Source organism: Phodopus roborovskii, unplaced genomic scaffold (genome assembly GCF_943737965.1).
Source record: "Phodopus roborovskii unplaced genomic scaffold, PHOROB, whole genome shotgun sequence".
Lineage (NCBI taxonomy): Eukaryota > Metazoa > Chordata > Mammalia > Rodentia > Cricetidae > Phodopus > Phodopus roborovskii.
The window spans coordinates 5,328,310-5,616,667 of NW_026126436.1; the positions used below are offsets into that span (position 1 = coordinate 5,328,310).

Sequence of the window (288,358 nt, forward strand, 5' to 3'; positions counted from 1 at the left end):
ATAAATTAGGTACAAACAACTTTGAACTCACAAAAATAAGATAGGTAATAGACTATTTTCTTTAATTTTGCCAAATACAAATGGATTGGATATTGTAACTAATTCTAACATAGTAACTGCTTTTGTTGTATATAATTTTAGTATTTTAAAATTAAAACCTTCACCAGATGGTGGTGCCCCATACCTTGAATCCCAGCACTCTGGATACAGAGGCAGGCAGTTCTCTGTGAGTTTGAGGCCAGCCTGGTCTACAGAGCTAGTTTCAGAAAAGAGAAACCCTGTCTTGAAAAACAAAACAAAAAAAAAAAAAAAAAAAAAAAAAAAAAAAAAAAAAAAAAAAACCTTTGTTATTAGACAAAAAGGGGAAATGCTGCAGAATAATCCTCTTGTACACTGTAAAGATTTGTCACTTGAATTGTTTTAATAAAACACTGATTGGCCAGTAGCTAGGCAGGAAGTATAGGCGGGGCAACCAAACTAAAGATGATGGAAAGAAGGGCAGAGTCATAGGAGGTGCCAGCCAGTCACTGAGGAAGCAAGACATGTAGAAAATGAGATAACAAGCCATGAGCCATATGGCAAAGCAGAGATAAGAAATATTGGTTAATTTAAATGTAAGAGTTAGTAACAAGTCTGAGCTATTGGCCTCTGCATTGGTTATTTGGGAACTGGTGGGTGGGATAGAAACTTGCGCCTACACTGTATATTTTGTATTTTTCCTTGCTCAGCTTTCTCCTTTTCTTTTTTTTATTTTTAAAGTCATTTTATTTATTCTTTGAGAGTTCCATTTATTTTTTACTTTATATATATATGTATATATACATATATATATATATATATATATATATATAGTATATAACCAAGTCCATTTAAATGAAAACAAACATTTATAGACAATATTTGGGAATTTGGGCGTCGTTCTTTCCAAACTACTTCCTGCTGGTAAGGGGCGCTGTCATGGGGGATTCCAAGAAGATGCAGAAATCCTGGCTGTAGTCTGTAAGGCTGCTTTGTCCAGCTGTTTTGAATGTAGGATCACCTGGTCCTCTGTTTCAGGGGTCTCGCTTGATCAAACTACATTAGTCTGTAAGGAATCCACATCTTTTCATTTTCTGTGGAAACAAAAATAGAAATCCTTTTCCCCAGTAACTTGTCCTTGAACTTAAATTTTGGAGTCAAAGCATTTTTTTAAAATTTAATTTATTATTTTACATGTCGATCCCAATTCCCTCTCCCTCTCTCCCTCCCTCCCTCCCTCCCTCCCTCTCTTCCTCCCTCCCTCCTTCACTCCCTTTTACCCTCTCTGCCCTCTCATATGCACTCTATCCACCCTCCCCTCCCATTTTCTGCTATTTGTGTTGTTGTTGAATTCCAATTTTAAAGCATGGTGGTCCGATAAGATACAGCGGACTATTCCTATTCTCTTGTATCTGTTGAGGTTTGTTATGTCACCTAGTATGTGGTTCATTTTAGAGAAGGTTCCATGTGGAGCAGAGAAGAAGGTATATTGTTTTGTCTTTGGATGGAATGTTCTATAGATGTCTGTTAACCCCAGTTGAGACATAACTTCTGTTAATTCTTTTGTTTCTTTGTTGAGTTTCTGATTTGTGATCCTGTCTAGTGTTGAGAGTAGTGTATTGAAGTCTCCCACTAGTAAGTGTGTGTGGTTTTATATGAGCTTTGAGTTTTAGAAGTGTTTCATTTACGAATGTGGGTGACTTTGTATTAGGGGCATAGATGTTCAGAACTGAGACTTTGTGTTGATGGATTTCTCCAGCGATGAATATGAAATGACCGTCTTCATCTCTTTTGACTAATTTTGGTTTGAAGTCTAACTTGTTAGATATTAGGATAACTATGCCTGCTTGCTTCTTATTTCCATTTGATTGGAAAATCTTTTCCCAACCCTTTACCCTGAGGTAATGTCTATCTTTGAAGCTTAGATGTGTTTCTTGTATGCAGCAGAAGGATGGATTCTGTCTTTGTATCCATTCTGTTAGCCTGTGTCTTTTTATAGGTGAGTTAAGACCATTAATGTTGAGGGTGAGTAAGGACCATTGATATTTGATGCTTGTTTGATTTAGGTTTGTTGTTGGCAGTGGTATTGTGAATATATTAGTTCTGCTTTACCCTTGGTTTCTGGTGTAGTTGGATTATCTGTTGCCTACATTTTTGTGGGCATAGTTACCTTCCTTGGGTTGGAGTTTTCCTTCCAATACTTTCTGTAGGGCTGGATTTGTAGATACGTATTGGGAAAATCTGGTTTTGTCATTAAATATCTTGTTTTCTCCATCTATAGTGATTGAGAGTTTTGCTGGATATAGTAGCCTAGGCTGGCATCCGTGTTCTCTTAATACTTTTAGAACATCTATCCAGGACCTTTTGGCCTTGAGGGTTTCCATGGAGAAGTCAGGTGTAATTTGGATAGGTCTGCCTTTATATGTTACCTGTCCTTTTTCCTTCGCTGCTCTTAATATTCTTTGTTTATTCTGTATGCTAGGTGTTTTGATTATTATATGTCGAGGGGTCTTTTTCTTTGGTCCAGCCTAGTTGGGGTTAGATATGCTTTCTTGTACTTCATGGGCATGTCCTTCTTCAGATTTGGAAAGTTTTCCTCGATGATTTTGTTGAATATGTTTTCAGCACCTTTGAGCTGGGTTTCCTCACCTTCCACCTATTATTCTTAGGTTTGGCCTTTTCATGGTGTCCCACATTTCCTGGATGTTTTGTGTTAAGGATTTGTTGGATTTATGATTTTCTTTGGTCGATGAATCTATTTCTTCTAGTTTATCTTCTGTGCCTGAGATTCTCTCTTCTATCTCTTGAATTCTGTTGGTTATCCTTGTGTCTGTAGTTCCTGATTTTTTGCCCAGTTTTTCTATTTCCAGCATTCCTTCGGTTTGTGTTGCCTTTATTTTCTCTATTTCCGTTTTCAAGTCTTGAACCATTTCCTTCACCTGCTTAATTGTTTTTTCTTGGCTTTCTGTACTTTCCTTAAGGAATTTGTTCATTTCTTCCACTTTTTTGTTTGTTTTTTCCTCCATTTCTTTAAGGATTTTCTCACATCTTCTTTTAGGGCCTCTATCATTTTTATGATGGTAATTTTTAAGTCGTACCCTTCTGCTTCCTCTGCTTTGTTGTTGTATTCCATTCTAGTTGGTGTAGATTCCCTAGATTCTGGTGGTGTCATGCTTCTTTTTCTGTTGTTAGGTGTTTTCTTTTATTGCCTTCTTCCCATAGCTTCTTCCAGTAGGTGTTGGTGGGGTCTCCCTCTCTCTCTATGGTACTTCCCTGGTGGGCTTATGTGGGTCAGAGATTCAATATTTGTATCTGTGGGTGGTCCAAGCTCTCTAGGAGGTCTCTCCGCAGACAGGGACCCAGGGATGTGGTCAGGGCTGAGGATCCAGTAGAAGATGCCACTAGCCAATGGCTCTAGCCAATGGCTGGCAGAAGATGACAAAGCCTGAGCTGAAACTTGGGAAGTTTCTGCAGGATAGTCTGATCTCACTGGAAACTGGCACTCTCTAGCTGAGGCCTCTATAGCAGTGGTCCTGCTTTGGGGCTCAAGGTTCTTGCCAGCAGGAACTCAGAGTGGACCCGCAGAGATAGGCGGATCTCTGGGAGGGGCTCGGGACTCCAGCAGAGGGCTGGAGGTAGGGTCAGAGACCAAGCAGGTGGAAATTACGGGAGGTCCCATATGGATAGGCAGGTCTCCTTTGTTCAGAGTTGCTCAGAGAAGTCTCCAAAGTAGGGTGGACCGTTGGCTTCACCCTCTGTCCCAGTGCTCAACCAGAGCGGCAGGACAGTGGGCAGAGTAGTGCACAGGGTGGGGGGGGGCAGGCTCACGGTGGGGATGGGTGAGGGTGTATCAGAGCTCTGAGGATGCTCTGGATGGGGACAGGACACAGGATCAGTAAGATCAGGGGCCAACCCAGGAAGCTGGGGGGGGGGAAGAGGTTGTAGGGGAGAGGCAGCCCCAATTGGGCCTAGACTTACCTCTGGCCAATAGCTGGCCGAAGAGGACAAAGGTTGAGCTCAGCTTTCTCCTTTCATTACAAATCTTCACAAGAATGAACGCCAGTAACCACATGACAGTGCTAGGCTGCTTTGATTTCTTCTGCCAATGCAATTAATTCAAAACTCAGGCAGACTTTCAGACAAGGGCAAAAAGCAGCCACATTCTTTGAGAAAATATCACAAGGATGGTTTTTAGGCCACATGCAAATAGTCTCCTCTGAAACATACAGTTCAAATCACCCTCACTACCACTGTCTTCTGTGTTCCTACTAGGATAGCCAATTAAGCCCCACTTAAAATGTTCAATTTCTTTTCCAGTCCAAAGTCTCTAATTGTTCCAAAATTCTCCAAACAAAATCATGGTCAGGCCCATCACAGTAATGCCCCATTCCTGGTACCAACTTCTTAGGGTTTTATTGCTTTGAAGAGACAACATGACCACAGCAACTCTTATAAAGGAAGACATTTAATTGGGACTGGCTTATAGTTCAGAGTTTTAGTCCATTATTACCATAGCAGCAAGCATAGCAGCATGCAGGCAGAAATGGTGCTGGAGAGGTTGCTGAGAGTTACATATCATGATCTTCAGGCAGCAGGAAGAGAAAGTGAGCCATAAGTCCTGGCTTAAGCTTCTGAAACCTCAAAGCCTACCTCTCAGTGCCATAATTCCTCCAACAAAGCCACACCTACTCCAACAAGGCCATCTCCCATGAAAACTTACTGTATTCACTTTAGTTCTATCACTGGGGACAATGAAAACTTGGATCCCAAGGGTCTTCTTGAGATGTTCACACTTCTCAACTCAATGAGAACGACTACAACACAAAAAGGAAGAAAATTCTGAGGTGTTTTACCCATGGGATAAGAAGTGAGATTAGCTAGTACACAGCCATGTTGGGGGTAAATGTGTGTTGTGCAGCAGTGGTGTAAATGCCTGGGGTACAGAGAAGGAGAGAGGAGGTGAGAAAATGAGAACTACTGAAAAAGAGAAAGAATCGGATTACAAAGGGGGGGGGGGTTCAATGATAAAATTTAGGACCAACAGAGCTATAAACACATGTAATAAGCCCTAGTCACACAATAGAAAGAAACACGGGGAAGCAAGTCTCACTGGCTTCCCCATAGGAGGGATTAGGCATTCTTCAAGCTTCCCCCTCACCCTTTCTGGGCTGGCATTGAGGTTAAAAAAAAATCAAACCCTTTGTAACTCAACTCCAAAGGACTCGGACATTCATTTGGTATGATCAGCAGAGAATAACAAAAACTCTTCATAGCCTGGGAGATTGAATGGGGTCTTACATAACTCAAAAAGGCCTTGAAATCCAGGTAATGGGTCCCTATTCATTTGAGGGTCTGACACATAAGAGACAACAAATAAATGCTTCAGGGAGATGCCTGGCTCTGTCCCCGGAAATCCAGGGCTCAGCACTGGCACCAGTGGCTCACCTTCAGGATTCACACTGTCCCAAAATGCTTCCATGTCTCTTGTCCTGTGACTCTAAGACAACAGTCAAGCCTCTGAATTCCGTGAAGGTTGTGAGTTGTGCGGCTGTGTGAACCAAAGGCACTGCTTTAGGTAGTGAAGAGGGCTGATTGACAGAAGCACTCAGGTAAGAGCAGAGGCATTAATTAACTTGTCAGACCCTGCCTCTCAGATAAGAGGGATGCAATAGATGCTTGCATAATGAGTGTAGTTTCCTAGGAGTACCATACATCACTTCTGTCATGTTCTCTTTTGTGGTTTGGAGGTACTTCTGAAAAAAAAAAGCCATTTTGAAAAAAACAATACAAAACAAAACAAAAAAACCACAATTGTTCAAATGCAGCTTGCAATAGCAAGTGTTCCACAGCAACCTTACATATGCATGTATGTAAATTTACATGTGGTATGTTTGAAATAGTGGCAGTTAGGAGGGCACAGGATGTGAGAAGTACATATACTTTTATTATCATGGAAATATCTAGCAAGATTTATTGAATACCAAAAAATTAAAAGTTCAGATTTATATAAATGATTTTATGCTCAATGTTCACATTTATTTGTTGTAAATTGTATGGATTTTATACTGAGTAAGCCTGACAATGAATATTTGATATGTACTATTAGAGCAAATTTAATGATTTAATTGAAAATTTTTGTGTTTATATTTACTAAATTTTTTTGTCTTAGTTTTGGTTTCTATTACTGTGAAAAGACATCATGACCATGGCAACTCTTATAAAGTAAAACATTTAATTGGGGCTGGCTTACAGTTCAGAGGTTTAGGCCATTATGGTCATGGAGGGAAGCATGGAGGCACAAAGGCAGACATAGTGCTGGAGAAGAAGCTGAGAGTTCTACATCTGGATTCGCAGGCAGCAGGAAGGGAGGAGAGGCACTGGGCTTGTTTTGAGCATGTGAAACCTCAAAGCTCACATCCAGTGACACACTTCTTCCAATAAGGCCACACCTTCTAATAGTGCCACTCCTTGGTGACCAAGCTTTTAAATTTATGCGTGCATGAGGTCCACTTTTATTCAAACCACCACAATTTTCATAAAAGCTACCATTTACATACTGTAAATAGAACCATGCTTTAGTCCCTTAGCCTTTTCACATCGCTCCCATAATCAATGACTCCTGTTAGTGACCCTCAACAGCACACATTTACCATCTCGCCACTCTGTAGGTTGGAATTCCAAAATGGATTTCACTGGGCTGGAATCAAGGGCTTGATCCCCTGTGGAGGCTTTAAGGAAGAGTCCAATCCTTTTCACTTCTAGCTTCTAGAACCTTCCCATGGTCCTTGATCATAGATAGCATCTATCCTTTATCTCCAAAGTCAGAAAATACAGGTTAAATCCTCATGTCACATCTTAATGGTTCTGCAAATTTAGCTGGACAACTCCCTTACTTTTTAGGACTCATAATCATAATTGTGACCTTTAGGGTATTATAAAATAATCTTCCCCATCTCAAGGTCATTAACATTAATCACATCTGTAAGTTCCCTTTGACACACAGAAGTATCCAAAATTTAGTGCATGGAGATCTTGTTGGCCTGCTAATCTTTTCATCATAACCATTGAGAATGAATACAGTCAATTTTGTAATAAGATATACACATGTGGACATGAGCAAGATCTCAACACTTGAAACACATAATGTTCTTGCAGAGGATCTGAGTTCAGTTCCTAGCACCCATGTTGGACAGCTCACAACTGTAACGACAGCTTCATGGAGTCCAAAGCATCTGGTGTCCATGGGTACATGAAAATACACATACTCACGTATTGAAATAAGAAAAAAAAATTTGAGACAGGGTGTCTCTGCATAGCCCTAGTAGTCCTGGAACTATTAGGTAGACCAGGCTGGCCTTGAACCCAGAGATCTGCTTGCTTCTCTGCCTTTCAAGTGCTGGGACTTGTGCACCACCACCACCACCCAGCAAGAAAAAGAAAAACATTTGTAAGAAGAATATACAACTATGTGAATTCAAACAGAAGGGGTTCAGAGAAAAGTGAAACTGATTTCTTTTTATTTAATATATATATATATATATATACATATATATATATATATATATATATGCGCCTGCTGAGTTCATTTAGTGTTGCCTTTATGTGTGTTTTTAGGCTGACCCTTTGACCTTGGGTAACCAGTTACTCATCCATGTGAAAACCAATTCTCCCTTTCTGAGTGGCCATTAATTGTCACAAGGGTCGGGCCTTGTAAGAGTTCCCTCATCTACATTACATGTCAACTGTTGGTGTCATTCTTCAGGTGTTGTTTAGGAAACCATGTTGTTGAGATCTCATGGGTGCAATTTCTCTGTCATAGGTCCTCTGGCTCTTCTAATCTTTCTAACCTCTTATCCTCTCTTCCATGATGTTTCCTGAGCCTTAGGTATAAGGGTTGTGCCATAGATATATCTTTTTTGTTTGTTTTTGTTTTTTGAGTCAGGGTTTCTGTCTATTGCTTTGGAGCTTGTCCTGGAACTTGCTCTGTAGACCTGGCTGGCCTCGAACTCATAGAGATCCACCTGCCTCTGCCTCCTGAGTGCTGACATTAAAGGCATGGGCCACCAATGCCTAGCTAGATATATAATTTTTTATTGGAATATGAACTGTATACATATTTGTAAGGTGTCTTGTTTTTAACAAAACCTCAATATTTCAATGTTAGCAATGTTGGGAACCAGGTGCTGGGATGAAAGCTGCTATCTCAGAAAGGAAGAGAAAGCACTGTCCTCCATCACCAACATCCCAGAATTCTGCTATGCTGTTTCAAACAAAACCAACCTCAAACTCAAACCCCTCCCTTCTATTTCCTATGTGTCTCTATCCACCAACCTCCTGACTTCCTCTTACTCTGTTTTTCTTGCTCACTTCCTGTCAACTGGTTGCTTGCTCCGCCTCTTGACTCATGGTTGACTTTAATCCTGTTTACAATATTCAAGCAGGAAGCTCTTGCTAGGGTTGAGCCACACCATAACTAGAAGCAGCTTTTTCCAGTAAATAATGCAATCTCAAGGTTCTCAGTGTGATCAAATATGTGTATTTGTGTATAGTGTGATGTTTCGAGGGATTGCATAGTATTCAAATTAGGCTTAACATATTTATTTCCTCAAATTTTTATTTTTCTGTGTCAAAAAAATAATCAGAATCCCTTCTTCTACTCTTTTTACAGAATATTTAATACATTATCATTATTACTGTCACCTTATTATGTAATGGAACACCAGAAAATAGTTTTCCTACCTAAAAAAACATAGAACGTTTTGATTAAGAGAAGTTGTCCCTAGATGTCTCAGCCTCTGATAACCATCAATCTACTCTAAATTTCTAAGGGATTAACTTTTAGATTACATACAAGTGATATTGTTTAGTATTTTTTGTTTTAAATCTTTGTTATTTTTTTAATAATTTTATCAAAAATTGATTTTTTATACTTCGTCACCTGCCCAAAGGCATCTTTAAAAAGTAAAATAAAATAAGGGAAGACAAAAATAAAAGTAAACAAGAACAGAACAAAACAAAGACAAAACAAACCAACAAACAGCCAAAGAAAAAGCTCAAAAACAATTAAAAATGTGAAAACATACGTATAAAGCCCATAAAACACAGAAACCATAATATGTATGCAAAAGACCTATAAGGTTAAAAAAATATCCCTATCAAGCATTATGCATCATAGAGCCTCCAAAATGTCATTGAGTTAGTTTTGTGTTGACCTTCTACTGCTGGGTATGGGGTCTGGCTTTAAGAGTGGTTTGTATACCCAGAGAAAATCCTCTGAAGAAAACTAGTTTTTCATTTGCAAACTGTTACCAATTTGAGATAGTTTCTGGGCTAATAATGGAGGCTTATGTTTACTTCCTCAGCACTGAGAACCCATCTTATTACACTCCTTTAGGACACAGTAATATTTGGGTTTTCCCCTAGGTCTCTGGCCTATCTAGTCTCAGTTTTTAGTAGTGTCAGTGATGGGTTTCATCTTATGGAATGGGCCTTAAATACAGTCAGATATTTACTGGTTATTCTCACAAACTTTGCACTAGCCCATCTTGCAGGCAGCTCACCATGTAGATCAAAGGATATGTAGCTCAGGCGGTGTTTACAGGTTTTTGGTAGCATGCAGAGTACCTTCCAGTAACATGAACATTAGACAGTAGGGGTTAAGGCTGTTGGTAGGCACCAGCTCGACTTCTCCATTTTCAATGAGTTGTGTATGTGTTGTCTTCAGCAATAGGGCCCTACTTCAGTTTGTGGAGAACAACAAATAGCCTTGGCAACATCTGGGTTATTTAGGAGTTCTCATGAGGCCCCTTTAGCTTAACAACTTGATTAGATGTAACCCATTCCCAGAATGGAAGCTTGATTTGGTGACAAGAGATGAACAGTTGAGCTTCTGTCTCCTCTGTTGGTTGCCAATCCCTTTTGGATATCCTTCACATGTGTGTATATTTTAGGAAGGTTCTACCGTATCTGCTTCCATCTGATCTCTCAAATGGCCCTTAGTTTTAGCTGTCCCACCCCATCTTCCCTCAATCATTCTACCTTTCCCTTTCCATCTCCATTTAATCATCCCATTCCAGTCACCCATCACCTCCACCCATAACTGTATTCTATTTTTTATTCCTGGGAATATCCATACCTCCCCCTTATTCCTTTATTCTATGTTTATGTAGTTATATATATTGTAGCTCGATAATGGAAAATGTAACAGCTAACATACAAATATAAGAGAATATATATATTTGTCTTTTGGTGTCTGGTTTATATCACTCAAGATGAATTTTTTTTTCTGGATCCATCCACCTCCAAAAAATTCATGGTTTCGTGAATTTTTAACAGCTAAGTAATATTCTATTGTTTAAATGTCCCACCTTTTCTTTCTTTCTTTTTTTTTTTTAAATCTATCATCCATTGATGGACATCTGGAACTGCCACACTGATTTCCACAGTGGCTGTTCAAGTTTGCACTCCCACAAACAATGGAAGAGTGTCCCCTTTATTCCACATTCTTTCTAGCATGAACTATCTTAAAAAACATTGGCCATTCTGTTTATATGATGGAATCTCAAAGTATTTTTAATTTAATTTCCCAGATGTCTAAGGATGTTGAACATTTCTTTAAATGCTCATGAGCCATTCGTGTTTCCTCTTAAGAATTTTGTACCACATTTTAAAATTGGGTTGTTTTCTTGATGTCCAGGTTTTTTTTTTTTAAAAGTTCTTTATATTTTATATAGTTTGGTTATTAACCATCTATTGGATATATAGTTGGTAAAAATATTTTCTCATTCTGTAATGGACTGCTTTGTCTCAGTGATGATGCCTTTTGCCATACATAAGCTTTTTTCAGTTTCATTAGGTCCTATTTATTAAGTATTGTTCTTAGTGGCTATATTAGCACTCTTCTGTTCAAACAGTCCTTTCCTGTGCCAGTGAGTTGAAAAATATTCCTCATTTTTTCTTCTAATAGATTCAGTGTATCTGGTCTTATGTTGAGGTTTTTTGATCCATTTATAGTTCAGTTTTGTGCAAGGTGATAAGTGAGACTCATTTGTATTCTCCATATAGATTTCCAGTAAGACCAGCACCATTTGTTGAAGACACTGTCCCTCCATACACACTGTGCTTCTTTATCAAAAATCTTGGTTCCATGGATGTATGTACTAATATCTAGGTCTTAAATTCAATCCATTGTCAATGTGCCTGTTTTTAAGCCAATATCATGATGTATGTAATTGCTGTAATTAAGACCATAATTCTGTAATACAATTTGAGATTGAAGATGGTGATAACTCCATCAGTTTTTTTTTCTTTTAAATTGTTCAGAATTTTTTTTAGCTATCTGGGTTTTTAGTGTTTCCATCTGAAGCTGAAAATCTTCATTTCAAGTTCTGTGAATAATTTTGTTGGGGTATTGCATTGAACCTGTAGATTGTCCTTTTTATTAAAACTATATTAATCCTATTTTTCCAAGAGCATGGGCGATCTTTCAATCTTATGGAATCTTCTTCAAATTCTTTATTCACTATCTCAACATTTTTATTTTATAAGTATTTAACCTTCTTACTTACAATTGACCCTAGAAATTTTATTTTTTGAGACTATTGGGAAAGATTGTTTTCCTGATTTTTTTTCTCAGTCCATGTGTCAAATAGGTATATAGGAAGACTACTGATTTTTGTGCATTAAATTTGTACTTTCTGCTTTGCTGAAAGTTGTTATCAGCTGTGGGAGTTTCCTGGTGGAAACATAGGTATACAATCTTATCATGTGCATTTTAAGGTACTTTTTACTTTTTTCCTTCCTATTTGTATCCACTTGATTTCTTTTAGTTGTCTTATTACTCTAGCTAAGACTTCAAATACTGTATTGAATAGGTATGGAGAGAGTAGACAATTTATCTTGTTGATTTTATTGGAAACATTTAGAGTTTCTCTCTATGTTGATGCTGCCTGTGGGCTTACTATAACTTGCTTTTATTACATTGAAGAATGTCCCTTTTATCTCTAATGACTTCAGGAATTTCAAGAAAGGGTGTTGGGATTTGTCAAAGGCTTTTTCTACATCTAATGATATGATAATATGTTTTGTCTTTCAGTCTCTATAACTGATAATTACATTTATCAATTTTCATATGTTGAACCATCTCTGCATCTTTGGAATGAAGCCTACTTGATCATGGTTGGTGATTTTTTGATGTTTTTGTTTATTTTGTTTGCAAGTATTTTATTAAAAACTTTTGCATTTATGTTAATAAGGAAAATTGGTCTGTAGATATCTTTGTTGGATTTTTATATGGTTTATGTATCAGAGTAACTGTGGTCTTTTACAAAGAATTGTGCAGTGTTTCCTTTATTTCTATTTAGTGGGATAATTTGACTACTAATGGCATTAATTCTTTTTCTGAGAGTCTTATTGACTTCTGTACTAAAATCATCTCACCTTGGGCTGTTTTTTTTATTGGGAAACTTTTAATTATTGATTCTATTTCAGACCTATAGGGTTGGTAGGTCTGTTTAAATTGCTTATCTGATCTTGATTTCATATTGGTAGGTGGTCTATAGCAAGAAAAGTATCTTTTTTTTTTTAAAGAGGAAATTGCCCCCTATAGAGAGTGTCACTATTAGGAGGTATAACCTTGTTGGAGGAAGTGAGTCACTTTGTGTGTGCAGGGGAGCAGGTTTTGAGGTCTTATATGTTCAAGCTATGCCAAATGTGACACATAGCTGCTTCTGTTGCCTGTAGATCATGTTGTAGAACTTTTAACTCCTTCTCTGGCACCATGTCTGCCTGGGTGTTGCCATGTTCCATTAAGAAGATAATGTACTAAACCTCTGAAATTGTAATCCAGTCCCATTTAAATGTTTTCCTTCATAAGAAATGTCATGGTTGTGGTATCTCTTCACAGTAATAGAAACCCCAACTAAGACAGAAATTAGTGTCAGGGACTGGACTGTGCTTTTGTTTGGAGGAATGTGGACTTTGGGAATTTGGATTAGAAAAGCAATTGAATACTTTAAATGTGGCTTAATGGGCCATACTATTAGGAACATGGAAGATAGTAGAGCTGAGGATGATTTGAACTGTGAGGACCTAGCTCAAGATGTTTCAGAGGATAAAAATATTTGAATGTTGCCGGAAATCATTCTTGTGACATTTTGGTGAAGAATGTGGCTGGGGTTTTTTTGTTTGTTTGTTTGTTTTTGTTTGATTGATTGTTTTTGCCTTTGTCCAAAAAGGTTGTCTGAGGCTAATGTGAAGTGTTTTGAATTAATTTCATCAGTAGAGAAAAATCTCAAAACAGCCTAGTATTGACTCTGTCCTATAGTTATCAGTATTTACTCTAATGAAAAGAAGCAAGCTGCATGACGGAAAATGCAAAATGTACTATTTGGGGAGCAAAGAAGCATCAGGAAGTGGAATGGAGCTAAGTCCTATATTCAAGGAGAGAAACACATTAATAAATAGGATAAAGGGAGTGGTGACCTCAGGGCTAAACTTCCAATTTGTGAAAAAGGATTAAAGAAAAGCTCAGAGCTGGATGTGGTGGTCCACACTTTTAATCCAAGCACTCAAAAGGTAGAGGAAGGTGGATCTCTTTGAGTTCAAGGCCAGCCTGGTCTAGGACAAGTTCCAGGACAGCCAAGGATACACAGAGAAATCCTGTCTCAAAAGAAAGGGAGGAAGGAAGGAAGGAAGGAAGGAAGAAAGAAAGGAGGAAAGAAAGGAAGAAAGGAGTTGGAGAACCGAAGAAGACTTTGACATCAGACATGGAGATGCAGAATTTGGAGTTTGCCCAGCTGGTTTTTGGTCTTGCTTTGGTACAGTACTTCCTCACTAAGCTCCCTTCTGTATAATTTGAAATTGTAATGTATATCCTGTGCCATTTTATGTTGGAAGTATGAGATCTGCTTTTTGATTTTGATTTTGTAGGGGATTACAGTTAAGAGATATATGAATCTTAGAAGAGACTTTGAACTTTAGACTTTTAAATAAGTTTGAGACTGTTATACACGTAGGGAGTTTTGAAGTTGAACTGGATGCATCTTTGCATTATGGTATGGCTACAAGTCTGTAGGGGTAGGGAGTGGAATCTGGTAGTTTGAAAGAAAATGGCCCCCATAAGCACTAATAGACACTATTAGGAGGTATGGCCTTGTAGGATTGGTGTGGCCTTGTTATCAGAAGGGTGTCACTGTGGGGGGGCAGGTTTTGAGATCTCATATGCTCAAGCTATGGTCAGTGTGACACACAGTTGCTTCTGCTGCCTTTGGATCAAGATGTAGAACTCTTAGCTCCTTCTCCAGCACCATGTCTGCCTTCGTGGTGCCATGTCCTACCATGTCAATAATGGACTAAACCTCTCTGTAAATGTAAAGCAGTCCTGATTAACCATTTTCCGCCATAAAAGTTGCTGTGGTCATGGTGTCTCTTCACAGCAATAACACCCAAAGACAGTGGAACACTGATTTTTTTTTTTTTAAGCATGTCTTTATTATTCTCTTGGTTTCCTTTGCCCTTATTTTATTTTGTTCATTTGGATCTTTGTCCTCTGACTTTTAGTTAATTGGGCTAAGGGTTTGTCAATCTTCTTGATTTTCTCAAAGAACTTAGCTGTTTCATTGATTCTTTGTATTTTTGTTTGTTTTCTGCATTTTATTCCACTGTTTGTGGTGTACTGATCTGGAGCCAGGCAGTGGCATTTAAAATCCCATCATGAGAAGTTTCTGTCCCCTTCTGTAGGCCAGAAGTTGCAGCCTCCCCGAACTCCTCATCTTATTGGTTTAGGACACTGAACAATTTGGAGCTTGAGGCAGCCATTCCCCCTTTCTTATGCTGGGTCAGTCACATAGAACATCCTAAATCTCAGAGTCCCAAGACAAGCAGGTGCTAGGTACCAGCCAGGGGAGGGAGGGACCAATACCTCCTACTTGTCTGTACTTCTGATGAACTCTAAGCACACATCATATCAAAAATGGATAATAATCTATTTCTTATACTTCCCTTTCTTTTTCTCTATAATGATCTCATATATCCATTGTTGGAATTTAACTAATTCTTTAGCCAAGGATGACCTTGAACTTTTTCACCCTACCCCTGCCTGGTTCCAAGACAGGGTTTCTCTGTGTAACAGCCCCGATCCATGTGCCTCCGTCTCTCCAGTTAAAAGTTAAAGGTTTGCACCACCACTACCCAGTGATCCTCCAATTCCCATCCCCAAAGTACAGTGCTGGGATTACAGGCATGAGCATCCCTGTCCAGCTTCTGGAGTGTTATAGAACCAGTGCTGGAGAGTTCTCAAAAAAAAAAAAAAAGCTAAGAAAGATCTCAGTTTATAATCCCCATAAATTGGGGAAATTAAGTGAAAACAACTCTGATTTTTGTCTTAGTCAAGTCAGGATGGCAAAGACCAATGGAATGACAGCAAATGCTGGAGGGGATGCAGGGAATGGGGAATTCTTACTCATTGATGGGTGCATCCTCAAACATCTAAAACTATCCTACCAAACAACCAAACTGTACCACTCCTTGGCATACACCCAAAGGACTTGACATCTTACTCTATAGACACTTGCTCAGCCATGTGCATTGATGCTCTACTCACAATAGCTAGGAAATGGAAGCAACCTGAATGTCCTACAACTATGGGTGAATAATGAAAATACAGTACACATTATGAAATACTACTCAGCTGTAAAGAAAAATGAAACAATAAACTTTGAAAGAAAATGGATGAAACTAGAAAAGGTCATATTGAGTAAGCCCCTAGCTTCAAATCTACAGATGTGAGTATATAGCCTATAATAACTACAAAACCCAAGAAAGTAAAATGGGACCACTGCCTGAAAAGGGGGATTAAGGAGCAATAAAGTAGGGCATACCAGTGATCTGGCCTGGGATAGGAGTCTCTTTACAGAGGGGAAGGTAAGTAAATACAGAAGGAGGAATGTGGGAAAAATAATAACGATGTCCAAAAAAGCCATAAGAAACATAATATAGTTTAAGTGAGCTTTTCTCATCTAGGCTGATGGTGCTCCCTTCAAGAGCCAAAGACCATCTAACAAAAACCTGACACCAGGCATGAAAAACCCTCTTTTGAGTTGTTGGCCAGGACTGTCCAAGACACTCCCAAAACATATAGCTTATTGCTGTTGCCCATGACTGTCTCTCTAGAAATGGAAGGGCAGTCCCCATTGCTGAAGACACTATGTACTTCAGAAAGAGAGCCCACAGCCCCTTGAGTTGTAATTGACCAGATTGACCCTTCCATGAGGACTAGCTTTCATGCAAGCTTCCAAAGGAAGGAGGCAACTAATAGTCCAATGTGGCTGTAAGAACTATGAACCACATCTATGACCAGCATGGGTGATAACCCTAAGGGGGCAGTAGTGGCACACACATACTTTACTTTGGTGGTAACCAACAGCTCTCTAATTGGACTTAAGACCTGCTCAATGAGAGGTACAGGAAGCCCAGCCAGCATCTCAGTGCTAGTGAAGTCATGGTTACTTGAGGAGAATCTAAACCCACTAATTTAATAAATCAGTTCAATCTATAACAACATCTATAAACATTTGTCCTTATATCCACAAATAAGTATAGTCTCCAGCCCTCACCAAGTAAACTCTTTTTTTGGTTGGGGGCAGGGTTTCTTTGGGTAGTCCTGGCTGTCCTGGAACTCACTCTGTAGAGCAGGCTGGCCTTAAACTCACAGAGATCTGCCTGCCTGTGCCTCCTCAGTGCTTGGATTAAAGGTGTGTGCACTACCTGACTAAACTTTTCTTTGTAACAGATGGATACCACTACAGAAAACTACAACCAATCAATAGGCAGTTATAGGCCCCAGTACCAATGGATACATCTACAAAACACTCCAACATCTAAAGTTCAGGAAACACTGTGGAAGAGGGAGCAAAAAGATTGTCAGAGCAGGAAAATCAGCTGGTTACTGTGAGACTGTGCCTCCCAGCAATGTCAGAAAATATACCCATTGAGTATCACCAACACGACTGCCCAAACATGAGCTACATGAGGATGACACTAATGGACATGCCAAAATGGATGAGGACAACCCCACAAGGTCTCACTCAACCCAACACAAAGACCTACAGGTAACTGAGGAAAGCTGGGAGTGGGGGAGGTGGTATTCCTCAGGGAGGAGCACACCAATTGGATGTCCAGTTAGCCCTGAAATAGTCAGCCCTGAAAATATACATACAAGTAACATTATGTGTACTGAGTAGCTTATATTTAGAAATATGTGTGTGTGTGTGTGTGTGTGTGTGTGTGTGTGTGTGTGTGTGTATGCATGCCATAACAATTAGTCAAAAAGATCATGAGTTTGAAGAATGAGGATATATATATATATGGAGGGAGGAAAAGAAGGGATATATAATTATAATATAAAAAAAAGTGTGAGCTGCTGCTCTAGTCACCATTTACTATGTCTTCATTTCACTATCATAGACTCTAACTCTCTAGTACTGTGTGCTGTATGCTGTGGCTTCTCCTTCAGAGAGCCCAGTTCACCCAATTCCAGCCTTTGTATCTGTGGGTATAACTGTTCCTTCTTCATTTCCTCACCACTCCAGTCAGGTCCAAGTCCTGGGGGACATGCAAAGACTCACAACGTCATCTCTATATACCAGATCACCATCAAATTAATACCAAATTCTATGGTAAGAAAGCACATATAAGGACAGTAATCTGCTGGGAAGCTAAACTATATACTGAATGTCTTATTGGAAAACTGTAGTAGGATAAAGGGTCTTAGTTAAAATTGAAATGAGTCCATGTGTGCTTTCAAACAAATTTTGAATTAGCTTTTGTAAAATTAGCAATTTCCCTTTTATTGACCCTTTCCCACAACACTGCAGGCTGACAAACTATTTGTTAGACAAATTAGGCGTATAAAGCAGACAGACTAGAAGGTGACTATGTAACTTTTATTCATGACATTTGAATCCTTAAATTCACACAGAAATTTATTTGATAAATATTCTTTAGATGTATCTAGCTCTTCTAATTGATTTAATTATGTTAGTTTGCTTTGTCACAGTCAAACCCTTAACTGAATCACAAATGGAACAAAAATATAGTTAACATTTTTCAGGTATACTTAAAAAAGAGACAGGAAAACTTTGAGAGCAGAACACTAGAAGCTAGTAAAACAGCTTGCTGCATTAGAAATGACTCATTTTCTGTTACACAAATCTTTACATATCATTGAAAACTTTCTTTAACCCATATTTAATACCTGCCCAGAGAAAAATAGCTTGCTACAAAAGTGTTTTTGATAAAAATATTTTAAAACCAGGAAAAAACAAATCATTATTTCCAAAATATAGTTTGTTTGGCTAATTCTAGACAGGAATCACTAGTTTCTTTACAGCCAGAATGACCATATCATCCAAAGAATGCCTTTGCCATTTCTTGATGGCATGATATATTTCCTTACCTTAGTGTGGTTATCATTTAGGCTAAGGGATTTTTGGAAATGGTGTGCTTTTCACCAGTGACAGTGGATGGGGTAAATAGTAGATTGTCATAAATCAAATTCCTTAATGTTTTCCAGTTAAGGAAAATTTCAACCAAATCCAGTGTGTTGTGATGAAGGATGGTAAAAGTAGAAAGAAAAGGAACTTGGAATGGCATAGCCTAGCTAGAGTTTGGTAAGGTCAACTGAAATAGGTAAGAAAATCTAAAGATTTCTTTTATATCCTGGACTAGCAAAAACACAGCAGGGTCTGGAGAAGGCACAAAATAATTTCTCATCAGATTCACAGTGTACGGTGTGTATAACACAGACATAGGGAAAGCTTTGGAGGAGTTCCTAACCCAACGTCAGAAATGCTTAGTGATAGAATGGCAAAACTTCTGAGAGGAAGATATGACTGGGATGATGCTGAAGGCAGGCTGAAGGACCATTGGCTTAGTCTTCAGATACTTGATGAATATGCAAATGAAGCTCTCACTAAGCACTTGATGCCACTGCATAGTCTCTGGCTCCTTCCTAAATATAGGGCATGAGACAAGCTGAAGCTCAAAGGGACTATCAGGCTTGGGATGGAAAGTTTCCAAGGCTGTGAAGTTTCAGTGGGTCATAGAGACGTTTCTGTAGAACTTCTATGTCTGAATACCCACAGAAGGAGAATAGGTTCTACGTGGAATGTTGCTGGCATGGTTGAGAGATCCCAAGTTCAAACCTTTACCTCAGAGGGCAGATTGGAAATATCTGAAGATGGTTTCTATCAGTATCTATTAGGATAAAAAATGTATGGCTTGTGGTCTCAGAGTGTGCCCAGACTTGTGGATATGTTGTTTATTTAAAATTATCAAAATCTTAAAAACAAAACTCCATTCCTAACCATTTCTTTCAGAGAGGCACAACCTACTGTGAAAATTTAATCCCAGTACTCAGGAAGCAGAGGCAGGAGGATCTCTGTGAGTTCAAGGCCAGCCACGTCTATAGAGTGAGTTTTGGGATAACCAAGCCTATGTAAAGAGACACTGTCTCATAATATTTGAGTTGAGCTCAATGAGTAAACTATGGGTCTGAATGGTAAGTCACTAAAGGAAATGTGAGTGCCTACACACACACACACACACACACACACACTTTGCCTCTGGCTGTAGGATCATACACACCTCCATGAAATCAGCATGCTTACGTATTGTTTCAAAAATGAAACATTCCTGCTCCTTTTCATCTTAAGTGGAAAGGTCTAACTCCTTTCATATTGTCTTACCCTCAACAGCAAAGGATTTAGTATCAGGGATGGTAAACCTCTGAAAACGTTAAGAAGGGAAGTATATATTTGGAGCTTCATATTCTATAAATATTATTGAGTTTAGCAATGAATTATGGAACCCAATTGGCTCAGGCAGATAACCCCTGAGCCCACTAATTAACCTTCAATTAGACAGTCACATTTTCTAACACGATGCAAGGAGGATGCAATATCACTGTGAAATTCTCACCCTCAACTTGTTACCCTAAATCTCACAATTAGGAAATGAGCAGAATATAACCCTCTAGAATGTGGGCATGTCCCAGAACATACCCGCTTAGGTTCTTCAGTAATGCCAATCATAACACACACACACACACACACACACACACACACACACACACACACACACACACACGAAATGGCAAACTATTCATGGAAATGAAGACAATGACAATAAATACAATATGTAGTTTTTGATTATATTCTAGATTTTTGAAAAGGAAAATCAACTACCAAGAACTTTTTGAGGAAGAATTTGAATATCCATTTTAGGCTCTTGGAGTTTATGATACTAAAGATGGAGAGGATAGTGTTCTCATTACTAACAGGAGGGGTAGGATAAAGTATTTTAAGACCGAAATTTTTTTTTTTTTTTAACGTTTCAGCAATGAGTGCATCTACAGTGAGAAAGAAGCAAGGTGATATGCTAACACCTGCTACACTTAAAGGACATAATGTGCTTATAATCTTCCAACTGTGAATCTTCCTGAAGTTAAAATAAATGTAGCAAAGGAGGAAGAATGATATTAGGAGACAGAAACAGGCCTGATGCTGTGTCAGGGCTGTAGGGAGCTTCCATTCACAGTACAGACTATGGACGATGAGGCCAGGCCAAAGGCATAGAAACAGCCCATGAAGATTTGTCTTTAGAATCTGCCAAACAAAGTTCTGTAGAAATAGGAACACCTCATACTTTAAAAAAGGATAGCAATTGGGTAGAATTTCCTCCAAGAGCTACTTAGTGCAATTAACAATACAGGCCAGAGAAAATCATTCTAAGAAGTTAAAAAAAAATATTTAGATTTTTAAGCAGGATGGAAATTTCATGCACAACAATCAATTGATAAAAAATAACTAGAAATAAATGCCAAATGTCTACAGGGTCAGGCTTCCCCATTGGCTAAGCATTACTGAAATGCAGTCATACTCTGCCTCCTACTGCATGAGTCCTGCAGTTGTTCAAGGTACAAAGCAGCAGAGACTCCCCAAGGCCACAGCCTGTCATTCCTCATTGTCATCATCGCTCACCCATGATCTTTGTTACTGTGTATTGCATAGGTCAGGAATTCAGGGCTTTGTTTCTCTGGACCCTTAGCCAAATATGCTGCTAGGCCAAATTGCCTATCTTGGCCTCTAACAGTTACTTAGGGCAAAAGAAAAAGTCCCTGTAGATCAGAGCAAGTCAATTACACAGAGAGAAGTAGTAATGTTGGCTTTTGTAAAACAGCATCCATGAGACAAGAAGGAAGGGTTGTTCTTCATGGTTTCATCGTGTAGAATGCCACTGAGCCCATACAGCTGGCCTTTTCATCATTAGGAAAGATGTCATGCTTTCCATGATTTTGTGGCAGTCACAAAGGGCTTTAACATATTATATACACTAAATAACATAAAACTATCTTAGTCATCTCTTGTTACTATGTTAACTGCAAGAATACATTCATATCTACTTCCCTCCACCAACAGATACTTTATTAAAAAATCAAGTATCATGGGAAGTGTGAGGACTTCTTAGTCAAGCTGTCAGAACCATAGTTTTGTGAATCAGAGAAGGCAATGTTTCATTGACTAAAGCTTCCACAGGCAGGAGGTGGCACGGAATCAGGGATGGTAAACCTCTGAAAACATTAAGAAGGGAAGTATATATTTGGTTATTCTGACTGCTGGAAGGAACAAACTGAATGGACAGAAGGAAGACCTTAGGACTGTACCACACCCACTGGACAGAAAGTAATGTTGTGTCATCATATAACCCAGGAGATGGAAGGACAAGGAGTAGAGACGAGAGAGAGGGGGGGGGGAGAGAGAGGGGGGGAGAGAGGAGAGAATGACATGACGGAGAGAGAGTGGGGGACAGGGAGGGAAAACAGGGTGCAGAGGAAGGGAAATGGGAAGGAGAGAAGATACCAGCTGGGTTCAGAAGCTCTGGGGCCAACCTGGAGAGGCTACAAGTCAAGTGTATTTGGTCTACATGTACCGAATACCCACTGTCTCACCTTGTCACTGAAATTTTAGTATTATAATATGTCCCGTTAGCCAGGATTCACTACCCCTCAATAAAGAACACTGCACTAATCTGGCTCAAGGGTCCTACTGTTCATTCGAAACTTTATTTCTCTCTGGTGGGAAATGGGGAAGTATATCTTCAGTGGAAGTTTAGAAATGACAGTGGCTACTAAGAATTCACTCTGACCACGGCAAACTGGTAACACACCAGTTTATTTCTGGTCCCCAGACTCTTCCCAATGGATAGCATGTGAACAGCCTGTCTGGGGCACACATCATGCACCCCATCAGATGGTCCCTGGTGAAACTGCCTGTCAAGGGAATGATATGGATGCTGCCAGAACTGCAGGCCTTTCCCAGCTCCAAGCTGCATACAAGGTCAAGCCACAGGCCCAGAGACTGGGATGCAGGTTAGGTCGTGGAATAGGAAAATGGTATTATATGGTATTCCCCAAATTTGACTGGTATTTAAACAAACAAATGACAGAAAAGTTAGTCAAGAAGTCTGGTAAGACACAAGCGGAAAAGAACAACAACAGTCTCAAAACCTGAATTCCAGTAAAGCCTAGGGGTGAGGTCACAGGCAGAGGTATGACATGGGTGGAAATGCAGGGGCCTCTCCTGCACTATCTTCAGCCTCAGGGGGCAAGGCCGGTCCTTCATGCTGTGGTCTGTCTGGCTTGCAGGCCCTGGCTAGCAGCACTTAGAGGGTTAAGAGCGCACGAAGTGGGTAGGAGACATCTTTCAGAAGTCCTTGTGGGGCTCCAGCCTTCCGGTACTGGAAGTAGGGGCCATTTCAGCCAGGGAGAGCCACTTCCTGTCCCATGGGGACTCCTGGGAGTGTTCCTTTCTTCCGGGAGATGAGGCGGAATGCTAGTGACACATCCTGGCTGTCATCTCTTTCTGGAAAGCAAGGAAAGAAGGGCTGTTAGGGGACAGTAAACACAGCAACAATGGAAATACACTGGGGACATTTACCTGGAACCAAAGGCTACAGGCCCGAGCTGATAGGACATATCATTCTGTAAATATGTTTTTCTTATTGGTTAATGAAAAAGCACTGTTGGCAAATAGGAAAGCAAGATAGGCGGGACTAGGAGACAAGGAGATTGTAGGATAGATAGAAGAGGAAGAGTCAACATGTAGGATGGGAAAGAGCAGAACGCCGGCCCCTCTCTCCGGAAAGATAAGATCACATGGAAATACTTAGATTAATAGAAATGGGTTAATATTTAAGACAGAGCTAGCCAATAAGAAGTATAATAACAGGCCAACAGCATTATATCTAATACAGTGTCTCTGTGTGTTATTTGGGGGTGACGTGGCTGAGGGACGAGGCTGGTGGAAAACAACTCGTAACACTGAGCTATGTCCCATTGAGTCTGTAGAGGCTCTCTCTCTCTCTCTCTCTCTCTCTCTCTCCTCCTTCTCTCTTCTCTTGAATTAAGGTATTGTTCAAAATATTTAACTCTCTTGCTAAAAATCCAAGTGACTTGCTTTTTCTAGAGAAAACAAAACAAAACAAACAAGATCTGGAGCCACTGAGCACTTAGAATTATGAACAGCTCTCCTCTCTGGACAGAGAATGGCCTCCAGTGTTCGTCCCCACCCCTTCCAGTTGCCTCTCCAGGGAGAGCCAAGAACAACTTGCCAACTGCTATGATAACGGGTTTGGGTTGCTAATTTTAGAATAGAAAACATCTTCCATTTGACTAAGCTTCAATCGAAGACGGGAAAAATGAAGAATGTAATCATGTACAAGCCAAGAAAAGCAAGGACCAGGAAATGAAGAGAAACAGAGTCTGGCCTGCAATCTACCATGCACATTACCTGCCTGGCTCTTAGGGCAAATTGTGGATTCCAAAGGTGCCATCCTTTCTCCTCCTTGAGACTCTGCACAGGCTGGCTAATTCCTATCCCATCCCATCTCTACCCTCTTCACCTGGACAACAGCCATTTATCTTTCCACTTTAGACATGAGGACATTGGCTGAAAGGCCTCATTCCCACATTTGGAGGTGGCCATGCCTTTCACCTATGCACACCTTGACTGTTGTGTAGGGTGTATAGGCTCTGGGTGTGTGGTAGTTTCAGTGATAATGGCTCCCATAGGCTAATACGCTTGACTACTTTGTTCCAGTTGCTGGAACTATTTGGGAAGTATTAAGAGATGTGGACTTGTTAGAGAGGTGTTCCCACTAGACTGAGAGTCACTAAATGGCAGGAAGAAACAACACTTATTGCATCTCTACACAGGCTTTCCCCTTGGTTTGTACACCCGATCTTCCTCCCAATGCTGGCACAAGGGAGTTCCTTTTTCATCTTTAAGAACAGTGTGGGCTGCAGGCTGAAAAAGAGCCTTGAGCTTGTCAGCTTTTAGGGAAGACAAGACTAATTTTAATTAGATGAGTAAGTTCTGAGCACCACTTGCTTCAGAGCTGACTCAGCAGCCGCATCTTTTCAGTGCTGAGCTGGATCATCCCAGCCAATAAAATAGCAAACATCAGAGTCAAAAGAGTTAGTATGGGAGTGCCCTGGTGTTCAGAAGGCTGTTTGAAAACCAAACAGACTGTGTGGGTTAAAGAAATAACGCGCAATGTGTAACCTAGGTGTTTTCAGATTCCTTATTAAACACGGGCAATTTCATATTGCATTACAGCCAGTAAAATACACACGCAGAACTCCCAGTGATCATTTACTTGTGCTTACTAATTGAACCACATAGTAGGAAATGGGGCTGATGTTCAAGGACCCACAGTCTCCTGGGGAGGAAGAAATATAGTGTATCACAAACTGAATCATATCACTGCAAGCATTTACTTACAGAAAAAATATGAAGCATGTTGGATCCAGGTTCAAACATATTGCAATCTCACTTCTGCCCCCTTACTATCCACCCACATGAATTCTAAGAGCATCTTAAGTGAAATGTCTGTTTGCAGGAACATCTTCTCTAACTCCAAAACAAGACACAACCCTCCTCTTCCCCCTTTAACAGGCACAACATCCTTCACCAGTGGAAGAGTCTATCATTGGCTTCATTTCTGCCTCCTGGATCATCCCAGGTAAGACCCTACAGAGTCCAAGAGACCAGGGCTATGACTGCTGTTCCATCTTGCATCACCAGTGCCTGATAATCCAGCTTCAACAAATGTTTGCTCAATCAGGCAATGCATAGGTCCCCAGTCTCTTCACCTGTAGGTTGTATGTATTGTGATAGTAGATCAAGGGAAGGTTAAATGTATTAATACATGCGCAGACTCAATACATGGCAATTTCCTCATCTCATCTTTCTACTGTTCCCACCTTAAGTTGCCAGGCATCCTTGTGAATTGGGCACCGTTGTATAACAACTGCAATCCCAACACTTGGGAGGCTAAGGCAATAGGATTGTGAGTTTGAGGCTAGTCTGGAGTACCAACAAGCAAAGAAATGAAAAACAAAACCAAAGGTCTTGTATTTTGGGTTAGCGTTTGACAGCAGACTGTACCTTTGAGAGAAAGGTAATTCCAAGGATAAACATGACTGCGGTTTTATAACTAACTATAATTATTGGCAATGGATCAGTGCTCCGAGAAAGTGAGGAAGGAGGTTTGATGAATGCCTACGAAGTGCTCAGTGCTTCGGGTGGCCATGTCATGTGTGTGTAGATCTCCCAGAGGGAACTGCAAGTGTCCTTAGATGGAAGAATCCTCCTCTTGGAGTCAACTGGTTGTTCCAGATGAATGGCGGCATAACCGGGGACAAGTGCTTCTAAAAGGCTTTGGTCTCTCCTGCTCACTCCCACCGCCCTGCAGGTACACCCTGCAACCCTGGCTGCAGCCTCGAGAGATGAATGCGCACTGTGCTGACAAGAGACGGAGAAAAGACAACTTTACCCAAACCATACCGGAAGTGGCAGGCGCGGCGCCGTACTCAACCTGAAGCCTAAGTGACTGTGAGAGCTGGAGCTTTCCACACAGCATGGGGCTTTAGTTTGAAGCCAGGAATATATATGCATTTGAATGATACCTTGGAAATTAATTGGCTCATATATTAACTGTAGATGGCAGCAGGTTATTTCTGAATTTTTCACCTGAATCTTGCAGTTTCCTTAGGCCAAACCAGGTTATTGTACCCCTTCCTGCCCTCTTCATCTTCTCCCACCTTTTCTACCCTCCCCTCCCACCCCCTCACCCCCGGAGCTGCTTGTAATCCCACAGCTCCTTTAGGCCCTTGTGGCTTTTGTGACCCTGTTCCGGACCCTTTCCTGTGGATGAGACTCCTCTCCTTCTCGCCTCTATGAAAGCCGGAGTGGTGATGACCCCACTGGATGACCCATGGCTACAGGCTACAGTGACATTTTTCTTTTCTCTCATTCATAGGACCATGTCAAAATGCTAGCAGTACTTTTTCTTCAGCTAGACTGACAGTTTGGATTAGTAGCGTCCACAGGGGGCGGAAGGGAAAATTGTGGAGGGAGGGCAAATACGTTCAGAGAGCAAATGGCCTTATCCTCTGAAGAGTTAGTACTGGGGCTTTACTTAGCAGTGTGAGCCCAAACACGCAGAAGAAAAGCTGCTTCTGAGAGCCTCTTCAATTTTCACAGGGAAACACTGGATGAAACCACAGTTCACAAACTGAAAGGCATTGCCCTTGAATCTGCTCTTTGGAAATCTATAGGCCTGAGCCGACAAGATGGCTCAGCAGGTAAAAGTGCTTGCTACACCTGAAAAACGTGAGTTCGAGCCTCTTTCAAGTTCTCTGATCGCCACAAACTTGCCAAGCTCTCACCCTTAATTGTTATAAAGTTGTCTCCAAGACTGTATTCTACTACTTTGACACTTGGTGGCGCCATCGAACCATTTAAAGAAACCTCCTGGCATAAACATGGGTTAATCAGCAGGGCCAAAGACATTCCTACCTTCCTTCCTCCAGGGGAGCTGGCTCAGTATCTTCCACTCAGGGAGTTCTTTTAAGGCTACTTCTCCATTGCTGGTCACATGAAATGCCACTGTATAGGGCTGAGTGCCAAACCCTGCAACATGCTTAGGGCCGTTTCTGCGGGGGAGATTTTTCTGGCAAGTCTCTAGCGAGACATTATATTTGTCTTGTTTAAGAAGAAAACTGCAGCATTTGGAGGCTTTTTTTCTTTCTTTCTTTCTTTCTTTTTTTTTTTTTAACGACTCAACTATATATCTTACCACAGAGATACATACACCTTTGTGCTCAACTGCTGCTCTATTCGAAAGAGCCAGGAAATGAAACCAGCCTAGATTCCCATGGACAGATGAAGGGATGATGAAAATGTGGTGTACATACAGAAATGGAATTTTATATAGCTGCAAAGAAAAGTGACATTTGTGAAATTTGTAGGAAAATGCATGGATTTGGGAAGTAATTAAACCACATGTTCTTTCTTATATGCAGGTCTTAGCCTGTACTATGTGCCTGTTTGTGTGTGTGTTTGGAGTGTGATACACACACACACACACACACACACACACACACACACACACATAGAGAGAGAGAGAGAGAGAGAGAGAGAGAGAAGAGACAGAGAGAGACAGAGCCTGTGTGTGCATATGAAAATGTGGATAAATGCTAAAAGCCTGGAAAAGAGACCAGAGAGGTAGAAATGATTAGGAAGGGCAAGGATGGGCAAAAGGACACTTAGGAAGGGGGCTGGGGAGAGGAGTTAGTTATGAGGGGGGAGGAGGAGCAGCAGGGGGCTGGGAGTATATATCTTTTTGTGTGAGTGTGTGGTAGAAATAAAGCCAGGCTTTGGGTTTGCCATTCCTATCAGCCTCATTCTCCACAGCTGTCACACTGGGCTGCAGAGGAAGCTGGTTGCGGTAGGTCCCACCACCCTCTGCTCGAAGGCTCAATTCAACACCACAGTCAGGTCAACCAGCTCCCTCAGGTCTTTGCCAGCCTTTGCCTGGAGTTTCTCACAAGCTGCTTCTTCTGTCCTCTAACTATGCTCTCTTCCTCTATGCCTGGAAAATTCTCATAGCTTCCATGACCGCCCAGAATCATTATTCGCTCCATTCTGGGTCATCACTGCTTGGCTTTCTGCTAGCATTGGAATTCATTACACAATTAGCCTTAACCTGAATTGTATATTGTGTGTATCTTAGTGTACATTGTTGTATGATAAAAGGTATTTTTAAAGTCGTATGCAGTATATGTGATTTGAGGCAGTTATAAGTACAATGTATATCCAGCATGAGTTTATAGCTGGGCAAATGAAATTATGTATGTTTTTAAAGTTTTCACTTTCTGATAGTTTTGTCTTTGGCATAGTCTTTGGATTTTTAGATGCTTTTAATACTCATATTATTTCTTTCTTAAAAAAAAAAAAACACTCTAGTAGCTTAAAAAACAATAAGAGGGGAACTAGAACAAGACTCCCAACAGAAGTCACATTTCATTTTAGAAATGAAGCTTCAGTTACTTTTTTCTGGTTTTTGTAAGGGGGGGAGTGGCAGGGGAGAGACAGCCTAAGCTCTGTACAAGTCACCTAATCTCTTGTCTGATCAACTTTTAAAACTGAAAATGGCCTCTGTTTGACAGTATTGTGTGAGATGATTTTGACACCCATTGATCACATTTCTATGAGTCGTATGATTTAAACATCACCACGATCATCACCATTTCACTGAAACAGGGTCTCCCTAAGATTGGTCTGGGAACTGTCTGGACTTCATCTGGAAACTGGGTTTACACGAAGGGGGTACTCATCCTGCCACTCCTCCTTCTCTCCCTCCTGTCCTGCTGTGACCCCTCCACTCTCAAAAAACATGAGGGGCTTCCTCCTCTGTTGTGTGGGTTCTTATCCTCTTTAGAGAACTCCCCACTATGTTTTCTGTCACTGGTGCTGGGGCCAACTTTCCTTGGCGCCCCTGCCATGCAGCTGCCACTCTGTGCGTCTGTCCGTGGCTATAACTCTTCTAACAAACTCCTTAGTCCCAGGCAATCACTCTCCTTGTCTTTTTGAACCATCCACGCCATGCAAAACTTAACCTAGGTTAGATGGTTTGTCTCCAACCTGAAGCCACTCGCCCAAGTTCACACAGCTTCTGAGTGGCTTTCAATCTAGATGGAGGTGGCTGAAATATGAGCAAGCAAAGCCTACCCTGTTCCCATTACTCCACTTGGGGGAGATGCAGCTTATGACTTCAGTAGTAATTGCTTCAGGGACACCCATGCTTTCTTTTCGTCCACAACATTCTGCTAACTGTGAGGAACAAGGAGGACAAGGGAGGAAGGCATGTTACAAACAGTAAAAATAACTAAGGCAGAGAAAGAGCAGAGAGAGCAGAAGGAAGGTGGGTGCAGGAAGTTCGTGGTTCGAGAATACCTGGGGCTGCAAACCGTGAGGATGGTCTTTGAGCAGCTGGCCCCTTCCCTACTCACTCCCATTGAAAACTCCCCGGCTAGGAACGGGGTAGTAGAAGAAGCCTACAATACAAAGTCACACTTGATCCAAAGGGAAACGCTGTCAGCAAACCTGAAACACAGACGTTCCTGTCTGTGCCGCTGCCACACACTCTTGAAGTCACAGAAATGACATGGAATGTGCCCCTTCCCCAGTGACAGATCTCTAGCGGCACATTTTAAACCTGATGCGTGATGATGGCTGCTGAAAATATCTGACCCCCTCCTCCCCAAAACAGAAAAAAAGTAAAGGCTGTGGGGGTGTGCTTCCATGCTTACCACTGAGCAACACTGCCTGCATCCCCAGGCCCCTGGTGCCTATGCAGGTGTGGTCTCAGAGATCTAGTTCTGGGAAAGCAGAAGCACAGTGTAGATCCTCCCACCGGACTGTTGTGGGTGACACAGAACCAGGTAACCCACTGGGCATTGGTGGTACATACTTAATCCTAGCACTTTCCTTGTCCCAGCAGAGGCAAGTGGATCTCTGTGAGTCCCAGGCCAAGCTGGTTTACAAAGTGAGGTCTGGGCCAATTAGGGGTTATAGTGAGACCTGTGTCAACAACAAAGCAAAATGGAATCCCATAGCTTGGAAGAGTTCCATTCTGATAGCAAATGGGTGGGGTGGGAAGATTGCCTTTCATCTCACAAGGTTCACTTCCTGGAGACTTAAAACTTTCTACATTGTGTCCATATTATACCATTCATTATGTGCAATCCTCCTGGCTCCCAAAAGCATCCTCCCCGCTCCCAAAAGCATTATGTGGGTTAGAAACATTGACCACCATGAAAATCCACTGCTGCACAAGTATTCCCTCTCCTCTCTTACTGCCCACTGCTGCCCAGGCCAGGTCTCTAAGACTCACTCACTGTCTCTCAGAAGCTGGCTCCTGGCCACACCCACTCAGTCTAGCTAGTGGGAGGGAGGCCACTCTTATCTGACTATGTGAGAACATTGGTGTTAAAGCACCACGGAGCCCAGGCAGATGTGCTATAAAATCAGAATAGACTCTCCCTTAGCTCCAAGACCCAGAAGGCCTTGCTCTGTCATGTGACCTTGTGACCATTCCAAGAATAGGTGCTCTCCCCTCAGCCCCTGCTGGTTTCCTCAGCAGCACCGGCGAGGGAGACACTGTGGAGACCCAAGGAGACATGAGTAGTCCCCACATTCAACTTCACATCTGGTCTGCAAAGACCTCAGGATCTCTGTCCCTCCCATCATAGCAGCCTGGCTCCTGCCTGGTTTCCACACTTTTTCCTTCAGCACTAACTAAGATGCCCAGAACACTCATTCATCCTTCCAGGGCCTGCTTCTAAGTCACCTAGGTGAGAGACAGAGCAATTCTCAAGAAAGGAAAGAGGATCCCAGGGAGAAAGCGAGAAGGAGAAGAAGAGTCTCAGGGATGCTAACCATGCTGCCTGGAAGCTGATTCTCCCTCAGGTGGGTGGAGGTAAAGGGAAAGCCAGGTCAAATGTCAGCCACTGGCTAGAGTAGGCAGAGAAAGGAAGAAGAGAAGTTAAGTAAACAAGCAAAACATAGAACTTCCCAAACATTCCCCAGCAAGCTCCCTGCAGAAAAAGCAGGGCCGCTAAAGATGCAGGAGCAGAGAGGCAGCTTCCACCCAGCCTGGAGGCAGGCAGAGGCTTGGTGGTGAGACCACAGCTATCCAAACGAGGCTAGCTCCCATTTCCTGTGGTCAAGGTTTCTCTTTTTACTTCCAGAATCCAAGTAGCTGTGTGGACCAGGGGAAATAACATTGGTCCTTGGAAATTCCAAAAGCCAAGCTTTTCCCACCTCACTTCTACGAACAGACATGTGAGTTCACAGGACTTGCTTGTCCACCATGCAGGAGGAGGCGAGCCTGCTGTTTTCATGACATGGAGTGAAGGCTGAAGGCTGGAAACTCTTCAAGCCACCAGGGTGAATCTTCATGTTGTTTCCTCCTCTGAGCTCAGAGATCTTCCCTCTGGTCCCCAGCAGGCAGACTTTCTGGCAGGGAGCTTCTGTTCCATTGTGGTCAAACTGACTAGCAGGTAATACCAGATTATGTGTTTTGCACACAACTGCTTTTATAATGCAACCGTGCCCATTGAACAAGAACTAGAAGGGGAAAAACAAAAGATCTCTAGTAGGAAACTGACACCAGTCACTCTAACATGTATACACACACACACACACACACACACACACACACACATACACAAACACACACACAGAGAGAGAGACAGAGAGAGAGATCACTTTATACACAGTGATGGGTGACGTATAAAACAGTGTAAGGAAGAAGGGTGATGATAAAAGAACATGACTAGCCAGTAAGCATCTTGTGTCCCCACCAGGCACACCTATCTCTCCCTATGTGCCAGACACTGTCTGTCTGTACAGTACGACAACACCCAGTATGTCACGGTGTGTGACTTGCATCTCACTATGCAGAAGGGTCAGTCAGCATTTTGGCATAGTCATTAGGCAAGTCCTTCTAAGTCTGTCCTTCTAGCAGGTACATCAGCTCTATCCCCAAGCACCATGCCTCCTGAATCACTATTCAATTAGCTTGTACCTGTGGTGGAGCCTGTCTCAGTGGCCACACTACATCTGCATTAGCCATAGTGTGGGACCACTCCTAGGAGACCCAAGGCCAGGTCTGTTCCCCTCCCCAGGAGCATCCCCAAGTCCGAGATTATTGGATAAGGCAGGAGAACAGTCAGACTACAAACTCTCACAAGAATAGCAGAGGTTCAGCCAGTGCATCAGAATTAAAATGTTCCTTCTGGTGTCTTGTAGGGATGTGGGTGCTGAATTTGCCAAACAGAGTAAAGGCCAGAGCTCCCTGACTGGAAAGGACAATATTTATTTAATTAATTCTTTTCCTAGCCACTCAAATGACTGATACAGAGGGTGCTTCCTCTATGCAAAGGTGTGTGTGAGCAAAGACACATACATGCAGCCCTCTAATTCATCCATACTTAAGTATGGACAGATAAATACCCCCCCCACCTACCCACCCACCAAGAAGAGGTACTCATAACCGATATAAGAATCAAACTGCTTTATTTTCTCATTCTCATTCAGAAGTCACTTTATGTAAACACAGTCAGCGCTCAGTTTACACTGATTCACAGAAAAGAAGAGCTGCATTATTTTGAAGTTCTTTCCCTGAACCACGGGGTTATGAGAGCATAGCTGGGTGCCTCCTGCCAGGAAAGCACGGGTTCCCGGGTGTAAAAACTGCTAGACCAGCAAAGCAGTTTTCAGAATCCCGCAGGAGCATCATGCCTGTGGAAGATTACCTCTGTGAGATCAGGATTATCCAGATTAGGTGAGCCTCTGGGATGCCTTCAGGGATTATCCAGGTTAGGCTAACTCAAGTGGGAGAGCCCCCTGAACTAAGGGCAGTTCCTGAGCTGGGCTGAATAAGAGGCAGAAAGCCATCGAAGCAGAAGAGTTCCTCACAGTCGACTGTTTCCTGACGGAGGGTGATTACCATGTGCCCTTTGCCCCAGACTCCCTCATCAGCACCCTTGAACTCCTCTTTCTTAGGTCTCTTTTGTCAGGTATTTTGTGGAAACAATAAGAGTAACAATAAGAGTAACTGACACGCTGGTGTCACTGTGCTCTGTTCTCCAGGCCCCCCACAGCCCTGAGAGGCACCCTGTTTTGCAGCAGAGTTCTTTCTAGCAGTGTGACTTTCTCTGCAGATTCTCCCACCCACTCTTCCCCGGCTCACTCACTCCTCTTTCTGAGACACTACCATTCCTTGACCACGACGGGACAGTGACCAGACACAATCTTTGCTCTGACCCAACTGCTCACAGACGCTGCCCACTGTGTCTTTTGCCTATAGCCCTCTCCCACTTCCATTTGCCAGTGTCTTCACGGTTCTCCAGTGGTCAGCCTTGTCTGCGGCTTAGTCCTCCAGTCATAACAAGATGCCATCTTGGACTCTGTCCTGGAGCCATGGCAGGAGCAGAACAACACAGTGGAAGCAAGGTCTCTGTAGTAGTAACGGAGCTACTGACGTAGGCGAGGAGACCCTTGCCTGGGATCCTAGCTCTTCCTCCCTCTCCCAGCTACAAGAGATGTTTGGAGATGTTAAACTATACATAGCAGCACTTCTAATTAAAAGCAGGACTCCACAGTATTTCCCATAAAGTTGCCATCAATGAGGGTGTGGCACTTTGGAGTGATTCAGCTGTTTGATTGTCACTGATGCTGCTGTGACTCCCACCTGTGCTCTATAACAAAGTTCAATAAACTCAAGCTGGGCTTTGGTGAAATAGAAATTCAGTTTGTCCTTCGTTCCCAGGAAAAATGAACACAACATTTTGGTGTCTGTCACAAATCTAGCTTACTCCTCCCATACCCTGCATTCACCCCCACAGCTGGATTGGCTCCTGCAGATGCTCAAAATGCCACCCATATTTTGAGGAATGAAACAGATTTCTGTATTGCCCAATGTTTACTTATGGGGCTTCCCAGCTCCCAGAAGCCAGAAATGGGCATCATAATGCATTCTCCTTTTTCCTTCTGTCACTGGCCTTCCATCAGCAACCAGGAAGACACTGGCTGGAAGCAGTGTTTCACTCTCTGAGGGTTTTCATGAATGGGATCAACTTTAATGAACTTCAAGAAACCCCGATCAGTCATTTTGGAAGTGTTCTGAACTTTCAGGGTATAGGTGTCTGAAGGAAAAGTTCACCTGCCTTGGAAAAACAAAGAGTCTCAGAGAAGCCAGGCAGCCTCCTTGAATGCATCACTGAACAGAGCCCACCGTTGTGTAATAAACCTATCTCGTGTGCCTGACGAATGTGTGTGAAGGGCCTTTTTCTTGGTGAGCTTACAATTTGGGAAGTTTGTAGTTTCTTAGCAGGCCCATGCCTATGGCAGGCACCGTGTTTCTTGAACTGAGTCAAAAGGCCCAAAACAAAGTGAAAACTTTCATTTTCATACAATGTTGTCTTCAGCTACTTCTCAATTCTAATCTGTAAACAAGGTGAAAATAACTTCACACACCTGACCTACAGAACATCTGGGTTAGCATCACAGAGGATGTGATTTGTGCATTGTTGCGCGCACGCGCGCACGCGCACACACACACACACACACACACACACACACGCAGAGTTGAGGCTCCTACTGCCTGGCATCAAAAGAGAGTATCTTATTACCAGCCTGGAAGAAGGCCCAAAATCAAAATGCAGAGTATGCTTTCTAACATAAAGTCACAAAATTCTAAGTTGAATCCCTTCACTAGAGGGACTCTGAGTGCTCGTTTGACTAGTACCAAATGCAATGCTTCAAGCTCTGACAAGGGTCCTTTTGCATGTGCTTATATGTGTGGTGTGTTGGCATGCATGTATGCATGTTTTGCATGTGTGTGCACGCCTGGGGTTTCCTCATTTCTTCACATTATAGATTGAAGTAGGATCTCTTGCTGAAGCCAGAGCCTGCCATCTTAGCTAGAGTGGATAGGCAGCCAGCTCTGGAGATTCCTGTTTCCACCTTTGCCTCCTTGTGCTGGGATTATGACTGGTTGCCACACCTACCCCATCTTTATGTGGGCATTGGATCTGAACTGCAGTCTTTATACCTCTACAGCAAGTGCTTCTACCCCAGCAGTCTCCATTTTGGAGTCTTTGGAGCCAATCACAACTTGGTCTGATATTTGACTCCCTCTTTGGGAGGCTGCTGAGCTATTCTATAGAGAGGCTGAGCTTGGAGAGGTCAGTGACTTGTCTGAGGTTATATGGTTAGGACTTGGCAGAGGAAGACTTCATACCCAGATCATTCCGATCTTGAGGCTAAGCCTTGGAACCTTGTTTTTCCTCTATATTAGGGATCAGGAAATATAAATATGGGGCCCAAAATCAGTCCATGTCTGCTTTTATATGGCCTACAATGTAAGAATGTGTTTAGTTTTTCCAGTAGTGAAAAAAATTAATGGACTACTTCACAATGTAATTATTATATGGAATTCAAATCTTTAAAAGCTTTATTTTTTAGGTGTATGAGTGGTTTCATATAAGACAGTGTATGCGTGCAGTGTCTGTGGAATCCGGAAGAGGGTTCTGGATCCACTGGAACTGGATTAGACAGTTAGGAGTTGCCATGTGGGTGGTGGAGCAGCCAGTGCAGTCAACAGCCTAGTCATCTCTCCAGCTCCTGGAATTCCCATTTTAATGTCCATGCATAGGTTTCATGGGAATCCAACCATACCCAGGTATCTGTGTGGTTTGAGATTGTAACCAATCCTCAGTAGCACAGTGGAGTGGAGACAGAAGTCAGGTGGCCCACAGACCACAGCATTTCATCATGCAGACCATTCCAGAAGAAGTCCACTGCCCAGACTCTGTACTATGTCACCACCGTCCCTGGGGAGACTTTGTGGTTTTAAAATTCATAGGGTTATAAGCAGGTGCCCAACTTGTCTTTTCAAAATTAGCCTGGCAGTAGATACCCAAATAATTCTCTTGTCTGCAGAGACCAGTGAAGTCATCCCTGTAGGAATACACATTGGAAGCAGGAATGGAATGACCTAGACCTTGTTTGTGGCATGCAGGCATCCATGGTTCCAAGAGTGTGGAACAGGTCCTATTCTCGGACTCATCATTAATGAACTACGAAAGTGAAACAATTTTTTTTCATAAAGAAAATGTGTTTCAAAGTGTTAAATAATTTTTACTTGTGGTTTTGTTTATTTTAAATTATGTGATATTACAAGGCTACATAAGACTTGTAAATGATAAGGGGCACTGCATGGTACTGACATCTCTGTTTCACTCCCCACAAGAGAGAAAGCTGGCAACATCGAATGCTTCAGTCCAGGAGAGAAAGAAAAGGCATTCCTCCTTTCCATTTCCCCCACACATTTCTTCATCCCCAACAAACAGCAGTAAGAATATAAATCACCGATCTTCCGTTTTTGTTTTTTAAGACAGAGTCTTTCTATGTGGGCCAGGCTGACCGCGAATGCTTGATTTTCTCACCTCTGTCTCCAAAGTGCTGGTATTGTAAGAGAGTACTATCTTGGGACCTGAGGGGCCAGGGGTAGAGTTCGGTCAGTGCAGTGTCCACTGGGAAAGCATGAAGACCTGAGTTCACATCCCCAGCATCCAGGTAAAAATCTGGGTGTGTTAGTGCACTGTGGTAACTCTGGATTTGGAAGGGATGGGAGTGGACCAGTATAATTCACAGAGCTCATTGGGCCAACCAGACGGGCTGAATCAATGGGCTCCAGGTTCAATGAAAATTCCTGTCTCAAAAAGTAAGGTAGCAGGAATAAGGCCGAGGTTGGAGATATGGCTCAGTGTTTACACACAGGCTGATCTTTTAGTTCCAGGATCTACATGGTGACTCATAACCATCTATAACTCCATATCCAGAGGATTTGATGCCTATTTCTGTCCTCTCCAGGCACCAGACACACAGATGACACACAGTTACACATGCAGGCAAAATACTCATATGCATAAAATGATTGCAAAAGAAAGATGAGAAGAGATAAGAATGACACTCAATATTAATGTGTAGCTTACACACATACACACACACACAGAGCTGTTGATTAAAATAAGGTATAATGATAGTTGTACAACAGTGAATGAGTTTAATTAATCATAATGAACCATAAGATAGAAAAGATGCTAAATGTTACATGATGTATATTTTATCATATAACAATTAAAATACATATTAATTTTGAAAAAATTCTAAAGTTTTCAAAAAAGATCTTTTATATAAAATTTCATTGGCAAAACAAAACAACAACCTCCAGAGAAGGATTTGAAGCTTTGTTACTGAAAGGTGAGCATGTATGTGTGTGTATATGGCATGTGTAGTGTATGTGTGTGTGAAAATACTCATGTTCCACCAATTCAATCCCTTCTATTATTGTTATCAGTTTTAGGAATGTTTTCAAGAATTTTGACATTTAGAATGCAATACACCAAGCACTTTTGCAGAAGCAAAGAAACCAAAATAATTATGCCTGAGAGCCTGTTATAACCCTAGTATCTCCCATCGGTGTCACCAGAAGAAAAGTATCTGTGACCCTGGGCATCTACTAAGTGTCCTCTGCTGCGCCTGTGCAAAGGCTGGGGCAACCTGGAGGAAAGGAGTTATACCGAAGAAAGTTAAAACCACAGCACAAGCCCCAGGTTAAGTGGAATGGAGACACAGGCAGGTGTGCCAACCTTGGAGAAAGTTTTTCTCTTTAATCTTGAAGCTGTAAAATTAAAATGGACCATGGATATGGTCAAATATTTCTCTCTAATCCTATTTGCTAATGTTTTCCAAAATTAACATGATAATGTCCTTCAGCATGTGCTTTGAATTGTCTGGTAATTTCCACTGGCTCGGCGGGGCAGATGTGGCACACGAGGCTCCTGAAGGCTCTACTGTCTGGAGTACACACAGCAAGAGCAGCTGCTTATGGCCTGGGCCTGGCAGAGATGGGATCAATGTTCTGCGTGCCAATCAGTAAATACACTGGGCTTCTTAAGTGAAGCTGATGACAAAGGAACAGCATGCTCCTTGTCCTCCATCATTGGCAGCAATACAGTCACCAGTAATGGAGCTGTGGTATGAAACAGTGTGGTGTGCAGTGGATGCCAACTCAATCAAATAGCCATTGTCATGGCTGCTTCATCTAAACCCTGTATGTCAGTCATTGCAAACCCAACACACACACACACTTGATCATCTTCTTAGAAGTTATGGATTTTCAAGATAAGAGAAAACTCTAAAATTAACATTGTAAGTACAGATGCTAGGTATGCATTGCCAAGTTGTAACAGGACAGAACCTGTTTTGTCAACCACAGTCTCTTTAGAGTAAGTGTGCAACTGGATGGCTCCTAAGCAAACTGTCATTCCTAGGAGGGTGTTCAGTCTGAGATTTAAAAATAGAATGACTACCTTCATGAGTTGTTCCTAAAATTCTGGAGCATTGACATAAAATGTTGTAGTCTCAGTTTCCTTTGGTTTGAAAACAACAGGCCTCTGTGTCTTCAATGAAGCCTGTAGTGGAAAACAGAGTATACCAAAAGGCAGTAACAACCTGTGCCATTGTGGTGCCGGAACCAGAGGGAATCTAGACATTCCCTCCCCAATCTATGTGATTTACAAATTACATGAGTCTACACAGAGACTATTAGATATAAAGGAAGCGGCAGCTCTAACAGAAGAGGAAGTGGGGCCTAAACTGGACTCAGGCTTCACACAGTGTAGCCATAGGACTTGTGTGCAAAGGACCACTGCTTGCCTCATCCTGACTGTGTTCTATAGCTTGAATGAGAATGGTCCCTGTAAGCTTTTATGTTTCAGTACTTGGTCCCCAGTTGGTGGAATTATTTGGGAGCATTGGGAGGTGTGGCTTTGTTGGCGAAAGTGTGTCCCTGGGGCTGGGCTTTGAGGTTTATGTAGACTCATTCCCCATGCCTCCCTCTTTGCCTCACAGTTGTGGATCAAGATGTGAATTCTTAGCTGTTCCTTTGCTCCACCCAACGCTCACCTCTGAAACTGTAAATCAAATGAAACACTTTAATTTATAAGTTGTCTTGGTCATAGTGTTTTATCACAGCAGTAGAAAATTAACCAAGACATTCTACCATTTAAAAATATTATAATTATTTTTACAGTTTCAGACATGTATACAACACATCAGACCACTTTCACCACCTCCCCCAAATCTCTCTCTTATGTTCATGTCTATTATTTTTGTTTGTGACACACTGAGAATAACCAAGGCCACCTATGTGACCATGGGTTTGGAGCTATCCCTTGGAGCCTGGTGGGTACACAACTAAAGACAGTGATTTCCCATCTCCCAGAATCTATCAACAGTTAATAGTTCAGGGGTTACGGGTAGGACCCAGTGAGCCCTTCCTTGACTGATTGTTAATGGAGCTGGTCTTGTGGGCCTAGTGCATGTCCCTACAGTTATTGTGAGTTAACGGTGACAAGGTTTGTAGTAGGTCTAGAGAATCCGTTCAACCTATTTTTCGGCTGTTACATATTCCCTCCTGTCCTATTATTTTGCCAGAAGAGGTAGGAACATTCATATGTTCGTGCAATAGGTTTATGCTGAGGAAGAAGCCTGGCCCTGGGTATTCTTCTACCAAGACTTGTTTGAGGGAGTGGGGTCTAGTGTAGGTGAGGTCCCAGAAGCTTCGAGGCCTGAGGATGGACTATTAGGGTGTGATAACTGCTGTCCGCAGAAGGTGACAGAAACATCAATTGGGCCTAGACAAGGTATTGGGTGTAGGGTCGATTCTGAGGAAAGAGACAGAAAAGAAAAGTAAATCTAAGATTGAAAACAATAGAGATGCGACCAGATATCCACCTTTAAAAAGTGAAGAGGCCCTCTTCAGGTTCACTTATCTTGCTGACCTCGGTTTTACTCAATGTGGGAATAGCTGCTGTTAGTTCTATAGTGAGATGTAGGTATTGCCTATATTAGTAGGAGCTACGGAAAATATAGAATCATGACCAGCAATGTAGCTCAGTTGATAGAGTGCTTGCCTAGCATGCATGAGGTCTTGGGTTCAATTCCCAGCATGATATAACTTGGACTTTAGAGCACAAGTCTATAATCCCAGTTAGGGAGGGGGAGGCAGGAGGATGAGAAGCTCACGATCTTTCACAGTGGTGCTAAGGGAAATGTTTCAGTGGGCAGAGTGCTTGATATATAGGCATAATATAAACTGAGCGTGGCACTGAGGGTACCAGCAGGAGGCATGCAGGCCCAGGGGCTTATTGGCCAGTTTTTCTAGATAAAATGGTAAACTCTGTGTTTAGTTAAAGACACTGCCTCAAAAAACACACAAATGCACCTGCACACATGTGTGCACACTCTCCTCCCCTGCACTCACACAAGACCTTCAGCTATCAAGGGAGCCTGAAGCCAGTGACATAGGCTACATGAGATCCTGCCTCAAAAGCAAAACCAGGAAGGCAGCATCATGAGCCCCATCTCTGGCCTACTGCATCAGAATTTTTTAAGCGTAGCCCCATGCACCTATTCCTTATAGCTCCCAGATGTTCTTATGCAGGAAATGGCTGAGAATCAGCCTACTCAGTCTCCCTGGAACTCACCTGAGACTCCATGAGAGCCGCTGGGCAAGCTCTACTATGTCTGAGCCAGCCCCTGGAGGTTCCAGACTAATACATTGGAGACATTCCCAGTGATGGTCAGTACAGAGGTTTACAGATAAATGTAACTATTGCCAGAGTTTCAGGAGAACCCACCTGTAAACACCTGTTTGCACACCTTGAACAGTTGTGGTGGAAGAGAACTAGGGACCCAGGCCTTAGGGGACACAATTCTCATGTATGGCATACACAGGGGCTGATGGAGAGCTGAGATGATGAGAGCCTTGACCAGAGTTTAGCATCCCCTGAAACTGCCCACAGAGGCCTTTCCAGCCAAGAGCTACAGGACCAGTCTATGGTGTCTGTTTTACCTCCAAAATATACATATACATGAGAGCCTGAAGCTGAACAACACTGGAAACTTCATTGCCAGAGGGTTTCTCTTGTCTTTGTCTAACACATGAACCATTTTTGTTATTATAATGAACCCCAAACTGGAAGTTTTCTAATTGTCCCTTGGAGATAAGTTTGTACTCTTCTGTTAGTCTTGCTAACCACCTAGGAGGCAAGGACATCAAAATCCCTGAGCAGAGGCCTGTCAAAACATTTTTCTTGTGAAGACTGAAGTTTTAAAAAACATGCTGGATACGTTTACAAAGTATATTCTTAAAATAAAATTGATTCAGGCATATTTTATCTGCAGTAAAATGCTTCTATTTAAACATACAGTGTGATAAGTTTTGACAGATGTTGGTTCCCTGTAAACATGTAACCATGCCACAATTAAAACATTTCCATCATTCTTGAACATTCTGTTATGTCTGTGCCGTCAATCCCCTGGCCCCAGCCAACCACAGATCTGTGACCTGACGCTCTGCATTGGACTGTTCTGGAGTTTGCTGTAAATGAACTCAAATTCCATGTACATTCGGTGTCAGGTTTCTTTCGCTCAACACAATGTTTCAAAGATCTTGAATTGCCAGTGAGTTTTTATCACACCCATTGCCTCTTATGCCCCACAGGTAGGTAGATACACAAGCCTGCAGGATCCTACTTCAGTAGGAAGCACAGCATTCTGGGATGCAATGCAGGTTACTGCGAAATGAATGGGAAGTGACCACAGGAAGATAATGGGAGCAAAGTGCTCAGTGGAAGAAGAAACACAAGGTAGGGGTCAAAGGCAGGCATCACCAGTTTAAGAACCGTTAAGTATCTGTGAAGTTTAAAAATACATCCCCAAATCCCTCTCTTTAAGTGATGGGGCATATGTGTGAGCTGGGAGCAATAATTCACTGCTAATGAGTGGTGAAGGGTGCAAAGACCACCTTCTCATCTCTGACACCAAGCCACCACTGGTGGCTTTTGTCTTGGTTGCCCTATATAGGGAAAGAACAGTTGTTCTCAGGGAAGTGACAATTAAACCAGGACCTGCAGAATAAACAGGACGTGGGAAGACATAGATGCTGAGGGACTTGCATGTGCAACAACTCACAGGTAAAGGCATGTAGCCCATGCAAGGACTCTGGGAAATTCCTTTGGGAGTGATCCACACATCTCTTTCTTCATGCAAATCAAACTGCATGCATTTATTTTGTTTTTTTTTTTTTCCAGTTACACTCAAAGTCACAATGTAATATTAGGGACCTGTTCGCACTAATCTGGGGGGCTGCTATGGGTTAGTGCCATGTTCCAGTCCTATGCAATGGTTTAACTAGATATTTGACTTTTGTGTGTACTATTACTTCATGGGAAGAGGTCCTCGAATCTCATAAGTGAATCTACGACAGTCCCTAGGTTAGGGACTCTCTGTAATCTTATCTTCATGGTTTTATTACATTGAGGCAGACGGGTGATGAGTGATGATCCAGACTTATATTTCCATAAGTAAAACCATTCTCAATTCTAGTCCCAAGCTGATACTCACTTGACACTTTTTCGAGCCAAAGAATCTAGTCTTATCTGGCTGGGAAATTTGAACTAGTGCAGATCACACAAAGCAGCCAGCATTTGGCAGCTTTTGTGCACGGGCATCGAGCCACACTGCCTATCCCATTTTCATACAACATTGAAGATGATGAATTAATCCCTGCTGTGACTGACATCTGCAGCAATTTCCAACACAAAAGAACACAGAGGGAAAAAAAAAAAAACCCAATAACTGTTTGATACCCCAGAAACCAACAGCTATTCTGAGCACTTCTCTGACATGGGGGATTTGATGGAAGACCCAGCGAGAAATGTTGAGCACATGGTTTTGAGTTTTATCTACAAACCAGGAAAAACTTAAAGAACTAAATGGAAAACTAAATGCAAATGGCTCACTGAGGCAGCACAGGAACAGTTCTGGGCACATCTGAAAGCCACTGTGTAGGGAGAGGGTAGCATCAGTGTGCTATGTCGGTCTTGAGAGCAGAGGCACCAAGTCACTGATGCATGAGAGACTGTTCATTGCTGTGACAGTCATGACAAGAGCCTCTAGACATATGTGACCTCTGGTCCCTTGATATGTAGGTGCTACAAGTAAGGATATATTTTTAAATCTTTCAATTAATTTTAGCTAAAGTCTCCAATGGCTGGTAGTTACTGTGTCGGTGATGACACCTAAAGCAACGAATTCAAGAGCATTGCTCTTTAAAACCACGAGCTTCTAGCTTGTCCTGGTTAGTTTTTATTGTCAAGCTGACACACTCAAAAGTCACTTGGCAAGAGAGAGTTGGGACACTGCTCAGTTTAGATCGGCCTGTGACCCATGTTTATGAAGAACCATCTTGACTTGTAATTGACATAAGAGGGAGGGCCCAGCCCCCTGTGGGTGGAACTATCCCTAAGCAGGTAGGTCTGGGAGATAACAGAATGCTAACTAAGCATGAGCCCCAGGGAGTGAGCTAGGGAGCAGCATTCCTGTCTGGTCTCCCCTTCAGTTCTTGCTTTTGCATTCCTGTTTTGAATTCTGGCCCCGACTTCCCTCAGTGATGGACAATTACTAGGAAGGATAAATGGAAATAAGCCTTTTTCTTTCTAAGTTGCTTTGGGCAAGTGTTTTATCACAGCAACAGAAAGGAAACCAGAGCAAATTAGATGTATAATCCTAGCACTCAAAGGCAGAGGCAGAAGGAGAATGAGTTGCAGGTCAGTCTGAACTACAGAGTGAGACTGAAAAATGTCAAGAAGCCAGTAAGCCATCCCTGTGATTTTCTTAAAGAAGATATACCTTGTTTAATTATTATTCTGTGCTCAGCATGGTGTCTGACATGCAGCTGTTGGTTCATTTGTTTAAAAAGCTTATTAACAGACAATCGATAGAAGCTAGATCACATAAGACATTAGAGTATTTTCCTAAGAGTCTTCACCAAGTCTTATACCCACAAATTGCTCTCTACCAAGCATGCCTATTAGTGCAGTAAAGAAAGCCAACCAGCTCTGTAAACAGTTTCTTATTGTGCACCATGGAACCTCCTTTTGCACAATAACATTTGGCATCCCTTAGATCTAGCAGCTTCTGGGAAATATACTTTGGGAGATGCTGTAATAAGTGTCAGTAGAACTGAGAGGAAACCTTCTAGGTAGTTCCTAGAAGATAGGGACCTTTGATTTTCAATACAAATCAGTTGATATATGTTTACTGGATGGTGTAGCGCAAGTCAGAAGTAGTTGCTAAACCATTTGCATCCAGAGAACAGCAGCAGCAGGGCACATAACTGGAGACACTACCAGGCTGCTATCATGGACTGAGTAGGTCCTCAGAACCGGAAGACCATTGGCAGCTGAGAAGCAGAAGAAATCACAAGCAAAACAAAAATAGTTACATAAACGAATTAGTGTTTAAAAATGTTTTCATTTTATATTTTAAGCGAAAAGGTCAAATACTGAGAGTCTGTTATGATTAGACTATCACCCTCCATCCAAAGGATGAACTAATCTGAGATATGGGGTACTGTGAACCAGGCCAGGCATGGCTCCTGCAGGTGAGAAAGGAAAACTGATGGATGACACATGAATCTGATCCACACCAGGGTAGAGAGAGCAGCCTTAGTCACTCCTACTTTTGTGTTTTGTTAGCATCTTAGTAAAGAGGGATAAGAATTAACAGCCACAGAGAATAATTTCAGCAGAACTTTCTGTAGCTATTATACACTCATGCTTAAATTTGATAAACTTTGTAGAGGCCATTTCACGATTTAGATGAATTGTTTTCAACAAATCCCCTTTGTTCTCTTTAAAAGTTGAAGTTGGAAAACAACAACAGAGGTCTTTTCAGAGCAAGTGGAGGAATCTGGACCTTTTCTTTTCATTTAGTTTTAATTAATGTTAGTGGCCAGCGAGGAGAGGTCAGCTCTGTGCTTGGTTTTGGCAGAGGCTGTGAGCAGCTTCAGTCTTTGGTGGTGAAGCTGTAATGGCATAAATCTTTTTTGATAAATGATTCATGCTTGTGACAGAAAGCCTGAAAAAACCCAAGGAGTTATGTATATTTAAAAAAAAAAAAAAAAAAAAAAAAAAAACAGCATTTTCTGGAATTCCACTAAGAGAAAAACCAGTTGTTGAGCTGGGTCTGCATTGATAGTTTCCGTACATAATGGGTGAGGCAGGGAGACCCCGAATTTGCAGCCAGCCTAGGCTACAGAGCAAGACTCTGTCCCAAAAACAGAAACAAAAATCTCCCTCAAAACCAAATCCAAGTCTTTGCAAACAAATAACAACGAGAGAACAACTGCTCTTTTTGCTCCATTTCCTTCTTCCTTTATGGACATATGGTTATTAGTGACTCTGGAGTATGGTTCCAAATCCTGTTTTTATTATTGATTATCATATGCTGATAATGTTTCAGTTCGCATAATTTTAACTCTAACAAAATAATTTAGAGTGTAAAGTAAATTAGACCACATTTCACTTGTGACTCAGTTAAAAACCAAACCTACCTCCCCGCCCCCAAAAGAAACCAACCACCTACCTATAAACCAGAACCCAAAGCTCCTTGGACATCAATGGGGAGAATAAATAGGTCTGGCAAAGATATGCGACTGATTCTGTGCAAAGCAATTAATTGACAACAATTCTTTGCTACTTTTCAAAGACACACTTGAATAAGTCTGCCAAAGCTCCTAAGATGAACTCTGGCAGGCACTCTGGCTCACCTCTGGGGACCTGGGTTGCTGTGAATGGGCTGATGTCACCCTGTAGACACACACAAACACTCACACACATCATCTGAATTAGCAAAGTAAGTCTCATGAAGGCAGACTCAGCTTTTCTCTGGGTCAAGTACATCATTTTCCTGCCATGATGAGCTTCTGGGCAGGAAGGCTTCTAAACAAGGAAGGAAGGTCATCTTGGACAAGAGATGACAAGCCTGGGACTAAACAATGCCAAAAGATCAGAATCTCGGTCCATCTAGCCTACCCACTCTAGAGTTGATGTCCTTTGAAAATGGGGAAACTGAGACCCAGAGGCATTTTACGCCTTACCCAAGGTTAAACAAGTACTATGGTAACATGAGAGTGGAAATGTCACTGCACAGATTGCAGCTCTTTCTTCTGCAGTGCCTGAGGTTGAGCCATTCGGCTGAAAGCCCCGGAAGCGGCTGACACGCGGCTGTCTGGGGGCCTCCATCCAGACGATGCCCGAGAAGAAAGAACCCTTTCAAAGGCCCACAGTGGCTCTTCATCGCCAGCTATTCAGGCAGCAGCTTGGCTCATGCAACTGCTTTTCACTGTGCTGACCTGATCTGTGCTGCAGGCCAACCTTGGCTAGAGGACTCAGCAAGGCTGCTCCAAGGGAAGGGCAGGCCTGGCCTGGCCACCTCTTGGGGGTACAGGGTCAATCCCTGCATGGGTCCAGATGATTTATGGCTGGGCTTTCATGAGACAAGGCTTTCTACAACCTTGGTCCTCGAATTGTTTCCCTCCCCCCACCCTACCCCCAAAGCTCCCATGTTAACGAGGTAGTTTGGATGCTGAAAACTATGAACAATTGTTAGGCAGCAGGCATCTACCTAATAAGGGTGGGCTGATCAATGTGCTTCTGTGTAAATAAATGTCAGTAATGAGGGATGGCGAGGAACGAAGACCACATGTTTGCCTGTGTGGAGTGATGGTGACAAGGGCAAGGAGATGAAAAAAACACATGTGACAAGCTTAGTAGAGGTGCTGGTGAGATAAAGGTAAAGGTGCCTACCACCAAGCCTGTCACCCTGAGTTTGATCTCTGGACCCCGTATGGTGGAAGGAGAGAACCAACTTCTGCCAAGCAGTCCTGCAATCTTCCCACAGGCAGGCTCTAGTCCTGTCCTGACAGACCCACAGAATGGAAATTTGTGCCTTAGCACAACTCTTTGGTTGACTCCTCTACCCAATAGAGTCTGAAACAGAATGGCTGGAATTAAGTCCTAATTTCAACAACTGTAATTCTCAAAGAAGCCACGATCCTGCACCCATTTAAAAATACCACCCCAGGGGATTATGGTGCAGGTGGTGTGTGGACTGCCCTCCTGCCTTAACTGAAGATCTACTGATGCCAGTGCGCCTGGGGTAGCTTTTGCTATAAATAGCCTGCACCTCCAGGATCTTTACTGTTAGAGATAAAGAAATGGGAGTCTTGGTGAGAGACTAGGAAGGCCTTGGGCCAGGTCATTCGGGTGTCAGCAGGCACATTAGGATGAACTACTTCCCTCCAGTCTGTTACCAGTCTCTTTCTCCTTCAGCTCTTCATTCACAGCTAGTGCAGTGCTAACAGCCTTCTTTGAGTTTGCTTTTTTGTTTTTAGTGAAAGGCCATCAAAACGCTGGCTTGCTAGTCTTGTTTGCTAATGATAATTCTTATTAAATCAATTCTGTCAGCTGACTCCCCTCCCAGGACAGCCAGGGCCAACAGCAACCTGCCTGTTCAATCACAGGGCTGGCCCATTTTTCAATTACCAGCATCACTTAGGCTTCCTTTCCTCCAACTGTGAACTTGCTTGAATTTGGTCATCTTCAGCGGCTGCTCTTATATGAGAAATGGATTATCTCACCATCCTGCCAGCCTCCCTCTTCCTGCTGGAGAGCAAGCAGAATGGTGTGTTTCTCTGGGTTCCCCGGCTGCTGGCTGGCAGCAGAGGCTGAGTTAGGTTTCAGATGGGGCAATAAGGCAAGCTCTGGAAGCATTAAGTCCTGCCAACCTTCACTGGGTTGTCCAGGGTGACCTCTTTCCAGTTTTTGAATTCCCAATTGATTTCCTACTCAGAGGGCTGACAGGATGAACAATAGTCCCAGTTTGCTGGAGACCAAGGTTTTCCGAGAACATGGGATTTCAGCACTAAGATGGAGGGTGCTGGTTGGTTAGCTTGGGTCTGCGGTGCTAGGTAATGGCATGTGAGGCAGTACGAGAACACTCAACATTTCCTGGGTGAATGTCTAGGTGTTGTAGTCTTACCTTATGCTGTCAGACCTACAATTTAAACAGGTCCCTCCACTGCTCTGCATCTTAATTTGCTTTTAATCTTTATTATTAATCAGTCAGGATGAAACTGTAGTCCTTATAAATGAATAGCTAAATTGTAATTAAGAAACAAGGGTGGTACCAAGGAGGAACAGCTATGCATAATCTTTTTGAACACATCCTTAAACTACTCTTCCCAAATGTAAAAAAAAAAAAAAAAAAATTCAAGTATTTATTATGTATCAAGGACCATGGACAATTCAGGAACACATCTTATTTACTAGTTGCCTGCACAGAACTGGCGACCCCAAGGGAGAGACAGATACAAATACAATTAACTGTTTGCTCTAAGGCATCACTAGGATGGATAAAAGACCATGAGAGCCAGGGAAGGGAGAAGTGGAATTGCTCTACTTACTGAGTTCTAACCTCTGCAAATTCATTATCTAACTTAATATCTAACATTTCTTAAGCACTTACTGCGTGTTTCATCTGTCACTTTAATAATTCCATTTTGGTTACTCTGTGAATGAGGAAAATGGTGGTTTCAATATCTTGTTAAAGGTTACAAGTTAGTAAGTTTGGGGTTGGAGCCCCGGGTTTGAGTCTTATAGTCTTATGCTGGCTGTGTGTGTGATACTGAGTTTCCTACCCTTGTGGGGTCCTGGATCCTGCAGATAACCTATGTGCCAGATGCTCAGCTGGTGTTGCTCCAGTGCAATCATGTGACCCTTTGACATGGAAGACTGGCTGTACATGGTAGATGGGAGGGGAAGACCCAGGTGAGTTTAAGTTCTACACTGTGGAATTCCACGCATGACTCCAGGAATGGCCCGCTGGTGCTGGTGAACTTGTGGGAATGCTGATGTTTTAAAGGGGACTGGCTGAACAAATGCTACCCTTTGACCTCTGGCTGCATTACCCTACGAAGAAGGTATGACCAGAATTTAAAGGCAAAGCCCTGACTGTTCATCCTCCGGGGATGAAGAAGGTACTCATTATTGCATATTTTCTGGGCTGTGTTGTAAGTTTTCCCCAAACTTAGTTAGCTCTCTTACATAAAACATAATATCTGAACAAACTGTTTTGAGCATATGGAGTAGTTAGACTACACAAAATAAAAACTACATGGATTTTGGCTCAGTGGGTAAAGGCCTCTGCCACCAGGCTAGATGTCCAGATCCTGGGGCCCAGCAATGAAAAGAAAGAACTGACTCCCACAGTTGTTATCTGCCTCACATGTCTGCACTTGTGTGTAGCTGCATGTACACAAACACACATCTAAACACAAGCATACTCCCCCCACACACAATAAATTAATATAAGAAAATACAAATTTAAGTGTATTGATTTGATGCTAGGTCTGGGACTGCAATATGTACTTTACAACTTTGCAACACTAGACATAGAGTCTAATACTGAGATATCAATGAACAAAATGTCATTAGTGCCAATTCACAGGTACAACACTCTTAGTGATACTGGACATACTAAGCACTTGGGCCTGGCACCATCAATTGTTGTGGGTTTTAAAAATTACTTTATTCTATGTGTATGGGGCATTTCCCCTGCCTATATGTCTGTGCACCGTGTGCATACTTAGTGTCCACAAAAACCAGAACAGGTTGTCGAGTTTCCTGGAACTGGTGTTACAGACAGCTGTGAGCTGCTGTGAAGATCCTGGGATCAAACCGGGGTCCTCTGAAAAAGCAGCCCATGCTCTGAACAGCCCCTGGTGTTGCTATTTTGGGAACAGTTCTTTCTAAGAAGCCATGACTAGCCTGGAACTGTCCATGCAGACCAGGATAGCCTCAAAATTGTAGCTGTCCTCCTGAGTATGCTTTTAGAGTGTTGTGATTACAGGCATGCATCATCATGCCTGGCCATCACATGATCATTAAACCCAGAAACAGTCACAGCATCCAGGTTTGAGTGTGTAAAACCAAGCCAACACATAATTTCATGCAATTATTTTAAGACTACTTACCACTACTTATTACAATTAATTTTCCTGTCACCATGATCAACACAACATAAACGTGGGAAGAAAACAACGCTAAGTATGAGTTCAAGAAATACAAACTTGGAGTGGGGGGGGGCACCCAGTACTTCTTTGATCCCTTCCACCGATAACAATTCCTAGTAAGAATAATAATGGTTTTTTTTTTCTCCCAGGCCCCCTACAGAAGTCCTTAGTAGAATATTGGCTTGTTCCAGGCCTGGCAGCAGGGCTGGGACTGCAAGGCAGCTCCTGGCACTACCAGGTGCACCAGCTCCTGGGGCCTTCAGTAATAGAACACAACAGAGAGGTTTAAGCTAGCAAAGAATGGCTCTCTCTCCCGGCTGACTTAGCCCCTCTCCCCGACAATAGCCATTATGCGGCTGTGTATAAAGGAGAACTTGATACTCAGCCCTATCCTTCTAATGTTTATTTGTTAACGTAGCAACACTGAAAGTCTGAGCATCTAGCAGAGCTCTTGCTTCTGGCAGCCCCTGGGGACTTGTTCCCATCCACCTGGGTGCGGCGATGACGGATGACGACGACCTGACTCCATGGCCCAGCAGCAGCACTTTTGTGTCTCTTCGATTAAAGGCCCCTCTCTTTCCACTGCCCTTGACATTTCCTGAGATTAGCTTTATCAACAGTTTCCAGTCTTTACACTCCCCTGAGTTGTTTGTACAACCTTTACTCTCATGGTGGTTATTTACACTCTCAAGTGGTCTTCATACAGAACAGACTAGCAAACACACCACCAGCGCCTTTACGTCTTTTGCTATGTGAATCCAACAGTGATGCTCAGAGATAACTTGGGGGCTGTCCCCAAATGCTTTCTAAGATCCTAGTGGAAAGAAAGTGAAGATACCACCTATTCTTTAACCAATGACGGGAGAGACATCGAAACTATAGGTAAAGCAATGTGTTTGGTGTGTATTCCTTGGTGTAATTGTAGACCATGAATTAAACTCCTAAAGGCAGCATGAGATTCACCAACATCTTCTTTAACAGATATACAGTACATGCATAGTTAATATGTCTTTTATTTTTTAATCTTTCTTTCTTTCTTTCTTTTGCATTTTGCTTCTATAATCCCTGGGACCTTGCTGACCCTGAGTGGGAACCCTCTCTCCCATAGTTAGTTAACATCTGAGGTGGCAAACTATTTACTCATGACTTGTTCATACAAAGCCAATCTAGAGCCCACAGCCAAACACCTCCCACATGAGGTTATCAGACCAAAGATGGCAGGGCAAAGCAACAGACGACTGGAACAGCCTGTGTGCCGCAAGCATGCTGGTATACTCTACGACCATTCCTCTGTCCCCTCTGGTTCCTACCTGATTTGCTGCTTCTTCACAGAGCTGGGCTCAGCTCTTATTGTAGGGATACGTGAATATAACACAGTATCTTTTCAGTGGTAGTCATGTGAGCTGTAGACCTCAGGTATCAACTAACAATAAAACATCATTTCAATTGTGCAGACAAAGAAAGAAGGGTAAATAGTAGAACAGACAACTGGGCCCTGTATTTAGTCAATATTCAAAAAGACTTGGATAAAACTTACTTTGCCAACTATATTTAGCAAAACCACACTTTAATTTTCTCAAGGAAAAAGAAACCATGGCTTTATTATAAAGCAATGCCTCCTACTGGGTAAAAAGGTACTCACTAGCAGCACTGGGGATGGCTGTGAGACAAGCATCTTCATTTGAGTGAACCTGTTACAAAGGCTTTGAGAGTCCTTGGTTCCTCAAACACATACTAAAGCCAACAGTGAAAGGGAAGAAAATAAAAGCAGGGTATGGAGGGAGAGCCCAGTGGTTAAGAGCACCTGTTGCTCTTTCAGAGGACTCAGGTTCGATTCCCAGCACCCACATGGCAGCTCACAACCACCTGTAACTCTAGTTCCAGGAGATCTGAGACCCTCTTCTGGCCTCCATAGGCACCGCATGCACACATGGTATACAAACATACATGCAGGCAAAACACGGCTACACAAATAAAAATAAATCTCTTTCAAAAACAATAAAATGAAGTCAGACTCCACTCATCTATATAACAAGCTAGAGCTTGATCTCAAATGTTCTTAATTTCAAATGATATACCTACGATGACTTTACCCAGGTGATTCAGTATAAAGAACAAATTTTCCAAGACACAGAGCTCTTTCTTAAGGCTCGTTTCTTTCTGTGACATAAGAAGTTTAATTTGACTTTGTGCACCAGCAGCTGACATACAGTGGGTATTAAATGGTCATTTACTGACTAAGGAAATAATTGTTTCTGATCATCCCTGACTAATAGTGATAGATCAAAGAAATGCCTCAACTGGACAGTGGTGGTGCACACCTTTAATCCCAGCACTTGGGAGACAGAGGCAGGCAAATCTCCCTGAGTTCGAGGCCAGCCTGGTCTACAGATCAAGTTCTGGGACAGCCAGGGCTATTACAGAGAAGCCCTCAAAGAACCAAAATAAAACCTGGGGGTTAGCGGGTGGGTGTCTCTAAGAAATTCAGTAAATGACTTTTTTCAGAGTTGAGCATTAAACCTAGCTTCCTGGCCCAAGTCATTATGTAGGAACAATGTCACCACATTGTCCCACCTCCTGGAGAGCAACTTCAGACACTTACCTGGTTGCAGTAGACATTTTGATGTACCCAGTCTATTGCTGATCACTGTGCCCTGTGTAATTCTGCAGCTCCACCCTATCACCCACTTTCCCTGGTTCTCACAGTGTATGACGTCATAACGCCGAGACACTTACCAAGGGTTCCAGCTCCTTGCGGTCTATGAGGTTCATCTCTGTGACGAAGTAATAGAAGTGTTTGTAGCAGGTGTTGACATGAGCCTCTGCACCCATCACAATGACCCGGTCAAAGTGGTGAATGTAGACGTGGACGAAGACCCGGAAAAGACGGCACAGGATCTTCTTGCAGATCTGAAGGAAGTTCTTTGGGAAGGGAACACCTAGAGGAACAAAAAGAAAAAGGTATGAAGCCAATAGGAAGGATCTTCCCACCCTTACCTCCAAGAGGAGAAATGTGGGGGCTGGGGATGCTGTGGTGGGGAGGGGAACTGGTACTCCCTACTAGCACACAGGAGCCAAGGGGAAAAGGACTGTAGCAGATTAAAAAACACTGTCCCACTTCCAGCTCCAAGTGGATGGCTGCCCTACTCCAGCCTCCAGGGGCCAGAGAGGGATGGAGATTCGGGGGTATCAGAACTTTGGGTTTTTCAGGGTAATTTCAGAAACCTGGAGTTTTGTGTAAACCTATTGTCTTTTAAAAAGGTTAACAACTAGTCTGAAGTTTTGAAAATTCCTGCCATTAAGACAAAACACCTCTCTGCATTAGATGCACCCCACAAAGCTACCCATTTGCAAATTTGGATTGAAAGTGTTTCCCACAGCATTGCCTCCAAGGTGAACAATTCTCAGATGGCACAGCACCTCTCACTCCGCTCCATCTCTTTGAAGGGCTATGTTTCTGTGATGGAGAAAGGGCAGGTGGCTGGAAGAGTCCCTCAAGTTTCCCAGTCTGATGACCACAACTTCCGGGGTGGGGGGGGGGAGGGGAGATGAGGCAGCAGGCAGCAGTGTAACAAGTATGGTTTTTTCCGCCCGCCACCGCTGGTCATGTCCCGCCGCCATGCCACCAGCCCCAAATAACACACAGAGACTCTGTATTTGATACAATACTGATGGCCCGGTTACTTGTTTCTTATCGGCTAGCCCTGCCTTTAATTATTAACCCATTTCTGCTGATCTATGTATTTCTCTTACCGGGGAGCCGGCGGCATACTGTTTTCTTCCGACTCTCCATCTTGACTCCTCCCTCCTACTTCCTATTTCCTCCTTGTCTCCTAGTCCCTCCTATCTTCCTTTCCTATTGGCCAACAGTGCTTTATTATTAACCAGTATGAGAAACATATATACATAATGGCATCTCCCATCATCTCCTCTTTTCTGTTTAAATAAAAAGAAGGGTTTTAACCTTAACATAGCAAAATATATAACACAACAGTTATCAAATAAGAATCACAGTTAACAATATTTAATCCATTAACATTTATCAAGATTAAAAGAAACTATTCTATCATCTATCCTATATTTGTGAGTCCAAAGTCCTATTTGTAACTTATCTGTAAACCTAACTAAGGAAAACTATAACCATAACTATCTGTCTTCAACTCCTTCAAAGACCACAGAAGGATAGTATATAAACTCTAGAAATGACAGAGACAACTCACTGCCTGGTCACCCGAAGTTCTTTTGTAATCTTCCATCTTCAGCCCATAGGCCATAGTGTGTCTAGCAGACTCTTCAGCAACGCAGGAAACTGTCTTCTTGTATTGGCAGTTTATCAGTCACTTTTCTCTGTTTCCTGCATACTGTCTCGCAGACTCTTCCATGAAGCAGGAACTCTGTAGCAATGTCCATCTTGAATCAGCAGTCACTTTTCTGTGAGTCCTGCATGTCCAGTTTATACAGCACAAAGTCAAACATTCCACACAAGAGCAGTATCTTGTCCAAATGGCTAGTCTTGCCGTATTGGAAGTAAACTCCATAATGAGTTTCTTCAATGTCCATCTTCCTTTTTGACGCAGGTGGTGTTACCAGGAGCATTTATGTCTCATTGTCAAGTAAAACCCTAAATTATTTTAAATGCCATATTCTGTAGGTCTTTGAAAGGTTTGAAGAATGCCTATTCATCTCAAATACATCTCTGTATATCTAGAAAACTTAACTAACTTAACTATAATATCTGACTATCATAGGTACTTATCTATAATCTGTACTACATTATACATTACATTTCTAAATAAGCTATACAAACAAGAGGAGAAATATACATATGACAAAATTGACCTTAAATTGTATCAATAAATGAAAATCCATTCCAAAGCAAACTATGCATATCTATATCATAATTCCCTTTTTACCTTTAAAAAGAACTGGCTGTGATCATTAACCATTTATACCCAAGTCCATTTAAATGAAAACAAACATTTATAAATATTTGGGAATTTGGGCGCCGTTCTTTCCAAACTACTTCCTGCTGATAGGGGGCGCTGTTATGGGGATCCTAAGAAGTTGCAGAAATCCTGGCTGTAATCTGTAAGTCTGCCTTATTCAAGTTGTTTTGAATGTTGGATCATCAGGAACTCTGTTTCAGGGGGTCTGGCTTGCTCAAACCACATTAGTCTGGAAGGAATCCACAGCTTTTCAATTTCTGTGGAAACAAAAATAGAAATCCTTTTCCCCAGTAACTTGTCCTTGAACTTAAATGTTTGAGTCAAAGCATTTTTAAAATATATAAATTGAATTAATCCAGCAGCATTTCCTTTATCAGTTGTTATTTTCTCAGCAGTCAAACAATGTAGAGACAACACAATAGCATACATTAACCAGATTCTCTCTGAGCTTTTCATCTTTACGTGCCTTTATTATTACTCTGTTTATTTTACTTTTATTTTTTCATTTTTTGACATAGGGTTTCACTGTGTAACTCTTATCTGTCCTGGAATTCACTCTGCATACCAGGTTTACTTTGAAATCACAAGAGATCTGCTTGCCTCTGTCTCCTGAGCACTGGGATTAAAGGCGTGTGCTACAACACCCAGTTCCTCTTTGTCTCTTTAAAAACATTTTTTTCATGTCTACGTATATTTTAAAACACACTGTAAACCTTTAGAGGTTTTTAATATGAATCTGTCTTTACTGTAAATCTTTATCTTCGTCTGGCCACAAGTCTTTTATCTGGTAAAGAACAACATTGCTAAAATGAAAGTCATAGCTGTGTCAGCCGCGGTTTACCAAAGATGGTGGCGGGTACTTTTACCAGCACTGAGAGCTGCGCTCACTGCCTTGATCTGCATGCTGCCGGCTTGGAGATGTGGTCACTGCCATTGCCATCTCTCATACACACCAATAAATTGTTAGCTGTGCTTTGTAAAAGCCATGCGGTTTTTTGCTCCTATGCTGAGTCAGGAACCTTCCCTTAAAGGAGCCGCACAAATATCTGCTTATCTCTTGCAAAGCAGAGTCCAACAGAGAAAAATGCTGATACCAAGAAACCTTGCTTGTCTCTGTTCTTTTGTTTCTAAAATCCTTTTTTTTAAGCTTCTATTAAATTTTAAGTGTAAGTAAGTTCTTACTAGCCACGTTGGGCGCCATCTGTAACAAGTATGGTTTTTTCCGCCCGCCACCGCTGGTCATGTCCCGCCGCCATGCCACCAGCCCCAAATAACACACAGAGACTCTGTATTTGATACAATACTGATGGCCCGGTTACTTGTTTCTTATCGGCTAGCCCTGCCTTTAATTATTAACCCATTTCTGCTGATCTATGTATTTCTCTTACCGGGGAGCCGGCGGCATACTGTTTTCTTCCGACTCTCCATCTTGACTCCTCCCTCCTACTTCCTATTTCCTCCTTGTCTCCTAGTCCCTCCTATCTTCCTTTCCTATTGGCCAACAGTGCTTTATTATTAACCAGTATGAGAAACATATATACATAATGGCATCTCCCATCACAGCAGGATGGCCCTTCCCTTCTCCTCTCTTTCTCTCTCTGATAAACTACTCATACTCTTGTTATTTACCCTGCTTTTAATAGGAAGCCTCTTGTAGTGGACTTCAAAGTTAAGACTGTTTGAATTCCTGCTCAGCCCCTTCACCAGCTCTATGACCAGGGTCAGTTATTTTTCCTTGGTTTTTCAGCTCTATAGGAGATGTCAGAGCGAGGCTTTTCTTGCAGGTGGGGAGGGTGTCACAGTGTGTAAGGTCTTCCTATAGTGCCTAGAACATAGTGGGAGCTCACAAATGGGGCTGATCCCATCTCTCTGCATCCAGCCAGTGTTACAAGGAACATTTTCTTGTCCAGGGAAGACAGGTGTAACCACCAGCTCCCAGGTCACAGTAGAGGTTTGCCATAAGGATGACCCAGGTCCTTGGAAGCCTGGGATTCTGCTTTTAACAGTGAAGTTATCTGCTGTGAGATGTTCTGTCGGGGAATCTCCTGGCATTCAGTTGTGATGGGATCTGCCTGCCTCTCCAGATTCCTGCATGGATACCAGCTTTTCTTGAATGTCAAAGTCAACACATGAAAAAACCCACGGAGAATGTGGGCTCTGCATAATGGGCTGAATGATGTGGCAACAGGTGTCATGACTCAGAGATGAAGTAAACCCTGCGCAAAGACTTGAGTTTTGGAGCTTTCTCTGTTGAAATGGGGCCACTAACCCACCACTAAATGTTGGGGGCCCAGAATCTTCGAAAGAGAGTCCTATATATATGATTGCACTCCCTTTAAGACAAGTGAGGCAAGCTGCAGAAGGCTGAATATGCCATCTTTACCTGTGAAGTAGTTTTATTATTCCTATTTCACAGATGAATAATGGAGGCTCTGAAGTATGTGCTGTAGTTTTATACAACAATGGGGCTGGGATTTCAAATCAGTCAAATTCTAAAATCCAAAGTACAGGTTCCTTTGCAGTTTGACTTGACTCTGGACCTGTGTGAGAGACACCACTCAACTGTTCAGCATAATGAAGCATCTCAGATTTATTCTTCAATAGCACAGGGTCACAAACAAGCAAATAAGTGGTGATGGGGAGAGCAGGCCAAGGAGAAGTCCACTGCACCAGAAGATGCCCTCCCAGGAACAGGTCAGCTAGTGGGTACTTAGCTGCCAATGGGGAGAAATGCTTTTGGAAGAAGGGAGAACGTTGTAATGAAGAACAATTTTATGTAGTTTGTATGGTAGAAGAAAGAATCTGAAATTCCTCTTTCCCCAATCATTAACTCCATTTGTTCTTTCAATCTAAGTTTCTGAATAATGAAAGATAAGCTTCAGTAATTGCATCCAATTAGAAAGTTATGTAGGACAGTCTTCACTGCAGTGCACTGCATGCCTTAGGACAGTGTCCTCCCACAGTCTTCACTGCAGCAGACTGCATGCCTTAGATGTTTCTAGCTAAACCTTGACTAGTTTTATGATAACCCAGGCACAGGCATGACAGTCAACCTGGACAGGTAGATAAGAACTGAGATGGAAAATGAGAAAGATGACCGGCAGGTCTCTAAGTGATTTACAGTTGAGAACTAAGTCTTGAGAATATGCCTTTCCTCTGTCCTATCCATCTATCTCACATCCTGTGACTCTCAGATTAAGGCTGGGAAAATTTAAGATTCCGAGAAGAAAACATATTCAGATGAGTGATCTACTAAGAAGTGACAGATAAAAAAACCCCAGGACTTTGATGCCCTTGGGTCATGTGGTGTGCCTTCGTCTTTACAACTGAACCAGTCCTGAAACAGAATCAGTGAGCCCAAAGTAGGATTAGGATGAGCTCAGATTCCAAAATGAGAGGAGGGAACATGTCTGGGCAGAGGTCAGAATCCAAGGCACTCACTCATGAGGTTCCAGCAGGTCAGGGAACTGGGGCAAAGGTTAGGTGGGTCTGTGGGCTGGGTGCTGACGAGACATCTCCACAGCCCTGGCTGCTATTCTAGAGGTCTTGGTACTCTGTCAGGAGCCAGCATTCAAACAAAGCCCTGCTGAGTTTATGAACTGTCTCACCGCAATGTTCTGATCTCCAAGCCACATTCAGTGAGAGTTAAACCTAGCACAGAATATAACTCCTCGGCAGCCTGTGCAGACTTCCCTTTGATCTCTGACTTAGTAAATCTCTTTTCTCCCAAAGAAAATTAAATACAAATTCCAGTAAATTCCGAGCTTGAACCCATCTTTTTCTTACTCGCTTTTTCTTTTCTTTCCTCCCTGCCAGTAGGCCCTCAAACACCCATGAATATTTCATTTTCAGACTCTACTAAAGAAAAACAAACTGTTGCTTTTGTGATTCCTCTTTTATAGACCAGAAAAAAGTATGCATACACACCATACACACACACACACACAGAGAGAGAGAGAGAGAGAGAGAGAGAGAGAGAGAGAAAGCTTTAGAGAAAACAGAAGGTTGGCATAAGGTCCAAAGCTAAATGGGCAGTTTCAGAGCTATAAGATGTTCATTCTTTCTCCTGGTCAGAAAAACCAACACTTGGCAAAGAGACTGTGGCCTGTTGTCAGTGCTGGGCTGAACCTTGGGCTCTGGAGGAACAGAGCAGAAGGACCTGTCTCTACAGACTTTGGAGAACTCTCTCCAAATATCGTAAGTTCCACAAACAAGTTGGTGATTCCTCAATGTTTGTAGACACCTAGTCAATGACTGTTCTTCCCTCATCCTGAGTCAGGTCTTTGGCATCTGTTGTCTGTCTCCTGAGGTCTTCTTGTGCAGGTCACAGACATAGCACAGCTATTAAGACTACTGCTTTGGCGCTATGCCCTCCACAAGGACAGGGGTTGCATCAGTCTCCCTCATAGAGGGCTCCTTATGGCCCATCAGGATGGGTATGAAATACCTACTCTCCAGTAGGGTAGAGATCCTCTGTCATCACCTGACAGTGACATCAAAGCTCAGAAAGGGAAAGGACCAACTCAGGGCTTTCAGACCTTCCAGGGCATGAGATGAAAGGGGTCTGAATTCAAGGGTGAAAATTCTAGAGACTGTTGCTTTCCACCATGTGGGGGAGCTTTACAGAGTTCTCATGGCTCCTTTTATCCCATCCAAATGGCAGGATCAAAGATACAAACTTGTTGGAAGCTGAAGGTGGAATATGGTAGCCTGGCTCTTACTTCTCCAAATCTAAGTGCCAGTGCTAGGACACTATTGATCATCCCTGTGTCAGATTCCAGCTGTGGAACCTCCATGCTGCCCACCCCAGGGCAGGCTTGCTATTTTAACTTCCAGGAAACTCAGTATCCTTAGCTGAGGAAATGTGATACTGAAAGGCTTGGTTGAAGCTCAGTGCAAGCAGACACAGTGGACAGAGCTGGATGGTCCTGTTGTTATAGCCACCTCTTCCTTGTCATAGTTGGGATGGTCGGGGGTGGGGTGGGGGGATGAAACAGGACAGGTGAAGATGCCCAAAGACAAAGATTTCTCTGAAAAGCGGATTTGGAAGAACACTGGTATTTGGGCACACCATGTGAGCTGTCCAAGGAGCTTGTCATGACACAGGAAACCCCAGTAGATCCTTCAGGGACCCAATCTTGTGTCAGTCACAACAACTAGAAATGTCCACCTTTCTTCTTTAAGCCATCATGCAGATTTGAGGGCATTTGTCCTGTCCCTTTGTCTTTGGAGTTCAGTAATAGGCGTGTACATGTGAAAATCCCTCTACAAGTCATAAAAATCACTCATTCTTAATAGCTCTGAGTAAAAACAATATCCCACACACGTGAGAAAAGAAAACAGACCTTTGGCAGCAATGCTGAGAACATACCATTTCCAGAATTCTTGCAAGACAAAATGCAGTTGGATCACAAGGGGGAAGAAATGAACACAGATGTTTCTTAAGACTTTACATGCCCTCGTCTTTGTTTACTCGCTTGCTCTTCATGCCCAGCCCCATTGCCCAGCCTCCTAAAAACTGTCCTAATCTGCAGAAGCCCCATGCTCTCCATGATGAGGAGGCACACGCAGCTGCAGGGAGCGGAGCTCTTCCAGCAGATGTTTCGTGTTATCTCGGTGTGCGCCTCAAGAAAGTGTCTGTTCACTATGCCAAAGAAAACAATTGCATGGAACAGGACTTTGTTCCTCTGCCGAAAAAGAAAAACGTCCCCAAACAAGCTGACAGCTGCAAATGGTTAGAAATAAACCGGCCACCCTTCTACTCTTCATCTCCCTTCCCCTGTCCTTCCCCAGCCCCTTTGTGTTGTCCTCTAGTCTCTCACAGTGGTTGGAGCAAAAGAAAGGAAAAGATTAACATGTGATTATATGTTCTAAACAGATTATTAATCTGTTCAGACGTGCTATTTTCCAGGCATAGAAAGTGCTGTTTCAGCCACACAAAGGAGCGCAACTGTAAATACAATATGCTCCTTCTGCCTCTCCAGCACCCCTTCCCGGCTACCACAGGCTGCCCTTCATCCACACATGCCCTCATGGCTGCCTCTGCTCTCCCCTGTCTATGGATACAGAGATGGAAGCAGACTGAGGAAGACCTAAGAAAATTAGAGTACAGTAGTCCTTATGGATGGACAATAAAAGCAATAAGGGAGAAAGAAGGGAAGGAGGCAGGCAGGCAGGCAGTTCCTCAGTAGTTTGGGATGGGAATGGTGGCCTATGAATGTAACCCCAGTACTCAAAAGGACCAAGACCTTTGTCTTGGATATGATATTTTGAGTGTCCTCACAACAATATCCTTTCTTCATTAGCAGTGTCTTCCATTTTTGTGAAGGGTCATTAGTCTCACATCTTGTCTGGACTGATTCTCATCTATAAAGCACTCTTTAACCACAGGGCCCCTCCCAGCTTGGGCCACCAGCACTGTCTCCTGCAGCATCTCCTGTGAGGTGCATGCAGCCTCCCCTACCAGGCTCCCCTGTGTTATTAGTGCCTTCTCTCTCCAGCTGGCAGGTGGGAAACCTTCCTGATGTGCAAATTTAACCAAGAAATCAGTCTGTATAGAACTCCAAGGCCACTGGCTTCCTGCCTCCAGGGTGAAATAAAGCTAGTAAGTGTGGATTTCACACATATGCGCCTATCTATCTGCAGAGAATCATCTCTGGATCTTACAGTCTGTAGCTATACTGCAGCCATTAGGAGCCAAGATTCTCCTGCTTGCGTCTGACTCCAGGGCTTAGTTGGATTTCTTGTCACATACCACAGTGTTGGGTTTTGGGCTTTGTATTCTGTTTTGAAGATAATGACTTTTACATATAAATGTATGTATGTACACTGTTTGCATGCCTGGTATCCACGGAGGCCAAAAGAGGGCACTGGATCCTCTGGAACTGGAATTAACAGAAAGCACTGGATTCCATGTAAAAGCTGGAATCGAACCTGAGTCCTCTGCAAGAACTATGGAGCCATCTCTTCACTAGCAACCTCTTTAAAAATACTTCTAAAAAAAATTTAATTACGTGTATTTACAGTGGAGGCTGCACTAGAGTGCAGTGTCTGAGGAGTTGTCAATGAGCTAGAGTTACAGGAAGCCATGAGCCACCTCCCTGAGGTGCTGAGAATTGAACTCAATCTCTGTAAGAGTAGCACAGTCTCTTAACCCCTAGCTAGCTCTGCAGTTCTCCATGGATTTTTGTCTGGCTAACTCCCACTTGTTATTCAAAGTTCAACCAAACCATTATTTCTTCCAGACTGTTCTCCCAGCTCACCCCACCCTCAGTCTAGTTGCCTAACACCCTGTATTTCTTCCACAGTGGTACTTAACATACTATCTTACATCATCTTTACCCCCCCTCCTAGAAGACTACAACATTTGTAACATCAGAGAATGTATCTGTTCACAGTTATATCCCTGTACCGTACCCAGCAAGTTCTCAGGAAGTATTCATTGGCTAAATACAATTTATAGTCATCCTCAAATTCACATGCTGTCTTCACTGCCACCAGTGACAGCACTGGCAGGGGCTGGTGACAATAAGATCAGGAGAGCAGCCCCTCCCTTAAGAAAAGTGTGGTGGCACACGCCTTTAATCCCAGCACTTGGAAGGCAGATGCAGGCGAATCTCTGAGTTCAAGGACAGGATGTTTCAGGACAGCCAGGACTACAAAGAGTAACCCTGTCTCAAAGACAAAAGGAAGGGAGGGAGGTCACAGCAGACCTGTCTATGAACCAGGCCCTCATCAGATCTGCATGGCTGTGACTGTGTGGACTTCCCAGCCTCTAGAACTGTGGACATGAAGACATGTTTATGAGCCCCAGTTTCAGGTATGTTTGCTACAGCAGCCTGAGTGTGAAAGGCAGTAAAACAGATGAATGAGTGAGCACGTAAATGGGAGTCACGAACACTGACTTTTGTAGCTCCTCACTTGGGCCCTCAGGTCCCAACGTGAGAATCACTACTAAGAAAAAACACCCAGGAAACTGCCACAGATATATGTGAGCCTTGTCACATCTAAGGCAGTTGGCCGTGTGAAAATTAGTCCACATTTCTCCCTCAGTATCTGGGAGAAATACATCTCTCTCGAGGCTTTCACTTCTAGTGAGGAACAGGCATTTCCTTCGACAAATCATGTTTCACATTTGCATTCAAGTGCCTATTTGTACCTAGACTGAAAAGCCTCAACAGGTGGAGCTCCAGAGTTTTTAACATTTGCAACGATTCAGGATTGACTGACAAACAATCCTGGGACACACAATGGTGGAGGGGCAAGGGGAACACGATGGGGGAGTAACTAATATTAGTAATTTATTTTGCAGTGTTAAGGACCGAACCCAGGGCCTGGGCCTGGGATGTTCTGAGTGAGTTTTACAACACTGAAATATAATTTGACCTTCTACGGAAACGGAGGAGGGTTCAGAAGGAACAGTGAGTGGGCTCCAGTATGAAGAGAGCTTTCCAGATCCAGAAAGCAAGAGTTAGTCTGAAGCTGGAACATAACCCTTTGGGAATGTCTCCTGATGGAGCGGGTGTAAGAAGGTTCAAGTCAGACTCCTGGTGTGTGCACTGACTATGACACACAGGCTGAGGGAGGTGGTGACTGCCTGGGGCACAGAGTATGGCAACAGGCTGAGGGAGGCTCTTTCTACCTGAGATAAGGTGGTTTGCCTGTGACCTACACACACATACACACAAATAATAATAATAAACCATAATAATTCGACAGCAACAATAACAGTTTGGGCATGTAAAGCAGACACAGGAGCCAATGTAAAAGACCTCCCAAATGGCCAACGTTAGGACACTCTGACCAGAAAAATCAATGTAGTGGCCCTGGGTTATAACCTGAAGTGTAAAATAAATATCCACAAGGACATACTGACACAATATGACGCAGCTAGATAATAAGTCATGAGTTTGCAAAGTATCTGTGTTGCAAGAATCGAAACAATTTTATGCAGATGCAATCTGGAGGGAGAGGAGCCTGGGTGTGTTCTGGGGTGACTCCCTTCCTGGAGAGTGTGGTCTGCGAGGGGTGAGACTTCACACAGGAGAAGTCTGACAAACATACCCCTGGCCAAGTGATGTCAGCCAACATGAACAGGAGTAAACATGGTTCATGGAGTATTCCTCTGATGTGATGGATGTAAGCCACTCACTTGTGATGTCTCTGTCACCCAAACCCATGAGGTCCTCCTTACTATGACAAAAAAAAAAACAAAAACAAAAAAAAACAAAACAAAAAAAAACCAGAAACAAAAGCAAACAAACTCAAATTAAGGAACACGTTACAAAATATTGGACTAATGCTCCTTCAAATGTTGAAGTTCCTCTAATGTCTGCTCCACCTGGGGTTGTTCTTTTAAGCTCTGATAAGGTGTCCCTGAGCTCACATGTGCACACACACACACATATACACATGGGCACATCTGAATCATAGCTCAGAAGAGTATAAGGAGACATGATGACAAACACAACCAGTAATTAGATAGAATCCAGAAACAGGGAAGGGTGTCAGTGATAGCCAGCAAACTTCCAATGCAGAGTGGAGTATAAGAGTAGTGAGGTTCTGGCCTTCGGCTTCACTTGTGACAAACATGTGATGAATTCATGGATGATGTTACAATATGGAGAAACCTGGTCCAAGGTATATGGATGCTCTGTTCTACCCTTTGCAACTTGTCTGCAGTTCTAAAAGTGTTGATATATATTTTTAAAACACCCTGTGGGTCAAAATAAATGCTGACTCCAGGGCCCATGAGTTTATGCCCTTGTACATAAAATACATGAACTGATAAAATACCTGATTGGAGCCAGGTGGTTAGTGGCACACGCCTATAGTCCCAGTTCTTGTGAGGCAGAGGCAGGCAGCTCTCTGTGAGTTCAGGCCAAAATGATCTACAGTGTGAATTCCAGAACAGCCAGAGATCCACAGAGAGACCCTGTCTTGAAAAACAAACAAACAAATAAACAATATCTGATTGGACAAGCAATAGCTTGTCTTTGAATGCATATTGTTCTGAATAGAGAGATTCTGTCACCGGGTCAGGGATACTAGTACAGAACTGGAATCAACCCAGAGCTGGCCCACTCCAAAACACCCATTACTTTCAACTTTCAACTTTGTAACGTTTATTTCATTCTCAAGACAGCATCTGTTGATAGTTTTTAAAAATTGCAACTGAAATAAATTTATGTCGTTTTAAGGTCATCATGAAATACAACTTTTGAGGAAAGTCTGAGAGTTCAGGAAACTTGTCTTTTGGAATTTGATGGAACAGGGACACGAGGAGATAGGAGAGGAGGCAGATGGCTGCAGAACTTGCTGGGAATACTAAACACAGAGGTGAGATGTTGAAGGCAGCTGGCCAATACATAGTGTTGAAATGTTGCCACCACTAAAGGAAAAGAGGGCCAGGATACAAAGGTCAAGAAGGCCGGCTTCCTTCAGATACCTGGAACAACAGGGAAGTGGTGCAACTACATGACGACAGCTTGCTTATCTCATGTATTCTGCTCATTTCATGTATTCAGCTGCCAGCCTGACTTTTTTTCTTGTACGCTTTCATTCTTAAGTTTTCTAACATTTAATTATGTGTATGGCATAGGATCCAGTGTAAGAGTGTAGGATCCTCTGGAGTTCAAGTTACAGGTTCAAGTTGGGTAGCAATGTGGGCGCTAGGATGGAACTTAGACCCTCTGTTAGAGCAGTACACCTTCCCTCCACCACTGAGCCATCTCTATGACAGAGACAGAGAGAGACACACACACACACACACACACACACACACACACACACACACACACACACAGAAAGAGAGAGAGAGAGAGAGAGAGAGAGAGAGAGAGAGAGAGAGAGAGAGTTATACCTGCATGTGTATGCAGTTGCCCATGAAGGCCAGAAGAGGCAGAAGAGGTTATTAAACCCCTGAATCTAGAGTTATAGGCTATTGTTAGCTGCCTGCCCTGTGTGGATGTTGAGAACTACCCCCAGGCCCTTTGGACAAAAAGAAAGCTCTCCTAACTGCTGAGCCATCTATCTCTCCGGCTCCTGATTTTTTTTTTTTTTTTTTTTTTTTTTATTTCTTCTTCCTTCCTGTGGTTCTAAGTGTTAAACCCAGGGCTTGGTAGATGGTAGACAAATGCTCTACTATTTACCACTAACTGAATTCTTTAAAGGAAACAATGCCCATGGTTGCACATTGACTGTGGCTGGTGGTGGCCCCTTCTCTTTGGACACATAGGGGAAGAAGGTCTCTGTCTACGATGGGGCCATCTCAGGACAATGCCCACTGGTTTTCTACCTGCTCTTTCAGACTAGTTCATCAACTCACTACTGTGGAAACTCAAATCAACCCACACCCCCTTTTTTGTTTGTCTGTTTTGTACAGGTAGGTTGCACAGAAAATATCTATTGACCTTGTTAGAAAATCATTTCACTAGTAGCAGTGCCGCATAGCTTCAGACTTGTCTGACTGAGCTTGTAGGGGACAGTCCCCTATTCTCACATTGTATTTGACACATATGTGAACACATCCCATTTGCTTGACTTCTGAAGATAACTCCGAGACTCATGGGCAGACTTCTAAGTCTGATGAAGGTAAGTGGGCTTGGTGTTTCTCAACATAGGAATCGTTACCTATGCCTTAGTATGTAGAAGCCAACCTCTAGTTACAAACGCTGAATTTTCTTACACTGTCTATCTACTTAGAATGTTCCTTTGTTCACATATATGATGGGAGATGTCATTCTGTATATGTTTCTCATACTGGTTAATGAATAAAGCACTGTTGGCCAATAGGAAAGGAAGATAGGAGACAGCCTGCATAACAAGCAAGAAAGTTGGCTAGGGAGTCAAAGAATCTGCTGCCACATAGATGTGAGTTCAAATCCCTCATCTGCTGTTTCCTAGTGCCATGACTATGTGAAAATCACTCAGGCTCAGTTTCCCTGTTTGGGACACAGATGTTAACATTATCTACTTCATTGGTTGGTTGTGAAGAGTGAATGGAAATAAACAGTATAAAATGGTACAAGGTATTTCAAAAATATACAAGGACTTCCGTGGATAGTAGTTTGCTGTTCTTGTCTTCAGAGAGTTGACTAGTGGCCAAGAGACCAGGAAGAAAGCTTTACAGGTGGAGTAGACTACACATCCAAAGCAGAGATTTGCCCCCTAACTCCTATTTAGGCCTAAGCTGGGGTCAGGTACACCCACTAAAGATATGAACTACCTCCAGGGATGGGGCAGTAAACCATTCTCTTACCCACTGTCTTTAAACTGTAGATATGCTGCCAACACAGGGCTAGAGAGTTGGTGTTGTCACCTGGGCTTGGGAAGAGGAAAGTAGGGGACACCATCCCGACCCGAACACCAGCATTCTCAAACAGGAGCTACACAAGTACCTAGAAGAATCTTGGGAATTCTTCTTAAAACACATACTGATGGGTTGTATCTACAAAGCTCGTACCTGGTGTCTAAGAATCTGCCCTTCAATCAAGCCTTAAGGTAATGCTCACATAGACAGACAACATTCGTTATTCTAATTGAAAACAGTGACAGTTTGTTGTAACCTATAAAATTTCAAGTAGTGGAGACCTGTTCTTGAAGACTTCCCACTTCTTCTATAAAACTCAAATTCCCTTTGATGTGCTATTCAGATTCACCCTAGAATAAGACAGACCAATTTTATAGTCCTATGTTTGTAAATATTTTCACTGGAACTGTAGATCCCATGCATAGGACTGGTGGGGTAGAGAAGATGGGTGAGAAGTTAGTTATTGCAGGAAGGCCCAGATCCACTGACATCTCCTACCCTTCCTTGATGGGAGATGCCATTATGTATATATGTTTCTCATACTGGTTAATAATAAAGCACTGTTGGCCAATAGGAAAGGAAGATAGGAGGGACTAGGAGACGAGGAGGAAGAGGAAGTAGTAAGGAGGAGCCAAGATGGAGAGTCTGGAGAAAGCAGTATGCCGCCGGCTCCCCGGTAAGAGAAATACATAGATCAGCAGAAATGGGTTAATAATTAAGGCAGAGCTAGCCGATAAGAAACAAGTAACCGGGCCAACAGCATTGTATCAAATATAGAGTCTCTGTGTGTTATTTGGGGCTGGCGCAGCAGCAGGACAAGACCTGGCGGCGGAGGAAAAACCCATACACGTTACACTTCCTACCCTTCCCTAGAAGCTGACACCAGTCAATTACTTAGCAGATTCAGAGTGAAACTCATTAGTTGGGTACCACTTATGTACACATTTTACAGGAATTGCTTCTCAGAAAGTGAAACAAGTTTTCTAAAGAAATGTGCCAGGTAATAAAGATCTTCATGTAAGAGACCAGATTTCAAGATCTCTGAATTTCTTGTTCTGTCCCACACAATAAGTATAAGACTCCTTCAAGACACTGTTAACTCTGTTCTGTTCTGTTTCCTATGGCTGGAGGCCAGTCTCTTCCGTCTTTGGCCAATAGGAAAACAGACTTTGTATTGCTGTAGGTATCCAGATGGGATGCATTCCTTCAGGTGACAGTGAACTATCTAAGCCATCAAGTGTGAACAGGAAGACTGGAACAGGACAGGCTTCCAGACCTTAGCGACCCTGGGTCTTAGATACAGCCTGGGAATGAAGATTTTTAAAAGCACCTTTGGTGAAAACTGTGTGCCATTGGGAAATGTTAGGGTCTCTTCCAACTGCAGAACACTAAGGCTCTACACTGTCTATGTAGGTGTTAACAGCATCTACTGAGTGTTGACTATGACTCAGAACCAACTAATTACAAAATCCTCACCTATTCTATCTATTTCCATTCACTCTGCCCTAGTAAGGCACTATTATGGTCTCCGTTTTGCAGAGGAAGATATGAGAGAGAAGACAAGTTTCCTGTACAAGGTTATGCCACAGGTACCAGAGGCATAGGGGGTGGCGACTAGCTTGCTGCAGATCTTTCCTAGCAACTATACAGTAACAGAGCAAAGCAGTCTAACGCATTACACCAACCATACATGTGAGCGGAAATTGCCAGCAGCTGTCTTCCCAAACAACAGGCCGCCCAACAGACTCTTAGAACCAAGAGAGTGAGAACTCTCAAGGTATTTCTTTGCTTTTTTATTATTGTTACTTTGTTTTGTATTGTGTGTGTTTTGTGTGTGTGTTTGTGTGTGGGTGTGTGTGTGTGTGCACTCATGCGCGCTCACATGCACATCCTTAATTTAAACTTTTCAGTAGAGTCCAAAGTGCAGCAGGGCAATTCTTAATGTCATCCCTTCATTTAGAAACAAAAGATTCCTTGTTAAAAAAATAGTTTTATTCTGTCATGGAATATTCAAATAAAATGTCATTAAGTATATTGACATAATGGCTAAAACATTAACCCTAGTGAAACACTCAATGTGCTAATTCAATAGAACCCACCAGGCCTTTGGGGAGAGCAGGGTCAACACCTATACCTTACCTGTTGTGTTCAAATTCTCAAGCACTGTGAGGTCTAGAAGCCTCACGAGGAGTGACATTTTAGTGCACAGCCCTATGTTCTTGCTTCCTCTCTTGGGGCCAATCTCAAGGTTCTATGAGGACCAAGCACAGATAATGATATGAGATTTCTATATTATTAAGCATCAAAGCCAAAGGGGACTTTTTGTGTGTGCCAAATGCCCGATTACGTTAAGGCTCTCAAGGAAGCTGACTGTGGGAAAGTGGTGGGAACAATGAAATCCTTTTGGTCCTGGTATATATCTCCTTCTCCCTCTCTCCTCCTCTCTCTCTCTCCTTCTCCCCCTTCCCCCCCCCCCCCGTTTCTTCTCTCCCCGGCTCAACTGAGAAAACCCCAAAAAAGATATACTCATTACAAAAGACATTTTCATCTTTTCACACAGTCCAATTTAACCTGGTGTAATACATAGGTAGAATCACCTGTTTAGAGCTAGAAGTTAAGGGAGGAACCCCAATTTGCTACCTGCGGTGGTCTGATTAGGTGTGTCCCCCATAGACTTATGTGTTTGAATGCTGGCCCATAGGGAGGTATGGCCATTTTAGAATAGGTGTGGCCTTGTTGGAGGAAGTGTGTCATTGTGGGGGTGGGCTTTGAGGTCTCATATGCACAAGCTATGCCAAGTGTGGGGAACAGTTCACTTCCTGTTGCCTGCAGATCAAGATGTAGAATTCTCAGTTACCTCTCCAGTACCATGTCTGCCTGCTCCCTGCCATGCTTTCCACCATGACAATAAAGGAACAAAACCTGTGAACTATAAGCCAGCCCCAATGTTTTAAATGTTTTCCTTTGTAAGACTAGCTGTGGTCATGGCGTCTGTTCACAGCCATGGAAACCCTGGCTGATGCACTACCTTTTCTAGGCTAATAGTCTGGTTAGCTATGAACTCAGTTAACTTACCACTTTCTGGTTCTTCAGCTGACAGACTAGAACTATGGCCAGGATTAATGTGTCTCAAACCATTTGTTACAGCACCAAGATGCTGCTGAAGTTGGGGGGGGAGGCATGAGAGACCCTCTTTTTGGTCCTCCCTTCTATCAATAATCAATGCTTAAGTAGACAAAGTTAAATTTGCAACCTCCTGGCCAAGGTACTTTCTAAGGTACAAACAGACCTATCATTTTATGACCCTGGAACTTAATTAGATTGCTGGGGCCTCCCCCAGCAGGCACTGCTACCTGCCCCATGCCCACCCAAGGAATGCTAAATATCGTCTCTAGTGGTAAAGTCCTCCTGGGGCTAGAATCCCTGGGCTAACTCTGGCTTTACAAACACATTAAGAAGTGGTCTTCATTTCCTGTCCACTCTGGGATCTGATAAGGATTCTCAGAGAATCTGAAACGCTGCCCAGTGCCTTTCTGAGACACAAGCCATGCCAGCCATGGATGGCAGAGGTTTAGGTGGAATCTGGGCTCCTCACATCAATGTCTGGTTTATAATATTATTAAATAGCTGTGCTTTTTCAAGTATTGGCCCTGACTGTCCAGGATCCTGAAAGACAACATTCAATTGTGAAGGTAGGCCTGATGAGTATTCCATAGCCTGAAGGCTTGGAGTCAGAAAGTACTGGATTCTGAGCCTGAGCTCATTGCCATGTATGCATGAAGACATGAGTTCAATCTCCAGAAACCATGTGAAAAACAAGCAAATGAAAACAGCTGTATGTGTTGCTAATACCAGGGAACTGGAGACAGGCCAGAAAGTTGAGCCAAACTTGTGAGATCCAGGTTGTCAGAAAGCCTTTCTCAAAATATAAACAACAAAAAACACAGAATATGATTAGGAAGACACCAGACTGGACCATTGTCCTCCACATGCATGTATATTCTGCCATCCAGCACACACATGTGCGTGTGTGTGCACAGACACACAGACACACAGACACACACACACACACACACACACGCACGCACGCACGCACGCACAAACGCCCTGCGCTTATAATTCTGTTTTCCTCATTCTAGCTTGAGAGCCTTGAGCACATTAGTTCAGCTTTCTGAGTCCTGCTTCCTTTCCATTGTTCAGATGGGTGCACATCATGTGCGTTGACAGCTTGGCAGAGGGTCTGGGCTCTGTACATGTTACTATCTCTTATTGTTGCTGCTGTTGAGGATCAGGTCAGTTCCTGGATTATTCCTGGATTGCTTTACAATATGATGAATAAGAAAAGAAGTAGAAAAACAAAAAAAAATCAAGGATGAAAAAGAGGAAAAAGTCAAGGCGCCTAGTCACTCCCACAGCTGTGGACACTTCTCACTTGCTTCAGACTCCAGGCCAACTCTCTTTCTGCACTTATCCTACTCAAGCCCCAGGCGCAACATAACAGGAGTGTGGAGTGGGTTACTCCCAGTGCCCTGATTCACTGTTTCTCCCAGAAGCTAAAAAGGATATATGGTTTCCAGGAGATCTGAGCCAAGGCCTCCCTCAGCTCTCCTCCACTCCTGTAGCTTATGACAGACCAAAAAAAAAAAAAAAAAAAAAAAAAAAACACCCTAATAAATCAGTGCATATTATGAGTTCCTTTATGCTGACTCAGACTGATAATGATAACTCCTTGGCTCCTACCTAACCTAAGAAAGACAAGACTGAGAATTCCCTGGACCTTGCTTTCCCCAGTCATGAAGACTTGAAACACTGTGACCCCGCAGTGAGAAATGGCTCTCCACTGAGAGATGGCTCTCCAGCATGCCTGATGGAGCAGTCTGGCCTGGTGCTAGTCACCATGAGCCACAGTGACAAGCAAACACAAAGGGTAAGCCAGGATGGATCAGTGGTTTTTAAACTATATTCTGCAGGTGTCACAATAGTGCTTTAGGGGGTCTTCCTGAGGTGTGGGGGTGGTGAGGTGTTGAAAATGTGGGGTCCTCTACCTGCCCACCTCCAGCTACCTCTCCCTGACTTAAGTAAGCATCCATATCCTATCTGTTCTCAGTGTTACCTTGTATGGAGTACTGCCAGGACACTTAATTTATTGATGTCCATAAAGTCCTGGAGAATTTTTGAAGGCATTTCCTGGAGGACAGGCCCAGGAACAGGGAGAGATCTTATTAAGCATGCAAAGGCAGATGCCAATATTGACTGTCCTAATGGGTTCTGGCACAGGAAACACACTTAAGAGTTAATTGCTGTCTGAACCCTTTTGAGCGAGCACAAGAGCTGGCCAGGCTTGGCAAGTCCTCAAGCACCTACTTGCAGCTGCTGGGATAAAAGCCTAGCACCCTAGGGAGTGGATGCTGCCCATCAAACATCTTAGAGAAGGGTGCCTTGTGGCCTACACATGGCAAATGATAAAGGACTTCAGGCATGTGGGGGGGGGTGTTGTTCATGATCTGTGGACACCCAGTGCCTTCACAAACATGTGCAAGAAACGTATATTCCAGCCACTCTGCTGCAAGGTGGCATCCGAGAATGAAGTCCAAGGCTGGAGTGCTCACCTGTTACTGCCTTACCTGTGACACTGCAAGTGCTCTTTTAATTTAGAAGCTCAGAAAGAGACACATCTAGACAAAAGACATATGCACACATTCAGTCATTTCTAAGTCAGTGTTGTAGTAAGTACCTGACACATTAAGGCATTTCAGTAGTGATGTTGTGATAAGTACTTAACTCATTTTAGCCATTTACTCCCTCCCCCCCCCAGCCTGCCAACTGAGATAGAGTTTCTCTGTGTAGCCCTGGCTGTCCTGGAATTTGCTCTGTAGAAAAGGCTGGCTTTGAACTCATAGAGATCCACCTGCTTCTGCCTCCCAAGTGCTGGGATTAAAGAAAGACATGTGCCCCCACCATGGAGCAATTTTGCCATTCTTACAGACACATCAGACAAGAATTCAACAGGGCAGAGGAAATTTCTGATTATAGCAGTTACCCATTTGGGTGCCAGGTCTGGAAGTAACGCTTGTCAAACTGAGAGTCAAAACAGGCAGAGAATACTGCCTTGCTGATGGCACTTCCTTCTCAAGAGTAGCGTGAAGAATTATTTCCTTTCAGTTGCTAGAGTGTATAAATACCAGAAATTTCTATCCTTCGAGAGACTCACCAAATGGAAGCTCTTTTCAAAGGAATTTAAAAATCTATGCACGTACCACACAAGGGTCACATGGAGCCCTGAACTGGCTGTCATCACAGTCTTGATGGCCCAGATGGCTCAGTCAGCCTGAGTTCCACAAGTATTTTATTAGCTTACAGGAATTACGTTTTGGCGGAAGACATCGGCTTATCTTCTCCAGGGGCCAAGGCAGCAGACAAAGCATCAGCTCACAACTCCTGGGATATCCCTCATCTAAGTACACTGTGTAATCTCACTCCTGGAGGATGGTCAGGCAGGGGAGGGGGACATGGATGTGGATGGGGGTGGGGGTGGGGGCAGAAGCTCTAATCCCTACCCAGCCTCATACACTCAATATACCTGCAATTTCACAGCTGCCTGTGGCTGCCACTACAAGAGAGATGCTTGTGTTGGCTTTCCCACAGTCTGGAAATAGCAGCAAAATCTGGCATAGTTGCTTCTGGGTACCCAAAACACAATTACAAGCCTGGGAAAATGAATCACTGTCATTTAATGGAAATCTCTAGACTAAATGTGCTTGCTCACAAAAACTAAACTTGCATGTGACCATTGAACAGAATGAAAGGAAAGGAACAAATGAGAATATTGTTTAAAGTATTTATCACCAATGGGTAAGCATGATTTGTAAGATTCTACAGGAGCTCCTTCTTCCTCCTCCCCCCCTCCCCCTCATATGGTTTTTATATAGCTATGGTGGCTTCACACTCACTATATAGCTAAAGCTGACCCAGAACTCCTGATGCTCCTGTGCCCACCTGTGACACCATTCCCAGCTTTCTGTGAGATTTCCACTGAAAGTTGTTTTTTATTATTATTGAAAGGATATTATAAATTCTTAAATATGTTTAAGGATGCAAGATGATGAATATTAGCAGGCAAAATGTTTTACATACACTGCTGTAGTCCCCACCCAGTATTCCCTCTCATCAGATGTCTACCTGCCCCTCCTTTGGAAACAATAGAGTAAGAGCCTAGACCTGAAATAGCTCTGCCACTTAACTACCTGTGTGGTCTTGGGTAACTTACTGTATCTCAGCAGCCCCATCTTTAAAATATGATGATGACAGTCCCAAAGTCATAGTGAAGACTAAATGAGTTAATATTTTTGAGACATTCACATAGTCTCATGTGAGTGATGTCACACACACACACACACACACACACACACACACACACACTGACACTCACGAGCTGCTATAACTCCTATTGTTAGCACAACACTCATCAGATTCTCCTGTTATATTCTTCCTTCTTCAAGATGTCCTCAAATCTCCCATCAGAAACACTGGTGGGAACATTTCAACCTAGAGATGCTATCATCAGGACACTATAGGATTTTGTTGATTGTCGACCTGGATTAACATTTTAAATGACTTAAAATTCACCTCAAAAGTCCACTCCTAGAGGCTGGAAGGGGGTACATTACATAAGGAAGGGAATCTCTGACTACTCTTGTGACTCTACGGCTATAGCCAGATGGTTTTATCAAATTCCCCATCAATAGATACCTGCTATGTTTACTTTCTAGTTTACTTATTGTTCTTTACCTGTCTGTAGAGGTTAATGGGCTGAGGACCATGCCTCTTTTGTTGTTATATATATATGAATGATACCAAAATGCTTGCCATGGACTAGTTGTCAGTAAATTAAAGGCAGGGACAGATTAACAACCTTAAGGCACTTTCAACCAATTGAGGGAAGAGAAAAATGCATGGTTTGTGCTCTGACTCCAAATCTCCACAAGCTTTTGTCCTTAAGCCTGGAGATGGCCTCAGTTTCCATGCAGAAGAGAAGGGAGAAGAGAGGAGAGGAGAGGAGAGGAAAGGGGACAGGACGGGAGGGGAAAAAGGAGAAGATAAAGGTAAAAAGGTTACTTAGAAGTGGAAGAGACAGTCATAGCACTGCTAATGTTTCACAACCATTTCTTCCCATGAAAGACAGTTGTTAGTGAGGATCTAGAATGTAAGTCAGCAGTTAGACATGGATCAGGGCATGCCAGTTAGTTTCAGGTGCCAGAGGGTGTTATGATGTGGATGCCTGTACATCCACTGAATTTTTATCTTGAAATTGTAATCCCTGGGATGTGGCTGTAGTAGGCTGGGGGAACCTTTGAGAGGTGATTACATCATGAGTGTGGAGCCTCATTAATGGAATTATGTCCTTAACTGAGAGACCCTAGAGAAAGGAACTCCCTCCCTGCTCTCGCCATGTGAAAATACAAGCAGAAGGCAACCTGCAGCCTGCCAGAACCATTGATTCTGACACCTCGATATTGGTGTTTCAGTCTCCAGAACTGTGAAACACAAATCTGTGTTATTAAATCACCCTGTCTATGGAATTTTCTATCACAGCCCAGATGGATAAGTCAGAGTTAAAGCACTGTTAGCAAATAGGAAGGCAAGGTAGACGGGACTAGGAGACAAGGAGGATTCTGGGAGATGTAGTAGGGGAGTTAAGATGTAGAGACTTGAGAGAAGAGGCCCAGACCCTCTCTCAGGTAAGATAAGACCACATGGAAACACTTAGATGAATAGAAATGGGTTAATATTTAAGACAGAGATAGCCAACAAGAAACGCTAGTAACAGGCCAACAGCTTTATATCTAATACAGTGTCTGTGTGTGTCATTTGGGGTTGACAAGGCTCTGAGACCAGGCTGGCGAAAAAACTGCTCGTAACAAGGAGTGGTCCTGGACTTCTGTCGCTTAAAATTTAGTCAGGCTGAGACATGGTTTAGCACAGGCATAAAACCCTTTATTCATGTCTTAAGACAGAGGTCCTGATTGGACAAAGGATAGCTTTAGTAAACTGCATTATATTCACAGAATGACAGTTTGCTAAAAATATTTTATTCAGAAGTAAGTAAGGGATGTTGCTGGGTGTATGTATATCTTTAATCCCAGATATGAGAGCCAGAAGCAGGTGGATTTCTGTGAGTTTGAAGTTAGCCTGGTCTACACAGTGAGACCATGTCTCAAACAAACCAACAAAAACAGAAGTGATGCTATTACCTACCTTTCAGCATTTTTTTCTTTATTTCTCCCTCCCAACCCTGTGTGTGTGTGTGTGTGTGTTGGGGTGTTGTATGTGATTGCATCCGTACATGTATGTGGAGGCCAAAGGTCACTATTGGGAATCTTCTTCAATCACTTTCCACGTTATTTTTGATTTAGGTCTTTCACTGAAATAGCAGCTCACCAATTTGCCTAGCCTGACCAGACAGCTTCCAGGATCTAGCTGTCTTGTACTATTCCCTTGTTAGTACTGAACTTACAGATGTGTGCCACCACATCCCATCTTTTAACTGGACAAGGGATGTGGACTCAGGTCTTCATGTTTGCACAGAAAGCATATTGCCAGTTGAGCCACTGCCCAGCCCCAAAATGTAGGGAAATTTTCTAAGATTTATCTTATTTAAATTGATTTGGGAAGATGTGCTTAAAATAAATCAGATGGTTCTGTTCCAGCGTTTCAAGATGGATGTATGCAATCCACAAAATACAGCTTGGCATGACACTATGCCCTACAGGTCAAACAGTAGTCAGACATGATGCTTTCAGTGATGATTTCCCAAGAATCCCATCCACAGGCCAGAGCAGAAGACTCCCTCCCCTCCCTTCCTTGCAGAATGATTAGTACCAAATTGTCAACTTTGACAAAAAAGGTGGCTAAATAAGTGAAGACTGCACCAGGCAGGAATGGTGATAAGCTGTGAGGGAGTAGGACACAAATCAACACTTTTCATTTACTTATTTATTTATTTTTAAAAAGACTTTTTAAAAGTCACTTTTGAGTTCTGCCTCTTGTTGCCTGAGTGATTTGGGCATCACTTTTATAAATGATTTGTCATTGTTATTTTTTTTTTTGATAAAATAAGGATGGCCATCATTATTGGAGTGATGAATGGCTCTTCAGAGGGGATGGCAGTGTCTCCTTCAGATTACTGTTGTATAGATTTACAGTCTACTAAGACTGTAGACAAGAATGAGTTGTGGTAGGGTTGCTTAGCTGATTACCCCTGATGTTTTACTCTTCCTTTAGATTTTGATGGCATTTATCTCATTAGAGAGGGGTCTTGGTATCTATTAACCTGCAGGGTTCCAGTGTGCACTTGGCCACACCCATTTAAATGCTGCTCATGTCTTCCTGCTGTTTTGGTATGTCTACCTAATTTCTTCAGAGTAAATACAGTTAGAACTGGGTGAAGAGCTGTGTTAGGTGTATGAAGGGTAAGAGGGGACAACACTGGAGTCACACTGTTTCCATGGCAATGGTGCCTCGGTGTTGTTAATCATGTTCATAGAATCTGTGCAAGTGGTGAACTTGGGCAAAGGGAGATGTGTAGATCAATACCATTCCACAAACAGCCCCCAGCATGGCCCTCCAAGGAATCTGATGAAATAATTTTCTAGTTTGCATTTTAAGTGTTTTGTTTTCAAGCACTGCTTTACATTGTCACATATTAATCTTCACAGCCACCCTGTGCACACTATCCCCACTTTCCATAAGAGGAAAACAAGCTTTAGGCAGTCATTTGCTCAAGATCACCCAGCCTGACAATGCACAGGCAGAACTGGAAAGAAAGTCTTTGGAAATCCATTGTCTACTATGCTAAACCACTCTGCACATAGAAGAAACAAAACACAGAAAAACAGACCTTAACCTGTCAGGGTGGGTTGTGCTTACTATTTCCCTTCCACTTGAATGCAGATGGCCAGTTCAAGCTCACATTTTACCTCTATGAGGGTAGAAAATAAAAGCTCCGTGAAACACTTGGTTCATTGATCCCTCCAGAAATGGCATCCCTGATCTGCAGGAGTTTCTGTCAGAATGAGCTGGTCATTGTATTCTTCAGCCAGTCTGCGGAACTAGACAGAGAGCAGTAGCCAAGAGTCCTGTCATCAGGCCTCCTTCATGATAAGTCTGCTGAGTGGTTCTCCTGGAGGCGGCTTTGTTAAAGCTTGCTTTATTAGTTACCACCAAGAGCTAATAAAACATGTCAGGAAGTCTCTGTGAGCTGGAAAAACATTTCCAAAGGTCACTGCCAACACTCGGAACTTCAATGACTTTTTAAAGGAAAAGAAAACAAAAGCACAGAGCTAGGATTTCAAAACACAGAGTAGCGATCACAAATGGGCTATAGGGGTTGACAGATCCACTCCACAGCTGCCCTCGAATGAATCAAGTCCAGAGGAGTCACGAAGAAAAGGCCCAAAAACCTCAGTGTGGCAAGCGAGGACAGTGCGAAGGGAAAGCAGAACATTCCAGGTTTGATCATGAAAGAACATACAAGATACAGTCATCCCTCAGTATCCTAGCGGACAGTTTTCCAGACCTCTGCAGATCCCAAATGCTGATGCTGTTCAAATATCTTGTGAAATGGCATCACGTTTGCGTGTGTCCCATGAACATCCTCCTGTGTACTTCAAGTCACCTGTATATTACATATAATACCTAATGTAATGCAAAAGTTATGTAAATAGCTGTATTGTTTAAGGGGAGCTACCTGGGCATTTTCAAACAAGTGCAACTATTATAGATCTGAGCACATTCTCCTCCATGATTGGATGAATCTACTGATGCACAGAGCTAACTGTGTTTGTCTTGCTTATTTACATTTGGTCGGAAGGCATCTATCAAAAACATTTATATCTATTTATACTTTCATTGCCTACAACAGACTCCTTTATAAACAGCAGAGTACGTGGAACATAAGTGTATCAGATCTTTTATATTATAAAGGTAAATAAACAGCTTAAAATTTTCATTTTATTTTATGCATATGGGTCTTTTGTCCGCATGTACATCTGTGCATCATATGAGCACAGAGCCCAACGATGCCAGAAGAGGGTGTGGGGTCCACTGCAACAGCTGTATCATATGAGCACAGAGCCCAAGGATGCCAGAAGAGAGTATGGGATCCAATGGAACAGCTGTAAAATGTGACCACAGAGCCAAGGATGCCAGAAGCGGGTTTGGGATTTACTGGGACAGTTGTAAGCCACCATACTTGTGCTGGGAATCGAATCTGGGTCCTCTGGAGAAGGAGCCAGTGCGCTTAACTGCTGATGACTTCAGCTCCACATTTTAAGTTTTAAAAGTAGAAAAACATAGAAAGGAGAAAAAAAACCTCATGTCATTCTAAAGCTGACATATAGATTGTTTATTTCTTGGGTCAGGAGTCATACTCTGACATCTGGATGTCTCAAGACACGTGACTGATGGCCACTGGTCCCACTAGGTTGGAATTACTAATAATCATTGAGGCTTCCATTTGCCATTGCCTAGAGAGCCCAGAATAGAAGACACAATAGCATTTTTATCCTGGATTAGAATAAAATTTGAGACTTGAAATCTGTACTTTGTTTTGGGGGTGATGGGAAGATCACTGGCGGATCCCAAAGTCTTGCAGAAGTGTCAGGACTCCTGAATTGGGAGACGATGGCCAAGGGATGCAGAGCTTCAGTTAGGCAAGAGGAATAATTTCCACAGATCTACTGCACAGTACAGTGGCCATTAACAGTGGAGAGTACAGTTGAAACTCCTAACAGTTTCAATAATTTTCTCGCTACAAAAATGCTAAGTATGACGGTGATGAACGTTAGTTGGCTAGATTTAAGCATTCCACATATATGATGGTATATAATCAAATACATATAATTTTACTTATTGATCAAATAATTAATTTAAAAAAGAGGTCACTGTCCCAGACAGAGTGAGGCAGGTTCTATCCTGTCCTAGAGCACACTGCATGTGCCCAGCTTCTGAAATTTATTTCAGACCTCAATAGGGAGTGAAGGTGACTCAGCATGTGCTGGGAATTAGTCAATAGCTGGAATGCCACAAGGCAGAGCTGCTCCTTCCAGTCTGCATCCCTCCTTTTTCTTTCTCCTTCCCTATCTGTGATTGAGATAACAGAGAATAAAGAGCTTAAGCCTGGAGCTGGGGACAGAGTTCAGAGGTGGGGTCTGTGCTCAGCATGCCCAGCCCTGGGTTTGAGCCCCAGTAACAAAATACACCCTGAGGTGTGTGTTCAGCTCTGCCAGCTTCCTCCCTGTGGTCCCCTCTGTCTGCATCTTCACAATGATGATAACACAGGACCTGTGTCAGAGACACCTGGAGGATTAAATAAGACAGTCATTTCCAGAAGTCAGGGGTTCCCAGCCTTGTGCTGATGGTCTGGATGCCTAAGAACAGATCCTGAGGACAAGGTTACTGGAGAGCCCATGGGAGAGTAATGAATTTCGCTGTCTTTATTTTATTTTCCTTTCTCCAAAATGGTAAACTGTATTTTTCCCCACTTCAAACACGTATGTTAAGGATATAAACATATCAGTAGGACCTGATTCTCTTATTTGTTCCAGAAATGTCTATTTCTTGTATAATTTTTGTATTCAGCACTTCTCTCCTCTTCCCCTTTTCCTCGTTGTCATACCTTTGTCATTGGTGTTCCAGAAAGCACATCCATTTTGCCCCACCCCTACTGCCCGGCAGATTCCGGCTCTCACACTTAAAATTACTCTTTAGGTGAAGAATTTTCTTCCTCCTTAGGTGGCCAATTGTGACTGCTGGCTGCCACAGAGCCCCACCTGACACACACATTGTTTTCCCTTCTTGATTTCTATTTCATGGGAGACTTCTATAAAACACCTTGACCACCTTCCAACGGACTCAAATTCCTCTCCTCCACCAAACATGGTAGACGCCATCTATTCTGAGTGAGGGTGTCAACTCTTTTCACTAGATTCAGCTGCCCTAGGCAGCACAGCGGCTCCATGAAAATCCAGTTACACTCAAAGTAGGATGATGTTTTCTGAGCAATAGGCTGGTGTGAGTTCCCCAAGCCCTGAAGACTTGGCTGTCACAGCCATGAAACAGTAAAGTGTTGGAAGCAGCCACCATCCACGCCCACACCCTCCCTACCCTTTAGAGTGACAAAGGAGGAGAAAGTCTTGATGGCTTGTATGAGGCTTAACTGCCAGGTAAGGGTCAGGTTCGACTCTCCGGACCCTTGATAAGGTGCTACCACCATCTTATTAAGCACTTATAAAAAATAACATTTGATACTATTCTAAGCAACCTTTCTTTGTGAAGCAGAAAAGAATAGTGATTTCTACAAAATGATCTCTTAATAAAATATCTAAAAATTCTCCAAAGTAAAAGTAATTTAGAGAAGAAAATAGCCCAGAAAGAAGGCAGAGAATTCTGGGAAAATGATGCTATTTCCTTGCAGAGGTGAGACCCTCCCTGAAGGAAACTTTCCCAGTCGTGGCAGGCTGTGATGAGAAACTAAGATTAAGGGGCTCATGAATGTAGCATAGATGTGGGTGGGGGTGGGTGGGTGGGCGGGTTGGGGTCAAGACTCATACATACTTCCAAAAGCAACACCCAAGTAGATATGAGTAAGTAGTTCAATAGCAGCTGCACCAATCATTAGATAAAGCAAAGATGCATTAAAAAGAATAAAACAAAAGTGCCTTGAGTTTTTTCACTCTCTGCTAATCCCGAGTCCTTATCTCCTAGCTTTGCTCTGATCAGTGCAATCTGCAGGCTGACACACCACTTTCCTCTGTAATGTATACTTCTGTTGTAGCTTCTGGAACCCCACAGAATACTCTCATAACAATAAAAATGCTCCCTTTTATGAATTACTTTCATGACCCATTGTTGTATAATTCATTGTAACTCCCGTTTACATATGATGCTGTGTACTTCCAACATACTTGAGTTTATCAATTCAGCCTGATCTTCAGGCTCAGTGAATGGTTTTCCAGGCAAGCGCCCTTTAGACAAGGCTTTTGCATGACAGACATAGTGGTTAGTATGAGAGGTTCTCCTGCATTGCAGGGTGTTTCGAGGTATCTATCCACTATGGTCTGGGCACTTTTCGAAAGGTGACTGGAAAAGTGTCTTTAAACAAGCTACACTCGGTTGAGACTTTGTGCTTCAGGCCACTCACTGACTTTTTATTAACCACTCCTCCTTTTTTGACAGGCAATGCAGAGATAAATTTTATGGTACATACCAGCCTGTGCACTAGCTGAGTGGAAATTACAGGGACCCCTCTCCCTCCCCCAGGTGGTGTCCTGCTGTCATCCTTGCTTCACTGCTGAGAAACAGAAACCAGTGTCACTCAGGAAGACAGAGATGGATGTGTCTCCTCAAATGTCCCTCCATTTGCCATCTGGGCAGTGGCTCACTACCTCATCTGCGCCTTCTTCCTTGGCAGATATATGTCTTGACTCAGAGGGTTTCCCTGCCCAGAAAAAAAGAACTAACCAAGAACATGGCTCTGAGCCTCAGACATACTTCTCATAAAAAAAAAAAGACAGTAATTCTGACCTTAAGGTTATTGCTCGTAACTGGAGGATATGGCAAGGATAACTATTTAGGGCAGAGTCTGGAGGAGTACAGGTGTGCACAGTCGATGTGAGGGCCTTCATTCTCTATTCACAAGGAATCTCAATGGGGGGAGGGGTACGATCTCATTAGAAAGTCGAGATGAAGATTAAAAGAGCTGAAGGGCTGGCATGGCCATACATGTAGAAGAAGGTAGATTACTTCTTAGTCTGAGGCTAGCCAGCTCTATTTATACCAAATTCTAGGCTAGCCATGGCTATAAAGTGAGGACCCTATCTTTAAAAAAAAAAAAAAAAAAATGCCAAGGAGAGTCAACTGATTTGCTTTGCTTTTGCAAAATGCCAATCTCATAGCGTTCCTTCTAAATTTAGGGGAGGAAACTGACTCTTTAAAATATTTAAAATTCCTCAGTAGAGGTCAAATAATTTACTCTTAACTGTGGGAGGAAAACTGTAAAGAAAGCTGCAACTAAAAGTCCACAGGAGATTGGTTATTATCATTTGCAAAAGGTCCATTCTCCCTCATTTTTCCTTCATAAACCCAAGATGCAAATTTACAGAGCTCCCAAAAGACCCTTCAGCCAAAGAGGCAGGTGCTTTATCTCAATTCCCAGCAGGGCTCTGAATTAATCATGGGAAGAAGGTACACCTCATCTGCTAATAAGCTATTAAGTAAGACAGCATGTATATGTCACACTGAGCAAGAAAGGGAACAGGCCACGCAGCACTAAGTGGCAGGTGGAAATGCAAGCCAAGTCATTACGGATTGGGTGTCAGGGGGTGCCCCCAGCTCACTCCTACCTAGGGAAAAGAAAGAACTGGGGGGACAAGTTAGACTTCCAGGAACTTAGCTGGGAGGCAAGTCACTGAAAGGGCTGTTCCAGAGTGTTTTATTTGATGACTGTATCTTCACTGATGTGGCCTGGAGAATCTTCTGGGAATACAAATTTTGGAAACTACCACGTGTGTCCTTTAATCCCCCCACCCCCACCAATTAGAAAGACAAACACTCCCAAATGTGTAGATCCAACCTTATCTCTTCCCCAAGCCTCCAGCTTCCTTACTAACTGCCAACAGATCGTCTCTGTCTCCATAGCATAAGCAAACCAAATTTATCATGTCCCAAAGTGAAATCATACCTCTTGACTTAGTCGCTCCCAGATGTCAGAGTGACTCATGTATTGACTTGCCTTCCCAAGAACAGGTGTGAGACTGCTCATATCATCAAGGTGTCTGTAGCATAAGCTTGACCTAAACTTGGTTGCTATTGTAGGTCAAAGGCTTGGCCAGGATTCTGGGTGTAGAAACAATCCTTCTAACGCTATAGGAAGTACATTATTACTCTATATAGGTACTTACTTCTCTGATCTGTTTCCCTTTGCTTATTGTTACAATTTTGCCAAACTTCCTTGGGAACTTGTGTTTTAACTTATATGTGACAAGTAACAAATCTACTCATGTTAGATAAGTCACTATAGCATACTGTGACAAAGCATGATGCCCTAGAATAGTGGTTCTCAATGCGCATATCAGATATTTATAATATGATTAATCGCAGTAGCAAAATTACAGTTATGAAGTAGCAATGAAATAATTGTATGGTTGGGGTCCCATGAGAAGCTGTATTAAAGGGTTGCAGCATTAGGAAGTTTGAGAACCATTGCCAATGATGGAACATGGGTAGAACTGGGAACAAGCAGCTGAAGGGTGGGGACTGAATGCTCTTTTCCCATGGGCCATGTGACCTCACTTCTGACCCTATCTCAGTCCCTGGAGGTCTTTTTTCTTTCTCATTCCTTGAGGCTACAGTCACTTCCCATATGCTGTGAAGGCAAGCCCTAAATGGCAACCTCAGCTTAGACTCAATCACTTTCTAGGCCTAAGAGAGGACTCAGCTTTTCTTCTGGGTGGCACATAAGTCACATGGCACAAGCCAACCTACTGGTGGACCTGCCTCAGGCCAGGTGAGGTGGGTTTTTAGGGACAGATGCCCTGTCACTTAGGACTCTGAGTAGACAAGCAGATGATATGGGAGGGAGCATTGTCAGCTGACAATCTAAATATGTCTAAAAGAGTGTGTCCCCTTCACCCTGTTGGGGAAACCTGCCATATACACTTTTCCCTCACCCCTCACCCCTGGCAGCTCTCCCAGCTTTCCAAACATAGCACATCCAGATGCCAAAAATTAAATCCTCTTTATACAGTAATGAGAAATTAAAACCATTAAAGGAACTTCAAAGCAAGGCAAGCAAAGGCAAACATATGTATGTATAAACCACATGGTGAATGTAGAACTCTAGTGCCTGTCTGATAACAGACTCTGAAATACGAGCAACACAATACTCCTGGGAGGCAAGCTTCATTTCATCAATGACATCACAAGACAGGTGGGCATTATGCTCTTCCAGCTTCCTCTGCTGCCTTCCACCAGCCTAATGTGCAGGTAGCGCTCTGCTGTAGATAGGATGGGTTCTGCCACCTTGTACTCATGGCCAGAAAAAGTGCACCCAAAATCTGTGCCAGTTTTGTCATCTATAGGATGGATATGATGACACCTTACAGGAGTCTTGGATATATTATCAATGAATTTATAAAGCACATATCCCTAGATCTGGCATATGTGTGTTGTCAATAAACAGAAACTACTAGGTTGACACATATGAGGTTGATATTTTGGTAGGTCAAACTAATATTATACATCCTTCCCCTATCAGAGGAATTACCATTTTTATTATTGCCATATATTTATGTGTTTTTCCCACTAAAAAAATGAGCTCTTTGACAGCAGGGACTCTGCTTGTCTTACTTCCCATAAAGGACCTGGCATAGACTTGGTAGACAGTAGGTATTGAACTTCATTTGTTGAATGAATGAATATTATGCTATTGAGAAGATGGTGATGATGGCGATGATGATGATAGCAGAGGTTGTCTTAGTTTGGGTTTCTATTGCTGTGAAGAGACGCTATGAACACAGCCACTCTTATAAATGAAAACCCTGAGTGGCTCACAGCTCAGAAGTTCAATCTACTATCATCATGATGGGACATGTCAGCGTGCAGGTGGACATGGTGCTAGAGAAGGAGCTGAGAATTCTACATCTTTGCTCCTCAGACAACAGGAAAGGAACTGAGTGTCACACAGAGGGAAGCTTGAGCAAAGGAGACCTCAAAGCCCATCCCCACAGTGAGACACTTCCTCCAACAAGGCCACACCTACTCCAACAAAGCCACACTTCTAATAGTGCCACTCCTTTTGGAGGCCATTTTCTTTTAAATCACCACAGAGGTACTTCTGGGGAAAATTGCTGAAAACAGTTCTTTATCTCATTGTCTGATATACAATATCAAATAATTAATACCCTAAGGGAACAGATAAGAATCGAATGAATACATTTTCAGGCCATATGTAGGAAGCCCAAAGAAACGAGTCAATGAACACTGCTCTGAGCCTGGTCTGGGTTATTGGCATCAGCTTCTTTTTCACCTTTCACCTTGGTGTTAGGTGAAAGTATTAGAGTTCCTTTAGTTCCATGGGTCTTTGAGGTAAATGAAAGACATGGTGACAAGCCAGAACAATAAAAGTGTAGTGTGGAGATCCAAGCACCGACTTACTACAGTCTGCCCAGGAACAGCCAACAGCTGGCAACTGTGTAAGAGCCCTTGAGTGGGCAGACTCTCCTAAGGTACTGTGTGTGGCTCACGACACTCATCATGCCTTGTCCTGTGGATCTGTGGGGATGACTCCCTGAGTCTCTCACCAGACTTTCCAGAAAATACAAGACCCTGACTATGGCTACCCTGGAACTAAGAAAGGCTTATGGGCATGGGTTAAACAAGAACACAGAAAAATTAGGACAAAGTGACTGTGCAAAGGGAAGGTTAGCACTTCTATATGAAATGCTGCCAATGCAACTCAGATTTAAAGATAGACATGTCTGGTTTCGACAACTCACGAGGAAGAGAACAACACGAAATGGCAAGACATTCATATAAAAGAAAAGCATCTACTTTAAACTACCTAAGCATGAGGGATGATAAATTTATACACACAGGGATAAGGGGGAAAGGAAAGAATTGCCGAGGCCAATAAACACTCACTGAAGTTACCTCCACCACAGTTCAACGTATATTAATTCAGTGGTATCTGACCGGTCAGAGAAAGACACCTGTACTTTGCCATCTGATTTTGACTTCAAAATGGAGGGTCAGGGACCCACACAGTTGGAGGTTGCTGTCGATTTTCATAGCACAGGAGCGGTTCTTTTCAACTCAAGCTACTGTTTATAGAATTGTTACCACAGGATTATAATTATGGGGTTTGTGCAGTTACAAAGGGCCTGAGCCCTCCACCAAAGGAAGAGGAAACAAGTTGCTCAAACAAGTCCTTTCACACTTGTTGGTCAGTGGAAGTCTAGTGGCCTGCAGTGGCCTGAATAGCCATAGCAAAAGCCCCTAGGGTTGGAGTTCTCATCTTCCTTCTTTGCTTGGAGGAGTGAGGGTCTGGGGAGACAACACGTCTTAAGCTCCCACTGGGTCAGTTCTCCCACCCATGCAGACTTCCACCTGCTCCAGGGAACGCAATAGGTCTCATCTCTCTGCAGATCATGAAATCAGGAATTCACAGGACTTCAAAAAGAGGCCATTTTGGCACTGGGAAGTTGGCAGTGACTTTGAGGGGTATCTCTGGCCAGACAATGGGATCCTTAGAATGTCTGTTTATGACCAATATTGCTGCCTCTCAAGTTCGTCCCTTCTTTCCCCTCCTTCCCATTTGGGGCATAAGCATGAAACTTACTCACTGCATTCTTTGATGGTCTATTTCATCTCTGGGACTTAGGACTTGGGACCTGGGGCCTGGGACCTGGCCCTGATCCTGACTTGCCATCTTTGCTACTCTCAATGACTGCTCAGACATTTTTATCTTTAGAAGTTTTGGCTGGACACTGGTTCTGGCACACAGTACAAAAGCAACAGCTCACAGTGAACATGGCGCTTGTGAAAGAACACAGTGAACAGAGAGGAGACTCTGCCGGACTCCTATCTATCCCGTGGAAGCTGCATGGAAAAATACAACACAGGGCTGAGCATCCAGAATAATATATGCACAGTTTCTGAAAATGGCACAGCATGCTCTGCCAAGTTGACGAGACAGAGAAAATGGGAATAAAAGCATTATCTTCCTTCTCAAATAAATCTGTTGCAGACCATCCAGCATCCATTTACTGTTACACAGTGGGTTAAATTAGGACTTAGTCTTGGTTGGTACTGAGTACCCTAGAATCTACATTTCTACACCTGGATAGATAGATGCATTTTACATTCCTGTCTGAGGAGAAGGGAAAACAGAGCCTTGCCTCCTTCAAGTTAACTTCATTTTATTCCTGAAACATTAGCATCCCACTAACATTTATGGTTATATGAAACTAATTTTCTCAGTAACAAAGTGGTAGCTGCACTCAGAGGTCCACTATCCATCACTAGGCACTCAACTCACCTTGACTTAGTGTCCTCCATCCAGCAACTTCACTGAGCCTATTCTGGTTAATGTCCTGCTAGCTGGGCAATCGAGAGGCTGAGAACAGTTTCCTGAGTCTCCTCACTCTGCACTTCCTCCAGTTCTGTTGCCAGGGAGTGCACTGGCTCCAGGATGCTCTCGGCTTAATGTGTTTTTTGTAGCATTTCCCCTTCCTTCCTGCTATAAAGCCCTAGCTTAGCATGAAAGCCACCCGGATTTCTGAGCCAGTCTGCTATATTTCGGAGCTCTCCACAATGCTGCAGACCCATGCTCAGCATGGACCAGCTTAGCCACAATATGGAACTGGGTGGTTTTACGTATGTACCCCTCATAGGGTTTTGGCAGACAGTACAATTTTTCTTCCTATGTTACAACTGAGGCTATTAACTTAAGTCAGCTTCCACAAGCAGGGAGTGGTGGGCTGGAGTTTGTGCATTCAACAGAATTTAACTTCTTACTATGGTCAGTCACTGATCCAGGCATCAGGAAACATTCACAAACAACATACCTAAAATGGACTTGAACCCAAAGCTGCTTGTCAGAGCTGCTGTTTACAACCACACAGAAAGAAATGCTTCCATGTCTGAAAATTTGGGGACTGAGGAGTAGCTCAGTGGATAAAGCACAGGAATCATGCATGTATGAAGTCCCGAGTTTAGGTCTCTTGAGCACACATAGACTCAGGTGCAATAGTACATGCCTGCTCCTATTGCTAGATGAGAAGTGGAGACAGGGGGATCTCTGTTTACAGGCCAGCTTGCCCAGATTGCAATGGCAACAACAAAACTTCCTCCAAGGTGTAAAGTAAGGACCTATATCTAAGGTTTTCTCCAACCTCTATATACACGCTGTGGCTACTGCATGCCCTCTTTCTCTCTCTCTCTCTCTCTCTCTCTCTCTCTCTCTCTCTCATACACACACACACTCAAATATAAAGAGAGAAAAGAATTGAAAGTAACCACACTGAAATATTAGTTCACATTTACTACGATAGCTACAATTTAAAAATGGATAATAAATATTGGAAGAAATGTGGTAAATTGGAATCCTATGTGTGGTACAAATAGTAATGTGTTATGAAAAATGGCTTGTCAGTTCCTCAAAACTCAAATACAGAGGAAATGTATGTTTCACGTCTAGATAAAAAGTCAAAAGAAGTGGGAACATGAACATATATTTGCATACCAAATATTCAACCCAGATTTACCCACAATTGCCTACAGGTGGAAATACTCGTGTCCATCAACAGATGAATGCATAAATAAAACTATGGTGTAGGCACACAATAAAATGGCATTTACTCATTGAAAAAGGGAATTCTGACACTTTCTACAACTTGGATGAACTTTGCAATGATTATAGTTTGACACAAAAGAGAAAGATATTATGAGTTCCTTTATAACATATAAGTATTTACATATATCATGAAAGCAGATGGGGAGTGATTTAGGTTGTAGAGAGGACCAGCAAGCAGGGAGGAGGAGGAAGGATGGGGAAAAGGGAGAAGAGAGGATATAAACAAAGTACAATGTATAAAAATGTCTTCAAATCTATCATTTTTTTATGCAAGCTAGGCAGCTAATAAAAATAAAGTAACAGCTTAAAAATGAATTAGCCATCTTTAGAGCCCGGTACCAGAAAGCCAAGCAAGTATAGCATTTCTAGTCTGTCTCCTCCAGCTCTAGCTGCAACCCAAGCAGGGGCCCAAGTAAGTGGCAGTCAGCTCTGGCAGAAGAACGAAGTCCTGGAAAAGGAAGAGAACCTTGCCTGATCTCCATTGGCCCATCCCCTAGTGGCAAGGAGCTCAAAGGTAAATCCTGGCCTGACAGAGAGGCAGGGAGCAAAGGGAGAGGGAGGTTTCTTAACACGGAATGTTATCTTTATCTTGAGCTGGACTCTCTTGCTCAACTGGGGCCCCTTGGTGCCTTAAAGTCACACTATTACCCCAGGGTGCTTAGAAAGGCTTTCAAAATCCTTACTAAGGGGGGGACAGCCCCACTACGTTATCTAAAGGATAGTAGGAAACTAAGAGTGAAATTGGATTTGGACTGGTTCATTAAAGGAGCCAGTTTAGCTGCACTGCTAGACTTGTTTTAAAAGCTTACTCTTGATTATTTTGAAAAGGGTAGATTAGAGAAGACAGTAGTGACCTTGCAATGTTAAAATTGTAGTTGTAAAGGTCCACAGTGTTCCAGCAGATGACTTCAGCAACGGCAATGAAGGGCAAGGGAAACTCTAACACATATTTATTGGCTAGCAAGTACAACCAATAGGATTTGAAGGTGGACTGGAAGTGGAGTGGGGTGAGAAAGGTTTCAAGGATGTTTCTGTGCCTCAGAAGCTGGGCAGAAAGTCTCAGAACTGTGGCTGGAAAGCTCTTTTGGAGAAGTGAGCTTGACAGAAAGAGGAGGGGGCTCCTAGTCAATGCAGGCATTAGCAAGTTCCTGAGGCAATTTTAAAACAGTTCCAAACAGCTCTTGTTGCCCTGAGGTGTCTCCATGAACAGAAGACAAATCAAGAATCTGAGAGTATTTTAAAGACTGAAATGTATGTTGGCCAGAGTTAAGGTTTCCTGTAGTTTAGGAACAAAGAATGCCATCTCCACACAGTGCCTAGCTCTTCGGAACCTAGCCCAGCCTAAGTTCTGAAGGAGAAATACATGTGTTTCCCAAAGGAAGGTCTTTGTCTTTCTAAGCTGAAGGTGTTTGTCTACCCTTGTTGACAGAGACCAAATTCAGTGAGCACAAACACTTCAGAAGACCTTGGAGCAGGATGGAAGAGCCATCATCCTTGGTAACAAGCAGGGAACTGCATTCATTTCTCAGTGTTCAGAGTACAACCATCTGTCTAAAGCCAAAAGGTAGCTAGAATGGGGGTGAGGGGCAGGTACGAACACCCATCCTTACACTCAGGGCTGTTCAGTGGGAGGACCTGAGGATTCACCATGTGATGAGACTCGCATCTCACTTCAGAGGAATGAAGGGGAAGATTTGGTTTAAGATCAGAGTCTTGCACAAAAGCAACTTTTCTTGGCTCCTGCTCTTGAAGCTATGGGCCTCAATGGTCCCAGATTTGGTGATAAGGAGCAAGTTACACGTGGTGGCTTTCAAAGCACTGCCTCACCACTTAAATCAGCAGCATAAATATTTGGAGAGGGTGTCAGAAGTCAAAGGCCTACGGGCCTTCCAAGCAGCTGCATGTAGGAGCTGCCATTCAGATCTTCAAAATAAAGACAAAGTCTGTGAGAGAGTTTGGCTGAGCTGTTTGAACTGTGGGTTTAAAGAACCCCAGAATAAGGGAAAGGTTGGTGACTGCTTCATGGATACAATTTATAAATACATGATGCCGCGTTTTCCTCCACTGGGTGCCAGCAAAGCAGCTTGAGTGTTTTCTTCTAGGGAAATCATGAAAATTTATGAATTAATCAATGTCAATTTCTTTGGCTTGAAATGGCTCTAAAATTATGCAACAGCACAAACTATGAGAGGAGCAGGGTGACGGGCACGTCACATTCTTTACACTATTCTGCAGCTCATCTGTAAGTCTGAAGTTACCATAAGTTCTAAAACACAATTTTTCAAAATTAGGAATTGGTTCTGTAGCCTTTGAGTTTCTCTTCCTATTATTCATCTCTGAAACATTCTTTTGTTCATGAAAGAAAATGAATGTGATTAAATTTGGGGTAGGTTTATTTTTAAAAACTAGAAGAAGCACTGCATTGGATAGCGATTCAGACATCACCGGAATTGTCTTCATCATGCCAACAGAACACCATCAACTGTGAAAAAGAACCTCATTTTTCAATTCCAAATGGAAAAGGCCCTGGCTGATTCAAAAGGATTTGTCTGTGCATCTGAAAACTTGCATGCTTTGTGACTAACCAACAAAATTTATCTACTCAACCAAAGAACCGTCTTGCTGAAGAAGTCACAGTTTCATCATGTTTTCTCTATACAGACCTGAACACAGAGGTTGGAGCACTATGTATTTAGCTGGTCCATGCAGCCACAAAATTCCATTTGGATTATCCACACATAATCCTAAAAGGAGAAGCATTTAAATTTTGTTGGTTTTAAATCTGGCTCTTAAAGCCCAAAACTAAATTCGGGGTTAATATATATTCTGATTGAAAAAAAAAAAAAAAAAAAAAAACAACACTATATATCCGTCCATACTTACATTTCCAGTATGCAGGGATTTTAAGGATCAGTTAGCAAGGGATATCCAGACATGGTATATCAGAGAAAAGTCTTCTCTTGGATTTGAGTGTTAGCAAATCTGGCAAAATGGCAAGCAGTAGCACAGTGACCTAGGGGCACATCTATTTTAACCCTCATGTTTTTAGATTTTTTTTTTTTTACACGAGTTTAAAATGGCTGGTTCAGTGGGGATGCCAAACTCTTGACAGTCCAATACAGTTAAAGGTATCCTGCCTATACAATACATTATTAACAAATTAGCTATAATTTGAAGAATTTTGTGACACCCCGGGAGTCATTTTGCTCTTCTATAATACAAACAACACCCACCTCCCCAAACCCCTGTTTGACTGTTAGACCACAGAGGAAAGCTTAGAGGAACACACAAACACACACTCACTGCAGTGTTTCATTCAGATGCAGGTGGACTTTGAAAGTGGGAGGGGTAGAAGAGGGGAAAGAAACCTTTATTGAGACTTTAGGCACTTGGCATCCTTAAATTATTATCACAGGGACATGGGATGAAGCTTTAAACATATATGGCTGAAATGAAATGACAGGCTGCTTTAAATGGAACAATTATTTTGGGTGATCTGACTGAAACTGCTCTCCTCATGGCCGCCTACCACCAGCTCCTGAAAATAAGCAATTCCCTTCCCTAGAATGTTACTAAAAGACTGCTTTATATCCAGGGAAGAAGAGAGCAGCCGGTCCTGGGGACTCTGACAGCAGAGTCAGGTTCTGAGTGCCTGCTTTTCATTTAATGCTCTCTCACAGAACCCTGATGACAACCCTCTGAGGTGAGGAAATGGGCAGGTCAGCAACCATCCCTGACCAGAAGTCAGCAATAATTACTGAAACAGAAACGTGAGCCCTGTATCAAGCCTTGCTTCTTCCCTCTCTCATATAATACACCCTGACCTGTTTTCCCTCCCTCCACCCCTCCCAGTCCCATCCCCACCTAGCCGGGCCCCCACTCACTCCTCCTTCCTTTCCCCTCAGTAGAGCCATGTTTCTTTGAAGAGATAAAGAAACAACTTCATGTTTCTGATCCATGGGCTTCCTACCAAACTCCAAAATAAAATCCCAAGCCTTTAGAGTCTAGACGCCCTCCAACTTTGCCCACTTGTGCACTGAAGCTGCAGGGCTCCCTTGCACTTCGTCAAATTCATCCCACCTCAGGGCCACCTGAGGGAAGTGCTGTTCCTTAGTCTTCTGCCTCCTGGGGGCTTTCTCAGGTTTCAGCTCTTCCCTTCCTAAAACCTTCAGGTACTGCTCAGGCCACTTCTCAGCACTCCACAGAGCTGTTTTGCTGTTTTGCTGCCCCTGCTGGGTAAGTGAAACCTCTTTAGCGTTAATCCCCACCTAGCTCTACATTTGATTATGACCCCCCCCTCCCCAGCCCAGACCCCTGACTCAGGTGTAAACGCAAAGAGGATTTAGTCTTTATTATTTTTGTTGTGTTCCTAGAAAGTGTTGGAACCTGACAGGAGTTCCAATTTGTGGAGAAAATTCATGAATAGATATATTAATAAATTACCAACAGAAAACAGTGAAGATCAAGTATTCAATCCAGCTTGTAAATAGTGTTGATCTCCCTTCCTTCCCTCTTTCTAAATTTTATTTTTAACTGTTTTAAAAATTATGTGTATGGGGTATAAGCATATGAGCTCAGGTACTCAGGGAGGCATCACCTCTCATCCTTGGAGCTGTAGTTACAGGGGATGTGAGCCACAAGATGTGGGTGTTGGGAATCAAACTTGCGTCCTCTGGGAAATTACTACATGCTTTTTAACCTCTGGACCATCACTTTGCTCCTCCCTTCCTTCTTAAAAACAAAACAAAACAAACAAAAAGATAGGGGGCAGAGAGTGTTTAAAGTAATAAGGGTTCTTCAGTTCCCAGCACCATGTATGGCTCACAAACACCCAATGCCCTCTTCTGGCTCCAAGGGCACTGCAGCATGTAGTGCATGCTGGCAAAACATGCATACATACATACAAAATAAATAATTTTAAAGGACTTTTTAATGTGTTTAGTTTTGTGTTTGGTGGGGATGAATACTATGTGAGTGTGTGGAGGGTGGGGTGGGGCAGAAGATGATGTTGGAGCACCTGGAAACAGAGTTACCAGCAGTTGCTAGCTGTCTAATATGGATGCTAGGAATAGAACTCAGATTTTCTGAAAGAATAATAAGTACTCTTAACACCACCTCCAGCCCCCACCCCAGCCACAATTCTAATTCTGCTCTCTAAGCAAAACTGGCCAAACAGTGTCTACATCTGCTTGATTCATTTGATGTTCTGCAATGCCAGGGTCCATAAAAACGGCTTCACTTCATCTTGGCTTAAGGTCAGAGAGTTCAATACTATCCTTGCTCTTCTAAGGTTAAAGTCATAAGACCTAAAGATCTAAGGCTTGTCTACTTTAAGACATTTGGTCTTAGTCATAGATGTCTTATCTAAATAACAAGAGACTTGATCTGAGGTGTGGTTACTCTTAACCCTCAAGGTCAGATAATGGAGAGATTTTAGTCTACTGAGTGTTTGGAAAATTAAGGAAGTAAGTCTATTTGGTTTTTTTTTTTTTTTTTTTTTTTTTTCTTTGTATCTTAATAAAGAAGTCTCTTGCCTTTCCCCCTTTTGGTTTAGATATATTAGAATGTTGAAGAATAAACTTGGTGCATTCACCAGATTACCCTCCAGACTATTCTGTGTCTCTGTCTTTTCCTTAGTATCTGTATCTGCCATTTCTCAATCCACACTCTCCCTCTCAGGTACAAACCAAGCAAGTCAGCTGGATCCGACTGAAGCCCCTTCCCCAAAGACAGGTTCCCACAGATGGCCCATCAACATGGTGCACAAACAAACAGGGGCAACTATACTACACATTCAAATAAATCAAGCACTCATCAATTCATGCATAAATTACACTCAATACATTCAGCTCAATGTCATACCTTACTTTCTGAGCAGACTTTTACAACATAGGCATTTTTGGAAGGGTAAAATATGCCCAACACCTAATTTGGTGACTGTTCTCAAAATCTGCTAATGAAGTGTGACTGACATTAGCATGAGATGCATTGTAGAAGTTAATAGAACCAAAATGTCCCAGGAAGTCAGGACAGCTAAATACAGATTTTTATCTTTGTGTTTCCAGGCACGTTAAATATGTACTTTTGGGGCTGGGTGGTGGCGGCACACCCTTTAATCCCAAACAGAGGCAGGTGGATCTCTGTGAGTTCAAGGCCAGCTAGGACTGTTTCACAAAGAAACCTTGAGATAGATAGATGATAGATAGTTCCAACTATTTGGGGGGGAGGGCTATGCCATTTAAGATTTTCTTGTATGATAACCTTTGTGACAGGAATGAATATTAATGATGAATTCTGAGAATATTAATGACTTTGAAAAGACGCATGGAAGAGATAGTCTAGGATTGGTTGATACACATCTACCACTATTTCCATTTGGCCTTTAATTTCCAGTTACAGAACCAATTAGCCTGGAAGCCTTGTAGTGGGATTAAAAACTTAAATGATCAGTCTTGCAAATTAGTTTTCTTTGTCATTAATCTAAAATTTTTTGTAAAGTGACATATATCTGGTATGTCCTGGTAAGTTTAGAAAATAAGGGTTAGTCAATTGTTATCTACAAAGATGTTGGATACTAGAGTAATTGCCCGCTTTAACAAGAAATGTGAGAATTCTATATACCTGATGTTTGGTTTGTATTTGGTGCAGAGAACCAGAAAGAGTACTCCCCAAGCATCAGGATGCCCACAAAGGGTATTATCCAACAAACACTTCTAGTCAAGACACCCACGAAGGGTTCTATCCAATAAACACCTCTAGTTTTAATTGTGTCTGGTATCAGCCATACTGGTAGCTTAGGATCAGGCTTTTGGTTACTTTTGCAAACTTTAGTTTCCTTGTCTATAAATTAAGGGAAAATCCTGTTCTATTGACTTCACATTATAGCTAGGCCATCAAGAGGAAGGAAGAAATTATTAAGCATTCCAAGCCATCCGGTTATGATTAATATAATTATTGCAAGCGAATATACTAATATCTCCTGTTCCATAAAAACAGGGTTGACACCCACCCAGTACTAGACACACACACACACACACACACACACACACACACACACACTGTAAGAGCTATAGATTCTTTCTTTTTAAAAACACACCCAGGATTGAAGTTACTTTCCCAAACAAGCAACTATGGGTATGACTGCAATTCTAAGTCACCCTTTTCAACCTTTGGGAAATGTATGAGGCATTAAATGTATGAGCAGAGTATTAAAAGCAAAAAGAAGATGAGGTTGGATTTATGATTATTTAACTCTGTTGGTCTCTTTAGAGATTAGTCATGGCACTCATGACACATGGAGTTACCTAGTATAATATTTGTTTTCACAAAAACAGAAGCTGCACACACTGCTGACATTTTCAAACATGCTGCTTTCACACAGCAGACATTTTTTAAAAAGTTTTTTAGTGAGTCTGTGCTCATCAGATTAATATATCAAACATTTACCTAGATAGAATTTATAAGCCAAGTGCTTTCTAGGTGTTTTATGACTTTTAATCCATTTAGTCCTTGTGACAATTATTCACAGGATATGGTAGTATGCCCAGTCTGAGGCAAAGAACTGAGGACACAGAGAGGTCACATGATTTTCTCAAGGTGATACAACTAGCTCATGTTGGAAATATAACACAGCTTTAGGCAGGGTGGCTCAAGAGTAACCAGTCTCCAACAAGTGTCCAGCCTCCTGACAGTTAATATCATCGGCACTGAATTAGCCTCGTGGCACTCCCCAGGTTTATGAATGAAGCCACTAGATTAGAGAAGAAAAATAAGAAGGGGAACCTAGATCCCCAGAGGCTCATTCTAGTGCAGTCTAACATCAGTGACATCTGTTGTCTTTTGCAATATGCCTTCAATTACTGACATGAGGACTGCTCCACTGCACTCTATTGTCTGCTTAAATTAACAGAAACATCCTGGTTCAAAGTCACTGGAGGCAAACTTATTTTTAGCACTGGGTATTGTTTGAATTGGGACCAAGCACACTGATGTCCTTGCAGGGAAACAGGCATCTCACACTCTGGTCAGTAAAGAGAGAATGTTAGCTTTGTGCCAGATAAAGAAACTTGTGATTTTCAGACTTTTCTTGACTTCTAATGGGTTAATAGTAGATTATATGTACTTTGAGGGGCCTGGAGTGGTGTTAGGGTAGAATAAAGTTTTCTAAGCCTGCATTGATTGAGATGTCACATATGTTAGCACAGCTTATTTACACAGAGGTTCAGGCAGGTGACCAAACTGTTGTAAAGGACTTCTGAAACCAATTTGAGAATGTCACTTCCAGGGCCTGTCATGTCATCTAGTTTACATTCAGGCAGCTGCTGTTCCTTTTATATGCAGACTCAGTTGCTGAGTTTAGAACCTACATGATGGTCTCCCTGTCTCAAATCAGACTCACAAGGGAACGGTGTGGTGGTGGTGGTGGTGGTGGTGGTGATGGTGTGTGTGTGTGTGTGTGTGTGTGTGTGTGTGTGAGAGAGAGAGAGAGAGAGAGAGAGAGAGAGAGAGAGAGAGAGAGAACAAGGTGGAAGTCCCTACAAGCACAGAGGGGTGAAAGGAAATGGAATGATCAGGACACTCAATTTTGCTAACTTTTGCTTGCGGGAGTCCCAGCTTGTGAAGGCAAGATGGAATTTGCAAGAAGACACTAGATGATCCTAGGTGCTGACTTTGGCAGAGGAGGCTAAGTTTGCCAGGAGCAAAGACAGAGTAAGGGCACAGGCTCTCCTGAAAGCAGAACATAGCATTCCAGGGCAGAGGTGCAGAAAGCCCCAGGGCTTGATATCTCACTACTGTGCAGAAGTTAGGTCCCTTCAACACTATCACAAGATGGTGCGAGTTCCGTTTCCCCCTCTTATCATGCGTCTAGTCGCCTGGGTAAAACAGAGGTAATATCCAACAGAAGGAAAATTTACAGTACCCAGTGTGACACCAGTATGTGAGCACCAACAAAGAGCTTCTGGTTAAAACAGAGGGAAAAGGAAGGGTCAGCTCTAGGGCGCTGCTCGCAAACAAACCCCGTGTCAAGCATTCTTTAATAGTGACCAGTCTAAAAGAGGTGCCTGCACAGACAAGCAGAGTCTTTTTATAACAAGCCATTTCATGGCTTAGTTACTCTAATAGTGCCTTAAGGTCAATCCAAGCTGTCATGACTTTTGACAAATAAATGTATAAAAGCCACGTCGTTTCCTAACAAACTCGAGCTGTGGGTTTAATTCATCATCTTGACTATTCTCCGCACTATCCCCAGTTTGAATGAATAAAAGTGATGTGGCAGAATAATAAAGACTCAATTCCCCTTTTTCATCTTGTCTTTGATATAGTTGGAGTTTGTGTTTCAGGAATGGGAGGTGTGTTAGTCACACTCCTCATTGCTGCAACAAAACAACCGACAAAAGCAACTTCAGGAAGAAAGGCTATCTTGGCTTACACTTTTAGAGTACAGGCCCTCATGGCAACTGAAGTTGTGTATCCACAGCCAGGAAGCCAGGAGAGATAAAGGCTGGGGCTTGGCTCCCATCTCTCATCCCTTTCTTCAGTCCAAGCCCCTAGCCTGGGGGATGGAGTGGCCTATATTTAAGGTGGGTCTTCCTTCTCACTTAAAACTTTTCTGGAAAAACCTGTGTGTAAGACATAGAATACAAAAGGGGGGCTAAAGAACAGTCTCTTTTAAGATAAGATGTTTATTTCCAAAGAGGTGAAACAGGATATTCTAAGGGGAAAATGAAACACTCTGTCCTGCAAAGGAGCTTGAAAACCACTTCAGACAGGAAAACAACTTCAGGAAGTCCCTGAAACTGACCAGACTCACTAAGTGTCCTCAATCTGGGTGCCCCCCCACTCCTCCCACCCCATCTCCAACAATATGTATGTAAGCAATAAAAACTGCTAAGAAAACTCTTCGTTTCCAAGCCCAGCCTAGAAGAAGCAAGCAGAGATCAGCTGAACTTCCCATAAGCAACCAAGCCCAACAGAGAAACCTGGAAAGAACATTCCAAAGTATTGAGCTATTTGCAGGCTGTGCAGTGTGCTCTGGGACTCCAGTTTTGGTGAATTGTCGCCTGTGCTGGAGTGGACTTTGGCAATGCAGCTGTCTTTGAGTCATTTCTGCTCCTGTGCATAACCCTTGACCCATATTCCTACTAGCAACCAAGTGAAACTCATTGGTTCACCAAGTTGGGTTCCCTGTCTGGGAGGAATAGATGTTTGTTCACACTTAGGAATAGTGTCCCACAACAATACCCTCATAGATGTGCCCAGCAGTTTGTTTCCTAGGCAATTCTAGAACTTGTCAGCTAGGAAACCATAACAGGTAGGAGATGGATGCCTTTGGAAGGTCAGTCTATCTGTCCCAACTTATTTTTCATCAAGCCATGAGAAAGCCTCACATAGGCTGAACTACCCACTCTCTTGCTTTTTTGGTTCAGTCTTTGCTTCCCTGGACCAAGGTCATGCTCTAAACAAGCTTGCTAACTCAGCCAACTTAGTGGCTCCACATTGCCTATTAACATTGGTTGTTACCTCCCTGGATCAGGACAGCGGGCAGCCCAGCAAGTCTAGCTCTACCAAATGTTTACCAGAGTATTTTTATCTTTGGTTTGGTCCAGTTTACTACCATGTGGATGACAGTAGGTACAATCCCTTCTCTGATGCAGTCACTACCAACTGAATATACGTTCTATTTGATTATCATCTATTTGTGTAAAGCAGTATTTACTGGGGAGCTACCACAAACCAGGCACATCAAAAGAGACAAACCAATGTCTTTGTTATTAAGGGACTGTTCATCCATCAAGTCATTGCTTCGTACATTTACTAGGCATGGGGTCATCAGAAGGTGTCAAAATTTAGTTTCCTTCCTTGTAAATAATCTGAGGTGGGACTTCTAATTGATCACAATGTAATCATAATTGAAGTAGAACGTAAGCAGGAAATTGCATGGGCAGGTTGAGAGGAGTGAGTGTGGCCACATAGGCACCTCAATTTTGGAGAGGGAAACTGTAGATGAGAGCCAAAACATAAGCAGGACTTGGTCAGAATTGAATGGCATATCTGTCTGCAGACATGGATGGTAGCAGAGGCAAAAGATAAACAAAATGAAAGATTATTTCCCTTACCAAAGTCCCAAAACCTGAAACAAAGGAAGCATTTTATGATAATTTGCTGATATGATGTATTGACAACTTAATAGAGACAATGGCTACAGAGTCATCCTGAATAGCTGGATATCAGGCACCAGCGTTTTTCATAATGTTCAAGGCTCCCATTAGTTCAATGCAGTAAACTCAAGGAGACCCTGGACTAGGACGATGGGAATCAGTGTAGATGAAGAACTGTGTGGGCTGCTTGGCACTCCCAACACTCATTCAAGACCTGGAAACTTTGCCAAACTGGGAAACAACAGCAAGTCTTAGGAATGTCAGGGCTGGGTCCCCTGCCCTTCATGGAATGGGGTGGTATTAGATAAATTTAAGTATGTTAGATGAAGGAAATGAAGCATGACATCCTGTTCACTTTGAGGTTTTTGTTCTTGATTCATATATGTATCAGTAAATCAGTAAAGTCTGCAGAGGACAGTTATGGTCTTTAAGGCACACCAGCCTTAAGTGTCTGTGTTATGGATGTCATGACACACAAGGCAAGGCCCAGAGTAAGACCTCAATGCCAACTGGGCTTGGTAGTGTTTGACTATAACCCCAGTACTTAAGAAGCTAAGGGAGGAAGATTGTGGGTTCTAGACTGTCATTGGCTACATAAGGAATTCCAGGGCAGCCTCTACATAGTAAGACCATGTGTCAAAAAGCAAGCCCGGGGGGTGGAGATTGCTCAGTGGGCGAGGGTGTCTAATACACAAACATGGGTACCAGCTTTGGATCCCAGTACTCAGGGAAGAAGTGAACATGCAGGTGCCTGACCCCAGCACTATGCGAGGTTAAGATGAGAGGATCAATGGGGCTTGTTGTCTGTTTGCCTAGATACAGATTCAGTGGGAGACCCTGTATCAAGGGAACACGATAGAGAGGAACAGTACCTCATGTTCTTCTCTATACTACGCACAAATACATATACCTGCAGACATGTGTGAGAATATAACACATATACTATGCTCACACACATTCTCTCTCTTTACATACACAAGCACGCACACACACACACACACACCAAACCAAAGTAAATAAAACCTCAACACTTATTATGGTTTACAACTCTCAAGACAAGACAAATTACTTGAAAAGTAATTAAGACAATCGAAAGTATTAAAACAAGCCATCTATAGCCCCATATGGACATATGTCCATGGAGGAAGATGGCTAGTAATATCTCATAGCAGATATCAACGGATATCCTACATTACAAGGAAGCATTAGAATGAAAACAGACTGTCCTAATCATATTCTAATCACAGGGCAATTCAGACTGAGAAGCTGGTAAGAAAAACTCCATCTTAAAACCATTAAACAGAGTCAATTTGTAGAAACTAAAAGTGATTCCCTTTCTTGGTTTGCTATGGTTCTTCATTAGTTGTGACAGGAAGAGTCTGGGTTTGGCACTGAAGAGTTAGAATCGGGGAAAGGGGGCATGGGATTCTATGGCTGTTTCACAGATGGAAACAGTAAAGTAGCCCCTGAAGGTTCTCGGTTCAAGGTCATGAACTCGAAGCTTCATAATACTGACTCCAGTGGGATCACTCTGCATCAAGTACTCTTGCCAGGTAAAAAGCAAAGACCTTCCTTCTCTAAGGGTTATGGTGAACTCAGGAGCCAAGGAAGAGTTGGAATGTGCCAGAGTCAAGTCAGAAGCCGGAAGGTCAGAGCCCGCTGCCCAGTAATGATCCTAAAAAGACTCTCTGAAGAGCCCCGGAGGGTGTCAATTATCTGGTCATGGCTTCTCAGAACTGGTACTTAAACCTACCAGCCATTTTCACCTCTCCAGATTTAAGGAGAGGGTGATATTTCATGGACATCCATATCCTCTGTCAGGCACCCCTTCTCACAATGGAAGTCAGAATGGCAAGCCTTCTGAGGCTAGCACCTGAGTTCCTAGACAAACCTTCTGGTCCTGCAGGTCTTAGGCTGCCTCTGGGACTTGCAGGTCCCAGAGGAAGTTATCTTTGGAGCCTTGCATTTCAGACCATGTTCCTGCAAGCCGGAGAAGGGAGTGTCTGCAGTGAGGAAGGCTACTTCACCTTGCATAATCACAGTTCCATACACCCACCAAGGCTATGTATTTGCTTTATTTGAGCATCTATGTCCTCTTCAGTTGCTATTTGAAAAAAAAAAAAAAAAAAAAAAAAAAGCAAACAGACTGGGAAACATGCAAACAGTACATCTCCATCCATACCATCACACCATATGTCTTACAGTTAAAATATGACTGACCAGTTAAGGCTGAGATAAAGGCAGACCAAAGGAGATGGAACATTCTAAAGCAGTCATTATGAAACACCAAAGCTTGGCGAGACGCTTTTCTTGCCTGCAGAGAATTTTTGTGGTTGTTTTCTGTGAACACAGGCTAGCTCCTGGTTCTTACCATGGCAAAGCTCACCTTCTGAACTTTCACCTTCACACCAGTAAGTAACCTTGTGAGTTCTGTTGCAGTGTGTTAAGCTGCTTTCCAGACTGCCAGTAAAAGGAATTCCCCGGCAATGGATCACATTTCATCTGATCCCCTGAAACCCCAACAAACTGGCTAGTGCTAATTTAGCCATTCCTTAAAAAGGTATCTCCAGTTGAGAGCGGTTGAGACTTTTGTAAAAATAGTAGAGAAATTAACTTCTGTGACTAGGAAAAATTCTACTTTTTTTTTTTTTTTAAAGAGGGACATTTTTAATTTAAAAAAAAAAAATGTTTTTTTTCCCCTTTGCAAGGCCATTCTCTAGCTATTCCCCAAGGATGTGATGCTAGTTCACGCTAAGATTTAAAAATACACAAACAAACCCCATGAGTCACATTCATGGAATCAGAAGTTAAACAGCATTATTTGTCTCACTTAACTAGAGATGTAACATGTGGGCTGATCTTGGTGTTAAATCTCATTCCCAACCACCTCCCACATTTGTCCAAAGCTTAATTACCAAAGTTGAAAGGACAGTGAGAAAGAAAATAGGGACTTAGACAGATGAACCCCTTGGGCTTCATAAGTATCAGAGGGAATCCAAGGCCATCAAGAGGAGAGCTTTAAGGACATTCTAGAAAAACAAGGCTTCTCCTGGGGAGGCTAGCTTGACCTCAAGTGACAACAGGAGCTAACTACTACAGAGACAACACCAGGCCACCCACAAATCTGTCTCAAAGAGCAAAGAACAGCACAGGTGAAGAATTGCACACTGCCCTTCCTCACCCCGCCTCCTCCAGGCCTCCTCCTCCTCTGCTTTTGAAGTTGGGGGTTTGGTGCCTGGGGAGGTGTGAAGCTGGGAATCCATGCATTCTGAAATGCCAAACTCTAGAGACAGCCCCAGAGGGATAAGAGAACATTCTTTCCTAAATTACACCAAGCAGACTTAACTAAATGTGTTCACACAGAGAAGGTCATAAAGCCGTGCTTTTCCCATTAAAAACTGTATACAACCAATCACATGAGACGTGTACACACACACACACACACACACACACACACACACACACACACAAAATCCCATGTCCCAAGAGATCCCAGGCATGTTCAATGGCCCCGCCCCACACCCCCAGCTAGCCAATGCATCAGGCTTCAGCAGCACACTCACAACAGAGAAGCTGACACTGTGGACATAGAAGGACAGTGTGGGTTAGAGCCCAGCTGAATGCACTTCTGAGGGCTGGGGGAAATGAAAAGCAGCCTGGAAACAAAGGTAATAGTTTAATATCCATTAGGAATGTGCTTCAAAAAAGCAAACAACATCAGACAACCAGCCACTACTTTCAAAGAAATAAAGCAGGCTGAGTAGCACAAAGAAGAGAGAAATTAATTAAGAGAAGTAGGCAACCTGTTATTAGCCGGGTCAAAGAAAAGCGTGGGGAATCCAAGGTTTCACTCTAGTCATTAATGTAAACCATTATGAACAACCAGCCAGAGAGGCACTTTTACAATTCTATAACCTGCCTGTCTTCCTCCCTTCTCTTCCTCTGCTAACCTCCTCCATCCCCCCTTCCTTCTTTCTCTTTTTCTCTTCTCCTTCCAGCCCCCTCTCTCACTGAGTTCCTTTCCTGTGTGGCAGAGACAGAAATCCATTACAGGATTACTGTCATATGGCATTTTAGAATAACCTGCAAAATTAAAAGTCTAATTAGTACTGCCACATTGGCAAAAACAATTCTGAAATCATTTATTTGTTGTGTGGGCACATGTACAAACACATGTGCTCCACAGCACATGTGTAGAGGTCAGAAGACAATTTTCAAGAGTTGCTTCTCTCCTTCCATCATGTAGATCCAGGGGCCTGAACTTAGATTGCCAGGCAGCAAGTACTTTTACGCACCCGACTACCTTGCTTGCTCAGCTTTCATTTGTATGTACCCTCCACTCCCGTTTTGAGAGGGCAATGTCCATAAGGAGCACTTCAGCAAGGCCTCACCCAGTATTCATCACAAGGTAACCATCAGTATGGCTCAGCCGGGGATAAGTCCCTTACCCCATGCCATCACCCCCTGTGGTAGAATGCCAGAACTGTGTGGACTCTGTAGTTCTAGTCTCATCCATTTTCTCCAAAAACAGTTTGGGGAAAGGAGATTCACATGAGACTCAGGTCCCAGCTCCACATTATCAGTATCCTTGGAGGGAGGGAGGGAGGGAGGAAGGGAAGGAGGGAGGGAGGGAGGGAGAAGACTCTTTTGAGTCTTCATGAAATCGGTGTGTGTGTGTGTGTGTGTGTGTGTGTGTGTGTGTGTGTGTGTGTGTGTGTGTAGGGGGGATGTTGTGAGGGCAAACTTAAGACTCTGAGAATAAAATAAAGCAGGAATGGGAAAACCAAGCTATTTCCCCAAGTCTACTGAAAACAAAAATGTCTCCCCAATTACATTACACACCCATTTTGTGTAGAACACAAAGATGTCAGAGAACAGATTTAGATTGATATGAGAAAGGAAAATGCTACTTTTTCTAAAAGAAAAACAGTATTCTTGAAGAGAAAAAGTCTTTCTAAATCAATCAGAAATTGTTCTGTCCCCATCCATCTCTTCCAGCTCCAAACACATTTTCTGCCTGTCAGGCCCAAAAGATAGCTACTGCATTCACATATCTTAAGCAGCAAAATGATTTTACACACAGATTACAATCACTGTCAGATGTTCAGTAATACAGGGATGCAAAACACAACACAGGCATCAGGGATTTGAGGGTTGGGATCTGGTACGATGGGAAAGAACACTGGAGTTTTGGTTATTAGTATCCATATAAACATCCAGGCATGGCAAAGGGTGCCTGAAACCCCAGCATTGGAGGCTGAGGTGGAGACAAAGAAGGACAGCTGGAGCTTGCTTGCGTATAGTCTAACTCCAGATTCTGTGTGAGATATTTTCTTAAGGTAATACAGTAGAGAGTGATGAAGCATGACATGCTCTTCTGGCTTCCAGTGTTACTCATTGCACACACATGTGTGCACACACCGCACACACCAAACACACACACTCTTCCCCCCGCCCCGTGTATGTGCAAAAAAAAAACTTAAATCAGACACAAACCTCTCTGCAATACTCCAGTCCTATGCTTTCTACCTCTACTACCTTAAGTATGAATTATTTCCATCCTTTACAGAACCATGGATACTAAGTGAGCTTACAGAACACCATCCTTTTAAGCTAATCAAGTCATAAAAAATTTCCAGAAGCAACAGCTAAGGGAGATAACACAGTGAACTGTCAAGACCTTTAGAATTGCTGTGATTTATAGATGAGAACGAAACCTTTCTTTTCACGCTAAAGGAACATGGGAGTTGTAATTTATGGTTTCGAGGTTGCAAGCTATAGCAGTAAACCTGCTAAGCTCCCGAATCACTGTCAAGCTGACCTTTGCACAGTCTGGGAAGGTCAAGTACTTTTCTCTGAAAATCGGAGTTCTCCACTAACCCCAGGCTCTTCTGGTTGAAGGACAGAAAAGGCCATGTGAGCCAACAGGAGCCAACAGGTTAGAAATACTCAAGAGGTGGGACTGCAGCCCCAGAGCTGGGGGTAATGGAAAACTACTGGAAAGACAAAGCTCAGGGTCAAAGTTTGCTGTCTTTGCAGATGCCTGGCAGGCCCATGCCATTTTCTACAGAAGACTTTCATGTTTGGTAATGGAGTGAGAAATTCTAGCCAGAGTCTGTTGGACTATTTATTGGACTAGACTATCTCAAGAGGGGAATGTTCCCTTCCATCTCTCAAGACAGTTTGGTGCCCTTCTCAGTTTTGTCCTCTTGTCTGGCTTACTCCATGAATACCTTACTCTCTACAGCACCCTCTTCTTTGGCTCATATGACACCACACTTTATTGGTTTCTTGTTAGGTCTTTGACTCCATCCAATCCCCCTTACCAATGATTCTCCCTTCTCTACTCCACCATTAAATGTGCAGTCCTTAAGAGTACTGTTCTAGACCCTCTCTTTTTAAAAATGTGTTTTCATTGAAATAGAATTACATCCTTATCCCTCTTCTCTCCAGCCCCTCCCAGCTACCCTCCTTCAATACTCCTATGTTACGACATCTCTCATCACTCCTACTTCTCACACAAAGTTGTTAATCTATTTTTCTTTGATTAGCATTGTTACATACAATAATAATGCGTGTATATGTATTATACACACACACACACACACAAACACCTGCTGAACCTGTTTTGTGTATATATAGCTTCAGAGCTGGCCATTCTGAATTGGACAACTAATAAGGGGAACTCATCTCTAGGGGAGGCTAATTTTCCTTCCAGCAGTCATTAGTTGACTGTAGTTCTCTATCTAGGTGTGTAACCCTGTAAGATTTCCCCCCCCTCCATGTTAGCATGTCCACTAACACTGCCATTGTTCCAGTCTTGTCTATGCAGCCATTTGTAAGGAGAGAATGTTTCACAGCGGACTTCCAGGTATTTTGGTTCTGAAAATCTTTCTTTCCCCTCTCCTGCCATGTTCCCTGAACCATAGAATCTGGGAAGTATCCTCTGATCCCCCACAATCCATTGATCTCCGAATTGTGTGAGATTGTGATTTTCTGTGATGTACATGCTCTCTATTCACTAAATTCCTTCAGTGATCTCAACCACACTCATGACTGACACACCAGCCAAGGCCTCTGTTCTGAGTGTCAGCTATGTGTGCCAACCTTCTAAAGTCAGTTCACCCAAACTTCTGACTCTCCTGTCCCCTCCCCTCAAATCCTTCCTGCCTAGTTCTCAGCAGTAAGAAAAGAAAGCAGCTGCTCAAGCTGGAAACCAAGGAGTCACCCATCACTCCTTCTGTGAGCTGAGTGTTCTTCGTTCTCATCCTTAGACTCCTCAACCCTGTCTCCTCCACATTATTCTCTCCACACATGAGGGCAGACTCTTTCTCCATCTTATCTGGACCACTGCAGTGGATTCTTAGCATCAGGACAGTGTTCCAAAACATGACTGTAGGAGACCAGCACACCCACCCCATATATGCCTTTTGGAGTGGTGATTATTTGGGGATGGCTACCTGGAGAAACTGCCGCTACTGGAGCAGCACTCGAAAGTTACTTTCTGTAAGAGAAATTGACATCTGTATGGGTAACCTCGTTTGCGAAGCAGTCTCTTTCTACACCAGGAAGACGAAGGGGACACAGCTGGGACTGAGATCTGCGGGGAGTACCTTACCCCATTTGCCCTAGTTTTCATGGCTCCGCCACAGTTTTGATCTTTGTTTCAGCAGATAACAGTGCTTAAACTTGAAGGATAAACTCTTTTTCTCCAGGATTTCTGTTTCGCCCTTGTGTGGTATGAAGTACACGTGATAATAAACAGAATTTGTTTTGCACTTGTTAATCTGGTTTTTCTTCTAGGGAGTTCTGATTAAGAACTATAATAGGTTTGTTTTTTATCTCCCCTGCCCTGGTCTCCTCATCCCTCCTCCTCCCAGTCTGTGGACAGAGTGAGCCATTCAAAGTCAAGGCTTCTCTTGTCATGCCCTGGCCCTGTGACTTCAGAATGTCACTCAGGCTTCTTCCTAGGCATCCCCTTTATGCACCGTCTTGCATGGACTCTAAGACCCTGCCACCTCTCAGGACTTTTTCTGTCACCTCGGCCTTTCTCATGAAGATTCTCACAGTTGCCTTTTTAGTTTTCCAAAGATGCTACACTTGTCTCATTTCAGGGCCTTCGTACGTGTGCCTCTCTTGATTTGCCCAGAATCCCACTTTCCCTCCTGTTTTACCTTAAATATCACTTCTGAGGTGCCCTTTCCAAAATATTGTGTGTGTGTGTGTGTGTGTGTGTGTGTGTGTGTGTGTCTTTTGTATCTGACAGGTGCTTTTTCCTCTGCTAAACTTTTCCACTTGTATTTATGCTCAGTTGTTACCTCATGCCAAGTACATGGAACGCGTTGCAGGTAGCACACAAGGCGCTGGCTTTCAGCACTGAAAAGAACACATTTTTGCACTTGCAAAGCTTCCTTCCCTTGGGGTCTCTCACTCCTCAACTGACTGCATGTTCCATGAGGAGGCACATTTGCTTTGTTTACCATTGCTCCTGCATTTAGCACACTAGCTTGGTGGCTGTCACATGTGAAATGGTAAATCTGCTGATGTTTAACTAGCTTTCTGAAGTTATTGTTGTACCAGACACAACAAGTAACAGCTTCTCCATCAGGCAACTCCTACCACACAGCTGTGTCCCTAGAAAAAGGCAGTCTCTCAGATTTCAGTTTTGATGTATGTCTGGTGTACATACACATACAAGTTTGTGCAAAGGTACACATGCATATGTGTGCCCATGCATGCAGAGGCTAGAGGCTGATGTCAGACATATGTGTAGACATGCATGCAGAACCTAGAGGTTGATGTCAGTTGTTTCCTTCAATTACTATCTACTTTGGTTTTTAAAGCATGTATAGGTGTTTTGCCTCTATGTTTGTCTGTGCACCATGTGTGCACAGTACCCCTAGGAGCCAGAAGGGAGTATCTGTTACTGGAATAACAGATGGTTGTGACTAGCCATATAGGTGATGGAAAACAAACCTGAGTCCTGTTGGGAGAGCAGCCGGTGCCTAACATTAACCACTGAGCAACTTTTCTAGCCCTACCCTATTATTATTACTGTTCTTTGAGACAAGCTCTCTCACTGGACTTAGAACCCACCAAGCTGGACAGCAAACCCAGAGGTTTTCCTGTCTTCACATCCAACTACTAGATTATAGGCACATGCCACCATAACTGGCTTTTTACTTAATGGTGGGGATCTCGGGGGTCTCATGATTATATGACAAGTACTTTACCAGCTGAGCCCTCTCCCTAGCCCCTTATGGGTTTACTTTTATTATCTGACTTTTATTAAGGAATTATTGGTTCTCTTGTCTGTTGGGATAAATAAAAATGAACAAAGGCACAGACAATTTCATTGTGAAAACTAATACTAGCAACAGGTAGGAGGAGAGGTATAGTTCAGCAAGAGCACGACTGAGTTCATGTGTAAGAAGACCCTGAGTTCATCCTCCCGCATCAGAACAAACAGGAAAAAAGAAGCTGAGTGGTGGCTCGTGGCTGTAACTCCAGTACTCCAGTGCCTGAAACAGGAGGATTGCCATGAATGACATCAGCCTGGGCTACACAGAGTCTCAATTTTCTTCTTCCTCAAACCAAACTTAAAAAAAGCAAAACAAACAAACAAACAAACAAACAAACCAAGAAAAGAAATCAGGCTAGTTAGCATAAGAAACAGACTGGAACTATGTCCCATTCTCTGAATAGCTAATGAAGTGCTCTGCAAGGAGGAGCAAGTTTAATTGAGACTGGTGTTAAAAAGCTGCAGTCAGGGCTAGGGATGTAGGGATGAAGCTGAATTGGCAGAGTGCTTGCCTAACATGTAGGAAACTCAGGACTGGATCCTGGTACCTCATTAAGTGGCTATGGTGGTGCATGCCTGTGTCCCTAGCATTTGGAAAGGAAAGGTAGGAGGATCAGATGTCCCAGGTCACCCTCTCAGTGTCATACTTTCTGTTGCTGTGCTAAAACACCATGACCCAGGCAACTTAAAAAAGAAAGCATTTACTTTGGGGCTTACAGTTCCAGAGAGCTAGAGTACTTGACCGTTAAGGTGGGAAGCATGGCAACAGGCAGGCATGGCGCTGGACCAGTAGCCGCGAGCTCATACATTAATCCACGAGCTCAAGGCAGAGAATGCTAACTGGGGATGGTGTTGGTTTTTGAAACCTCAAAGCTGCCCCTCAGCAACACACCTCCTCCTACAAGATCAGGCCTCCTAATCCTTCCCAAACTGTTCCCCAGCTGGGGACCAACTAGTCAAGCACACAAGCCATTCTCATTCAAACCACTGCAATCAGTGACATAACAAATTTGAGGCAAGTGTGGGTTTTATGAGACACTGCCAGAAGAAGCAGAGGAAGAAAGAGGAAAGAAGAGGAGGATGAAGAGGAAAGAATCTACCTATGCAAATACACAAGACCAAACATTCCAAACTTAAGAAACAGAATGAGCAAAGGTTTGAGGGTAGGAGTGGAGGAAAGGAATAGAGATGGGGAAGGAGCATAGTGAAGGTTAGGGTGGCTAGAATTGAGTGGGCAGGAGGAGATACTGCAAATTAACACCCAAGAACCTTCTCAAGAAGGGTTCAGTAGGTCAAGACAAGGTTTTAGGATTTTATTGTAGCTGCAATGGGAATACACTCCGGTTTTTGTTGTTGTTGTTTGTTTTATCCGAATTAATTTGATCTAATTATGCATTAAAAGTAATTATTGGCTGTGTGGAACTGGATAATGAGTTGTGTTCCTCTTGGCACTAAGACCTTTTAGAATCCCAAAGACATTTAATTGGAAAGTAAAATGGTGTGATATTGAAAACATTGCTTTTAAAGGCATCCACTGACTCTAGTTCCTCTTGGTATTTTCAAGCCACAGATAGCCAACAGGTCTCATTTTACATCTTTACCAGACAGTAAAAGGGCCACAACTAGTTTCAACTTTATTTCTTTATATGTAATCTATTTATTGAGGTTCAAAGAATGTCCTAGATGTGATCCGTTTGGCAGATATATAAAAGAAAGAAACAAAACAGAGTGTTTCTGAAAACTCCTTCCTTGCTAACCCACAATATACACTCAAGGGTTGGTAAACATCATTACTATGACAACTGGATAAAGTGAAAGCTAACACAGTCGTCTTAGTAAGACAAATGTAAGCTAGGCCTCTGACACTAGCAACTAAAACACCTTTAATTCACAGATGATGTTCTGTAAACTCCATTAAGAAAGGTCTGTTTGTAGGGTAACTCCTATCTGCCTGTCAGCAATAGAAAGCAATGCAGCCATGTCTGTCTAACGCTGACAGTGTCTCCTGTTCATAGGGCCTGGTTAACAATGAGTTCGATTATCTCTGCTGATGGAGAAAGCAAGGTCACAGTTAATACCATAAGGCAATGCTGTACTTTCTAAGTCTTTCTTTCCTTTTTCCCCATAATAGCTACCTTACAGGTTTACCCCGAACTTGGCTGACATTCTACAAGAATATGTGTTGCTTTACAATGAGAGACTAATGACCCCACTGACCCAGATAGAAAGCTAGCATGAATATAAATAATTATTACATAAAATCTGCAAGATGAATAATAGTGGTGGTCTCTAATGTACTCTATTAATGTATAGTACAGTAATTATATCACAGTAATGCTATTTAAATTTTAATATGCTTCCAACATGGACATCAAGTACCAGCAATTAGTGTCTAGTCTGGACTTCTTGGCTCATTAGGTTAGTATACACATGGTATAAAGGAAATCATAGAACTCATATTTTTTCAGAGGCTAATGAGCATCTTTCTTCTGGTGGTCCAAAAAATATCTGTGGTAGGGAGACACTGTGATTACAAAGGTAAAAAGATGTCAATGTGGTTGAGTAAGTACCACATAATGTATGTCCAATAAGAGTCAGTGCATTTAGTTGGTTTAGATTATTAGCATGAAGCACTAATATCACTGTTTAGCCTAAGACACTCTGAGATTCTCAATGCTATCTTAATTTATAGTCACTCAGTCAGCACTGTCCAGTGTAAACCAGGCAAAGGGCTACCTTTCTCATTTTATACACAGCTGGGACTAACAAAGTACTGATCCTTGTGAATTTTGTGCAGGAAGCTTGCAAGTTCAGGATCGTTTCCTTCTTCCTTCCTCTCAGTGTTTTTATATTATTGAAATAGGGTCTCCTGAGGCCACAGCTATCTTCAAACCTGCCTTGTAGTCTAGGAAGACCTTGTGTTCTTGACCCTCCTGCCTCTACCTCCTGAGAGCTGGGATGACAGCCATGCTGCCATAGGCTTAGCTCATGACAGCTTTCTATCTGGGTTAATGTGGTCCTGTGGCTTCTTATGTGGGTCCTTGAAGGCCCTTTCAGGGTCAAATCCTCCGTTTCCCACTACATAGTTGTGGTAGCCCTGCCTCAGAAAAGCAGTATATCACAATAGACAGGGTCACAGAAGCAGACAGGAAGACCAGAAATAAAAGACTTACAGTAAGTAAAACACTGCAACTCATCCCAATTAAAAAAAAAGGCTTGGGGGGAAGGAGCTAATGTTTTATTTTTAAACTTTTAAAATTTACTTTCTAATATGACAAGTATTAATACATATATACTGGTTAATGTTTCTTAACTGGACCCAAATCTAGACATACCTGGGCAGAGGGAGTCTCAACTGAGAATTGTCTCCATCAGACTGACTGCAGGCAAGTCTGTGGGGCATTTTTTTGACTCATGATTGATGTGGGAGGGCCCAGCCCACTGTGGGTGATGCCAACCCTGGGCTGGTGGTCCTAGACTGTGTGTGAAAATGAGCTGAACAAGCCACCAAGTAGCGCTCCCCGGCTATCTCTGCCTCTGATTATTCTGGCTTCCCTTGATGATGGACTGCAGCCGGTAAGGCAGATAAACTCTTCCACAAAGTTACTTTTGGACATTGTGTTTATCACAGCAATAGCAAGCAAGCCACGACCACATACAATGCACAGAAAATAGTTTAAGGACTTCCTGTTGTTTTTGAATGTATAAAAGATGTTTTGAGACAAAAACTGAGAACTGATGTTCTGAATCTATCTCATTTAATTTTAAGTGCGTGTGTGTTCGCCTGTTAAGACATGTGTGTGCTGCAGCATATATGTAGACGTCAGAGGCCAACTTTCCAGAGTTAGCTCTCTCCTTCCACCATAATTTCTGGGGACTAGAACTCAGCACTTTCCCCTTGGTTCAGCATCCTAGTGAATGGGCTTGCAGTGTGCTCCTGGCATCTGCTGGGCTGACAACCCATCTGGCTGTAGTAATAATCTCTCCCTCTGTCAACCTACTGTAAGTGGTTGGTGGCCTCCTGTTCCTCTTGCACAGTAGTTTTAACTTCTTAATGTAACTGGTTTGTTTTTCTCAGCACCTTTACATGCATCCTCCAATATATATATATTCCTTACAGGAAGGCATACCTGTAAGGGATTTTTACTTAATTTCAAGTAGGAAGACCTACTTCTAATCTGGATTAGTGTGGCCTTTAATGTGGGCCACACCTTCTGCTGGAAGCCTGTGTAAGCAAATGGAAGAAGGAAGCTTTTGCTCTTTGCCTGCTTGCCCTTGCCTTGTTGCAAGGCCGTTCCTTCACCAGCATTAGAGCCTACTTCTTCAGGATTCTAGCTTCTAATGAAGACCAGCTGAGACATCCAGCCAGTAGACTGAGCAACTTCTGATTTCTTGAACTTTCCAATTCACAGCCAGTCATTGTTGGACTAGCTGGACCACAACCTGTAGGTCATTCTAATAAATCCCCTATGTGTGTGTATATTTGTGTGTATACCCCTCCCCCCCACACACACACAGATTGATTCATCCTAAAGGTTCTGTTTCTCTAGAGAACCCTGACTAACAGGGGATTTCCCAGTCTGTAATTAATTTTAAACTTAAGACTAGCAGCTCTATAATGGGACAGATGTTAGTGTCATTATTATTCATATGTAAAAATTGAGGCTGGGGAGAATTAATTTGTCCCACAGAAGTGAACCTCAGACTCTACCCTGAGTCAGAATTACCTGGAAAACTTCAAGACACAGACTTCTGGATTACCTCCAAAAATTTGTGACTTAAGAAATTGAGGGTGAAGCAAAACTCATTTCTTAAAAGTTCACAGGCAAAGCTGATGCTGCTGGTCCAAGGAGCCTGATGAGGATCCCTGCCCTAGACAGACTATAACTGGTGGGCAGTAGGGCCCACCACTTTTCAGATCTTTCCCTTGCATTTTATGGCAGAGGAGCATTTGACACACTCAGCAGTAGGAAAACAGCCCTAAAATGGCCACATATAACTTACTCTGAGACCAGAGTCCAGACATGTGCCCCCTTGTCCCTCCAGTTCTCTCTATGGTTTGTAAGTTTTTGATTCCAAACACTCCCTTCTTTAAAGCTTTAAAGCTGTGCCATGATGTGGTATATCAGGGTGAGAGGGTGATAGACAGACCCAAATGTATCTGTCTTGTGTTATTTTACTGATTGTCCTTCTTGCTAAGTAATTTCAGTTAGTCCAGTCAGGCAACCTTAGTCCTCAGCGTCCAAAATTCTCTTGATAATCTAATACACACCTCCTCAGTTGCCTCAAAAGACTAAGCACGAATATTTCAAGACTTATCATCTGGATTTTTGAGTTACAAAAAAAAAAAAAAGTGACATTTGGTTTGGCTTTAGTATACTCTTCCTGTTCATTCCCAGAATAATCTTCATTATGTTAGCCATAGCAGTAGGCTGGGCTTTAGGATACCAATGTATGCATTCATGTCTTTTTTCCTGAGTTGTCAATGACCATCCTTTAAAAGCAGGAACTGGATATGGTTCTGGATATTGCTAATCAATGATAGCATTTCCCTCAATTCTCATATCAGAAAGGCATATAAAAAGTTTCTAAGAGAATAAAGCCCCCATAGATCACCACACCCCTCATAACACTGGATACAACTTCTAGTGAGTGGAAGTTTTCACATTTTAGTCTTCTTATTTTTGGGGGTGGTAAGAAGAAGGCAAGCATAAACTAACCTATAGCCAGCCACTTGATTCCTTTAACCTCTCCATCTTACATGGTTCATTTGAGGATTGGGCTTGAGGATTTGGGGGCAAGAAGGTGAATTCTTTCAAGATAGTCATATAGTAGTTCTGGGAGTGCATTTTTACTTTAGAGACATACAAGCAAAAGTGGATCTAAAATTCCCAGCTAGAAAAGAACTGCTTTCCCTTTATCTTTATCACTTTCAGAAGGCAGGAAGAGGCAGACATTAGTTTGATCCCCTTTGTTTTTAAGGCCCTGTGTTTTGTTTTGTTTTGTTTTTGAGAGAGGGAACACTATCATGTCAATGGATTCAGTCTAAAGAGTGGTTTTGGAATTGGGAAAGTCTGGATTTTAAGCCAAAGGTAACTTTGGAAAGAAACTAATTTATGTTTCTTCATTTGAATGGAGACAAGAATAGTAATTAACTATTCTTGCTGCTATGGTGATTAGAAAGAAATACAACGAAAGATTTAAGATACCAATGGACCCAGATGAGGAATAAATCCAAGTTAATATAATTATTACTTTATTTTAAAATTCCTGCCTTACATAAAAAAAATATATTCTACTACATTCAGCTGATATTGACATTTTGATTAAGTGATATCCTAATGGATGTGGTTGTATTTTCTCAGATTACTCTTAACTATGACAAATTCCTCATTTTTCCACTTAGTTGGAAAAGGAACATATAGAGAAAAATTTAGGCAGACTTTTCCTTTATAACTAAGCAATCAGAAGTACAGTAAATCAGGAGCCTTCCCCTTTTGCCACTCTGAGAAGGGAATGAAGGTAAAACTTTTTCAGCACGTAACTCTCATATTAAGAGCTGAACATGCACCGTGCCACACTGCTCTTATTGCCCCTTGCCCAAATGAAGAGTAAGGCTTGGAGAGACTGAGGTCTCAAAACACATCAGAACCGGAGATCTCAGACAAAAGATGAGCCTCTAACCAGTACACTACTTCTGGAAAACAAAGTGAATACACCCTGTGCTTTGAAAGACACTGCCCGCAGATGGTTTCCTAGGGAGCTGGTGTCTGTTGTTGAAATATTTGTTCATATTCTCTCCAGAGACATGCAAAGGCAGTTGGCCTCAGGGTAGGCCTTTTTGTTTCCACTGAGAAAGCCAATAATGAATGGTGTATCTGAAGGCTGTAACAGGTAAACACTGGATAACTAACAACAGTTCCTAGTTTCCCCCCCTCCCCCTTGGCTCCTGGTGGCCGGGATAGGCTTGGCCATTGAGAGGATGGATATGAAAGGAAGTCATCGTCAGGTGTCATGGTGCTTGGGTCTCTTTGTGTTGTCTGTCACATGTCGCTGTCATTAGACATTAAGGTTCCATCACTTCAGGACCAGAAACTGCTGCTGCCAGCAGAGCTACAGAACACAGGAAATGGAAACAAAAGGAACTGTCGACTATGGGCAGCACTGCTCCCATAATTCCTCAATTTTCCTCACTGCTGGTCACTTGGACTGGGTGAAGAGAAATGCCAAGAGCCTGGGTTTCTTCAGAACAAACCACTTCAGTTTGTCTCTCCTTAAAGACACACATTCTAATATCTAAAGGCATGAACTAAGGATCAATTAGGCATAATAATAAAAGGAATTCAAGTGCTAAAAGAATTCTTGACCAACTTTTCTTTCAGTATTAATGAATTAGAAGTGAAAATGGCTCGGCTGGTAAAGGTCTTGCTACCAAAGTTGGCCACTCGAGTTTGGGGTCCCTGGAATCCACATGGTGGAAGGAAGTAGGCCAGCTGACTCTGACCTCCACAGATGTATACACACACACACACACACACACACACACACACACACACACACACACACACACACCATCATCCACCCATGTGCTCACAAATAAATGAGTAAATGTACAAAAGAAAAAAGAAAATATTAGCGAAGTAACAAAGTAAACGCCAACGCCACTTCCTCACAATGTTTCTTTCCTTTAATATCCTCCGCCAATCATCTTACCCTTTCATGGAACTAATGCTTTCACTAGTGGGCTACATGATGCAGTGTGTTATATTGGCTACTGGCCTCCTGTAACAAGAATGGGAGTAGGATGGCTATGATATGCCTGTGTGGTTCAGTTGCGGGTGTTCCTGCCCCGTGCTGTGAAAGCCACGTTTAGTCATCCAGTCTCGTGAATGTTTACGTTTCCTTCTATGCTTCCATAGGACAGAGCAAAAGATGGATGGTCAACTGTGTAGCCAAATGCTTGCAAGAACCGAGGTGTTTGCTCTCTATGTTTGTTCTCTCACCTCCGTTTACCCCATGAGTCTGTTTGATCACTGAGACTGTGTGATATCAAGGAAGCCAACTTTCCAGTGTGCCTTCTCTGTATCCCTAACATCATGCCAGTTGTTTAACAGGCAGCATTCAGTTGAATACCCCCCAATGATTCTGTGAAGTAGGTACTTCTATACACATTTTATGGAGGAGGAAGGAGCCTCAGAGAGACAGCATTGGCTAGTAAAAGCTGCTAGCAATTCAGACAGCTCCATTATCAAGCTGGTTTGTCTTCATACAGCATCAATTTACTAGAAGACTTAGGGAAGCCCTGATCATGTAAAAGAAAACATGGATAGAATTATCAATTAGAGCTTGAAATTAGCACGAGTTTTTTAAAGCTAAAGCACAGGCAAAGCCCTACCTGCAGTGGCCAGCAAAGATAACATATCCCAGCACACACAGGTATCTTGAAGACAAAGCTTGTAAACCACTTGCCACACATGGAAGTCTGAGTCAGGTTAATTTGACGTCTTTCAAAATGACAGAGTCATTTAAGCCTCTATACACTATCTAGAAGACAGGCGGAACACTGGTGATCAGCAGAGGGAAGGCCTCTAGAGTCAGGGGCCTTCTGAGATGTCCCTTCTGAATTCAGACTGCCTCTCCATACACCACTCATCTCCTCAAAGCAACCTTGACTATGCCATGTCTCCACCTAGCCAATGAACAGTGGGGCAAAGGCAGCAGACGCACATATCCCCACGCGGTTATGGATCCAGTTTGAAGTCCTTGACTCCTCTTGAGTATCAGGTATCTCATCTCCATTCCCAGCTGGTATAGAGATGTAACAGTGTGTCACCTGAGATGTGGCAATTAAAATTACATGGCACAGGTAATGGAGAGCTCCTTGCAGGGCAGATAATTAGCCCTGGTTTCCAGGGCACTTTCCAGGCCCTCTGGGCTCCCTCTCTTAACACACCCCAGGCCCTTTTCTGAGGCATCTCATGGGATTTGCTGAGTGGGGGTGGTTATTTAACACTGTCCTCATTAACTTAGCCACCAAGTCAGCCACAGTATTGGGTTCACCATATGGAAGAAGGAATTTGTAATGCTACAACAGACCATCAGTTCTCTAATGGCTGGTGGCCAGTTTCAGCAGAGCGGATTCAGCTGTCTCTGCATGTTGTCCATGAACAAACAACTGAATAAACTTGGGTGGCAACAGAATCTATGGGGGCAAGTTTTTTTTTTTTTTTTAAGGAACAGGACTTTAGGATGCCTATGTTAAAGTGCTCAGTATAATCTACATCAGACATGGAGCCCTAGCTGTCTTCAAATTCCTCCCTGTGACTGACTTCCAGGCATCCCATAGAAGAACTCACAATGCAGTCAGGAGTAAGCCAAGACTGATGCTGATTCTAGAAGAACACTACAGACATGAGATGCCGGCATAGTTGGGAACATGGGTTTTGAAGCTGGGTTACCTTTGAGCCACAAAGTGCCCCAAATGTGTTATGTATTGTTTTTATGAAATATTGAACAAGTTACTTAATGCTTTTGAGTCTTAGTTTTCTCATATGAGAAATGGCAATTATAGTCTAAGCCTTACATCGTTTCCAGGTTAATGACAACATATGACAAAAGCAATATGTATTCAGAAAATGGCAGCTTGTAAAAGTCAATCTTGTAGTCAAAGCTCTCGATGCACTTGCCCATTCACAGGGCTATTTGAGGGAAAGGGGATTCCGCTGTTGTAAGTGATTAACCTATAAAACAGAAACAAAGCCAACAGCCACAGACAAGCTTTGACAGCACTTAATCCCTCCTTCAGAGATGCAGTCCAAGCCTCCTTGCTTAGCACTGGCTTTACTGAGTAGACTGTCCTGGGTGTAACTAGTGAGCTACCCCTCTGCTTGTCTACCTAACCTGCACTCACCTTCTGCAGAGATTAACTAATTTGACACTGAACATGAGCAGATTTAGTGCTCAGCTTTCTGGATACCAAGTGGGAGACCCTGACTGGTGGCAGTTTCTCTAAAGATTTAGGTGTTCTTCCCTGAAGCTCTGACTCCTGGACTTTCCCAAAGGGTTGAGAGGCGCTCTGGAGTATCTGTGATCCTCATCACATCAACAAAGACTGACACTGTCTGCAAATCATGCTGAGTCTACAAGGCTGTATTGTTACTTTGCAGATAGTGTTCATAAATCATCTAGTAATTTCCATGAGTATGGATGATAGCTGGGGAGAGGGGAGGGGAGGAAAAGGAGAGGGGAGAAAAAATGAGGAAAGGAGAGCCAACTAACACAGGCATATCGTTAGTATTTTTTATTCCCCAGGTTCTAATGTGACCCCTCTTCCCTGCCCATGTTGCCTGTTTGATCCTTAAGACAGCCTCATGAGGTCAGAGTTATAACCTTGATTTACAAACAGAGAAATAGAAATTTAGAGGTAACACTACACAGTGGCTTCCAAGTAGCAGAACTAGCTGATTAACGCCAAGCAGTGTTTTCACCATACTGCAAATACATCCACACATATCCTGTCTTGTCGGTGTCATACAGATTTTCTTTTAAATATGAAAATACAAGTAAGAAATGAAAGGTTAAAATTGAAATAATAGATATAAATTTAATTTCTCAAATCCTAAGTCTGAAATGTTCTTTGCTGTGCATGTTTTCATTATTTATTTATTTAGTTAGTTAGTTAGTTATTTGTTATTTTTGTCATGGTACTTTGGACGATAATGAAATCATAGGTAGGAACTGAACAAGACCATGGTCACGCATGCCTCTGACCCCAGCACTGAGAGAAGGCAGGAAGATCAGGAGTTCCAGGCTAGACTGGGCTGCATAATAAGTTGAATACCAGCCTGACCTACATAGTGCATGGTGAGACTGTTTCAAAAATCGGAAGGTGGGGGATGTAGCCCACTGGTGGAATGTGTCTAACATCCTGAGTTTGGATCTCCAGTACTGAACACACACACACACACACACACACACACACACACACACACACACACACAGGAGGGGGATGTGAGGGGGTGGCAGGGAGCAGGGTAACTTCATGAAAGGGGTGGTCAAAGGGATGCAACTATTTCCACAATGCACTTAGAAAAATATGTAGAATAATTTAGAATAACTAGATGTCTGGGCATTATGTAAATGGCTCAAGGACATAGACTCTGCCTGCTTTGCTCTCTGGGAAACTGACATAGGACCTAAACACACACTGAATGGATGAGCTAATGAGCAATAGCCAATTGCCTGTCACAGGTCTTTGCAGACCAAAGGATGAGCTGGTCTGTGCCCAGTCTCAGAATGAAGCACTGGACATTTGCAGAACCTGAATGTATTTTTGAGGCATCTCAGTGATGGTTTTAATTTTCTTTCTAAAGGAGCAAAAGTCAACGTCAATCATTTTTAAATTAAAAACAAAACAAAACAAACTCATGAAATTTTTTCGATCCTAATCATACTCCTAAAACTATTGGTTGATAAATCCCCTGAATGACACTATATGGTATTAAGACTTTTGGCCACTCTTGCTCAGACTGACTCCTATATTATGTACCAGCTCTAGAGTCCAGAGAAAGCCCCTTTGGTTCCTGGCTACTAAAATGCAATAGTCACTTCATTGAGCTGTTGCAAGAACAAAGTAATTAACTGTGGCAGCTACAGTGCTGGCATTTAGCAGGCTCTGCAGACATGAATTTGCTTTCCCCTTAACTTTCACTAATCTTCCCTGCTGACTGCCATTTATTCAAAACTGTAGGTGTAGGTGAGATCATGTAATTGTGTCTTACATACTCTTATCCCAACTTTACACAGACTTTTTCAAAACCCATGAGTCAGAGGACTCTGTCGTCCCTTTCTGTCTGCGTATCAGATCTCCAGTGTTCAATCCTGTTATGTAACAGAAAAGCAGGGAAGCTGGAACCAGAACAGAGAGACAGTTTTGCAATTAGGCAACAGTATTCTTTTAAGTCCGGCTTTCTATGTTCTGTTTCGGTTGTATCTTTAAAAGAGGTAAAATCAAAGGGAGGTGGGCCTTGCTTCTGCAGTCACTGCTCTTCTAAAGGCTTCAACAGAGACATCTGCTGGGTTCCCACCAAAGGAGACCCGAGGAGAGTTCAAGGGAGAGCAGAGGGGACTGTGGCTTATGAGGGCCACATGTGTTTGTGTTCTCCATCTGAAAAAGCTTGACTTCTGGCAGCACGGGCTCCTAGTTAAACTCAAATCCAGCAACAGATGAAAGCCTTGCCTTTTTTTCAGTGTTTCAGTGGTAAGAGATCAACAGCTGTTTATATCCTTCAATGCCTAACTGAGGGTGAAGCCTTCACATCTGTCAGTACTTTCCGGTTCTACTTCTTTGGATCACAGTGGGGGAGGAGCTTAAATTTGAACCCTGCTCAGTTCCCAGGCAAGAAAGTTGCCATGTGCCCAGGACCCTAATTCTAAGCAGATCTCCCATTTCTCATCCTTCCAGGATGTACTGCTTACCTGAAGTCCTTTTATTTAATCCTCACACACATCTCCATCATTTCTCTGAGAATGACTCATAACAGCACAAAGATCAAAAGGAAGACAGGAGGATGGACTTCCGAGGGAGGACAAAGGGGGCACAGTAGAGTGCCCTGGAGAAAGCGCTCCTAAAATAGGATATTTTAAAAGAAGGCACCAGTGCACCAATAACACCTGAGGACATAACCTCAGGTAAACAGGACACCGACGATCATTATCATGATGATGGAGGATGCTGGAGCGTCTCAATGGCTCCTAACATAACATATTAGAAAAGCCAGAGGGTGAAGCCAGGCAGGAGAGGGCTTCCCTTGCAATCTGAGAACTGATTTTGATCCATATATAAAAACAAAACAAACAAAAAACCTAGAGTGGTGACACATGCACATAATCCCAGTGCTGGGGAGGCAGAGATGGGTGGATACTTCAAGCTTATTGACCCAGCCAGCTGGTCTAAGTGGTGAATTCCAGGTCAAGAGAGATCTTGCATTAAAGGTGAATAGCACCTGAGGGGTGATGCCTCACTTTGTCCTACAACACACGTGCACATGCACACACACAATACATTCGGACATACATAAAAGAAAGAAAAGTGTCTTTGTTAGGATTTTATTGCTATGAAGAGACACCGTGACCATGGCAACTCTTATAAAGGAAAACATTTAATTGGGGCTCGATTACAGTTTTAGTCTTCAGTCCATTATCATCATGTGAGCAACAGGAAGTAGACTATGACACTGGGCAGTAACTTGAGCATAGGAAACCCCATCACCACTACCACTACCACATACACATATACATACACATACACATACACACATTAATCTGTATCTGATCTGGACCTCAAAGGAAACAGAAGAACATTGGGGAAGAAGAGAGTATGGGTAGCTATACCATGAGGAAAAGCAGATTTTTCCCCCCTCAGGAAAAAGAAAAAATAAAAACATTATGTATGGTTACAGTAGAAGGAAAAGTGGTAGGAGTTTTAAAATTGAAGTTTCCTACAAATTCAATGGTAAAAGACAACTCAACCAATGGACAAAAGATCCTAGCAGGTAGGTGTCAGTTAGAGTTACCATTGCTATGATGAAACACCATGACCAAAGTAACCCTCCTCTCCAATGACTCTAGTTTGTGTCAAGTTGACATAAAACTACCTAGCAGAGTGGGCGTTTCTCAATAGAAGACATGTAAGCAACTGACAGGCATATGAAAAAATAAGACATATGATATTTATGTAGTCAATCAGTAGATATCCAAATGGATGCCTTTAAATAAATAAAGAAACTGTGACATATATGCATAAAGGAATATTTTCCAATCTTTGCAAAGAAGGAAACCAGAGCTGGAGAGATAGCTCAGTGTTTAAGAGCACTTACTGTTCTTTCATAGGACTTAACAGAACCCACATGGCAGCTTACAACCACCCATAACTCCAGCTCCTGGGTGTCTGACATTCTCTTCTGGTCTCTGTGGACTCCTGCACACATGTGGTGCACATAAATTCATGCATGCTCATACATATACACATACACATAAATATAAATAGGTAAGTCCTAAAGGGCAATCTTAGTTAGGTGTGGTGACATACATTTATGATCCTATCACTTGGAAGGCTGAAGCAGGACTGACTTGCAATCCAGACCATCTAGGGCTATATAGTGAGTTCCAGGCCAAAATGGCTTACACATGGAAACTTGTCTCAGCTCTAATGCATTCTCTTTCTCTCTCTCTGTCATTTGTAATATCTATGAAATTTATGAATCAGGAACGAACTAAGTTGGGCACACAATATTATCTCACATGTGGACTCTAAAACTGACAAGTTCATAAAAATAGAGTAGAATAGAAGTTACCAAGGGCTAGTGAGAGATTTTGTCCAAAGGATACAAAATTTCAGCCTATAAGGGGAAAAGGGACCACAATTATACAGTATAGTAACTATACCTTTTGTTGTCTGTTAAAGTATAAGTTTTTAAGCCTCATCTAAGAAATTCTCTCTCATTATTATTATTACTATTATTATTTATTGGCAGGGCTAGAGGATCAAAACCAGGGCCTTGGCCAAATTACCCAAGTGTTCTCCATTGAGCTATATTCCCAGCCCTCTTCTAAGATCAGGGAATCTATGTTTTGAATTGAAGACCCAGGTAATATTGACAACTCTAATCTATATAGGTTAATATTTCTTTAAAATTAAAAATGCTAGTTGGGTGTGACATCTCAAGCATTTAATTACAGCACTGAGGAGTAGAATGGGTGGACCTCTGTGAGTTGGAGGCCAGTCTTGCCTACTCTGAAGTTCCAAACAGCCAGAGCCATATAGAGACCCTGTCTAAACAAATGAACAAATGATAAATGCTAATGAATTACATTTTTAAAAGAAAGAAAGTGCCATGTCAAACTTGGAAACACACACACTGAAAAAATCTTTCCTTGGGGCCAGCAGGTAAAGGTATACAAGTCTGATAACCTGGTTCCGTCCTGGGATGCACAAGGTTGAAGGAGAGAAGCAGTTTTTGCAAGTTGTCCTCTGACCTCCACTCATACACACACACAGACAGTATTTAAAAACAAATAAACAAAATGCTCTTCTTAGAAATTCATATATGATGTGCATTGACATACTAAGAACGCTGAGCTCAAAGAAATTCCTCAGAATTTCCCAAACTTATTTTTTTCTCTGGAGGAATCCTGCTAAGATTCCTCAGAACATCAGTGCTGTGGAACAAAGAAACAGAATTCAGTTTGTATGAAGAATGATGAAGGAAGCACCTACAAAAGAAAGCAATAATCCCCAGAACGTCTAAAATCACCTACAATGCTCTGTTCCCCAAACAGATGTCCAAAGGCTGCCCCCCTCTCAAGTAATCAAGGATGCTATACTGAGATATTTGGTCTGCAGTATAATGTGACAATTGCAACTGCCAGTGGGCAGGAGTGCCCAGAGTTCAAACCAATCAGACACCAACACCAGAAGGACAATGCCTTATCATTATTGCTATTGCTATTGTATGTTCCCAGCACAAGTAGACTCTAATAGTGAAATGAAAGTGCATGAAGAATGAAGGATTTCCCACCATTTGGAGATGTGGAACACCTGCCCAGGGGAGTTTCTGGGGAAATTCCTAGGCAATACTGACTACCTCGCCTCCTTCCTGGTAACAAAGGACAGGAGAGGGAAACATGAGGGGACTAGACAAGTTAAGGCAAAGCCAGGATCCTGACAAACTGGTATGCGCTGAATACTTAAAGATGCACCATACTGGACCAGTCAATTTATATCCTTTCTTTCCTACTATAAACCTAATTACTACTACACATCCTTTCTCAAGTTGGGGACACCTCTCCATCTACAGTGATTTCAATGGACTTCATTGTGTGCTTTTTATGTGCAGTCATCATAAGCCTCACATCCTTTTTTTGTATCTCAGCTGTCCCAATAGGACAGTATTTAGTCCTCTTAGAAATGTTGCTGAGTGCCTATGCAGGCTCCAGGCACCTTTCTAAGTACTGGAGACACGGTCGTGGAAACAAGAATTCTCTCATTCCTACTTTGCCTTGACTGTAAAGCAATGAATTCCATATCCAGCCTGTCGGTACGTGGGAATGCAATAGCTAGCAACGCAAGAGGTGGGAAAGGCTGACTCCAAACCTTTATACTTTATGGTTGATCACATAAAACAAGCCAAAATATCTGTATTTCAAATATTCCTGTCTGTTTAGTAGTTAACAGAGTTAATAGTACGGCCTGAAACTGCAATAAGCTGTGATTAGAAGAGAGGCAAATGCCAGAATCTTCATTTTCCCGGGATATGAACCTTGTGTGCTTGTTCCTCAGATAATCTATGGGTTCCCATAATGTGATTTTTAATTTTGAAAGGTTAATACTAACAGTAGTCACATCCCAATCAATGCAACCTTGCATGCCAATTAGCCAAAACCAAAAAAATCTTTTGAGGCTGAGTAGATATGGAGTCTAGCCCTTTTCTTAGCCAAGAAGTTAACATTTTCCTAATACCCCCAAGCATGTGGAATATACACCACTTAGAGTCCACAAAAATCACAAACAGACCATAAATGACCTCTGTCCATTTTGATCATATTCAGATAAATTTTAGATGTATAGCTGATGGAATTTAGGGAAACATTGACATGGGTGCTTCTAGTATTCAGACAGTGTAAGACTCACATTATGAAAACTTTATCAGCTCGGGAAAGAATGAAACAAAACATTTTCTTAAGAAAACATAAAAGCAAAAACCACTCATTGGTCGTACACTCACCAACACATGTTGGAAATATGTCCTCATTGTTGATCTGGACTTCAATCCAATCCATAAGCAGGTTCATGTACTGGGGAGCTGGCAGTGCAGTTGGTTTCTTATACTTGAGGTCATCCTGCCACCGATACTCGTATTTGGGACCCCCTGACATCACTGGGCAGGTCCGCTCAGTGCAGAACTCACAGATGGTGCCATAGATGAGGTTGATGCGATTGAAGAAGTCCACCACATGCACAGCCACCCAGTCATTCTGGTCCTCCCCGTTGGGTAATTGCACAGCTGCTCTCAGGTCCACACCTGAATTGAGAGATGCCTGCGCTCGTTTATGCAGTTCAAACCTCTGTGTGCCAGGTTCAAATTTCCTCTTGGGTCGGAAGGTCTTGTCCTTGTTGAACACTTGCTTTAGGGCTATGGACATGGTCTCCTTGTCTTTCTTCCTTTTGCAGGAAGCAAAAAGGCACTTGGGACTTTTCAGTGAGAGATCACAGCCCAATAGAGTTTTCCACTGCCAGCCCTCAGGCTCCAGTCTTGCAGCCTGTACTTTTACTCAATTACAAATGGCTCCTTCCATCTTCCTCTTGAATGATCTCCAAGGGAACCTCATGTTCCTTCCTAAAGGCAAGATAGAAAGGGGAACTTGTGAGTGCTCACTTTGCACGTAAGAACTAACAGAGACGTAGGAGAATTTCCACCTTGCATTACTGGCTTTGTTTAGTGCCTCTGGGTCTCAGTCTGTGAATGTGGAGGTTAAGCTATTATTGCCCTGAAGGCTGCACTGGCACTGTGAGCTATGCCAAACAACTAAGGAAGAAAAGAGGCTACCCTCTTTTTATTTGTGTCCCTGTCAAATCCTTGTTGGCTCTTCTCTGTGTGATCTTAAGCTAAGGGCTTTTCCAAGGTGCCAAGGAAGAGTGTTTTGGCCAATGATTCAGTCCTATTGCCTATCTACTCCTTTTTGGAGACTAATGAGTAAGAATAAGATTGTCTCTGACTTCCCAAATAGAGATGATGGGACCAGGTGACTACCATACCAGAAGACTAAAAGAAACCAGGAGTCTGCATCTGCTGGATCTATAAGAAGAGAATGAAAGTGGTCAGCTTAAGCCCTGTATGGGTCATGTGTAATGCAGTTGCAAAGGCTGAACTGTAGAAGAGAGATGTGGGGGGTTGGGGACAGGTATGAAAGGAACAAGAAGAGAGGGTAAAAAGGAAGAAAAAGAACAGGAGAGGGAGGGAAAGGGAGATGAGGAAGAGAAGGTAAAGAGGGAAAGGGAGAGGAAGAGTAGAGAAGGAGGCAGCTGCAGCTGTGATTGTTGAAACAGAGCACATGCCCAAGTAGCCTTGGAGAGAAGGACACAAGGAAGAAAGAGGCAGTAAGAGGGGGAAAGTGGGTCCTTTAGTTCCAGACAATCTAAGAAATGGTCCCAGCAGTCCTGAAGCGTAGCTACGCTTCTTACCTTTAGGATACATTTGTTCTTCCAGGGTAGTCAAATAAATCCTTGATGTTAATTCTGCTAATTTAAGCTAGTTGTTCCTTTGCAAGGAGCCCTAACTATGACAGCAGTTGTCACCTCTACAACACACCATCCTTTATCCTAATATCACTCCCAGGAGCCCTTTGGAACGGAGTTGTTCAACAGAACTTGCTCTGGCAACGTACATGTTAGATGTACTTGTGGTACAATGTGACACTCTCTCTCCACATGCGGTATTGAGCAGTTGGATGTAGACGGTGTGACTAAGGAACTGAACTTTATACTATATCTTACTTTAACTTGAATTTATTCAGCCATGCATGTCTAGTGGTTGCTACAATGGACAGCGAAGTCCATTATTTCACTTGACTCTCAAAACTCTGGCAAGATTCATAGATTCCTGGAAGATGAGCAGACTCACAGCAAGTATCATTTTTCACTGATCTTTAGGTGATAGGATTTACTGGCTTGATAACAGCCTGTAGCTAGCAGGAGGCACAGCTGGCACCAAATTTGGTTTGTTGGTCCCTTGTAAAGACACTTTCCACATGGTCCCACACTCTGAACTGTGACGTATTTTACACCGCCTTTCCTACGGTTTATAAAGCTCCCTACCCAGAAGTCTGTTCCTTGTTCCCAGAAGTTGCCAATAAAGAGTGGGTTGAGGTAAAGGTTGCCCTATAGCTTTGACACAGAAGGAGATAATAGGTCCACTCAAGCCAAATTGTAGCAAAGTGAGCCCAGAGCTGAGGCCAGCCTCAGAACAGCCAGTACAGAATCTGCTACAGAGGACTAGAGGATGAGCTCTCTGAACTGCTTTATTTACACCCACAAGGAATTCACCACCCCCACATGTGATCATGTTAACACAGGACTATGTTCCAGAGATATCTTAACAATTTTAAAATAGCATGTACAGTATTAGGTTTCATCAAGGCATTTTCAAACAAAATTAATTTCCGTTAGATCTTCCTGAGAGATAGGATTCCCTCCCACTAATTTTGCTCTTTGCTCAGCACAGCCATGGTCCTGCTACCATGTGCCTCTTCCTGTCTCTCCCATAGCCCGGTACTCACACCTCCTCTCTTCTCCCACCCTTTTCCCAATAGCTTTTCCCTGGAATGCCACATCGGGAAAATGGATCTCTTTTCTTCTTGTCTTATGGCATTAAGCATAAATTCCCTGCTCCCACAAAAAGATCCATGTAGAAAATATCACATGACAACCTGCCTGAGATCTTCCACGAAGTCATACTCCAGGGTACTCTGGTCTATCAACTACATGGATATCAAACTCTAAGGCATGGGCAGGTGCAATCAATCTCTCTTTAAATGACTGGGTTATAAGCTCAAAGGCAGAAACTTACCCAGAATGCATGAGCCAGTAGATTCAACTCCAGTGCCATAGAAAAAGAAGGGTGAGAGAAGGAGGGAAGGAAGGAAGGAAGCAGGAAGGGAGGTAAGCAGGGAGGGTAGCAGGTAGGCTGCTTGAAGGTTTAGTCTGCCTGAAAGAGCCTGAAGAAATCTGAACCCTTTAAGGTCCTCACCAAGATAAATGCAGGAGTGAGAGGTCAGGAAGACAGAGAAGCCATGGTGAGACTCTGCTCTTCCTTTTCCTCACAGTGACAGGTGGCTGCCTCCATTTAGCAAGGAAGACTGGGTGATAACAAGGATCCCATCAGCTCCCATGGTCCTGAGAGCCATCTTCTTCCCCCAATTCCACAACCCTCAGTACCTCTTCTGATTCTGCTGCTTGTGCGGCCATAGTGTCTACTCTCATGGACACCATGCACCAGGCTCTCATGGACACAGATCTGTCTGACATCCCCAATGGAAACATATAAGAACTTTCTCAGCAGAATGGTGGTGGCACACAACTTTAATCCCACCACTCGGGAGGCCAAAGCAGGCCGATCTCTATGAGTTTGAAATCTACAGAGTAAGTTCTAGCAGTTAGCACTGTACAGAAAACCTGTCTGAACCCCCACCCCCAAAGAACTTTCTCATTAAATCCCCTAAAATTTCAAGTAATTGGCACAAACATAACAACAAATAGCCAAACTTTATTAGAATTTAGGGTATGTTTTCTTTATTCCGGTGATATTTAAGTAACAGATTTCAAGATCTGTCTCTTTAACTGGAGGGACTTTTATCTCAAACTCTATTCAGGTTTACAATCACTGTCTTGGGGCTGGGATATGGTTCTAAGCAAACTTGAAATCCTGAGCTTAGATACCCAACATGCACTTAAAAGTCAGGGTGTGGCTAAGTGCATGACCAACCCCACCTAGTGCTTCATGGGTTCGGAAGTGGGGAAGTTGAGTAGCAACAGGAGGATTGCAGGTCTTTGAGTGACAGATGGAAAGCAAGAGCCAACTTTTCCCCCAAGGCCTGTGCAAAGGCATACGTGGGTGTGTAAATTTTCTTGTTCTCTCTCTCTCTCTCTCTCTGACTCTCTCGCTCTGATTTTTGCCTTCCTGGCAGGTTTGGTGAGAGAGAAGCATCTTTCTTTTTTTGTTGTTACAGCTGTTTTTCAAGACGGTTTCTTTGTGTAGCCCTGACTTTCCTGGAACTCACTCTGTAGACCAGGCTCGTCTCGAACTCACAGAGATCCACCTGCCTCTGCCTCTTGAGTGCTGGGATAAAAGGTATGCACTGCCACTGCCCAACTAAAGAGAAGCGTCTTTAGATGTTTATTTCTCAAGTAAGTTCTTGAATCGGATGCTTGTGATTAAACTCCACACTGCTCCAGATCCTTCACTAATGAATCTAGTTCTCAGCTCATTTCTTTGCCCCTGAAATGTACATGGCTTTTTCACTGCAGCTATTTTAAATCCCGTGGACATCAAGGACCAGAAGGAGTACAGAGATGCGGTATCATTAGTTCCATTTGACAGCAGTGCTGGCCTCCTGGCACCTAAGCCTCAACTCAGTAGCGGGGCACTCTCCCAACAAGTGCAAAGCTGTGGGTTCAATCTCCAGCACTGTTATAAAAAGCAGACATGGTGCTTATCACACGTTAACATGGAAACCCGAGGTTGTGTTTAAATATAGTACAGCTTCAAGTTTGCACTTCAGACAAACGCCAAATGACATCAGATCTACTGACCCATAAGCAGATGACACTGAGTATCAAGCCTGGTCTACCGAAGGGGGCAGGGGCATGTTAGTAATGAAGACTATGACAACATCTCGGAAACAAATGCTTGAAGCCCTAGGTGGGGCAGGTGATGGGCTGGACAGCTAAAGGCATAAACTCATTCTTGTGATTTTGTCAACAGTTTGCTTCATGACCAGGGTCTGCAGGTAACTGTGTATGCGTTGAGGAGGGGGTGAGAAGAGCCTACTGTTTTTGTCTCAGCTGCTTTGCTTGTGGGGGTGGGTGGGGGGATGGGATGGGGGGGTGTTCTGATCTGGGTGGATCTGGATAGCAGAGCACCAAGCACCTACCTCTAGGACTCAGGGAATCCATGTGATATACCACATGGAGAGTGGCTATTGCTACTGCAGCCACATGCCAGAAGCTTCTTAGGCTAATAAGTGGTTATTTGCTGTCTTTGTCTAGTATCCAGAAAGAAAAGAATAAGTCATAGGTGTTAGGCCCTGGATAGAAACACTAAGAAAAATTCTGTTATGAATAGCACCCATTATAATGCTGGCTTTTAATAAATAGTTGAAGCCAATTGCTCATTTAATTGAATAATGTTTACCAAGGCCTCTTTATTCATCAACACAGGACTAGGTATCAAGGGTGCAGCAGAATTAATTAAAACCTGGCTTCTGTCTATGAAGACCTCACAGTCTGGTGTTCAGTTTGTGGTCAGTCTGAACTTTTGCTTTTCATGCCCCAAAGCCTAACACAAGTGTAGACACAGATGCCATTCCTTCAGTGTGTGACTTTGGAATGAAAGTGCACAAGGTTTTTGGAAAGAGGAAAACAGGAATCCAAACAAACAACATAAAACTGACAGCAGCTCCATGTGTTCTCCACATTTTCTGCTTAATAGATCAACTTTAGCAATAAAACAAATGCACAATAAAAATATGCAGAGCGAACTCTGCTGGGCCATGAGGGAATGTTGACAAGGTAACTAAGCAACGCTGGCAAGGCAACGGTGAAGGAAGTTCTTATTTTTCTTTTCCTATTGATGTTTCTGCCTCGTTAGTTGAAAAATCAAGAGTCCTTGCTAGTGATAAAGGAAGAAATGAAACAACTCTCCCACTGACTCCTGGGAAATGCATCTTCTCTGGCATCTGACCTCTAAGAGACCATCATGGTGAGGCAGAAGGGTGACTGTCAGAAAGAGGAATATAGTTGACTAATGTTAACAATGAGGAGTACAGGGTAGGGGAGGAGTCCAAAATGTCCTCTTTGGACTGGAGGATGTCTCTGGGCAAGACAATGGACTACAGAAAAGCCACAAGAAAATGCCCCTAAACACCCAACACAAAGGTAGTACAACCTGGCCCTTGCCTTGCTGGGGTCTAAGATCCTAGAATGGTGATGGGCACAGACTTCATGGAAGATTTGCTTAACACATGAATAAAAAAAAAACTGAATGAAAAACATTCTGCACTAAACCAGGACCACAGAAGTTAAACCATATTGTAGCTGCTAATTTGAGTCATTCGGGGATTCAACCTCAGCCTTGGTAAGCTGACAGAATCTGAATATACCAGTTACTCAAGGATGTTCTGTAATGACATTCCAGTCTCTTGCAAGAAAGGACACCTGTGCAGTTACCTTTCTAATGGGCTCCTCCCATCCTCAGTGCTATTTAAAATTCTAGTCTCAGCAGACCCGGAGCTCATAGGAGCCTATTACCTCTAGAGGGCCAGCTGGGAAGCCTGCATAGGACCCAACTAGGCACTCTGCATGTGGGTGATAGTTGTATAGCCTGGTCTGTTTGGGGCACCAGGCAATGGGACCAGTATCTATCCCTGGTGCATGAGCTGGCTTTTTGGAACCCATACTTTATGGTGGGATGCCTACCTCAACCTTGATGAGGGGGGAGGGGCTTGGGTCTGCCTCAACTTGATATACCAGGCTTTATTGACTCCCTGTGGGAGGCCTTACACTTTCCAAGGAGTGGATGAGGGAGGAGGCAGCAGGAGGAAGGGATAACTGTGGTTATTATGTTAAATGAATAAAAGTCTAAAATACATAAATAAAAATTAGAGAAATAAAAAAATTCTAATCTCAGAATTAAAGAACAAGTGTGGTATCATTCTCCCAGTATATTTTTCTTTCTATGGCTGGAATATGGAATAGTCTATCGAACTTTGCTCTTACACTGTCATTACTGAATGGAGTAGATTTTAAGAGGTGGTGTGTACGTGTGTGAGTACATGTATGTGCCTGTGTGCTTGGAGGTCAGAGGAGGATGTCAAGTGTCCTGCCTGCTTTATCATGAACTTGGAATGAAGCTGTCAACCAGCAAACCTCAGAGGCCCTGTCTCTTCTACCTCACAGCACTGGGGTTATAGAATCACATACAGTCATTCCTGGTTCTGATTTGGGTGTCTTAATTGTTTTTCTATTTCTGTGATATGATACCATGACCAAGGCAACTTGTGTAAAAAAGAAAAATGTGGTTGTTGGGGCTTACAGCTTCAGAGAGTCCATAGCAGCAGGCAGGTATGGGTTGGAGCTGAGAGCTTACATCTTGAAACATAACCACAAGGCAGAGAGATGGGGGGGGGGGTGCAGAAGTCTTTTTAAACTTTAAAACTTGTCCTTGGCTGTTCTCATTTATACTACCACAATGATGAGTTCTTGAGATTTGAACTTAGATCCTTGCACAGTATTATTTCCTGAGCCATGTCACAGCCCTGTGTATTGATGAATAAAATTGACATCTTCTGATATTCAGAGGCTCTTCTAAAGGATGTGCGCTTGGTTCCTTTCTACCAAACGTTTGTGTATTCTTACACTCCTGTACGCTCCACACAACATGAACAAAGTGGCGATTCCTGCCTCAGAAAGTAGCTTTGTACCCCCACTCCTACTCCCAACACACTTCAACTCAGAGCTGCTTCATCCATGCATTTTTCATATTGGAAGAGAGAAACACTGCTGCCTCACTATAGTCTTCAAAGACATGCATGACTTCAGAGACCAGCGTTCCCAAGCACTGACGAAATCAGTAGGAGTGGGTGCAGCCTTGTATAAACCTGTCCCATGACTCTCATCACCCATCACCCTTAGCTCTTCAATGGCCATTCATACTCCTTGGCATTTCATCTGTTTATGTGGCCACCAGTACAGATATTCTAGCATTAAAAGTTTGAGTATCTCAGAAATGAAAGCATCACATGTCACCCTTGATGCTGTAGCAGCAGCGGCCACAGGAGTGGATCAGGGCAGGGCAGGTGGCTTAGATACAACTTATAATGAGTCAAATGATTTGCAATTCCCCAGACCCAGAAACAGCATCGTTCAGAAGAGGACCCAGAAGGGCCACAGAAGGAAGACAGAATTTTATCTACATGTTTTCTTAAATAGGAGTGCTGTGGATCTAAGTGTGGGGTAGCTGGGATTCCCAGAAATGAGGAAGATGGGGAATCTTTGATCCAACCTTAGATAAGCTTGATCCAACTTATCCCAGTTTTATTTAAGAATGAATAGTGAAGGAAAATTACTGCAAAAGCTTAGCTGGCTAATTGGATTTTATAAAAGATAACCTGATTGTTTTATTTTTGTGTTTATATACTTTGTTTTTGTTTTTGAGACAGGGACTCACTATATAGCTCTGACTGTCCTCAAACTCAGAGATCCACCTGCCTCTACCTCCCAAAAGCTAGGATTAAAGGAATGTACCACTATGGCCAACACAGATGATCTATCTACCTGTCTGTCTGCCATCTACCTACCTACCTATCTATCTGTTTAATTTGTATGGGTGGTTTTTGTACATCTGCACACCAGAAGACTGCATCAGATCCCATGGAACTTCAGTTATAGATGGTTATGGGCTGTCATGTGGGGAATTAAAAGGATCCCTGGAAGAGCAGCCAGTGCTCTTAACTACTAAGCCATCTCTCCTGGCCCTAATGATTCTATTAACATTTTAAAGAAAAGAGAAAAAGACAAACGTTCCAATTGTCAGGAAAATAATTTTGTGACTTAACAAAAAAGTGATTTTAAAATATAGTATCTATGTTTGGCAAGGTAGGAGGAAGATAGATGAGTATGGCATGGAAGATAAAGGTAGTATAATGGCTGAAGTAAAAAATGAAGGTAGGCAAAAATATGTACGTATTTTTACATTTTAAATTATAGGTATTTAGCCAGTAGCGTGACTACCTAGAACCTCCTACAGATGAGATGGAGTTCATTGTCGACTATCATTTCTCTCTGTGTGTTTGAAACAAGGAATGACAGATGTTTCTCGGAGAAGTATTACTTTAAAGCAAAAACGTTCAGACTTAAGAAAGTCAGTTCCTGTAACTGTCAACAGCCATATGTACCCTGAGCTATTCTAAGTAGATGTGAGTCTCAGGCTGGAAAAGTTTCATTCCTGGTTTGAGAGGAGCTGATGTGTGACATCTGGAACCACTGCAAGACATCTGTGAAGGGGAGTCGAGAAGCCAAAGTGGGTGGAAAGACTGGAAATTGGAAAATGCAGTTCTCATTTTCAAAAGAGCCCAGTGTTCGGCTTGGAAGGGCAGGGGAGAGTTAAAGCTGAGTTAAACTCTCCGTTAAAACTTTGAAAGTTAAAACACTGCATTCACAGGCAAAGTTTCGAGGCAGTCAAGGCCATAGCTTCTGCAGGTTGGTGGGGGACTTCCAAGAAGATACGCTCAGGTGTGTCCAACCTGTGACCCACCTGACACACGCATTCCAGTACAGTTAGGAGTAACAGCCCGATACATCGTAGAGGACTATGATGCATCACTGTGTCAAAAGGTTTGACATTCCTGCTAGAGGATTTAGCACATGGCAGGTACTTTTAAAAGTGGTTACTATTATCATTTGATTCACATCACAATGAACATTTTAATACAAAGTCTGGTCCTTAAGCACTCAAACAAACCTATGGGTCTACCAAATTATATAACAGTGAGCAGCAGGCTCAGCCAACATTGATTGACAACTTACAGGCTTATTAATTGTCACAATCCAATGCACAGGTTTTATTATTAGTCCTGTTTTAGACGTAATTAAGAAAATGGGAAGACATAATATGCAAACTTTGTTGCACAAGCCAGGTGTAGTGACACACTTTTAATTCCAGCCCTTGGGATGCAGAGACAGAAAGAACACCCCCTGTTGTATATAGAGTCCCAGGCCAGCCAAGGCTGCCAACTGAGACACTGTCTTAAATGACAATAAACAACAATAACAGAATCCACAAGTGTTTGCCCCACAAGCCAGCTGAAAAGTTTGAAAGCAAAGAGAACAGAAGAAGCTCACACTTGCTGGTGTCAGGGAAGGACGGGGTGGGTGGGGGGCACAGGTGTGCCTTACATGCTGTCCTGTGATGAACAGAAGGACCTGGAGTCTTCAACATTATTGGTCCTGAGTCAGCTGGCTATGCTTTGGGCAGGGTGTCTTTTATAAGCCTCTGTTCTGCCATTTTTTTTTAGAGATGATGGTGGTTACCCTTCAAGGTATTGTGGAAAACAAGAGCTACTGTCTGTGGGAGCTTAAATACATGGAAAACAGCTTATGGCAGGCACAGTGACTGGTATTGAAGTGACACACACCCTTAGATCCAACACCTGGGAGCGATGTGTCACAGAAGATGCTTCAGTGCAATGCAGGTGTGTTCTAGGAATGGCAGGGAGGCAATGAGGACCCTGGAAAGGGCCAACGAAAGAAAGCAAATGCTTCCCTCTCGCTTGATTTGGGTGGGCTTTTAATTATCAGGCCAAAGGAAAGAATGCTAATCAGCAATATAACCTCCAAATTCTCTGACATTTAAAATAAATTTATGGGACTGGAGATGAGCATATACTGCCCTTGTAGAGGACATAGATTCAGTTTCTAACACTCAAAACAGCAGGTGACACTCTCTGGCCTGTTCAGGTACTCGTGGGGCACATTAACTCACACAGGCATACAGATATACACACTCTCCCCCACTCTCTCTTCAGTACTTTTTGCCTGTAATAAAATATAGTGCATGTGCTTTAACTCATATATATTTAGATACTAATAATTCACAAACATTTTCTGATTTTCACCTTTTCAAACAGTAAACTTTAAAGTGATGGGCACTGTATATAGCGGTTAAGCACAACCCAGCTAAGCACAACCCAGCTGTAATCTCCTGTTCTAGCAGGAACAACTCCCCACACTGTTTACAAAGTTTCTCTGTTATCAGAAAAGAGAGACTGTTCTAGAGGAATAGGGCCACAGCCTCAGAAATAGGAGAAAGTAGACAGTGGCCAGCACTGCAATCTCTCAGATGCAAAAGGTAGGAAGCAGGAAGATAAACCTGAGTGAAAAGAGAAATAATTCATGTGCTATCTACTCCAGCCTCCTGGACATGTCCATACCAAGTAAGACAAGAAAGAAAATTGATTCTAGCATGTACCTGCCAACCCTATGACTACCACCAAAGGCTGGAGGGGGGGGCTGGGCACCAACCCTAATTTAGAGCCACAAAGATGTGGGCTTACTCTCCTAGGTAAATTAGTTACATGAGGTACCAATATGGGTATCACAGTGTGTTTAGAGGACAAAAGCTGTAAGGTAAGTAAAGACTAGCAAGCGACAAGTATTAAATGTATTGACCTAGATTTCTCATGTTACCAGGTCTCAAGCTTCATCACGTCATGTAGTCTGTTCTTTGACTCATCCCCTGTAAGAAGACTTCAGCATCTCAGCCTACAGTACACAAAGTCTTAGACCATGCAAAGGGGCAACATCATTTGCTCAATTGAGATGTTTATGATGAAGAATTTCCCCCCAAACTGCCTCTGTCCTAGCATTACCTCAGGGGAAGAAGAAGAAATTGTTTAGTTGCTAACTATGAGAATAATAAACTGGGCATGTTCCGCTGACTTAGCCTTACTTTTCTTCCTCTTGACAAGTGTCTACCTTCAGGAAGTATACTATTTCCTGCTGCCCGGTTCCCTGACACTTGAATGGAAGAGGCTACTTTTCTCTACCACTGCCAGGAGAAGTACAGGTACATTAGGGATTTGGGTTCACAGGCCTGACGGCTACAGATCCAGGGCTGTGTTTTCCACTTGACTTCTTATTCTAGTTTTAGTCTCTGTTACTGTGATAAACATGGCCAACATGGCAAAGAAAGGGTTCATTTGGCTTACAGGGTATATAGTCCATCACCAGAGGAAGCCTAAGGAGGAACTTTGAGACAAGAACCGAAGAAGGCAGATGAGGAGCGCTGCTCACTGGCTTGCTTCCCCTGGCTTGCACAGCTACTTTCCTTATACAACCCAGGACACTGCAAACCCACAGTTGGCACCACCTATAGTAATTAGCAGTTATGGAAATGCCCCACAGACCAATCTGATGGAGGCAATTCCTCAGTGGAGGCTCCTTTTTTGCAGGTCTATTAAGTTGGAAACTGATGCTAACTATGGCACTTCTGTAAGAAATAAAGTGGAGGTCCATAGTGTTGGTGCACACCTGTAATTCTAGCACCCAGGTGGCTGAAACAGGAAGATGGAGAGTCCAAGGTCAGCCTGGGCTACATGGACCCTTTGACGTATGGATTTTGTTTTTTGTTTTGTTTTGTTTAATTGTTGGTGGTGGTTATTAGTTTTTGTTTATTTGTTTGTTTTGGTTTTTGAGACAGGGTTTCTCTGTGTAACCACCCTGGCTGTACAGGAACTAGCTCTGTACCAGGCTGGCCTCCAACTCACACAAGTCAGAGAGATCTGCTTGCCTCTGCCTCCTGAGTGCAGGGATTAAAGGCATGAGCCACCACTGCCTGGCGGTAATTAGTTTTTAAAAGACCAGGAAGTCTACTTTTGTTGTTCTGTAGTTTAAATCAATTTAACATCTGCTTTGCTTATCAACACCCTCAAAGCCAGGTAGAAAGAAATGGTATTCCTTGCTTATTGGGGGCCCTGGTGACTCGGTGTGAAGTTGTACGGACTGGCTTGCCCACACACAGTCAGCTTTTTTTTTCAGCAGAGATTTGTGACAAAACTCAGGGAGGGCTTTTTGGGGTACCTTACTTGTCTGTGGAAGCTCGGCCGTCACACAATAAGAAGCACAGTCCCCTTGTGAGTTTTCTTTGTTGAGAGAAGACTTGGTCAGAGGGTGCATTTATCCCAGCTGCTGCCCAGCTGTCCCATCTGTGAGTCAACCCCAGGTCTCACAGGCCCATGCTCTAGTACGTGACCTCTATCCAGCAACCTGATACAGAACGGGAAGTGTTCTCCATAGGGACTGGAAAACACTTCCAGCTGTCCAGGTAAAACGGCTCCTTTGCTCTGCCTCACTTTGCTCAAAGCTCTCTCTTCTCAGCTCCAGTCATTGGTGAAGTAGGAGGAAGGGAGAAAAAGAGGAAGAGAAGGCTGGTCATGCTGCACGTATCTGGCTTTGGTATCTAGCCTGCTCACTCATGACTTCACACTCCACTATGCTGTCCACTTCCTGTGGCCAATCGCTCCTTAGATAATTCCAGCACAAGTATTTACTTCACTTCCCATAGGACAGCACAACAGAACTTGGGAGGCTTTTGTGGTTAAACCATTTATCTAAATGATCGCTGATCAAATACCAGGCAGATAAACAGTTCTGTCTCCCACCAACAGAACTACACTCCCATATTCATGATTCACAATCTAGAAAAGAAGCAGGTCCTGAAAACAGCCACCTCCTGCATAGGTCAGCAGAGCCACTGGACATGCTGTTTTCCAGGTCAGTGTAAACAGCTGACATATTTTCATGTTGCAACATTGGGTAAGTACTCAATGCCTCTGGACAAACACAGAGCTCTAAGACTTGGAAAATATAGGACAAGGGCTGGGAGATGGCTCATGGGTAAGAACACGTACAAGCATGAGGACTTTAGTTTGGCTCTCCCAATGCCATGTAAAAGCCAGATATGGCCACGTACACCGGCATCCTCATCTCTGGAGAGTAGAGACAAGAGAGCTTGTCAATGGGGCTTAGTGGCCAACTAGCCTCTGGAAAAAGAGAACAAAACAACAAGCAGCAGGGAGCTAGCTCCTTCGGATGCAGAAAGAGGTTCTGTCTCGAGGAAACATGGCAAGAGTGGTACAGCAGGACAGAGAGGTCTCCTCAGGCCTCCTTGCACATACGCACCCCAACCCCATGCATCACTCATGTACCCCCAAAACACCACTACCAACAAACCCATAGGGTAGATCTTTGCACAGATCTTTCTGTGGTGTTGTGCATGGCTTCCGGTAGGCCTGCCATGTTTTCCTCCTATCACTTCAGTTACTGCAGACTCTATGGTATGGCTCATTGCTCTCACTTGGATTCTTCCTGCCGCATCTACCTTCCTCCCGTCCCCACCGCGTCTGTACCTCTAAACAGCATCCTGATACTGGTCTCCCTTTGGTCCCCTCGCCCACTCTCACAAGCATGACAGGGAATTGTTACTGATAAGATATGGCAACATGAAGGCCTCTTGAAAACTTTAATTCAATCCAACTTCTTAATGTGTTTAAAATAAAACCAAACACACCTAATAACCAGAAAAGTACATTTTTCAGGGCCAGTAGTTACAACAGATCTGGGGCTGAGAATTTAACCTCTCCCAGTGTTCTCATTCTGCATTTGAGCCTCTTCAACACATAAGGGGAGGGTGAGGAGTAACACCCTTCAGAACTGCCCAGAGCGGCTTCTTCTCAGGTAAGAAGGGAAGCACCGGTTTGCTGGTTGATTGACTGACTTACAGATTTATTTTTTTAAATTTCTGATGGTTTTTAAGCCAATTAAAACAACATAGCTTTTTTTCCCCTCCACTCAAATGAAGTCATGTGGAGGACTTCTATGATATTAAAAAACACTGAAATTCTCTCAGCAATGGAAGCAGAGATAGTCCATTCCCTCCCAACTCTTATTCACATACCCACAAGAACCTGAAGGTTTGCCTTTGTCTTTCAGATAATCCACAAGGCCCTGAAGTGTCCCAGTCTTCCCCTGCCCTTGACCAGCCTCCCAGGCCTGTGCAGTTTCTGCCTCCTACGAATGACCTGGCTTCACCGCACTGTGCGGAAATGGTTCTTGACTGCTTGGCCTTTCCTCTACACCAAACAGTTCAAACCATTCTCTTTCCTCACACCCAACTCCTCATCATGTGGTCTAGCTTCAATCAGAGCTCACCTGCCAGCCATCAGTCCTGACTCTTCAAAGTAGTTTCTGCCACACCCTGCCTCTTGAGTAGTAGTGCGTCCTCTCCTTCTCTCTGGACCCTTCCATGACTGACTTTGTTTGTGGTCACCCTTTCACTGCTAATTTTTAACTCTTGCTCCTCTGTAAATACTTGCATTTTGATTCTGATCTTGAATTTTACTTTTCCTCAAACCCTGCCTTCATTTCTCCTTTTACTCTTCTGCTTTTCTCTTCTCCACCTCTGAGGACTTCAGTAGAAGGTCATAGACACTGAGTTGAAAATATGGAATCCTTGTTAACCCTGAAGCATTTTTCTACCAGACAAGTTTCCTTGGGTCTCGTCTCTAGACTCTCAGACACATGGAGGTCACCTGAGGTGCATGCTAAAATGTCTTAGATTTCCCCCCTCCCACACCCCCACTGTATTGACTGAAAGGCTTTCTAGTCTGTAAGAACTCTGAATCAGGGGGCTAATACAGCAGGCCTGGGCCAACACTCAGACACCCAGAACATGCAGGATGCCAATGTCACCAGAGGACCTGAAATTCCAGGAGAAATAATGACAGCCAATGTCTGTGGAGAGTGGGAGGGCTAATCTGAACCATGCTGAGAACTGAGTATGGTCTCCATATTGCTGGTATGTTAGCTACATCACTCACAGAGGGGACAGCTCAATCCTTCCTCCTGGTCCTCTACATCCGCTGGTCCTTGATTCCTACAGACTGGATGCTGTAGTATGTGCCTGAGCAACATGCTGGGATTTGATTGCCACAGCTGTTGGCTCTTGAGCTTATTAGATACATCAGATCATTAATCTTTGCCTTTCCTCTTCAAAACAGATAATGAAGTTATCTATCTCTGTGTGTCATCCCAACAAAGCGTTTGCACCTACCAGGCATAATCAGTATGTAACAGGTTTAATTCTTGCCATTAATGTAATACTTAACTTCCTAAAATGGAAGTGTCCTTCCTTCTAGAAGGTTCCTCAAAGGCAGACAACGTAGACTTCCCTTTTCCCTTTCTCAGATAATACTCTGGGGTGAGTACACCTCTTGGATTTCAGTGTTGCTCAGTCAAGATGCTAAGTGAAGGCCAGGAGCTGGTCTGAAATGTAGGCAGTCATTACCCCTCGGTAATTGTAGAAGAGAGTGAGCCACCTTATTTTCCAACTGGAAAAAGGAACAGCCTTTTCCTATTACACCCAGCTGACTGGGTGTAATAGGAAAAGTGACTATTACACTTCAGTGACAGTCAACAGCCAACCAGTAGTCCATCAGGGCAGAAGCACAGGCTAGAAGGCTGCCATGGTGACACAAGGGACACTGCCAGATAGTCTGTGTTTACTGGACATTTGTGTTTATTATTTAAGATCAGGAATTCACACTTCCATGGCAGCACCAGCAAAACTCATCCAGAGTCAAAGCCTGCTTTTAAAATATGAAACATCTTAAATTTTGATTTTCTTATGTAACCATGATGTGTAGACTTGCCAACGAATGTTAAAAATAGGACCCAAAAAAAAAAAAAAAAAAAAAAAAATCAAAGAAGAAAAGTGCCTCAAAGTTTCTGCACTGACTGGCATGGAAACAGTTGCCTCACAAAATCGAGGTGGGTATGAAGTTTCTTCATTGTTTAGGAGAGCTGTTTTGGGTTTTTCCTCCTTTATTCCTTGGGTAGTTTCATTTGTTTTTCCCACAGGACTTTTTAGTGACAAGTAGGGTGCTACCACTCCTGTGAAAAACAATCAAGACTGCAGGAGGAGAGAAACGTCCTCAAAAGTCTCCAGAGGCTGCAGGAACTTTGCCAAGGGAAGTGTCTACTTTGACGGAGCCATGGAAAACAACAGCCTCTGCAGACACAGGGCTCAGCCAAACCCTGCAGCGAAGACTCGCTTTATTTTGTGTCCAAGCAAGAGTCCAGGAAGCCACAAGCCTTGGCTTCTTCTCCATTTAAAAGTCTACATTTGTCAGTCTGTGGTGATGAGGGAGCCTGTATTAGGGTATCCCATGTTGTCAGAAAGAGGAGGTGATAAGCACAGTCCTAGGAGGGCATCCTTTGCCTATCCAGGAGACTAAAGCAAGTGTTGTCACCCTCTCCCCTCTTCTCTCCTCTCCTCCCCTAACCCCTCTCTGTTTCTCCCCAGAGTTTCAAAATGTAGCCCAGGCTGGCCTGGAATTTAACAGTGATCCACCTGCCCACCTCTACCTCCCATGTGCTGGGATTAAAGTGGCCACCTGTCCTCTTTAAATGACACTTTTTTTATTTAAAAAAAAAAAAAAAAAAAAAAAAGGTCTCTGATTTATGTCATAGGTTTCCATAAAAATTCTGATGACCCAAGCAATTTTTGTACCAACTTTAGTCAGTAAAAAAAAATTCAGACCCAATATAAGAAAAAGTGAAGACTTCAGAGTGCCAGAAAGACAAATAAGACAGCCAGACTTGCATGGGGGGTGGGGGGGCTATCTAAAAGCCACTTTAGTGCATCTCAAATGCAGCTCTTTACAGAACTAGGCAGGATACAAGCATTTGCAAACATTTATATTTTAAATCAGATAGCTAGACCCAGATGCTACAGATTTTTCATATTCTATGTGATTATACAATGAGCTGGTCCCTATTGGATCCCTTTTAACATACCCTATTCCAGAGAAGCTTTTAGAAAAAGACAAACACTCACAGAGCAGGGCAGCGTGGCCAAGAAGCCCTGATTTATTTCAGCTTTGAAAGGTTTCTACACTTGGCTTCTGGTATCTTCGGGGAATGTAATCTCCAAGACTCACTTGGCCTGCTGTCTGAATGAAGTTCACGCTTTTCTCATCTAGCAGAGTAACCTCGTGAGATGTGAGGACAACCTGTCCTGCAATCTAAGCGAGGTGAAAGGGGAGGGGAGGAGGGGTAAGAACAAGGTCATACCAGGACATGGGGAGTTTAGAAGGCTTTGCTCTCTGGACACAGCTTACAGGGCACAGATGTGAAGGGACAGGGTTCTAGTTTGTAGGGTACCTAGAAAGGAGTGGCTTTCTGTTATTAATGAGGTCTCATTATGTAATACAAGCTGGCCTAGAACTTCCTATGTAGACAAGGCTGGCACTACATAGGTCAGGCTAGCCATGAACTCATAGAGATCGCCTGCCTTTGCCTAAGGAGTGGGATTAAAGGTGCCTGCTGCCTCAGTCAACCAGATAGGCTTTCTAAGCAATCACAGGAGAGATGATACCAGACTCCTTGAGACTTAGGTCCTTAAACTCAGACTGGTCAAAAGGAGCCTTTAGGTTTGCAATGCTGGAACTGCAAAGTGGAAAGCAAAGGTAGATGTGTGGCAAAGTGTAGTTCCTTCTCCATCTGATGCCTGATGTTAACCCTTACAGGACTGTTGATGAAAGTTCTAATCAAGAGGGGCCCCCAACTTGATCAGAAGCCATTCAATCCCCCCAGCTCCACAACTTTCAGACAATAGGAAGAGAAGGCAGGTGGGAGGGCCAGCTTGCATTTGGGTAGCTCCTAAAGGAGACCAAGCCCTCAGGTGGGGCACATAATCTAATTGCCACAGTAAATAATACCAATTGAATTTTATATACTAAAAATCCTAACCCTAGATGTGATAGTGTTAGGAGATGAGGCCTTTGGGAAGTAATAATGTCATAAAGGCTCCCCCTGGGCTGGATGGATGGCTCATCTGTTAAAGGCTAGGCTCACAACCAGAAATATAAGGGTTCTCCCTTCACAAGTGGGGTGGCTCACTTCTAAAAGGGGCGCCTGAGAGCTGTTGCCCCTAAGACCGATATGTGAACGAAGCCATGCTGACACCCTAATCTTGGAACTGTAGAATTAAATTTCTGTTGTTCATAAGTTATCTGACATATGGCAGGTAGCTATAGCAGACTGAACTACAACCCATAGGCACCTGGAATGACAGTTCTCATTTTTATGTCTAGGATTGGCATGTGTTTAGCTCTATAAAGCTACCCCAATTGTGTGGGAAGAAGATATAGGAATTCTTACGCTGATCTGCATTTCTTCCAACCATTTCAGAGTAAACACAAAAGGGTCCTTTAGCAAGAATTAGTTTTGTGACTTGAGGAAACAAATGCGTGTCTCCCACTCCATGTACTCCAGGAAGCCCACGAGCACTGAGCATTTAGGAGAGATGACTCAAGAGGTGTTTCCCTTGACATCACAGGCTCACCTAACTCCCAGGCCAGGCTGGCTGAATAAATCTAACACAAAACCAGTAAACAAGTAAAGATGAGAATTTTTTTCGTGGCCCAGCCCAGGTCATCATAACCTAAACTAGCTACAAGGGTTACAGGGATGGCATGTACCGGCTGATGCTTTTGTGTCATGAGACAGACCACTACTTCCTGTTCTAGAACATTTTGGAGGATAGGAAAAAGGAATCCAGGAAGTCGAGATAATTGCAACAAAGTCTCTTTCAAGATCTCTCCCTCTCAGAGGAGGAAGTAAGGGGAGAAAATCCAGTCAAAAAGAGCTAGAAGTCTGGAATGAAGCTTTTATAGAGACAGCTGATATATATGAGATCTTTCTCTTGACTTGAGGTTTTATAGACCAGGGTCACCTCAAAACTGAGTAACTGAGGATGACCTTGAGCTCCTGATCCTCCTGCCTCCACTTCCCAAGTACTTACATTACAAAATGTGGGCTACCATGCCATCCAGATGAAATCTTAAAAAGTGTATGTGAGGTACACTTACCCATCTTGGTATGTGTGTGTGTGTGTGTAGCAGTCAGAGAGGGGATATTCTCCTCACTTGTCTCTCGGCCTTATTTTTTTTTTTTTTTTTTTTTTTTTTTTTGGAGGCAGGGTCTCTCACAAAACCTGAAACTCATCATTTCTGCTAGACTAGCTGCCCCTGAGATCTCCTTTCTTTTGCTCCCCAGTGCTGGTATGAGAGGTGTGCACTGCCAGCCCAGCTTTTCCCCGGAGAATAGAGATCTGAAGTCCGGTACTTATGCTCTCAAAGCCATGACCCCTATCCCTTAAAGCGCTTTTTGTTCCCTTGGCCAATCTACCTCTGGAAGACAAGTGTATAGAGTTATTGTTGATGGGCCGGTTTCTACGATGGAGCTCAGTGATTTCTGCCTCAAGTAACTATACCCTAGTGTGATCTTCTCTGTTTAGTGAGTGTGAACCTAGTGACATCTAGCAACTGGAATACCAGCAACAGGAAACACTTCAAAGATTTGGCTATAAGAACTGTGGCTTCTATTTTGTTCAAATACTCTTCCACACTTTCTTGCTTACTTTGAAAAAAAAAAAAATAGTTGTCACGTTGTGGTTCTGCCAAGAAGCTCACATGGCCAAGGCCTGGCCACTTAATGGGCAGTGAGGAACTAGAGTTCCACTAGGAGCTGCATCCTGCTAGCGACCAGTGAGAAAGCCACAAGCAGCCTGAGATGCTTCTCTCAAGTGATCCTAAACCCAAGTCAGTTAAGCTGTGCTGTCACACTTGACCTGCAGAAACTGTGAGATAATCGGTGTTGCTGTTAAGCCACTAAGTTGAGGAACACTGTTTTCCTGAAGCAATAGATAAACACACCTATTTATGCTGTCACTGATGAGAGCCACACACAGAGGGAGACACAGAAGTCAATCCAGAGGGACCTAGTTCCAGAGTGATGCAACCATTCAGGAAATACTGGCTAGCCCTCAGAATAAAATGAGGTTAACGTATCTGCGGTGATACAGAAAGAACCCCTTGAAAACTGGGGTAGGGAGTGGGGGATAGTACAAAGCATTCCTGTGCACTCCAGACAAGCTCCTGACCTCACGGTGTTCCAGCCTTAGAAAGAATGGGAGTTGTTCTATCTAGCATGCATCTGTATATGTGTTTATAAGCAAACACACATCCTCATTCTCCACACTGCTCCTTCACACTGCTTATCCAGTCCTTCTGTATTTATATATCTACGTTTTAGTTGACATCACACCCCATACTTTCATAGCACAGGAACTACCCTCATATGAACCACTACTCTCTCCAGTCACTGATTCCATGATGGACTTCTCTGCATCGATCTTTCCTGTACAATTTATTTCAGATCAGGGTACTTCAGAAATATAAGTGAAATCAGGTCACTGACCTCTCTGAGCCCAGAAAGGCTTCCCACCATACTCAGAATTGAAGCCAGAGTCACCCTATTAATTCATGAAGCCAGGTATGCAGACACCATCCCTGATACCTCTCCTGCCTCTCCTGTTCTCCCGTTGTTTACTTGCTTTGTCACTGCCCTCATGGATGTTTCCAAAGCACATAAAATCTGCTACACTTCAGGACTCTGTTCATTTGCTAGAGTCGCTGTAACAGAGCATCAGAAAGTACTTAGCTTCTAAAATGGAAAGGCATTGTCTCATTTATGGAAATCTGAAATCCATGTGTTGGCAGGACCGTGCTCTCTCTGAGGGTGCCAGGGAACATCTGACCTGTGCCTCTCCCTTGCTTATGTGGTTTGCTGGCAATACCCAGTGTGCCGTGGCTTGTAGACTCATTGCTCCAATCTCTGTTCTCATCATCACCTGGTGAGCATATCTATCTTCAGACATTCCACTTCCTATGAAGGCAGCTGTCATTTGTCATTAGAGGCTCATCCTACTCCACTGGACCTTGCTCCTATTTCCAAATGAGGTCACGTTCAGAGGCACTGCATGTTAGGGTTTCAGCCTCTGCATTTCAGGTGGGGAACATAATTCAAACCATAGCAAGAGCCTTTCCAATCGCAGTTCACTCTCCCTAAAAGGAAACCACAGTGTGGCTGCCAGAGGAATGTGCCTTATAGTCTTCTAACTTACATGGAGCCTAAGGGCCAGGAACAGCTGCTGTGATTCCCAGGAGCCACTCCTAGTGCATGACTTGGCATGGCGAAGACACCAAAGGAAAGCAGCCTCTGGGAGATGAAGACTCACCCAACAGGTGGCTTCAGCTCCAAGACACTCCCAAAACCTTGGCAAAACCTCAGGGCAGCACACTAGCAGGATGCTTCCACTCAACAACAACATCCCCCTTTTCTTACTGCAATCTGATGAATTAACGCCCCAAGGTCCCCACAGCTACTTCCCTCTCCTCCCACATTCAGACGGCACCTTCAGGAGGACTTTGCACTTCATTGTGTGCGCTTTAAGAGTCATTTTGAAATTCTTAGTTAATTTTTAATAAGGGGTTTAACAGTTTCATTTTGTAGTTTGTAGTTTGAACATAAAATAATCCTCACAAACCTCAAGTGTTTCAACACTTGGCCCTGAGTTGGTGGCTCTGTTTGGGAAGGTTGAGGATCCTTCAGGAGGTGGACAGGCTTTCTGTTCACTTTGAGCTTCATGAGTGCAGATGGAGTGTGACCACCAGCCTCCTACTCCTGTGTTCACACTTTCCCCACCACGTTGGGCCGTATCCCCTTAAACTGTGAGCCAGTGTGACCGATTCTGCTCTTGCTGGCTCTGGTCAAGTATTTTGTCACAGCACCAAGGAAATCAACTTTAAAAGCTCTCTTGCAGCACAGCATTGGTGGCACACACCTTTAATCCCAGCACTAGGGAGGCAGAGGCAGGTGGATCTCTGTGAGTTAGAGGCCAGCCTGTTCTACAGAGCTAGTTCCAGGACAGGCTCCAAAGCAATACAGAGAAACTCTATCTCAAAAAAACCAAAAAACCAAAAACAAAAATCTCTCTTGCATTGTTAATCCCATCTTGGTGCCTGCTTCCCAGAGAACCTGAGCTAATCTCTCCAGTATTTGCATGATGCCTCATCTCCTTATGTGAGCTTCTGACTAAGGGGTCTTTGCCATCCAAAGTAAAATACACTCATCCAACCTGGTCCTCCTTGCTTCATTTCCCAAACTTCATCTGATTTTATTGCATTTTTACTTACTGTCCCTTATGCCATTCTTTCAAGGGGATCAAAACTTGGAGTTGTTCATTTTCCATCATAGCAACTATAGCAAAGCCAGGAACACATAGGTAGTTAACTAATAGTTTGTCAATATGTTTACTTTATAAAGACATAAATGTCAGGCTGAATTCACCAGCATTCTCTCTTCTATTCCAAACATATAAAATATAACCCAGGGTGGCCATCATAAGAATGTACCTCATAACTTAGAAAGCCAGTTCACCCAAGCTACTTTCAGCCCTAGGTTGAGACTGAAATTCCCAAGGGAGGCCAAGTGATACTGCTCTTAGCCATGCAAGGAAAACAAGCCAGAATGACAAAACTACACCATCAGAATTCTGGAACTACTCCATCTACACGGAACTAAAGCTAGAAGAACTTCCACTATTCCCCAGGAAGCAGGCTAAGTCTGTACTGTGTTTTGCCACAGTCTCATGTTTAAATAAAAAGCACATCCGAAGAGTATGAGGAGGTCATCTCAAGCACCAAGCCAATGCCATGCATAAGCATGTCACCAAGATTTACACTGTTTAGATTGGACAAGAATCCTGAGCCAATAGATCACCATAAAAATGTTCCCTGGACCAGGGAAACCTTTACAGAAGCAAACTCAAATTGCTCAGTAGGAATACTTTCTTCATAGCTCAAGGTTCAGTAGGCTTCCTCAGGATAAACCATCCCACTGAAAAAAATCAGACAAATATCTGTAAAAGCCAGGAGAAGCCATGTCTACAGCAAGCCATATAAATAGCACCCCAAGAACTGGAGCAAGAGAAAAGCCATCGTCCGTGAGAGCTATACACTCATCATGCTTAAAAGTCCCTACCCAAAAGAGAAAACAAAAAGCACTATCCTCTGTGAGAAGGAGGAGGAGGAGAAGAAAAGGGTAAATAGAATTCTTTTATGTTTATATTTTTATTTGATTTGATTACATTTTACTTATTTGTGGGCAATGGGGTTGGTGAGGAGGGTGTGGAGAAGACAACAAGAAGAGGTCAATTCTGTCCCACACTGTGGATTCCAAGGATCATCTTAGTGTGGCAAGCACCTTTATCAGCTGAGTTAGCTCAACAACTCATAAACAGAACTTTAAAAAAAAAATACAATACACGCCAGGTATTGTGATCGCACCTGTAATCCTAGAGCTTTCTAGCTGAGACAGGAATGTTTCCTTGCGTTTTAGGCTAGTCTGAGCTACTTAGGGGATTCTAGGCTGCAGACTGAAACCCTGCTACAGACATACAGTAAACAAAGGAAAGAAAAAGGAAAAACACAATGTGATAAGTTGTATGTTAGCTGCAGTGGAAAAAACGAAGTAATATTGTGGAAGAGAGAGCTGAAGGAAATACCTCAATATTGCAGAGAGACAAGAGAAAAATTTGGAAGAACAATTATAGGATGTGAAAACTAAATTCAAGGATATTTAAAGTATAAAAACTAAGTTCAAAGATAATTAAAGTATAAATTTAAATTGAATTTCAGTAAGTAAGAGAGACAATATTAAAACTGAAATGCTAAAGGCTGAGAATTGTACAGCATTTAAAAATTAGTCCTTGCTGTCTTTTTAAAGTTATTTTAGTAATATATTTAACTGTATAAAACAGCGATTTCACATATGGGTCATATTCACTCCCCACTACTCTCTCTCAATATGTGTTATTTTAAGGTGTGTATGTGTGTGCATGAAACTTTATATGCACACCTGTGTACAGATGTCTTTGGTGGCTGGAACAGGGCATCAGATTTCCTGGGAACCAAACTTTGGTCCAATGCAAGACAGCAAATGCTCTTAATTACTGAGGCAAATGCTATTAATCACTCTGGCCTCTTAATGTGTTGAGTGAGAAAATTACAAATAGCAAGCAGAATTTAAAAACACACATACACTATGAACTGCTAAAAAGACAGAGGAACGTCAAATCTGAAAAGAAAATCACAGAAGCAGTAAGACTGTACCAGGTGACACAACTTTCAGAGTGGCTCTGAAGGAAAACAGAGACACAAACCCCAGTAGTTCCAAGAAAACAAGAGTGGGGAGTAGAAGAACCTCAGGAATTGTGTCATAACTGGGAGGCTGCAGATGTGAACAGAGAGATAACAGTAATTATAACAAACACAGATCAGCTCAGTGCTCAGCCGAAAGACAGCCCCAGACTAAATGCCTTCTTGGACCATGGGGACCCTGCCAGTGAGTCAGCAGTTGGGGAAGAGAGGCATCAGCTTAAAGGGAATGATGCTGTTGTCTTTAGTACCCGGAGCAGTGAGGCTGGGGATGGGTGAGCCAAGTGAGGGTACCTGACTGCAGTAAGGGCAGTTCTCACCTGTTGCCACAGTCGAACAAGGCAGTGTCATATCAGTCAGCAAAATACCATCAGTCTTAGACAAAACTGAAACCCACAAACAGGAAGTGTGATTTGTAAACCATATTTTGAAGCGTTCACTCACACGCATGCATGCGTGCACGCAAACACACAGGGACAGGGTGGGGGCAAGAGAGAGAAAACAGAAAAAAAGTTAGTAATTTGATCTATAGACATAAGGAGATAGATAGGCAGAACAAACACATGGGAAAATGCATAGTAAGTAAAATATCAAGATGAACACATAAAAAGCCAAATCAAAAGAACAGCCCTTGCAAACCTTGGCTACATGAATGGAAGCGTGTCTTATGCTCAAGAGGCACTGGCGGCCTCACCCTGTAATTTCCACCCCGCTCAACCTTATCATTTGGCTGAGAGACCTAACATTACCGGATAGGAAAAATGCTGGATAATTCAAACGTAAAACACATGCAGCCCCAGTGGTCACTCCAAAACTAAAATAATGTCTGGAGGCTTGTTCTGCCAGTTCTGCTTACACCGGTCTTCCCAAGATGTTAAAGGCACCTTATATGCTGGGAAGCATGGGGAAGAGAAGATGACAGGGGAACAGAGAAATGAGAAGAAGGCACAAGGAACACTTCTGCTTTTTACTTCACAGCTCTGGAGAAGAACTGATGTTGCAGGACCTGGCTCAGACAGCAGACTCAACAGCAAGAGGAAGATGCTTACTGTTCTTCTGGCTTGATGGGGCTGCTCCTGCAAGTGAAGCAGCTGGGGTGGAGGCTGGACCCTTCCAGGTGCTAGGGGCTGCCTTGCCAGTGAGTGGATCTGCCTTAAACACTGGCTCACAGTCCCCTCAGCCCAAGAAGGCATTTCAGTCCTGGGCTGATCTGTGTTTGTTTTAATTACTGTTATCTCTCTGTTCACATCTGCAAACTACTAGTTGTGACACAATTCCTGAGGTTCTTCTACTCCCCTCTCTTGTTTTCTTGTAACTACCTGGGTTTGTGTCTCTGTTTTCCTTCAGAGCCTCTCTGAAAGTTGTGTCACTGGTTACACTCTTTAGTAGTTACAGTACGCATCTTTCACTCACTAAATTCTAACGGGACCTATACCTTTACATTCTTTGGAATCGCACCCTTCAGATGCATGCCTCCAACTCTCATCCTAACTGCTTATGAATTTTCAATCTACAAGTCTTTAGAGTCCTACATGGACTTCTTTATAAAGTTAATGCATAAGTTCATTTATCCATCATTTACTTCCTTCTGTCTTAATTTTTATTTTATTTCAGTATATCTTTCTCCATCCTTTGTTCTTTAAATGAAAACTTTTTCATACAATATATTTTGATCATATTCTTTCCTCTCCTCCAATTTCTTCCATATCCAACCAATCAAATATCCAACTTCATGTTCTCTGTCTCTCCGTCTCTTTCAAAAATCCAAAACCAAAACAAAAAAATGAAAATCAAAGCAAAACAAAATTATGCAAACAAGTAAACAAAAATTCGCATACACACATACAAGCACATGCGCAATAAAACAAAAAGTTGAATACACACACGCGCGCGTGTGCATACACACACACACACACACACACACACACACACACACAAAATCACAGAGTCTGTTTTGTGTTGGTCAACTACCCCTCAGCATGGGGCTTGCCCTGGAGTGTGATTGACATATCTTCTGTCACTAAATTGGAGAAAACTGATTTTTCCAGCCAGTATCAGTTGCAAATACCTTCTTAGTTGAGGGTGGGATTTTGTGTCCGCTTCCCTTCTCAGGGCTATACTTTGTTTTCAACCTGTTCAGGTCTTATGCAAAGTGTCATATCTCTGTGAATTCATGTGTGTATCAATCCTTTTGTACTGGATGACACTTTTCCTTGGAGTCATCCATCATCTTCAGCACGTTTGCATTGTTTTGTTTTTCAAGACTGAGATGTAGTCCTGGTTGTCTTGGATCTCACTCTGTAGATCAGGCTGACCTTGAACTCACAGTGATCTGCCTGTCTTGTCCTCTGAGTGCTGGGATTAAAGGTGTGTGCCGCCACCACCCTGATATCTCTAGCTCTTATTACTTACTGTCTTCTTCCTCTTCCACATAGATCCCTGCTCCTTGAGGAGAAGGGTTTGATGGAGACATCACATTTAGGCCTGAGTGCTCCAAAGTCTCTCACTCTCTGCATTTTGTCTGGTTGTGGATCTCTGTGTTAATTACCATTTACTGCAAGAAGAGGGCTGAGTGAGGCTCTAATCTATGTCATTAGGAATCATTGTATTGCTATCTTCCTTTAGCAGAATAATAGCATTAGGTTTCCCCACGGGTCCATGATCTATCTAGTCTCAGGCTTTTGGCCATTTTAGCAGTGTCAGATATGGGTTCCATCTCATGGACCTTAGATCTAGCCATAACCTTATGGTAAGGCAGACTGCTGAAAACACAACTTACTGAAGTCATTAAACACAGAGAAATAGAGCTGGTACCCAACTAGAAGCGTCACCCCCACTGATCAGTTCCGGGTGCTGGAAGGCACTTTGCTACCAGAGAAAAGCAATCCATTAGTATCACCCAGCTACAAACTCTGAGACTTATAACAGTGACCTCCAGCCTCTAAGGTATACTGGTGCAACAAATGCCATGGAAGTAACCAACCACTTGTTGACCTTTCTACATCCTTGCAGCAATTCTTTGCAATCTTTTTATTTATTTTGATGTATTTTTATTACATAAAAACGGTACTTTATATGCATGTGCACATGCAGGCTAGTGTACATACTAGGACATTTATGTGGAGGCCAGAAGACAAATTGCAGGAGTCATTTCTCTCTACCATGTGGGTCTGAGGCAATAAACTCAAGTTGTCAGGCTTGATGGCACTTCCAGTTGAGTCTTTTCTCAATGAGTCCATAAAGATTTGACAGTTTAAAAGAGACTGGTGTCTCCACAGTAAAAGAAAAATGCCAGGAAGTTTCCCAAGATTGAAGTAAAAGTCTACAAATATATGATAAATACTTCTTTGTTAAATCTATTATTCAAAATATTTTATTTTATATGAAAAAAATTCATAGGATAATTTTCTTATTTTTTAAGAACTCTTGATTGCATAACCCTGGAGAAATTTGAGCCAGTCACAAATTGAATGAGATACTTACAGTTCATTGATTTCAAAAAGCAAATTATAAACACGCTTTTCATTGCCTGAAGCGAAAATTACATTTAATGTGGGGTGTGGGTAGATGCTGGTATGTTTGGAATGTGTGTGGGTAGGAGGGAACCTAGGGCCTCAGGAAGTCTCAAAGATCCAGCCCCTTTGTGGTTTGAAGGTGCAGAGGTCCTTGACAAAGTAGAGCAATGCCAGGCTAAGAGAGATCATGGGATCATCATGGGATCATGGTGGAGGGGTCCATTGCTCACCTCCCCACCCTCCATGAAACCTGCAATAAAGCAACAAAGCCAAGGAAATGCTCGGTAACTGGAAAAGGATCCGACTTTCAGTCCAATCCAAGTTCTGGTGGAAGGAGGGGCCTGCTCCATTCAGGGCAAGGACAGAGAACAAAGGACATCAGAGAAGGAAGGGCATGCTGAGCTCACAAGGCTCACACCGAGCTCTCACTATATATACCTGAGCTAGTGGGAAGCAAAGCTGCCCCATGTGAGAAGTGAAACCAGAGATGAGTGCCCTATGCACGCGCACACGCACACACACACACACACACACACACACACACACACACACACACACACACACTAAACAAAACCTCGAAGAACCTGGAAAGAATTGCTGCTACAAAATCCTGGACTCACCCTCACCTTTCCACATTAATAGGCCCTAGGGAACCCTCCCTGGGCAGCAGTCTCCCGGCATTGCTGCTGTTTTTCAGGCCTGCTCACAGCTCCCTGGCCTGCCCTTGACCTGGGACCTATAACTGACTGAACAACTCTGCCCCACTTGCCTGCAAATTAGTGTGGGCCTCACTCTCTTCCTCCTCCTCCCCATCCTTCTCATCCTTGTCCTTCCCCTCGTCTTCCTCCCCTTCCCCTCCCTGTCTTCCCACCTCCACTCTCATACCTCAGAATCCTAGGCTTCCTTGGAGTTTTTCTGTAGGTACCAGGCAGGGGTTCCCTAGGGTGCTACCAAATGACTTCTGTGCACACAGTCAGCTTGAGGGACTAGGAAGTGGACCTCTAACAGTGACCTTTAAACTTAGTGAATGGAATGTGACTGTTAACCTTTAACCTTGCCGGTACATGAGCCATCCTGGAAAGTCAGCCTTGCTGTAGTTTTTTAAATAGACCACTCAATTGGGACCTGGGCTCGTGGTTTCTATTGCCAGGGCAGTTTCAGCAGGATGACTCATGGTATTCAGTCTCACAGAGTGATAAATTATCAGTAACGATAAGGAACATAGCAAATCATTTGTTCATGTCCCTTACTGCATTTAGTTAGTCTTCAGAACACCTATGCGGTATTACTATTATCCCCGGGTTATAGATAAGGAAACTGAGAAAGGTTTCCTAATTTAGCTAAGACTGCTTAAACAGAAAGCAAGAGATGGGATTTCAACAGTCAGTCTGGTTCCACAGTACAGTCCTTGCTGATCACAACCAATGTCCACCTCTAACAAAAGCCAGCAGTTCTCTTCCTCCAATAGCAACAGTTTCTGGTTCTGGACATCTGCAGTTGCTTACACTGCTTGACATTAACCCTCCCTGCACCTCACAACAACCTGGTAAGGGGAGACTAGGAAGTTCATTTTACAGAAACAGGAAAAGGTTTCTAGATGTTTGATGATTCCCTGGCAGATCTGAGATCTCCCCACCTCCTCTGCAGCCTCCATTACCTATTTCCTCCCCAGATGGCACGGCACCCCGTGCCTCTCTCCCCCGCTAAAGCGAGATGTGCCTGTCACACACCCCTAAACCTTAGCACTGCCTCCAGCAAGTCTACGCTCCTGGGTGGCCATGCCTCAGTGACGGAGCCTCGGGATGGGTCCAGTATAGTTCCTTTCTTTGTATCCCAGAACGCCTGCCTCACTTCAAGTCTACAGAATGCAAACAGCAGAATTGCTGTGATACCTAACTCTTTTTTTTCCCTTGTTCTCTCTTGGTGCTTATTGAGTTGGAGGCATTGGGGATACACTGATTTTGTGATAGGGAAAGGTATTAAGAAGACACTATCCGATAATATAACTGTGTATAAAAATGCAGGGATACTTACAGAGCACTTAAGTGCAAACTCACTGGTGTGCTAGATAAAACTTTTTCATACGAAAGGTCAAAAAAATGAACAATGAATTTGTTCAATCAACACCTGTGACCTATTAGATCAGAATCGGTTTGTTGTGATGAACAAAACAGGCAGAACCCTTTTCTTAATGGAGTTGATAGTCCAGTTGAGAGAAAAATTAAACATATATATCCTCAAATACATATATGTACACATGATTGACAGTTACAAATTCTGCCACATGCTAAAAATGACAAGAAAATGCTATGACAGAGGACAAGGGGACAGAAACTGGTTTAGATGGTGGTCTTGGAAATGCATTTTTCCATTTTTTAAAATTATTTTTAGCTATGTGCTTCTTTGTCTGTAGGTGAGTTTGTACATGGAAGGATGGATGCCCATGGAGACCAGGGGTGTCAGATCCCCCAGAAATGGAGTTTGGGCAGTTGTGAGCCTCCATTGGAGGAGCTGGATACTGAACTTGGGTCCTTGGCAAGAGCAGTACATGCTACTGAGCTATCTGCCCAGCCCCCTAGAAACAAGTCTTTGAAGAGGATAACTTTGCATCAGGACTAAAGGGTCTCAGGAAAACACTGTCACAGGTAAGACAAAGAGGAAGTGCTTTGCCATGGACACTTGACAGGTGAAATGTCAGGGACAGGTGCCCTGAATTCTCCTGAAGGCCCGCAGCCTCAGCCCCATTCCTCCTCCACCACCAGCGCTCTCAGTATTCTCTGTCCATGTCCACCACGTTACACCCAAAACACATGCCACAGTTCAGCTACAACGCACCCTCTGGAAGGACTCGAAAGATGAAGACATGTTCACCAACTGGGTAGAATAAGCTGCTTAATCTACAGAGAGATTAAAAATCTGGGAGGTGGTAGAAACTGTAGAGGATGGACCTTATGAGACGAAATGAGTTGCTAGGGGTGTGTCTTTGAGGGAATGTCTTGTGTCTGACCCTGTCTGCTCACCTTGCTTTCAGAATGGTATAAAGTAGGCAACCCCGTCCACTCTTTTGACCACAACCCAGAAACAAAGGTGACAGTGATCTTGAACTGAAGCCTTGAAACCAAAGGCCAGATCACCTTTCCTCCTTTAAGTTGCTTCTCTAAAGTATTTTGCCAGGGAGCACTGTCCAACACATCATATTTATCCACTGCAATACATAATCGCCACTATTAAAAATAACTCAAGTAGTTTAAAAAAAAAACCTGTAACAAATGACTATGGCCAACATTTTAATTTGGTACTACTTTAAAAAGTGACATAATTTATGATCTACCAAGCTGTCTATCTATCATCTTTTTTTTTTTTTTCCAGTTCTGGGGATATAGAACCCAGGGATTGTGCATATTTGAAAAAGGCTGTACCACTTAATTATATTCTCAGAACTATCTTCCCCAATTTCATATATACATACACACATATATACTTGTGTGTGTGTGTGTGTGTGTGTGTGTGTGTGTGTGTGTAAGGGAGGATGGGAGAGTGAAAGAAAAAGAATACATGAGCACAAGTGTTAGTAGTTTCCAATTGTGTTTTCATTTATTGCTGTGTATAAATAAGGGAGCCTAATATTATCTTTTATAAACATCAAAGTTTGATTTGATTAAATGGATAAAGACTTTTTTCAAAAGAGATCTGGAGCAAGAAAGTCTGGCAGTTCTAAGTGTAGGAAATGGATTTCTCCTGACTAATTCAAATCTGATGCTCAATTGATAGGCAGCACATGGAGGTAGCCTACTGTAATGCTGTGAGTGGGTCTGTCACACTCTGAATGACTCAGGCATAAGTAAGCTAGGCCCAAGACATCCAAATACTAGAGTGCCTAGCATTCAGCATTCTGAGTGCTACCGAATTTCCTGTTCTATATTAGGTCTGGTCTTCTAGAAGTGAGAAGGAGAAGCACACCCAGGACGATGTGACTAACAGTGGCACTTTTAGGAGTGTAATGCCAGAAAGAACATACAGATTTCTCATTAGCCCAAAAGATGAGAAAATAGGGTTTTGCTTGGCTGTGTGCAAAGTGGAAAGAGGCACAGGGCAGCTAAAGAGTTCCTCATGTGAGGACACAATTCTCTGTGATGTTTCTACAAGAGTGTGCCAGGTTATCTTTTACTGGACATGGGCACAGCAAACAGCCTGGAGAGCTAGAGGTGCGGCTGGAGATTAGGGAGTGTACGGAGGGAGTGTAGGGACGGTAAAGACGGAGGCCTGTCTCATTCACCCCAGAAATGTTTTTATATTCCAGGGTAATAAAGATAATGGAAGTGAGGATGTGTAAGAATCTTTAGAAGACAGGGATTTTCCTGTCTTGTGCTGTGCAGCTGTGAAACACAGCCCTGGGTGCACAGAATTCACTTGGGCCCACATCAGCCCCAGGAAATATGTGAAGGATACGGGTGGACTGTGGGTAAGCTTTCTCACCCTGAGGCTATTTGACTTCACTCTGCCTAGGAAGTCTTCTAAACTATCAGGACTGCTGCCTTCCCACTGTTTAGGTTTGTCTTGACTTCTTTGGTGTACCCTTTCCACTTCCGTGGCTGATAATTTTTATTTCTATATCAGCATTCAAGAGAAACGGTCTATCATACCAACTTGTCTGAGTGGTCAGAGATTTGCAAACCACACCAAACCCCATGGCTGCCAACATGGCTACTGGCTCCTGCGAGGCCAGTAACCATCCCTGATGACCTCTTACCTCCTGTCTCCACGTCACACTTGGCCCACTGTCTTCTGCTCTCCAGTGCTCTAAGACTAGAAGTCTGAAAACCACTTTTCTTCCAGGTCGCCATGCTGGTGGCTTCTTATTATGTGGTATCCATGGGAGGAAAAAGCGGGTGTGTTGACTGCATTTCTTTTTGCTTTTCCTAGTCCATCCTCCTCTTTTACTTGTGGTTTTTCTTCCTCTGTCATTTAAGCTTTTTCCACTATGCATAGAAATTCAGCAGAAGACTTTTGTGTGGCACTCCCTCAATCTCTGGCAGTTCTGAAGGCAGCAGGTGCCCTAAGCAAAGGCTACTGTTAGACTCATCCATTCCCAGAAGTAGCTAATCCTGGGCTCTTGCTGTCAAAAGCTGTACATGTGGGAGCTTACCCCTTTCTTCATCTTGAACTAAAATCACACTTGCCTTGAATTTCTTCCCACCCATGCTAATCTCAGTTCACTCTCCATGGGAAGAGAGACTACATTGCTGGTATAGAATGGAGCACAAGCTGGAGGTGTCAAGGCATGGACTTTCCTAATTAGGAGATAAAAGACAAATTGTGTGTATGTGGGTGGGGTGGCCTTGGGGGTGCCTTGTAGAGTGCTAGAGCTACATACAGTTGAAGCCCACACCCTAGCTGGAGGTAGGCCCTGGAAAAGGAAATATCACACCACAAAAGGAAAGAAAGTACATCCTTTCACTCAGCAAGGCACTAAGGTCCTATACTATTATAATGTGAGCAACCCCACTTGTAGAAGAATAAACTATGTTGTCGCCACCTTCAGTAGATGAATCTCTAAACTCAGGTAAGCTAAAGAAGGAGAACAACTGTAAAACTTCTTTATGGTTTCACTCAAATATTAAAATAGTAGTAAAAATATGTAGGAAGGGCCATCTGGTTAACATGCTTGTTGTTCTTCCAGAGGACCCGGGTTTGGTTCCCAGCATCTGCATGTTGGTTCTATAACTCTATTCCAGAGGACCTGACACCCCCCATATCACCCCCACGACCTCCAGGCACTCATGTGGCACAGATACGCACATGTAGGCAAAACATCCACACACAGAAACATTTTTAAAAACCTAAGAAATGTTTGTATATGAAAGCAAAGAACAGCAGCACACAGCTGTAATTCTATCTTTGAGAGGGTGGGGCAGGAGAATTGGAAATTCAAGGTTAGCCTGGGCTAGTTAAATTCTATCATCTATAAATGTATGTATCTATCTGTCATCTGTCCATCTACCATTCTATCTATCTATATCTATTATCTATATATCTAGCTATCATGTATCTAACAGATCAACGCTTACTAACTACAACGTAGATGTTAATGCTGGAGAAGGAAACAGTAGAAAAGAATGGGAAAGGGGGGAGACCTAAGCTTATATGGCAAACTATTTAGCTCTGCCAGACCTGAGCAGTATGCATTTCTCTTCATCTCATGCCATTTTCTAATTCTGTTTGTTGGGAACATTTCATGCTGTAAAAGGTCATGTTCTAGGAATGGTAGGTTAGATGGGATTCCCTAGGTCACACTCTTTCCTTTAAGCTCTAGCAGATGAGGCTGACAGAAACATCATACATTACATTCACTGAGATTAATTAGAGGTGGGGAAAGACATCAAAAACTACTTGCAGCTGATCCCATCCATCTTCCACACTGAGTAGCCAAAGTGGTCTCTCAACACAATCCAAGGCTCAGCACCCTCCGGGTGCTCCACAACTGTCACAACACAGTTAAAGCACCTGGCCATAGCCTTAGGGGCCTCTCTTTATCTTCATCCACTTACTTCTCTTTGTATTCAGCTCTCCAGTCAGATATACTTCCTGGGTGGACCCCTAGGACTATATTCTCTGACTCCAGGGCCTAGTACATACTATTCCTGGACTGTGTACTTCCTTCTCTGTCCCCTCTTAACCCTGCCTGTGGCTCTCTATAGCTCATCCTTCAGATATGAGATTAGACAAGTTCTGGGGGAAACCGTCCTGGCTTCCCTGGAAACAGTTGAGGCATTCTACCTCTGTACCTTCCTGTTTCATAACTTTTGTCAAGATGAAGGCCAGCTTTCTGGCTTTCTCTTTCCCTAAAAGAGAGTGAGGTCAACATCAGAGGGACGATATTTATCATCTGCTGCTTGCCTAGTAGAAGCATGAGCCTGGTACCCAGGGACCTTTAATGAAGCATCATGAGAGGGGTGTGCCTGTGGATAAATGAGTGGAGCTAGACATGGAGCTAACCAGCTTTCCTAGTCACTTCTAGTTCAGGGTCAAGAGGCAGTAGTCTACTTATCTTCTGATGACTATAAAAGCTTTACTGAAAGCCTTTCAACAAGTTTATGATCCCTTAATATGTGTACTTCTGTTTAATTAATCACACCCAGCAGGCTACAGAGGAAAGATGATGTAACACCAGGTGTCTTTGTTAGGGTTTCTATTGTGATAAAACAACATAATGAAAAGCCGTGTAGGAAGAAAGGGGTTTATTTCATCTTATAGATTGTAGTCCCTTCTCCAGGAAGTCAGGCAAGCACTCAAGGCAGGAACTTGGAGGTGGGAACTGAATGAAGTGCAGGCAGCCCATGGAAGAATGCTGCTTACTGGCTTGTTCACCATGATGTGCTCAGCCTTTCTTGTAACATCCCAGGACCACCTGCCTAGGACACAGGGGGTTGGGAGGTGGAACCACCTACGATGGACATCACCCACATCAACTACTAATTAAGAAAATGTCCTACAGACTTCCCTACAGGCCACTCTGTTGGGGGCCATTTTCTAAATTGAGGTTCTCTCTTCCCAAATGACTCTAGCCTATGCCAAGTTGACATCAAAACCAGCCAGCACATTGGGTCAAAGAATGATCTAACATTTTATAAACCCATTAGAACAAACACGCTTCTTCTGCCTAGCAGGGTGAAATGACAAGGTAGACAAGCTTCTCACTCCACTACCAGCCTTTCCCTCTGCGCATCATAGCCAAGCGTGGCTCGCCACATGCTCATGTCCTCTTCTCCAAGGTCTTTGTTCAAACAGAATTCCACACAGTGTTTTAACATCACTAAGGCTCAATCCCCTTAGTGTATATTAATCAGATTCCTACCTGTGAGGGAACTGACTGAGGTAAGTGCCTTAGTGAGCAAACACAGAGAACATTTACAATGTACTGGGTCTCTGAAAAAACAAAGAAGAGCAAGGTACAGCTCTTTGTGATACAGTACAGACACAGGGGACCATGTCCATACATCCCCATTCCACCCTCACACACTCGTCATGAAATCCTGAAAGCACAGTCCTGCCTGCAGAGTTGTGAGATTGCTCACAGAGGGGGACTTCAACTTTCAATGGGAGATGAGATTTGAAATCGGTCATGAAAGATAGGCAGGAATTTGGAGGAGACAAAGGAGAACACAGAGTCAGAAGGAACAGCACACACAAAGGCTGTAGTGTGTCTCGGCTAGAAGGAAGTATTGGCAGAGGGGCTCTAGGCAGGTTCCATGAGTTGTCCTAAGAGTCCACAGATCAAGGTCTCCAACCAGGTTTCTTCCACTTCAGGACTCATTCTCATGCCCTTGTGTCTGTTGCATGAAGACACATGAAATACAAACCATGTCTAATAAATGCCATCAAATGTTGTGGTGACAGTGAGTTGGAAGGTCAAAGGGAGGCCAGAAGTAGGGCTACAAAAGCAAATTAGAAGGAAGGGTATAGGGCTGGAGAGATGGCTTGATGGTTAAGAACACTGGCTGTTCCTGCAGAGGACCTGGGTTTGGCTCCCAGCACAACACAGTGGCTCACAACCACCTGTAGTTTCAGTTCCGGGGAAGCTGACACCCTCTTCTGGTCTCCTTGGGCACAGTATACAGTTAGTGAACATGTGGTGTGTGTGTGTGTGTGTGTGTGTGTGTGTGTGTGTGTGTAGACAAACCACTCACACACGTAAAATACACATAAATAAATCTTTTTAAAGGATGCTTTAAAATAGACAACCAGAACAAAAACTTTTTTATCAAAGCCCCAAACATTATACCATAATGATGATTTTTCTTAAATTTGGAAACTGACACACACCCAGGAGAGGAAGATGATAATAATTGGAATAATTGCTCTGCATATGCCCTCAGTACAGGACTCACTTTTCAAATTCTTGTTCATAAAATACAGTATTTCTTCATAAGAATAAGATAATTATACAACTTGGGCAAAATTTATACGCAATGCATAATTATGAAGAACAAAATATAACATCTTTTGAGGCTATCACAGCTGTCAAAATACAAATTAAACACCTTCATGATGAGGGTATAGTACCAGTTCCAAATGATGAGGGTATAGTATCAGTTCCAGAGATTAGAGAAACTGAGATTGAGGTAGATTGTACTGTTTGTTTATTAAAGGGAAAAATATCTTTCTCAAAAATCATAGGAAACTTTGAAGCTATACAAGCACAATTCAGGAGTGGGTAGAACTTGGGCTCACAACCACTGTGCCTTGATAAATGGCATTTTCTCTCCCCGGTGGCTCAAGGTGTTTCATTGTGGACAGCAGGAGAAAGGACATATATCTGTACCCATCATTCTTTTTTCCATATTCTAGATGAGAAGAATGAACATGGATATTTTCATTTCTTTTTCTTTTTTTCCTTTGAGACATGGGTTCCCTGTGTAACAGTCCTGGCTGTCTTGGCCACTGCTTTGTGGACCAGGCTAGTCACAAACTAAAGAGATCCACCTCTGTCTCCCAAGTGCTAGGATTAAAGGTGATTAAAGGTGTGCGCCACCACTGGCCAGTGACATGGACATTTTCTATGTTAGGAGTGCCTTTTGTATGATATTATAAGGTACATCTTAAACTCCAATGTGAGACACTTAAACTGAAAAAAGACTTCTCACTTCTCCAATCAAACTGAATCCTTACAATAGAGAAAAACGAATTTTGCAAATGATTTAAAAGTAGAGGGAGGGCAGTTCAAGGGCAAATTCTGTAAAATTGTAAACCTGTGCATACACATCTCTGTGCACCTTTGCTTGAGGAAGGATAAATGTTACTTTTTTAAATTGATCAATAAGCATTCCCGAGTAAAGCATATTCCATAGTAAAGAAATGGGTCCAGCTGGGCGTCAGTGGCTCGGGCCTTTAATCCCAGCACTTTGGAGGCAGAGGCAGTCAGATCTCTGTGAGTTCCAGGCCAGCCTGGTTTCCAGGAAAACATCCAAAGCAATACAAAGAAACTCTGTCTCAAAAAAAAAAAAAAAAAAAAAAAAAAAAAAAAAAAAAGATAATCCCAGACCAAATATCAACAGGAAATCTTTCCCAATGACCCCAAATGCAGTACAACTGAAAATTTTCATAAAAACAATTCATATCTAGAATTACAAACTAGCAGACAAATGAACTCAACTTAAATTGCATCTAGGATCTAGGAGCAGCTGCCAGGCATCACACCAGCCAGTAGAGAACAGGTACTGATTTATATCAGAGTAGAAGATAATTAACTCCGGTTTCAGAGCTGTTTGGAGCTAATGCACTAAATATCCACCAGGCACCTGAAAGATGAAAGGAAACTCAAAGGAAGCCTGTACGGACAGTGGCCCCAACATTTGGGAGTCTGTGTGGATAGCACAGGGAAAGAACAATACTTTGGAACAAGCAAACCCAAGTTTAAGTTCCTGCTGTGAAGCCTGGACACATCTCTTTATCTCCTATAACTTTCTAATCTGCAAAGTGGGGAAGGGGTGTTCTTATCTTAGAAGTTGTAGGGAGAAATGAGCAATATGATATATTTAAGTGGCTCAGCAGCCACACCTGGCAAGTACTAGACATATCCTAAAGGAGGCTATTCTATTATTGCTACATTATTCCAGTCCTTGCTGACCAAGACAGAACTCTCTGCTATGTTTTCTAAGCATATAGATTTGGAATGTTCCCCACTCTGTTCCATAAATAAGAAGTTTGACAAGGTGGCAAAAGATCTTTTAAGACATAAATTGTGGCCAGGAGTGACACAATCTCAGTGCAGTGGAAGAAGAGAGATGCAGATGGATCTCTTACAGAGAAAGGCTAGCCTGGTCTAAGAAGGCAGGTCTTGTCTCATATCAAACAAACAAACAAAAAGTAAAGAGTTATACAGTGGATCTGAATGGGGCCAAGAAGCTACATTTCTTTACTTTAATTTTTACTTTATGTATATGGTTGTTTTGCCTGCATAAATGTCTGTGAACTATGTGTTTGCCTGGTGCCCAGGGGAGGTCAGAAGAGGACATCAGATCCCTGAAACCAGTTACAGATGGCTATGAGTCACCATATAGGTGCTGGGAATTGAACCCAAGTCCTCTGGAAGAGAAACAAGTGATCCAAACAGCTGAGACAGTTCTAAAGCCCAATAGGTTACATTTTTAGCTAAGCGAGCTGCTGCTGGCTAAACCTGAGAGCTGAGGCTCCAAGGTAAAACAACCAGAAAGTGGTTGGACAAGTTAGGCTGGGAAGCAGTGACATCCATGTCCATCCACAGGCACACTTCACCCCAGCATTCATCCACCAGTCACACTGACTTAGAAGTCCAGGGCTCCATAGGGTTGGGAGCCTCTTCCTACCTCCCCAAGGGGCTACTACCCTAAGGCCAGATAGTCCATTTAGGATACAAGTCAGGAAATGAATGAAGGAGTGGTTCCATGAATGTGAGGACTAAAGTTCCAGAAATACGAGTTCCAGCTTCATAGTTTTCAATTACTGAACTAGCTCCACTCACTATCATGGCAGATGGACAGGTTAATGGCCTCCCTCACTCTAGCCACTCCATTCTTGCCTGTTTCTGTTTTGACTCACTCCCTAAATAATAAACCCATAAAATCAGCTCCACCTCAAATGAAGCAGGGGAAACCTCAGCAAGAGTTATACAACTTCCTAATCTGTGGTCTTCCCGTAGGTTTATAGAAAGCAGGAATGCCTGCTGACCTGTGGACAATACCAAAATCATGTCAAGAGAACTAATGACTGCTAGACTTAATGACCAAGGGAGAGCCAGGCGTGGTGGTATACACCTACGAATCCCTGATTCAGGGCCAGGTGTGGTGGTATACACCTACGAATCCCTGATTCAGGACGTAGAGACAGGAGAGTTTCTGAGTCTGCGGCCAGCCTGTTCTACATAGGGAGTTCCACTCCATCTCAACTCTCAGATCCTACCCCAAAATCTTAGGAGCATCATCAGTGAAAATCCAAGTTTCATTAGACAAACATCCGAAGTGCTGTCGTATCCATTCTAATTGCAGAGCATGGCTCTTCTAATGAGAGCACACGAAGGTTCAGCTATTGTCCAGTCCAGAGCTAATGGCCCTTCTTTTGCAAAATGAGACTCCTGGACAGTACAGAACTAACTTCTCAACCTCCACACATACGCTCAAAAGTTTAGATTTACAGTTGAAAAATAACTCACTCATCCCTCAACAAAACATCAAGTCTTCGGTAAGCCTGATGCATCTCATTTGCAACAGGAAATCGGGAATTATGAGTGTTTTAAAAACTTTAGTTGTTTTAAGTAAGCCATATCAAACAGGCAAACATTGGTCGCTATGGGCAAAGGAATTTATCCACTCTGAACTCTCCCTAGGCTCCTGGAGAACTTTAAAATCATTCATTAATTAATGCTTTTGGGGCCCCAGTGGCTTCATTATGCTGTTGTTATGGAGTACTTATTTCTCGATCCCAAGGGTTCTTAGAGCAAATAGATGTCCTCCAGCAGTTATTTCTGTTTCCTTGCAGGATTATCCATTCTGCTTTACATGTTTATTCATGCACATCAGAAAACAAATGCTAACTCAAGTGATGGTTGAGATGGCCCCCACTGTTCCCACTCTTGCAAACAATTCCATAGCTGGCCACACTATGCTCTTTTTCCTATTGTTCAAGGAACTGTACCCAGTGGTTGGTTTTCTTCAGGTAGTGAAAACACTTCGGTTAGGGAAATGCTGTCCTAGCTCCTTGTTTAGGACCTCACACTCTGTAATAGGAGGCTGTGTCCCTGATAGCTTCTGTGGCTGTGGTCACTTTGAAGCTCAAATACCCTTTTGACTCACACATCATTCTACCAGCCTTTTCCACAAAGCTTATTTGCAGAAACCTTATGCACCACTTTGCCAGAATTTGTTTACAAATCTGAAAAACTCAAACTTCCCAAAACTCAAGGAATAGCCAAATAATAAATTTCTATACCGACACATAAAATTCTCAAAGAAATATTTTGGTATGGAAACATTTATTATTTAGTATTGTACACAAGAAAGCACATGATGCAAAGCAGGTTATCATTATGATAAAGAAGGAGGAGAAAGGCGGATTCCACGGCAGGAGAGGTTGACCTGGGTGGAGGGACAAACATGTCAGGCAGACAGAGCTTAGTGAGAAGTTTTATTAGAAAGGGAAGGGGGCGAGGGAGAAAAGAGGTAAAGAGACAGAGAGAGGACAGAAGAGAAGACGGAGTCAGAAGTACTATCAACCCCAGGAGAATCTCAGGAAAGAGAGTATGGGGGAAGAGAGTTTAAGTGGGCGGGGTCTGTGTTTTAAAGGGGCCCTTTGCACCTGTGCTGACCAGGGTACTTATCTGAGTGCATTCTGCCAGGTGACAGGGACAGCAGCATAATGCCAGAGTCCTTACAGCTATGCCCTACTCTAAGTTACTTTGCTTCATTCTGGCGGTATACAAAACCACGAGCATGTTTTTCTGTGTTTCTGGCATAGCTGGCTCAGGACAACTGTCCAAGATCTTCCTGCCTCCCTAAAAATATTCTTACTGTTCACTGCTAATGAGAATGGTTTTTAAATTTCTTCTTTGTATGTTATTTAACTGTGGTAGTTTTACATTTTCTGCACTAAATATGTACAGCTTCCTAATTAGAATATAAATGTTTCCCTGGGGAAGGAGTTCTCTTATCAGCACAAAACCACTGTTTCTATACAGGTAGAACAAATTAATCGCTAATTAATAGGAAATTAATGGAAATTAAATAACAATGGTGCATATAAAGTAAACTTACCATTCAGCTTTGGCTTTAACTTCTTGTATTTAAATAAATTATTCCCAGTAGAGTGTCTCCAAACTAGCTCCAATTTCTATTAGCTTATTCTTTTCTGCATTGGTCCAATGAATCCTAGTAAATCAAGGAGAAACTCCAGGAAGACAAGGGATAAAAAGTGCAAAGGGAGCTGGCCTTGATGCTCTGCAACATGGAAGCCATGAATATGAATGGAGGGAGCCTTGGGCAGGATAATGGCGGAGGGAAAAGCTATTTAGATGACAGCTGCTGGCTCCCTCTCCCTGCACTGTCATTCTTCAGCTGCCCACCCCCTCCTCGGGGCCTTGATTCCCAGCCCAGAGGAAGGCTGCGGTGCAAGCAGCTTTCATGATATTCTCACACTCCAAAAGCACAGAGGATAAAAGGCTGCTGTGTTGAAAGCTTGTGCTCCATAGAGTAACAGCAGTGCTAAATGTGCTTAAAAACACGTTGCTACTTTTCATATCAATCACAGCAAATGCCAAGCGGCTCCCCAATCTACTGGGAGGTACAAGGGTGAGCATTGTTTAATTGGCTCTGGGAATCTTATGAGCCTGCTAGACCTTTAATTAGAGGAGTTGCTGGATTGCCTGATGCTTGTGTTAGGGAGGGGCAGACAGGTTCTGCCCTGGTCCTGGTCATTTATAAATTCACCTTTGAACAAACTTAAAAGAATCACTCTTAATAAATGAAAAATTCAAGATAACAGCACTCCACGTATTTGCTCACAACCCTAGTTTCTTTGCATATAAATTAGATGTGATAACAGTTTATTTCCAATTCAGAATTCTTTATCTAGGCCAAAAGGAGAAACTGGCTGAGCTACAGGAAGGGAATCACAGACTCAAATGCTTTTAGCTGTCAGGTATTTGGTGTGGACATGGGTACCAATAAAATGGGGGCTGTTTGGGGGCAAAGTTCCAATGTGGCTAGGTCTTCTAACTTTTCAAGATTAACTCCATATTTTTGGTGTGACTCTAGGTTAAGGGTTGACAAAGAGATAAAAATCAATACTTCTTATAAGAAAACAGAGATCTTTGAGGGTCAGACTAGCCTTGTGGATAAAAGGTTTACAACCTTGCATTCAAAAGGAGCCAGGCCATACCACAGTACTTATTTTATCTTGTGTGTGATTGTGCACACATATATATGTGTGTGGTGTATGTGTGTGAGAGTGCAGAGGTCCCAGGAGATGTCTGCTGGCCTACTCTATCACTCTCCACGATCTTCCACAATTATCAGAAGCTAGGCTGGTGGCCAGAAAGCCCAAGTGATCCTCCTGTTTCTGCCCCCAACATACATTGGAACAGTGTACCTGTGGCCATGGCTGGCTTCATACGTGGGTACTGGGGATTTGGATGCTGGTCCTCAAGTGTAAAACGCAAACACTCTTACCCACTGAGCCATCACTCCAACCCCTTTAAACAGGATTTTTAAAGAGTACTAAACCCACCACATATGCATAAGTTACCATTCAATATGTAGACTGGAAATTAGAAAAGAATCATGAGTTTGAATTCAAAACTGCCTAATTAATTTACCTTAATCAAGTCCCTAAAATCGTTTTGGATGTTTTCCTCCTTTTATTAAAATAATAATAACAATGGGCTAGGATTTATGTTTTAAATATTTTACCCAAGGTTTTAAAAGGCAAATGCATTTCCTTCCACACCTCAGCTACCACAGACTTATCTTTCATGTGTGAAAAGAACGTGGGACAAAGAAAGACACATCTTGATTAAAGCAGAGAAGGGGTTAGTCCAGTCTCCTTGTGATTCAATAAGAAAACAAACAAGCCTAGTAAAACCCCTCAGGCCCATGAAGCAGCATCGAGGAACCAAGTTGCTTTCACAGTAGTCCCAGCAAGCTTGGCTTTCATGTTACATCACTGCTATGAGATCAGTGAGACTCTGGGAGAAGATGCCATTACCTATGGCAACCTCTGTAGCAGCAGGTTCAGCCTCACCCCCAAGAATGATCTTACTGCAGCCACAGATCTGTCAAACTAAGCACTATCAAAACTCACCAGCAAATTACTCTTGTTTCATCTCTTTCCTACTCAAATACTTATTTTTAGATTTAACATATTCCCCGCCTCTCCCCTAGAGTTCAGGAATTAGATAACTAACTAATCCTTACCCTCCATTCAGCATTTTATCCCTGAATAATTAAAAAAAAAAAAAAAAAAAAAAAAAAAAGAATTTCCTACACTAGATTAAAGGTATACATTGGATGTAGTCTTTAAAAAAAATAAAGGACAACAGTCAATTGTGGGTCACTGTATAGAGATGGTAGTCTAGTTCCAGGTCCATGGTAAATACTGGCAGGTGTCCCATCCCTCCCCAGGTATATACCCAGGGCAGCCTACCAACTCCCAATCAGACAGTGACTGTTTTGGATTTCAAAGTCCTTCTTAACACATCCTTTCCAGGCAGCCATTATGGATGGGTCAGACTTGGCTTGTCACAAGGCCTCCAAACTCTCCAACTACCAGTATGCTAAAAGTAAATAAAAGCACAGACAGGAACATCTACACTCTTGCAAAGAGAGTATCACAAGAACATTGGTTGGCAAATCCCTTTTTGTCTACTGTTCAGCCTAAATGTTAAGATCAGCAACTATAATACAATGTGGCAGAAGTCTGGGACAAAGTCTTCTGTGATCACTGCAGTCTCCTGGCTGCATGCTCTTAGCAGTACCACCCTCAGAGATGACTCTTTTTGAATGGGAGCACTTTGTAAAGCCCCAAGGGAGTTGATAAGTCACACCAAAGATCATAAGGGCTGACCCCCAGTGCAGTAAAGTGGCAGCCAGACTCCAAGCACTGTCCATGAATAAAGAGCAAGGGACAAGATGTACAGAACAAGATGGATGTAGGGATCTAAGAACCACAAGGGGATAGGAGGGCATGGGAGGAGGAGGGAAGAGAAAAGCTCTCATCTTGTGTTTCCAAAACACATCTTATAAGACAGAAGAAAGGCCATAAATATCCCAACTAGCAGCAACCTTTACTTCAGGGTTTAAGTCAGTCATCTCCTCTACTCCAAGTGACAAGGTCAGATAACAAGCATGACTTCCAGTTTCTCTTGAATTGGCGAGTGTCGCTTGAATGCAGATGTCTCCCACAGACTCAGACATCTGAACATTTAGTTCCCATTGGTGGCATTGTCTGCAGAGGTGTAGGAGGTTTGGCCTTACTGAAGGAAGTATGCCACTGGAGGTGGGAGATTCGAGCTCTCTGCTTTTGGTTTTGTCCTCTGTCATCCTGCCTGTTGCCCTGCCTCCCTGCTATGATAGATCCCTCTGGAGCTGGCAGACCAAACAGAACAGACTCTTCCATCTTTACCTTGCTCATGGTGTTGCACAGCACCTGGGAAGTAACTAATATAACAAATTATGATGAATGGAACTGAAAGTGGAGGCCGACCCAGTCCCACAGGGTGCTGCTGTTCTTGGGTCTGAGAGGTGGCTGTCACTTCGCTTCCCCTGTCTTCTCTTTTCAGAGCCTCGGCTCTGTGGCTTGCCAGCTTCCTAATTCCAATTTACTTGTTTATTTATTTTTAATGTGCACGTGTTCCCGTGTATGTGTGTGGACCATGTGCATGCAGGTTGTGAGCAGTTGGGTATGGGAGCTGCGAACTGAACCCGGGTCCTCTGCAAGGACAGCATGGGTGCTCTTGACTACTAAGCCACCTCCCGGGCTCCTATTCCTGTCTGTCTCTTATTTCTGCCTACTTCAGATCTTGACTTGAGCCTTGTGAGAAATGCTGACTAGCTCTCTGTAAAACCCCGGCACCAGAGTCAGGAACTTACAGTGAAGAGGACCCCATAACCTTTTACCCCTTCAGGACTAGTGACTTTACTTTCCCATTAAACAGTAGAGCTAGCAGGGGAAAGGTCTCATCTGGGAGCCTCTCACAATTGGCTAGAGAGAGCTGCTTCACTGGAGCTGGTAGGTCAGTGGGAAGGATGGGTGACCCACACATGGCGACTAGCTGACAGTGAGACATAAAGACTAGGCCCTCTTGCCTAATGTGTTATGCTGTGTTAGCTTCCAAACATCCTGTGCTTCATTCAGTTTCTCCCTTGCCCAATTCTGCTGCTCTCATTTGCCTGCTGGGTGTGGATGCTGGGTGCTGTCCCTAGTAAACCAACACACAAATCTCAGGGTCTCCGTGTTCCTAGACAGCTGAAGTGTGAACATCAGAAACAAGGTACAACTATGTACAACTGTGCATTGTCTACTGAGACCTCTGATACTTGTATCTACTGTACTTAATTCTTTGTCATTCAGGGGATACAATGAAAGCCTAATGGCTTGTTTATCAGTCCCATTTTAACAGTGGTCCTGCTGGGTCTTTGTCTGTATTGTTCTTGTCCCTGGTTCTGAGGTGCATATGCACAGTGACCACAGGGTATTATACTGGTACCAACTTGTGGGCTTGTTTCTTGTTGATTTCATAACAAATTCCCATAAGCATGGACAACATGTATTTTAAACTGTATACATTGGAGTTCAGGACCTTAAACTAGGGTTGTGCTCCTCTCGGAGACTGAAAGTCCGTTTTCTCTCCTTTTCTCACTGCCGAAGGCTATGGGCTTCCTTGACTCATGGCCTCTGATTCTGTCATTGTCCTGACTCTGATGACCTCTGGTTTATAAAGACCCACTGATTACAGCAGACCCACCTTGATAATCCCAGACAACTAACTACTTCGCTATCTTTACATATTCATAATTCCTTCTGACTTCAAGTTGCATGCACTCAGGCTTGATGGATGAGAATGGATAGCTTTGGTGGAATATTATTCTCCTTCCACACCCTATCAACTTTTCCAAAATGGTTGATGCTCTCTGGACAATCTTCTGAATTTAACAACAGGAAAGACAGACTGCTTGCCAGTATCTGTCTGCCTCTGAACCCACTGGAAACGGGTGGAAGCTTGGTGTTCTCAGCTCAGCTTTTCCAGGGAAGGGTCTCTCCAAACACTCAGCCCTGGTTTCACTCTGCACTGGGAAATGCCTCACTATCGGAGTACCAGGGATGCTGAAGCCTTTGTCTTTCTCTTGGATACTCACAGTTCCTAGAAACATACTAAAGGCTGTGACGCTGTTCAATAAAGGAACCCTTTCTGGCTTGCTGGATCCCGGGTTTCCTAAATGTGCTTTCTTACATTCATGGACACTTGGGGAATGCTGCACTATGTTACACTCCAACAGTGTCGTGAAAACAGCTCTGTGGAAAGTCTGCAGACCTCCTGGTCCCCTGAAAAGTCAGTTTCCTGTTGGACTGGCTTCCTCTCTCGCCAGCCCGGAGCTGTTGCATGTTGACTCACCTGAGCCAAGTGTGTGAAGTCACACTCTTCAGGCACCTCAGCATTGCCTGGAGACTCATTTCTGGGAAAGACTGTGCCTCCTGCCCCCACTCAGCCCCCTTCTCCTTTAATCCTGCTCTGGAAGCTAATTTTAAAAAGTCAAACAGGAAATGATATGTCATCAAAAAGACCCAGAAACTTTCACCACCACTTATCCATCAAATCAAATACTTGGGCAGATTGCCAAGTGAAACTGACCAAAAAAAAAAAAAAATCGTTTCTTCTTTTAGAAAATGGATTGCTACTGTCAAAACAGATAAGAAGGCATTGCCTTATGTTGGTGCAGCCCAGGCTGCAGCTGGGGTCTCTACTGCAGTGGGATGCTGGGCTCATCTACTCTTTCTTGGGAACATCATTAAGAAGTGTTGGAATAGTAAAATCTGAGTCAAAAAGAAACTCAGAAATCATTCATTTAATTTTCTTTTATAATTATAATCCTTCACTACCCCTAATTTAAAAGCTCTTAATTCAGGTTTTGCATATTGTATAAACACGATCTGCCCTTAAGTATCGGGTAACTTGTAGAGCCTAATGCAGGCAGTGTACCTTCTGCCTGTGTCTGAATCCCTCCTCTCATCTGTCCAGATGTTTCATATAGTCAATACTTACTGGTTGCATCAGTATTCCATGTGTCAAGCACTATGTCAAACCCTATAACTATGTCATCTTATTTGTGCTTGCCTAAATATAGTCCTGTAGTATTGCTACTTCATAGGCAAACAGCCATTTAATGAATTTTACTGTATTTACTGGCACTGAGTGTGTGCCACATTTGACAATGTACTCAGTACCTTCCACTTTTAACCTCATATCTCTAACTAGAAGCTCCTATGTGATAAGACTCTGCCATGCTCACATAGCTAGTAGGTGGCATGGCTGGAACCCAAACACTGAGGAACCTTCTACCCATCTTTACTTCTTCTATGCTTCCTTTCCAGATAGTGACCCCCACCGGCTCCTAGTGACTCTGGGCATCTCTGAATTCATAGACCTCTCTCTCTCTCTCTCTCTCTCTCTGTTTTTTTTTTTTTTTTTTTTTTTTTTTTTTTCCTGCTCACCCTTCTCTGGTTATTTATCACATTCTGGATAGAGGTTACCCTTTGCTGAGTGTCTCTTATACTAGGCATACTTTAAGTATGTTACTTTCAGCATTTGCTCTGTAAATGCAAATGCATCTAGAACAAATCTTTTATCAACCGGAGCTTGAGTGAAAGTGAATTTACTCCCCAGCACTAAGATGGGTGTGTCATAGCTGCCTGTGATTCTGATATATTTCGACTCCAGTGGCAGACCCCTCCAGCAGTCAATTGAAAAACAGAAAAGAAACTTGGAAAAGAAGACAAATGACAACAAATGCTGGGAAATGTTACAAAAAGACAAGTGGTGGGAATGTACGCTGGTGTAGTCAGGATGGAAATCAGTATTGAGGTATCTCAACAAAGAAAAAGTACAACTACCATACGACTTAGTTTATGGGTATACATCCAAAGTTCTACCATAGACATACTTTCTCATTTATGTTTACTGTTGCAGTGTTCACAATATGTAGGAAATGGAAGCAGCCTACTGGATGGATAGTGAAAATACACATAATGAAGTTTTATTCAGCCAAAAAGAAAGTGAAATTATGACATTTGCTGGAAAATGGGTAGAACTAGAAATTACTGTACTAATAGAAGTATTCCAGACTCAGGAAGTCAGGGCTACATTTTTTTCCCTATCATATGCAGATTCTAGATTTTAATTTTCATATGGGCATTATGTGTGGGTACAGGTCATGCGGCTACAAAATGGACCATGAAAGGGGAAAAAGAGATCTTAAAGGAAAGGAAGAGAGAGGGTGGGTAATAGAACACATAACACAAAAGTGGGATGGAGGCTACTTTGAGGTGGATGGGGACCAGCAAAGAGGGGCAAGGATTCGAGGGGAGTGGGGCTGAGGGTCAACAAAAACAAGTTATGTATGAAAATTTGAAACCCACTGTACAAAGAATGAAAAGAAGGAGGGAAGGATGGATAAAGGAAGAGAAGGATGGAGGGAGAGAAGAAGAGAGGGGAGAGTTAAGGAATAAAGAAGAGAAAAGCTTGTACACCCTTCTGTTTTAGCCACATGCTTCTTCTGGGCCTGCCCACAACTTATCTCTGCAGTAGGATGCCTTAAGTCCTTGCTAATGCAGAGCCCTTGACCAACTCAGGGTCTTGGCTCGTCTCACAAGGGTGGCAGTCCCTATTCCACTTGCCACAGGAGGTTCCAGCTACTCCCTGGAACCATGCATGAGAGGTCTCACATGCATGACGTTGGGCCTCACACACTGATCACAACATCCTACTGAGCTCATGAAGAAAGGCCCTACGCTGCAAAGATAGAGAAGGGGCCCATTGTATTCAACTCAATTTTGTCTAAGCCAGGAAGATTGTAAAGAATTGTAAAATTCTTTCTTATAAAAATGTTACTTTTGACAGGGGAGAGCTGTCATGTTATTAGGTAACAATTTTTTTTATTATTAAGAAAAAGCAAAGCATGACATATTCTAGACATTTTTACCTAAATGATAACAGCTTGACAGAGAACCACACAGACTAGTTTTGTGTGATTTTTGCCAAGTTACGTAACCTTTTACAGTTGTGGTTTTTCAACTATTAAAATAGCCATTTTGCAGAAGTTGTTGTTATAATGGTGCAAGCATACTAGCAGCACTATTCCCAAGTGCCACAGTGTTAAGAAGAATATTACTGAAGGGGTCTCTCAGTTCCTGATCACCTGTGACGAAACACCATGACCAAATGCAACTTGGAGAGGAAAGTGTTGTTTATCGTTAAAGAAGTTAGGGCAGGAGCTCACACAGAGCAGGAACCTGGAGACAGGAGCCGTGGAGGGTACTGTTTACTGTTGCTCCCCATGCCTTGCTCAGCCTGCTTTCTTATAGGCCCCAGGGTCACCATCCCAGGGATAGCACCACCCACAAAGGCCTGGGCCCTCCCACATTTGTCACTAATTAAGAAACTGCTCTACATGCTTTTGTACATCCTGATGTTATGAAGACATTTTATCAGTTGAGGTTTCCTCCTCCCAGATGACTCTAGCTTGTGTCAAGACGACTAAAATCAGCCAGTACACCACCCCTACCTCTTTTTCTGACCAAGGTGCTAAGGATCAAACCCAAAGCCTGTGCATGAGCTACAAGGCCATAGGGTCTAGCACTTCTTTCTTATTCATTCATTCATTCATTCACTTATTCATTCATTTCTTTCTTCTTAGTAACTTTATTATAATTATTTTTAAATTGATAAAATAAAGTTTTGTTTTTATCATTTATGTCTTATGCCACCCCTCCTGTGTCCCTGTCCACATATTTTGACTGCCAGGCATTGATACAGATGGGCCAATAGCTCGGCAAGCTAGTATCTCCCACTCCCATTAAAGTGACTAAATGTCCTGGAACTCCTTGTTCTTAGCTGTAAGTTGTAGCCAAAGGGAGGTGACTAGCAGTGATACACACTTTCTGAGGTATAACCTTGTGCAGCTCGGCCATGCACACTCATCCATGCTGCCTTTTCCCTCCTCTTGACAGGCAAAAACTGGGAAGAGGATGAAGCTATAAGACAGAGAGGCTCTGTGTCTGATCAATGCTTGGAGGCAAAGCCAACTGCAGCTCAGTTCCCTGCTCAGAATTCAGATAAACTAGAACTGCTGCTGCTGTGTTGGAGGCATTCCCCATTTCAGAGTAGCTAATAATGAAATCCTGGGAATTTTTTTTTCACAGAATGTCATGAAGTTATATATAAAAAGAATTAGTTCACATGCCAAATCATACCCCTACTCATAAAATATGCTCTAAGACTAAGATTTCATTGTAAAGTAGGTTTTATTTATTTATAGATTTATTTTCATGTGTATGAGGGTTTTGCATGAACATTGGTATATGCATTGGGTACATATCTGGTGGCCTTGGACTTTGGGGGGGGGGTGGATCCCGTGGAAGTGGAGTTACAGGTGGCTGTGAGCCACCATGTGGGTGCTGGGAACCGAACCAGGGTTCCTCTGTAAGAACAAGTGCTTTTCCCACTGAGCCATCTCTTCAGTCCCTGTAGATGAGGTTTTATTGCAGTTAAGCTATACAACATACCAAAAGTTTAGGAAAACAATGAAAGTTCACTTGAAAATACAGAAACTTCATTTTCAGTTGATGTCTCTGCGATGCAAGGAACTCTGCTACGGATTATCTTCGGGTAAATGGAGATCCTGCCCACAGAGCAACAGTATTTTATGAGAGTGTAGTGCGACTTAGGGGGTCAATGCAGGGACATTTTTGAGGTTTTTCTTTTAAAACCAAATTGGAGAAAATTGATGTTGTTAGATATACTCATTTATACTTAGTAACAAATAAGGGTCATGTTCTTTTCTTTTATGATCCTTTTAATTTATTTAATCTGTATGGATGTTTTAGCTGCATGTATGCCTGTGTCTGAGGAGGACAGAACAGGGCAATGATTTCCTGGAACTGGAGTTATAGAAAGTTGTGGACCTCCATGTGGGTGCTGGAAACTGAACCTGGATCCTCTGGAAGGGCAGTCAGTACTCTTAACTGCTGAGCCATCTCTTCAGCCCAGATCATGTTAACTTGAGCAATTATATGATTTATTTTTTGTGCCATTATATTCCATTATGATTTGATGGGAGAATGTTATCCATGGCTTAAATACATCTCAAACATGTTATTTAAATGTCAAAATATACAAGTCTATGTATTTGTATTGTCTTTACCTAAGAACCACACTAGGGGGATATTCCCAGGAACTTAAGCCTGAAGCCACACATGAAGAAATCCAAGTCCCAACCCCAACCTAAGATCAATTAAGTAAATTATTTATGATAACACCCAAGGTATAAGACACCAAATCTAGATTGCTTTTGACTATTAAAAATTAATCATGCTAATTTGGCAAAGGCCTTATCATCCAAGGAATAAAAGTAATCAACGGCTCTTTTGGAAACCCTCCTTGGTGATCAAGAAGTTAACTTGGACCAAATACATCACAAGCAACTTACTAAAAGCATGCCTCAAACTACACTTTGTACCTCTGCTCCTATCTTCATCTGAACCCCTCAGAGTTCACCTGGTCCACCTGAAACATCTGTTCAGTTTGGCCTCCTTGCTTCCATGTTGCTCCAAATATCCTCACACACAGCCCCTCAAATTATCTCTCTAAACTGCATGCCACATCATACCAGTAGCACCCTTACTCAAAACTCCTCCCATTTTTCATTGGTCTTACAGTAAAGCATGATCTGTATTTGTGCTGCTGTGTCCCACCTGTGCCAGCTATCCTGGTACCTGGCCCATTTTCTTGCTTCCATCATCTACTTTCCTTTGCTTGAATACCCCAACTTCTTTGTCCCAACACCTTAACTTCCAGCCTCTTTACTCCAAATACTTTCCTTTCAGCTCTTGACATAGCTGACTTATCTTTCTCCTTCAGTCTCAGATCACATATCCCTTCACCCAGTTATCCTTTTGCTCTGCTTATTTCCTTCATAAAATTTATGAGATGCTATAATTGTGTTTTTAGAGTCTGAAATCCTGGCTATTTATGATGACATGAACCCCCAGCCAGCACTCCTTCTCTTTTTAACACCTTGATCACACATCACACTCTCAAAGAAGGAAGGATGGACGGGTGGACGGATGGACGGATGTATCCACAATACATATTCTCAACCATCCATGAAAAAACTATATTAGCATATTTGGCAATGATTGCCACTGCCCTGTCCTGCTATACACGGAGGCCCCAATTGTACAATCTTAACTGCATGTTGCCTGGGAATATAAAACTGTCTGAGGTCATTCACATGGCCCTTTTCACACTGAGTTTTACTCTTAATAACAAAAGCAAAATTGGTAATTCCAAAATGATGTCAAATTTTAAATAGTTACAGTAGTTGTTGTATTTGGAGATATAAACTGCCCTGGCTTTGAACTTTAAGTTATGCAACTTGTAAGAAAAGAAGAGAGACAGACAGACAGATAGACACACATACAAATACATATACATGCAGAGAGGTAGGGGGAAGGGGTTGTTGTACCCAGGACTATTCCTAGGAAGGCACTATTCACATCAAACCCAGGATGCCATGGAAGCCCAGCATGCATTTCAGCTTTCTGTATGGTCCCGGCTCTCTCTAACAGGGTGGCGTGTTTTCCAGGTCTGACTGGTGCCTACAACTTATTTCCTCCACAGTTCCAAGTCCTCTAATGGGAAACACAGGCTTGGACCAGCGTCTGGAAATGTAAGGCCAGTCTCTCCACATTTATTGCCCCTGACAATGGCAACATGTGAGTGCAGTGTTTCCTGCTTCAGATGAGGAAGAAATGCTCCCCGAGTCCAGGGAACTGCTGAACTTCCTTCTGTAACTGGACAAGGGAGGAACCATGAGCCCCTGCACAGCGCCTGCCAAGCAGCTGGCAGAGACATCAGCCTGCACAGAGCATAGTTTCAAGAACCAGATCAGCAGAGTCCCTTGGGGTAGACCCTCTCATAAGGAAGCCAAGGGAGGGGGCCTTTGCCTAGACACCCTCCAGTGCTCTCTGGAAGGCGGACATTCCTATCAGAACACAGCACCAGGAAAAGCTTTGGCTTCTACTCAGCACTTAGCATGGCTGCCTCTTTTCATTTGAGATACTGTGGCCATTTTAACAGATTATATAGTCTCTTTGTAGAAAGCCCAGGGACAGATTCCAAACTCTCTGCAATAATGGCATTGGATGTTACGGCATGCATTCATACATTCTGGTTATATCCCTGACTTTCCCTTAAATCTGATTTCTTTAATTACTTTTTACTCCCTTGCATTCTGCATTACTTCAAGCAGCTTCAAATCCTTCTAGGAGTGGGTCTGTTAGTGCAGAGGTACAGTGAACTTTAAACAAAACTCATGACCACCCCAGTCTCTGAAAAGACTGGTTTGGTGGGTTTGCACTCCTGTTACCTTGGGTAAGCTACTAGTATCTAAGTCTCCCATTTCCTCCTTTTTAAATCGATGGCAATATCTAAGTTGTACGATGGCTATGAAAAATTAAAAAACATGGATAAAGAGCTGGGAATAAAGCTCAGTGGTTGAGTGCTCGCCTGTCGTGCATGAGGCCTCAGGTTTGGTTCATATTACTATGCCCAACTAAAACAGAGAACAAAGAGACACACAAAAACAGTAAAATGTTAGACCTTAGTAATTGCTAAATTATTAGAATACTTTATTACTATTAATACCTGTACAGATTATATAATAGTCTGCCCATGTAATCATGGTTCTTTTGGGTTTTTTTTTTTTTTTTTTTTTTTTGAATTTTTAAATTTAGTTTTAGTTTTTGGTTTTTCCAGAGAAGGCCTCTCTGGATAGCTCTGGTTGTCCTGGAACTCACTGTGTAGACCAGGCTATCCTCGAACTCACAGAGATCCGCCTGTCTCTGCCTCCCAAGTGCTGGGATTAAAGGTGTGTTATCAGATTATGAGCACGAGCACTAACATGAACTACTCCTTTAACACTGTTTCCTCTAACAAATGCTCACCACTCCCCAGTTATAAAGCACAGTTCTCATGAGTTACTTGAAGTTACATAGTTAACTAAAACTTAAGTAAAAATGTAGTTATTAAACTGATCTGAATTTTAAATTAAAGTACATTCAAGCTAAAATACTACAACATACTTACCCACATTCATTGAACATTTATGCATGCTATGTGCTCAGTACATTAAGGTAAGCCTAATGAAAAATTGCATGCATAATCTGATATATCTGATGGTATGATTTGATACAATAAAGGAAAAATGAAAACAAGCAAATAAATGAATTTCATGTATGGAAGGGTGTCTGGCAACTCTCAGGCTACCCATTCTAAGCTGTTTCAGTAAATGACTTTGGCTTAAATTAATATTTGGTATACCTCATAATCTGATATCATGAGGTTCGGGAGTCTGGGAAAGTGAGTCTTAATTTGTACAATTCAACATAAGTTTATAGAAGCCCTTATCAAAAGACTTCCTCCCAGAACTGAGAAGCCTTTGTGACAGCTGAAAGAGCGTGGATAAAAACAGGCACAACCTGGAGTCTCTATGATGCTGGTTCCTTTACCCAAGGGAGGGATGCTCCCATTTCCAAAGGCATAAGAAAAGGAGATCTTCACACTACAGCAAGAAACTTAGCTTGATGCGATCGAGGTGATGACACCTTGGCTCTGCCCCACTTGACTAAATAGTACTAGTACTGTGACCTTATGCAAGTCACTTAACCCCCTCTCACCTCAAGGGCTTATGTCAAAATGCCCTCCACCATCAGTATACTCCATGATTAAGTCATTGCTTCACCGGGTAGTGGTGGTGCATGTCTTTAATCCAGCACTCAGGAAGCAGAGGCATGTGGATCTCTGTGCGTTCAAGGCCAGCCTGGTCTACAGAGTGAGTTCCAAGACATCCAGGGCTACACAGAGAAACTGTGTCTGGAACCAACCCCCCCCCCATCACGCCCTTTTCCCCACTCCTGCTGGGACCAAATTATCCCCAGACACTATTCCCAGTGCTGCCATTGCTATGAGAAGAAGCTCTGTGACTGGCATCAGATGATGCTGCTGTAAATAAAACTCCCTTGGCTTTTTCTACAAAGCCTCTTTGCTTTTCATTAATGACAAGAAACAGAACCATAAGCAAGGCAACAATGATTAGAAAGAAAGGTGCCTCACCTATAGACCAAGCATCTTCCTGTCCAGTACCCACCACTGGCATTTCTCCTCAACAGCCAGCACACTCAAATGTACATCCTCATCCACTGGGGTCCACTGCGGAAAGGGAAAGATTCTCCTGGTAGGTGACATATTTCACCACTATGCCCTGAAAGCCTTATTACCACCCAGGGTGCCCCCAGAGAAGACAACAGAGAAGTGAGAAAGTGGATGGAGACTATTCTGACAATCTCCAAATCAACACCATCTTTATTAACTTTATTTACTTACTGATACACTTATTCAACCATTGTAGTTTTGAGGGTTTTTTTTGTTTGTTTGTTTGTTTGTTTGTTTTTTGGTCAGGGGTCATTTTATAACCGTCAGATCATTCTCTTGCAGGCAGTTGTAATGATGCATCGCCTTCAGCAGGGTTGCAAAAGAGAACTGATGTTGATTAAGTCTAGAGAGCTTCCCAGGTAATGATATGATAACCCATAGCTACTGAGAACACTGATACAAAGACTTGGTGAAGTGGTGGAAAGGTCTTTCTTAATTTTGCTCATAGCAGTTAATATCCAACCAGACTTGAGAAACACAGGAAATCCCATGGTCCCTTTTATTCAACAAACAGTTGGTGTCATGATTACAAAACTGTGTAAGTCACAATCCTAGTCTGGAAGGGAAGGCACGAATCAACCCCAAAATATGCCAAGATATCCCTGGAGTTACCAAATTGTTTAAGACTTAACTATGTAGGGACCATTCCATCTAGCCACGTGTTCAGAGAGCTCAAAGTATTTCTATTGTCATGAAGACATTTAGTTTACTGGCTACAGGATGCCTGGGCCTCGGTGGTGAATGGCTCTTATCTAAATAACAACAGGCCTGGGCCCAGACAGCTTCCCACTCATCTTGAAGGCAGATTGCAGTTATGGGGTGCCTTCAGGATTAGGGGAAGTAATTACTGTTTGCCCTTGATACATAATAATAGGAGTCCTCGTCGATTGACCCGTCCTTTGGTTGGTTACGAAAATTTGGAGGGATAAAATAAAGGAGGCATTCAGAATGGACTGAATCTGCCTTCCTGACCTCATAGCATGGCTCTGTCTTCCTTTCATTGTCAATAGCCAGTCTTTCCCTCTTCCACACTCTCTGACTCAGGAATGGATCCGGGGCTGATCGGCTGGTTCCAATTGCCGCCCTATAAACCCCAGTCCACAATATAACTAGCTTTGGGCAATTCAAAGAAGAAGCTTCAAAAATAGAAATGACACTTGAATTGCCGCCTATCACATCCTCCATCACCCACAATATCTGACTTGTCCTCCTTATCCCTAAAGAGAAAGGAAATCAAGGTCTAATGCCCCATCATGGAACTATTTGTTCTGAGCCTTATCTTCATGAAGACCTTTCAATCTCTATTTTAAAAACATTACCTGCAGATAACATCATGTAGTTCTAGAGATGAAGTGTCAACAACCTCACAAGTTTGATAACCCTGTTTTAGCGATTTAAGATGCAGAGGGTCTCCTATCCCCACCTGTAGAGGTAGTCCAGACCTCTCAATTTCTGTGGTTTCTGGGGGCCATTCAAAAGTCAGGAACCAAGTAACAGCTGTTGTACCTGCCATCGTGGACCTGTGCTGAGACTGGAGAAAGACATGACCAAGGCCACCGAGCAGACTGGTAACTACCATTTTCCTGGGGAAGGGAGAAAATGATGAGAAGCCATGTTGAGGGGTGCTTTCGGGCCTCACTTTCACCAAAGGGATTGAATTTTCACAATATGCCAGTATCGTAACTGGCGTAGGTCACTGACCCCTTTCCATCAGGTGCAAGTTAGCACAATCAAGGAAGGGACAGAGGATCCTGTGAGAGGCTAACCAGGAAGGGGAGGCGGTGGGAATCACCAGCAGAGCTCACAGCGGTGCTCTGGAATAGACACTACACAATCAGCCTCAGTGCAAGGAAGCATAGTCACGCCTTAAGATTTAATTACCTCCAAAACAGCACAACTGGGATGAATCATGCTCAGCTACTGAGTAACAAAGATGAGTAACAAGCTATCCAGACTGGAAACTCTGTCCTTTCATAGTAAGCAATAAATCTTCTTATCCATGTGCCCCTGAGGTAAACCCAGGGCCTTTGTCTCCCTGAAATGTCTCATTTCTCCATTTTGTCAAACACATTCCACCTTGCTCATTAGTGTCAGCCTTGTAATCCACGGGTACTTCCCAGGGTCCAACTGATAACAAGGTAGCCACTGTTAATTGTGTTCCCTTTGATGAAAATAGCACTCCATGTAAACGCTACTTCAGAGCATGCTAGAAAATAAAGACAGGTATCATGGGCACATCCTGCTAATGACAGAGTGGAGAGCTGGGATAGACATGTATAGGGAAAAAATATTTTGTCAATGGCCTTTTCAATGTCCAGATTCTGAGTAACTGATGATCCAGCAATGTTTCTTATTAGAGTAATTAACAATTACATGTGAGTATATGCATGTATGTACACGTGTCCTCTTTGGAGTATGTTTGACGATGTACTGAGAAATGCAGCTCCCAGGAGATGTAGAGAAGGGAGAGGGAAAACTTTTTGAAGAAGGAGGAAGACTTCCGTGAGCTCCGTGGGAGATCAGTGGGAGTTCTCATGGTCAGTAAGGTTGCCAGATAAAATAAAGATAGCAAACTAATTTTGGATCTTAGGTCAATGGGAGGAAGGGTTTTCTCTTAGTGCAGGTATGTCTGAAGTATCGCAGGCATACTCCTTAGGTTTATTTGCTAAATCAGGCAATCTTGATAGCCAGTGAGAAGAGGGCAAGCATGCCAACCACCTTTCTTCTTTGTCATGAATACTACCAATATTAGCACAAACTGACATTCAGAGCACCTGCAGAATGAGGTCCACCCACAGTTACATGCCTGTAATTGTAAGTTCTTTGACATCATGTATTCCTCCTTCTACAGGAACTGGGTACTGTGCCAAACACTTCAAATAAAGTTAGAATCTGTAAGTAAACAAGATGAATGGCAACAAAGGGAGGGGATGTGCAAGGGAGAGCACTTAAAAATAACAAAGCCACTCATAGTGGGAAAAAAAAAAACCCACAGGACTTCACATCTATTGAAATCTTCACCTATAGGAAGAAATGCCTTAATGTAGCAAGGCAACTGCACAGTGACTAAAGTGTCCTAAACAAGTGCAAGGTATACTGAGCACTGTAGTAAACTGAAGTGCTTGGAGAGGAATGCCTTAAATTGGAGATCAACACTTATACAGTCATTTACTTCAAAAACGTATAATTAAGGAAGGCAGGACCTTGCACAAGCCCCAAATGATAGGCATCTCTAACCGGAACTGCTTGAAATAGAAGTTTTAGGTGGGAATGATAGCTTTGTAAGAAAGCAGGACCCCCAAAGGTGCTTCGCACTCGATTGACACTGTGTGCACATGTGTCATCACAGATGTTTGTAGATATGCACAGATGTGTTTCTATGTAAAAAGCTACAAGGCCAGTACACTGAGCTCCCATATAATTCTACGTTGTCCCTAGCAATAGCACTGTGTCTGAGACTTAGGGAAATTCACATGTTCTTTTTAAGTAGAAATGCTTAAGTTGATTCTGTTTTACTTTCTCTTAAAGATGTTTGCTTAAAAAAAAAAAAAAAGAAAAGAAAAGAAAAAGAATAAACTTGCTGACCACAGAAAACTTAATAAAATGGGCCAATAAAAATCACTCATTTTTCCAGTCAGAGATAAGGCACAAAAATTTTAGGATATATATACTTCAAGTTTCTTCTTTTCTGTCCAAGTTTGCAAATACCAACATTTAACAAAACAAAACTAGATTCCATCCTACCCAGTAGTTTGTTTTTTGTTTGTTTGTGGTTTGTCACTGTTGTTGTAGTGGTGGTGGTGGTTTTGTTTTGTTTTCCAAGACTGGGTTTCTCTGTGGAGATCCAGCTGTCCTGGTACTCGCACTGTGACCAGGTTGACCAGACTCACAGATCCACCTGCCTCTGCCTCCTGAGTGCCATGATTAAAGTCGGGTATTATCACCACCAGACCAAGAAAGTTTCTTTTAAGAAACCAAATATAGTCACCCAAGTGACCAAATATATTCCCAAACATAACTTTTAGTGTTTGTACAAAAATTCTCTACTGATGCTTTTCTTAACCAAGTGCTTATTACATTCGTTTAACAACCAAGTCATAATGACATCATCATTCTTTGGGCAAGAGGATGAAGAAACCCTAAGAGAAAGAGTTACTGACAAATGATTAAAATTAATGTATAGTCTCATATAAAGAGCCCCTTTTCCTGATTTTGTTTTGTTTTGTTTTGTTTTGACAATCAGTTATGCAGAGAAACTGTCTGTGAAATTAGAATGTATACAGAAAAAGTACAAAGAGGAATATCTGCAATATTTCCTGTTTTCAATAACCCAGTCCATAGCCAACCGTTTAAGAAAGCCATCCACAATTAGCTTTTGACACAACCAAATGATTAAGAAGGATTTTTAAGCCAGAAAAGTCAGAGTTTCAATCACAGTGTACTATTGTAGAACTCTAGTGCTTCCCATTTCAATAGGATGTCATTGAAAACTCATTAATTTCCTTTTTTTTTTTTTATACAAAAGTAAGAAAATAAGCTAGGGTCTTTTAAAGTCATACTATTTTACTTCTGCAAAAAAGGAATCCATAGCTGGGCGTTGGTGGTGCACGCCTTTGACCCCAGCACTTGAGAGGCAGAGGCAGTCGTCGGATCTCTGTGAGTTCAAGGCCAGCCTGGTCTAGAGAGCTAGTTCCAGGATAGGCTCCAAAGCAATAGAGAATGCTTGTCTCAAAACACAAAACAAACAAACAAACAAAAAAAAAAAAAAAGGAGAAAGAAAAAGAAAAGAATCCATTTGATCACACCATAATACAAAGAAGATAAATTTGGTCAAACAAAGTAAGCACCATTGATGGCAGACCATCATAGCATGTTCATAGCAACCTAGGGATGAGTTAGCTAGCTGAAATGAGTGGCCTTCTACTCAAATGCCTTATGGGTGAAAAACAAGCAAAACAAACAAAATACTTCACAGATTCCAGAACCACAAAGTAAGAAAGGAAGAGAATGAAGTTTTTAAATACTATATCTAATCTAAATCTGTATCTAAACTGTATAAAAAAGGAATTGCATGACACTACAACAGAGAAACTAATGAAGCAGAAAAAATATTCTCAAGAATACAACCCACCATAAGACTGCTAAGGTGTAGGTATATGAAATGCAACCTAGGGATGAATATGATAGTTGTGAAATATTAATTTCTGCCAACAGAAAACTAAGACAGCTTCATCCTATATTTTCTATGCTTAGTTTACAAATTCAACTCATCATCCCTTTTGAGATCCACAACAATGAAGAAAAAGGAAAGAAAATGTCTAAATACAAAAGCTTAACTTGTCAAGATTGGGAAAAGCTAAATTTTGTTATTGCTAGTGAAGTAGTCATCAGTAGTCACAGTCATTAGGTTAATGACTAAGTCAGCTAAAATAGGATCAGGTACAAAAATGCAGTTTTCAGAAGAATCATTTCGTCTTTGATATGAGTTGAGTGATTTATTTTTTGTAGTGTTGGGAACTGAACTTGGGGCCTTACACATGCTTAGCAAACATCCTACAACTAAGCTACTCCCCAATATCTGTGTATCAGTTTTGTTATGAGTCAGTCTTTGCTGCTGGGATGGGTCAGCTGGGAACCTAAAGTAATGCTTTGCTCACTTAGAAAAGAATGCCTGGAGGCAAAAGACTTGGAATCTAAATGAGGGAAGCCCTCCCACTGAAGATAAACAGGTATATAAGCCCATGAAAGAGTAGGTAAAACATGACTATCAATCTTGAGAGTTAGATTTTTTTTTTACTTTGGAAAAAATACTGAGCATCAAGGCTGAGATGACTCCAGAGCGTTTACGACCAGTGGTCCTTGTGGTCCTATTCATTATGCCCATCCAATCTCTGAACTGTGTTCTTCTGGATAATGCCACCTTGGAAAGTGTGAAACTTCTGAGAGGCATCATCCACTCTCCCCTAAAATGTCTAAAAGAAATCAAGAATTTTGAGTTTCCTAAAGAAATTCTCCCATGCATCCAGCCTGTGAAAAGGAATGTGAAGGAGGCCTTCAGTATTATATCTTTCCAAGCACTGAATATTTTCTTCAGTCAGAATAACCACACCTCCCCTGTGACAGCGGAGCGCCTACACTACATCCGAATGGTACTTTATGAGCAAATATATCGAGCGCAGCACTGCTTTATGGATGAGGATAAAGAGAACAAGGAGGGGGACAATAAGCCAGAACACCCCCAACCAAAGTGCTGCCAGGAGGTCTACCTGGAATTGAACAAGTATTTCAACAGAATCAAGATGTTCCTGGAGGATAAGAAATACAGTGTCTGTGCCTGGAAGATTGTCGCAGCAGAAATAAGAAGATGTTTCATGATATTTTACAACTTCAAAAAACTACTCAAGATACAATCAGGTATGTTTTTAGAATTATGTTTCTCTCCATAGTTCCCTCCTTCATCTTAAGCATGCCTAGGCTCTACATGATGTGCCTGTATCTTCATTCAGTTAGACTGCTCCTCCATGTAAGGTTTGCTGTCTCCAAGGCCCATCCACCTCATGGCAATGATAGCCATGTTAATCAGCGCCCGTGACCCCAGGGATTTCTTTAGAAAGTACTGAAGACAGGTTGAAAGGAATAAGGTTTCCCTTCCATCTTCTCTTTCTTCTACTTCCTTTGCCCATTTTCTATTGGCTTTCCTCTATCATCTAAGAAAGTTACCAAGACAGTAGTTAGCACATAGGGAGCATAGGAGGTTGGAGAAGGCAACATTAATACAAATCATCTCTCAGGCTGCCAAGGTATTCACCACATTAGCAATCTATATACCCAATCTATAGACTCAAAACTTTTTCTTTTCTTTTTTTTTTTTTTTTTTTTCTTTTTTTTTTTTTTTTTAACCACCTCCTCTCTAGAGGAAAAAAAGAAATGATGTAGAGATCGTTTATCAGTTTGGCTTTGAAATGATCCAGTTTAAGAATGGTAAGTTGTTGCTGCAAAAGTCAAGGTCCAAAGTGAAATTTGGATGGATAGTTGAATCAGTTAAGGCTGCTTAGTTTTTGAGAGCCGGTGACTCTAACTCATCAGCACATGCACTATACCTAGAGGATATTGTTTATTTCTACATCTAAAGGTAAAGAAAAGGCTACATACAGATAGAGCTCAGTGGTAGGTTGTGCTTGTCTAGCATGCATAAGGCACTTGGATCGAATCCTCAGAACTGCAGTGGGGCTTAGAGGAAGCCATAGAAAATGCTGGAGAAATTAGTGAGTCTCTCGTAGTGGGTGATTTTCTTCCTGTGTGCACCTATGATTATCTAGAGTCATATAATGGGAGAATTTTGCATTCGTGTTTTGATTTTCCCAGTTGGAAAGCTACTTGCTGTCAGTTAAGTAAATTAGCCATTCTAATAACACTTGGTAGTTTAATCACTTTTATCTTTTTAAAGTTATTTTGTGTCCAGACTGCCTAGATGGTTTACTTTTCTGTGCTTATCCACCATCTGACTAAATGAATTTTCTCCTTCTCCCCCCTCATATTTCAGAATCACCCATCTTCACACAAGAAGTTAGAAACTGCTCAAATGCACTCAAGAACCCTCTCTGCTAAGGCTATTACCAACATGACGCTGAACTCCAGACTCAACACTTTCCAAGTGCAAAGTTCAAGACGGTACACTCAAACAAAGTCCTATGGTAAAACAAAGACAAATTCCCGTGAAAATGTTATAAGAAATGTTAAATTCAAAAGACAAAACAAGTTGTGGATTATTATGACATTTAGGTTACCAGCAAAAGAATCAGAGAATAAAATGAGTTAATACAATTTATTTGGTGTAACAGCTCATCAATAATATCATTTTAGACTAGGATCATGGCAGTGGGGAGGGATGCAGGATATGCAACTGCAAAGCAGCATACACAGTATTTTCCATTCATTTCTCTGACTCCTTGCCTGACCTGTGTGACAGCTCTACCGAGATGGCAGCAGCTGCTGTAGGAAATTATAGCTGCTGCCCTGGCCTGGCCCAGTCCAGCCCTGTGTTTGCTCTGTGCCAGGGAAGAGAATTGGCTAAGTGCAATGGTAATGCAGTTGAGTGGTAGAGCATATGCCCAGTTGTGTGAGGCCCAACCCTTCAGGAAAATAAGGAGAAGAGGAGAAAGAAGTGGCCAAGAAAATGCAACATTTTCCAGTCAGGACAGACTGCTTGACAGAGAAGGACAGAAGTCAGAACCACAATCTTCTCACAGAGTACATGTTATCAAAAAAGAACAATCCCACCAAAAAGTAAGGACACAAACAACATTTAAAAAAAGTTAGTAAACAGTATAAAAAGTGTTCCTCACTTTTGGTTTAAAAAGGGCTCAACAAATCCAAATATTAGATGGTATCTTGATCTCCTGAGTAATATATATACACACACACACACACACACACACACACACACACATATATTACTGAGATCAACTAATGTATTGTGGTATTATGGCACCACATGGTGATTTCAGTCACTAAGGTTTGAGGCTTCTAATAGCATCATTTAAAGCTGTAACTGAGCTCTACTGCCAAAAGAAATGGAGTAACATTACAATCAACCAAGTAAAGTAATATGCCTGCTGCTTAATGACTTGAATAAAGACACTTAAACCCCCCAAAACTGCTCAATAAGGCAGTGATAAATATCCCTTACCCCTATTAACACAACAGAAATGGAAAACAAGGGTAACGCTGAGGGTGAGTAGAATCTAGATTCTCTTATATATTGCTGGGGACAGGAAAAACTGTCATGTGCTTACTATGGGCAGTATTGCAATCTTCAATAACCTAAAAGTGCTTAATTTTTCCTTTTCTTTTTCTTTTTTGGTTTTTCGAGACAGGCTTTCTCTGTGACTTTGGAGGCTGTCCTGGAATTTGATGTTGTAGACCAGGCTGGTCTCAAACTCACAGAGATTGGCCTGCCTCTGCCTTCCGAGTGCTGGATTTAAGGCGTGTACCACCACTGCCTGGCTAAGTGCTTCAATCTTGCTATGTCTCAAGAAACATATTCCAAGGAAATAATTGGGTAACATTGCTGTGCACTGGAGCTTGGCATACATAGTTTTAACCTTTCACCTGTGGATTTTTCTATTTTTCCTACGTTAAGTTTTTGGAGAAGTCTTTTGGTTCTAAAATTAAGAAAACTGAACACATTTATTTCCCTCTATAATGACTGTGTTTTCCTTCCGGGCAAGCTGGACCAAGCCCTGATTTTAACTTTAATGATACCTTTCTGGTACTACCTGAGCTAACAGCAGGCCTTCGGCAGGTCCTTTTTGTTACTCTGCTGCTACTGTTAAACCTCAAAGAAATTTCCCCTTGTGGGCCCCTACCTTTATGAACGTTTAGAAAGTGTGCTGAGCACTTCAGAAATTTGCTGGTTTTCTTTTCGGGGGACCCACTGGCAAGATCTAGAAACCGCGGTAAGTTTCTCCATATAGTCTCTCTTGAGTTAACAGTCTCTCAAAGAACTCTTCCGTTAGTAACGGGCAAACCAGAACTTAAAAGATCTGAAAGAGGGCTGGGGTGTATGTAGCTCAATACAAAACATGGCTTAACATGCTGAGGTCCCATGCTGAGGCCTCAAACAGAGTAAGGGCTTTGGACAGGTACACAGATCACAGGTATATAAGCCTCCTTCCTCCCCTGAGTTGGAGAGAGGAGGGGTCAAAACTTGGAAGCCAGAAAATCACATCTCAGCTAAGGTTAGGAATCGCACAGAAAAAAATGGCAACTACAAGGCTAGCAAGGGGCACCGGTCCCAACAGATGCATACAATCAAGCCTGCTCTAGTTGACCCTTGGGAAACCATTCTGTCCTGGTTCCTCCCGGCTGTGGGAGGCAACCTACCTTCCCTGCCTCCTTCCTTCCTTCCTTCCTCCCTCCCTCCCTTCTTTCCTTCCTTCCTTCCTCCCTCCCTCACACCCTCCCTTCCTTCCACTCTCCCTCTCCCCCTCTTGCTTCCTTCCTTCCTCTTTATTTATTTATTCTTTGTGATTTTTCACATCATGCATCTCGATCCTATTCATCTCCCTGCCCCTTCAAGATTTCAAGATTTCTTAATAATCCACACTCTCCAACAGCACTATGGGAAACGGACCTCCTATAGTCTAACAGGCGCCCCGGTCTGGAGAATCAGGGCCTACCCCAAACCACCTGTTCTCTTGCCACATCTGCCATTAGTACTGCGTAGTCGTGGCCTGCTTTTTCTACACCGATGGGAGGAATTTGGAACTTAAACTTGGAGCTTTCACAGGTAGCCACGACACCACTATTTCCAGGCAGTCTTTAGCCTTCCCAGGTTATCTCAGTTTCTACTCATCCGTGGCCAATGGCCTGCCCCTAGAGAATCTACCACCCCTAACTTTCCGTCCAGATGAAGTGGCTGCCTGCGCCTATCGCCCTGGTTGTGGGCCATCCACGCGCGCTTAGCTGGAAGTCCTTTGGACAGTCTCGCAGATCTCCTGGCTTTCGAGAACTTAGCTTCTATTCCCTCGACCCTACACCCTTCTCGGATTCGCTGGGGATAAGATCTGAGAAATGCGCCTTGGGCCACAAGCTGCCTAGGAGGCGGGGTTAGGGAACAACTTTCCCTCCGCCCTCTAACCGCAAACCCCGGGTGGGGCGGCCTAGCCCTGTCCTCCCCCTGCTTCGCCAACGGGGATCTCTGACCCGAGTCCGCGCAAAGGCCGTCGTGGAGGCCTGCGAGCGGCGAAGGAGTCTTTCCTCTCGGCTGCAGCCCCACCAGATGTTAGAGGCGCAACAACAGTGGAACCGCGCACTAACAAAAGGCCATTCACCGGAGAGATGAGAATGGCTCTGTCGCCGTCTCCACGGGGAAGACTTACAGAGGAGTCTGGAAGGGGGTTGAGGGGGAATCCGGAATGGTCCAGAGCCTCTGACACGCTCCAGGAGACGGGAGCCGCTCTTTACCACTAACGACCCAACCCTGGGGGTCCGTGCAGGGGAGGAGAAATAAGCAAAGTTTTAGTTTTCACCTTCTCTAGTGCAGGAAAGGGAGGGGCTGCGACTCCAGATGTTTGACAGTTGTTAGCTCAAAAATTGAGCAAGATTTATTTGTTCTTAATACCCTCCCTTCACGAAGCATCAGTAGCCTGGGGACAACCCGTGACCTGTAGCCCCACGCAACCTCATGCTGAGTTTCAGGAGCCCGGGCGCATATCCCCCGCACTGATGCACTTTCGTAAAAGTTTCTCCTCCCGCCGCCTCAGGCCAACGCGCACCCTACCCGCATCGCGATTCAGAAAGAGTTCGAGTGAGATTTGCACCCTGAAAGGGGGTGGGGTGGGCTTTCAAATCAAAGCCAAGGATCCCTGGGTGGGAACGGGACTCACGTTCCAGCCCGGGAAGTGCGTACCCGGGGGCATAGAGAAGCCAAGGAGCCCGCACCGGTCTAAACCAGACTCCTACCCCGGAAGCTCGCGGACAAGGGGACAGGCGTTCGCGCGGTTGGTCCGCCCCAGGTGTGCCCCGCACCTCGACCCCTCCTGGGCACAATCCGGAGAGGGAAACTGTGTTACTGAACCGCCTCCCCGCTCTTGGAAGGGTTACTTACCGTGGGCTTTTAACCTTCAGCCTAGGGCCCTGCAGTCTTCCTTTGCACGGGCAATTGTAGCTGAAGCGGGAGAAAAAGTGAGCTCCTCCAACGAAAAAGTGAGCTCCTCCAACGCGAGCAGCGATGCTTGGCAGATCCACGCGAGGGGCTTTCTGGCCAGCACGCGCGACTCTGGACGCAGCCGCCGAGGCTCTGATGCAGCCAGCCCCCACATGCACCGAGCGCGCCGCGCAGCCCGTCCGGGCGCCTCTGCAACTGATGGGTTCGGAGCGGAGTCCCCTGGCGGCCTTCTCTGGAAAGGCAGCTACGGCGGGCAAGAGGACTCTCTAATCTCCACAAGGGCCTGAGACAATGTGCGGTCTAAGAGGTCTCTACCGCTCACCAGCATAGCTAGAAAGATGCCAGACTACAAACGATGCTTTCTTGGTTGGGCTTTGTTAACTTGTCACAAACCTAGGAAGAGGGAATCTTAACTGAGAAAAATACCTCCACAAGATAGCCTATTGATCTGTCCGGCATTTTCTTAATTAATGATTGGCGGGGGAGGGCCCAGCCCACTGTGGGAGGTGCCAATTTGGGTCAGGTAGTCCTGGGGTGTATAAGAAAGAAAGCCGAGTAAGCCCTGAGAAGCAAGCCTGTGAGCAGCAAGCCAGTTCTTCCAAGATTTCTGCTTCAGTTCCTGTTTCCAGGTAACTGCCTCAAGTTCCTGTCCTGACTTCCCTTTATGGCAGACTATGATCGGAATGCATAAGCTGCATAAACCCTTTCCTCCCCAAATTGCTTTTGTTCGTGCTGCTTTGTTACAGCAATAGAAACCCTAACTAAAGTCCATTGAAGCTTTTCCCAAGGCACCCAGAACGAGCCAAAGGAATTAACCTTCAAAATTTTCTGGCTGTTATAAAATGTCTTGGATTGTCTGACACGCCATAGAAGTTGCTTTAAATCACTGAAAAAAAAAATGCTTGGAAGTCATACCTTCCTCACAGGATGGTTCTTAAGCGTAAACCAACTATAAAAAGTACTCTTAGTACAGGGAAGGAGTTTTCCAACATGAGCTGACTTTCTGAGAAAAAAAATGAAGTGGATTTGTCTACATGCTTTTATTCTCTTACATAACATCTTTTTAAAAAATAATTTGTTTAACTTTATTTTATGTGCATTTGTATGAAGGTGTCAGATTCCCCAGGAACTGTAGTTACAGACAATTGTAAACTGCCATGTGGGTACTGGGAATTGAACTTGATTCCTCTGGAAGAGCAGCCAGTGCTCTTAACTGCTGAGCTCTTAAATAACATCTTAATGCATACAAATTGGGTAGTATCAAATGACTAGGTATAACACCTCTCTCTGTGTGTGTGTGTCTCTCTCTCTCTCTCTCTCTCTCTCTCTCTCTCACACACACACACACACACAGAAATGTGTGTTTACATTATATATAAATTATACATGTATATTATATATACTTATATGTTTTTCCACCTCCCACTCCTACTAGCCTTTCCATCACAAATGTCTCTATGTGTAATGCCTTTCTGGGCTTGTACAAATGTTTGGGGCGCTCCTGCCACAGGGCCTTAGTACTTGCTATGTACTGTGTTTAAAGTAGTCTTCTGAATTCCCAAGTCACATCATAGCTCAAAGACTACCTTTTCTCTCTAGTCTTTGCTCAGAGGCCTTCCCTTCAACCTCATTTATCCTCCCTTGTGACCGTCCCTACCCACATGCCTGCTCAAGTTTTCTCCATTAAATGAATTGCTATGAGACACACCAAATAATGCATTTTGTTCACTTCTCACATTAGTTTTCTATGGGGAAAATAAGCCAGAAACTTAAAGGCAAAAATCAATATGAGCAGAGTTAGAAAAATGGCTCACTAGCTAAGAGTACTTGCTGCTCTCCCAGAGGACTGGAATTTGGTTCTCAGCACCCACTGGTGGAAGCTCACAACTGCCCATAACTTCAGTTTCAGCAAATCAGACCCCCTTCTGACTGTCACAGGCCCCTGCATGAACATAGTACACAGAAACTCGTGAAGGCACACATACATGGACATTCACAATAAATTTTATGTTAAACAATATCATCTTGTGTGATAAAACATGGTGCAGCCAGGTTTCTCTCTCCATATGAAGGTCAGCTGTGTAGCAAACTCATTCCCATCTGTAACTGAATTCCCCTTTGCCATGCAATATGATATAGCCACAGGTTCTAAACATATACATATACCGTGTAATGGGGGGGGGCAGTATTGTGTCTATAAACACCAACTTACTTTTTTCCAGCAAAAGGAATGTAGCAAGGACTTTTGTCTGTCTTGTTCATTGCTATATGCCCAGACCATTCGGCTTAGTGAGCAGGTCCTTAACAGTGAACTGAATTCTGTCTCTTTGGATGCATCTGCCGAAGTCCTAACTCTCAAGTGGAGGTGTTTAGAAATGAGGCTTTGAAGACTGAAGGAGTCACAAGCACTGGTAAGGCTCTAATACTGGATTAGTGGCAGAGGAAGAAAGACTAAGCAGATTATGATGAAGAATAGAAAGTGGTGGAGAAGCAAAGGAGACAGAACGAGAAAGTGTTTTCTCAAAGCAAGGACACAGCAAGAAGACAGCCATCTGTGAGGCAGGAAGAGGCCCCTCACGAGGCAGCAACCTTGCTGTCTTCCAGCCCCCAGCCTCCACACTGCTGTCTCAGGATGTTTTCTCCACCACTTGGTCTGTGGTATTTTGATATGGCAGTCCAAGCAGACCAACATAACACCCAATAAATAATTGTTAAGGTAACCAGTGAAAAGTTGCCTGTAAGCATTGCAGTATCTAATCTCTACCACACACCCAAAGTGTGACAAGTATTTGCTAAGCTCTTTACGTGGAATATTTTATTTAATTTTCACAAGATATCTATCTGTATACGAGGTACTGGTGAGTGAGAACAGGTTTAAAACTGGAGGTAACATACCTGAGGTCAAGGTTTAGAAGACATCATAGACAGTCTTGGCAGTGTGATTTAAGCAATGGCTGTGACCTTCACAATTCCATGTTATTATCACAGGGCAAGGGGAAGCCCTGGATCTTGTCCTTAAGGCGCTTATAATCTAATCAGAGTGATAAGAAAATATAAAAAAACCAGCAGTACAAAAAAGACTGTGAAGGACCTTAGAATGGAAAGAAAATGACCAGAACTTTCTATGGAGTTTGGAGAGAGGAAATTGAATGGAATGGGAAGGATTGTGCAGATCCTATGGATGGGGCAATTGAGCTGATCTTAGAAATGGTTGGAGTTAAACTGAGATGGGGGAAGACAGAACAAAGTGAACTATGCTCTGGACTTAGTTGTTTGGAGAACTAGTCATGTAGCTACATAATAAGGACTGATCCCAAATGCTAGACTAAAGACCAGAGGAGAGTTCACAAGATTTGGGAACAGATAGGGAAAAGTCACCTGAAGCAACTGCTAAAAGATGATCTGAAGCTGACACCCAAAAGGTGAGAAGACAAGAGAAAAATCAATTTCTTGCTGGATAAATATTGTCAAAAGATGTTAGCTATCATTTTCAACTTTCTTTTATTTTGTATGCATGGGTGTTTTGCCTGCATGTGTGTGTGTACACCATGTGCATATAGTCCCGCAGGACAGAAAAAAATGTGTCACGTCTCCTGGGACAGTTAGGATCTTTCATGTGGATTCTGAGGATTGAATCTAAGTCCCCTGGAAGAGCAGCCAATATACTTTATCTCTGAGCCATTGCTTCAACCTCTTCTTCAACCATTTTAAAAGGGTAATTTTTGGCCCACAATTCAAGGTTTAGAGAACAAATTGATGTACCTTGGATCAGTGGTTCTCAACCTTCCAAATGCTATATAACCCTTTAATACAGTTCCTCATGTTGTGGTGAGCCTCCTAACCATTTATAGTGCTACTTCATAACTGTAATTTTGCTACTGTTATGAGTCATAATGTAAATATCTGATATGCAAGATATGTGATATGCAACCCCATGAAAGGGTCATTCAACACCTCAAAAAGGTTCTTGATCCACAGGCTGAGAACCACTGCCTTAGATGTATATGGTTTAAAAAGAGCAACTATCGGCAATGACAGTAACTAGACTATTTCTGACCTTTGAATAAGTATGTTGGCTTTTTATTGTCAACAACTTGACACAACCTAGAGTCACCTGGGGTGGGGGGAATCTCAATATTGTCTGGATCAGATTAGCCTGGAACCATGTCTATAAGAAACCATCTTGACTGATGCTTGATGCGAGAGGACACTGTCCACTGTGGGTGGTGCCATTCCTATGTAGGTGGGTCTGAGCTGTGTAAGAAAGCTATCTGAGCATGAGCCAGTAAATGAGACAGTAAACATTGTTCCTCCACAGTTTTTTCTTCAGTTCCTGATTGAATCTCTGCCTTGACTTCCTTCAGTGATGGACTGTGGTCAGGAAGTGTAAGATGAAATTAAACACTTTCTTCTCCAAGTTAATTTTCCTTATGTTATTTATCATAGCAATAGAAGACAAGCTAAAATAGCAAACACGAGTTCTATCATTTCCTTTTAATGGAGAAAGAAACTAGCTGAGATGGCAAATGGCTTGCCCAATACTACACAATGAGTAAGACAGGAACACTGTGTCCTGCCCTTATGCTTGTAATTGCTCAATGTGTCCTGACATGAGAAGAGGCCACAAATGCATTTTTGCCTCAATTTACAACTTGGCCAGCTTTCGGCTGCTTCAGAGTCCTCTCTAGGTTTGCACTGTATATAACTAAGGAATTTGATACAGGGAAAGGGCCCATGAATCTTAACTGCAAGCTCTTACAGGGAAATGAGAAGGAACATGCTCGCCTCACCTGAAATATTCCAGAGAGACAAGGTAGTATGGCAACTAAGGGGTCACCTTCGAGGGTCAGAGACCCAGAGTTATGAGCCAATCCTGCCTGAATCTCAGCGAGCTGAGATTGTAAACTGTGATGATAACATAGGTGGCTGTATAGATTTACTGAAGATGCACATAACATGCTCAGCAATGGCCTGTCACCTGGCAAGCGCTCAGGAAATGCCACCAGCTCCTCTCAGCAGAGTTCTCACACGTCCACATGCAGTCCTTCACATGTTCCAGGCACACTGAATCCAGACGTTTCACTATCCCTTGAGATGCCCACTTCTGCAACTGACAACAAAAAGAGAGCATTTTCAACCAAAGTTTGGTGTGAGTTAAATGAGCTTCAGTTACCTCATCCCAGTCAGCACAAGATAATCTCTAACCTTTCCAACTCACACATTTTTAACGAGAGGAATGCTGGTCTTCAATGGTGTGTGAGTAAAATCTGAGAAAGATCGTGTTACCACTTCCTTTCAGCTTCTCCCCAAAGAACAACAATTATTGGGAAAGTATCACCATGGCAACCTCCTAACAGTCAGATGACAGCAGAGTAAAAGTAAAGAGCACACTTGCTTCATCGAGCACTGGAATGGACATGGCCAAACTGCTTGGACAGCAGTTTTTATCACATATGCGTTTGCATAGAATTTGATTACCTAGAGTTGCTGTGTTCAGAGCAGACTAACTATAATTGTTCTAGGTAATTAATAACACACAGCAAGCCTTCTCAAGAATGTTGATCTCAATCAAAGGGAGTTCACAGAGCTAGGTGGTTACCTAGCAAGTATTCAACAGCAAGGCCACACTTACTCCTTATCTTCTTTTCAAGACCCTTGACTAATCACAAGGCTCGAGAGATTAATCTCCCTACTTTATGGGAGCATCTGTGAAGATAGAATTTATAGTAATGAACTCTGGGTCACAGAAAGAAGTCTGCATGGCTCCTCCTAAGCTCAGAAGTAATGGCAATGTAAAGGTGAGGTAATGTGTGATTGTTGTCATGGTTTGAAATGGCTTAAACAGATGGATTTATATTACCTAAACCATATTTTCTGCCTGCACAATTGTTAACATTTAACAATGACACTAAATGCCTTCGGTAATCTCGGTCTGTTGAGTGGGTTTTGTATGTCACTATGAGCCAGTAATCATAGCCGTATCCTGCATACCTCATACTATCCCAACTCCTGCTCCGTTGCCTCCCCCACCCAAGGCCACTGTTCATCCAGTCTTCTTAGGCAATGACATGGGAGTATGGTGTAATTTTTCTTTAAAAATCCTTCCTTTGAGAGGTTTGTTTGTCGACCACCCCTCTTTTACACTACCTCCCATTTCCCCATTCCTTAGGTATTTTTGAATACACACTGATACTTCCTTTTCTTTCCCCTCTTACGTCACAAGTAGTTTAGGTGAATTGTGTTGAGGCCTATCAACAGAATCATTCAGCTGACCCAAGGACTCTTGAGTAATAAAACCTACATGGTTTTATTGGTTTAGTTATTTCTCTATTTGTAAAACTGTGGTTCTGGTTTAGTTACTAAACTTTCTTCTTGTTTGATGCCCGGCTCAATATTTGCCTGACTAGACTTAACTGGCAGATAAATTAATACTTACCACCAGAGGCATGATTAAATATACTTAGTATAGCTTGACAATGGAACACTAAGCAGCCATTAAAAACTATGAACAGTCATGTGTGGGGCATACACCTGAACACAGGAATTAGAGAGAAGCCCATGCAGCACAGTGAGATTCTGGTATGGTCTGAGTCTACAATGTCCCGCTTGGGCTCATGTGTTTTAACACTTAGTCCCTGGATGGTGGTGCTCTTGGGGGAGGTTGTGGAACCTTTAAGCTATGGGACCTGGTTTGCAGCAATAGGTCCCTAGGGCCAGGTTATTCTCATTTTGGGTTCTGGGCTCCTTCCTCTGCTTCCTGTTCTCTGAGCTCTGTGGAGCTTTCGCAGCTCGCTCTTCTCACCTGAGTCACTGACTGGGCCATGCCTCCTCAGCCCAGATAAGCTGCTTCTCACTTAGGTTGTCACAGTGACTAAAAATAGCTGAGACAGACCCTGTGTAAAATTAATTAATTAATCAATTAATTAAAATACAAACAAAACCACAAAGGGCTGGAGAGGTAGCTTTTGCTGTTCTTCCAGAGGACCCAGGTTCAGATCATAGCGAACATGTTGCTCAGCTCACAACTGATTTTGTGAGCACCAACACACATCACACACACACACACACACACACACACACACACACACACGTAAAAAAACAATAATTCTTAAAATGAAATTACAAAATAATCAAAATCCAAAAACAAACAAACAAAAACAATGAATAAAGATCTAGTGGGCTGATGGTTGAGGCTCTGGGCATTTTTCTGTATATATATTTATCACACATCATACATCATGAAGTATATTATTGAGCAGCATGTATTGTATGATCCTAGTTTTGCTATTTAAAAACACTACATTGTTACTACATAGAAAAGGACAAGTTCATATATGATATTGGCAAAAAGGTTTTTTAGGTGATAGAAATAGGTAATTTTATTTTCTCTTGTACCTCTATCTAAAAAGCTTGCAATTGGGGTTGTTGAGATGAATCAGTAGATAACAGCACTTGTCACCAAGTCTGATGGCCCAATGGTGTAGATGACGTGGAACCCATATGATAAAAGGAGAGAACCAAGACCTGCAACTTGTCCTTTGACCTTCACACGTGTACCATAGCATTGAACATGAGTGTGCATGCTTGCATGCATGCATGTACACATAGTAAATAAATACAAATGCAATTAAAAACCTTGAAAGCTTTCCATTATACTTTTACAGCAATTAATTTAAAAAGTCTATATGAAATCTTTTTGGGCCAAGACACCTAGTATGATATATCCTGATATGACATTTCCTGTCTCTTTTCCTAAAGCACTGGTTACTGCTCTGAGGAGGGCACTTGGGCAGCAGGCGACACAGCGGGGAGCTTTGTTTGACACCAAATGAATGTGCTGAGTACTCCCATTGTCCCCAAATAGCTCTGTTTTGCAGCTCAGGGTTGGCTGCACTCAATGCCTGGGTGGAAATCTGTGATTCTGCTGGCACCGCAGAAACTGTAAATAAATCCCACCTCCGCAAATTGGTGTGACCTTAGGGGCTGTCCTAGGGCTTCTGTTACTCTGATATAACACCACAACCAAAGACAACTTGGAGGGGGAAGAGTTTGATTACACTTCCAGGTAACCTCCTATCACTGAAGGAAGTCAGGGCAAGAAGGCATGCAGGGCAGGACCCCAGAGGCTGGTACTGAAGCAGAAACCACAGAGGAGTGCTGCTTACATGTTTGCTTCTCATGACTTGTTCGGCATGCTTTCTTAGAGCACCCAGAACCACCAGCCCAGAAGTGGGACTGCTGCTAGCAAGCTGGGCCCTCCGGCATCATCAGTCAAGAAAATGTACCATATGCTTGGCAACAGGCCAATCCTGTGCGGGTGTTTTATCAGTTGAGGTTCTTGCTTCCAACATGACTCTGGCTTGTATCAAGTTGAAATAAAATTAGCCAGCACGGGCCCTATACAGGTGACATTCTTTTTAACCAGAGGCCTGCTAAGTCCTCTTTTTCTCCCCACTCAAGCCTTGCCTCTTACTTTGTATTAATGACTGGTGTTTTCAGTAACCCTTCCCTAAAACCTCCCTTGGCAGGAACATGATGCCACAGACTACACTGTGTAGAAAGAGCTGCAGTGACTTCAGCCCCTCGTGCCCCACTCCCACCCCCAATTTCAGGCACAATGTCTGCCACAAAATCCAGGTGGGACCAACTGAAGGAACCTTCCCTCCTGGAAATGTGTACCTCACCCCATCAAGTTCACCAGCCAAGAACTGTGCACACTGGAGCTCTCTCTGATCACCCTTAAATACAGGAAACCCACCACTACTATGGGAAAAGAGAAGAATAAGAGATACCACTGAGGGGCACCAACAGAAAGTGTTAATGGCTGTGGTGGCTTGAAAGAAAGCAGCCCCCAAAGGGAATGGCTATATTATGAGATGTGACCTTATTGGAGGAGTGTGTCACTTGGGGGTGGGCTTTGAGGTCTCTTTTGCTCAAGCTTCCTTCCCTCGGGGTGACTTTCAGTCAACCTCCTATTGCCTAGAAGATGTAGCACTTTCAGCCCCAGCACCACGTCTGCCTGCACACTGCCATGCTCCCCGTAATGATGATAATAGACTGCAACTATAAGTTAGCCACCCCAAATAAATGTTTTCTTTATACGAGTTGCCGTGGTCATGGAGTCTCTTCACAACAATAGAAACCTAACTCAGACAATGACATTGCAGGAACTTCTATATTCAGTAGCACCTGGAAGCAGAACTGAAAGTCAACTATCCTATTGTTTTGTCACTCCGAGTGGGAGGCATATACCTTGCTATGGAAAGAGTGCTAATACAATTAGCCTGTAGGAGAAATGTTAGAACCATTAAGTAAAGACTTGGAACCCCCCCCCCCGCTTCCCCCCACCCAAGGCGGGCTACCTCAGAATCTATTGTCCTTCTAAAGGCTTTGTTGATGGGGGCAGAGAAGCAATGCTTACTGAGTGTCTACTATGTGTCAGTGCCTATGCTGGGCTTTGTCACATACAATCTAATCTTCCCAGTGCCCGTGAATGGTAGGCATTTTTCCCTACTTTTTGGGGTTTGGGGAATTTGCTCAAGATTGACCCTGCCGTTCTTCAGTGCTGAGGCTCACGACTTTGTGTCTTCTCACATCCACCAGCCCTGTAAGACTGCTAGGGGTGTCCAGGGAGTGGGGCTTGGTGGAGTAAACATCTTTGGGGCTCTGTACACAGCTTTCAACACATTTCTGACTCCAGTGCATTTATGAAATGGCTGGCTTTCAAGACCATGGGTGCACATAGGGTACCATTTCACTGTCTGTTACAAGACTTACCACAGCTGCAGGAGCTTGTTCAACCCAGGACCAAGCATGGTGGCAGCTGTAGTGAGGGAGGCTAACGCCCCCAGGGACGATTAAGAGGGAATTAGAGTCAGTAAGTGGACAAGGCATCTTTACGTTTCTTAAAGACCAAAGCAAAATTAACTCCATTCACATGAAGTGGCCAATTGCCAGATTCATTTGAGACAAATTTATTCAACGAAAACACTCTGTTTTTCAAACTCTGTGTTCCAGTCAGCCCAATCTCTCACTCCCGGTTTCTAGAATTGCTTCTCAGATAAACAACCTGCACTCTAGTCATCATGGTTCAGGTTTCTTTGATGGGGAATCCAAATCAACAGACTTACGAACCCTAGAAATAAACAGCATCTTGTGCTCTGACTCGAAAAGGAAAAGTTTGCTGCTGTGGGGACTATTGGGAAACAAGCCCAGGCTCTGGAGAAGAGAGGTCCTGGAACAGAGGCCAGTTGCAAGCTGGGGACTCTTCTAAGAAATACTCCCTATATAGAACTCCTTTGAGAAAATACTGAGTGTGGATTCAACACACCTGGAAGGAAATGGAACAGTGATGACTTTCTCTTCTGAGAGAATCTTCAATGGAAGCTCTCCAGATCCTGCTTGTTTACGATACCCAACATTCTTGGCCAGCCCCTCAAGGAATTTCAGCTCCAGTCACTACAAATAAGGACTATGCTCCTCTTGAAGTTAGCTAGTAGACAATCAACTATCATTCTCCCCGGATAGGTGGCATAACATGTTAGGTTATGGTATGGCAGTGCAATTGTAATGGTTGGTCTGTACGGAGAGGCTAGTATCATTGAATTGCACTTGTGTATCTGTGGGGATATTTCTAAGGAGGGTTGATATTTAGGAAAGTAATTTGGGAAAGAGAGGGAAGCCATGCTGTGCACATGGATGGCACCTTCCAGGGGTCTGGATAGAAGTTACAAGGTGGCTTGCAGATGAACTGCAAGCTTGACTCTTTTCTGAGTCAAGGTGTGCATGCCTGCTGCTATTTTTCTGTTGCCATACTCTCCAGCTTCTTTGGAGTGTGATGGGCCAATAATGCCAATTCTCCAGAGAGCTTCCATACTGTCAGTACTGGCCTGGTATGGTTGAAGGATCGAGTGTTCTCTGGTTATTCAGCATGCTGCTTGAAATTATTGGACAACCCAGCCCTTATTAGGTAAGCCAACTCAATAACTCCCCTTTTGTAATATATACCCTATCAGTTCTGTTCCTCTGGAGAACCCAGGCTAATACAGTGGAGGAATGTTTTCTAATTAGCTGGGTGACTTAGTTTGCTAATCAATTTTTGTAATAGAAACAAACAACCCCTTAATGGTGGTTAATTTTATGTATCAGCTTGATCGAGCTAAAGTAAAGGACGCTCTGGTTAAACATTAACTCTGGATGTGTCTGTACGGATAGTTCAGGAAGAGTTGAGCATTTGAACCAGTCTGTGATCCAAATTGCCCCTCACCCCTGTGTGAGGGCATCACAGTGGGGAGATAAAAAGAGGCCACAGAGAAATTTGCTATCTCTTCTGGTGCAGGGACAGCCCACCTTCCCTGTTTTTCTACATCAGAGCACTGGGTTCTTAGGCACATGGGTTGTGGAATTTATCCTGACTGCATTTCCACTCCTACCAAACACATTCCCATTAGCAACCATTAGGGTAAAATACATTGTGGTCTTTCTTACATCTCTAGCTTGCAAATGGCAGGCTGAATTACTCAGCCCCTAGAAATATGTCTCAATTTCTATGATTTCCATAATAAAACTGTCTTTAAAAGTTTCTCTCTTACTGGCTCTGCTTCTGTGCAGAGCCCATGACTATGGCTCTCTAAACTCTCAAAGTCAGTGGCTTAAAAATGGGAACTATGTGACATCTTAATATCTTGATGGGAATGGGAACAGGGCTCTGCTCCAGCAGCTCCTATGTGGGATTTAGCCTATCATGATCACCATGAACTCGCAAGAAGGAGGCAGCACTCATACTCTCCAACTGGCTCTTGATGCCTTCCTAGCCCCCATCTAAAAATGACACTAGTTACATGTTACATTGGCCAGAAAGAGTCATGTCATGATGACTACAAGGGGAAGTGCAGTCCAATTTCCAGGTTGGGAAAAGAAGAAAAGCTGAGTGACTTGGTCAATGTTCTATTGCTGTGAAGAGACACTATGGCCACAGAAACTCTTATGAAAGAAAGCATTTAATTGGTACTTGCTCACAGTCTCAGGGGCTTAGTCTATTATTCTCAGGCACACGGGCAGACAAGATGCTGGAAAAGCGGCTGAGGGTTCTATATCCTTATCACAGGCAGCAGGAAGAAAGAGAGAGCCACTGGGCTTGGGCTTCTGAAATTTCAAAGCCCACCCCTTAGTGACACACTTCCTCCAGCAAGGCCACATGACTCCAACAAGGCCATACTTTCTCAAGTAGTGCCACTCCCTAATGACTAAACATTACATATATGAGTCAATGGGTGGCATTCTTATTCAAACTACCACACTTACTGTGGAAAGTGTCTAGCATGTCTGTGAGGCCATTTAACCCATGCCCCAGTGTTCTGTGTACCCTGGGTATGTACACTTAAGGAGGCTGTTATGAAATTAAATGTGAAATTACCTGTAAATGACCTGGCACCTGGCCATTATTCAGTACCTAAATAATGTACATGTTATTTATTTACTGTGATTTTTTTCATACTTGAAATACACTGTCAAGATTTATCTTAATCTTTCCAACATTTATGGGATATTACAAATGCTTCAGAAGGTCTATCTAGTGTTTAAATAGAACTGTCCCTTTTCTCCAAATCTCTCCAGTTTTATTCCTCCTAAGACATGGAATTGGCAAAGTGCTTCCCACCTAAAAGGGAGCTGAATACCACTGAAGAAAAAGAACAGACTTTGAAGGAGAGCTTTACAAATAAAAATTATTATTGTACTTCTTATATATAGCAAGTATTATGCTAGTACCTAAACTCAGTGTAAGTGTATTAGAACAGTGTGGGCTTCATTAGAAAGAACATATCATAATGCTTGAAAAAATAGAACTGGTATGTAGTTATTATAATAGTGTGGGCTCTGTTGGCTAGGTATGTTATTACAGTTTCAATAGAACCATTATCTCGTTAACAGAACACATGGTGAAACCTGCAGGGGCTTCCTGTGACTTCATGAGAGTGCCCACATTCTGGCTTTCCCCAGAATGCACAGGTTGTCGTGCCCACTCCCATCCCTCCCCACCTTGCACTAGGCTGGCAAAGTCAGCATTTTTAGTGATAATCATAAGGTTTTCTGTCCTGATGTTGACACCTCTGTCCCCTCCTTGTTCCCAAGGCACTGGCCCTTAGTTTTAGAAGGTGTTCATTATTTTTGCAGAATTTGGGCCAGGGACTCTTAGTGTTCAGCAAGTGATTCAGCTCATATAGGCCCAAGGGTTGTTTACATTCTCAGGAACTGCTATTGCAAAACCCCAAAGTTTATTTTATGTAGTGAGGTTATTTTTACCAGATGAATTCATTTGGTCAAGTTATTTTTAAGATTTTTTTTTCCTTAGCTCCCTAGAGAAGAGCTAGAGTTCCCTTTGTTTGATGAAAGTCAGAGGAAAAGTCTTGCTGCAGTGGATCAAAGGTTCTTAGCATTGAACAAAAAACTTGTATGTGGAGTGCTGGGAGAAGACCCTACATGGCACCCATTACAGTGGCTTGATTCTGATGCTTCTACAGGTGTGCAAATGCATCTCAAGATGCTCCAGCAGGTGTGCGTGGGAGGAAGCTCAATTGGATATTCATCCAGAAGGAATACCCAAGACAACCAACTGGTATGATCACAGTCAGCAGCAGGGAGACTGCTAAGAGCCAAAAGAAAGCCAAGGCACAAACCCTGCACCCCATGTGGGGTCAAAAGACCAGAAACGACACATCAAACTACTGTGCAAACACCTTCAACAGCTGATTTTCACATGGAAACTTCAACACTTTATTTTTACTATGTTTTAGAAGTGTGTGTGTGTGTGTGTGTGTATGTGTGTGTGTAGGTGTGTGTGAGTGAGCGTTTGCACACGAGTGCCCTGCCGAAGAAGCAGAAGTGTCAGACCCTCCTAGAAGTGGCCTTACAGGCAGTTGTGAGCCCCAGATGCAGGTGCTAGAGCTGAACTTCATTTCTCTTCAAGAGTGGTACACATTCTTAATTGAGCCCTCGTAATTGAAAATTTTCATATACGTTTGTTTGTGTCTAGGGATGGAGGTAGGTACACAGCACAACTTGCCTGCGTCAGTTCTCTCCTTCCATCTTGTGTGTCTGTGGATATAACTCAGGCTGTTGGGCTTTAGTGGCAAGCATCTCTTTCACTGGGCCACCTTGTTGGCCCCACAAATAACATTTTCACAAGTTTAGCGAGGCCCTTGTACAAGGACAACCTGAGGGAAAAATAACTTTCTCCTTGCCTCTTTGACACTGATTCACTCCCAATTCCACCTTTCTACACCCCTCAACACATTTCCTTCCTTCCTTCATGACCTTTCCTTTTTATTTGTACTTATGAGACAGGATTGTATTTCTGGTTGGACTTGAACTCCTGAATTAGAAGAGGATGACTCAGAACTTCCGGTTCTCATGCCTCTACCTCTCCAGTTATAGGATACAGGTGTATATCATGATGTCTGGTTCATGCTGTATTGGGGATTCAATCTAGGGCCTTTGCATGCTAGGCAAACACTTTACCAAGTTTCATACTTTACCCAAATAATAACACTTAGAGCACAGTAGTCAGAGACTACTTTAAAAACTTGATGGTAGTCAAGAATGGTGGTCCACACTCCTAACTAAGGAGACAGAGGCAGAGACAGAAGCAGAGAGATCTCCATGAGTTCTAGGTCAGCCTGGTCAACATAGCAGGTTCCACACCTGATAGAACTACATAAATGAGTCCCTGTCTTGAAAAATAAATAAAAATTGGTGTTAATAGAAAAACCAACTACCTGGAAAAAATACATACAAATGTAAGATTTTGTTAACAAATTTAGTAAAATCATTATGATGATTGTCTTAGTTTGGCTTTCTGTTGCTGTGAAGAGACATTATGACCAGAAAACTCTTACAAAGGGAAACACTTAATTGGTGCTGGCTCATACTTCAGAAGTTTAGTCCATCTTTGTCTTGGCAGGAAGCATGGCAGTGTGCAAGCAGACACGGTGCTGGAGAAGGAGCCGAGAGTTCTACATCTTGATCCTCAGGCAGCAGGAGACTGTGTGCCATACTGGGCGAAGCTTGAGCATATGAGATCTCAAGGCCTTTCTCCACAGTGACACATTCCCTCTGAGGCTGTACCTACTCCAACAAAGTCACACCTCTGAATGGTGTTATTCCCAATGGGCCAAGCATTCAAACACATGAGTCTATGGGGCCATTCCTATTAGAACCACCACAATGACTTACAAGAACTGCCGGTGAGATCCATGAATCCCTTCACCTGAGAATTTAGGAAGATTCTTACCTGAGCTTAATGAATGGCTCATACACAGTACTCATTCACTTGTTAGAACTTCCTGGGGAGTCAGTGATGTACAAGAAAAGGGCTCAGTCATCTGCAGCTTGAGGTCTGGTAGAAGACAAACAGAAAGCAGAAGTGCACTGTAATGAGTCAAGTGCTAAGCTACAAGTACAGGAATGAAAAAGAGCCCTGGGTGCAGGTCAATTAATTTATTGTTTGATATGATTAGTAGGCAACAGGCAATTAGGTATCAGAGCGCATGAAGTTTAAAGTTCTAGAATGTTCTGTATTTAATGTTGGGGAGGCTCTGGAAGATTCACTTAAGGTCCATTCTCATGGACACAGGAAATACATGTGGTTCATGAAGAGTATGATATTCTAGGTGGTAATATCAATGTGTGAGCACGTTTAGTGATAGAGCAGGTGTGAAGGGACTCTGGCTAGCTCAAGCTTGGAGAGCATGGCTCTGGCAGGCTGTGCCCTTCTCCCAACCGCTTTGCCTTGTTAAAAACCATTAGATTACATTCCTAAAGGTAGCCAAGGTCTAGTCCCTTATTTGGCCTCTTCCTCCTCCAGAGACTGACTACCAGGGTCCAGCAATCAGAAGCCCCCGTTGGTTCACCTAATTGACATGCCCAATTAAAATTAAACATCCTAACATGGGGTCTCCCCCTTTACTTTAAAAAAAAGCCATTTGCCTATGTGCCGGTCTTTCCCAGCTCTATCTAGAGGTAGTCCTTTGTCCCCCTTCTCTAGTCCCCTTCCCCTTTGTCCCCACCCCCATCTCCTTTATCGCTGCATCCTGGCCCATTCTAACAAACACCTCCCCCTTTTCTCTTCTTAGGAATTACACCTGCAAGGTCATTTGCTGCTGTTTTCTTGCTTAATAAAGGAGCTCTCAGTGAAAACAGGTGTTTGGATGTGGTTTATGCCTAATCCAGGACTGAGGAGGGAGCCCCCGCTGTGTGGAAGTCCTCTTCAGAGCGAGTTGGGAGAAAAACTACAAATAGTTCTCAGGGTTCCATGTGAATCAGAGAGAGAGAGAGCAAGAGAGAGTGAGCTGGCTGGGAGCCCAAAGACAGATGATTCATGGATTGTGGCCTTTATCTGGGTCAAAGGTTGTCACTGAGGGCAAAAACCAAAAACCAAAAACCAAAACCAAACAACAGCAACAAAAGAGTGATGAGATCAGTGTTTTCTTTTAGAAAGATCATCCTAAGGCCCTAGGGATGGCTACGTGGGTAAAGTGCTTGCCTTGCAAGACTGATAACCTGAGTTTGAGCCCCAGAACCTATACTGGGGGAACAAAAAGCTAGATGCAATTGTTTGCATCTGTAATCTCAATTTCTACCACAACACAGAGGCAGAGAGGTGTTTATTATCTGGAATATCTTGAGTAAGCTAGCTTGAAGCATGTAGCCTGGCAGAAACATGAAATGATCCTGTCTCAACAAGATAGAAAGAGAATGAACTCCTAAAAGTGGGCCTCTGACCCCCACATGTGCACTGTGCAATACACACATCTATGTTCCTCTCTCTATCTTTCTCTCTCTCTCAGACAGACAGACACACACAGTAGCAGCAGCAGCAGTGCTGGTGTTAGTGATTATTACAAAACTCACCCTGGCTTCTGTGGAAAAATTAATGGGTTATGTATTGGGCAAGGGAGACAGAGAGGCTAGTAGATGAAATTAAAGATGATGAGAAGGAAAGAAACTGCTAAGTTCTTCAGAATGTCAAATGATAGGGAGCCTATCATTGGCAGGAGAGATGGTCCATTGGGATTACAAAAGTTCTGCACTTACAGCTAAGCACTAGGGAAACCAGTAATGTTAAACATGCAGAATTGTCTCTTCAAGGGTAGAGATGTGTAACCTGTTTTCCACCCAGAGGCTTGGATGAAGATGGCTAATAGCTTAGGTGGTTGTTGTGCTATCTTCCTGGCCAGAGTCTCTCCCAAGCTCCCACAAGCTGAACCGAAGACACTGAATAGCCTAGGTCACCTCTGTGTGTCTGTATGACAATCCACAACTAGGACCATAGGAAGCTGATAGCCCAGATGACCTCTGTGCTATCTGCATGACTGAGATCACACCAGATCCTTCCCTAGGCCCATAAAACAACACATGTACGGCAATCTATAGAGGTCACATGTACTTTGAAAAGAATTTAGATATAGTCCTGTCTTTATTGTGTGCATAAGATTGGGTTGTTAAAGAAAGATTTTTTCCAAACTGTACTGTACTTAAATATGTCTAAAATAAACTGCTCGATGTCAGACTCTAGAAGTTTGAATTAGCACTAGCAACTGAGTTGTGTTGAACTGGATTTCCTCCTTACCTCCCTTGGATTGTTACTCTGCTGGCCCTAATGTTTGCAGAGAATCCCACATGGGGTGCAGGAGACATATCTTAGAAATCAGAGGTCTCTGGCTACTACACACTCACCCACTTTTCCAGTGATTTTTACCTAAGGAAATGCTCTGCACTGTGCAGTGAGGCAGAGATATGATCAGGCTAGTTTGTTACTGAGGTATATGTATCACCTCGAATCAAGGGGAAAGAGTTGCTACGATTTAATTATCAGACAGAGAAATTCTACATTAAATTAATGATGATAATGATGCAATGACAGCAGCTTGTACAGCAATTTTATAGTGCACTTAATCTGTACCAGTTGCCTTCCAGGCATTCTGCATGCATTAGACCTCTTAATCTTAACCCTATGATGTAGGCTCTATTCTTATTGGTACAGGGTAGAATAGGATATAGCATCGATTGTTTAAATGCATGGGTGCTCCATATGATATGACAGACTTTGGGGACTCACTGTAGAGGCCTCACCCTCCCTGGGGAGCAGGGGGGAGATGAGCTGGGGTTTGGTGGGAGTGATAGGGGAGGTTGGGAGAGAGGGTGAGGGAACTGGGATTGACATGTTAAACAACCTTGTTTCGAATTTAAATAATAAATAAATAAATAAATAAATAAATAAATAAATAAATAAAATGCCTGGGTAAGGTTACTCCCTGAGGAAGTAGAGAAACTTGAAAGTCTAATTTCAAGAACCTCTACACTCAACAATTCTATTTGTCTATCATGACGAACAGAAATATACCCCTAAATATAACTCAGTATGAACATTAATAATTACTTTCCTCGATTTGTTCTGGCATTCTGAGGGAGCACAATACAAGGTTTCTACTCCACTTGGTCTCCAGAAAAGTCTTAGGAGAGGTTCAAGAAGCAAAATGCTATGTTTTTGCAGATTCAGGCTCCAAAGAATAGAAAAAGGAGAAAAAACAAACAATGGTGTTTCTAAACAATGAATGTCTTTTAGCCATAAGGGAATTTTAAAACTTGACAAACCCATTCAAAGCATTCCACATTCCCCACCCACAAGCAAATGCCAGAAGGTGCCAGCTTGAGCCAACTCCGAGTTCAGGAACAATTTTCTAAATACTGGATCAGATTTCTTCAAAGTCCACACAGCACAGATGAATACTTCCATTGTCTACAATTGACCTGATGGAATGTGCTTAGCATTTTATCAACTAATTAATTAATTAATTAACTTAAAAAGAACATTTCAGCAGGAGGTGAGATAGTAAAATACAAATGCAATGCAGAAAATGATAGGTTGATACTTCAAAAAGATTAAAATCACTTCCCAAGGCCTTTGAAAATTTAGTTAGGTTTTGTACCATCTCAAATTCAATGAAGGATTTTCTAGGGAGGGGAAAGTCTCTGATTACATAAAGAGAGCCATTTTCTAAGTTTGAAGGAGTTTTTCTTTTTGGAGAAGACAAAGCAAAAGCTGATTATAATTACCATATTCACTGGGAGTGGACCCTCTGCCTAGCCCCTACAAGGCAGTAAAATACACAAACTGTAAAGTATAGATCCTGTCTAGCATGTCTGGGGAGAAGGACAAGTAAAGGAACTGTGTAATAGTGACAAAAGAATATACTAGGGATCAGGGGAAGCATAGAGGGCTGAACCCACCCACACTGTGTTCCTAAGATTTTTGGTCTTAGTCTGTAAGTGATGGAGAGCCAATAAGCACAACAGTTAATCAGACAATATTAGATGGATTGTGCTATTATCAACAAGAATGGGCTAGAGAATAGATAGGGAAGCATCAAAGGCAGACTGAGTTCTACTCTTCATAAAAATCATTCCAGAATGCTCTGATATTTCCTTTTCTAATCTCCAATCCATTTTTTTTAGAAAGTGTGTGTGTGTGTGTGTGTACATGCACATGGGTGACCACAAAAGATCCCCTGGACAGGCTGTTGTGAGCTGTTCTACATGGGTGTGGAGAGCCAGACTCCAATCCTTTGTAAAAACCGCATGAGCTCTTAACTCTGAGTCCTCTCTGCAGCCCCATATCTTTCTAAAAGTGCCACTTCATTCCCAGGTGTTGGAGGTCTCCCCAATATTCATCATCAGTCTATAATTCAATTTCTCTGTAGCCAGATATAATTTCTATGAATTGAATACTTTTCCATATTTGGAGACTTGATATGGTCTACCTGGGTAAATGTATGTGTATATGTGTAGGTGTATGCATTAGTTGTTTCTATTGCTATGAAAAAAACACCATGATCAAGGTTAATTCTTTAACCCTAGCTGAACAGAACCACAGATTTTGAATTCAAAGTATCATTTGAATGGCCCTTGTAGAGTTTTTGCTCCTCTCTGAAAACTAAGAGCCAAACCTCCCTCTGTTGTCTGCATCTGAATTGCTCTCAGCATTATCTTCTTAGTTCCTACAACAGTTCATTAAGCTCAATGCTAACAAGTGGCTTTTCCAGCCCAAAGCTTTACAGCCCTCCCCCAAACACCATGGTCAGGTTTGTCACAGCAACATCCCATGAATCTGGTACCAATTTTTGTCTTAGGTTTCTATTGCTGTGATAAAGCACTATAACTAAAAGCAACTTGAGAAGGAAAGGGTCTATTTGGCTTGCATATTCTCCATCACATCACGGTCCCTTGAAGGAAGCCAGTGGAGGAACTTATGGCAGGAACTGAAGCAGAAGCCACCAAAGATCACTGCTTACTGGATGATCCCCATGCTTTCTCAGCCTCCCTCCCTCCCTCCCTCCCTCCCTCCCTCCCTCCCTCCCTCCCTCCCTCTCTCCCTTCTTCCTTCCCGCCCTTCCTCTTTCCATCTTCTCTCTCTCCCTCCCTCTTTTTTCCTTCCTTCCTTCCTTCCTTCCTTCCTTCCTTTCTTTTTGAGACAGGGTTTCTCTGTGCAGCTTTGCATCCTGTCCTGGCACTCGCTCTGTAGACCAGGCTGGCCTTGAACTCACATAGATCTGCCTGCCTCTGCCTGGCAAGTGCTAGGATTAAAGTCATGGGTCACCACCACCTGGATCAGCCTGCCTTCTTATACAGAGCTGCATCATCTCCCCAAGGGTGACACAACACACAGTGGGCTGGGTCCTTACACATCAACTACTGATCGAGAAAATGACCCACGGACTTGCCTCCAGGCCATATGATGGAGGCATTTTTCTCAATTGTGGTCCTTTCCCTAGGTATCTCTAGCTTGTATCAAGTTGACAGAAATAAAACCAGGACATGTGTGGAAGTTTTAGGAAGAGGGACCTAGCTGGAGAAACCAGGTCACTGGAGAGCATGCTGTTGAAGATGTATTTTGTCCTTGGCCTCTTCTCTCCCTGCATTTTAGCTGCCAGGAGATACACTGCAGAGGGCACAAGTGTTTACAGGTAAGCACTGGAGAACAGGAATGGTAATCACTGGATTGTCTCTAGTGGGGGAGATGTATACCTGTTTCCCACCCAGAGGGCTGGGGGGTGAATGTTGTTAATCACCTGGTGACCTTTGTTATCTGTTGGGCTAGGCTTCATCCAGATCCCCTAGAATGCTTAATCCCAGACTCTTCCTCCCTACACCATTATCTTTGTTTCTCAGTCAATAGAATCCATCCTTAGAGGAGACATCACATCACATGCACTTCATAGCATGATGACTTCAATGATATCTCCATCAGAGACCATAACAGAATCGAGGCCCTTAAGCTATAGAATCCATGTCCATGGTAGAGGAGACATGTATGTTGCCAAAGAGTTTTGATACAGTCAGGGCTTAAGCTCTATTATGCACATGGGATTGGGAATCCCATGTTTGATGGGAGATGTCATTCTGTATATGTTTCTCATACTGGTTAATGAATAAAGCACTGTTGGCTAATAGGAAAGCTAGATAGGTGGGACTAGGAGACGAGGAGGAAAGAGGAAGTAGTAAGGAGGCGTCAGCATGGAGAGACCAGGGAGACCAGACACCTGCCCCACTCCCTGGTAGGTGAAACCACGTGGAAATACATAGTGATGGGTTAATAATTAAGACAGAGCTAGCCAATAAGAAACTAGTAACAGGCCAACAGAATTATATCAAATACAGTCTCGGTGTGTTAATTGGGGCTGGCACGGCGGCGGGACAAGACCGGCGGTGGGCGGAAAAACCCTACTCCTTTACACATGTTACCAGGAATCATTTTTCTAAAATTGTACTGTACTTAACTATGACTAAAATAAACTGAACTGCTGTCAGCCTCATGCTGACCTGAGCTTCCTTCTTGCCTCAGGTGGTTAGTTGTTTTTTGTGTGGCTTTGTTTTTGCCAGAGCTTGCAGGGATGTTCACAATAAAGAGTTCTGCTTCTGCTCCTGTACATTCCCAAGCATGATGTTCTGTCTTACCACAGGTGCAGAAACAACAGACCAAGTGACTATGGACCCATATATGTATGTCCTTCTATAAGTTGACCTTTCTTAGGGGTTCTGTTACAGTGCTGGGATGCTAACAGAATGTAAAGTAGTATGGCCATTATGGAGAACAGTATATAGAGCTTCCTTAAGACGCTAAACATGAGGGATGGGGAGATGGATCTGGATAGTGATTGTTATGCACTACATACTCAGCACTACATAGAAAAAACTGGCTGGCCATGCACCCCATAATCCCAGTGTTTAGAAGCTGAGGACATCTGGCATAAGCTGTCTAACTAGCTGAATCTGCAAGCTCCAGGTTCAGCAAAAGACCCAGTGTCTGTAAATAAAATAGACATTGGAAGATATCCAATGTCAACCTATCTATCCTCCACACAATTGTACCATTTATGTATGCATATACTCACACATTCATACCTACACACAAGACACACACACACACACACACACACACACACACACACACACACACACACACACACCCCTAAAAGTGGGTCTTCCAGATGCTCCATCAATCCCATTTGTGGAGATACAAACAAAGGAAGTGAAACTGTACCAAAGAGGTAAATGCCTGCCATTATTTATCGTGGCACTATTCACAGATGTTACCCTAGATACTAGTCTTGATGTTATTTTATCTTAGTTATGCTTTCTATTTCTGTGAAGAGACATTATGACCATGGCAACTCTTATAAACAAAAACATCTAATTGGAGTGACTCACTTATAGTTTCAGAGGTTCAGTCCATTATCTTCATGATGAAGAGCATGGTGACAAGCAGGCAGACATGTACTGTCAAAGTAGCTGAGAGTCCTACATATAAGCAAAAGACCTCAAAGCCTACCTCCACAGTGACACATTTCTTCCAACAAGACCACACCTACTTTAACAAGACCACACCTCCTAATAGTGCCACTCCCTTTGGGGGCCATTTTCTTTCAAACCAGCACACCATTCAAGAGACGAATAAAGAAAATATGAAATACACAGATAAATGTGTGATTTGGTCATAAAGCAGAATGAAATCCTCTTATTTGCAGTGACATGGATCTGAATGGAACTGGAAAATATGTTAAGTGAAAGAACACAGGGACGAGGATTGGGTATCTCTCATATTTAGACCTAGAGACTTACTGAAGGTAGAATTAACATAAGCTGGAAAGAGTGGTGAGCAAGGACAAAAGGAGGTTGGTTTAGACCACAGCAGCTTCGTGTATGAACAGAAACACAAGTGAATTTGCTAGATGGTGTGTGCCTAGAAATGACTTTAAACTTTAACAGCTGGGGATAAAATTGAATGTGAACAATTATTGGCTGTGAGTCGAGCTTTAGCTTTCTCACATCTAAAATGACAGTTATGGTGATGGAAGACTGAGACAGTGTTGTTGAGGCCAGTAACACTCTTCATTACTTCAAGCCAAACTCAGCAGACTGGGAGAAAGATCAATTTGTGTAATTCCACAACAGTTAGTGTAACATAAGAACAAGAGTCACTGTTTTTCTGTTTAACTTGCAGTATTTTACATGGTTTTGCTCCCTGGTTTGAGAATCCTACACTCTTCCACAGTGCTAAGGAGTTGAGGCCAGTGCATGTTGTGAGCGTTCCACCCGTGAGCTGTATTCCCGGCCCTCTTCTCTGAGTATCTTATCATTGCAGCTCTTTCTCTGCTCAACTGCTCTACTTATGAATAGAATTTTTCTTTTGGAGTGAAAAATGTCTATCTCACTTCTTACTGAACAACTGTATCAGTGACTTGGAAACAGTAAATCAGTATGGATTATATTAATATCACTGTAATAGGAATTTTAAAAATGTGGTGTGCACATATGTTCACATGCTGTGGTCCATGTATACAGGTCAGGGGACAAGCTGTGGGAGTCTCTTCCTTTCACCATGTGGGTCTGTGATTGGGACTCAGGTTGTCACATTTGCCAGCAGGCACTGAACTATCTGAACTATCTCTCTAGCTTCAGTAGGAAAATTTTCAAAGGAGAGTTTAAGAATTATTCTGTATGTGAAATATTAATGTATGATGGGAAAAAACAATCAAGATTCAACACTGGACGTTAAGAGGGAAACTTGTTTTTTAGACAGGGTCATAGAGCCTCATGCAGCTCAGACTGTCCTTGAACTTCTGATCCTCCTGCCCCTACCTCCCAAGTACTGGAATTACAAGCATGCACTATCATACTTGGCAGTTTTATTATTATTTTTTAAATGTAACACTCTATCATTCATAAACTTTGAATGTCTTCTCTGAAAAGATTAAAAACTAGGTTTGGATTCAACATGACTCAGCAAAACAGGAAGCCAACCACGCCCCCTCTCACAGCTGTATTTTTCCTGAATGAAGAACTGAAACAGACATAATTTCAAAAGTATTTTATTCAAAATTCCCCACTTAGGAGAAAGGATATATAACAGTGTTTCACATGCTTCAATAACTTATTTCACTGTACAATTTACATTCTCTATAACACAGTAAACCAGCAAAGGAAAACAACTAGCGCTTAAATAAGACTCTCCTGTGTAAAGCTATGAGTGTGGGACACTAAAAGGTGGAATCTACACACTTTACCATAAGCCATAAGAGTTCATAAGCCATTCTGGTCAGTGTGTGTTTAAAAATAAAGATGCCTACACTTTTTGGATTTGTAATGTCAAAGCCACTGGGACCACTGGGACCTTTCAGAATAGAACTTTTTTTTTTTCCTTGCTAAACTTGGTGGGTGGGGAAAGGGCTCTGTTTTTATCCCTTTTGTAAGAAATAAATATATTCTCCCTTTTACGTTAAGTTGACAGTTTTAAATAAAATACTTATTTGTGTTTATGCATACTCCTATGTCAACACTGCTCTATCACAGAACTGAACTAATCAGTATTTCACAGCCAGTAAGATGGTCAAACATTACAGGAACACACACAGACCACTGAGTTTGCCATAATAGCACCTAGAAAAATAGCACTGGGGTCAAATTTCTCCCATTCTTGTGATGCAGGCAACATGGAAAACACCACAGAATACAGGCAAAAATGGAAGGAAAATGGCAAGAAGCCTTCCTGATATTCTGACCTTGAAAGAAGCTTTATCAGTTCATGTATTCTTGGACACAGTTCACAAGGGCTTCCAAGCCAGGCACATGGTGGACCATGCCCAAGGTAAGTCAGATGGAGATGACCAAGTAGTTTAACCTGACCCTCCGCCAAGAAATCATATTTCCAAGACTGGGAAAGGCACAGGAGGTGCACATCTTAATTTGGCTCAAAAATAATAAAAATTAATTTTAAAAGTTGGCAGCAATTACAATAACAAAACGTCTCTTTCTTTGACAAAGTTACAATAATAAACCAACAAAAAGCATACCATGGTTCATGATATTCAGTGACCACACACAACTGCTTGGCATTTCTATACAGACTGCATCTGAAGGACTAAGTCTATCAAGGAAGGTTTAATAATTGATTTCACATAAAACTCTGCTTTATCAATGTCTATAGTTAAGCTAAGTTCCTTTCTGTGGAACTGAAAATTTGAAAGGGTCTAATTTTCAGTTGTTGCAGAAGTATGTAATTCTACACACCACAGAACACTGAGGGACAGAGAGTGAACTTGCACTGTATCCGTAAAAGCTAACGAGGGTTTCACTATGATACATGTAAACCATTAATCATAAGTTAAAAAAAAAAAAAAAAAACAACAGCAGTTATGTCAAGTTTATATCCTATCATTCATATCTTTAAGAGACAGCAATAGTATTTAGGATGACTGTAAACATAAGTCCCTAAGGGAGTACATCTATTCTAGGAAAATGGACATTCACTGTAAGGCTGTACCTGACACCCCTGTGACAAGTGTAGTGTAACTAATTCCTAGAGCAAGACCCTGGAGGAAGGGTGTGTCCACACCACGGAACTACTGTAACAGCAAGCCTGACTGTGATGAGATGTACACAGAAAACCACATGTTTAAAAAGTCATTAGAACATCACGTTCTTGTACGCTAGTGTAGAAAGGTCTCCCAAAGATGAAAGAGTGAAGGCCTGGCTTAATTTTCTCAGCTAGAGCCATTATTATGTTAAGATCGCCCTCTGCTGTTAAGTCAAGATCTGTCTTCAGGTTCCGAAGAGACTTAAAGGGCTTTTTCCCCTTCTGCCTATAAACAGAACAAACAAACAAACAAACAGACAAAAAAACCAAACATTATAATACAGACACTGTTCAAAGGGAACCAAACAGAAACCTACAATGAATAAAGGTTTTTTCTATAGCAGAACAGGACTCACGTATCGTCCTCTATGTATTTGATTAGTGTCAAGGCCTTTCTGTGAAGAACAAGTAGGAACTGTGCAAGGAAAGTACTCCTGAGAGACAGGCCAGGTTTCAAATGGAAGACCTGTAGGAACACGAGACAATATAGTATATGTACATGTAGCAGCTTCCATGACAATGCTGGCAGGATCTGACACCCATCACCCATTACAGCCACTTCTCACTCCCAAAAGGCAGGGCTATGGCAGTGGCAATGGTCTAGAAACAATGTCAGTTTTCAAGATTTTTCTATTTTAATGTTAAAAATGAACTGAGATTTTGCAATCTACATATGAATGTATCCTTATTTTATAATGTAAAAATCATAATGCCAATTGTTTTAGGTTGTTTGGAGTAAAGGATATGTGGAATTTTATTTCAGCTTCAGAAATGTGGAATTACATGACTATGGATTATCCTTTAACTCTGTACTGTCACACATCACACAGACCCATATCTGGACCTAGTCCTAGTTAACATGAGGACCTCGTTATGTAAAGCCAGGTTATGACACAGGGTCCTGGCCCGATTCCCAGAATGGTATTATGACAAAGCTTTGCTTATGGTTAGAGACGAGTCCCATACAATTCATCACCTTCTCCAAATGTATAACTCAGCAGATATTTTAAAAACTGAGACAATAAAGATGCTACAATTTAAATACAAGTATACTATGTTTAAGAACATTTTCAATTCAATTAAGGCAAACAAAAGCACACCCCCCTTCAATGTAAAAATCTTTAAGGTACAGGGTAGTACTTAAAACAACTACTGGGGTGGGGAATGCTGTTTTTATATAGGCTATTTCCAATTAATAATTCAGAAAGGCCCATAAGCACTTTAATTCTTTGGTTCTTTGTATGTATTCTGCAGGCATATTTTAAAAGAAAACATGCAATGTCACTTTCTCTGGCCATGGCTGGTATCATGTTTACCTGATCCAGGAAGGCTTTCACTAGAGTATCTCTGTGTAAGACATCTTGGAATATATTCCTAAGGAGAAAACAGTCCAAATATTAAATGGTTTTACAGAGTCAGTTTCCATAACCTCTCACTCCAGTCAAAAAGTTAACATTTTATAAACAGATATGTAAGAATATGGGTGTGAATATTTGGAATGCATGCTTAGTTCAGTTTGCATGAGGCCCTGGGTTCAATATTCAGGGCATGCAACACACACACACACACACACACACACACACACAAACTCATTTTAACTAAAGGGGACATTTGTATATTACTGTTGTCGTTTTCTAGCCAGTATAAGCTGAGTATACCCTAGAAGGGCACATGTCTATCTGTCAATGAGTTTTGGAACCCACACCTTACACTTTGGGTTTATGTCAAGAGACTTACTACCTGTAAATATGAATCAGCAACTCAGAAAGTTACTACTATCTCAGCAATGACTGGCATGTAAAGCCCAGACAAATGGCCAATGGAAGTGAACTCAGTCAGTACAGGTCAGAGAAGATGCTGACTGATATTATTATTATTATTATTATTATTTTCCTCAGACCCCATTCCCTTTCATTGTTTCTCTTCCATCTTCCCTAGGCTATTGTACTCATGTCAGAGGGAAAATAACATATTTATTATGACAAGACAAATGAAAAGCAAGACTGAGATAGTAGAGATCACAATACACCTGGATAGGAACAGCAGAGGAATAGGCAGAAACAAGTGGAAAGCACTGCAGTTTCTTAGCCTCAGGAGATGAGTGTGCAAGCTAGAGAAAGAAACCAAGAAGGGGAAATACCAGCATTTCATGACAGCACTGGGCAGTGATAACATAGTCACTGGGCTTCCTGGACAGGTTAGGACTTAAGTCCACCACTTTCTAACTTCTGTTTTACCGAATAAAAATCTGAATCACAAAAGAGCTGAAAAAGCAAAGACTATCTCCAGGGAGAACACGTACTTCTTTTTTTGTTTTCTTTGTGACAGGGTTTCTCTGTAGCTTTGCAGCCTGTTTTGGAACTTGCTCTGTAGACCAGGCTGGACTCAAACTCACAAAGATCTGCCTGCCTCTACCTCCTGAGTGCTGGGATTAAAGGCATGTGCCACCACTTCCAGGCTAAGAAATACTTTAATGTATTGTAAGTGAATGCTTTTATCTTTAAAAGGTTAAAATTAAAAATTGGGGATGTGACTCAGTTGTACAGCAATTGTCCAGCATGTGTGAACCCCCAAATCTGAACTCTCAAACCTCCTAGACTTAAAAGTGAATATTATTTAAAACATGCTAATACTAACATGAGTCCACAATAATAGAAGTTAAAATATAATTTTCTCGTTTAAAATATTTTTTGACAATTTTATATTCAAAACATTTACTTAGAACTGGAAATAAAGTTCTAAAATTTGTAACATTATTTTGTCATGCCAGAAGAGCTGACAAATTGCTTTTGTCAAATCAGCCAAACAAACATTCAAAAACAAAAACACAGAGTGCAAAATCTATTCAATTCTACATTTTTCTGAGAAGAGACTCTAAGCAATTGACTAAAAGAATAATTAACAGGACTTCAAGTATATTAGTTATGAGGAAGATACTGGCATGCTGACTTAGTGAGAAGACTTCTACAAGTCTCCCAAGATTGCAAGAATGTGAACTGGTGAATTGAGATTTCAAACTGACTAATTGGTTTTCTGAAGCAATTCCTTTCAACATTTCTCAGCAGTAAAAAGAGCTTGGGAGAGCTATGCAAGAGGGCTCTCGAACCTGCTGGAGCCTCTGGGCATCATGTTCCTGTTTGTGCTCCTGGCCAGAAGTTTAATGTGGCCACGAGTGCACCCCATGTCTCTTGTTTCAGTTCTGCTTTCTTTTTCAGAGACATAGGCTACATACATTTGCTCCAAATTTACTGCTGCCTAAAACCCTTCAACCCACATAATCACAGTGAACATATTTTGAGTATATTCTAAAGACTGTCACTATTCAAGCCCTTAATTAAGTCAAGTGAACAGTAATACCATATCAGTTCTTTTTCTCCTAATCAATCCAATACTTACATATTGCCTTTTACTTTGCTGATCACATTTTCTGGTAAGAAATAAAAATCAAAATGTACAATGCAAAGGAAAAGAGTGTTCTTTTCATATATATCAACTATTTGTTTTTATATTCATCTCTAAGAAAAAAAGCATTGAATTATTGCAGTTTAGCATACAAGGATGTACAATGACCAATAAACACTAAATTATCAGCAGGAGGAGCTGGCATTTTCTGACTGGTAACTGTTAACCTTGGCACTTCACTAAGTAACTAGGAGTTCAGTATGCATTTATATTTTTGGTTGTGAGTCTAGCTTTTAATGGCTGAGCCATCCCTCCAGCCCTCAGTATGTATTTATTAAACATTTGTTTTTAGAGGAAATCTTAACCTGTCTTACAGGAAATAATATTTTAAGAAATGAAGATTTTAAGCCACCTCTAATCCTAGCACTTGGGAGGTAGAGTCAGGTGGTATGTATGTATGTGTGTATGGGGTTAGCCTGGTCTATACAGTGAGGTCCAGGCTAGTTCCAGTGAGTTCTCAATGGGCCATATATATTGCTGCCCAGTAAGAATTTGTTTAATAATAATAGTAATAATTTAAAAATTAAAAAATAAAAGAAAAAAAAGTGGCTGATTAAATACTTCTTCAAGCATCATTATGCCTGTCACATTTCTTTCTTTTAAACACTACTTGCATGGTTTTTACTTGTTAATGACAAAAGTTTTCTGTTTGACAACGACACCCAAACCCAAGGGTCACATACAAATCAGGGGTGAAGCTTTCATCTGTGTAGATGATGGTGTCCTGAGCCATGTCCTCTTCTGACGTTGCCCTCCAGAAGGCTGTCAGTTCTGATCTCATGTATCTGCGTTGATTATAAATGTGTTCGTGACACGGTGGCATTTGCTTAACAGTATTGACATCCACATCGATGTGCGTGGTTGGATAAGGGGCATACATAACTTGCCGGAAGGGTAGTACAAAGCTTCCTGTTGCATCCTGTAAAAATGAGGAGAAAACTTACTGGCTACGTGCCAAATGAGAAGCCATTTAAAAATAATGTAAAAATGATAATAAGAGATGCAAATCTTGTATATCTCATATAAAGCTCTTTCAGAAATAAACATTCAAGAGGTTACTATATTACATTCCAGACACCACAGTTTCGGCTTACAGTGAAAGGAGTATATAGTGTACCATTCAAAAAGTGGGTCAGGCCAGGTGATGGTGGCACACACCTTTAATCCCAGTTCTTGGCAGAGGAAGGTAGACCTCTGTCAGTTAGAGGCCAGCCTGGTCCCTGTCTAGAAAAAAGAAAAAAGAAAAAAAAAAAAATTACAAAGACCTGGGCCAATCATTAATGGTGATTAGTTGCTAGTCTGTAAAATATGATTGCCTTTCTTTCTCAATAGTTTTATCCCACCTGTATCTAAACAAATATGTATATTAATAGATAAAATATTTGTCCCTTTCTAATTAGTAGGGCAGCCAGTTACCATGTAACAAATACCTGCTGTGTATGTGGTTATTGTGCTAAGTGATGTGAACAGAAGATAAAGGCTGCCTAAATCTTTTACTCTTAAAAGACTACGGTTGCCCAGCGGTGGTGGCACACACTTTAATCCCAGCACTTGGGAGGCAGAGGCAGGTAGATCTCTGTGAGTTTGACACCAGCCTGGTCTACAAGAGATAGTTCCAGAGCAGCCTCCAAACCCTGTCTTGAAAACCAAAAACAAAAGGCTAGGACAACCACTATATATCAAGGTATTTTCTGGAAAGCTACACAATTTAGCTTTGCTTGGAGAACTCTTGTGTTTCATTCAATCACAGTTTTGCATTTCCCCTGTGCATCTAGTAATAGTAAGAGTACATAACAACATAAGTGACAGTAACAGTACACAAGTAGCAGTACATAACTGAACAAGGCGGTGATAGAAGTCCTGTGTACTTCATTGTGCCTTTAAGAAAAATCGATAAACTTGATATTTGTAAAGTTAAAATTAGAAATGTGTTTTCTTTAGTTCTGAGCTCATGGCAGGTACATGATTTGAAACCCCAAAGCTGATTTTCATTTTGGGGGTGAAAATGGAGATCGAAATCAGGGCCTTCAACTTTCTAAGTCAGCAGTTCTCAACCCTTGAGGGTGAATGACCCTTTCACAGGGTCATGTATCAGATTATTGAGAGAGAGAGAGAGAGATCCTGACAGGAGACACAAACATTCCTTTGAATCAGAAGCCAGATTCTTCCTGGCCTGGCCACTTTGGACTTTTTTGTTTGGTTTTTGAGACAGGGTTTCTCTGTGTAACCTTATCTGTTCTGTAGACCAGGCTGGCCTTGAACTCAGAGAGATCTGACTGTCTCTACCTCTTGAGTGCTGGGATTAAAGGCATGTGCCATCATCACCTGGCCTGCTTTGGACTTCTAATGCCCTTCAGCAAGCAGGAGTGTTAGGAGGGATGACTGACCCAGATTACCACATGGAAATTGGATTGCTTCTCCACAATGGAGGTAAGAAGGATTATGTCTGGAGTGCAGGAGGTCCTTTATGGTGTCTCTTGGTGCTACCACTTCCTGTGGTTAAAGTCAATGGGAAACTACCACAGGCTAATCCAGGCAGGATGTTTTCTGTCCTTAATTTCTTTATAATGTTATATAATACCAATTGAGATAATATCAATGGTCATCATACTTAAGTTTGAGATACTAAAAGAACACTGCCACCTATTAAATTTATAATATGTTTGCATTTGTATGAGGGATAGTTCTATCACGTTAGGCATAATTACAACCTAGTCAAATAGAGAATGTATTTATGATTGCATGTGAAATACATACATGCTATATCATGTTTAGGTGTTGTTATGACTTGATTATTGTTTTCATTTGGAAATTAATCATGACAAAGATATGATTGTATGTCAAGTTGACAAGGGTGAACTTCCATGTTAACTTGATTACATCTGGAACTTAAAATCCAAAAATGGAGGGCATGCCTGGGGATATTTTGTTTAATTTGAAGTAAGAAGATCCACTTCTAATCTGGATCTTTAAGGTAGGGAAATATGCCTTTAATTTAGATCATTTGAGCTAGGAAAAGACACCATTTAAAAATTTAATTCCTTCCCCAAATTAATGCCACTTAAAACTACATTTAATCCAGATCTTTAATCCAGATCTACTCTGGGTCATGCCTTATGCTAGAAGCCCATATAAGGACTCAGAAGAAGGAAGCTTTTGCTCTTTGCCTGCTTGCCCTTGCCTTACTAGCAAATACATTCCTTCAGTAGCATTAGAGCCACTTCTTTTGGATTCGCCCATATTCTGAGCCTTCTACTCTCACAGACTGAGAAACTTCTGAATTCTTGGACTTGCTGTTCACAGCTCTTCACTGTCAAATTAGTTGGACTGTACCCAACTAAGTCATTTGAGATAGAGATTTATTTTATAAGGTTTGTTACTCTAGAGTCCCTGACTAATACACATCCATCTATCCATCCATTCAATCAACACAGAGCAATTGTGTTTGCAGAGTACAGTGTGACATTTCAAAACATGCATACAAAGTGTATGATTTACTCGGTGTCATATCTATCACCCCTGATAGTTATCATTTTCTTTTGTTAGCAACACTCAAAATCCCCCTTATGAGATATTTTAAAAAATAAAACTAGAGTTGAGGTGATGGCTCAGTGGCCAAAGTGCTAACTGCTGTGCAAACATGAGGACCCAACCTGTGTTAGGATCCCCAGCATATATGTAAAAGTCAGATGCAGCAGCTTGTGTATATAACTCAATGTTGGTTTGTGTGTGTGTAGGTCGATCTCAGGGCCTCGCTAATCAGCTGGTCTAGTCATAGTCAGCCTAGGTTCAGTGAGAGACCCTGCCTAAAAAAACTGGAGATTGATAGTCAAATGCCCTGTATTAACCTCTGTCCTACACATTTCTCTCTCTCCTATACACTAAATAGAAAAATAGAATCGACTGTCATAATTATTCCACAGTACAAGAGAACATTATAAATTATTCTTGTTATGCAACTGTAGTCATAAGCCTAATGATCATTCTCTCTCTCTTCAGCCCCTCCCCAGTACCCCTTCTATGTTTTGGTAATTCTTTTACCTTCCACTTCTACAACACAAATGTTTTAGCTTTTACATATAAATTATATACAGCATTTATCTTTCTGTGCCTGGCTTATTTCACTTAACATAATGTCCTCTAGTATCACCCATGTTGCAGAAAACAATTGACTTTCCTTTTTGTGATTAAATATCCCATTGTGCACATGTACCATTTTTTTTTCATCCATTCATTTGTGGATGGACATTTAAATTGATCCTATATGCCTGCTGCTGTAAACATGTTAGTGCAGGTGTTTCATCCACATAATGATTTCATTTTCTTTAAGGATTTGCCCAATGGTGAGCTACCTAGATCATATGTCTAATTGCTCATTTATTATAGTGCTGAACCTTGTATGCTCCAGGAGAGTGCTCTATCACATCTAGTTTTTTTAAAATGCCATACTGTTCTCAATAACTTGATAATGTAAATTAATAATTTACATTCCATCAGTGATGTGACAAGTGTCCTTTCCCCATATCCCCATAAACTTGAAAGTGTTTATTCCATTGTTGTTCATAATACCCATCTACAGAGGGTAATATCTCATGGTTGTTTTGAATTTACCTTATGCTGAACACCACTTTATATATTTACCAGTTATTTTCAGATCTTCTTTGGAGAGGTCCACTCCATCAGGCTACTTACTCATTTGCTTTGTTGAGACACTTATATTAACTGTCTGATGAATTGTTTACAAGTATTTTTCTTATCCTATATGCTCTCACTTCACTCTGCTGACTGCTTTCTTGGTTGTGCAAAAGTTTTTTAGTTTGATGTACTCTGTCAATTTTTTTGGCTTGTTGCTTATGATTTTAGGCTACAAAACAAACAAACAAAAAAGCCAAGCAAACCAAATCCCTTTCCCAGATCAATGTCCTGAAGCATTTCTTGTTGAGTTTACTTCTAATAGTTTGTATACAGGCTCTCAGTTTAAAGCACCTGATCCAGTTTGATTTGTGTCTGGCAAGAAAGGAGCCACTTTTGCTTTTCTACACAGGATGACCAGTTTTCCCAGAAGGCCCACCGCAAAAGACCCCCCTTTCTTTCCCTTTCTTTGATGTGCATTTTTTTTTCCCCCTAGACAGGGTTTTTCTGTGTAGCTTTGGAGCCTGTTCTGGAACTCACTTTGTACACCAGGCTGGTCTTGAACTAACAGAGATCCACCTGTCTTTGCCTCCCAAGTGCTGGGATTAAAGGTGTGTCCCACCACTGCCTGGCTACTCTGATGTGCATTCATATTGTAACCATCAGAATACAGTCACCATAAACCTGAGGATTTCAATCTCGGTTTTTGATTCTGTTCTACTGGAGTTTGTGTGAAGTCCGATATTTCTACGTTACTAGCTTTGTTCTTTTTGCATTAGATTGCTTTGCCCACTCTGTATCTGTATTAATCAGATTTTAATTAATATGAGAAAATCAGCTTTAAGGAGGAAATACCTCTTCTGACTCACTGTTTCAGTCTATGGTCATAGTCATACTTTGGGCCCATGGAGAGGCAGAACATCATGGCAAGACATGCAGGGAGGAGCCTGGATGGGCAGGAGTGAGGGTACAGGCCAGGTTCCTACTATACCCCTCAAGGGCATGCCCTCAGTGATTTACTGTCTCTTGACATTCCAAAATTCCTAACATTTTCACCACTTCTCAACAATAGCACCAACTCAGATGGAGTGCTTAACATAGTATGTGAGCCTTTGGGGACACTGTGGTTCCAAATGGCAGCAAATGCAGGGGTGTTGCTTTTAGTTCTGTGAAGAACATCTTTGTATGCTCTCCATACAATTCTGCACCAATTCTGCAGAGAGCTCTGGACTGGATAGATGTTTTAGCAACAGTCTTTCAATCCATCAATACTAGATGTCTTTCATTTGCCCATTTTTATTTCTTTCACCAGTACTTTCTAATTTCTGTAGCAGACATCATTCACTTCTTGGGTAAAATTATTCATTTTTTTTTTGTAGCTACAGGGAGTGGAACTACTTCCTTCATTTTTTTTTTTTTTTTATTTAGCAATCATTACAGGCACACACAAAAAAAGTTGACTTTTTTTAAGTTGTACAAGATGCATCCTGTACATTTATAGCATTCTTTTGGTGGAGGCTAGGGCATGAAGCATGTTAGGCAAACACTCTACCACTGAGGTATAGCCTCAGCCTGGAGTCTATGCTTTTCTGCACTGGCAAAGACTTATGACACTAGCCTGAATAAAAGCAGTGAAACGTAGACATCATTATCTTATTCTTGATCTTGGAAACAATGACTTCAGCTTTTCCTTATTTGGTATAATGCTGTTTGCAGGTCTGTTGAATATAGCCTTTGCTTTACAGAAGTAGGAATATCCCTTGAATATGTTTATTTAGGGTACCTGCAACAATACTCACTTTGTTTTCTTTCATTTTTCTATGCTTACATCCTTAAGAATAACCACGAAAGACCTGCAGTGACCATGAAGAGCTACTTCTTTATGGCTGTGTGTGTGTTTGTGTGTGTGTACACACATATACATGCACGTAAGTGTGGTATGCATGTGCATAAGAGTGTTCACGTGTGTTGAGTGTACATATGTCTGTATGTGCACATGTATGTTGTACGCATGTATGTGGAAAACTGAGTTTGATGTCTGGAATTTTCCTTGATTGCTCTTCCACCCTATTCTATTTTGAGGTAGAGTCTTTCAATCAAACCCACAGCTTGCTGGAAAAATAGTTATTTCTACTTAATTATTGAAAAAAATTGCTAATTTATACTTATCTGTTTTACTTGAAAATGAACCAAATTTAATATAAAACATTAAAAATGTAAGTACTAGACACAGACATTTTGCATAAGCTTTAAAAGACTTAACTTTTAGAAATGAGTAAGTATGGTACATATCCAAATATCCTCAGTAAGCAAAAGAAATATTACCATTTCAGAGGCTCAGTCTGATTCAAGCATGTGTTTAAAAAGAAAATACTGAGGCTAGACACACAGCTAGAGGGAATACAATCCCGTGGTGCTTCATGGATGACACCAACTATAAATCCATGAGAAATATACTCCATGTTCAGAACTATTAAAAGAAACCAGTTCCAAGACAACTAAAAATATGATACATTAAATGCTAACAATATACTTTACAAAGATTCTTAGTAATTATTCTTAAAGTTTGTTTTTACTTACAGCTTCACATATGATAAATGGTTAAGTTTACCTTTAGCAGGCCTTGTACAAAGAGTCCCGATTCATATTTAAAGGAGGATTCTGCTTCACACAGCCTGGAGCATTTCCTCTCTGCTGGAGTCAGAAAAAGGCATAACGTTCTCACTATCTAGAGAAGAAAAGATTTAGTATTGAAATGTGAAATAAAAAGATCAGTTTGATTATGAAAGAAACTTATATTGAAAATTTTGTTGCCATCACTAAAACAGATCCCAAGTAAGGAGTATCCCTTGGTTACCTGCACAGGATCTGGTCAGAACACATACTGCTTACAAAAAGGGGTTTTGTGGCCATTTAAGTTTAGGAAGTAGTTGGTAAATCAACTGCATGGTATCTCAGAACTTGCTGCATTTGAATAAATGTTGTTCTCCAAGTGAACAATATTTGTTCTTTTCCAAATTTATTTGACCCATATCTCAGTGAGAAATAATAACCTAATGCAATAATTGACTGAACCTCTATCCAGCAACAACTGCTTTTCAAGTAGGCAAAGAGCTCTGGGAAGGAACTCCATGTGTTTAAATGAGGGGGTCACCATCTGATGAAGCACAAGCCTTGCTACAATGAACAATAGGGACTTCTAAACTTTCCCCAGAAAAAACTACAAAGTTTCACTTGAAACAAGTACATGTGGTGGGGGTATAGAAGTCCTGACACTAAGAAGAGGTGACCTAGCTCTGTTATTAGGGAACAGTAAGTGCCATGTAAGTGTGAGTACACACAATTCTGATCATATTGTCAGACAGCTTGAAGACAGTGGTTTTCAACTAGAGTAGTGACAACTTGTCTGTCAAAATAAAAAGACAAAAGACAAGCTATTCAACTGAAAAGAAGATGAAAGATGAGAATGTATTTAATAAATAAAGCCCAAACCATGGGGCTTTTTTCCTTCACAAAGCCAACCAAGATGCCCCACCCTCCATGGAACCTATGGCTCCCAGCAACTCAAATGGAAAGCTACTTTTGGGGTCACACATGACAGCCCCAAATGAGAGGTTTATTGTTCTGTTATAAATGGTCGAATGAGAAATATAAATCTGGCAAATTAAAGTTCATATAAGTACACAGGAATTGCTTGTAAAAGAAAAGATAATTCAGTAAAGCAAATCATCATCCCTAACATATTTACATGTTAAACTTTTTGAAAAAAATTAATATGAATTTTAATAATCAAGTTGATATGAATATATGTTTATATATCTTTAGTGACTATAAAGACAGCTGCACACTTTTGGCACTAACCTTGAGGAAATCTCTGATCACTTATCAATCCTCCAGCATGTATGTGTAGCTCTTTTAGGGAGCTACCCTAAAAGATTCCCTGAAAAGGTAGTTTTGTAGTGTAAGACACACCTACATCCAAGCTCAAGTCTCTTAGTTCAATGCTGACCTTTCTATCACTTCCCTGACAACAAGGAAATTAATGATTTATGTGTTCCCCATTATGTATGTAGTGACAGACTCATATATTTCACACGGCACCTCCAGAATGAATGAATTATTTAACCTGCTCTTTTATATTATCTACTTCTTCCTACTCTCAAACTGTTTTGTTGTCTAAGCCAGGGTGTTCTATATAACAGTCCTGGCTGCCCTGGAACCTGCTCTAATATTTGTTTTAATCTTGGTACTTCACAGTTATAATCACAAATATAGTTTCCTATTACCTCACATATCCAATAACAAGTTGTTTAGTAGGCAAAATCATGCAGGAATGAAAAAGCAACTGGGAAATAGAAGAAAAATATTTGAAAAATATCTCATTTAAAGGCCAGGCAAGATAGTGCATACTTTTAATCTCAGGATTGGGAAGAAGAGGCAAGTGTACTGTGAGGAGTTTGAGACTAGCTGGATCTACATAGAGAGCTACAGTCCAACCCAGACTATATAGGGAGATCCTTCTGAAAAAACAACAACAAAGCAAAAACAAAAAAACAAACAAACAAAAAAAAACAATTTATGATCAACTGAGAGTAATGAATTATCAAAATCCAAGTGGTAATTAATTGAATTCATACACATTTTACTACAGTCATTTTTGCTAGATGTATCAGAGTAATTTGGTAAACTTACATTGCCTCCTCATGCTATTAGGGTATTCCAATTGCAGCCTAATATTTAAATGATAATCCACGACATGCTAGCAGTATGAAAGTCAGATCTTATTTGATTTGTAAAAGGAATTACCTTGTTCACTTTCTCTGCACTGCTGCCTACTACCACAGAGCAGCCACAGGTCTGCAGATGTGAGCTGATGGCACTGCAGGTTAATTAAAACACGGCAGGATTACAACCTCACAAACGAGAGAAATGAACGAGCTTTACTTGACCAACACCGAAGCTATCAGACGATGTTATCTTTTATTTGTATAAAACCGCGTTTTCCAGGGGCCTTTCACAGACATATTATTTGAATCTTAAAACAACCAGATGGCACACTGGTTAAGAGTGCTTGCTGCTCTTGTAGAGAAGATCCAGCACTCACATGAACACTCACAAGCATCTAATTCCATGAAATCCAAAGCCCTCTTCTGGCCTTCCTATAGGTACACACGTAGTGCTCATACATGTATGGAGGTACTTAAACACACATACAATTAAATAAATTTTAAAGAAAAAGATACCCCAGTTAGTTAGTAGAATGCTATCACTTTACAGTAATTTCTTTAAAGACATATGAAAACAATATACAGATGGCTGACACTAGCAAACTCTAAAGTGCTTCCGATTCAAGCCATTAAGACCTTTTCTGCTGAAGACACTTGGCATTTCATTGTGAGCTTAAAGGAAGAGAATATATATCTAGAGGTAAATACTTAAAAAAAAATGCTCATTTATTTCTCATTTGTAACAACAAAAGCTGGTGACAGTCTGCAAATTGTACATGGAGGAGACCACAACAGCAGATGGGGTACACAGGTAGAACTGTCATTACTGCAGATGAGCACACAGGTGCTCGGTAAGCATTGGCTCCTCCACTTACTCTCTTTTGTAGAGCAAGTATAAATAGAAAACATTAGCCATTGATTACTGAGGGAGCTGATGTGCCTGGAACTGTCCTAGGTGCTTTATACAATTCATTTCACCCAGTGTTTACAATGAACCTCTAACAATAGCTGGTGGCACACACCTTTAATCCCAGGAGGCAGAGGCTGGAGAATTTCTGTGAGTTCAAGGCCAGTCTGGTCTACAGAGTGAGTTCCAGAACAGCCAGGGCTGTTATATATATAGAAAAGCCCTGTCTTGGAAAACAAAATAAAACAACCAAACCAAATGAAAAAAAAAAAAAAAAAGATGTTATCACTATTCACATTTTATAGGTAAGAAAATGGAGGTACAGCTTTGGGTAGCTAGCTTGACTAAGCTGACCCAGCTGTAACCCAGACAACTTTAAGCAGTTTGGTTTTAGGGCTGATGCTCTTAAGTATTAAATTCCACAGTTACATGAAAAATACCAGTCCAAAATATGAATGATTTCTATTTCTAGACATACAGAGTTCACAAAAATTTATAGTGCAACTCAATTTGATAGGTTTCTAAGATTTATCTTTAATGAGAATTACAGGAAAAAAGAAGAATCAAACAAAGACTAGAAGTTCTCTTGCTACTATGGAAACTGAGCATTTTTAGATTGTGGAAGTGGTAACATCAGATATGTCCCTACTGTACAAATGTAAACAATACACTGTATAGTGTAAACAATGCACATGTGAGCAACAGTTCAAATGCGCAATGCTGCCTCTAAATAATTGGAGCAAGTAGATAGTCTATCAATTTTTCCATTAAGTGTTGTCATGGGGAAGCATTAAGATTTTTATCTGCATTACTAAGCATTCAGAAAAAGAAGTAACATTCTTACTTGAGAAGAAAGCCTTCGTGACAGCTGTCACCAATGTCATCATCATTGAGGACTGTATCAGCTATCTAAAAAGGCATACACACAAAGTCAGTCTGTTTACAACAGGGTGAGAGAACTCTTACTTATTACTTATTACTAATACGTCTGCTGATGTCTGGAGTCAGCACGACCCAGCATTCTCATTATGAGCATCAAGAATGCCTATAAAGTACTGTCGCACGGACTTTTCAGAGGAACAAAGGGGAAAGTTGTCCAGGCAGGTTAAACAACAATTTTTACAACTTCCTCCTCCAAGCTATCAGAATCAGGAGACCAAGCTTAATGACAAGCAGCATTAGGAACAGGGTCTAAAGACAGCTACACGTGAGAATGTGCGACTGAAATGTCCTCTATAAATGTCAAAGAACTGGTGAACAGGGAGCTAGAGAAATGGCTCAGTGCTTAAGAGGACCTGAGTTCAATTCCTGGTACACATACATGACAGCTCACAACTATCTGTAACTCCAATTTCTTGGGGATCTGACATACTGTATGCAAATGGCACACAGACACACTTGTCGGCAAAACACCCAAACACATAAAAAAACAAAATAAAAAGAGAAGTTAGAGAATGAGGTACCCACTCACAGCTTAACTGGCACACTGCTCTGTTCAAAAGCACTATATGTAACACTAGTTGCTTCTATAAGAGCCTGGAATTTTCCCCTCTTCTAGGAAATACAAAAGTGGACAAGCAGAGAAGCAAACTAATTTTATCAAAACATGTTTGATTAAAAAATCAAAAACAAAAACAAATAAACCTGTTTGGTAAGAAAATTCAGCATTTTATGTGTGCTTACTGGACTCAAGTTGATACTTTAAATGAATAGTATTATAACATTACACTATTAAAGCAAGAACATTCACACATACACACACACACACAGACACAGACACACACACACACACACACACACACACTCCACCCGAATCACTCAAGGGAATCCATAAAAGAATACAGATGCCCCATGGCAGTTACATCTATTTCTTCAGGAACACTGTGTGACTTCATAGATGCAAGCAGCTCCATCACAGGAATGACTTCCCCAGTAAGCATGGGAATGATACTCTGACCCTGTATCAAACATAACAAAGTGAAGGAAATCACAGTGTGGGTAAGCCAGGTAGTAAAAACATTTTAAATGGATGCAAAGAGTAAAACATCCTCAGAGGGACCTGCTCAACACAGTCCCAAACCAGTTTACCACTCCAGCAACAAGTGTCAAGTATTTTCATGCTCTTTAAACTTATTTTCATTCTTTTAGGAAACATTTTCTTTGATGAGTATGGTTTATTGTTTACTTGTAACAATTAAATTACAATGCCACAATTAGAAAGGATCTTCTTTGGAATTTAGCTAAGACATAAAAGCTCTTGTTGAAGGCCATCGTTATATTTTCCTTTTAAAAAGAGAAAAGTCAAGCATGAAAAGACATTGAATCATTAGAAAGGAACCAGGAAGGCCCCTCTCAACATCCAACCTTCACATTCAGATGACAGAATCTAATCAAGTGCATACTAAAGTTACCTCATAGAGTAAGAATCAGTAAGACAGGTCTCCTTTGCAGAACTTGCCCAACAGTACTACCATTTACTGCATCTCCCAAACATCACTTTAAATTTGCTTTTCTGGCATCTGGCTTGTGCCATTATTGCAGTGTGTGAAAGATGAATGGTACCATTTACTGCCACTTCCCCTGTCTGTTTATGACCACCTAAATGTGATGCTGAAATTGCCAAGTGTTTATCTATCTCAGCTAAACATATTTTAAAATAATTAATCACTTACATTCACTTCAGCAAGTTTTCTTTGTTCACTTAGGTTTCTTGAAATGATTATTTAAACCTCTTACAAATATTTTAAAGTTAGAACCTCAAATTAAGGGCTGAGGATTACATACCACATAGTTAAGCAGAAGAGCTGCCCAGCATGTATGAGGCTCTAGGTCTAATCCTCAGCACACACAAAGAAACAAACAAACAAACAGAAATCCATTTTTAAATCCCTTTATCATGGAGGGCACTCATTTCCTTTGGAAAATTATCCTAATCTAAAAATGTCTATGCAGACACCGCAAGTTTTATTATTTCAAAAAAATTCATCTTACAATAACCTCCCAAATAAAGGACTTATTGTTTCAGTTTTTTAGAGTAATTGCTGAAATGTCTGTTTACAAATACAATTAAGATGTGGCATTCAACAATGTATGTTAAATTTCCTTCCTTGGTCAGTGACTTACTTTGTCAGGTGACATATACGGACGCCAAACCAGGGCTGAAGCTGGTTTAGAGTGCTGTATCACCTTGAACCAGCAGAAAGACTTACAATAGAGCTGTTGCAAACACATTTCATCAGCTATGTAAATATAAAGCAGAAAGGGTGAGAGTATCTCCCCTTGGGTTCTGGCACATACAGCACTTTCAATGTGGACTCTCGGACATTCATCATCACCATGAATAATGAGCAGTCTCACGGGGCTCAACACAAAATATTACAGGACAAATGCAGAAGAAACTGGCTCCTTGGGTTTCTCTAATTTGAACTTCTTCAGGACAATGTTTCCACTTAAAATCTCTTTAATTTATCCTCTGTGTACTTTCTTTCTGACACAGAAAGTAAGGATAATATTTTTAAGTAGAGCCTTAAGAGTAGAAACTCACCCTAGTAAGTACAGGGCTCTGGCTTTGGAGATCAGAATCTCACTAAATGCAAAATTTTATTTGGTTCTAAATTTCCTTCTGTTGAAATGACTCTCCCTAATTACTCCAGAAATACAGTTCAGAGGTCGGTGAAAGTGACTATTCTTGGAGACCCTGCTTACTGATCAACAAACAAGTAAAGATTGGGTTTTTAATCCTTTAGTGTCAAGTCTTTTCCTAGAATATTTCTTTCCTTTTTTGTTTTTGTTTTTGAGACAGCATTTCTCTGTGTAGCCCTGTCTGCCTTGGAACTCGCTGTCCCAGAACTCACAGAGATCCACTTGCCTCTGCCTCCCAAGTGCTGTGATTAATGGTATGTGCCACCATGGCCCAGCCCCTGAAAAGCTATTTATCATTCATAATAGTATAACACATCATTTTATAAAGATCATTTGTGTGTGTGTGTGTGTGTGTGCTTGAGAAGTGTGATGGTGTGAATAGTAATGACCTCCATGGGAGACTCATGTTTGAATGTTTGGCCCATAGGGAGTGGCACTATTAGGAGGTGTGGCCTTGTCGGAAGAAGTACATCACTGGAGGAGGACTCTGAGGACTCATATATGCTCCTGCTGCTTTTGGATTAAGATGCATGGTAGTGGCACAAACCTTATTGTCAGCATTCAGGAGGCAGAGGCAGTCAGATCTCTGAGTTCAAGGCCAGCCTGATCTATAGAGAAAGTTCCAGGATAGTAGTGCTACACATAGAAACCCTGCTTGAAACAAAACAAAATAAAACAAAAGAGATGTATAGTTCCTTGCCAGCATGCCACCTGCCTGTAAGCCAGACCCAATTAAATGTTTTCCTTTATAAGAGTTGCCATAGTCATGGCATCTCTTCACAGCAATAGAAACCTTAACTAAGACACTAGGGATCAAACTGAAGGTTATGCTACCATACTCTCAAATCCTCAGAAATATTTAAAACAATTACTTTTGTCAAGTACCATTCTGTTTCAGTCATGCTAAGGAAAATGAGAGAAAAGGCCACACAGCCATGTTTAAAGACTGGAGTTTTATATGGAGAAATAAGGAGGGTTGGGTGGCATGCCAGGGTAATGGGAAGAAGTAGCTCTTTCCCGATGGGGACTCCTCTCCACTGACATCCATGAGAGGAACTTGTCTGCCCCACACTGATATGGTCTGCATTTAACTTCTACCTGGGAAGCTGTTTCATCATAATCATGTTTTTAAAATTCCAGGATAAACATAGCAGCATTCTCTAGAGTCAGTGTTAACAAGAAGCCTGGATGCTAAGAAGATAAAGAATATTACCAGCAAATTTCAACAATAAAACAAATAACTCTACCATGGACTATATATATAAATAGTCTGAGCTTTAAAACAACAACATAAACCTTTAAGGAAGACTGCCCACAGCTGGCTTTGAACTCCTAGATAGATAACTCAGGCATATGCTCATACCCTTCACACTGTAGGTTCTTCTGTGAAAATAGTTGCAGAAGAACTATCTTTTAAAACTCACATGCACATAAGGCTTGCACAGGTCTGTAGTCCCAGTGCTGAAGGGAAGTGGATGTAAGCTCACATCCTTAGCCCAGAAACTATCTCCAAATGATAACTGCTCACAAATGAAAAATTAATTTTCTTCAAAAAGTCTCACTGGGTATACAGACCACTCTGAAAGCCAGGCCCCATACTCAGCAGCAGACGGCCAACACAAAACAAAGTCAGTGTCGTTTGTGGAGGTTCTTTACTCATAATGCCATGTCAAGGGTTTTCTTTTTCCTTATGAACATATTATGGTTTTCAGTTTTGTGTTTTTAATGGGATTTCTGTGTATGTAAATGTGTATGTCTGTGTCTGTTTCTTGAGCTTTTTCTTTTGTTATTTCTTGTCCTATTCTGGTTTGTTTTCATTTTATCTAATGTTACTTTATTATTATTATTATTATTTAGATATTTATGTCATAATGAGAGAAAGAACTAGTATGGGTTTGGGTGGGTAGGGAAGTAGGGGAGGTTGTGGTGGGAGTTGAGGGAGGGGAAACCATAATCAGAATATATTATATTTAAAAAAATCTATTATAAATAAAGCACACATAATTTCTTACTTTTACTATGAGTAAATGATCCCAGAGTTATTCGGACAGATTGAAAAAGGGTGGTCAAATATTAATTTGTAGATGTAATTATCTTTTTTAAAATTCAAGTCTTCAGAAATTTTTATTCAGTTTATTCTATACAGCTTCACAAGGATTATTCATTTCAGGCTCCCTCTGTAAATCAATACATCAACTCCTTAACAAAGGTGTCCAGCAGCCTTATACAGACATAAGCAGTGGGCAATGCCATTGGAAGCAAATGATGTGCACTCTACCTGATCTTCCATTCTCTCCGTGCCTTCCAAAACAATTTTCTGGACATTTTCTTGTCTTTCCTAAGAAAAAGAAAAATTTACTTAACAAATCCATTTTGATGCTTGTTCATTTTTCAATGTAGATATGTTGTCCTGTGTATTTCACAAGAAAATCCTTTCTATTCCACGGGGGGGATAACAGAGACAAGAAACTACCCTAACAAGTCATGCTCTCACACAAAACATAAAATATAATCAAAGCACTCTTTATTCTACAGTAAAGAGATGAGATAATCTGGCAGAAAAGAGTCCACATAACACCTGCAACTTCAAAGAAAATAATTACACACTATTCAAATCAAACGAGATCGACTTGCATCTGAGGAATAAAGGAACGGTTACTTTAATTTTGTTTATTTTTGGGACCAGATCTCACTAGGTAGATCAGGCTGGCACTGAACTCAAATCCTTTTGCATAAGTCTTGAGCCCTTCACCTACCTGCCTGTGCTACTACCTGCAGGTAAGCTTTTTAAATCTGGGTGATTTTCATCAAGTACGTCAGAAATAAGGAAGCGAGTCTGCAACAGGTGTAACAGAGAAAGCCAGTCTTAAAAAATGCTATTTGCCCTTATAATATGTTAGAGGCCTTATAAAATTAATGGACTTTCAGTATGGTATTAAACCAGAAAATAGGAAGAATTGAGTTTGTTCTTTAGATATGCCAAAAATACACAGCAATGTAAATATCAGGAGAAAGCAAGATGTCCTTTAGCTAAATTTGCAAATTGAAAAAACAAATTTCCTAGAATCAATTTGGTCTGTGCTCCCCATTTTACAAAACTGGGAATTTGGGAACTTTTATATTTATACATAGTTGTAAGTCAAAGCTTCCAAAACAAATTCAGACTAAATGTTAATTCCTCTAAGCCTTAACTTTTCACTTACAAAAGAGAGCCACTATCATCTTCCATTATTACAATGAAGTCCATGGTCATAAGACCAGCTCTTTCTGTGTTCAGGAGACACAAAATAATAGCTATTGTCTGGTTTTAGTTGCATATAATTTCCAAAACTTAAATTAAACTATACCAAAAAAAAAAAAAAACTTTTAAAGATCAGGTTACCATGAACATACTAAAAAGCTCTTACCTTATGCATCCATATCCTTCCTTTCCGAATAATGTGTGTTAATCTGTCAACACACACTCTGTGAAGTGGGAGGTAGAAACTAAGTTCTGTCTGAGGAAGTATAATTGATAGTCCGTAAGTGCTCCGGTCTCCATTCCAGTTTCCGTCAAAGATTAATGAAACAATAATCACTCCTTTTTCAGATAAGACAAAAAACTTTACATCTATAGCTCCACTCTCTGCATTTCGAAGAATTTCTCCATTTAGAGTGTGGTTGGCAAGAAAAGTTATTTCTCCATCACTAAGAAGTACCTGTTCTGTCTTTGGAGCCCAAATGTGCCTTACTCTAGGACCGAGAATATTATCCCAGTAAGCAAAGGTAGCTGCCAACAATGGTGATTCACCACTTAAAGCAATCTCTGTCTTGGCAACAGCAGGAGATGGTGGTGGGCAGATAGTAGACATCCCTGCATCCCAACTCTCACATTATCCAAATGCTTGCAAAAGCTAAACAGGAACATACAAAAACAGTGATTAGGTTCAGCCATTTAAAGATATCCATCCAAACCCCAATTGATTTAGAAATATGTTACATACTAATATAAACAAAGAATAAGCCTTTATTATCTCCAAATACACAGCCTGCATACAATTCTAATGACTGGATATTTGCTCCCTAAACCATTTCAGCTAAAGAACAAAGAAGGAAGGGGAGGACTTTGCATAAGTGAATGAAACCTCATTTGCTACTAGGTACAGTTAGATCAAGATGGTCCATAGCAGAGCATAATGGATTTTAAGCCAATGACTGTGGTGCTTAAAGGAGAGGGAGAGGGAAGCAAAGCAAAGCAAGCCAGCTGCATGAAGTCAAAGGGCAGGAACTAGAATGCTGAACCTGGAAGGCAAGAGTATTGAATACTGGTCACCACCAGCAGTGGAAGAGACAAGCAAGGAGGTTTCCCTGGAGCCTTCAGAGGGTTGTGTTCCTGATAATCACTTGACATTGGCATTAAGCTTAGAGTTTATAGAACCGAGACCACAAACTGCTGCTGTTTTAGTTTGTGGTTTTGTTACACTGTTCTGAGAAAAGTAATTAAACAACCTGACAGCAGAAATACAACTAAACTCTAAAAAGATGTAAGATCAGAAGCAATAACACAGAGTAAACAGCTCTGTCCCTCTCAATGAGCTCTGGCTACTAAGGAACTGAGGCCCAACACCATTGCTTAAAATGACACTGAGACAGGGAGACAAACATGTTAGGTCAGAAGGCAGCAAAGCAATGTGAAGGGCTTATAGTAAGGTGTTAAAATAGAAGAGTTTCAGTTACTCAGAACACAGAAAATAGACAGGAGAACAAGCTCGAAGCCAACAGGAGTCAGGGTTCCACATCTGGATCTTCCTTCATTCAAACACATTGCTCTGGAAGAAGAAACTCTACATACTATTTGTATAATGTCAATCATTTTTACAAACACTCTAATTAAGGAAAGACATGTAATCAAAGATTTAAAGTAGAAAAACCACTTATAGCAAAATGGTAGGATCTATGTATGGCAGCAGCACTGGAGAAAGTTAATGGGTGAACTATGACAAACCTATCTCCTTTGCCTGTATGATTACTTTGGGAGTGAACATTTAATCTGTAACAAACCGATGTCCATGTAATTTTATTGAAAATGTTTATCTACTGGGCTGGCAAGACTGTTCAAACAGTAAAGGCTCCTGCCACCATGCTCAATGACCTGCATTCAGTCCCTAAGATCCACATGAAGGACATAAACTAACCCCTCCCATTCTCTCTCTCTTATCTAGTCTTGTCAAGAGAGTTTAGAGTCTTTTGCAAAGGAGTAACGTCTATATTTAGAATGCTGAATGAGTGCTTTTATCATATTATGATTAGGCATACAGAACTTGGCAAAACACTTAACTCTAAGGAATAGTTTACTCAGAATTTTTACATGTGCATTTTTAATTTCAGAAATTCACTTAGGTACTATTTACTTTTTAATATATGTCAATTTGATAGTCTGAAGAGACCACATATTGTATAAGATGTACAGCTCGCTTAAATATTAAATATTTTGGATACAATTGGAAACGTCAGTTTTCATTGAGGGAATAGAGAAATATAATTTGAATTGAAACTGTAATGGTGCTATTGTCCTTAACAGAAGCAAACTGGAAGCCAGCATTACAAGTTAACTGAACACACAACCATAAAATTATATTGCAAACATATTTCTTTTTCATTCTTTCTTTCTGTTTGTTTGAAAAGGTGAATAATTCAGGGTGGATCTAAATAAATAGTGTACACAGAAAACATGGTCCTTGAAGATGTGACCCCCAGTGTAATATATTAGGATGACATTCCACGGGCACTGCCTCCACCCAAAGGCATTTCTTTCCTGACTGACTTTAAAATATGATCTTGAAAGGAATGTTTCAGAGTAGGGCACACACATCTCAGTGGTAGAGCCCTTGCTTAGCATGTGCAAGTCCCTGGGTCCCATTCCCAGCACCAAAGGAAGAAACCATTTCATGTTTATGTCCCATACTTACACATGCAAAATCAATATACTACAGCCAAAACCCACTAGAACTTTTGTAGCATTACCAGCAATAAAATTTTTAGAGATGAGGCTTTAATCTTTTTTGACCTATCATTATACCTTTCATTAGTTCAGAAATATTTTCATCTATCTAAAGAAGCAGTTTTCAGCCTGTGGGTCACAACCCCTTTGGGGGGGGGGTGAATATCCTGCACTTTAGACATTTACACTATGATTCATAACAGTAGCAAAATTACAATTATGGCATAGCAATGAAAATTAAAATTTTATGGTTGGGTGCCATCACATAAGGGTCATAGCATAAGGAAGGCAAAGGACTCTCTTGTGAACCAAGCACTCACTATCTGATACTTGATCATAAATCTTTGCCTTAAAACTGTCTCCATCTTCTGCCCATTCCCATAATCATAAGCTAATTAAATCTATCTTTACAAAGGGTGACTAATTCTAAATAACAGTTCGATTCAAATATTCCATCACTATACTGAAAAGAAAAGTACTTTTTAAAGCAGAGCATAATCCTAAAGAATTATGGGAAAACTTTTAACCTGATTGTTAATTAAACTATTATCAGCCATTAATTTTATTTAGCCTTATTCCTAGTCTAATTATCAAGAAAAGAAAGGACTAAGGATCATGTTGGGTTGTTTAGCTTCAAATTTAGCCTGCCCCAAAATAGTACTTGCCTCTTACCCCTATGATATGAAGTTTAAGCCCTCCACTGAATATCTAAATTGCAGAGTATATATATCTATGTGGCGACCTTTTCTTTACATTTTATATATTATAAAGTATAATTTACAAATTAGACACAAAGAGATCATTAATAACACAATATAACTATTAATAATGCATTAGACTGATAATGAACTACAGGAATGTGTTCTCTCTCTGAAGTGTCTTACTGGATTAGACTCACTCCTCCCCATGATACACACTACACACAGTGATGAGCTGGGATGAAGTGAGGTGAATGGAACAGGCCTTTGGGTTACTGGTGACCTGATGCAATCAGATCTCTGAGCTATGACAACCCTGGTGGTCAGACGTCAGGAGGAGGAAATGGTCCAGAAGCTTCCACAGTGGGAAGTTATGACCAATCCTTTTGAAAAAAAAAAAAAAAAAAAAAAAAAAAAAACCCCAAAACACTGTATTGTGAAGTTGGTGTCTCTTTTTAAGTTATCCATTTGTTGCCACAGCAGTTACAATCCTTATGACTTTATGCTGAGCCCTTCCCGAGGCCTGTACTCCATAGCTCTGTCCTTTAATGCCTTCACAATTTATATACATCATCCCTATCACATTTTCATGTCTACAACGCAAGCGGTTTCAGTTTCTTCTTCCCCTTTTCCTGCAGATTAGTAAACATGTTCTTCTTATTCCTCATTTGTGATAACTTCCCAGTAGCTTCAGCCTTTATGCACACCAAGCACGCTAGCAAAGCCTTCAGCTTCTTGAATTGCAGCTTCTCTCTTAAGCTCTGTTTCTCTAGCTCGTATCCATTCCTGCATCAGGGCAACTACCTTGTGAATGGCTTAGTGTCACTCACTTTCAGAGAACTTTGCAATGTATTGATTTTAATTGTGCTTATTTACTTATGATGCATATTTATTCTTATTTATATGTATTTATTATTACTATTAATTATTATGTATACATATTTAGTTTTATGTTTTGCCTGGTGCTTGTGAAGGTACCTGGGTCCTCTGAAAGAGCAAGTACTCTTAGCCACTGAGCCATCTCTCCAGCCACTTCAGAACTTCAGCTGAAATCTTTTAACAAATTAGGTACAACATGCTGTCAACAACTGATCAGAACATGGTTTCCTGATTATGTCTTCCACCCACAAATTCAACTTCTTAAAAGATATGAAGTATTTATTATGCAATGTGGCTATCACTTTGTAAAATGAATTCAACAGCAAGACCAATGTAACTTTTAACCCTTCTTCACAATTTCACACAAGATTTAGTCTTACCATGGATTTCAGTAATATCAGCATAGCTGCCTCCATTCCTATTTATGGTGAGAACTTTCACCATAAAGAGGTTACTTCCTGGCTTCTCTTAGGCAAATCCAAATTACCAATATCATTATTCCCTATGCTATGAAGCTATTATTAAATAAAATGAGGGTTAAATACAAGTGACCCTGTAAGTAAAATGTCTACCGAGTGACTAGGAAGCAGGTGGGATATCCAGTGTGGATACAATGAACACAGATATACTGGACAAAGACATCAACCATGTCCTGGGGAGGACCAAGCAGAAGGTGCAAGACAGCATCAGGCTGTTCTAAATAGCATGTTGCTTAAAACTTAGAAATCGCTTACTTCAAGAATATAATATCTTTGGACTGTAGTTGAATATCAATGAAATCATGAAAAAGGGGAAATTACTATAACCTAAACAATGAAGCATTTTGGAGAAGTATAATTAGGGAAGCTGTAAGTATGATTTTACTGTCACTTGAAGTGAAAATCCATACACAAATGTGGCAAAATTTTTTCAGTTTAAATTTAAAATTTTTTTAAAAGATCACTGAGTCTTTTGAGGGAAGCCAGGATCCAAACTGAGTGAGTTGGTGGCTTGTCACTTTACAAATAAAACTCAGGGTTCATGAGGGCTTAACCAATACTTCCAAAAGTAACAACAGCATAGTTATGTTAATAAGCAGGTACATTTGAACCTAATTTTTTCTTTAAACTTGTTGGGGGGGGGCAGAATGAGCCACCACTTTGCAGGTTCCTTTTAGGAAGTCTTCGCCTAGGGCTGTGAAGAGTGTTATACCACCATACAGCTCTCACTTGTAACAACAACACTTTATTCCTCCCAGTAAAGAGAAGCAGAGAAGCAGGGCCACAAACCAGCCCCATTAACCAAACAGGAAGAACTAACCAAGGCCTCTGTAAAGGCAGTGGACTACTCGGAAGACCAGCCTTTGTCATTCTTTACAAATGTTCAATTTCAGTCAAGACTCAGGCATTCATGACACCATGACTGCACCATCTCTCACAGATTCTCAGGGAGACCTAACACTTTGGAACTAGTAACATGGGGCCCTAGGCTAGGCTCGAAAGACAAAATCTTATTCATTCAATCATTCTCTAAAAGCAAATACTGGATGGCCAACATAGCCAAGCAGACTATTTTACCAACTTCTTAAGTTATATTGACAGTTCTCTCCCGGAACATTAAATACTTGGCTTATAGTACAACCTGCGGTGCAGTCTGTAGTTCCTCTCATTGGATGAAATAAGAGCATGGTCACCTTGAGGCAGCTTCCAACTAAGTCAGCTTTCCCACAGGGCCAGTGTCTAGTGCAGTGCTAGTCAGCAGTGTCTCACACAGACAACACTAGCTCCTCCCGATCCACATTCTTTTCTGAAGGTTTAGTACCTGTAGCAAACTTTAATCCAAAAAAGAGTAAATGGAGAAAAATCTCCAGAAGAGGCCTCACCCTCCCTGGGGAGTGGATGGGGGGTTGGTGGGGGGTATGGGAAGACAGGAGGGAGAAGGAACTGGGATTGTTATGTAAAATAAGATTGCTTTTAATTTAAATAAAATTTATTATTTTAAAAAGAGAAATCTCCAGGAGAATATAGTTTGTAGGTTTTAAGTGACACATCATGCTAGACAATGTGATGAAGTCATGTGCTGTCTGCTCCAAGGTTGAGTCACCCTTTCATGTCCAGCATATTCATGCTATCCACACTGTCTGCCACTAGTTACTTCTCTGTCATCTTGGTTATCAGATCAGGTGTCCAAGTACCGAGATGCCTGCATTCAGGTGAGCCTTGTCTTACTTAACAGGGGTGAAAGTACAGTGAGCTACTTTGAAACAGAGAAATTATATTCACAGAACTTTTATTACACCATTGCTACAATAGTTCTACTTTATTATTAGTTATTTTTAATCTCTTATCGTGCCTAGTTTCTAAACCTTATCATGTGTATGATATGCAAAGAGGGAAAAGCACACATACTCACACAATAATATATATATATATTTCTTTTCACTGGGGATCTTCTGGCATGTCCTCTTAAACATAGAGGATGATTACAATATTTCAAATATTCTGATTCTATATTATTATTAACATCCATGTACAATCTTTTATTTTTTTGTGCTGTTTCTGTATTATAAATTTTCCAAGTTGATTAATGAATGATCCAATCTCAAAGTATTTTCCAGTCTTTTTTGGGGCCCATTGTACAAAGTAAAATACTATTGAGACAAACTGTATATCCGGTTTACACTGCTGGTGATGGACAGGGCCATTATAGATAGGAATTTATCCACCTGCCAGGACAAAACTCTACTGGAGGCTAATCCCCACACCAGAAAGACCAACCCCTCCCGGGCAAATGTACCATTTCCCTCCTCTTCCTTTCTTTCTCTCCCGGCCAGACAGACCCTACATGGACTGACTTATAATCAGTGCGCTTCTCTCTACAACTGATTACCATCAGTCAAGTGATGCCCGAGTCACAATGGTCACTTCCTTTAGTAAGTCTGTGCAACCGCGGAACTGTGAAGCAACCAGGTCATGTCCCACAGAAATGGGGAACACCCTGCCCAGAGCTGCAGCCCACGTTTCTGAGCACCCACACTCCTTACAAAGTTCTGTGAAATTCCGCCAGCACGCTGCCCATCCCTACTCCATCCCACTCGCGCTTTCTCCTCCCGGGCGGGGACCCTCGGCAAACCCCAATGGGTCACAGGATCGCCAGCGTATGGTTGTCGCAGGGCCAGGCCCCTGGGGCCCAGGCTTCTGGCTGCGGAGGCCGCGCCCGCGGTATTCCCGGCGGGTTACCGCAAGCGCCCGGGGGGAAGCTCGGGGTCGGGGGACCGGGCGGACAGCACAGACGAGGCCCATTTCATCCCCTCCGTGCCGCCGCGGCCCCCGCATCTCCACGGCTCGCTGCGCTGCAAAGCCAAAGGAGCTTTCGCTCAGGGGACAGGGAGGAATTGCGCCCGAAAAAGAAAAGAAATCCCGCTCGTGCCCGGCGCCGGCCGGCAAGTCGACCGAAGCAGCAGCCCCGCTCCGCCCGCGCGTCTCACTCACCCACTCGCCGCTGCTGAGCTTCCACCCCGGGCGAAGGGACCGCAACCGCAGCCCGCTCCGGGCCCCGCCCCGGCCCCGCCTCGACCACGCCCCCGGGCCCGCCCAGTCGCAGCCCCGCCCCCAGCCCACCGAGGTCCCGGATCCCGCCCGGGTCTCTCTGTGGGTCTTTGCGATCTTGTTCCCTCTGTTGTCTTTGGTCACCCTTGTGTGGAGCAAGCACTGAGCTGAGGCAACCGATGCACACCTCTCTAGCACATCCTCCCTGGTCTGTCCGGACACCACGCCCACAGAGAAGGAAAGGGCAATTGGGAGGTCTGACACTACAAACGCCATCTTTCACGTGGGCGGAACCTGTCTCTGCTTGACGTGCCTCTGTTTCCTAGCGGGACACCGTAAGTTCCGGCTTCGCGCTTTTAATTTGCTCTGCCGTTGCCTTGCGACGCCAGTGACAGCCTGCCTGGCGGAGGCTTGACTTGCGCTTTGTATCTTCTCTTCAAAACCCTGGTCAGGATAGCTATTGCCATCTGCGTTAGGGAAACCTGCTGGGCCACCAAAAGCATACTTAGTGGTTTTAACTAGGTTTGGTTTTGGTCGGCAGGAAGTGGGTGCTCAACAAATACTTGATGAATGAGTGGATTTCTTTTCCGCCGTGTGACACAGTTAACTACCATTCGCTCATGCCACAAGAAGCACAATTTGTAATTACCTCCACCTCTACCTGCCCCCCCCACCCCGTGAGTAATCCCCACTTTTTCTTCTAAAGGTCATTTTTGTTAAACCACACAGTGCCTTAAAAAAAAAACAAAACAAAAAACAAAAAACCTTTTGGGAAAACGCACCATTGTGTTTCGCACCATTGTGTTTAATATGTTTAATCTTTTTGGTTTGTAAATGTATTATGGTTTTTCACTACAGATGAGTGGGTTTACCATTTTTCAGCAGGTTCAGGTTATCATTTACAGAAAAAGACAGGGATTAATAACAAAATATTCCTCAAGTTCACACCTTCCATAAAAACAGACCCCCTCACCAGGTTTTGCACACTTTTTTTTTTAAACCAAGCAATAGCCATCCATCAAGTTTTTAACACTTTTCTATTATGCTCTTCAATCTATACAAAGAATTATACTTCATTCATGTGTGGAGTTAAAAATGCACCCAAATACACAGAACCGGAATAGAACCATGTTTGGAAGGCTAGGGTTAAGAGTGAGATGTAATATAGGTCAAGGTGGGTGAATTTACAGGTAAGTCAAACAAGTGAGCCTAGCCTCCTAATGTACAAGATGAGGAAGATGTTTATACTATATCCCACACTGAAAATTCACTAAGTAGGTTTAGGTACACACTCCCAGTTCTCTCTCTCTCTCTCTCTCTCTCTCTCTCTCTCTCTCTCTCTCTCTCTCTCTCTCTCTCTCTCTCTCTCTCTCTCTCTCCTCCCTCTCTCTCTCTCTCTCTCTCCCTCCCTCCCTCCCTCCCTCCCTCCCTCCCTCCCTCCCTCTCTCTCTCTCTCTCTCTCTCTCTCTCTCTCTCTCTCTCACACACACACACACACACGATGTTCATTTGTCAGTAGTAACCAAAGCTGTCAAAAGTAATTGATTAGATTTTTTTTTTTTTTGTGATTCCCATTAGATGCAGAGGACTTTTGTTTGGTGTTTAAAACCTGTCTGTGGTGATTAAAACTAACACTGTACTTCAAAGTAAGACTAGAACTTAGATTAAGTGCCTGGGGAAAGAATACACCTCTCCAGTTTTTCTTACTACAAAATTTTGCCTAGAGACAAAAGTAAACAGTTTCTACCAGATATCTGATTTTGTGACATATCAATCCTAGAATAAGTAGGTTTTATGAAAAACAACAAATAAATAAAAACAAACCAAGAAAGGACTAGTGATGTAGCTCACTGGGTAAAGAGAGTGCTTGCCTAGCATGTATGACTCCTTGGGTCAACCCCTAGCATATAGCCCCCACGCCGAGATAAATAATGAAATAAAAAGACCTAAATTCTGTATGACCAGCAGGGTGGTGGTGGCACACAATTTTAATTCCAGTACTTGGGAGGCAGAGGCAAGTGGATCTCTGTGAGTTAAACCCCAGCCTGGTTTACAGAGCGAGTTCCAGGACAGCTAGAGCTATACAGAGAAACCCTGTCTTGAAAAACCAAACCTAACCAACCAACCAAACAAAAAACCCCATTTTTAAGACCTCAAGAAATGAAATAAATCATGACATGTTGTGGAATATTGCTTTACACTGTGTGAAGATGTGTCACTGTGATTGGTTTAATAAAAAGCTAAACAGCCAGTAGCTAGGCAGGACCTCTGGACAGAGAGCTCTGAGAAGAAGCTCAGGGTGCATACAGGGAACAGACATGTAGGAGGAGAGGTAAAAGCTATGAGTCATGTGGTAACTTGTAGATGAATATAAGTTTTAAGAGCTAATAGGACAAGCCTAAACTATAGGCCGAACTTTTAAAATTAACGATAAGTCTCTGTGTTATTACTGGGGGAGGGGCAATGGTTCTGCATTGCTACAATGATAAAACTTATATCTTTGCACTGTATTTTGTGACCAATGAATGGAAATCTTTTCCTCCACATCTAATGAAACAATTACTTAGTCATTGGTGCAGTAGCATAATAGTTTATCTATCTTTAATTGGATTGGAGCAGAACTTTAATAATCAGAAAGAAAATAATAAGTATGTACGCTGGCCCATAATTCTTTTGTTGCCTTAAGGTGTAACATAGTCTAGCTCACATCTTCACATCTTTCCTGCAGGGAAACAAATAGAAATGTGATCTGTGTTATTGGTGTGGAAGATTTTTAACCCTTATTCTCTCAGACTTTCCAAATAAACCACCTCAAATAACTCTAGGCTCCAAATGAAAATACATTTTGCTGCAGAACTATGTCTCCAGGGCTGAAAATGTAGTGACTTTGGTAGATGGCTTGCCTAGCATGCATTCTCTCCCCAACACCAAACCTGGTGAGATGGCAAACACCTATAATCTGAGTCAGAGAATTTGAAGTTCAAGATCATCTGAGACTGCATAGCAGCAGGTTGATGGCTATTTGGGTGTACATATGAGATTCCATCTAATAAAAAGAAAAGAGGCATCTTGTCAAACAAGACCAAGAGCTGTATTCCCCCTTTCCAATCAGAATTAACACCCTTAAAGATCCTATGTAGAAAATTTTGAACAATCCATGTTTAATTAATGTTCAGCCATGCAACAGCTCTCTAATAAGGGGAATGTTAAAGCAGAATAAGAGTTTGGGCTCTGCAGTCATAACAGATATGAAGTATTCTCTGCCTTAGATTAACCATTGAACTTTGGACAGTTCTTCACTTCTTGGTGCTTCAGTTTCTTTAGGGTTGGATTACTTTGAGTGGCTTAGAGGGAAGAAAAAGCAGAGAGAGAGAGAGAAGTCTGATCTTTAGGCAGAACTGTTTATGCATAGCAAGGGGGCATTTTACCCATGTGAGTGGATGGCAAAATGCCGACAGAAAAAAAATGTCTGTGTCCCTCTTAATAGGGGCAGAAATGACTACCACAGGTACATTGCATTTCTTTTGTAGTTCCTTCCTTCTGGAGCTGTCTTGCTTAGATGCAAAGGAAGTTTGTTAAGTGTACTCTTTTAGCAGGAAACAGTCACTCAGCAGCAAAATTGTATGCTGCCTGGTTTTTGTTAGGCCTGTATGCAATCAAACAAGTTATGAATTTAGACCACTACATTCTAGAAGTGATGACTCTACTTTCATTTTGGTAAGTGCTACTCAGAGATAACAGGTGCAGTAGTAATAAATGACTTGAAATTCTCTTATGCCATGCACATACTTACAGTTCCAATAAGTATGTCAGAACGCAGAGAACCTTCTTGCTACATCACAAATACCAGTTGTCAGGAAGGCTTTTCTCCATCTTCTCTGCTAATGTGTTTCAGAAGTGTGATATATATTGCTGTAGAGCTGGAGCCAAGGTCTTGTTGATTAACTCCTACTTACAGAGATTGCAGAAAATTAGACATGACTGAGACTTGCAAGTGAACAATTCATGTAGACACTGATGAAGAATATTGCTATATAAACTACACTGTCCATTTAATTTCTTGTCTGTAATGTAATTTTATGTGGTTGCCTTCTTTAATCATTGAAGACTTAATAAATATTCACTTTATGATACATTGCTGTTTGTTAACATATGAGTGGAGCAACACTTAAATAAGACACGTCCAGGAGGAGCCTTAGTTTGTGGAACCACTATGATGTAATGATTTAGAAAAGCCTAGGGAGTTCCTGTCTGGATCCAACTCTTTATAGTTCTAACAATACACAATGTAGCTGCAGCACTGCAAGAAAATATCATTAGGACAGATAAACATTTCTTTTCGCCTCCTCTCACAACTCATGATTTTATCAACAATATCCTCAGTGAGAGGAGTACCATCCATTAACCAGGTGTTATTTCTTGTTCCTAATATTGGTGCTATGCATCTTATATGTGACTATTTGTTTCTGTTGATGGAGGCCCTAAATTAGTTCTGGAGGAGATTTCCTAGCTCATTGCATATCATAAAACATAGGAAAGTGAAACATCATCTCAAATATTAGACATTAATGTATAACCACAAAGAGAATATGAAATTCTGCTTCTTTAAAGGAAGAGAACTTGTGGTTGTACATGTTTAATACTTGGATAGATTGCAGATGTAGACAACAGTGCATGTTGGTGGCGTTGGTTCCCTTGCAGAAGGGTCAGAGCGATAATGCATTATTTCCAACCACACACTTCCCAGGCTAGCTCAGAAAGCTCCCTGAGCACCTCTGTCAAGTGTCACTATCTACTTGGAACCATTAGCAATTTTGCAGTTGTGTTTATATTTTATTGTGTCTAATGGGGCGTGGTAAGCAAGATTTTTCAATATTTAGTAGCAGTATGAAAAAACTGACTGTCAGTGTTGTTACATGCTATTTGAAACCCAAGACCATATATATGCCTATAGTTTTACCTGTGGATTTTTAACAAATTGTGATTAGAAAAAATCATGAGTCTAGCTGAAACCATTCCAACTACTGAAAAGTGCTATCCTTGACACAGTTTTCTCTTCTTCCTTCTCCCCCAAACCCAAAAGGATATCCCCCTGTAGTCCAGGTTGGCCTGGAACTTGAAGCAATCCTCCTGCCCCAAATGCAATTGTTAGTTTTAAAAATCATTTCATTTAAGAGTCAGAGTCACATTGGTTTAAACCAGTTGAGAAGTTCTGGGGAAGCGTAAGTCATTCGTGCCATCAGCTTAGAGTCTGTATTATCGCCCTTCTTACTAGTTCCTTAACTCAACAGAGGAACAGAAAACTAGTATCTCAGGGCCATCTTAAGGTCATTTAGTTAAGACAAATACAGTGGGTTCTTACCTTTGCTTTGTTCTTTGTAAAAGTCATTTCGACAAGTTTGGTCCTTTCTCTTCTATGCAAATATAGGGCCTGGCCCACCTTTAACTTTCTAGAGATGCCTGTGTGAAGTTCTCACTGGACCTGAACTGATTCTGTAGATCACTTGTATAGGAGCATGGCAGAGCAATCTACACCATTTCTAACATCATTTTATCTGAGAAATTATTTTACACATTTTGTAAGATTTTCCCATTATATTCTAATACGTTATGAAATAATTTTTCTAAAAATGACATTTTTTTTAAATTTTTTTTACTGTCATCTAGCACTATTAATTTCATATGTTCATCTTGTATTTGGCAATCTGGCTGGATATCATTTCTAGTTATGTTTTTTTAAAAATAATAAAAATCAAACAAAATAAATATGTCTTAAACCAAAGCTAATAGTCATTTCACTTTTGTGTCCTCCAGACTTCAGTAGCTTCCCATTTTCTTGAGTCTAGAATCCTTTTTATGTCTTCAAAGCCTCCCCATAAACTGGTTCTAGTAAGCTTTCAAGGGTTCATTCCCAACTACCTTTCTCTTTTCTCTTGCTGATCCATGTGCTGACTGCTCTGTGGGCCATATACCTACCTCTCAGTTTCGTGTAAGTAAATCTTATTAATTAATTAGTTTAGGTTTTTCTTTTTTAATTATGATTTATTATTATTTTTTTCTTATTTTACATATCAATTCCAGTTCCCCCTCTCTCTCCTTCCACCCCTCCTTACCTACCTCCCATGCCCCCATTCTAAGGGACCTCTGACAGTGGAAACAGGATGTATCCCTGGTGCAGAAAAGGACTTTGGGAGCACATTCCCCATAGAGGGATACTCCTTTAACCTAAAGGCAGGAGGGAGGGCCTAGTCCCTACTCCAAATGACTTGACAGATTTTGTTAATTTTGCTTTTTCAAGACAGCGTTTTTCTGTGTAACAGTTCTGTCTGTGCAGGCTGCCCTCAAGAACACAGAGACGCACCTGCCTCTTTCTCCTGAGTTCTGAGATTATATCACCAGGCTTGGCTTGTGTAGGTATATAAATCTTAACTCTTGCAATAGGCTATCTCTTCCATGAAGCCTTCCTGTATTTTTCTGATTATAATGGATGAGTTATTCCATTGTGTATACTTAACCTCCAGTAGTAATACAAAAGCCAAACTCAGTCTTTTCACCTAATAATTTTAGGGTAAATAGTAGTTATCTAATATTGACAGATATAATAGAAACTCTTAGAAAATGTTGGGATGGATATAGAATGTAAAGTCATGAATTTTGTTGGCATGCCAACTGAGACAAATTTGACTCAAACATTTTATGCATTGGTTGTGTCACTAATTATCTTTTAGCCTCAAGTTCTTCCTTTAGAAGGTGATCTTTCTTTGAAGACTAAATGAGGTCATCCATGAAAAGTGTTTCACTTGATGCCTTCCCCATGACAAGTGAGCCACTATTAACACATGCCACATGCTGGATACTCAGCTGGTGATAAGTGAGCGTATCTATTCTGAGACCCTAGTTTCAAGATGAAGACACTGAGAGGGAAGAAGAGATGGAGACGAGAGAGACAGAGAGAGAGGGGGGAGGGAAGGAAAGGGAGGGAGGAAGGAGAGAAAGGTAAAGATGAGAGATAGAGAGTGAAGGAAGGGGAAGAACCAGAAGAGAAGAAAGGAAGAGAGAAGACCAAAATAAGGAGGGGGGTGTTTCTCGCTTAGCTTCACAACAGATCTGTAATATTTTTGTATGCCAGCAACCAAATCAGGGTCTATTATCAACACTCTCTCTCTCTCTCTCTCTCTCTCTCTCTCTCTCTCTCTCTCTCTCACACACACACACACACACACACACACCTCTCCTCATTAGAGTAAAAAGCTTCCTCAAAAGCAGTGTTTTGTTTGAGTCACTTTCATCTCTCTCTGCATCTCAGCACAGTGATTATCTATGCCGGGTTCCAAATGTGGAATACAATTCAAATTCAGAAAATTTCCATTAGAAATAAGAAATTGATAAAAAAAGATCTTTAGTGTATATCTGTCCCACTTTGCAAAATGTCACTAAGCTCCAAAAATGGCACACGCTCACATGACAGTACAGAAAATCTTAATTTGAACATCATTACATTTGTAGGTGATAAAACAACAGTCCACTTCATAATCAAGGTTCCTATTTAGATATTTCACACACTGCCAAGCAATATGAAGAAGAAACTATGTGGTTGAATAAAAATGTCCCCACATAGGTCCATAGTGAGTGAAACTAGTAGGAGGCGTGATCTTGTTGGAAGTAGTGTGTTTCAGTCACTTTCTGCTGCCCACTGATTTAGGTGTAGAACTCTCTGCTACCTCTTCAGCACCACATCTGTCTGCGTGCCACTATGTTTCTCGTCATGATGATAGTGGACTAAACCTGTGCAGTGTAAGCCACCCCAATTAAATGTTTTTCTTATGTGAGTTGCTATGGTCATGCGTCTCTTTACAGAAATGGAAACTCTACTTAAGATATCCTGAAACATAGATTTGGCCTGTATTCACAGCTAAAACATTTGTCATCAATTTGAGATTTGTATATGAAATATAATTAAGTGTTGTTTTTATAGATGCAAGGAAATTTGATATGTTGTCATACACACAAGAGTAGTTCTGTCTGTAAGGGCTGAGCTATAGGCAGGAAAGTCTATTTCAATAACATAAAGGAATGCGTTGTAGTGTAATTGTCTTTCATATTAAATAGTTTATCGAGAAAATTATAGAATATCTACTTGGGCAAATTTAAGACTGAAATTTCACATGAATTATAGACATAGAGACATCATAATCTAGATAGAACTGAATACTAGGAAGATAGATGGGAGGCCTTTTATTACTTTAAATCATAATATTTTACCAACATTTATTTCCTTACTCCTAATTTACTCATTGTCTACATACTTGTATCCCATGTTCTGGACTATGAAGAGGAGCAGTTTTTGCAGTTTTGCTGCTCATGTCTTTGACTCTCAGTTGCCTTTACCACATGGATCTTTAAGGAAAGAGGACACTGTATAGAAAATGTTATAAGAAGCTGATCCACAGCCAGGTTTCCTGCTAATCAACTGTACATTGTGAGTCAGTAGATAGTTACATGTTTAATGATCCAGAGAACGGGGGAAGAGTCCATTTGATGAAATGTATGCACTTTTGTATCCTCTGACCCCAGCCTAAGTGCAGGGCCTCATGTTTACTAGGCAGAGCACATCACCACCCAGCTAAATCCTGCATGAAAACCACATGTGTAGCATTGTTCATCTGTCCCTGCCTTTTCCTTGAGAGTTCTTCTGCTATGTAGCCCAAGCTGGCCTGCCATGTTGGAATTAGAGGTTTGTGCCACCACACATGACTCTTCTACACTTTGAGCTTTTACAATCTGCCCTTGTACTCTCATATAATTAAAAAAAAGAAAAGAAAAGAAAAAATGAATCTTGGCTACAGAGGTGAAGGCACTTGTGCAAGTGTGAGGACCCAAGTTCAGATCCCAGCATAAACACAGAAGACCTGTATAGTGATGAGAGTGCCAGCCTTACCTGGGGACAGACTCTGTCTCAAGGGAGTAAGGTAGAGAGGGGTAGACCCCAGGTCAGGCAGAGCAGGACACCATGTCCTTTTCCATGGGGATACACACCACACTGACTGTTTTTTTTTGGGGGGGTGTAAAGGATCCAAATAAAGAAGAAAGAAAAGAAAAAATACAAAAAGGTGCAGGACAGATAATTTTAAACAACTAAATAGTGATTTTTCTTTAACAAAAAAGTGTAGCTTGAATTCATGCTTGGTAGAAGGCTGCTTGAGCACTGTCCAGTTCAGTTTTCAGAGTGCTTGTTAAAATTAATTATCATAGAGCAGCTTTGCTCCCACATCCAACTTCCAGAAAATATGCTTGGAGTGGAAAAATGCAAATTGGCTTCTGAGGTAATTTTGTACTCCAGGGACAGATTTTTTTTTCATTTCACATTACTTCATGTTGGAAAAGGTTCATTATTATTTATAAAGCGGAACAAGCCCCAAAGCCAATCCATTTTCAGCTACATTGTCACTTTCTGCATTCCAAACACCACTAAATTCCCAAATGAGGAGGCTAATTCTTTCCCTAAAGAGCCATACAACTTGCTTAGGGTATTACAAACGTAAGTGACAGCACTTTATCCAGAATAATTCTTATTCTCCACCACCAGCACTCAGACACCTTGTTTTATTTTGTAAAATATTTATCACTATTAATTTCATCTCTGAGTAATGTGGGCCTATACTGCCAAAACACCAGGAGTGTGGACTTAGAAGGTAATTATTACCTGTCAACCATTCTGTATGTCTAGATGTGCTTCTGAAAATGTTCATTTTCTTAGTGTGAGATGGTTATTTTTTGTGTATGTGCAAATGTGTGCATGTTCTTGTGCGTGTGTGGGTATATGTGTATACTTGGCACATGGATATGAGAGGACAACTTTAGGTGTTGTTCTCTAGGTGATAGAACTGTTCTTTTTGGAGACAAGGTCTTTCTGGTCTGGAACTTGCCAAAGATCCCAAGTTAAAGGCATACTGTGAAGCCTAGACTTTTTTTCAACATGGGTTTGGGACAATCAAACTAAGGCACTTTGTCAACTGAGCCATTTAATATAAAAAACTATATTACCCTATTTTGGATGACCAAATATTATCCTAATTAACAATAATTCTAAATACACAACTGATACAAGTTCAGAACCAAACAACAACAGATAAAAATGGCCCCACTCCCCTCCATCCTGACATAAGAACTGTACTTCAGGGCCATTCTTCTGAGTGACAGGTTTGACTTTGTGGTATAGTGTTTGTCTGTATGTCTCCAAGGTTACTGTACAGAGTGTCAAAGATAAGAGATTTCCCATCTCGACATGTGGACTTCTGGCAGTCAGAACATCATCAAGACAGCTGTCAGGAGTTGCTCAAGGGTGGCTAGCTGTGCTGAAGAGGCCACTCAGGTATTCTGTGTTCCTGTGCCAACAGTGGACACGTAATGGCTTCTTTAAGTGTTAAATTTCCTCTTTTCCTCACCACTTGGTTCCTGTGGTCCAAAGAGTATTCACAAAAGGAAACTCTCTGTAAGTCTAAGACAGGAACAGAAATGGGAGGCATCCCTTCTAATGCCCCATCCCATGCCGAGAAAAATCTGACAGCTGTCAAAAGGAGAAACTTCTGACAATGATAGATCTGAAACAGGAAAAGAATAAAATAAGTCAAGATTGTTCCTAAGGTGCAGATTTCAATCTTACTCCTGCTTTGGTAGACTGCTTTTAAGAAAGAGAGAAGTTTGTCAGGGAGCCTAATTTTGCAAAGCTATTCATTCACTCTCTGATAATTGAGTGGCAACCCTAGCATATGACCTGGAGACTACTTTGCAGGAGAAAATAGTATGATCAGAAAATGCTCTTTGCTGGTCAAGACCAGGCTGAGGAAACCCACAGAAACAGCTGACCTGAACAAGGGGGAACTCATGAACTCTATCTAGTCTGACAACTCAAAAACCAGCATAGGATGGAACCAGGCCTCCTGAATGTTAAGTGTCAGTTAGGGGCCTCTGGTAGTGGAACAGCATTTATCCCTAGTGTATGAATGGTTTTTGGGAGCCCATTCCACATAGAGGGATACTCTCTCAGCTTAGACATACTGGGGAGGGCTTAGGCCCTGCCCCAAATGATGTAACAGACATTGATGATCCCCCAGGGAAGGCCTCACTCTTTCTATAGAGCAGAAGAGGGATGGGATGGGGGTTGGTAGGGGGTATGGGAGAATGTAAGGGAGAGGGAACTGGGATTGATATATAAAATAAGATCGTTTCAAATTTAAATTAAAAAAAAGGTTAAAAATGCTTTTTGCAGCGAAGCTTTTAGAAAAAGGTTTCGTTTATGTGACATCCAGAATGGGTTTGTGGTTTAACTTCATCTGCACCCTTCCTGGACTAGCTCAGGCACAGACCTCCTCTGCTACAGTGCTAGAACATCATTATTTAATTTACCCTTTCAGTCTTTAGAAACAAGTTGAACCACTATCGGAAGATGGCATAACTTTTGGGAGGTAGGGCCTCAGGAAAGGATTTGGGTCATCACTGGTTTTGTTCACAATGTATTTCTAGATGCACTGCTTGCTAGAAGCCCAAAGCCATCAGACAACTGATCATGGACCAGAACTCTGAAAACTGAGCCCAAATAAAACTCTTCTCTTTACAAATTTATAATACTAGGTATTTTGTTATGGTAAAGGAAGTCTAACATATCTTCTAAATAGCTGGATCCTAAGGCCAATTATGTATGTTAGGCAGCAGCTAATCTTACAAAAACCATCTCACATGAATAGAAACATCATTGCAACACTAAATCAATATTCCCTATGTTCATGCTTACGGCTATTCTTTGATGATGACCAAAACTGTCATTTATATAGAGATGTGCTTTATTTTGATAATGCCAGAGAACAGATAATGACTTTGGAGAATATCAAGGTTAATGCTTCCAAGATGAACATTTACTTCTATTCAATGTACTATTACAGAGTCACTAGCACAGTTTATGTGAAGCTCAACAAATTTGATCAATAAAGAGTACCATAGGAAGTCCTTGATGGTTGTCTTTATCTCTTAAATCTGTTTTTAGGGTTTACTTTACTTTTAATTATGTGTGTTCATTGGTCTGCATACAGGCATGCGGACCTGAGTGATGATCACAGAGGCTGGAAGAGGAAATAGGCTTCCCTGGAATTACAGGTACAGGTAGTTGTGAACTGCCCAGTATGAATTCTGAGAACTGAATTTCATGTCTTCTGGAACAGCAGTACCCCCATTTAATCTCTAAGCTATCTCCCCAACCCCTAAACCTAAAGGAAAGTGCACAATTTGCAAGTGCACAGCTCATAGATATTATATTATCAGCACACGTGGGCAGTCACTACCCACATCAGGAAAAATAACATTGCTGAGCTGACTCAGTGGGTAAAGGTTCTTGCTGCCCAGCCTGAGTTCAATTCCCAGGATCCACAGCTTATTCCTACAGCTTGTTTTCTGACCCTGACTGTGCACAGGGGTGTAAGTATCTGCCCACTTCTCACTTGCCCATTATAAATACAGGCAAAAAAAATTTATTTTTTTTAAAAAAGCCTTTCTTCATCACTATCCTGCCCCTTATCATTAAACAAACCACTGTCTTGATAAACCAACAAGATTAGCTTTGTCTGCTTTGGAATTTTATACTGCATACAGTTTAAGTCATTTTAATGAGAGCTTCTAGAAACCAATCCTTCCGTGACATCCCGTCTCAGAGGTAAGTAATTGTTTATCTATAGGTAACACTGTCATATAGATGAATGGCTTACCCTATAAATCACTACCACAAAACCTTATTTATAATTTACATGAGCAGTCAGCATCAAGAAGAACTTTATGACCTTGTTACCCGACACACTAAAAAAAATGGAATTATTAAGAGCAAAGCCAAACGAACATTGAGTGTGTCAATTTGTGAGCCTCTGAATCTTTGTGCTCTATTCTTTTTTCATAGTATGACTTTAACCTTTGGAACACAGTAGTAGTTGTTTGATTATTGAGATATTTTTCTTTCCATATGCTTGGTCTCTTATTGGAATGGGTTTTTCTTGACAAAATTTGTGAGTATTTAATAGTTTAAAAATGAACGATTTTGAGTGCTTGAGCTATAGCTCAGTTGTTGATTCATGGATACCTGGGCTTTCTCCATAAGATAGTGACTTAATTATGGTTTCTGTTGCTGCAATAAAACACTATGACCAGGTGTAACTTGGGCAGGAAAGGGTTTATTTGGCACTTCTGCACTGTAGTCCTTCATCGAAGGATGCCAGTACAGAAACTCAAACAGGGCACAATCTGAAGGCAGGAGCAGATGCAGAGCATCATGGAAGGTGCTGCTTGCTTGTCACTCATGGCTTGCTCAGCCTGCTTTCTTATAGATCCCAGGACCATCAGCCCAGGGATGGTACCACCCACAGTGGACTGGGCCTCTCATATCACTAATTGTCTAGAAAATGGCCTACACCAGCCCTCATGGAGGCATTTTCTCAACTGAGGTTCCCTCCTTCTACATAACTCTAGCTTTTATCAAGTAGACATAAAACTATTCTTCCCAAATGGGATACAGGGGTATGAGTGTTTGAGGGGTGGGGTGGGATTCATGGAAAAGGACTTGAAAGGCTCATATTGGATTGTGTTTTCCTTCCCTTATCTCTCTCTCTCTCTCTCTCTCTCTCTCTCTCTCTCTCTCTCTCTCTCTCTGTGTCTCTCTTTGTACAGGGTCTCATTATGTAGACCTGGCTAATCTTTGTAGATCAGACTGACCTCTAATTCAGAGACATGCCTGCATCTGCCTTGCCAGTGCCAGAATTAAAGTGTGCAACACCATCCTTGACTGATTATGTATTTCTAAATTTATGACAAACTTCCAATTCCTGTGAATATTATTTTTACTCAATTTCAAGGGGGAAATCAGGAATGAGATTCCATGAGGAAAGAAAATGAAAGAACACATTGAACGGTGGTGTAAGGAATAGTCTAATTTCAGAATTACTGGTGTGTGTGTGTGTGTGTGTATGTGTGTGTGTGTGTGTGTGTGTGTGTGTGTGTTTATTGGAGGAGTATGTCATAGAACTCAGGAGGCACAATAGTACCACTTGCAGATAATAGCAGCAGATGACAATGGCCAAATATGGCCTGGATTTTGATAGGATTCCTCTAAAAATCACAAACAAACACACAAACACACAAAACAACAAATATCTTTAGAAGGGTACTCTGACATTATTATTTCAACAGATTCTTTCTGGAAAGTTAGGTGATGCCCATCAGTTGTCACTGGGAGTAAAAATAAGTTATGTTTCCAGGTAATTAGGACATCTATGCATTAAATAATGTACAAGAGTTGTGGGAAAACTGCATGCCCTTCTGTGTTTGCCCCCCCACCCACCCTTTCTTTCCACCATCTTAGGATGGATGGGAAAGGAAGCTGTGTATGTTGTTAGTTAATTGTCAGTATTTAAAGCACAGATCCTGGCTGGGAGGGAATGAAGTGTAGGACAGATACTTGTTAATTACCAACTGTGATCTCAGTTTACTGAGAACAGAAAACTCAGTTTAAAGCCGAGAGAGTACTTGCTTAGCAAAAGGAGGGTTTCCCAAGAGTGTGTCCTCCGAAGCTCACAGGCTGTTGGAGCTTTCTCTCTGTCAGTTTGTCTACATTTGGCAACTACCTTTTAGCTTGAACTTTAAGGACTGCAATAAACTCCGCTTATTTAAAATTGTTTCCCTTTGACCCACCAATAAGAGGAGGTATCCAATGCAAGGCCATTTGCCATAGTTTGTACATACTGAAACTATCACTTTCTTTAATTCCATCTCAGTTTCTATACATGATTCATCTTAGAGGAAGATTTTTTAGACCATTTCTATAGTATAAAACTATTATTACTTCCCATAAATAAAAGAAAAATGTGAAATAAGTAACTCTTTAAAGCTATCTCCCACTTTTAGAGATGGCTTAGAAAAGTGAATTTTGGATTTGTAATCGGAAGACTAGACTTGTCATCAGGTCTGCTCTTTCCAAGTTCCCTAATGAAAAAAGAAAATCACTTCTGCTGGGTGGTGGTAGAGCATGCTTGCACTTGGAAGGCAGAGGCAGGCAGATTCTGTGAGTTTGAGGCCAGCCTGATATACATAGGGAATTCCAGGACAGCCAGGGCTGTTACACAGAGAAACCCTGTCTCTAACCACCCCTCCCAAAAAAAGAATCACTTTCCTGAGTCCCAGTGTCTTCATTTGAAATGGAAAGGACATCGTGACAATGCCCACTGCAAAGGGTAACCATAGGAATAAAGAAAATGTTTAAGGGAGCAATAAAAATGCCCACTGCAAAGGTGGATTACAGCTGACTCTTGCCTTGGCACTCTCCTTTCTTTCTAGGCTATTAGGCCATCTAGCTTACAAAGGAAAGTAAATGTTTTCTACTAATTTTATAACCAGTGTCAATGCTAGCTTAGTGCATGGAGCTCATCTTGATTGTACAGACCCCTTAACTGGCAGTGATTTGTGGGTTTCTTCCTTGAGAAAGGCTGGACATTCAGTGGCTGGTTAATGATGTTTTCTCCAAGCATGGAGGGAAAGTTGCTTGGTACAGCATATCTGACATCACTTATCTGGTCTTCTCTTCACCAAGCCCCTTTGTTCTCCAGAACACATGCTAAAAATCAGCTTCCATTTAGTGGCTACCCTCTTCTCAAAAAGTTGCCGACAGTCAACTCAAGTAAATCACCCTTACTAAACATCTCATCCTGAAATAGTCTCCTGGAATGAAGCCTGTTCTCATTCAATCTCCACTTTCTCACTCTCCTGACAGAACATACTATGCTGCCCTAGGACTCTTGTGGAGGGAGAGAGGCTAGGGAGATGAGCTGCTTGTGAGGATGGGACTATTGTGCCAAGGCTTTCCCCATCATGACACAGAAGACAACCAGGTCCCTTCCCAGGGAGTCTGCGGTGAAGGAACTCTGTGTGAGGCCTGGGATCCTCTTAGTGTTGGAGTTTACTCAGCAGCTAACTGAATGTCAATTTATTAGGATCTGCAAGAGTCGCTGCAGTGGAAAATGCTATCAATTGTGATACAGTAGAAAACCCATGGGGTTTAAAAAAACCTATTCACGACACTTCTCTTTTCTCTAGCTCACACTCTGGAATGAACCAATAAACAAACCATTAACACATAGACAAATTCTTCGGAGGCTCTGTCCTCATAGGAAAAGAATGTTGTGGAAGGAAACTTGACAAAGAATACTTCGGAGAACTTAATTTTGAAATGGCATTTTGATGCTGACATCAACAATTCTGATATCTGTGCATTACTGTTTAATACAATAGGTTAAATGTTGCTTAGGGGAGTTTAGGATCATTCACTTCTCAGAAAGGATGATTATTATCTTCTTATTACCACTCATGGAAATTTGCATTGCTCCTATCATCTACAAACTGCTCCTCAGCAATTCTTATTACTAACAAATTCATAACCTGACTGGCTTCTCTTGAAATAGAGGGTATGGCAGAGTCACTCAGGAAATAGATACTGGACTGATGGCATCAATTGAAATGAATTGTAGCTGAGGGAAAGGTGCTTTGTGAAGCATTTCAATGTGACAAAGACGAGTTTCAAAATAATCACTTACTTTGTGATTGTGTTTCATAATCTCACTCACCCAGGTATTTGTGACAAACATATCCTGAACCCACACAAAGGATGATAGAGGAACATAAGCTGGCAACAGGACTGAAGAGGGATCGATGTTTATTGAGGGGCACTTAGGTATTTCAAAGGGGTTTCAAGAGAAAGCATCTTCTTTTGTGGACAGCTAAAGGAAGGGGGTGGCATCTGTGAAATTTACCACTGTCTCCTTACTGCATACCCATTCTGTTCCCCTGCCCATTAGATGGCACCGAGCCTGTGGACAGTATATTGGGAAAAGACCAGAAGCCGCCTTTCTCCTAAGTGTTACCTACAGGCCTAAGTCAGGATGTGTGTGAGGCTGTCCTGTTTCTCTTAATTTCTTATTGAATTGAGTGTCTGAGATGTATAATTCTTGTGCTGTTATTTGCGAATCTGAATTCAGTGTTACACAGAAACATTCTGAAAATAATGAGAAGTTGAAATAACTTGCTACTAGACTTTCTGAACTAGAAAGTGAAGTTCTTAATTTTGGGTTGCTCTTCCTTCCTTTCTTCCTTTCTTCCTTCCTTCCTTTCTTCCTTCCTTCCTTCCTTCCTTCCTTCCTTCCTTTCTTTCTTTCTTCCTTCCTTCCTTCCCTCTTTCCTTTCCTTCTCTCTTCCTTTCTCTTTTTCTTCCTTCCTTCTTTCTTTCCTTCTTTCCTTCTCTCTCTTCCTCTTTCTTTCTTTCTTTCTTTCTTTCTTTCTTTCTTTTTCTAAGACAAGACAAGGTTTCATTGTGCAGTCTTGGCTGGCCTGGGACTCCCTTTGTAGATCAGGAACTCACGGAGATCTACCTGCATCTGCCCCCAAGTGTTGGAATTAAAGGTGTATACCATCACATTGGGCACATTTTTCTTAATGTCAGCTTTTATTGAAATCTCCCCAGGTCATCAGGGAAATGCAAATCAAAACACTTTGAGATTTTATCTTACACCTGTCAGAATGTCAAAGATCAATAAAACAAGTGACAGCTCATGCTGGCAAAGATATGGAGTAAGGGGAACACATATCAATTGCTGGTGGGAGTGTAAACTTGTACAGCCAATATGGAAATCAGTGTGGAACTTACTCACAAAACGGGGGATAGGTTTACCTCAAGATTCAGCTATATGACTTGTCTCAGTCAGGGTTTCTATTGCTGTGAAGAGACACCATGACCATGGCAACTCTTATAGAGGAAAACGTTTAACTGGGGCTGGATTACAGTTTTAGAGGTTTAGTTCATTATTGTCATGGTGAGAAGCATAGCAGTATGCAAAGCAGACATGGAGCTTGAGAAGAAGATGAGAGTTCTACTTCTTGCTCCAAAGGCAAAAGGAAGTGAAGTGTGTTTCACCCTGGGCATAACTTAAGCATCTGAAATCTCAATGGCTGTCCCCACAGTGACACACATCTTCCAACAAGGGCACACCTCCTAATAGTGCCACTCCCTATAGACCAGACACTCAAACATGAGTCTATGGGAGCCATGCCTATTCAAACCATCATATCACTCTTGGGCATATATCCAAAGTACTCTACATCCCACTACATAGACACTTGCTCAACCATGTTCATTGGGATTCTATTCATAATAATCAGAAATTAGAAACAGCCTACATGTCCATAAATAGACATATGAATAAAGAAAAAATATGGTATATTTACACAAAGGCATGTTTCTCAGCTGTTGAAAAACTGAAATCTTGAAATTGACAGGTACATGGATGGAGTTAGAAAAAACTAGACCCCAAAATGCAAATATAGTATGTATTCTCTTAAATGTGTATGTCAGCTGTTAAATATTTAATAAACAGACTAAAATCTATATAACCACAGAGGTTATGTATAGAGTAAGGGGCTAGTGGGGGTGGGGGGATGGGTCTCCTTAGGAGTGGAAAATAGAAGACATGGATAGAGGAAGGAGATGACTGGAATGGGAGGATCAAATGAGAAGGGAAGGGAAGGGTGGGTAAGGGAGGAAATACTAGGAAGAACAACTAAAATTAAGGGTCTTTTGAGGGTTCATATGCTCAGCAGTATATGGTCAATGCAAAGCAAACTCAGTGGCCTGTTTGGAGGCTCTGTGCCTCACTGCTTTGTCACAGCAGTGTTTTTAACCTTACAGGTCTTTTTCATATATCATGGTTTCCAATTTTGCGTTTCTATTGGATCCCATGCATCTCTGTGTCTATATGTGTTTCTAGGGCTTTGTCTTTGTCTTTTTCTTCTATTCGTTTGTTTTCTCCTGTTCTGGCATCTTGTTGTTTTATCTTATTTTATTTTAATTTTTTTGGATGCCTATTTGTTTTCTAAAAAGAGAGAGAAAGAAAGGTGTGTATATGGATGGGAGGAGATGTGGGGAGAATATGGAGGGAGTTGTGGGAGGGGAAAATGTAGTCAGAATATATTGCATGAAAAATATATTTTTTTTAAAAAAAAAAAAGTAAAATGCTTCCTTGCTTATACCCTTTCAAGCACTGCCTTTCTGGCTGCTGTGAAACAGGAACTTCTGCTCAGTTTCTTTTTTGTACTCCCTTTTCTTCCTTTCTTTTACTGTCACCAGGCTCTGTTCTGTAATCTCCCTCACATTCCATCTTTTCTTTCCTGTCCTCATCTCCTGACACACATCTCGTTGTGTGTCTCCAAATCAGAAAGATCCAGGCTTCCTTCTTCCAGGGGACCCAACTCAGTCTGCTCCCTGCTAAGTCCAGCGCTATCCCATAGAAATAAATGAAATCCCTTGTGTAATTTTATGTTTTCTTCAAACAAGTAAAATCATTTGCAATGAAATGGTTTTGATCTAGTATGTTCAAAATATTATCATTCTATATGCAATCAGTTGAAGGTCATTAATGAGATATTTCCATTTCTTTTCCTGAGTCTTAGAAGTTTGGTTTTTAATTTGAGTTCATAGTACATTTCATATCTGGGTGGACTACAGTGCAAAGCTAATAAATTTCAAGACTGTATAATATTTTCTGCCTCTTAAACATGTATTTTAAAATCTTTTTACTTGGATCAAATTATATAAAACTTGGAGGCCAAAACTTTTCTACTTCTGGTTTCCAATTTCATTCCTGAGCATGTAGTAAGCAGTTTGCATTTTCCATTATTCTTATTCTTATTCTTATTTTTGTTGTTATTGTTATTGTTCTTATTAGTGTGTGACTGTTTTCCCTGTGCATGTCTGTGCATCACATGTATGTTTGATTCCTGTGGAGGCTGGAAGAGGACATAAGATCCCTTGCAACTAGGGTGACAGACAGCTATAAGCCACCATGTGGATGCCTGGAATCAAACCTGGGTTCTCTGGAAGAGCAGCCAGTGCTCTTAATCACTAAGCCATACCTCAAGTCTCACAGCTGCGATTTTCTGTTGAAATATTGGATGTATTAACCTGTCTGTCACTTCTGTCATGAAGCACAATCCCACCATGATATCTTCATGTTTGAAGTTCTGCCCTCATGATATGATTCAATAAATGCACTGTTCCTTTTCTGGCTGAAGTTAGAACCTCTGAGTTGTTGGATGAAACTGTGGGAAATGGATGTGCCTTATTTGCAGATCTGTTGCACTAGAGAGCAGCACTTTCACAGAAACTATTCAGACAAGTCAGTCACATTGGAGATGCAGCTGAAATCATGGAATAGTTGCATCCATTGTTGATTTTTTTTTCTTCCTAATGGAGGTATGGTCAAAGGCATGCAAAAATGTCCTGCTTGCAGGATGCAAACACAAAGCAGAGCTTTTCCAATTTGATCATAGTACGAAGACAGAGTTGTATAAGCTGATGTCACACCACTGTGTAAGAGTAGCTTATAAATCAGCATGGAGGAGGATCCCAGGGTATGCAGACACAGAGAGGAACTCAAAACAAGCCAAGATGAGGCAACTGCTAACCTCCATCAAGCTTGACATGGGGAGAGAAGGGAACACATAAACCTTACCCATTTCATAATATTGTGAATAAATTGCCAATGCATATACTGTTTCCAGCCCTCTCATCAACTCATTTCAAGCCCAAAGCCCCCTACACAGAATTCTAGGATTATAATTCTAGAACTGAGCTGATGAACACTAAACCAAAGTCCAAGCTTTTTCCTCATTATTTACATTGCTATTGTAAGCTACAAATGCTGTCATCATATAGTCTAACATCCAAGGGATCTTTAAGAATTTACAAAGTAGTCCTTATTATGTAATGTTTTATTTAATTTTAAAATCTTATTTCTATTTCATATTGATAGTATCAATCTTAGTTTTCTATTATTTTTCTCTTCTCATACTTAATATATCTGCTCCTGAACAGAACTCCTTGGTTTGATAATACATTTTAAAAATTGCCCATTTTAAACCTTGGTTTGCTTATGAGCTAGTGGGATTCTGACTCTGGGTCCCTGTCACAGTCACTTCCTGACATCAAAGGTTCTAGTGAGCTCATGCCCTTCAGATGAGGGGATTAGGAGACTACTGTGAGCGAGGGTAAAAATCCTTACCAGGCTCCTGTTGCTGTTAATTTCATCTCCCAGTAGCTGCCTGTGCCTGTGCTTACGCTCTACCCTGTTTTCTAGCCTTGAACACAGGTTTGAACATGTGCATGGTAACTTCTGAGAGTTGGACCTCAATGCTTCTCACTTGGTCAAGGGTGATGACTGGCATTATGAAAGAAAGGAATCTTTCATTTTGCTTGCACAATTCGTCATTGGGAAAAGAAATGGAAGGCTTTGCTCTGTAGTGACTTTTTCTAGTATTTGGCAAAGTGAGTGCACTTTTCAGATTGGGTTAGTCTATGATGCTTATTTTTCCTATACTATCATTGCTTTGGTATTTTTATGAATACAACTTTGAGTATATTAATGCAAATAATAAGGGCACTGAGACTTTAAGTTTGTGTGGTTTGGATTTTCATTTTGTTTGTTATAGGGAACTGAGACTTTGGTTTTCAAATGGTTCTTTTGTCATAGTTTTACTTCTTGCTATATTGAGTACACATAAGGAGTTCTTATTTCTTCCTCCCTCTCCTTATCTCTTTGTTATCTTTAGAATAGATTTTTGACAAGAGGAAGGAAACACGGAAACCTGTCCACCAAAGAGAATAAAGAAGAGGGGATAGTTTCAGTGAAAAACAGCCACCTTCATTATGTCTCCTAAGGCTAGTAACTGTATCTGTTAGCAGCTCTGCTATTTGTTAGTGTTCTTGAAGTAGAATCTATGTTCAAGACATTGTCCTTGGTCATCAAGGGGCATGGACAATCTCTACTTTTTTCTTATTAAAGCTCTAAGATAGTAATTTTTAAAATTAGCTGCTGTAAATAAAAATCACATGGAAGGTGCATATGAGGAGGTGTAATAAAGAAACTAGGGACATGGCTGATCTGTGATATGGTTAAGGTTTCTATTGTAGATATGAGGCAAAGAGAGCAGCCAGAGTAAGAGTTCATAGGAGACAGAGAAAGACGTACACTGCACATGGTCAGTAGCCTGGACATGGACAGGACTAAGAAGTGGGTGAGTAAGAAGAAATAGTGGAGACAGTGAGATAGCAAGAGAGAGAATAGAACATAGAGAAAGAGAGAGAGAATAAAAGAATAAGAAAGAATGCCTATAGAAATAGTAGAGAAAGTAGAGAATAAGCCTGGTTAGCATTTCTAATGACAATTTTTATAAAGGAAAACATTTAATTGGGCTTCCTTAGTTTTAGAGGCTTGGTCCATTATCATCACGGTGGAACATGGTGGCACGCAGGTAGACATGGTGCTGGAGAAGGAGCTGAGAGTGGAGAAGTAGCTACATCTTGATCCTGTAGGCAACAGAAAGTGGTCTGAGACACCGAGCATGGCTTGTGCATATATGAGACCTCAAAGCCCACCCCCACAGTGACATACTTCCTCCAGCAAAGCCACACTTCCTTAGACAAAACCACATCTCCTAATTGTACCACTCCCTATGAGCTTATGGGGGGGCCAATTTACCTTCAAACTAACACAGAGGTGATGAGTAGCTGAGGGAAAGGAAAGGTCAGAAGACTGGCATGGGAGCCTTAACATGTATAATGAGTACTTGTGAATAGTGATGGAGGGAGCCTGGAGTCAGAGGCTTTGATAAGCAGCCATAGGTATATGTCAATGGAGCCATATGTCCCTTCTGTCAGAGGTAAGGGAAATAACTCCTTTTGGCAGATAAGAATTGATTTCACAAGTTCTTGCAGAATCCTGGGTTTTATATAACAGCCAGAAATCCTATAGTCCAGCATGATTTCATGTCTGACTATTTGGACAGCTTGAGACCTCTCAGAAAGCTATATATAAAGTATAGATTTTGCGGTTCCATTGGGAAAACCTACAGAATCTCTCTGTGTTGTTAGCACATCTGAATCTACATTTCAAAAGGTTTTGAGCCAATCAGTTATCCACTTGGCTTGTGTAATGTTATTTTAGCTCTTGCTCATCCTTTTAAATGAGGTAAAGGGAAATCAGTAACTACTGGGTTATAAAAAAAAATACGTAATCAACTCAAAAAACTCATAGGAAGCACTCCACTTTTCAAGATAACAGGTACAAAGAAGTTGTTCTGGTCAAGGTAATTCATGTCAGTTCCTATAATCACAGCATTCATATTTTGGACATTGAATATAATAGAGCTCTACAGGTCCAGGGCAAACATTCTGGTCAAACTGTTCTCATGAAGCAGTCTTTTCAAACTGAACCGGAACTCAGGACTCCATACTCAGTGTCCCTTACTACATACCTCCAGGTTAGCTATATAGATAAAGAATTTGTAAAGAACAAGTAGTATGTTTTCCCTATATGGCTATATTACTGTCTAAAAGTAGTGACAGTACCTCAGTGGGGTGAAAGAAAGCAAAGAAATGAGATCTCGAGTATTTACAAAGGACAGAAAATAGCTTGGAAAATGCACAGTATCTCTGCCACTAGTATATAAAGTGGAGCTTCTCTTAACTGAGGACCCATAAAGAGATGTGGTCAGCAAGTGCACATTTCTGCAGAGGCTGTTCGGCTCCTAATGTTCTTTTCCAAAGAATTCATGGTAATGGAGGCAACATGATTTTATATTACAGATAAATTACTCAATTAAAATATGCATGAATCGGGCAGTATTTTCAGGAGATAAATCATCTATGTTGAAACACTAATTGTAGCATTGAATATAATGAATTATTACTGTGACATGCAGAGAGACATTATGCATAAGGAATGTCAAGTGTTTGGGATCACAGGCTGCCATAGAGAAGACAAAGACATGCTGGCTTATAGAAACTTTGAAGGTTTTTCTGATGTTTTCTGGTAAGAGCATTGGAGCAAGCTGGATGCTGGCTTCAAACTCACAGAGATCCACCTGCCTCTGCTTCTCAGTGCTAGGATTACAGGCATGTGCCATCATAGGCCGGGTTGAATGCTAACCTTAAGGGTGAACAAAATGAGCACACACACAGCTTTCATAGTTGGTATGCTAACAATACACACTCTTACTCAGCCTTTGAAACATTAGAACTATAATCCCTCTCATGTAACACTGTCTTTACCAGCGTGCTTGGAGATAGATAATGAACTATTCTATTTATTTCAGGAAAATTGGTATTTTCAATATATTTATCAGGATTTGATACCTTCAGATATTTTAATTTTGTGAGTTACATATTTTAAGATTAGTGTTCTACCTTGTGGATCCCAAGAATCCCCAAAGCCTCTAAACTCACAAAATCTCCAAACAAACCAAAAGCCAGAAAGGACAAAGGCTGTAGCATTTTTTAAATAACACAGTGCCTTTGAATTTAATATAAAACATTAGTCTTCTATAAAATTTCTTCAGTATTAAAAATGTCAAACTTATATAATATTAATGCTTACAACAATCATTCATTTTTACCTTCTTAAAAATAAAAATTACATTTAATATATTAATTTGCATGCATGTGTATGCAAGTGCCAAGGTGAAAAGCTAACTCTTTTCTACTATCTAGAGTCCCAGAGATCAAACTCAGGTTATCTGGCTTGGCAGTAAGTACATTTACCTGCTGAGCCATCTCTCCACCTCTCAATTTTTATTCTTAATTATTGTTGTGAGCTGTTATTTAGTTTTCAACCCTGTCTTAGTTAGGATTTCTGTTGCTGTGAAGAGACACCATGACCATGGCAGCTCTTATAAAGGAAACATTCAGTTGTGGTGGCTCATTTGCAGTTTCAGAGGTTCAGTCCATTATCATCATGGCAGGGAGCATGGAGGTATGCAGGCATATATGGTTCTGGCAATTGGAAGTCAACTAAGACACTGAACTGTATCCTGAACATAGGAAACTCAAAGCCTGCCCACATAGGAACATTTCCACCAACAAGGCCGTACCCACTCCAACAAAGCCAAACCTCCCAATAGTATCACTTCTTATAAGTTTATGAGAGTCAGTTATATTAAAACTACCACAAACTCCAAATCTAAAGCTTACCTATATTCTGCAAAAGGGTCCTGCCTTCCATCCAATTGGTTATAGCCACTAAGTTCTATAGAGAGTATTTTCCTGTACTCTTGTCTGTTTTTTACAGATCACACCTGCTAACTGACCTCTTGCAGATTTTTTGTTTGGGAAGATTCCATGTAATGGGACTTTTCAATGTGCTCTTTCATTAAAACCTTCTGCATTAATATTCTTCCCAGCATCAGATGACCCTGATCTTGGCCACGTCTAGTGTTTGATGTTCTTGTTCAATCTATTAACAAGCATGACCCTTGTCACTGCAAGGAGACTGAAACTCTGTATCCACCACTCCTAATAAGACCTTATGTGAATTTGCTTTCTTTTTTTTAATTTATAATTTTTTTTATTTAATTTTATATAACAAAGTCCAATTAAATGAAAACAAACATTTATACACAATATTTGGGAATTTGGGCGTCGTTCTTTCCAAACTACTTCCTGCTGGTAAGGGGCGCTGTCTTGGGGGATTCGAAGAAGATTCAGAAATCCTAGCTGTAGTCTGTAGGGCTGTTTTGTCCAGCTATTTTGAATGTAGGATCAGCTTGTACTCTGTTTCAGGCGGTCTGGCGTGATCAAACCCCATTAGTCTGGAAGGAATCCACATCTTTTCATTTTCTGTGGAAACAAAAATAGAAACCCTTTTCCCCAGTAACTTGTTCTTCAAGTTAAATTTTGGAGGCAAAGCATTTTTTTAAATTTAATTTATTATTTTACATGTCGATCCCAGTTCCCTCTTCCTCCCTCCCTCCCTCCCTCCCTCCCTCCCCTCCAACCCTCCCTCCCTCCTTCCCTCCCTTTTACCCTCTCTGCCCTCTCACATGCACTCTAAACACCCTCCCCTCCCATCCCCCCACCACAATTCCATATGTAGGGGAATGCCATCCAGTTGGGGTCATGTAGATGTGACAGGTCCTGTGAAGTAGGGACTAGGGCTTCTCTCCTGTCTCTAGAATAAGGCAGTTATCCCTCCATGGGGGATATGTTTGCAAAGTCCTTTTGTGCACCAGGGATACATCCTGGCTCCACTGTCTGAGGTCTCTTAGACTGCTCAGACCTTCTGGCTGAGACCCATATTCAGGGGGGCCCGAGTCAGTCCCCTGCTGGCTTCCCAGCTATCAGTCTAGTGGCCCTTAGCTCCTCCTTGTTCAGGTAAGCTGTCTCTATGTGCTTCTACCGCATGGTCTTGACCTCTCCATCTGGTTCTGGGTTCTAGTTCGACTCAGTGTTTATGTATGGGTGTTTGCTCCTATTTTCAACAGGCATTAGTTGAGGGCTCCATGGAGAAGTTAGTTGTTGATCTCACTCTCCGGGAAGGGCATTTATGATAGCCTTTCCACGGAAGCTGAGATTGTTATTTGGGAGCAGTCTTGTAGTTCTCTCAACCTTTCTTTGTGTTCAACTTTATCTTCAAACCAATATTGGCTCCCTCTTTTATGTTCTCTCTCTCTCTGTCTCTGTCTCTCTCTCTCTTTCCTATCTTCCATTCCTAACCAGGCTCAATTCTCAATGGAGGAAATCAAAAAAGGCTGAAAGACACTTAAGAAAATGCTCCACATCCTTAGCTATCAGGGAAATGCAAATCAAAACAACTTTGAGATACCATCTTACCCCTGCCAGAATGGCTAAAATTAGAAACACCAGTGATGACTTATGTTGGAGAGGATGTGGAGAAAGGGGAACACTCCTCCACTGCTGGTGGGAGTGCAAACTCATACAGCCATTTTGGAGATCAGTATGGCAGTTCCTCAGGAAAATGGGAATTAGTTTACCACAGGACCCGGCAATCCCCCTCTTAGGCATATACCCAAAGGATTCACATCCATGCAACAAAGACATCTGTTCAACTATGTTCATAGCAGCACTATTTGTAATAGCAAGAACCTGGAAGCAACCTAGATGCCCCTCAATTGAAGAATGGTTAATGAAGATGTGGCACATCTACCCAATGGAATACTACTCAGCAGAAAAAAATAATGGTATCTTGAAATTCCCAGGCAAGTGGCTGGCACTTGAAGAAACCATCCCGAATGAGGTAACCCAGTCACAAAAAGAGGAACACAGTATGTACTCACTCATATATGGATTTTAGAACTAGATCAAATGATCACCAGCCTATAATTCACATCACCAGAGGAACTAGGATACAAGGTGTATTCTAAGAGATTCATATAAAGTCCCTCACAGAACTGGGAAGGGACAAGTCCCCCAGAGGTCAGGTGAAGTGGGGGAGGACAGCAAATGGAGAGAGAAGTAGGAGAAAATGAGGGGGAGGAGAGGAAGGCATGTGAATTTGCCTTCCAATATAGGTTTTGGTGTCTAAGTCCGAGGAGGTAGAACACACCATCTTGTCCTGTGAAAAGGAACTCAGAGCTTGGTATATTGAGGTGCCATAAAGCACTCAGGTAAAGAAAAGATCTCCGTTAGTCAGTTCTCCACTACTGCACTGGTTACAGTTCCTGAGGTTTCTGTTCAGAGTTGCTGGGCCCTCTTGCTCTGGGCCTGACGCGGGGCAGTGCATCATGGCAGGAGCATCTGGTAGAGGAAGCCTGTCTGCCCCATGACAGATGGAAGGAAAAGGAGAGAAAGACAGACAGGAAGGGACTTGGTTTTTAGGATCTTCTCTTATGGGTGCATCCTAAGAATGATAAATTTTCATAGTGTGTAAGATTTGATAATGATAATGGATCACTGTGATCTGGATTTCATATTTACTATATTATACTGCTTTCACTCTTAAGTAGATTCCATAATTACAAAAAGAAAACAAAACAACAGACAAACAAAACATACAAAACGGTTTATTGTAAAGCAGATGTCATTTTACGATGGCAGCAACCTCATGCATCTTTGTTCTTGGCGAGTCTTCATTGCACCATTTGTTTGGGGGCTTGAGTTAATCTGGTGTTGCTCTTTCTGTTCATCATGACCCACTTACATGGACCAGTGTACTGCAGGATATACCATTGATATATATATATATATATTTATTTATATTCCCTATGACATCACACAATGAGGAAATCCAATGATGCATTTCTCAGAAAGTGTCCTTGTTGTTGAGCAATGCATGAGGATAGATACTTAATTATGGGAGGGATTAGCCATTTCAACTGCTTTCTCCTATCAGGATTATGTGCTGAGTAAATTGTGAGTAATTGTAGTCCTGGGATGCATCTCTAGGAAATAAGAGAAAAAGTTAGATGTTTAAAATTGTTCATTGAACCATTATTCAAAATAGCAACACTTTAAAACATCTCTGTTTACTAGAGAGGAAAAGTTGAATATTGATGATGTCCCCAAATGATAGATAATTATCCCATTGTTTGAAAATGACAGCTGATTACTTTATGGGAACGTTCAGTCTACCATATAAAGTGAAAGTAAAATACCAAGATACAGACATGTAGTTTTTCCACCACTGAAACAAAGAGTCACTGGGCAAGGGGGTAAGTGAGGAAGCAAGCAAGCAGAGGGTCTGAGATAATGCATATGCCAGCATTTCAGTGGAGCTGGTCATGTGAACAAATGAAAGGCAAGAGAGGTGAGGAAAGTTGCAGAGTTCATTCACTAGTGATAACGTGCTGGCATCGCTGTTGATCCCATGAGGAGGTGAAGCAATTGTCTAAAAACTGTTTCCATAGGCCCTTGTCTACACAAGGTCGTAATTTCATTGAGAGCTTTTGGTTAACTTTGGAGCATTTCAGTTGTTAATATATTCAGATTATATTTTAAATTTTTCAACAAGGTATGATTTATCTTTAAAAATAACAGCCCTTTTCTAGAATGCACAGTATGGCACAGACAGTTACTTAAAATTTAAATTTTAACAGTTTTTAAGACTGCTCCCTGTCCTTGAATTTTGTTTAAAATGATTTGAATATATCTTTTCAAATCGCAAAGCAAGCAGAGACTGAGCTCACACCAAGGGCTCATTATTTTTCCACCAAGAAATCTGCAAAAATAGTATTTATTAAGCTCTTGGGAATATGTTAAGAACCAAACGAGTTGCTCGAAAGAGGTCAGAGTTTTCAAGACGCTTGTCTTGACTTTGAAAGTAGACCAGCAAGGTTGGAGCACAGACTCAAAAGTCCAAAGGGGACTTGAAAAATCATATATACCATTACTTGCTCTCATGCAGAACTTCAGTTAACCCATCCTAGAAAAATGAGACCTTGCTTTTTAATGGCATTCAGGGAGGCATGCTGTAATCATATTGAGAAATGACTTTGTGAGTAGACAATAAATATGTCTGCGTATCAGTGTTATTGCACTTGAAAAAAGCATTGCTCAGCCATAGAAAAACTTCAAGGATTAAAAATGCCTGTGTTAGTCACTAGCTCTGAGGCAGCAGTTTGTTTCTTTGGATTTCTGTGGTCTGTGGGCAGGGAAGCAAAGCAGATCCATACAATAAATTGTGCGTGCACACGCATGATTATATTTGAAAAAAAAACTTAACTGCACACATTTCTACAGAGGACTTCAAAATTAACTCTAGTTTTATCAGATGGCACATAAAATAGCTCTAATGCAGTTGAAGCCACTTAGGATATGTAGTAAGTTCATTCATTGTTTATCAAAAGATATTTATTGAATTTCCTACTTAATTGGAATGTGATTTAACCTCATGTTGTTCTGTTCATCATGACCCTAAAAAAACAGGAAGTGCCACACATGTATGGCATAGAGAACAGTGTATCACCAGATAAATCCATTGAGTTTTATGTAAATATGCTCTGTGATGTCACACAATGAGGAAATCTCCTAATGATGCATTTCTCAGGATGTGGAATATTTACTGTCCCCTTAGACAGGGTCTTTCTCTGTAGTCTAGACTGACCTGGAGCTCATTATATATCCAGGTTAACAGGGGACTTGTGGAACTCCTCCTGGTTCAGACTTGTTGTTGCTGAACTTATAAGCAAGAGTCTTCACCTGGATATGGAGCTTCTTTTTTTTTGTGAGAACTACCAACTTAGATAACATGGAGCCTGTACAGATACACAAAGACAGTCTTGCCAAAAAGTTAACTGAGGAGTAGGAAGGAGACACAAACAAGGCATATGTAACGAAAGACCGAAAGCTGAGGCTATTAGGAACCTTGGACTTACTCTATAGAGTAAATGTTCTTTTGATAATTACATAATTTCTGTCAATAAATATGGGCCAGTCACTGTGCTGGTAAAGAGTAAACAGCAGTGAAAACAGGCTAGATCTAAGGTGTTTTGAGCTAATGGTATGATAAAGAAATAAGCATCTGATGTGGGATGTCCTTCTGTATGCTGCAAATATGTGTTGCTTTTTTTTTTGGTTGTTGAATAAAGCTGTTTTGACCAGTGGCCAGGCAGAATAGGGCCAGGTGGGAAATCCAAACAAAGATGCAGAGGGAAAGAAGGCAGAGTCAGGAAGATGCCCTGTAGCCACCAGTGAAGCAAGATGTGAGGTAATAAGCCATGAGCATCATGGTAAAATATAGAATAATAGAAACAGTTAAGTTAATTGTGAGACCCAGTCAATAATATGCCTGAGCCATTGGCCAGACAGTTATAATCAACATATGTCTCCTGTGAGGTACTGTGAAGCAGCTGCAGAATGGGGCAGGACAAAAACTTACCTCCAAATGCAAGCATGAAATCACCAAGTAAAGCCAAAATAAAATTATCATAAGTTCAGGGGATAAAAATGTATTTGTTTCTTAGGGATTCCATCAAAAAGTGCTACAGCTGGGTGGTAGTAGTATACAAATCCAAGCACTTGGGAGGCAGAGGTCAAATGGATCTCTGTGAGTTCAAGGCCAGCTTGGTCTACAGAGTGAGTTCCAGGACAGCCAGACTACGCAGAGAAAACCTGCCTCAAAAAACAAAACAAAACACCACTACAAACTGAGCAACTTGAAACAACACAGATTCATTTTCTTGTAGTTCGAAATGCCAGAAGCCAGGGCTTAAGGCACTGGCAGTTTATATGGTGAGGCCTTGCCATCTTGTTAGTTTCCTGTGGTTACTGGCAATCCTTTACATTCCTTCACGTGTGGTAACATAGCCACACTCTCTGCCTTGTTTGTCACATGATATAACACCCTCTTTTTGGGTCTGTCTCTGTGTCTCAATTTCCCTCTTTTCATAAGGGTACCAGCTATATTGGACTTAGGGCTAATTTAGCATGACTTCACTGTTAACTTGATCCCCCAGTTTCAAATACTGTCACATTTACAAGAGTTAGGGCTAGAACTTGAATTCATTTTTTTTTTTTGGAGCACATAGTTCTAACCAAAACAGGGGAAAAGAGAATTAAAATGTGGGATGAACAGGACAGGATATAAAAGGAAAGAATGGTCTGCGAATGGTATGTGGACTCCATTCAGATTGAGGGCCCTCTTTCAGAGGAACTGGAATTTAAATTTACTCCTAAAATGATGAATTCTGTTGGTGCAGTGCATAAGAACCTTTGCCTCATTGTATGATCTAACCAAAGGAAGGAACATAAAATTTCCATTTCCCCAGCAGTGCCTTGTGAACCTTCATTGCACTTTCATCAACAGGAAGCAGGAGGAATCTGTGTAGGGGTCCACACTGGGAGGGCTTTAGAAGTGAGCTTTTATTTAAGGATGCAGCCTCAGTACTTGTACCCTAAAAGCACTGGGAATCACAGACAACTCCAGCCTTTCCAATTTTGCAATTATAGATTGCTGCCTTCAACCCAGATGCCATGTGGTGGTTTGGTTGAGATATTCCCCCACCCCCAGGCTCCAATATTTGAGCACTTGGTCTCCAGTTTTTGAGATGCAGTTGGGAGGTGCATCCTTGTCGTCAAGGCAACTTGTAGAAGAAAGAGCAGGTTTTAACTTATGGCTTCAGAGGGATAAAAGTCCATCATGTCAGGGAGGATTCATAGTGAGTGGCAGGCATGGTGGTAGGAATGGGAACTAAGAGTTCTACACCTTGATCCTGAGGCAGCAGTAGGAGACTGTATGACATGCTAGGTGTAGCTTGAGCATATGAGACCTTAAAGTCTACAGCCACCATGATATACTTCTTCCAACAAGGCCACACTTCCTAATAGTGCCACTTCCTATGGGATAAGTATTCAAAACATGAGCATATGGGAGCCATTCCTATTCAAGCCACCACATCCCATTCCCTGATCCCCATAGGCTTGTAGCCATACATAATGTGGAAATGCATTCAGTCTAACTTCAAAAGTCCCCATAGTCTATAACTGCCTCAACCCTGTTTAAAAGTCCTAAATTCAGTTTCTTCTAAGATTCATGCAATCTCTTAACTGTAATCCCCTGTCAAATCAAAATGAAAAAGCAGATCACATAATTCCAACATACAATGGTACAGGATATATTTTACTATTCTAAAATGGAGGAAAGGGAACATAGTGAGGGAATACTGGACCAAAACAAGACCAAAAACTAGCTGGGAAAACTCCAAACTCTGTATCTTCATGTCTGTTATCAAAATCCTTTCAGCTTTGTTGACTGCAACACACTCTGTCTCTTGGGTGGGTTCCATTTACCATTTTCAGCTTTCCTTGACAGGTATCCCACAACTCTGAAATCTCCAGCATTTGGGGATCTCCAAGGCAATCAAGCTTCACCTTCACAGCTTCACATAATGGCCTCTCGAAGCATCCCTGACATCCCTGGCTTCAGTGGTTTTCCATAATCACAGAAGGAGATACCATAACTTCTTTCTTTTATCCTTGACTCTAAATTCAGAACCACTTTGCTGTAGCTGCCAAGTTCTGCTGGTTTTTTTTTTTTTTTTGGTTGAAACATTGCCCTTGTTCAATTACGTCTTCACAACCTTTCTGTTTTCAATGACTTTCTTCATGGCCTAAATTTCATTATCCTGGAACTTGATCTGTAGACCAGGCTGGCCTCAGCCTCTGTAGTGTTGGGATTAAAGGAGTATACCACCATACCCAGACTTAAACTGTTTTTAATTCCTTTTCACAACTTGGAAGTCTAGCTCGGTAGAATCTTACCCTGAGGTTATCACCCCCTTTATTCCATTTAATATCTTTAATCTGTTTATCTCCTTGAACACAGGACTTAGATCCATTCCACTTCCCTGTGCCCCTTTTCTCCTTGAACTGTAGATGTTGTAGTTTTCCTTGCTCATCTTGTTCCTTTTCATTATAGATATTAATAGAGTGAACACTAATAACCACACAATAGAGTCAATACTAAGCTGTTTTGAGATTTGTCTCTGCTATTGGAAGTAATCCAAAACTTCTCACTTTAGCTTCAGACAGACTTTTCAGACAAGAGCAAAAAACAGCCACATTCTTTGCTGAATTATCACAAGAAGTCTCTAGGCCACATACTAACGTTCTTCTCCTTTGAAACATCTTGAGTCAGGCCCCCAGAGTTCGAATTGCCCTCAGCACCACTTTCTTCCATTCTCCTATAGTATGGCCCATTAAGCAGCCCTTAAAGCATTCCACTGCTTTCCTAGCCCTGTAGTCGGAAGCTTTTCTCTCCTTGGACAGCTGCTCCCTGCAGCTGCTTATAAAATAATCACTCTGAGGCTTACTATTAATTACAGACTACTTGGCTTATTAGCTCAGGCTTATTATTAACTAGCTCTTACAACTTGAATGAACCCATTTCTATTAGTTTATATTTTACCATGAGGCTCATGATTTGTTATCTCACATCTTGCTTCCCTGGTGGCTGCTGGCATCTCCCTGACTCCACCTTCTTTTCCCTATATCTCTGCTTGGATTTCATTCCTGGCTCTATTCTGCCTGGCTATTGGACAAATCAGCTTCTTTGTTAACCAGTGGTAATAAAACATATTCACAGCATATAGAGAGACATCCCACATCATAACCTAAATTCCTCCAAACAAAACCATGGTCAGGCCTATCACAACAAAACCCCAGTCCCTGGCACCAGGGACTCTCCAGCATTGCCCCAGCTAGTTCACCCCCTTGCAGCAAGGAACAAGGGGTGGGGCCAATTCTCCTGCTTTCATAACCGTGGGTCAGCTCTCTGATACCTGAACCATTGGGGACAACTCTACTGTGTTACCAGGAGAGGTGCAGAGGCTGCTCTGCTGAGCACTGTAGTGGTGAGGGACAGGGACAGCAGCCCTTTTGAACTCAGGGCTGATCTCTCCCATCTGCAACAGGTGGTGAGGGTGTGTGTATGTGTGAGGAGGGCATCTGCCTCTTGACCATATCACCATATGGTCGCACTCACGTTCTGGGGGCAGTTCACCTGCACCCCTGTCAATAGAGTCAGCTTTGCTGTGCTTCTTAGGCGAGGTGCAGGGCCCACTTTACCGAGTGCTGCAGCTAGAAAGGTGAGAGTCAGCACCCTTGCTCAGGGAGGGGAGGACATTTTCCCCTTGTCCACACTACCACATGACAGACAGGGGTGTGTGTTCTGCTATCCCACTCTCACACCCTCAGGGCCAGCTCACCTGTGGCTCTAGCAGAATGAGCTATGAAAATGATACTTTAAGAAACCGAATAACATGCTAGTATTTTATTGTAGTTATTATTTTTGATGTCCTATTCAGGAGATAGGAGATGGGGCCTTGTAGGGTTCACCTCTGTCATTACTGTACTTTGATCATTAGAATTCCTTTGATATTGTGATTGATTTTACAAGTAAGTCTTGAAAACATTCATTTACACTCATTGTTCTAATATATTAAGCCATCCACTGTTGATCTCTTTCTGTGAACAATAAGACTCGAGTGTCTATGCCATCCCCTGCAGTTTTGTTTAGTGCCATTATCTTCCATATCCCCTTCTTATTATAGAACCATTTCATACTCCTGGATACTGACTTATCAATGCACTACAAGGAAATTGTATTTAAAAGCAACCATCAAAGCAAGGAGAGTTACACATGAGAGCCCAGCCTCTCAAAGCATCCTAAGTTCATCTCTTTCAGGGTGCTTCACCAGTGAGTATTTATTATCCCCATTTACCCTGTTCTCAGCATTTGTGATCAGCTCTGGTTCCAAGACAGATGCAGCCAAAGTTTCACTTTCCAAAGGAATTTGAGACTACTTTCTCTGTAAACTGGGTTCTGTATCATCTTTATATATGGGTTATGGTTTAATACAAATAAATTTGATCAGAAATAATATGCAGAAATTAAACCTTGCATGATGGATTTGTGCATGCTTAGCAGCTACTCCACCCTTAAGGTATACCTTTTGCCACAGAAATTTAACTTGAAGTAATTGATTCACAGACACTAGTTGTGGAATCCTCTCTTTAAGCCGAATGTTATATATTAACCTAATGTAGGAGACATGAAAATGGAACCAGTTTGATTAAAACAAGTGTTGGAGGCAGGACCTTTGAAAGAGCTTCAAGGATTCTCAGAATATATAAGTCATGACGTCACCCTCAGACCCATGACTACCCAATCATATATTTGTGGCACGAGATACTTCTAGGGATCCCTTGTGGAAAGATAATTTTCATAAGAAAACAGTGTAAGTTGTTGTAGATTTTAGTATTTCCCTCATGTATAAAACAGCTACTTGCTCCTAATTACATGTTGTTGTGGGATACAGAGCTTCTGTACCAGGTGCCTGTTGTTGTTTTTGCCTTTCATTGTCATCATCAGCATCATCATCATCATCATCATCATCATCATTGCTGCTGCCACCATTGTTGTCATCAACATTGCTGTAGTTATTATTTTGAAGCATTGAATTCTCCCTCTATTGGAAAGAGGAGCAAAAGTACAGGAGAAGAGTCAGAGGTTTTGCTTGTTTGCTTGTTCACTTAAGTGAGTCATTGGGGGGGGGGTGTAGCTTGACAAGCTTCTTCTCTAAATCATATTCAATTTCCTCCCTGTCCAGTCTCAGCAATAAATAGACAAATGAGCAAATTTTCATTTCAGCAATTTTATTTCCTCTGGCCACCTTCTGATGGAGGTGTGAAAAGCCAAGTTGTGCATAGCTGAAGGGAAAGGTAGAACCGCAAGAAAGGGTCCCACAGAAGGAGCCCTATGCGAAGTGCTCCAAGATGCTGAGAACACAGACACAGTGTGGCTGTTTATTGCCACTATCAGTCGCCAGAATGTGTAGATTTAAAAACAGCAGGATGTCACTGCTCCATCTCTGCCTATCTCTCAGCCTCTGCCATTCTTTCTCTTCCGTAACTGAAGCCTTCCTGACTCCTATGTACAGACTGTGCCCCAAGCCAAGCCAGCAGGGACATGAAGCAGTCTCGTGTTCTGAGGTCTGCATCACATTTCTCTTCAAATTCTTGTCTTGCTTTGCTGAAGAGCTCAGGTGAGGTTGTCTAGGTTATTCTAAGCATGGCTTAGGGACCAGCAGTGTCGGCACGCACTGCTACCTTGTTAGAAGTATACAGTCTTAACCCTCAACCTGTACTTCCTAATTAGAATTTGCATTCATTTTAGATTCCTATGCACAATGAATAGAGAAACATTGCTAAAAAAGCAGCTTCCTGTTCTTCCTAGCGACTGCCTGCTGGTAGCCTAAATTTGTCCTTTGGGGTAAATGGCTCCCTTGATGATAGTTGACCTTTGCCTGCCCACTTGTGTCTTTGGTCTTGTTTTACTCCCTGTCCCCAGGTTGGTCATCACCATGCTGGTTTAACTCTTGTTGACTGTCATGTTATCTCAGATGGCCCAAGCTCGTGTATCTCCTCCTATGCCTTCAGTGTGTCTTCCTAAATGCTCTTTGGAAACTTATGTGTCTACTATGGCTTGAAGTGCTACCCTGGGTCACATGAGATGGTGGAACTTTTAGGATTGGGGCCTGGTGGGAGGAAGTCACGTTGTTGAAAGTGTGCCTTTGAAGAGGATGTTAGGAGCTCAACCTATTCTGGTTTCTTGCCTTCCAGCCCCATGAAATAAATGGCTCCCATTGGCCACACACTCCTATTATACACTGTATTGCCACAGACCCAAAGCAACAGGACCACGTGACTTGAATTGAGACCCCTTAGAGTTGGGATAATTGTACTTTTAAATGTGACTGTTTGTATGCTCCTATTCTCACTGTTAGCAAGCTACACTAAAGAAATGCACATGCACATTGTAAAAAATGTCCAAAGATGGGTGCTAATCATAGAATGACTTTACATTATTTTAAAGGATTTATTTAGTTTTATTTTGTATGTGTGATTATTTGCCTGTATGTATGTATGTATGTGCACCATGTGCATGCCTGGTATCTGCAAAGGTCAAAAGAGAGTATTGGATGTGAACAGTGCTGGTGTTACAGATGATTATGAACTTCCATGTGAGTGCTGGGAACAACCCCAGTCCTCTGCAATATCAGCTAGTGCAATCCATCTGCTGATCCATCTCTCCAGACCTTCAGTTTTAAATTATTAAAAGGCAGGGGAAAAATAGCAGCCAGTTAAGATATAAGCACCAGTTCTTACACTTTCATGTCCTCAGGGTCAGTTCTTCCACAACTATACCTCCAGGGTCAGCCTATGATAAGGGAACTAGCGCTCCCTTGTGGGGTACAGCTAGTTCTCCTGAGACAGTTTCAGCAAGGGGCAGGTCTAGTTATCCCAGGGCCAGTGAAGGGTGAGGCTGGCTCAGCACAGCCTTTGGATTTTAGCACACATGGTTCCTATGGTCCCCTGTGGTAGCATGGGACATAGAACCCAGATGCAGCAGGACCATGGACCCTTTGGCAGCAGCTTGGGCCTGAGTGTCACTATGGCACCCAGATCAGTATGGCTCCAGCAACAGCATGACTCTCAGACATCAATGTAGCTCTTGGACCTCTGGCATCAGCACGGCCTTAGATGGCATCAAAAGCCACCAACATCAACACAGACCCTGGCTTCAGCAGGCCATGGACCTAGACATGGCCCTTGGCAGCAGTTCAGGCCCAGATATCATCATGGACCAGGGATGGTACCACAGGCAACTCAGATTAGCATGGCCCTGGAGGTGGCACAGCCCTTGAACACCAACATGGCCACAGGTGGTAGCCCAGACCCTGGGCATCTTTGTGGCCTTTAGTCCCAACATGGATCATGGATATCAACCCAGACTCTGGCTGCAGTAGGACCATAGATCCAGACACAGTCCTTGCAGCTGCTTAGCCCCGGTTGTCACCCTGGTCCCCAGCGGCAAGCAGGCCACTCAGATCAGCCTGTTCCTCACCACCTTCATTCCTTCAGCTGTCTCTTTCCACAGCACATGAGCCATTCTGCTTCTCGTTCTCTCCCTTTTCTCCATCATTAATTTGCTCATCCCAATGGCACCTGCTCACCTGGCACTTTGTGACACAGGGTGGGCCTGTGGATGTCTTCAGACAGCCTGGACTGTGAGGGCCAGTCTAGCCTTAGGAGAAATATATTTTAAAGTATATGTTTAAGGTTTTATGTTTAGAATATAAAAAGAAATTTTATAACAACAAAAAAGAAGCAACCCAATAAAACAGGACTTTAAAAAGATTTGGACATTTCCTCAGCTGCTCTGTTAGCAAAGACTGATGTTAGAGGGTAATGCTCTTTCTTCAGATGCATACTTAGCAAATATCTGATGACCAAGGGCTCATCCAGATGTAGGGTTTTTAATTCGTTTGTTTTGGTTTTCTCTGTAATAAGTATCCTTTTGTGGGTTTTTATCTACAGTTTATAATAAACAACCAATTACTTTTAAAAGACTACCATTTCACTATGAGTAAATGAATTTCTTTGTAGCTAAAGTTGAACTAATTAGAGACATAGCATTCAAATTGTGAGCTAGTTCTGTTATTCCTCTCCACTACAGAGAATTCTTCCTAGCATTCGGTAGAAGACACTTGGTAAGGAACACTTTTGCTCTCTCCTTAGCTTTTCAACTCCCTTGTATTTTATAAGGTAAGACATTTAGAAAGTGGATCCATCATTTCTCTTTTATTTTGTAACATTCTAAACCAAAATGGCATCACTGTATGAGATAGTCAGCTTTTGTTACTATGAAAAGCAACCAAAAACAATTTAAAAGAAAAAGGATGTGATTGATCATTATTTGAGACGTTTCAGTCCATGGTCACCTGACTTTGCTACTTTTGGATCTTAGTTGAGGCACAAC

General features: G+C 42.0%; 3 protein-coding genes across 8 annotated transcripts; 1 reads left to right on the plus strand and 2 right to left on the minus strand.

The window, feature by feature from the left end:
* Positions 1-22,554: 22,554 nt before the first annotated feature.
* On the minus strand, positions 22,555-194,890 carry Mob3b (MOB kinase activator 3B). Of its 3 annotated transcripts, none has more exons than XM_051187515.1 (4): positions 194,694-194,890; positions 126,889-127,500; positions 52,714-52,916; positions 22,555-22,937 (listed from the first exon to the last, which is right to left on the minus strand). In XM_051187515.1, the coding sequence occupies exons 2-4, from the start codon at positions 127,304-127,306 to the stop codon at positions 22,908-22,910; spliced, it is 651 nt and encodes a 216-aa protein (XP_051043472.1). In that variant the 5' UTR covers positions 127,307-127,500; positions 194,694-194,890; the 3' UTR covers positions 22,555-22,907. The 3 variants fall into 3 exon arrangements, with proteins under 3 accessions (XP_051043472.1, XP_051043473.1, XP_051043474.1); XM_051187516.1 differs by lacking the exon at positions 194,694-194,890 and adding an exon at positions 168,855-169,010; XM_051187517.1 differs by lacking the exon at positions 194,694-194,890 and adding an exon at positions 155,956-155,999.
* LOC127224485 (interferon kappa) lies at positions 189,257-190,910 on the plus strand. Its single transcript, XM_051187518.1, has 2 exons — positions 189,257-189,496; positions 190,626-190,910. Exons 1-2 carry the CDS (start codon positions 189,271-189,273, stop codon positions 190,688-190,690), a joined length of 291 nt encoding a protein of 96 aa, XP_051043475.1. The 5' UTR covers positions 189,257-189,270; the 3' UTR covers positions 190,691-190,910.
* Positions 194,891-219,162: 24,272 nt separating the features above from the next.
* C9orf72 (C9orf72-SMCR8 complex subunit) lies at positions 219,163-249,465 on the minus strand. Of its 4 annotated transcripts, none has more exons than XM_051187522.1 (11): positions 249,364-249,465; positions 241,500-241,985; positions 240,371-240,430; positions 236,313-236,408; positions 235,295-235,359; positions 233,623-233,695; positions 231,428-231,544; positions 224,868-225,103; positions 222,039-222,096; positions 221,079-221,188; positions 219,163-220,948 (listed from the first exon to the last, which is right to left on the minus strand). In XM_051187522.1, the coding sequence occupies exons 2-11, from the start codon at positions 241,941-241,943 to the stop codon at positions 220,762-220,764; spliced, it is 1,446 nt and encodes a 481-aa protein (XP_051043479.1). In that variant the 5' UTR covers positions 241,944-241,985; positions 249,364-249,465; the 3' UTR covers positions 219,163-220,761. The 4 variants fall into 4 exon arrangements, with proteins under 4 accessions (XP_051043479.1, XP_051043478.1, XP_051043480.1 ...); XM_051187521.1 differs by lacking the exon at positions 249,364-249,465 and adding an exon at positions 249,120-249,259; XM_051187523.1 differs by lacking the exon at positions 249,364-249,465 and adding an exon at positions 247,322-247,389.
* Between the last annotated feature and the right edge of the window lie 38,893 nt (positions 249,466-288,358).

Excerpts from the sequence above, each read along its gene's own strand:
- LOC127224485 (XM_051187518.1), top strand. The coding sequence starts at position 189,271 with ATGGATGAGGATAAAGAGAACAAGGAGGGGGACAATAAGCCAGAACAC. Across the intron at positions 189,497-190,625 it reads ACTACTCAAGATACAATCAG|AATCACCCATCTTCACACAA; the intron begins GTATGTTTTTAG and ends CTCATATTTCAG.
- Mob3b (XM_051187515.1), bottom strand. The coding sequence starts at position 127,306 with ATGTCCATAGCCCTAAAGCAAGTGTTCAACAAGGACAAGACCTTCCGA. Across the intron at positions 52,917-126,888 it reads CATATTTCCAACATGTGTTG|GTGTTCCCTTCCCAAAGAAC; the intron begins GTGAGTGTACGA and ends TTGTTCCTCTAG. Across the intron at positions 22,938-52,713 it reads GCAAGGAGCTGGAACCCTTG|AAAGAGATGACAGCCAGGAT; the intron begins GTAAGTGTCTCG and ends CTTGCTTTCCAG.
- C9orf72 (XM_051187522.1), bottom strand. The coding sequence starts at position 241,943 with ATGTCTACTATCTGCCCACCACCATCTCCTGCTGTTGCCAAGACAGAG. Across the intron at positions 240,431-241,499 it reads GAAGGATATGGATGCATAAG|GAAAGACAAGAAAATGTCCA; the intron begins GTAAGAGCTTTT and ends TCTTTTTCTTAG. Across the intron at positions 235,360-236,312 it reads GTGTTCCTGAAGAAATAGAT|ATAGCTGATACAGTCCTCAA; the intron begins GTAACTGCCATG and ends ATGCCTTTTTAG.